The sequence below is a fragment of the Lonchura striata genome, chromosome 4 (assembly GCF_050655825.1).
Source record: "Lonchura striata isolate lonStrDom1 chromosome 4, ASM5065582v1, whole genome shotgun sequence".
Classification (NCBI taxonomy): Eukaryota; Metazoa; Chordata; class Aves; order Passeriformes; family Estrildidae; genus Lonchura; species Lonchura striata.
The window spans coordinates 50,662,967-50,951,324 of NC_140706.1; the positions used below are offsets into that span (position 1 = coordinate 50,662,967).

At 38.0% G+C, this 288,358-nt stretch overlaps 2 long non-coding RNA genes across 3 annotated transcripts; both read right to left on the minus strand.

Moving 5' to 3' along the window:
* Nucleotides 1-50,594: 50,594 nt before the first annotated feature.
* LOC110481587 (uncharacterized) lies at nucleotides 50,595-168,814 on the minus strand. 2 transcript variants are annotated; one of them, XR_014954876.1, is made up of 6 exons: nucleotides 161,706-168,814; nucleotides 140,993-141,106; nucleotides 110,326-110,422; nucleotides 99,292-99,360; nucleotides 97,589-97,643; nucleotides 50,595-96,026 (listed from the first exon to the last, which is right to left on the minus strand). It is a non-coding gene; the product is annotated as an uncharacterized LOC110481587 (long non-coding RNA). The 2 variants fall into 2 exon arrangements; XR_014954875.1 differs by lacking the exon at nucleotides 140,993-141,106.
* Nucleotides 168,815-258,581: 89,767 nt separating this feature from the next.
* On the minus strand, nucleotides 258,582-266,468 carry LOC146767638 (uncharacterized). Its single transcript, XR_014954878.1, has 3 exons — nucleotides 263,362-266,468; nucleotides 260,342-260,399; nucleotides 258,582-259,126 (listed from the first exon to the last, which is right to left on the minus strand). It is a non-coding gene; the product is annotated as an uncharacterized LOC146767638 (long non-coding RNA).
* Between the last annotated feature and the right edge of the window lie 21,890 nt (nucleotides 266,469-288,358).

The following is a 288,358-nucleotide window of genomic DNA, read 5'->3' on the forward strand; positions in this document are numbered from 1 at the left end:
GCTGGTGATGGGTAAGCAGTGGCTACTGCTTTGGATAGCTGCAGGCTCTGGAGTTCCCATTTCCTTCCAGGCTGGCTATTTCTCCCACCTATGACTTCTTTCCTTGTGTTCACAGCTGGTTCTCTAGGAAAACCTAAATCATGTCCCAAGCCCTGAATATTCAACTTGACCTCCATTTTAGAAAGCAGAATTTCATGCTTACATGAACACAAACATTAATACCTGGGGTAAAAGTATAAGCATTATTAATCTGTTCACTTGGACAGTCAGACAGAGATGCTTTTATTCAAAACTTGAATCATTTTTGGAGTGTCTGTAAATATTGCCTAAGAGCTTGATTATAGGAGGCAAGCACCAAAAGTTGTATCCATACTAATAATACATGCAACCCCCCAAAACTGTTGATAACTATTCAGAAATTTTTCTGATTGTAAGATTAGAATAATTAGCATTTTGTTCTGTAACATTACATGCATCAGCTGGACTACAAAATTTTGAATGGTGTTGATGGTTATTTTATCATAAATAATACTTTGGCCAGATAAACTAATTTACAATAAAAACTATTTTGTCTACAGTATTTTTGATGTTAAAATCCACCAATATGAAATATTGTTTATTTCAGAGTCAGATCTCAATCCTCAGTTGCAGTACCCTATGGCAAAGAGGGCTTCTGTCTTCTGTGGTTATAATTGGCTTCAAGTAAATTTAAATAAATAAGGCAATAAAATTATGAGTTCTGGAATATCTTTTACTTTAGGTACAGTGTGTTAAGTGAGCAAAGCTAAACATCACAAGTATTAACATTAAAAATATCTTATAGTGATTGTTCCCCTCCCTGCCCCCTCCCCCTTGCATGCTAATGATTTTTAAATTAATTAGGAAAGAGGCAAAATGCCCCAAATAAATGCTTCTTCTCCTGGTTAGACTGATACAGTGTGAGACCTGAAAAATCTCCCAATGCTCTATCTACCAAAACCACAATTATTTAATTTAAAGAAAATATGAAGGTATTTAAACTAATTTTGGAGAACAAATTTACCAAATTACAGTCATACAGTCATAAGACTGAATTTTTAAAAGCAAGGAAAATAGGATAACTGATTGAATCCTTCACTTGCCCACATAGGCAAGAATGAGTTGGCTGCTGTGGATTTTGAAGATACCCAGAACACTGCATTATATCCTGTTCAAGTGGAAGAAAGAAATGTACAGGCAAGAACATACTTTCCTGTGCCTTGTGAACTGTCATAAAGTTAAATTTTAAATCTGCTTTGTAACTCTAGTTTAGATTTAGGATTCTTAAATATTTAGTAAAAGATATTAGAACTAGTGCATCTCTAAAACAAGTTTTTCCAGCACCAGTTTGCTATCAGAGTCCAGCAAAATCTAAATGTATCATTAGATTTCCAGGACAGTTTTGGGCGAAGTCAATGGTGTAACCTTGGTGAGGATTTATTAGCGAATACAGGTTTTTACTGAGGAATAGAGGCAAAGTTCCGACTTTTGGTGGAACAATTTGTACTGATTAAATTTTACTTTGGAATGGCATTTTTAGGTCCAAGATTAATTTTCATCAGTCATATACATGTCTCCCCCCACAACTGCTCTCTGAATTTTTCCAGCTGATAACTGGATTATATTTTTGAGTAAAATATATGGCATATATCCAGTTCCAGGGCAGAAAGGAATAATGAATGTGAATGTGTATCCTGTAGGCAAGTCAAGTGTCCTACATCTGAAGCTGGAGGAGGTTACAGAACCTCGCCTACAGAAGGAGGTGTGGGCTTTTGTTTTGATTTGCTTTCTGAAAAACTTCAAAGTGTCCTACATTCTTTTAGAAATCTCTAGCTGAATTGTTTCCCGTATAGAGGAGGAATATTTATCATTAATTACTTGTTTGGCCCTAGTCTTCTGTCAGGACAGCTTTTGAATCTTCTGGAAATTTCCAGAGGTTGACACATAGTCTTAGAGATGAGTAGAACTTGGATGGGACATGAAAGTACAAATAAAAATGTACATGCTACTTTCTCTTTTAAGTAATTTGCTAGAAAAAAGAAAGATGATAAATTAATTAGCACTTCTGATCTTTGCTGACTATGCTACCCCTAATGACTATTGCTGTCATCAGAGATATTGCAAAAAATTATTTTGTAATATTATTTTGCTATAGATATATCTTGTATCCCTCCCTTCCCTTTCTTACTTTCTTTAGTTAAGGATGTATGGGATACATTGGGTCAGGCAAGACATCTGCTGAGATAGCTGACCTTATATGCTATGATTTTGGTTTGGATTTTGTCTCTGCCAAAGCCAGGCAGGATGCTCTTTGTCTACAGCACTGCACCTTAGCATCTGTCCATTTTCTGGAAGAAATTTATGGTTTGTATTTTGGATCGATTCAACTCCTCCAGAGGAGGAGTGCTAATAATAAATGAAACTTTAGCGCCAAAACAAAGTAAGAAAACCTTAAAAACCCAGCATCCTTTATGGAAGAGAAAAATTTTTCCATCAGCACAAAGTCAGATGTTCTGTATCCCTTTGAACTGGACATTGGTTAAGTTGTGTATTTTCTATTACTGGTTGGAGAACAAAAGCTAGGTAGCTACAACTTAGGACCCCCTCAGTAGCAACGGTGTCACAGGATGCTGGAATGGTTGAAGTGTGTTTCTGAATATCAGAGTTTGCCAATGAAAGCTGATTGACATAGTAGAAATCTATATTAGTTCATTCTTTTATCCAACTGAATTGCCACTTCAGTGTCCATATTCTAGGAGTCTTCTGTAAAAAGTTCTACTCCAAATCACCTGTTTCACTCCCTCAGATTGATATCCTTGCCCTGTTTATAGAGAAGATCTAAAGGGTGTTAGTATCTTGGTTTATTCTACCTCATTATTTTAGTAGTCATCCTTCTGTACCACTATCAGTAAGAAAAAACACACTGTTTTTTTAGTGTTTCTGTGCATATTCCAGCCTGTGTTTGTGCTCACATTTTTTCCTATTCAGGAGCAGTCTCTGCTTGCTGTACATCTGCTGCAAAACAAAAGATGACAAAGTGGTTTATGGTTCAGTTTGATTTATAGATAAAGACTTAAATGGTAACATGGTAAAACAGACAAAACCTGCAAGAAAACCTGGCAGATGAGATGCATTAAATGAAAGAATGGCTATAAAAAGCTCAGATGACACGTGTGTGTACCAGTGTTGTCATCAGCATGCATGAATTTCACTGCAGAGGCTGCTATAATAAGATGTGTGCAAAGCTGATGACTTGAAGAATTTTTCTTCCTTTTTTCTCCTCCAACAGAGGAGACATTTGCCGGGAGCCTATGAAGTAAAATCTCTGTACGAAATCATAAAAATTTGTTTCTTTTCATGTCTGAATGATACAAGCAGGAATATGACAAGGCACACACACACAGAGCTCCTTAAGAAGACAATCTGTCTTTGGTCTCGATGTTATGGGTATGAGACTGAGGTTTGGTGAGAGGTCCTGTTTTGTTCTCTGCTTAAACTTCTCTTTGATGTTGTGAACCACTGATCAAGACTGGCACCTCCAGCTCCCCCATCACACCTGAAGATGTGGTATCTTATCACACAGTAGGGGAGGCTGATGTGGAGCAGTACCCCACTACTCCTCTGTGAAGTGCTGTCTCTGGCCATTAGCTGAGCATTGAGTCTCAGCTAATAGGGTTGGAAAGGCTATTGAAAGATGTCACAGTGCAATGTAGGGACTGAGGCTGCTGCTACATTCCATCAAAGCCCTTGCTTCTCCATCCTGGACAAGTCTGCTTTCCTCAGCCTTTCCTCACATGTGGAACCATCTCATTGGTATTCTATTGAGCACGTTCCAGTTGTAAGTTCTCTGTCTTCTGGAAGCTTGGTGAAGGTGTCCACAACAGGGAGTGTTCTGTGTGCAGCTGGGTGAGTTAGCTTCACAGATCTGACTTGGGTGGTCATCATTGAAATAATGCCACACCAGTTCTTCACAGCTCCTTAATTTTTGCACATGCATTGTGTTGGCACAACTTCAGATGAGACCCACACTGGTGTATACTTTGGGGAAAAAGCAAGCAGTCCATTTGCACCAGAAACTTTATAAGCTCATAGTACTGATTTTCCTGCACCTTTACAAAGCAGGTACTACCTACACTTTACACATAAAGAAACTGGAGGCACATAAATGATAAATAAGAAGTATCTGCAGAGGCAGTGTGAATCAGATCTAGACTAAGGGCTTGGCCATTCAGTAACCTTACTGCTGTAATTATACTTAATAGGCTTCTTTTAATAGACTTCTTTCTCTTAAAAGTTAGTTATGTATTTACAGCAGTCTTAATTGCTGAAGGCTAACTATACAGTAGAATTCCATGACTAAAGAACCAGGGTGGGCAGAGGTGTCTTGTATCCGTAGTTCTGATGCTCTGAATTTTTTGCCTTTACCACATTGCCAGTAAATCCTGTAGGCATGCAGTTTCCTAGCTGCTTTCTCCTGTTCTCATGGTGACAAGCAGCTCTGTGCTTATATCTGAAGGGTCTCAAAACATAGTTTTCCATAGTGTAGTATGGGAGATATTATCCAGCTGTGCCTGTCAAGAGGCATACTTGTGTGTTGAGTTTGGACTATCTAACCACTGGGATAATTGCTGTCTTCTGCTGGAGCACAGCTAGGGCACTCATTTAGGATGTGAAAGACTGACGGTAAAAACATTGGTCACCCAGTCTTAGAGAGGTGGTTTGAACCAAACTTTCCCAATCATAAGAAAATCCTAGCTCCTATAAGAAAAGGAATTTTCAGGAAGGGTTTTCTTTATTCTGGAGAAGCTTTTTCACTGTGTATGAGAGGTAAATATTGTTAATATTTGGAAACATGGAGGGCAAAAATAACCTAGAGAATCATAGGGTATTCAGGCACTCCTGAGTGTACTGGTAGTTTATTCTGCCAAGCTGTCTCTGCATTGCATGGCACAGGTCCAGCAAGAATTATTTTAGCTTCATCTGAAGGGCAAACAGCCCAGATCTGGCCTTGCTCTATGTAGAATTTCTCTGCTTCATCCTGTGTATGATGATGATAATCTATTTCCTGTAGGGCAGTGCAGATGTATTTGAGCTGCAGCTGTCGTGCCTCGAGTGAGGTGAAGAGCTCTGACTGCCTTGGGTCACTGCCTACCAGCAGTTCGGCCATGCTCACACAGTGCCTGTAGGAGCTGATCAATCTGTACATCTAGTGGAGCTGTGCCTGGCCTCTCTGCCTTCATCACCTGCTCAATAACCTGGAGGGAGAGGCCTTGGTGAAGGTCAGTTGCCTGTTTAATAATTAGGCCAGAGGGAAAGAGAGGGAATCACTCCATAATACTGCTGTTATGAGCACTTGTCTGGAAGAAAACATATCTCTACTTTCCAATGAGTGTGGAAGTATTCCCTACAAGGATGTGTAGGAAGAGTAACTATCGGGTTTTTTTTCTTCAGGAAATCACTTTTGTTGCAAAGGGCTGAAATCTGTAAATATTCACAGGATCACTAGGTTGGAAGAGACTTTCAAGATCATCAAGTCCAACCCATGCCTCAACACCTCAACTAAACCATGGCACCAAGTGCCACATCCAGTCTTTTTTAAGCACATCCAGTGTTGGTGACTCCACCACCTCCCCAGGCAGGCCATTCCAGTATTTTATCACTCTTTCTGTGAAAATTTTTTTCCTAATATCCTACCTATATTTCCCTTGGCACAGCTTGAGACTCGGTTCTCTGGTTCTCTCAGTTGCTGCCTGGAGAATGAGACCAACCCCCACCTGACTACAACCACCTTTCAGGGAGTTGTAGAGAGCGATAAGGTCGCCTCTGAGTCTCCTTTTCTCCAGGCTAAACACCCCCACCACCCTCAGCCATTCCTCACAGGGATTGTGTTCCAAGCCCTTCACCAGCCTCGTTGCCCTCCTCTGGACATGCTCAAATGTCTCAACGTCCTTCCCAAACTGAGGGGCCAGAACTGGACGCACACTGGGAATTTCTCAGGGAAGTCAACCTAAAATCTGCATGAGTCATCATCTCTCTCCTTAGCACTTTCTAGTGTTGGTTTAAAATGATTAACCAAATACCTGAATCCTGCTCTCGGGTATTTCTCCTTTTTCCCACTCCTCCCGTGTGTTGCAATAAGTAGCCTTAGGATGTAGCATCTAAAGCCGTCATAATCTTTGCCATTGAACTGTCTGTCTCTTATGTGTTTCATAAAGTTTCACTGAAGCAAAGTTTGTTTACAGTACTTGTGAGGCCTCATCAAATTTGGTAATTTCTTCTGTGAGATTCTGAGAAGAGCATATAAAAATGACAATGTGCAGGAAATCCTCTTTTTCTGCAGTTTAGTGAAACAAAGAGAAAATGGCCCATGGTTTGATAGAAATTTCTTTCATTACCATTGCAGAATCACCTCTATGGTGAGAAAGTTTCTGTTTTGCCTGCCTATATTTTCCTCTATAGCTGATTTTTTAAGTTTTCTTTTTAATTTTTTTTTTTTTTTTTGGTCTAGATGTGACAGGTATATGTCCCAAATAGGATTCAAGTCCTAGTGTGCTGTGCTCTGTGCTACTGAATAGTATGAGAAAGTTTTGGTATAGACAGCTTGGTTTAGGGACAAGGCAGACTCATGGTGAATGAGAGGAAATGAGTTCCCCTGCCTTCTCCTCTTGCAGGCACACTGTTTATAGATAGATGGAGATTATTTGAAGAGAATGTCCTCACTGGGGGTTTTGGCCCTGGTATATCAGCTGAGAGATTTTGTTCTTGCATCTCTGAATTGATCAAGCAATACTAGGAATAGAAGCAGTGGTACTGATGGCAACTCTCGTGCTGGAGTTTTAAGGGAGAATACTTGAAGTGAAAATAATATTTTATTTTTCAAGGGAAGAGTAAACATGACAATTCTTTCTTTTTAGTGTTCTACGATCTTGAGCAGAGAGAGGAAATTTAATTGCATCTCTAGTCTTTGGTAGTTTTCTCTAAATGGCACATTTCATTGTCTTTCTCAGAATTACCACAAGAAGAAACTTCTGTTATTTGAAAATATCTTTATTATCTATTATTTCATACAGAATGCTTTTTAAGAGTAGGTAGAATATATGACTGTTGAATACATTAAGAAAAGAGACAGGAAAAATAGAGGTGTTATTCAGTGATTTTAAGGAGATAGTATGCTATTATTTTTTCCTTTTCTTTTTCTCTGTGGAGCATGCTAATAATCTTAAACAGAGTGAAGAACTGTGTTTTAGTTTTTATATGGATCCTTTTGAGTAGTTTTTCTGGGGGGTTTGTTGGTTGTTTTGGTTTCTGATAACCGTCACTACTTCTACAGAGCAAGTATTGTTTCCTAAGTATGAGTGTTCAGGACTGCTGCCTCACAAACTAACAGAAGTTCACACATAAAAATGTGCAAAAACTACCCTCAGTAGCAACCACCATTAGACAGAGAAGATTTGTACAGAGTACCAAAGCTTTTCCAGTGTTGGAAAGTGTAAAATAATTGTCTCAAAGATTCTTTAATCTTCATCTTCACCCAGTAGACTTCTGTGACTGTCCTCTGAGCACAGGGGTTAGAGGATTACTTAGATTGGAAAGGGCCTCAGAAGAGCTTCAGTGTAACCTCAGGGTCAGCTGTGGAGTCAGTCCAGGTTGCTCACAGATTTATTATCCTGGGTTCTGAAAACCTGCAATGATAGCACAACCTGCTTGGGAACATGTGCTGCTGCTTGAGTGTTCTCACAAAGAAAATATTTCCTTTCTAACCAGTCCAAATCTCTCTTTGCTCAGTTCTGATACTGTTGCCTGGTGTGACAAATATTTTTGGTGGCAGAGAGACTGGGAATCCGCTAGCCTACTATGTATTTTCTCTTTCCCCCCTTTTCGCCCCCTTTTTGCCCCCCTTTCGCCCCCTTTCGCCCCCTTTCGCCCCCTTTCGCCCCCTTTCGCCCCCTTTCGCCCCCTTTCGCCCCCTTTCGCCCCCTTTCGCCCCCTTTCGCCCCCTTTCGCCCCCTTTTCGCCCTTTTCCCTGTCCTCCCCCCTTCTTTTCCCCCCTTCTTTTCCCCCCTTCTTTTCCCCCCTTCTTTTCCCCCCTTCTTTTCCCCCCTTCTTTTCCCCCCTTCTTTTCCCCCCTTCTTTTCCCCCCTTCTTTTCCCCCCTTCTTTTCCCCCCTTCTTTTCCCCCCTTCTTTTCCCCCCTTCTTTTCCCCCCTTCTTTTCCCCCCTTCTTTCCCCCCTTCTTGTTTTCCCCCCTTCTTTTCCCAGTGTCGTGGTTTGACACAGGAAAAGAATTTTTCCGTAAGGATGAGGTCAATTTGGATATGGACCAATTGAAGGTGGACACCCCTCTGAGAACACGTAGGGGTTAAAAGCAGAATTCCCAGGGGAACTCGCTCTCTTTGGTTCCGGTCAGCGCAGTGCAGCCTCTCCCCTGCCCGGCCGTGGCTGTGTGGGGAGGGGAAGGCCCATGGCCTGAATGAGGGGGGCCAAGGGTGGAGGGACTGGAACTGGGCTGGCCCCTGCAGATGGAAGATGTCTCCGTTCCCCACCCCCGCTACCTAGAGTTTCTCTCCCAAGAGGGAGAGAGAAAGAGACAGCAGCAATTTTTGTCAGCAGTTCACTGTGGAGAAATAAGAGCGGGGGTGGGCTGCAAGATGCCCTATTGTGAGGGAGCCGGAGTCTGGGCATCGAGCCATCCGGAGAGTTCGGACTTTTAACCCTTCCTTGAGAAATGAAAGCTTTGTGAATTTTTTTTCCCCTCTTTGGTTTGAAAGAGAGGAAGAGGGACACCTTGGATCCTGGCATGTTAGAAGGAGGAATTCTAGATGGGAGGGGGACAAGGAGTGGCTTTTGGCTGGACTTTTTTGTGTTGGCCACAAACTGAACCAATCTTCTTCTTCAAGAGGGACTGTGTTTTGGGAGGATGCCAGTGAGTCAAGAGACCTGCTTCAGCTGGGAAGAGACAGAAGTGGAGTGAACAGAGAAAAGGTTAGGGGGTTTGTGGTGGTGCCCCCTGTTCTCAAAAGAAGGAAAAGAGAAGATCTCTGTTCTTGGACCCTCAGCCCCAGGGGAAAATGGGAAAATGGTGGGGACTGTGGTCCCAAAAAATGAAAAAACTGAACAGTTGTTTTCTCCCCTCTTAGCAGGGCATCCTTGAAAGGAAAAATCCTAAAAGCAGTCTGTCCATCCATGCATTGGTGGTGAGAGCACTGTGCATGGAAAGGAGAGGGTCACTATGGCAAACTTTTTTTCTCTGGGCAGTGCCATGTGTGACATGGAAACACAGGATGTGGAGCTGTGTTTTCTTGGGGGGTCTGTGGCACAGGAGAGACTCTGTTCCCTTGATGGGCTGAGTATTGATTGTTTGGAGGGTGGAAACCTGATTGGGTCCAGATTGTGTCTCACTGTGGTTTGTTAGAGTTAGGTAGTGAGAGGAGGAATGCTTTGCAAAGTTTTCATTTTGATCTTTGTGTGCTTTTTTTTCCTTTTTCCTTTCTTTCTTTCTTTTGTAGTAGTAACTTAATAAAGTTTTCCCCGTTATTAACCTTGGGCCTGCTTTGCTCTGTTCTCGATTCCATTTCACAGCTTGATCAATTGAGAGATTACATTTTCATGAGGGCACTGGCATTGTGCCAGTGTCAAACCATGACACCCCCCTTCTCCCCACTCCTTTTTTTCCCCCCTTCTTTCCCCCTTTTCTTCCTTTTCTCCCCTTTCCCCCCCTTTCTCCCCTCTTTTCCCCTTTTTTGCTTTTCCCTTCTGCTTTTCCCTTTCCATCTTTCACTTTCCTAAGATAGGTGTAACAAACTCACTGGTCTCAGTAAAAAGTAATTGCAAACCTCCCAGACAGACAGCAGGAAAAGCACCAGCTTTAGGCTGAGTTTGATTCTCTGTCTATGGCTACTCACTAAGTGAATTGGGATTGGTCAGAGAGGAGAGGTGAGGACAAGAAAGTGTGATGTGTATAAAGCTCTCTTGCTTTATTGGGAAAACAAAGTCAATGGAGTAGTAATTAGTGTCTATGGTTGTTGGTGTTGAGGCAGGACGGGAATGAAGAGACTCTGACCAGAAGGCTGCTGAGAGTAAAACTCCGGTTTATTCAAAATACCCTGCTCTTTTATACGGAGCTTCATGAGGACCAGCTCCATTGGTCCTGAAGTGAAAACAACCTACACCATTGGTGCAAAGTGCTTGATGCACAGTGCTAAAACTTAACTATAAACAATGTGAAAAACAAGAGAGATAAAGAATTATTTACATTCTTCTCCAGCTCTTTCCCAGGCTCCTGCCTGGCTAGAAATTCTCAGTTTCTTTCTTTGACTGAATCTGAGTCCCACATATCGTTATTGCATATTTCCTTTCAGATATACCATCACTGTACTTTCAATAATTGCAGCCTGCAAAGGATGGTATTGCTTCAATGTCCCTTATCATGCAGGACCACCCTGACTTGTTAAGCAAGTGATTGGAGTCACATTTCTCAAAGATGAGAAATTTTGGAAGTACTTAATTTGGCATCAGTGCAGTGCAGTTGTACAACTTAGGGAGGACTAGAAGGAAGCATTAATTTAAGGAAATGATAAAAAAAAAAAACAACCAAAAAAAACCAAAAACTGTTTATTTTGGTTGGGTTTTGAGAAAATTTTAAGAACTAGTGTTTTTGTGTTTCAAATCTGTATGACTTTTGAATATCAGTGCTGTAAAATAATTTTACAGCCAAGACTGATTCTCTAATGGTTTGAAAATGACCTAATATAAGGGAAAATACGGGACTAATATCAGCATAACTGATCTGTCACTCTACAGGCAGATACACTTATTTGCATCTCTATATTACAAATATGTCTTTAATGGAACACTGCAAGGTAATTATGGTGAACTATTCCGTGTTACTGATAGCTATGAAACCTGCTTATGAGTATTTAATTTCCTATGTCCTAGAGAAATCAGCAAATCTAATCCAGGCACGTAGATTTAGGCTCATGACTGGGCCTTTTCTCAATCAGGGCCTGCAAGGTGACAGTGAAGCTGCCTCCAATGCTGAGAGTTCTGGAGTCCCTTAGTGCTGAACCTCCACTTCCTTTTCTTTTTACTTTTTTTGGTCTCTTGAGGGTGGTGAGACACTGTACAGATTGTTCTGTGGATGCCCCATGCCTGGAAGTGCTCATGGCCCAGGGGAAGGTGTCCCTGCCCATGGCAGGGGGAGCTGCAACCAGATGATCTTTAAGATCTCTTCAAATACAAACCATTCTATGATTCAAAAAAATATCCCATTCCCAACAAGTTACCGCATTTTATGGCCTATTTTCTTGTACCAGAAGTGTTATAATGAACCACAGGGCCAAGAGTGTAAAAGTGTGTGACTTCTGTGGTAGCTATTTCCAGTGCAACAGGAGGAGAGGAGGGATTCTCTCCAGCTTGGGTAGCACTGGCTTCATGCAAGCCAAATATTTGCCATCTCAGAAAGTTTTTATAAATTAATTCCTCTTTTTCCAGCTGACTCAGAGTTTAGAATTAGAGACAGTAAACAGGAGGCTGTATTTATAATGGAGACAATTTTTTTACACGTTGGCAGTATTTCTGCATTTAAAATGTGTGTGTACTGTATTTATTGCTAATACTAAAATGTTTCGTAGAAAAACAGTGCTCTTTTATGTCTGCCTGTTTATTTGGAGCATGCTGTAATATGGTAGATACAGACTAGAATAAAGCTATAGTAGAATAAAGTGATATCCTTGGTCATTGAGCTTTAGAATATTTCTTTTTCTCTTGTTCTTTCCAAGTGAAGAATTGAGTCTGATGTCTTAGCGTTTTAGGGATTTACAGACAGAAGTGTTTTACATGCATTTAAAGTGTAAATTATAATTTCCTAGCTCCAAATTTTCATTGATATTTTTGTTTCAGATTGCAGGGTGTAAGATAGAATTGTGTGGGTTTTTTCCCTGTTTAAGATAATTCTTGTTACACTTTGCTGGCTTTGACTACATATTACATAAGCATCCAGAAGGGCAGTTGCCAAAATTCCACCTGTGAAAAGATAATAGAGGTTACAGAAGTACTAATGGAGAGTTAGAATGCTTCAATCTGTTTCTCCTGTTTGCATGATGCTGGGTAAGGTCCCTTATAGGGTACAATCAGTTCAGATATTAGTTCTGCAGTAAAGAGAAAAAAAAAGGCAAAATATCTTTGAGAGATTAGAAATACTGAATCAGCCCCATTTCAGATTCATGTGCCTGGAGAAGGACATGTATATGGTGAGGAGCCAAAAGGAAACATTTGAAGGTGATGATGTTGAAGGCTAGGCAATTATCTGCAATTTTTTCATAGCCAAGATGTTACAAAATTACCCTGTCAAAGAGCTGTAGGGCAGAAGAAAAATTTTTTGCGAGTGAGGCAATGGGAAAAAATAAAGGTGTGGAGAACTCAGGGAGATATCTATGGAAGCAGTAGTCTCCTATAATCAGCTTTCCTTCACTCCTGAAGAGTGGGGAATGTTTAGCATCCTTGTTTCATGTACCTGAGAACACCTTGGCCATGGTGTTTTAGCACCTTCAGATTCAATGTTCATTATAAATGTTAGCCACCTTTGAGCTTTAGTTTGTGCTGCCAAGACATTTTCCAATGCGAAGATATGTTCTGGATTCATCATTGTGTGGTCATTAATTAGTTTTTCATCTTGTCTCCCTTGAAAGTCTCTTAACAGGAAGTTGCTAAATTATTTTTAGCTCCATTATTTTTTTGCTAATTTTCAGCTTTTCTTGCTTGTCCCTCTAAGATGTAATTATTCTGCTTCTTTCTTTAAATAGTTTGAAACATTTTAAAACTCTTGGCCTCTTCTCATATGCGAGTTTGGGGCTGTCTTTTTGCATCTCTTTGAAGTAGTACTTAGTGCTTGGAAGTGAGAATGATATGAACATAATATCTGTGACATGGAATCTGCAAAATCTGAATCTAAACCAGTAATATTGTTATTAATGGGCTGTATTACGATATAGATGCTCTTAAATCCAGAGCATGAAGTCAATGCTTCTTCCATTCCAGTTCCTTTTTACTCTTCAACCATATAGTGATTCCCTGTGTTTCAGCTTGGCACAGAGATGTGGTCCATGTTTGGACTGTTCATTAGCTGAAAGAAACATGAATATTCATTGTTTCCTCATTTGTTTGACAGAAGAGAAATGGAAGCAGTGTCTGTAGCAGTATTTCTGCTTAATACAAATGAAGTCTATAAGGAAATATTATTAGCAAAAATGTACTGAGGCTATAGTTTGTCAGGTCTGTTCTCCTTGAAAATTTTGATATTGAAAGTGGACTGATGAAATATCTCTGCCAGTTATTCAAAACTGACTACAGAAATAGATCAGCTTCTTCTGAAGAACAAGAAATGAACGGTACTAGAAAGTAATGACATTGTTTATTTTCCTGATATACTTATGGCAAAGCATCAGAAAAGAGAAAGTCAAGTTATATTTGCATTTTAATGGAAAGCCAACTACTTTTGCATAAAAAGTGGGAAAAAAGTCTAAAAAAAATGGAAATGTTGCCTTTCATTTGTATAATGAGCAAAATTAAAAAAGCAAAGCAGACTTTTACTGATAGTATTTGGCTTATAAATCTCACGAAAAGATAAATATTTCAGAGGAAAATTAACAAGCAATTCAAACAAAACATTTGGATAACAGTGTGTGAAGCACTTGAAAGAAATCTGGAAGTCCTAAGGACAGGCTGTCCCTGAATCTCCACTGAAAACAGACCCAAACTTTTTGTAATGTTTTTGATGTTACACTTGTGGTTTCTACTGGGATGTGAGTAAGAGGTGTTAATAATACAATAGCATCTGCTGCTTTTCCTTACAATTCCCATCCAGTTATGCAGCTCTAAGGAGTGGTGAATTGTCTGCAGGAAGTTAATGTCTGGTGAGATGCTTGGTGGGGATATGAGAGAACTTCAAACTTCCTAGTTTTCAGCTGAAAAAAGAGAACCCAAATATTTTTTATTCTTCTGCCTGAGAAATAATACTTTTGCTTCCATGTGTTCTTTTTGATTTGACTGACAATCTGACATGACTGAGGCAGGGCAGAGGGCCAAATTCTCATACCAGTAAGGAGGGTGTAACCTAAGGTTACACCTCTGGATTGGCGAAGGTGATATGAATTTCCACTGGCAGAGGAAAGAATTTGTTCTGAATTGATCTGTTCTGACATATAAAGCCTTAATTTTAAATAAAAATTATTTGCATCCTTAAAGATATTGACTAAAAGGAATGTATATTTATTTAAATTTCAGTAGGTCTGAACCTGGAATCATTTGCAGTGTAGAAATTCACAACCTGTTACCTGTATGCTCTGATTCTTGCAGGACTTTCAGTTTTTACTTCTTTCCATGTATTCTTTTTGGTTAATGTGGTTTTGCTGAGAAAGAGAATAAATTTACACATTATTTTACTGTTTTTCTTGGAGGATTTATGCAGTATTGTATATAGCATACAGTAAAGTCTATAAGAATAAAATTAAGTACTTCTTGTTTCCTAGGCATGGTTACATCTCCCAAATAAATTAATAATATGGTAGGGCAGAGTCTTGCTAATCTGTACTTGGGAGATAAACACAGGTTTGATAAGTGTGATTTGAAGGCTGCCCACTTTGCAAAAGGTTTTGATGTGCAGGAGCAGGGAATTTTTCAACTTGGAAGCTTTTTCTGTTGCAAAATGACCTTTTCTCAATGCTACCAGCCTTTTCCTGGACTTCTCTCCTGGAAGCCTGTTAGTGCTTTCACACTAATTATGAAACTGCCACGGTCTCCTGCCTGCTGCTCCAGCACAGGCAGAAGATTTGCCATGTAGATGGTTATCATCACTGACCCCACAATGAAAAAACATCTTCCTTTCTCAAGCCATACAGGTGCTTAGATGCAGATGAGAAAGGGTTGTGAAATACTGTGTTACCAGTTGAAGAAGGTTGTAGACTTCCTGGAAAACTGGCAACACAGCTGGGAAGTCGATGTGTGACCAAGTGCCTGTGCTTGGAGCAGGTTTGCAGAAGCTCAGTTTGTCAGTTACTGACCTCAATTTTAACACATTTTCCAAACTGTCTTTAGAAAGGTGATAGGCAGGGGAAAATTATAGGTGTCAGTAAGAGATTACTGGGATTATTATAAAAGGAATGAAATTATCATTGCTTATCTAACCATCGCTGAACCCTTTACTATTTTTTTCACCCATAATAAACTTTGTGTTTTTATAAAGATGAAACATGAGCCTTCCATTTGATTGGGGGAAAAATAAATTCTGCCAGCACCTAGATCAGCTGCATATCACTGGTTTGGGGTTTTTTAATGATTATGAAATGTAACAAAGACAACAAAGAGAAAATAACTTTCTCAGTTATAAAAGGACTTTTCATTCTTACCACATACTTATATACTGATATACATGCAGCTATGATAAGTTGTGCAAAATTGCCACAGTTTCCAAGAAACAAAGCAAAATGAATAATATACTTAGATACTGAAATGCTGAGAATCAACAAAACATTCCTTGTGAAGGCTGTCCCTAGGACAGGATTTAATTTTTTTTTTCTAGCAGCAGCATTTGAAGAACTTTTCCCACTGAATGGGAATTGCAATTCAGTTAAACTGAGGATTGGTAGGTGTTGGGCTGTGATCTCCATTGCTATGAGCTGTTTTCCCATGCTGTCTTACTCTGTGTGGGTTGAATTTCTAACAGCTGGGTTGAGGCAAGCACCATAATTTCTGTGTGCCTGTAACATGTCTTACAGGAGTCCTGGTGCTGTGTTACAGTATTTTGGTTATAAACTATAATTTGAGTAGCGTTACCACTGTTGAGTTATGGCAGTTGTGAAGCAACAGTTTTTGTGCAACATGCTTCCCTCCTGCTTGTAGTGAAAACTAGGCTAAAATTGCTTTTAATTAAACTTAACAGATGCTTTCTAGTTAGGCTGCTAGTCAGTAATGGTCTTACAGTAGAATGCACACATCTACAGAAGAATATATGGTAGTTCTTCCTAAGTTACATGTATCACACACCAGCAAGTTTCAAATGATTTAATTGGAGCTGCACCCAATAACATTGATACAGTCAGTAAGCTTTGGAAAAAAATGGGGAATTCTCAGGAAGAGTGGACAGAGATCTAATGATTTATCCCAGAGGACATCAACTGAGTCCTTTTGGGTTTACGAAAAATATTCATTAAGATACAACAGGAGAAGAAAGTTCTAGATATTACTTTTTCAATAGTGATTTTTAAATTCTTTGTCAACAAAAAAGGAATTGTCTTTTTATTTTTGTTGTTGTTGTTGTTATTTCATTAGCAAAATGTCTTGAAAGAGACAAGCCTGTGAAACAGCACAAAAGTGTTGGGAGACTGAATCGCATCCTCTTTTTTTGGGGGCTGTTTTGTGAGGAAGATGTAGGAGTTTCTAATCTAATGCAGTTAGATTTGGTGTTCCTTACCTATTGTCCAGTCCAGCCAACATGCTGCCCTGTACTGGAACTTTTGCCTTTTTGTTAGAAAAATTGTCATGTCCAAGAATACTCCTTTAGTACCGTAAAACCATCTAAGAGGGAAGACCAGATTTATAGGAGTTCTGTCTCTTTGATTCTTGCCATATGTTTATGTTTTTCTCCATTTTTCAGTTATGAATACATCTGTGTAACCAGCCATGCATACTTCTAGTTTCTTAATGTGAAGAAAAAATAGAATTGTTCCCAGTCCAAGAACTTTTGGAGAAATAGATATTAACACAACTCAGGCATACATTGAACTTGCAGCTGCAAAATAAAGAAAATTTTTGCTGTCCCAGGATTTTGTGGGCACAGCTAAAAGCTGAGTAGAAACCTTATTTAAATTGAGTTAAAATATTTTATTGCTCTAGGAATTTCTTCTTTTTAATGTGGAGTTGCATGCCATTGCTTAAAAGAAATGCTTTTACAGTCAAATTTGTGGTTCATGTACATCAATCTGTCTTAATAGTTTGAAAAACAATCCTTTAAAATAACTGTGTAATTATACTTTTACAACTGTAAGAACTAGTGATTATCAGCAAATAACATTGATTTCAATTGGCTGTCAGTTCAAATAATTGTTTTCAATGGAAACAAAATGTTTAAGATCTCTAATTTTTTTTTTTTTTTATTTTCCAATTTGTTAGAATTATCCCAGATGAAAAAACAAACCAGCCTGATCTTAAAAATTAGATTGACGGAAAGCTGTCCAGTGACTCTGGAGTATTCCTTCTTGTAGGCACACAGTTTGTGGTAATTGGGGTGTGGCTGTGGCCAGCCCCATCCCCAGTGGGCTACAGCTGTGAGCAGCAGGTGAGCAGCACTGACAGCAATGAGCCATGGAGTGCCCAGGGGCACTGACCATCACCAGAGGGAGCAGAGGGCACACAGGTGCCATGCAGGAACAGGAGGGTATGAAAGGTTGGGCTGAAGAACAAGGCAGACACTTGAAGCCTTCTGCAGTGGTGTGGTGTTACTCTGTATGGATTGAAGCCTTCTGGGATTGTCTGGTGGTACTCTGTGTATCATGGCCCTCGCAACTGTGATGTGCACTGTGAGACCTTCTCATGCTACACTGGTCCGGTTAGTTGAGTACTTCTTAAGCTTCTTTTTTGTTTTAATTTTTGCAAGAAACTGTATTTTGGAGAAGTTTTCTGCCTTGGATTATCAGTAGAAGTCATAGAATCCCACTGTGAATACTTTTGAAGATGAGAGTAGGGTGTCAACTGAGCAAATAAGTACCCCAAGCCTTGTGCTGCAGACCCAGCCTGAGTTTGGGTCACCACTGGGTTGGGTCACCTGAGCTCAGCAGGTGTTTGTACATCATCAAGATGTTGTTGACAGGAGTAGGATATTTACAGCTGTGTGAGAGACTGGATTGACTCTCTAATGGAAACAAAACTTGCAGGAGTCTGTAAACTACTGGTTTACCTTGGCCAGAAGGCAGATACACTGCCCATCTGTCAAGTAGCATCACTGCATTTGAAAAAAGATGAGCCCATACAGGAAATTCAGAGGCACGGCTGTGCTTGGGGTGGCAGAAAGAACTGAGTGATAATACTGTTTTCTAACCTGGGTGGTGCTTGTTCAGAATAGCAATCTGACAAGGAAAGGCTGAACATTCCAGCAGGCAACTTGCTCTGCTCTGATTACTTTATATTCTCTCTTGAGAGTTTAAACTTGCAGCAACTTTGTACTTGAATTCGTTTCTTCTTTTGGCACTTTGTGTTTTCTACCACTGCAGCTTTGAGTGCCTTGAGATTTCTTGGCCCCTTTTTATCAGAGCTCTGCACTCAGGCTGACACTTGGCTGCTCTACATGCTATTCTGAAGGCTGTGGAATGGAAAGCTAGCAAGTGCTGAAAGTTCTGGAGTAGCAGTCTATATAAATTATTCTGGATAGATGTTATCTAAAATTATTATTTTGAAATGGTATTGAATATTTTTTTGAGTTATCAGCTTTTTATAGACTGCAGATAGATTAAGTATCCAAGTAAAAAATTGTGTTGAATAGAAAAAAAAAATGAAGAATGAATGTTTTAAGCCAAGCACAGTATATAATGCAAGTCATCCCACACTCATGAACTCATTTAGTTTTCATGAGTGGCAGTTTTAGAGTAAAAAATAGTTATTCATGAAAACTGTCAGAGTAGCTGTAGAACCAAACTGATTTACAATAATTTAAGCTGAACTTCTAGGCTGAAATCCCTTTGCTTGTGGTAAGAGTGGGGATCCTCTCTTTGCCTAATGAGAACACCAAATATTTTTATTTCATTGCAAATAAAACAAAGAAGGTTTTCATAATTTACAGTCACCTGGGCTCTACTAAGTTTTATATAGCCATAGTATTAGAAGTAGCCAGGTGATGATGCTGGGGAGTTGGTGTTATTCCTTATTAGCTGGTAAACCCAGATTTTCTTGGACAAGACTCCTGCCTTCTGATATTAGCTGTCACTTGTTATCCACTTTATCTTTCTGGAGTTTCCCTGGTGTTTACAGCTTTTACTTTCTTCTGTCATTTTTTTCTGTCAGGTTTTTTTGGGTTTTTTTGAGTAACATTTTCTTCCAATTTCTCTTGCTGCATCTAGTGCCTGTCATAAAAGTGAACATTAATGCTCAGTCTCTTAATGGTGGCATTGAGCTGTAACTGTTTTATAATAAAAATATGTATGTGTTAGTGGTCCTGTAGTATGGAGTTGGGAATGGCATAGGTTAGATAAGAGTATTTTCCTCTGAAGATATAATCCCAGAACAGATGTCTTGCAACAATCAGTTATGTCCTGTCACTGTTCACAACTTTCTTCCAGTCTAAAGACTTGGTATACACACACACAAAAAAAAGCAAGCTGGGCCTTTTGGAAGGTTTGGCTACATTTTAAGTAGAAATATGCAAGCTTTCCATTACTTTTTTTTTTTTTTTAATTAGTGGGCATATGGTGCAAAATGCCCTTAGGATGCTATTTACTCTAATGGACACAGTTGATAAAGTTTTTTAAGAATAAGTTGCTATTCTATACTACACCTGGAAAAAAATTACTGTCTATTCTCTGCAATCCTGCATCAAAGGATTTAGTTAACATTAGCATGTAAAGATCTGCTTCTGAAATGGTGTATGAAACTATGATTCAAGCTTTTATATCTCTAGATTAATTTCTTATTGTCTTCCACAGAGGAGGAAAAATCCCTTCTTTTTTATAGCTCATTCATTTTTACATTTCCTTCTGTGTCATACTCCTTTCTATTAACACAAAGGCTCCTTTTATTTTATATGCTTGTAAAAAGCAGCAGGCTTCTCTCTTAATCAGTGTTGTCTAGGTTCATTGCTGGAGGGCCTAGGTCATTAGTAATAAAGGTCATTACTTGATGTTTCCAACACACAGACTTTCAGATAATCTCTCCCTTTCTCATTTAATCTCCTAGTGACTGGAAAACAGGCCTGGCTTCGTGTTATTAAAGTTATTTTATTTTGTTAAATCATAAAATGGGGAACTCCTGGAATTAAAAGCTTTATAACTGTGCTGGTGTGTGCACAATAGATGCAAAGATACGACAACACATGCAAGACCTGAAAGCTGAAGCATGGGAGAAGAGAAGGAAGCTCAGATTCGCTGCAGATTCAGCTGCAAGGGGCTGAATCCAATGTTGAAGGAAAATCCCAGGGAGCCCTAAGGCTGCCGTGTCATGCCTGCCCTCATTAGCTTACATCTTATCCTCCTCTGATTCCTAGCACCCTAATTGAAAAGACACTTTGTAGTAAAAAGCCATGTTTGAATCACTTTGAAAGACAAGCTCTTCTGGTATTTTTCCCAGCAAATGTTTTTCTCGGATCTTTGAGCTTATTAAACAAAATGATCTTCTGAAGCTTCTTGAAGTGTAGGCCTAACTCTGCTGCCCCTGAGTAAGGGCAAACATTGCAAATTCTAAATACAATGTTTTCTCCAGGGTTTTTATCAGCTTGGTTCCAGAATGTTAACTCATCTCTCATATTTTTCTTTCCCTTCTTATTTCATAATCTATTTCCATCCCTTTGTCTCCCCAGTTAAGCAAATGATATGTATTTAGTGGAGTATGTGGTTTGAGTTTTAGTTACTTTGTTTTTGCTTGTTTGGATGTTTTCATTTGGGGCTTTTTTTACACTAAGAAGAATGTATTAAAAAAAAACCCCACAAACAACTGCTATTTATGTGTTTTGTTTGTAAAGGAGCAGCAATTTTGCAAAACACAATTCTGTCAAAGAGCTTTCAGATGCCCTCTCTGGAGGGATAAAGGTATTTGTAGTGGATCAGGATGAGACCCTTTTCTTCAAGTTTTCATTTGGTAAGAGCAAGATAAGAGAATAGAATGCAAACCTAATTCTTATTTTAATTCTTCTCCCCTTGCTTCTTCCATTTGTGTGTCTGTAGATTGCTGGTAAATTGTACATTCTCTACTACAGTGTGTACCATCAGAAGTTATCCTGAGAGTTATAAGAATACTTTTGAGGAGCAGTTTTGGGAGGTGGCAATTTAAATGTGCTTAACTTGAGCAAAGGGTCAGATTTAAAGGGCAAAAGATAACCTAAGGCAAGCACTAATATCTCCTTAAGTCTGCATGAAATTTTGAAAAAAAATTAAATTTGTTTGCCCATCTGTGTCAGTGCTGTGAATTCTCCAGCTTTTTAAATGACTTCCTTTCCCAAGAGGAACACAGCTACAGAGGAGTCATGCACAAGCTGATTTTACTCCCTTCTACTCCAACTACTACTTTCCTCAGTGCTACTCTGTGCCAGCCAGCCCATGGCACTTTGCTCCTGAGCCAACAGGACAGACCCCATTACCCATTCTTATAATCCAGGATTTTAAAAAACATTTTAACTGGACAATGCTTGATGGAAAATAATAAAAGGAATTGTCAGACACATGAAAGGCAGACAAATATCTAACTCTAATGACTTCCAAGAAAATAGATGTTTTGTCAGTTTAAAACCCCCTTACTGCTCCCATGGCTGCCTTTTAAAGTATTGCTTCTTAAATTGAATCTCTGGACACACAAGCAGTTTCTAAAAATGAGTGATAAATCATAAACAGTCACATTTTAAAGAAAGCTTGCTTTCTTTATTAAGAAACATGGCAGTATTCTCAATTGCTCTGTTATTGCTTGGTATGTTTAGAGGTTGGCCTCTTAAAGACTTAGAAGTGAAGTTTTCCTTATCAGTGTATACTTAGAGACCTTGAAAAGGCTTATAAATGGAAAGCCTTGCAGAGCTGTGCTGAGGTAGTGTGGTGTCCTCACTGTGCAGATGGGTCACCTGTAGCAGACAGATAATAAATTACCTTTTCTGCTTCATATAACAATCCAGTTTGCCAATTTACAGTCTTTGCTCATTCCATATTTCAGTATTTATTTCAATTTTTTAACATTCCAGTGTTGTGGATGAGAGATGTTAAGTGCTCAGTGGAATGTGAGTCTTGGTAAACTCCATATCAATCCAACAAAAACCCCAATGCTACTTTTAAATGTTTTGATCCACATAATGTGCAAATATTCAGTACTGACTTGAAGATAGAGGAATAAAGTGAAGTAAATTAAGTTCTTCTTTTGTGCATGTTTTTTTTTGCATGCCTGAGCTTGATATGGGAGATTAACCATTCTCAATGGGAATTGCAGAGGATATGAATTTTAACAAGTAGATTTCTAAAGGCACTTCAAAACTAAGCATGAAGTCAGTTTCTTTGTCCCAAAACACAGAAGTGCTCATTCACTGCAGTGTTACTCTGTACTGAGACATGTAATTTCTTTGAATGGAAACACAGTGTAGAACACTGTGGTATTAATTCTTTAAAATCATTGGTGGAATTAATTTGAATGATTTCTTATTGTCTTATGTTACCACTTCTTTTTCTGTGCAATTAGGTTTTTGTCTTGTTTTACAGAATGCTTTATTTACTTTATATATTTGGGTTCATTAATGAGTAATAAATTCAAAATGAAGTGCAAAACCATGCAGATATTAAAAACAGAATGCATTTTTATTGTCAGCTTGCATCCAGCTGCCACCAAGACAGGAAAATTAATAAAATATCAATCCTAAAAATGTAGTTCCTAAACAAGAAATCAAGAGTTCTTTGCAGTTCTTTATAGCAGAGAAATCCTGATTTTATTTGAAAATTATTAATTAATGCACATTTCCTCCAGAAATAAGGGACTAATAGAAAAATGCTATGTATATTGAAAGCAGAAATTTTCTAGTTATACATGGCTTGAAAGAGTCAGTAAATATTTTACAAAATATTATTTGAAGGTTATTAGTCCTGATTAAAACCAAGCTGAGTTTAACACTCCCATGAAAATCTAGATCTGTTGGAAGAAAAATAAATCACTTAAGCAGAGCGTGAGCTGCTGCCCTTAGGTGAATTTATAAGTGTTCAGAGAGAAGTTCAGAAGAGAAAGCTGAAGAGGATGGAAAGCTGTGGATTAAGGAAGAAAAGTTCCCTTTGACAGGAGCAGCCTCTGTGCAGAGGGGCCAATGAAAAACCCACCACCCTGGGTGCTGGATACAGCAAAGCTGTAGCAAACCATATGATGGGGAAAAATCCCACACCAGAGGGGTGATCTAAGTCTAATGTTTTGGGTTTTTTTTCCTTTTTAAAACTGCATGATGCTCACAGAAAGGTAATTAAGTCAAAACCAACAGGGAACTTACAAGTAAGCAATATGTGGAAAAATGAATATTTAGAATAGCACAGGATGTGCTTGCTGTGGGTGTAAAACTGGCTGCTCAGGCAAAGCTTTTAACAAGCACTTGCACCTATTAAATCACATAATGATTTACCTCCAGTGGGTTAGGTCAAATTGGATCTTTCCAGAAAAACTTAAAAGCCAGATGATACATGTCAGGGTGTAGCACTCCTGAGAATGGGATGAGGGTGTTGTTTTTTCAGCAAGCTGCTGGATTTTTTGCTTTTGAAAGACGCAGGCTGGTGTAGCAATACCTCATTAAAGCTGGCTGCTGCAGGAGAGTTCCCAGCATTTACCTAGAGGCTCACAGGGTTTCTTCTGATATGGCTTCTGATTTTTGTGGCTGAAAAGGACAGCAAATATAACAAATGTGCCCAAATCATACTAATGTTGTCTAACCCAGGGAGGTGAAAAATACCATGCATGTGCTACAGTTGCATTCATCTTGCATGCAATCAAAGTATTTTGTATTGTAGGAGAGACAGAAATTCTTGACCTAAGAGATATTAAAGGATTTAACCCTGCACCATTTTCTTGACTGATAACTGCTTGTTGGATGCCTATCAGATCAGAAAAATATGCTAATGTACACTGTTGTGGACCATTATCATCATATCTGCAGTATTATTATCATGCAGTTTAGCAGACACTGTGATGCAGGCTGTCAGATGATTTGGCACATATAATTCCCACTGAAATCATACAAAAAAAAGTCCTTTCATCCAAGTTCCTCAACAGAAAGGATTCTTTGTGGAAAGAGTTGGTACTCAACAAGGGTCTTATAGTATGTAACACTTCATCACTGATCATGGCCTTAAACCAGGTTTTTATGGGAGCCTTTATTTATCCAACCTTGGAAACCACCAGGATTGCTGCCAGCTGCTGAGCAGGATCAGAATGAACACCAGGATTTAGAACTGAAATAATAATCTAATCCAACTGGATTTGTGTGTAGGCTTTAGGACCTGATCCAGAGCTCCCTGTTCACATTGCTGGAATTTGATTCACATCTGTTACCAGGGGAGGAACAAATGTAAATTTGGAAATGTTTTTCTCCTCCTTTCTCTGCTCTCCCCCTGCGCTTAGAGTTTTGCCCTTATTATGTTATTGATCTACCATACAACTGCTGGGCTGTTAACGAGCCTTGGCTCTCAGAGCTAATGAGCAGGGAGGACTTAGAAGGAGAAGTGAAGTAATGAAGATGACATTAATGAAATCCATCTCCAGAGCCATTATAGACTTCAACCAGAATGTGAATAATGGAAAATCAGGACTTTGGAGTGCGAGAATCTGTGACAAAATGTATTATTTCTGTTTTGTGCGGGACGTACCATTGTATTCTTAATTGCTCTTTCTGAATACACAGTTAAGGAAGCACTTTTTTGTTCTTTATATAGGTTAGGGAATAACCTATATAATTCCTCACAAACTCTTAATGTGACTGGAGTGTTTTACTTTTTTCCTTCTAAACCATGTGGCCTTTTGGTAGACTTTCTGCAAATATTGGAAAATACTAAATTTCACTCAATCTCTAGTATGTAGGTGGTGATTTTTTTGGTTTTCAAATTCCTCCAGATTGAAACAGGGAAGATTATGTAATAAAGCTGAGATGCAGCTTAGATTCCACATTATAAAAAACAGGGATTTTTAAATATTAAATGTGCATAAAATTATTTTTGAAATCATTAATGTCTTCAAATTGCACCAGTTGAACATGTGACTGCAATATCCTGCATAATACATCATGTGTTGAAATATCTTGATAAATTACTAGTGCCTGGCAACTGAGGATGGATGGGCATAATTAAAGCCAATGTTTAATTGGGAAAACTCTGAACATCTACACACAAACATAACCCTAGGTCATCAACCTTTTGTTCCCTTACTCATGGACTATTCCTGTTATTGCTAAAGCCAGATGAAAGATGATTATTAAAAAAAAATTGTGAAGAAAATACCAGATGGTTTTAGTTCCACTTTTAAACCTCTTTGAATCTCTTGAAGGGACACAGAATGGAGCAAGATTGGTGGGAGCATCTCATGGACTCAAGTGTCAGTCACAGCAGGTAGCAGCTGAGCAGGGTTTGGTGGATTGTAGGAAATAGATTTGTAAGGAATTCTCAAAACCTGACAGAAAGCTCACAGTCTTGTTCATGTGTATGTAAACACTAAGATAAGGTGTGTTGATTTAGGAAGATTTTGGAATAGAGATTGCATTCTTGAGAGAGAGATTTAACTAGAAACAAGTTTTAACAAGTTTCAAAATATGACCTTACAAAAAGATATTTTGGGGAATTAGAACTGTGAAAGATGCATTGTAGCAGAACCATGTGGAGAAAAAATATAGGTGATTGGTGTTAGAAATAATAGCAACAAGCTGTGACAGTAGGTAATAAGCTGAGAAACATTTATTAAGTATTGTAACCAGGAAATAAGTTGGCTTCTGATAGAATGGCGTTGAGTTTTACATCTCTTGTGTCTCACTATTCATCAAGACTGATAATAGAAAAAAAAATCTTTTAAAACACCTCTCATTTGCCCTGTCTCTGTAAAAGCTGAGAAAACAAATAGTGGATCACATTTCTAGATGTGAGTGTTTCCAGGAATATTTGGGCTCAATGGATCAAACTGGCAATGCTGTACCTGTTACTATTGCACATGTCAGCACTCCGGTAAATAATTGCATGTAGATGTAAACTGAGAATCCATTGATTAAAAAGCAGGATCTTAATACAGGTGAATTATCCTAAATAGGCCTTTTGAAAACATTTGATTTAACATAGAATTTTATAATGTATTGAAGCTTTGTTTTTTCTATGTGGGTATATGAAGGCATAATGAACTCAGTGGCCAAGACATTAGCATTCTAACAGCTTTCTCTTAGGGCTATCTGGCCAGCTATGACTGAAAACAGCAGAGATGATCTAAATTTAATTAGAGCTATAGAAACTTGATGCTCCAGTAAAATGTCATTTTCTCTGACACAGACTGCCTCTCAATTTAAAATAAAGAAAACATTTGCTGACAGGAGGCAGAAGCCAGCTCTGTGTTGAAGATGTAATTTGGAAAATAGAAACACATGTATTTCGAAGTAGCAGATGCATTCATTCCCAGTAGGCTTTGTAGCTGGTTTTCATCTCTGCTCTGTTTTTTTGGGGTTTTCTTTCTGCCTACATAGTTTAGGACTAGGTATAGTGAAAGGCATTTTCCTGGTAGATTCTAGACTATGTTGTGGTTGCTTGCCATCTCAATAGCCACCAACCCGAGGTTTGTACTCTAATTGAATGATATATGAACTTTCTCTTGGTCCATTTACTGTTTCCAAGTTATCTCTCCTGCACTTTTCAAGGTTTATTTTAATTACATTTCCCTAACATGGCAGTAATATAGGATTTAACAACAGAATTTTCCTAAAATATTTTGAAACAGGTACAGAAAGGCAGCTCACACTGTTTTAAGTTTCAAGAATTGTATTTGCAATCAATGAAATGTATAATTTGAAACAAGATTTTATCCACTTTGAATTTCTGGAGGAACAGTAAATATTACTCTTATCCAGATCACAGTAAGAAACTGGTATTACTGTTTAGCTAAGGTTCCAGTAGGGGAAGAGTTTACCATAAGCCATACCTCAACAAATAGTATTTCTTTCATAGCACATTTAGATTTTCTGAAATAGTTTCTGGAATTGATAAAATTCAAATGGCTATATCAGAACGACATCAGTTAGAAAAGTGTCTGATTTTGATTTTTGGCAGAAGGAAGAAGCAAGCTATTTGTTTATTCAATCAAGCAAAGTGGTTTTAGGAGAGTTTTGAATGGCAGCCAGCACTTTTCAAATTATTATTATTGTTATTATCATTATTATTATTCTAAAATTAGTTCTGAAGGGAATGCTACCATGCTGGTATTATACAAGATGTATAATAGATGTTTTATTTCAGATCACAACAGTGCACTACTTGAGAATATATTCTCTTGAGAGATGTATTTGCTTTGAGAGTAAAGCTGCATATAGCTACAACATTTCTTTTATACCATAAGTGTTTGTGTGTGTGTGTTGTGCACAATGGTTTTCCATGTTAAAATGACAGATTTTACCCTCTTTGTTTATGCTATAAAAAAAAAGCAAGTCCAATATGAAAACCAGTATTTGTCTAGTTAAACCTAAAACAGCTTCTCTGTAGCTTAACTTTTGGTCAGATCATTGCTGCATATTCTGTAACAAGGATATTTTCTTATTTTGGTTGAAAACTGGTGGCATTTTACTTGGCTCTGGCTGCTTGTAGAAGTGGACAGCAGCTCCCAGGGTTCATATGTCAGTCCTGTCAAGTCCTGCTGGCATGAGGACTGTAAATGCCACAAATGAGAGAGCTGGAAATGGTAGAAAGGGGTTTGAACAGGAATCAAGGGAAAGGAAACAAAATTTTTTTTAAAAAAAGAACATGAAGTAATTGAAAAGAATCATTATATGGAATATCTACTGATTTTACACGATGTCTACTGGGACTAGACATGTGACTTCCCATGGGGAATGTGTAACAAAACTGAGTGATGGGCAAAGTAAATTAGAAGCTACATAAAGCTCCTCTCTTAAATGTTGTAGTTCATTGCATTAGTCAAACACCTGGATGAATTGGGAAGAAATAGAGATGATATGTGAGTATGAAGTAAAAAAGGAATATTCAATGCCAGAATGAAGTGTACTTTGTGTTAAATGTCTGTAAAGGATATGAAATACAGGACAGTTGGCAGCTGAATAATGTAACAGATCAGGAAGTCTTGAAATAGCACACATTTTCGAGTCATAAATATGACTGAGATATGCTTAAAGTACCTTTTATAACACTTGTCTGCCTCTTTTTTTTCCTTAAAAAAACACTATTCCTTTTAAAGAGATGAAAATGTTCATGAAAAAGTTTCATTTCCCTCAAGACTATAACTTCACAAGCACAAAGAATCTCTCTTGTTTCTGGGAGTTTTTTCCCTTTCCTCTTATGACAATCAAGCTGACTGGGCCTAGGAAAAAAACTTTAAAAATACAAAAGCAATGGAATTTTTTTGTTTACTCAAAACCTACCTGGGAAGAATATAGATGGAATTAAGTTTTGGTTTAGTTAAAGTGTTTTGGTTTGGTTTCAAATTTGAAGTAGCTTGTTTCAGTCTTCCTTTGAGTAATTTTTTTTGATATCTTTGTCTAGGAAAAGAAAAGGTAATGACAAATTTTTCTCTTAATTATATAGTATACTTGTTGCAAAACATGTATTAGTGTTCTTGGTGGGGGAAAAAAAAACAGAAGTAAGGAGCAATTATATCTTTAATTACCCATATAGGCCAGACTAGCCATTCAGGACCAAAACGAATGTCTGAAGTTAGAAGGACCAAGAGAGACGCAGTTTAGATATATGAATATGTATATAAATTTGCATTTATGAAGTCTTAGATTTTTAGATGTTAAATATGAGGCTGTTCTCCTTTATTCAGTTACATTTTCCAGCTGCTTAGAGGAATCATCGCTTATTTATACAGTGGTAGTTTGTGGAAGCATGAGTCATGGACTCTCAGACAGTGCTGGATGAATTATGGGTAGAAAAAAAGATGACGAGTATTGTTCTTAGATTTTAAAATTATTTATGCACATTGGCAGGTTTTACTTAGAGAGCTGGAAATTTAATATGGTAATTTCTGGGATCAGTTTGCTGGAAATGAACCCACACAGGCAGATTGCTGTGCCTTTGACTGAAAAGGACTGAACTCAGCAGGTATAAGCACTGGCAAGGGTGTAGCTTTTCAGCTAGGACTAAAGACATCTAGTCTGACTAATACTGAGATTATTTTAAATCCTCTTATGAATGAGTATTTGGAGATGCTTACAGCATTAGAAAGGGAGAATTACTTCATAGAACTGTAAAACTGCAGACTTTCTCAATGGAAACAGGCTAGTTCTGGGAATTTACATAGGGATGCAAACTTATTTTTATACATTCTGAGCTGTGTGACTGCAGTAAGAGCTGCCACACCAAGTGGCCGGAGATGCTGACATGACAGGAAGGGCCTGGATTGACCACAGTCTCTAAATAACAAATGTATGCTTTAATTTTCCAGTGCCTTCAGTGCTCTGTTTTCACTCAGCATCACAAAGAGTTTCTTCAAATGCAAACACTGGTTCCAGAGTTAAAAAGCAGGGGCATCAACAGGCAACCTCAGTATTTTCCTAAACGAGAAAATAAAGGTCGGTAGCAGCAATCGCTGAAAAAATAGCAGGAAAGCTTTGGCAGTGCTTGCTGATGTGTGAACTGTTTGGAGAGGTTGGTAAAAATGGAATAAGAAGATGTGAAAAGGGTTTAAGTATTTATAACAGCTTTTCCCAAGGTACATTCTCAGTAGCACAAGGAATGCCTCTGTTTCTAGATGATAAGTGTGTGGGCAATGAGGGTGAGGAGCAGCGGAGAGGCAGCCAGCTGGCCAGTACAGGGTTTTCCCTCATGGAATCATCTGTGGGAGAACAAGCTTCTCCATCCAACTTGTCCTCCCAGAACTATGTGGCAGCTCAGAGGGATTATCAGTTGTTCCTCTTGTGGCACCCAAAGCTGTTGGCTTGTCACTATGGTCCCATTGCTTTAGTGCCAGGCTGACAAAGTTTTCCTCAATAATGTCCTACTAATAGAACTGAAAAATTGCCATCTATGAATGACTGATATGCCAAGAGATATCTGTAAATGTCGGGTTTCCATTGTCTGCCTGGAAGGCTTTTCAGGGTGCCTGATCCACTCAAACCTGACTTTCTCCTGTGTGAAGAGCTGGCCTGAAAGGGGCTCTCCATCAATAATTGTTAGATATTGGTGTGCTAAATTTGCAGAATTGTTCCTGTTTCATCTGTCTTCTCTGTACCCATAATGCATAGCAGACCTATCACCCCAAATTCAACATATGCTTCCTCTAATTGTCAGAAGACAATTGCCCCTCCCCCACTATTTCTTGGAAGGCTAACAGAGAAGAGTCTTGGTGTTCCGTAATGAAGCACATGGTAGATGTTTCTCTTTGTTGCTTGCAGGAGTTCAAGGACTGAGGGTTGCAAAGACTGTAGATATGGTATAAACACAGATGACAGGCAAGGAGAATGCATCAGTTACAAAGGACTGTACTTTTTTTAATAACATTTGTCACTAAATGCAAGAAACTTCATATTATTTATTAGCTTCCCTCCTCCCCTTTTTTTGTTCTCCTTCTGAAAGGGAAAACACCCTGTGATCTGATTATTTTCAGAAGCTGCTGCTTTGAAAAGGATGCTAAGAAGTCCCATGGGCCACATCCTCATAGCAAGGAAGCTGTGTGTGCTAGGTGAAAGCCTGACACTAAAATCAAGGATTATTTCATTTTCTTAAATTTAAAAAATATTTTTCCATTGGAAGTTGACAGACTCAAATAAATTAGTTACCTCTGGCAGTCTTGCAGTTCACTTTGGATACATATGTGCACTCAGTAGTGTTTGCCATTCTCTCTCCTTGCCTTCCTCCCTCCCTCCTGAGCTCCTCTCCAGCCTTCCTTTGTTGGTGACTTCAGGCCTTGCAGTTCACTAGGTTTGTTCCCTTTCAAGGACACTCTGACACAATAAAGATATTGGGCAATGTTTCTGTAGGGTAGACATTTCTGTCTGGCTTCTTAGAAAGAGATTCTTATAAGAAATGGGTGGAAATAATTGTTAAATTCAGAGAAAGCTGACCTGACTAATTTTATCAGGACTGAAATGTTGAAATGTTGCAGAGGAAACAATGAAACATAGTGGGTACTGTGCCAGCAGGACTTTACTTTGCTAGCTCTGGTACCCAGGTGCAGGTGCCTGTTTCCAAGCTCCTCACCATTAGAGGCTGAATCACCAGAGTGGTAAGAGAGACAGTCTGCAGTCATTGGAGCTACTGCTGTGACACCAACAAAGCTACACTGCCAGCCAATGCAAGAAACTGCTTTGTTTTCATAAAAGTTAGCCTTTTCCAGGTATTTCCTTAAAAAAACTGGCTTGGAGAAACTAAAGTAGTATGTACAGTGAAAAAAAACAGTACTTAGAACACTAATGAAACAAAAATAATAATAAAAGAGATGTTCTTCTCCGGTGTGTTCTAGTTCTGCAAAAGCTGAGATATTCTACTTCACTGTTTCGCTCAAGCATAAAGGCTATATAGGAGGCTTCCTAAAAATTGCATGTGAGCAGGAAAGACCACAAAGAGACAGGCTTTTGTTTTAATTTATTTTCATTCCTCAAAGTCTTTTTTTTAGTTGTTTGTTTATTTTATGTAACACTCCCAATTGAGGATCCTTAAGGAAAAAGGGCTCACCAGCTATGCTTATGTCTTCTGGCTTGCCTAAATTGCTTGGCTTTCAATTTTTTTATAGAAAATAGACTTATTAAAAAAATATAACTCAAATTGCCTTTAGCAATTAAGTTCCTTATCATTGGCATAATCGACTTTATGTTTAATGGTGATGATCCTGATGGAGGAAGATGTGGATGGCACTGGATTCTGTGGCAGAAGGGAAGAGTGCAGGTGATTGCTCCCTAGTTCACTTGATTTTTACATGATGATTTACAAGGTATGTAAATGAGCAGACAACCACAGAAGGTACATTTAATGGCATCTTAATGCATCATGGAATTTACGACAGGGCATGAATAGCTTGTGCACTCAACTGTTGAAAGCAGATGCTGCTATAATTCTACTTAATACTTAGAAGAAAAATAAAGCATATTGTTTTCTGTACAAATGTTTATGAAACATTAATAAGAATAGCATGCACCATTCAATGCTGAACTTATAATGGGAAATTCTATCTTATAAATATTTATAAGTGTTATATTTTGGTTCACTCTATGTGTTGATTTCAAGTAGCACTTTGGTGATTCTCTGTTGTTTTTTCCCATCTTAGTTGCACTGGTACCCTAAAGAGAAAGTGGAAATAAGTAATTCACATAAATATATAAAAGCTTATTTCAGTTAGGAAAAGACTTACACCTGCTTCTGTAGTAGAACAGAGTATTCATCCATTCGAAACCAAGACTTTTTACTTGTAATGCAAGTTTTCTGCTCCTCTTATGAGAGGAATTAGTGAGCTTCATTAAATCTGATGACATGTATATAGACATTCCAGATTGTTTTGTGATGGTGCAGTTTTCTACAGGTAATTGACATGTTTGTGTAAGTTGTTGGCTGTTAAAGGTTCTGGGTATTTCAAGGGGTAAAGAATATTAACAATTAAAGTATTTATCCCCTTTTCTGTATAAATTTGATTTACTGGTTGCAAAAATTATAGCCTTTCTTTGTCTTTTCACTAGGATGACAAGGCTTTCAGTGACTCAGTCAAATTATTTTCATTAGGGTGACAGTCTCTGAATCTGCACCTCTGACATTTTTGACAATGATACCTAGCAGCCAACAAAATATTTTTATAACTTTTTCAGTCTAAAAGGAAGAGTCAAGATTTAATTCTTCCCATTTTATCTTTCTTAGTCACTAAGCATACCTTTCTATTTAGGGTCTGGTATTTCATTATCTCAAAATTGAGAAAAATATATTAAGCTTCTGGTAGAAATTGCAGTCAGATATTTATTTTATATTTAGAAACTTTTAGTCTAAATATTAAACTTCAGAAACATCAAAGTAGTTCAGTGAAGTTTGCAGTACAAGTTGTGGTATTTGTGGACTTCAAATTAATCATAACAAAAAAAATCTGAGGATTGAATTATCATTTTACTATAAAGCCTTGGAGAGACATCTCCAGTGATCCTTAAGTCATTTGGGCAAGATAAAAATTCTAGTTGAGTGTCTTGGACTAAGATCTGCTGGGATCTGTTCTAGATGTCATAAATCTTGATTATTTGAACTGCGTGAAAGCTGGGGTATCTCCTTGGAAATGACTAAACTTGTGAAAAATCAAAACTCAGTATTTTGGGATTAATCTTTAGTATTTGTTTTTGGTATTGATGTCATGGTATCTCAAAGGATTCTTATTTTAGTGCCTAAGGACTCAATTTATCTGTATCATTTATACCCCTCAATTTACATGTTGCAGAAGACATCATTGTCTTTCCTTAGATGACTGAAGGCATAGGGTAATTTGTCCATAACTGCTGTGAAACACTGCAGTGACATGTCTAAATAACGATTAAAAAAAAAAAAATCCCCAGATATTTTTGATGGAAAATGTGTAAAGCAGACATTTGAATTTAGTTGGACTGGCACTTTCCTGTGAATGAGCTTTATTTGGTGGAAAAATCTGTAGGTGCTGCTGCTGGCAGCATCCCTGCCAAGCTCCTGCTTGGAAAGGGGAAGGCTCAGACTGCATAAGTAATGTTAGTAAATAATCTTTTTTTTATGCCAAGAATTAACCCAGGAAGGAAATAATGTTTACTTCATGGCAGTGTAGAGGTGAAACTACAAACATACAAAATTTTCCTTGTCTGCTTAGTGGAAAGTGGAAATGCCACTAAAATTTAAAGTCTTAACTCAGCACTACAATACATATCTCTGCCTTTAGATGTAATTTTGTTAGGGAATCTACACAGTTTTGGCAAAAGTGAATATTGACTTAATGATACTTTATAACAAAATTTTATTTCAGAATAGGCAGACTTTTGCACTTTCAGCTATTATTTCTAACTTGGTGTGTTGCAGATTTTTCAAAGGTAATATTAAACCCATTTCTAATACACAGTGAGGAAACCCTTAAAAAAAAAAAGCAGCTGGGTAATATTTTATAAACTTGTCCAGACAGTATTTTTTACTAGTTTCTTCACTGATTTAATGTTAAATTATTTGTTTACAAGGAGTGTGAAGATTGCTTAAACACAAATAATTTCATGTTAGTGACAAAACAGCATATAATAGAAATTAGGATTTAGATCTCCCAGGTCATTCAAGAGTCTAGGAAAATTGTCCTAAGATGTTTCCTTCTTTGCTTGTAAAGATTCCCTTCTCTGATTTCATGAGGCCCAGCTCTGATATGAGGGTCTTTTGAACCACATCTTGAATCAGCTTACCTCTGATAAAATCTGACTTTTTTCTCTATTTTTTCTTTTTTTTTCTTTTTTTAAATTATTCTCCTCTTTTACACCCTTCTTATCTTTTCTCCTTGTGAGGCATTGCAGGAGGGATAAGGCAATGTGGGTAGTGAGTTTACTGTAGCCATAATAATGTGAGAGCTCAATTAAATTTAATTAAATAACTTTAATGACCAAAATGTTAATGCTGCACCAGTTTATTATTAAGTTCAAGACTTAATGGGATTATTTTTTCTAGTTAATTCTATAAGCCTTTACTCTGCTTAAATATGGTCAATGGGGCAAATAATTTTGATTACAGAACCCCCTTGAAAAGAAAAATATCTACTAGTATTTGTGGACACTGCACTGAGTTTCAGCAGAGTTCTTGAAAGTAGGAACTGACTTATTCCCACGAAGAGTTTGAATGATTTAGCAAGGAGGAGAAAAACATTATATCACATGCTATTTGTGGGGACTGTGTGTATGTGGAATAAGAGAAATTCAATTACTTGGTGAGAAAGTCAGTTTAGCATTATGCAGAATGCAAAACAAAGAAATCCACATTACAAGAAAGGAATAATAAAGCCCAAAGCAACATTCACTCTCAAATAATTATTGTTCTCATTAACTCTTATTGAATTCTGCAAATGGTATTAACATGCTGATATGGTAATGCTGTGAAAATATTCCATTAGTGGGATATACCTGCTAAGAAAATTAACATATTCTTGCTGCTAGGTAGACTATTATAATTTCTGTAACTTTCCTGTTAAATTATTTTTAAAGTGCAATTAAATATTAAAATATTTATTAATTATTAAATAAGGAATAATTTGAAAAGGTACACATTTTTTATAGCACTCTGTGTGCTTTTTTTCTAGTTGACTTTTGTGGTTAAAAACAGGCTGCATTTCTTCATTCAGAAGGTATTTAGAAACTGAATCTCTAAATTTACAGTGAGTCCCAAGAGACACAGAAATACTGAGAGAGAGAGATGTTCAGGGTGTTCTGTCATACTCCTCAGAGTGTTTTTGTATGGATGTCCAAGAACCAGAGGAGAAGGGTGATGCTGAATCAGAAAGCTGTGGGACAGGAGAGGTCATGCTGTAAACAGAAATATAAACAAACAGCTCCCCCATCTCTGATGGCTCTGGGTTGGGTTTGGTTCTGGTCCCTCAGCTGCTGTGTTCTTCTTTCTCATCAGGGTCAGGAAAGTGCATCTCACACTTCTGACACTCTTATTTGCCTGCTAGCACTGTCACTTTTCTTTTATTATTATACTTTCTACTTTTTTTGACATATGTGCACATTACATAGCGTGAGCAGCAATGCTTTTCTATGTATGGAGTATATGCTAGTTTACAACTAGTTTAATTGAAAAGTCATAATTAAAGCAACACAGCCTTGTAGTATGGGGTTCAACTTGCTCATTCTTATATTGTTGTATTAGTCTAGGCTGCATAAGTGTCTTAATCCTTCCCAAGAAGAAAACAAATGGCTTGTAACATTTGTTATGCTAGTTTGATTTTTAAATAAACATTTAAGTTTTGAAAAATTATTTAATATTTAGCTAGGTCTAGGAGCCTTTTCCTTGTCTTTCAAATACCTTTAGGAGCCAGAAAAAATATACTTTAGTCTTATCAGGACAACTTTCTTCCTCCCCAGTCACTCAAGGTCTTGAAGAGACTACAGGTTTCCTTCTGCCATACAGAGTTAAGTATGATCTTATAATATGTTAGAGCTACAAAATTGGGTTAGAAATCTTCACAGGACAGGCTGGAAGCTTTTGTATAAATCTGAAGCTTTTCTGCTTCTGTTCAGATAAAGACAGCTAATGTGGCAACAACCCCTGAGGTGGAATTTTACAGCTTTGACTTCCAAAACTATGCTTTCAATGGCAGCATTTAGATTCAAAAGGTTCTGGATATATGGGGCTTCTGTAGCCCTAACTCAAACCAGAAAGTTGTGCATCTGCTTATGCACATACACTGACAGAATGCTGGAAACAGGAAAATTGTTCAACCCACATAGTATCTTCAGAAAAGTTTCTGATCCAGCTGGATCTTATTTAGGGCAAGGTTTTAACTAGTTATTTATCAGATTACATTTCATTTTTAACCAGTTATTTATCAGTTTACATTTGATTTTTAATCACAATGCAAGTGGACTAAAAAAAAGGTGAAGTATGAAAATATGTTCAGGGTGTTGGATTTGCTTCTCTCAGGCATGTTATCAGCCTTGGGTAACAGAACTTTGATCACCTTGGCCTCTTGGTTGAAATGAGAAAAAAATGTTTAACTTTTCTTCGCTTGACATTTTTGTCGTTTTTCTCCTCTTAATTTTGGTATATCAGACTCTTTGTATTGAAAGCACTACATTATTTTCAAGCAACCCAGCAAGTAGAATTTAGCGGACTGAAGTTTTTATCAGGCTCCTCCCTTTTCATTGCTTTCTGTAACTGGTAGAAAAAATGAATACAGTAGTTACTCCTGTGAATTTTTTGTTCTAATTTTTCTGAAGATTTATGCATACCTTTTTTTCAGTTATAGGTATAAGACAGCATTCAAGTAAGATGTGCATTGTACTGTAAAGTTAGAGAAAAGTGTAAGAAAGAAATGAAAAGGAGAAGGCTTTTTACTCTTGAATTTTTATCTGCACCACCAAAATGCCAGCATATCCCTTTTCAGCTATTCCAAGTCAGATCCAAATGCTTAGGGCAACAACGGCATCCAAACTCTTCCAAGGGCTATGAATTTCAGTGCAAATGGGAAATTTACGTAAAGGACTTGGCTCCAAGGGAGCTGTAAAAATCTCTTTTATGAGGCAAAGCTGGTGTTGATCTGTCTTTTACTGTAAGTCGATAGCAGACTACAGTCTACGGGCTTCAGTCAAATAGTTATCGTATATCTGGGGAAGCAAGAGCATGTTGTCAGCTTGAGGGAAGAGGTTTTGGCTGTTTGCTTGCTCTTAGGAAGAGATACGTAGCTAAACCAGAAGCACCTCCAGTTTCAATGAACTTCTGAAAATTATCTCAGAATATTTGAAACGTGGCAGTTTTTTCAGATGCCTTTCTCTGATCAGTTGGTATTTCCATTTGTAATGTCACGCATGGAAGCGGGAAGTTGGCTCTGCCATTTGTAAGGAGCAGATAGATTACAAACGTTCAGCTTTCATCTATCTTTAGAAAAATCCACAGAGCATAAAAAAATGTCTTTGGCAGATAAAAGGAAGAGCCAGTGCATGAAATTTTAATCCAAAGGGGACCTATGAGATCATCTGGTTTGATTAGCTGCATGATACAGTCCAGAAAAACTCATCCAATTCTTTGGGTTTTGAAAGAGTTTTGCAATAAAGACAGAAAGTGATCTTAGAAACAACACATATTTGATTGCATCTAGGTAAACACACATTCTACCTGCTAAAGGTCATACAGCTTAAGAGCAAAAGGTACACCTGGGGCTGTGTGGGTCAGTTTTGCTTTTCTCAGGTAGCCAGTTATGTTTTTCATGCAGTTAACTTGAGTCTGTCTAAAGTCTACTGGGGTTTTTTGCTTAAGATTCTCACAGAAAGATATTGGATCTTGATCTGAATTTATAATTTTGTCATCACTTCCTCTGGTAATTTGCTGCATTGCTTGATCTTCTTTCATTAAAAGCGTTTGCATAATTTCCAGTAGGGTATTGGGATGGGGGTGGGCCAGGGGGAAAGATGCCAATTTTGGTTTGAATCTACTCCCTTCAATTCACTATTAATAAGGCAAAGAAGGATAATGTCTACAACCTATTTTATTATCTTGGTCTGTAACCTTGAAGCATGTGAGAAAAAAGACTTTTATACCCATTCTAATATCTGAGTGATTTTTATTTTTTTATATGTTTCAACAGTTAGAGGGGAGTCTTGAATCAAGTAGCCTCCAAATTAATGTATAATTTAGGTTAAATAGGTCTATGCAGTCTTGCACACTGTCTTGAACTTCAATTTTATTTTACATATATATAAAAGTATATATGTAGATGTGGTAGATATATGCCCACATACACACATGTATGTGTTTTTAAGGAATAGTTTAGTAGTTGCATGAAGAGGAGGTGGCTGCATCCTTTCTGGCCTCCTAGGAAATGAGAAATAGTCATTAGGAAAGACACAAGTGCTCTGGCACCTGTAAAGTTTCAACATAAAAATCAAAGATGCCTAGGGTTGTACAGGTCTAGATGATACTTGACAGTAGAATTTGAAAAGCAATTTTCTTATCTGGGCATCACAATGAGACTGGGGTTGGATGTAGGTAACCATGTCCTTTATGCAGCTGTAGACTCTGGATAAATTTGTGAGGCTCTGTGTGTGGAATTTAAGTGCAAAATTCATGTGATTCTTAATAATAAGACATAAAAAGGGATAAGGCATATGCTTTATAGTATACCTATGAGCTAAGAAGCTTTAAAACAGCTCTGAGGCCTTTTTAAAATTATCTACTGTCACTATATCTTCAGATGGGATTATTACATGTATATGTGTAGTGAGATTTCTCTATGTGCATTTGTGTATACTTATTTGATATGAACTCATAAATCTGTGTTGGATGCATGAGCAGATACAGAACAACACCAAGCTAGTACTAAAAAATTGTTTTTCCTAAAAATTGACCCCTATGTGTTTCAGTTTTAATACAGTGAGGACCTAATTCAAATTTTTGTCTGTCAATGTGAAGATTCTCATTGGCTTAAATTGGCTTTTAATGAGACTCCCAAATGCCTGGGGAAGAAGTGCTTTAATTTGGTAAAGAAATTTCAGCATCAAGGATTCACTTAACCACAGGAATTTTATCTTAATTCAGACTCATTACATTGTTCTGTCATTAATAATCACAGTGGAAAGTAATTGAAATCTTGGAAGTACCATGTAATGGTATTACATGGGTCTGTGTCTAGTCCAAAGTGTGAGAGCAAGACTTTTTCTCTTGGTTTGGTTTGGATCCCATCACAAGGCACAGGGAGCAGTTGTATTGTGCTGTTTGTCAGAGGGTGATGAATTGCTATTACTAAACAGGTGAACTGTGACATGCTGGAAATGCATATGGGGAGGAGCAATGCACATCTCAAATTACACGCTCTGTTATGGAGATTACAGGTGGTAGGTGGTGACTCCTACAAAATGGATTGTTTGGTTAAAATTCTGCCAGTTCTTTATAATGCACAAGAAGAATCCTAAGTAAACCTGGCTGCTCCAAGTTTCCAGGAGGTGCTTATGATACTTTCTTTCTCTTAAGCTAAAGAAGAAAAATCTGACTGAAAGTATCTGAATGTAAATAACTACTTCCTACCTTCAGTTTGCTGGAGAGGAGAAGGATATACATTGCAGTTTTTTGGCTAGTTTTTTATTCCCATTTGCAAACTGGAAAGATTTATTCCACGCTGTGTAAACAATCCAAAACAATTTCACACAAAGAAGGTTTAACAGATACAAGTAATCTAAAACTGTGTATTTAAATACTTTTATGTGGGGGGGCGTATACATGTATTTACCATTGATTCGGTGACCTTTTAAAAAGCAGAATATTTAAAAACATTTTGAAGAGAATATGCAAGGCTTTATGTTGCTAGGAAAATAGATGTCTCTAATCTAATAGATGTTTTTGTTTATTTTACTATTATTTCTTCCACAGTGTATTTGCTTTTATTTGCTTAAAAGCTGCCCTACTGGAGAGCTTCATGCAATGAGCATCTCACTAATTTGTGGTCTCAAGAGGGGCTGGCAGCTCAGAGAACTTATTTCAACTTGTTTCAGTTGAACCCTTACAATATCAGACATTTAGTCTTAATTAGTAGACAAAAACAGTGAGTAGCTGCCCACTCAGGACAAGGAATAGTGAAAGTTCTGAGAAACAAGAACTAAAATGTTTCTAAAAATAAAACAATGTTATTATAGGGTTAATTAAACTAGAAGCTCACTGTACCTGCTTGGATGTGTAAACCCCCTGAGGTTTGCAATTTATATTTGCATTTTTCCAGATCAGTAATAAAATTGTTAAGGCTTTATGTGCAAAGCTAATGAAATTATCACACGGGCCATACCTGAAAGGCCTATCTGGTATTCTGAGTAAAATTGTGCCCAGCATCTGCCAATGACCTGTGGTTGTGCAACAGCCACAAAGGGCAGAAAAATCACACTGGAAGCAGACCTGAGGAAGTGTCAGCATTCCTGTGTGAAATGTGAAAAGTATAGCTCAATTTTCTTGAGGGAGTCACTTTACTATCGAGCCTGCAGAACACCAAATGCTGCAGTAGGCCTGTTTAGCCATTAGTTGCTATTGTTTTACTGGTGTAAATTGAAATAACATCAGGATAAAACACAGGACTATTCTCAATTTACAATGAATGAAGCATATAATGGACAAAAATGATATTTTCAGTAGCTAAATTCAGTAAGCAAACATAATGCTAAAGTAATACAGATATTTCAGTGCTGATTATACCACACATGCAGGAAGATGAGTATTATAGCAGGCAGATTGTTCTCTGGCTCCCCTCAAACAGTCAAGTGGTCAATAAACAGAGTTGTCTAATTTGGATTCTGCACAAAGTATCAGAGACAACATCAAATTATTTGTTCAGTTAGAGCAGAAAACATTGAATGCAAATATTGGTACTCTATTTTTCCTGGTTTTCCCCTGTATTGCTATGTGTCTCACTCTAAATCAAAAAATATCACTGAAAATATTTGGTGACTTGTTCTGTCAGAATCTTCTACAGAGGTGGAAAAGTGAGCAATGGTATTTTCCTCATGAAATTGTGTTAGTCTGAGGAACATCTGTGAAGAAACTTTTATGTATTTCAGTGCAGAATTTAATCATTTTGGCTGAAAAAAATGTAGCGGTAAATATGAAGTGATAGACTATGTCATAAGTTTTCTTTCAAGCAATTATGACATAGTCCACAGTAATAAAAATATTTTGAACTGTCAGGAAACTTTGTTTCTTGGATTCTCAGAAAAACCTGCACACTGGAAATGAATTCTATGGGGTTTCAGTGTCAAAACTGGAGGAGGCTGTCTGAATTATGTCTTGAGAATGATGAAAGCTGACTCAGTTCAGTTAAATTTTATAATAGAATAAACTTAACCAGAGGAGAAGAGCAGGTATCTAGCTGGGAAGCTGGGAATTTAAGTTTTCTGTGTCGAGAGGAGAGCCAAGGACTGTGACCTTTCTGCTTTGAAGTCATGCTGCAGTTTTTGATCACTGGGTGGCTGGCTGCCTTTTGCCAGTCCTACAGTCCTAGCTGAGATCACTCTGCTGTGGATGGTCTTTGGTGTGCCAATGGCTTCTGTTTTGTGATAAAGTAGGCTAATGGAAAGTTAAAAAAAAAATAAAAAAAGAGGAAGAATGAAAAATAACTTCTATGGTAGCTGAGGAATATTTAGTGAAGACCAGCAGGCTGCAGGGATCCTTCACCTCTACTCTGCTTGGTAGGACAGCATCTGGAGTGCTTTATCCAGTTCTGGGCTCCTCAGCACAAGAGGGACATGGAGCTCCTGGAGCAGACCCAGTGAAGGCCACAAGGGTGATGAGGGGACTGGAGCACCTCTCACAAGGAAAGGCTGAGGGAGCTGGGTCTGTTCAGCCTCGAGAAGAGATGACAGAGGGGACCTTACCAATGCATACAAGAGTGAATGCCAAAGGACTGGGGCCAGGCTCTTCCCCGTGGTGCCCAGGACAAGGGACAATCAGCACAAACTAAAACACAGGAAGCTCCGTCTGAATATGACAAAAAACTTCTTTAGTTCGAGAAGTTCACTGGAAGTGATCACTGGATCAGGCTGCCCAGAGAGGATGTGGAGTTTCCTTCTCTGGAAATATTCCAAGCCCACCTGGGCACAATCCTGTGCTACCTGCTTTAGCAGCAGGGTTGAACTAGAGGATCTCCAGAGGTCCCTTCCAACCCCAGTTATTCTGTGACATATGTGGGATGCTCTTGTATATTGTTGTGAGGGAGGGAAATTCAGCTCTTACTGAAAGCAACAATGACACTGATCTAAAAATCGTATTGCTCAATCTACAGATCCAGAAATCAAGACAAGATTTCATATTCTAACTTGAAAATACCCAGCATAGCAGCACCTGCTACTGGATGAAGAAACAATATTCAGGAGTTCTTCTCCCTGAGAAGCATGTCCTAATTCAAGAGCTTGGTGTGCAGCTATTACTAAACTTCATCCTCATACTTGGAAGAAAAACATGTGTGTTAAATTTGGTATAGGATTTTAAAAAATGAGTACTGAGGAAAAAAAAGAGGAAAGAAACTGTTGGTCTGTGAATAGAAAGGAGTGCTGGCATATTGTAGAGATGATTATATTCTTAGCAGACAGTACTTACCTCTGGTTTTCTGAATAAGCCCTGATATACTGGTATTACCAGGTAAATCCTGCTTAGGCTTGCAGCTGCTTGGAAAAATTTCCTTTTTTTCAGCTGAAAAGGAATTTGGTTGTTTTCTTATATCTGGAGGCCTCATTTACTGCTTCCTTTATAATAACTCCATAGAAGTGCTGGTAAGTTTATGCAGATGAAGTGAGAATTACTGTCATATGAGCATGAATGGAGGGAACTTCATGGTCTCTGCCATTTCCTCTCCCAGATTAAAGCTTCTTAACAGGCATTAGGACCTTGGACAAAGACTCTGCCTCTGCAGAAATGTTCTCTCTTTGTATCATCTTTGCAAGATGGGAGCTGAGATAGGACGCTCAGCTCCAGCTCCTTGGGAGCTGAGCTGAAGTGGTCTTTTTTGGGTTGCAGTAACTTCCCAAGCATCTTTAAAAGATGTCATAAAGTAGCCTGATTATATGGTAGTAATTACCGCAGCAAATTTCAGGTTTTCTTGACAGAGAAAATACTTCTATTTTTATTTGGTTTTACAGGTATTTTCTATTTTGCAGAACCCATATCAGAAATTGTAGGTTAGACAAGTTAACATTGTCTGAAGGGCAAGAAACCATCAGTGTATATGTATTATAAAAAGCTATAAGAATCAACCATTTTGGGGGTACATTTTGATGGTGCCCTACAAAAAACAACTTGAGTGAACGTCAAGTATAAGCACTGCAGATATCTGAAACAAGCAGGGAAATTCGAGATGCAGAAAAGAATGAAGAGAAAAAACCCAGTCCAGCCAAAAATTAGAACAGTTGTGTGTGTGTAGCCAGCTCCTGTGCTGGCCTGAAGCTTGTTGGTGACACTATTCCAATTTCACTTGTTATACTATGGGGAAAAACGGGAGGGATTTGTAGGATATGTATGCTAGTATGTCTAGGTGTGCAGAGTCATCAGTGAATGTGAGGATATGGGGGAACAGTCTTTTTTTTTTGCAATTTTAAGTGTTCTAAGATGTGCACATATGGGTTTACCCAAGGAACATAAATCTTATTTGGTATTCTTTGACTTGGTTCAGATGACCATGAGATTGAGATGTTGATGGCAAATTCCTAGTTTTAGGGTTCTTCCTGTTCAAATGTGGAGGTCTTTTTTCCCTAGGTTTTTCATGTTAAAAAAAAAAAAAAATCTGTTCCTGTTAGAAAACTGCTTTTCTATAGAGCTGCAGCAGAGAGAAATTGTGTTTTGTTTCAAAATCTCCTAGTGAAGGAAGAAAATAAAACCATTCAAAACCTGCAGAAAAAAGATACACAGCATTATTGCTGATTCACAACCACCACGGCAGCAGCAAAAGCCAAAGGATTTTTGCTAAATCCAGTAAAGAAACCATTTGCCAAGTGATACTGGCTCATTTTGTGTTTAGGCTGCTGAACACAGGTGCCTTTGACAAGGTGCACAGTGTCCTTTGTTTGACCCTCACTTGATGTTAGAGAAATCTGCTTGGTTTTCCTTTCTCTCTGAATTTCTGCTTGCAGTGAAAAATTAAAATAAATAATAAAAAGAAAATTATAAGATTAATTTAAAAAGAAAAATCAAAGCAAAGCTGAATGAAACCTAATTTCTTTGTTTTCAGCTCTTTGATTTATTTTGAGTTCCTTAAAACCCTTCCTTCTGTTCAGGATGAGTCGACACAGTATTATCTTCTTGGTGGTAGTGTAGGAGGAAGTATCATTTTTAAAAGGACAATCTGTCCTTGCTGAAAAGAGATTATAAGCAGAGCTGTATATAAATGACTGAACAGGGGAAAAAATAAGAAAGTAAAATGGCAGATTTTCTTATGATCTTTTTTTTTCCTCTGAAACTGTTTACTTATTTCATCTTTAAATAGTGCAGCATTTTGACAGCCAGGAGATAATTTGCAATTTTCCCTCTGAATTCTAGTTTCAAATAAATTTTTCCTGCTCTGCCCCTTCTATTGAAATAAAGTAAATCTCAAGCTGACAAATTTTACTATATGCAGGCACTACAGCTTCTCTCTGATTTAATGAATTTTGGACAAAATGGTAAAAAAATCTGGCATAACAAAGAAATGCTGGTGTATACCAGAATGCTCCATGTAGGACACTTTAGAGTAGTGGATGTGATGCATAGCCACAACCTATAAATGCTGCATATTTTTCTAATAAAACTTTCAATAGAGAAAAGCATAAACAGACTGGAAAAACTGCAGCCTAAATAAAACTCTGTTTTCTTTGGCAGATGTTGAAGTTAAGGATACACAGGCAGAAAAAAGCTAGGCTTGGATTCCACAATTTTTCTTCCAAAAGAAAGCACTTAGGTAGGAATTGCTACTGTTTTTCTTATTGATTAGTAAAATTACATGAAAGTTTCAATTGTCATTTGCTCCCTTTAGTATCCTTTAGTTTGTTCTGGTAGTTAAGACTGTGCTGTTACTAACATTGCTTTCCTAATTTGTTTTGCTTTGAGTTACTTATGAAAGTAAACATTTCATGAAATCTATTTTTTTTTTTCTCTGAAACAGATGTTAGGTAAGGATAAATCAAACAGTGCATATCCCTGCATGAAAACAGTTGCAGTTTGTTTGGCTGTGCACTTTTGCAGGCATTATTTAGTGCTTTGTCATGGAATAGGGACAGTACCTCAGCTAGACTTCATTGTCACATTTTGGGGTGTTTTTTGCTTTGTGTGGGTCTTGGGATGAACATCACTGTTTAGTGACTAAAGTAATGTTAATCTTAGTTAAGAAATCCTTTCTTTCACTTGGATGCACACTTGACTTTCCTAATTATAACTGGAGATTTTTAGCTTCTCTGTGCTTTTATTTTCTTTTTGCTGACTTCTAAGCACTTATATAAAAGACAAAATGTGGGAGAGGAAAGCCAAAAAGCAAAGGACTCTGACATCTGACTCTGACACAGAAACAGAGAAGGGAAGTTGTGGTTCTGATTTCTGAATACTGTAATGGTTTAGTTTTCATTCCAATGTGGGATTAAAAAGAAATAAAAAAATCAGAAACTGTTAAGAGAAACTGTTTGGGGAAAGCTAGTGTTGCCCAAACCATTTGAAAGTGATATTCTACATGGTCAGTAATAGATTTTATGTACAGATCTCTAAAATCAAAATATTGTAGTACTGGAATGGAAAGACGTATACAGATGGTTGTCAGAAAATAGGAAGATGCGGCTGTAGCTGCTATATCTTGCCTTGCTGAGTACCTTTGTGAGGGAAACTGAAAATATAGGATTGACATTGCAGATGAATGATTTCTCATATTTTTCAGAGGGCACACTTCTCTAATAAGAATCATTCACAGAGATACTCTTCCTGTCACAATTTTATTTCTAATCCCAGGGAGTTTAGGGTTAGTTTATAAACGGAAACATGAAGTCTAACAAGACAAGCTTGCAAAATTGCGAATAGTCTTCATGCTATCCATATAAGAAGAAAACTCTCTTGAGTAAGTAGGCACTCTGCTTGCCAACTGACTTGAATTTTATAAGTATTTTTACAGGAAAAAACAAGCCACTTCTTGCAGTCATGTCAGGGGCAATTTTGAAATGTCATTTTAAAATTCTGGCTACTGTGATCTGATTGATAGCATTTCCTGAGTTTTTTTGGCTTATAATTTTTCATGCTGTCTTGCTCAGCAAAAACATGTAAGTGCCATCTGCCATATAGGTTTGTAGGTGCAAATCAGTTTCTGGATCGCTCATGTTACAAATATGTGGATAACAAAATTGTGTGGTGTCCATGTAAATGGGCTGTGGATATCAGCTCACATTGTACCTGCCTATGTCAGGCTAGCTGAGGTGCCCAGGCAGCAGGACATGCTGGTGTTGCATCTCTCTTGGGCTGTCTCTTTGCACAAAAGTCAGTTCCAGTTGCTTTCCTCTTACTCTTGGATCTGAGTTGTTGGTACATGACCACTGGAGTGTCTTGGATGATGCCTGGATAAATTGTGGACCTCTGAAGTGCCATTCTTCTGCATTCTTTCTCACCAGAAATGCAGATTTGCCCCAGGATGTTTGTTAACTTTCATGCAAAGGGATTGTAAGTTTGTTTGACTCTGTAGTACTTGATGTGTATTTTTATTTTTGTCTTTATAGGGCAAGGAGTAGGGATATTCCTAACCAAAGGAACAGTGGTCCTGTACAGGGTGCCACCAGTTCAGAAGCATGAAGAGTTTCCCGGTGCTTTCTGGGAATGGTTTTGGCACAGTTAGACCTTATTATCAATTTCAGGACTTGAGCAGCTGTACTTCAGATTTTCTATATTTGAGCAGTAAATTTTCTTTAGGCATCACACTACCAGTATTCATCATAATATTGGGGCGTGTAGGATATTGCTGCCAGTAGGGAAAATTAATTCAGTTAGCTTTCAGTTGGACTTCACCTCTAAAAATTAATTAACAAGTTTCTCTCTTGGATACTGCTCTACAGCCTTTTAATGCTCCCTGGAATGGTTTTCATGCCTTTGTGATGGCTGTTTGCTGCTTCAGTTCTTTTGTAGGCACTTTGCAGCCTGCACCAGTTCTGAGTGCATGAGCTTCAATCTCATCAACCTACCTGAACAGATGCTCGTATTTGCTACCCAGTTCAGCACAAGTGAATGTTTGTTGGCTTTTTGTGGCTTTTTTTAGTGGGGTGGTGCTTGTTGAGCTTATGGGCTGAGAGTTTTGCTGGAACACACCATGTTTGGTTAGAGGTGACCCTATAGGGGAGAAGTTCCCACTACCATTTTGTTCTGAAACTTCTGGAGTCTGTTGTTTACTTGTCCCTCACCAGCAGCTTCACTCTGTCTGGCCTTTTTGTGCTCTTTATGCAGCAGCAATGGCTGCTTGGAGATCCACTGAAGTGCAACCCCTTCTGCTACCAGTTCTCTGCATTTCCCTATGAATTACCAACCTCCTGCTGTGATCTCCTGGCTGCCATCAGATTTTAATACAAGACTGGTACAAAATAAGAGTTTTTAATGTCACCCTGTGGAATTATTCTGGAGAAAGACAAGTGTTTGTGGAACTTTAGTCACTTGTGAGACACCTTTTAAGCAGATATGCTCCAGTGGTCCCTATTCTCTCCTTTTTGATGTTAATGTTAAACTGCAGAAATGTCATTGAAATTAATAGAGTGGTTCTGGATTTCCAAGAGCGTCCCTGGGAATTAGCTATTCTTCACTTGATTCACTACTATTATTTGTGAATATTTACTTTGAGATCAAAATTAATCCTTTGTAGCCTTATAAAATTTGAGGAATTTATGGATGGGTGTAATCTGTGCCCTTCAGTCAGGCTCTAATGAAAATCAGAAGAATTCATTTCACTTCTGGAACTGTTCCAAAAATATGATTTTTTTCTTTTTAATTTAGTCTGTGATCTTGCAGTTGGTGAAATTCTGCCCTGGTTGGAGGTTGATCTGTTATTTCTCATGGCATAAGAAAAAAAAAAAAAAAGACAATGATTATTTTAACAGAAAGTGTAATTAAAAAAAAAAAAAATAAAGATTGGCATGTAACTAAGAAGAGATTTCCTACTCAAGAACTGTTTGTGATGTTATTTCTAAATGACAGTTTTTCCTTACAGTGATTGACAGAAGTGAGTTTTATTCTCAGAAAACACCAAAGTTGCTCAAGAATAGACTTCAGTTTTGAAAAATGAAATTATGAAATATAGCTGGTTTTGGTCTTATCAATATCTGAAGGACAAGGAAAAATATAAAATAATTTACCTTAAGTTTTGCCAGGATGTATTTGGATCTTTTATCCATGTCATCTTCAGTTTCTGTGTAAACAGTATTATAAGAGAATTTGTTTTATCAAAGGAGCAGTGCTTGAAAATAAAAACATAATTAAGCATTGTCAATGCAAATAAGGTACCTTTTGTATGCTTTAGGACCAAAACTTTCAGGCTGAAACTTTCAAGTACGGTGCTGCGTCTACTACAAACTATTCCCTTGTGCGTGTTGTAGCCCAATTCTTCTCTATAAAAGCCAATAACTATTTGCATAAAAAGGCTTCTTGTAACAACTAGAATATTTTGTACATGATTGTAATTTAAAAAATCTTGTTAGTATTCTTGTAAAAGGATTTTTGTTTTAATGACCAGAATATAGACTGCTGTCTGTGAAATCCAGACTAAAAGACAAAGGGTACAAAAATTCTTTGTTTACGTCCTCCTATTTTTGTTTTATTGCCAGTTTCTAATAGCATATTGAAGTTTGGTTTGGTTTTTTTTTTCAGAATTTTGACAGTAGGTGTTTCAAAACCCAGATATCTCACATTTGTTCAAGTAATATTTTTATTCTGTTGCATTTAGGAACTATACTAGTAAAGTCATGCAATTAGATGTATTTATTTTAAAATCCATGTTTTCCTCATGATTTTTCAATATTTAAATATCTTATTGTTATAACTAAAGAACAGCTGAAAAAAAATCCAGTCAACCACATATGCTTAGTTTTAAGATTCTAGGAGGAATCACTTCAAAATCACTTTCTAGTTACTAATATGTAATTTCAGTAGTGTTAAGAGCCCAAATTTGAGTTTAAATACTTGAGTTTGGACTCCACAAAGTATTTAATTGAATTCCATAAAACCAAAAAAGTTTCTTTTAAAAAATAAAAAAAATAATTTTAGTCATTGTTCAACAATTCTGTTTCCAAATGACTTTTAATTCCCTATTGCCAATTTTCATAGATATTTGGTTTCATTCTGTCATGATTTGACACTGGCACAATGCCAGTGCCCCCATGAAAATGCAATCTCTCAATTGAATGCTGTGAAGTGCAATCGAGAACAGAGCAAAGCAGGCCCAAACTTAGTAACAGGAAAAAAAACTTTATTAAGCTACTACTACAAAAGAAAAAAAGAAAAAAAACACACACAAAGATCAAAATGAAAACCTTGCAAAACATTCCTCCTCCCACCACCCAACTCCAACAAACCACAGTGAACACAATCTGGACTCCAATCAGGTTTCCACCCTCCAGACAATCGATACTCAGCCCATTGAGGGAACAGGAGTCTCTCCTGTGCCACAGACCCCCCAAGAAACACAGCTCCACATCCTGTGTTTCCATGTCACACATGGCACCACCAGGAGAAAAAGTTTGCCATAGTGACCCTCTCCTTTCCATGCACAGTGCTCTCACCACTAATGCATGGATGGACAGACTGCTTTTAGGACTTTTTTTTCCTTTCAAGGATGCCCTGCCAAGAGGGGGAAAAGAAACAACAGTTCAGTTTTTCATTTTTTGGGACCACAGTCGTGCCCCCCCCCCCCCCATTTCCCCCTGGGACTGAGGGTCAAAGAACAGAGATCTTCTTCTCTTCTCCTTCTTTTGAGGACAGGGGGCACCACCACACACCCCCTAATTTTCCTCTGTTCGCTTCACTTCTGTCTTTTCCCAGCTGAAGTAGGTCTCTTGACTCACTGGCATCCTCCCAAAATACAGTCTCTCTTGGAGGAGAAGATCGGTTCAGTCGAAGTCTGTGGCTACCAAGAAAAAGTCCAGCCAAAAAGCCACTCCATCATCTCCTCCCACCTAGAATTTCTCCTTCTAACATCCCAGGGTCCAAGCTGTCTCTCTCTTCCTCTCTTTCAAACTGAGGAGAAGAAAAATTTCACAAAGCTTTCATTTCTCAGGAAGGGTTAAAAGTCCTGACTCCCTGGCTGGCTCTCTGCCCAGGCTCCAGCTCCCACAGGCAGCTGGGCACCTTGCGGCCCCCCTTGCTCTTCTCCTTCCCCACGATGAAACTGCTGATAAAAACTGCTGCTGTCTCTCTCCCTCGAGAGAGAGAGACTCTGGGGGGAGAAACAGAGACATCCCAGATTTCTCCACCCTTCCATCTGCAGGAGGCCAGCCCGGTTCCAGTCCCTCCACCCTTGGCCCCCCTCAGTCAGGCCATGGGCCTTCCCCTCCCCACCCAGCCACGGCCGGGCAGGGGAGAGTTTGCACTGCGTGCTGACCGGAACCAAAGAGAGCGAGTTCTCCTGGGAATTCTGCTTTTAACCCCTCTGTGTTCTCAGAGGCATGTCCACCTTCAATTCGTCCATATCCAAACTGGCCTCTTCCTTCCGAGAAAATTATTTTTCCATGTCAAACCACAACACATTCTTATTAATTATTAAAAAAATAGGTAATAGTTCTAGGAAACACTAATTGGCATTCACCAGATGCAGAGACCACTGGTTAATTTCCAGTCCTAGAAAGCTTGTTAGAATGAAAAAAAAATAAAAATTAAAAGGAAGGTGTTATAGACATTGCACAATGAAGATATTTACCTGAAATCAGTAAGAGAGGGGAAGGTTTTGTGTATCACCATAGTCTTTGAAACAAAAGCCAGGCCTGTTTATGACATCAATCACATATTTTTTGGAGAAGCTGAAGAATGACTGAGAACATGCCCTGGGACATGATCTGGTCAATGAGGAGGAAGTGGATAGGACATGTATGCTGTGAAGCCTGCACAGCTCAGTCTGCAGCCCAGTATTCCTGCTATTTGTCTCCTAATAAATCTCAAGGAAGGTGATAATAACGTCCACTGCCATAGCTGCACATCAGTAATTGTAATTGCTTTCGTTTTTATGATTTGTCTGCTGGAAAATGCTCCAGGAAAGTCTGAATGATCTGGAATTTATAAGTGGATTCTTATTAAGCAGGGAGTTTATGGGCATGCTACAGATTATTGCAGCAGGGGAGGACCTGTGTCTCACAGGTTCTAATGTCAAAGGAGTTATTACCAGTGACAGCCTGAGCATGTGCCTGGGTAGTTTGGAAGTTGGGGTACATGTGGATGCAGCTCCCTCCACCACAGCTTCCACAGCAGTAGAAGCCAAATACTTATTTCCTGCTGCTAAAATGAGATCAGGTCATAATGATGTGACATTCACAGTTTCAATAATAGTGCCAAATATGCCTGGGCTGAAATATAAAATGAACTATCCTAATGTTGCTTTAACAAGTGTAAAAAGATGTTTCCTGTGTGCTTTGTTTAGGAGTGGTAAGATCTTGCTAACACTGCTCATGGTAAAACTTACATTTACGTCAATAAGTGGGATAAGACTGTTGGAATATATCTGGTGGCAAGATTTAATGTTAGAATCCCACCACTTAAATAACAGAGGTCTTTTTTAATATGATGATGCATTAAAAAAAATAAAATTAAGCCAAAAATTATGTACCTTCAATTTCTAGATTATTACAATAATAACAGGGATAGAAGCAACTCCTTTTCCTCCAGGAGAACAATTGTTCCAAGTGTATATTAGTAGTTTTAGGAATGGATTACCAGGTTGGTATCCTAAAGGGAATGAAGGCATTTCTCTGACATCATTAAGGCAGGTGCCTAAGCTTGGGAGAAGTGGGATTTCTCAAGCACATGTATGTTTAGTATTTCCTAGTAGCTACTTCTAGGTTACCATGCACATATTTTCAATGATTTTCATGCTCTATAATAGGTTTTTAACCCTAGATATCAGGGTGTTTTTCACTTTTGAGTTTCTCTGCTATGCTAACCCCTCAAAACTTCCTGAATCTCTCATTTGGCCCAGTCTCTAAGGCAGAGAAAATATCTCTCCCTATCACCTGTACAATGTAGGAATACTTCCTCTGTCTGTCTCTTACAAGCTCACATACAAATTAAATTTTAATTATGAATGTGCATCAGGCATTGAATCAAAATGCCAGCTAATAAACCACAGACAACAGCAATAATCCTCCCTGCCTGGCAATCCCTGGTCCCCTGTGGACAATTGGGCCATTTATTACTCCACTAGTCTAAACAATTGTGCCATAATAGCTAGAGTGAAACATTGCCTCATCACTGAGGATGTTTGCTTGCTCCAGTGTTTGCAAGGCATTCAGCTCAAGGTGATGTCAAACTTCCTAGCTGATGTAGAGAAATGTGAAAAATGTCTGAGAACTTGGTGTGTGCTGCATGAGGTGCTGAGCGAAATTAGACCTTAGTATCATGCTGTACAAAATAGATATTGACACTGAAAGCAATTAGGGCCCAAGAAATGGCCAAATTGATTTATATTATTTTTTAATACACAACTGGTATAGATTTTTTTTTGTGTGTGTGTAATTTCACCCTGTTCCTGCTCTTCCACCACTGTGTTTACCGCCTGAAATTCTGGGGGATATATCCAGAGGAATTGTGGTAAGAAGAGATTATTTGAATATTGCTGGTGCTGAGATAAGACTGAGCTGGAGAAAGAGAGGCTTAGTGGACCAGGATCTGATCTTCATTATGATGGCAGGAAAAAAAGAGCAGCTGCTGATTTCAGTGGAGCTATTTTGTGCTGCTACTGATGTACAGAGGAAGCAGAATAAGCCTAGTCAAAATGCTAGGATCTTCATTTCTATGGCACTACTTGTTGTATTTCCAAATTTTCCACTGGATATAATTGGAGAAGATGAAGTGGGCCAGAAATACTAAATAACATCATTTGCAAGAAACTGGTTTTAGGATTCACCTGAACACTGATGAGCTGAATGAGAAAAAATGAGCTGAGAAAGACCAAAAAACCCGCAAAAAATAACTTAGCAAAGCAGGATCCAGAGAAAATTTGTTTTAGAATGAGCTAGAAAAACCTTTTAATCTTTGTTTTTTCACTTTTTTCTATGCCTATCCTGCCAAGACAGGGATCTTCATAGCCTGTCCCTTCTGCACACTCTTTACCAAGTGCAAACTTGCTGCCAAGTCCCTGAAGGCAGGTTCAGAACTCTGTGCAAGGATGCTGCTCTGAATCTGAGGGGGCTGCAAACAAATGGAGATAAGAAAAACATTACAAAAGCAGACTGGCACTTAAAATGAAATGCAACATCACTTTCTAGATGCTTTCTCAGTTGGTGCTGCCCAATGCTCCAACACTCAGCAAAACAGCCATCTACTTCCCAAATCTGTCCCTAAGTACATATGCTGCATTCTCTCCTTCAGCTCCTCCACTCTCAGCCTTTTTGTGTCCCAAGGAATAGACAATCTAGGATCCAGGGTGCTTTGCTTTACACCTAGCCAGAAAAACATCAAATTAGATTTTAAGTTGCTGCTGCTGCCTCTCATCACTGCCACATTGATTTTATTTTAGGCATGTTTCCCAAACAATAACATAAAGTACTCCTTGGAGAAAAGGTTCAAGAAGTAACTAATGGTCAGGTTCATTAGGAATTGTGCTTGTGAACACTTTGTAGAAGAAAGCTTTTTCCATACCCTTCACCAGAGTAAATGCATCCTGTGAGTTAAATTTGTGACTTAATTGGAAGTTGTATTGTGTTCTATCACTATCAGTCCATTCCCTCACTTTTTCATTTTCCATATTTCTCATAGATTTTTTGGGAAAAAAGATTTATTCTCCATTAATGAAAAAATACAAACATGATAAATGTTCTTTCCTCCTATAAGAGGTCCGGTTTATTTCATGGATTTTGCCATGAATATAATGTCATAACTTATTTAAATTCCCATCTGTATTTCCAGCACATAGTTAATGTCAGCCTGGGAAATATTCCATTAATAGTATCTGTGATCAAAAAGTCGATCTATTTATCAAAAGACTCAAGTTCTAATTAAATTAAAATTTCTCTCTTTTTCATTTTTTGGTACCAAAATCCCAGAAACATAATTTTTTCTTTAAGAGGAAAAAAATGGACAGAAAGCCAGCCAGGTTTTTGTGAGTAAAATAGGGCTCCATGATGAACCAAGCCACTCTGAGTAGGCTTTTTCAAGAGGCTTCTGAAAAAGTGTTCAAATAGGAGCCTTGAATTGACTTTATTTTCCTGATGGTTACTATGCTTTCTAGATTAAAAGATGTTTTCTTTTATTGAAATCGAAAAGTGCCAAACATTGAACTTGCTTTGTAAGACATACATCAAGAGAAAATATTTCAGTGCAATGACATGACCTGACATTTTAAAGCAGATAACAAATGAAACTTTGTCAATGTCACCAATTTATTATTCCCTCTCTTGTACCTCTGTATTGCAGTGGGATACCACATTCATTTTAATCATGGGCATGCATGAAACAAATTTTTACCAGAAAAGCATTTAAAACTCTCCATCTCCTGACCTTACAGCCATCCCACTGTAATGTAAAAAGACAAAGGCTGTGTTAAATTTTTTATTATTTTATCCAATTTCTGATCCAATTACATGAGGCTCTTCCATCACTAACATGAATGTATGTGCTGTAATGTCAGCTGCTGCACATTAATCAGGCTTTTTTTAATTCATTGGACACTGGTGCTAAATCATCTCTCTGAAAAAAAAAGGTACAAGAAAGAGATGCAAATGAATGAGAAGGAAATTCCTTTTTGAGCAATTACTGCAGGAGTGGGTGGCCTTCCAATCAAAACCCCAAAGATCTGGAAATGCAGCAGGTTGTTTTATGTCTTTTGTTTTCACCTAATTAAAAAAGAATAGATGCTTCTTCTTGTGGTTTCCCTTTCCACTACTTCTTACAAGCCTGCATGAAGAATTTGACCTGCTATTGGCTGCTAGTCTTAATTCCTTCAAATGAATATGTCATTCAGCTGAAAATGCCTGGTATTATTAAGGTGGATTTCTGGACATGTTACAGAAAGAAGACTTCTACTGGGATGAGAGTCTCCCTCACCAGAGTTTGGAATGTTTATTTGGTTAATGTTCAGTTTTATGGTTGAAGGAGGGATAGGCCTTCAGATGAGAAATCCACAATAGTTTCAAAATTTTATATTTATTTCATTGAACTGTAAGAAAAAGGTCCCCCATGTGATTTCTCACTTGTAAGGGACTCAAACTCAGATTAAGAATACACTTATGATCAGCACTGATTGGCATAAGCACTGCAGGAACCAAAGCTTTGGGATTTTTCTTGGTCTTCAGAGTCAGATCTAGGGGTGTGTTACATGGAGGAAAACAGAGGTTCAAGAGCACAAAGTGAATCTGGGTTTGAAGATCCTTGAACTTGCAGCAAAGCCTGGTATTAGAGGAGGTGATTGTGTTTTCTTATGTTTTGGTAGAGTTGCCCAGGAATTTGAAAGGTCAGGATTAGTCTGAACAACTCCATTGCTTCAGGAATATAAATGTTTGGTGAATTTTACATTATTTGGAGAGGATTGCTGTTTACAGAGATGTTGTCTTGTCTTTCCCCTTTGATGGTTCATGGACTGAAACTAACTCTATTTTATAGTTAGATTTGTGGTAGTTAAGAAGCCTTATATATCCAATGTCACCTCAAGAAATCTCTCAACACAAAAAATTATCCTAAATATCAGGACTACTAAGTTTCCTTGTGGTTTTAATTTTTCCTTTTTTCTATTTTTCCTTTTCTTTCTTTTTACTTTTTTTTGTTCCTTTTTTTTTTTTTTTTTGTTGGCTTTTATTCCCTGATATTAATTTAGCATAAAAAGTCTGACATAGGAAGGACTACAATTTGCATTGCAATAATCTTTGTATCTCCAAATTCCTGGATACATATTTGAAAACATTTTAATATTAATGCAAAAAAATTATGTGGACATGGCATAGAGTAGAAAATACGTGTGGAGACTTTGTCTGGTTTTCAACCTTGGCAGAGCTTGTGTTTATATTTTTTACATTTGGAAATACCCAAGGAGATCTTTAATCATAGGTATAAAAACAATTAGAAAATTCACTGAAATTCACTGAAATCAGTACTAGATTTTTAAGAAATAAAATAATTTGGAATTGATGTTTAAATTGTGGAGTTTTATTAATTTATGGATCAGACAATTTCTGTGATTTAGACAATCATGGCAGTTAAAATTCAGTTCATGATTGCTGTTATTTCTTCTGCATAATTCTGACATTTTGACTGTCACAGTAAATGCAGAATTTTTCAATTTGTGATGCATTCAATTTCAATCAGCTGTGTCACACCACAGCTGTATTACATTGCAGCACAAATGAGTATATATGCAATATGGCAGCTTACAGTTAAATTACAAATTATAACCATACATTTAAAATAAAAAAAGTATAAAATCAAACAATTGAAATGAAAGGTTGAATTATGAATTTTTTCTTTTATTTTTGGCTGAAAGTGAAATCCTGGGTTATTAATTCAGGGGTGTCTTTACTTAGGGCCAGCATGGCCCATTTTCACTAGAATTTTGAAGACCTTCCTTCAGTGTTTCATTGTTATCTTGTCTCAAAGATGACAAGTAGAGGTATCATATCAGAGGTGATTGCAAACCTCCTGCATTTTGTTGCAACACTTTACATTTTACAACATGTAAAATTTTCTTACAGTATCTAAGAGGCTGCTAGAACATAACTCTAAATTTTTAAGTAGCAGAATTCTCCTGCTGTCCTGCATTTCTGCAAGGACCCTCAGTGGGGTTTTTGCTGGCTACCCCCAGGCTGGCTGCAGCAGCTATGGGGCACTGTGGGTCAAGTGCAAGACACAGCTCAAAGGAGCTGTGATTTACAATTACTTTCTCAAAGAAATGACCATTTGCTGTTGGTGTTGTCCAATGTATAGGAACCATATAGTTTTTGTGTTTTAATATTTTCTGGATAAGAAGAAAACAAGAGCATGTGTTCCTTAATCCCATCCCTTTAACCCATCATGGGTTCCTATGACATTTTGTGAATTAAGCATCATTCCAAGAAGGATTTTTTTTTTGGATCTTCTGAAATGGATGTTATTTCTGAATAAGGAAAAAAAAGAGTGTTTCTTAAAGCTGTCTTTGTAAAAAAGGACAAAACCAGCTTGATCACTTTTAAGTTGCTGTGATGGTGTGACAGCAACCAGGAGAGAGGTTTCAATAATAGAGTACAGCATCATATTGGTGTAACCTTTTAGAAGTGACCAGGGATGAGTGAGTGGTTTAAGAGAAGTAATATTTAAGAACTAAGTAATCTATGTGTCTCATTCATTCCTTCAGTTTTTTCAGTCTAGAAGAAATGCTACTGGGTGACAGCAGTGGGAGGTATGCTGAGTGAAAGGGTTAAAAGACTCCACAGCTATAGTACAAAAATAACACAAGGATACATATAAAAAAAGAATGAGTTCTTTTATAAAGAAATATCATTTCTCTAGCTCTGCTATGCTTAGTGTGCTGGGGACTAATATCTGTGGTACAGATATACCATGGTACATGACTTTGTTCATTTAGCTAAGCCTTCCACAGAAGTAAATGTCCCTTGAGCAGCTTAGCCTGACCTGCTAAGGGTGAGAATGAGTGACTGAAATAAATGACTCTTGCTTCTTTCTGAGTAACAACTTTATGGCAGTCTTGGTAAAAATGCAATCACAAATTTGTGCAGTTTAGGACTTCTCATCAGAGAATTGAAATGAATAGATTAGATGAGATTCAGGAGAGGACAGCTGAAATGCAGATAAACTAACATGCAATTATGTCTGGTATAAGAGACAAATGTGGTTACAAGCCACTGTGGTGGTGGTGATAAAAGAATGCTGGGAAATGCAGTGGAAACTTGCACAATATATGCAGTATTTTGTGGTAATTAAACTTTTATACATTTCGTCAGAGAGATTTTCTGTCTTCATTAGGCTTCAGCTTGAGAATTATTTAATCAAAAGTAACATAAGTTGCTTTACTAAAGAGCATAAGGAAGACTTGTTTAATAATGATGGCAGAATTAGGAGTAGAAGCTTCAAGTAAAATGAGAAGAAAAAGAAGGATAGTTTTTGTTTCTTTTGTTTCTGTAAAACAGAATAGAAATTCAAAATAGAAATTGTTACAAATATAAGAACTCTTCCCAAAGGCCATTCCATTAATGCAGGATACTGTACTCTGATTAGTACTGATGTCAATCCAAGTTCATTTTGCTGAAGCCTGGAGTTATCCTGACTGGAAATGGAAGCAAAGTCTGTCCTGAGGAGATTTGTTCTGCACAATGGTCAGGATATCAGCTGCATAGTGAGAACTCAGCAGTTTTGTTATGGGAAACTTCTAAAACAGCCAAGGCAAAATCCCATTGATCTTAGTACTAAGGAGAACTCATGATGGGATACAAAAGTCTAAACTCACTTTAGCACCCTGGTTTTGATATCCTCTCTAACTTCACCTTGTTTTGTGAACTGTGCCTATGTTCTATTTAACAAATCCACTTTGTGCTTTTTTTTTGTCTTCATGTTTAACCTTATGTGGTTCCAACACTGCTTCACTTGTGGTTTTATCAATTTTCCCAAAATGTTGTCACAGGAAATATTTGCAGACCTACAGCTTCCAAATTCTCTGCATTTATATTTTGTTATCCTATTAAAACAAATCTAGTTTCTGTCATGGCAACATAGCCACTTTATAAAAGCAGTCAAAAGTTCCAGAAGATAGGCTGAAATCAATGATTATGACAGAAAAAAGTCAATAGTGTTTATATGATTAATAGCACCATGTGAAATATGGTAGCCTTGATAGGGAAATGAGGAGGCCAGATAATTTGAGAATTAGAAGCAGCACATCAAAACCTTGCAAGTCCACAGAGGGTACATTCAGGGACCTGTTATCTCCTGTCAGGCCTGTAGATAATGAAATTTTTTCTGTCAACTTTGGTGGCATTTATACTGGCATAAAATTGTGTAAGGAAAAAATTCAGTGTCTGATTTCTAGAGCTTAAAGGGAAAATAGGAGTCTCCTGTGCCATTTCTGAACGCAGGTCTACCATGTACAGTGCTCCAAATATCTGCAACTGAGCTCACACACACACAACTTGGGAGGGTGGGAGGTCACCCTTTCTGCAAAGCCTCTTACCGAGGGGATCTTGTTAATCCTCATAGCCTGATTCAAACTAATTATGATGGATATGGACACTGTAAAGAGGAATATAGACTGCCTGTCCTTGAGGGATCCCCAGGGATGTGGGAGTAGAGGAGAGAGATGTGCCATCTCTGACCGCGAGGAAGGATTTGCCCCAGACTGCACACGGCGCTGCTCCAGCACCTTCTGGCTCACCTGATGAAAAGCCACGGCTCTCAGCTTTTAAAGGTGAACTGAAAGAGCAAAGCAAAAATTAAACCTAATTAAGCACCAGTTTCTGCACTGAGCTCTTCCTCTGGAAAGGCAATGTGGGACAGGCAGAAGAGAAAGGGACACAATAAGCAGCTTATTTGAAAATTATTTTATGCCCAGAGACTCTGGGTTTTGTTTGGTTCCCCTAACAGGTCATCATTCAACAACATAAGAATGCTTTGGGTTTTGTTTTTAATAGCAGTTAGTGTAAATGTAATTTTGACTTTTAGGAGTTTTTTACTAAATACACATTTTTTTTTAATACATGGAATGAGAAAAAGAGGTACAGTTTATCTCGCCAGTTCTTGCCCCAAATTTTTCTGAGCAGAGCAGGGTTTGACTCAAAATTTTTAAAATGAAAGAATAATTTCACGAACCTTCCATAATTCTCTGAGGGAAGAGATGTTTTTCACAGTTCTCGAGTCCTCATTAGTCAGTTTTTGATGATGCCCTCTTGTCAAGAAAACTTAAAACCTCTTAATAGCTCAATGCCACACCTGAATATAAGAAAAAAAAAAATAGAGAATATCTGCACTCTGTAGATCACAATAAGCATAGGTCTGCAGAGCAGAGGAAAATATACACTTTTTATTGGGCCATTTCTCTGCAGACTTTGTATACCCCCAAAAGTGGAGTTTTCACAGCATCCCTGGGCAACCTGTGCCAAGTCATCCTGAAAGTGAGTTTCCTGCTGTTCAAAGAAATAAGGTAGATGCTCAGTCCCTGGAAACTTTAAACATCCTGTGTTTCAGTTTGTGCCCATTGCCCCTTGTCCTGCCAATTTCAGACGGTGTAATAGTCTAGAGTGAACTAAGAAGATGAAAAGTAATTTATCATTTTGTTTCAGGCACAAACAGAAGCTGGTAGCACAAGGTCATTCCTGGAAATATCATTTTGTTCAGTTCCAAGAAAAGCAGATGTGAGTCCAGCAGTCAACGCTCAAACATCCTCAGCAGTGTCAGTCTCTTGTGGCTGCAGAGTTTGGCATTGGACATGTCTCACACTCCAAAGATGTAAAATATTACTTTCAGCCCACTCAAGATGCATTTTTCTCCCTGAATTAAGCCTCCAAGTCCACAAGAGCAATTACCATACAAATCTTAATATGGGACAGTGAGTAGAACCCATTTTTTAATTCCCTTTTAATCATTGCTGAGCTGCTGTTCTTTAAATTGCCAGTTATTGGGTGTTATTCCTCCCTTTTTACTTTTTAAAAATGACTTCTTTATTATTTTTAAATTAAAAAATTAACTTCCTCTCAGGTGGAAAAAGATAAAACAGCTGTGTCACACTGATGTGGCACTGACAGCCCTTGTGATGGCACAGTGGCATTAAAGAGGGCTGCTACCAGCTTTGGGCATGTTGTGTCACTGTCACTGGGGACTGGTGACATAAGTGGCCCAGGAGAGATGTCACCTGGCTGTCAGGGAGATGTGGGATGGACAGCTTTCACCTGAGGCTAGGAGAGTCATGTGCAGGCAGGAAGGGCCCCTCAGGGTGTAAGACGTCTGCTAGTTCTTGTTTCCCTGGTTTTGACATCCTCAGCTCTGGACAGGGACATGACCACATCATGACATGCACCTGTCCCCATCCTCCTCCAACACTCAGCCAGAGCACATTGCAGCTTCCTACAAGGACTACTAAGGATAAGAAAAAACACATAGTCCTGGTCTGCACTGTGCCATAGTCCTGCAGGCAGCTGTGAACAAAGAAAGCTCCACACCACCTCCCTTCTCTGCAGCATACCATTGTTTCATGAAACAAACAAACAAAACATCTCAATGAGAAAAGAAGAGTGCATGACTCAAATGAAAGTAATATTTTAAAATTTTCACCTTTGTGCAGAGTGGCTCGGCTTTCCAAAGCTGTTCAGTAGTATATTAAATATTCTAGATGGTTCAGCACTTTTCTGAAGATTAGGGCTTTTTGCTGTGTTGCTGATGAGAAACATAAATTCACTGGTCACCTTTGGAAATCTTGGTTGAAGACTGAAGAACTTAAAAAAAAGTTATAATTTAAAATTTATTTTCTCCCTTTATAGATTTGTCCTCCCTTGTGTTAGCATTTTCCTTAAGAACATGTTCAAAGCACGTGAACAAAGATGCATGGGGCATCATGCAGGTCACCAAGGCAGGTTACAGGTATAAATTTCCTCTGAACAACCTTCAGCTGCACTGTGCTTTAGCATCTCCACTGCTCTAATCTCAGCATTTTGGTGAATATGAGAAATTGCTATCCTGACCCCCAGCTGATATAATTTTCACAACTCCTTTAAACTCTCTGGCATTATATCAGCCTATGTTGTTTGGACCATAAGGACTTGTGAGTGAGTTATCCAGTAACACTCTCAAAATTTGTTTTTTAGTCAGCAGTCTGTAAGGTCTAATTATCACATGAGCGCAGATCATTTGATCAATGGCACCATGTAGAAGTTAATGAAACCAATGTACCGCAGAGCAGCACAAACCTAAAGAGCTGGAGAAGGCTAGTTTTGCAGAAAGAATGCTTTTCATGTGCAAAGCAGCACATGTTACCTAACAAAAGCTCAGACAGAGACAAGGAGTGGAAGAACATTAGATTTATACATTTTACATCTAGATGAGAATGTAGAAAAAGTGAGCTCTTATGAGGTTTTTTTCAGAATCTTACAAGTAATTATTCTGTGTTTTGCATAAGCAAATTCTTGAATATTATGTAAAATGCCACTGCTCGTCTTAGCTGAAGTGTTGATGAAAAGCAAATGCAACAATGTGATTTGAAATCTGAAGTAGAAACAGATGTTACTTTTGAATGAACTTCCATTGCTTAACCACTGGCTCTAGTTATTGCCATCTAAAGAGAGAGATGAAGCAACTTTGCATGCTGTGGATGTCAATTTTCAGCATGCAAATGAAATTGTAGCTATTCCTTTAAAGGCAGCGCCTCTAAACACAATGGGTGGGCTCAATTTTTAAATGCAGTTTGGCTCTATAGGACATAATACCAACTCTCCATGTTAAAAACAAAAAACATAAGGTGGGATATATATTTTAACACTTGTACTGTGGTTACCTGATATAACTGCCCCAGAAAAAACCCGTTTCTTGCTCCATACCTGTTTCCTTCTTAGCACATCTTGTACATGCCAGCACTGGTCAGGGCATTCTGGCAGTGGGACAAGCCTGGGATTGGGAGAAGCCTGTGGTGGGTTGACCTTGGCTTGAGCTAAGGACAGAGAGAGATCAGTTACTGGTATGGGCAAAACAAACTTGACCTGGGAAAAATGAAATGAATTTTTTTTCAATCAAATCAGAGGAGGATAATGAGAAGTAAACCAAAATCTTAAAAACATCTTCTGTCAGTTCTTCCTCCATCCAGGGCCAATTTTTAGTCCCAGTTCTCTACCTCTTCTCCCCTAGTGGTGCAGGGAGATGGGGAATGCAGATTAGGATTATCAACTCATCACACATTGTTTCTGCTCCCTCCTAAGGTAGAGGAGTCCTTCCCCTGTTCTAACATGAGCTCCCTCTCGTATGAGACAGCTCTCCACACACTTCTCCAATGTGAGTTCTTCCCATGAGCTACAAGTCATGAACTGCTCCAGTGTAGGTCCTTTTCCATGGGGTGCAAACTTTCAGGCACAGGCTGCTCCAGTGTGGGTTCCCCTTGGGGTCACAAGTCCTTCCAGCAAACCTGCTCCAACATGGGCTTCTCTCTCTGTGAGTCCACAGGTCCTACCTACACAAGTGTGGGCTTCCCACATGGTCACTCCTTCCTTCAGGCATTCACCTGCTCTGGCATGGGGTCCTCCAGGCTGTAGGGGAATCTTAGCTCCAGCACCTGGAGTACTTCTTCCCCCTCCTTTTACACTGACCTTGATGTCTATATAGTTCTTCCCATCATGTAGTCTCACTCTTCTCTGGCTGCAACTTGTTTCTTAGCAATAACTTATTTTTTTCCCTTTTAAATACATTATCCCAGAGGCACTGCCAGTGCTGCTGACAGCCTTGGCCAGAGGCAGGTCCATCTCACAATCAGCTAGCACTGATCAGTTAGCACTACCTCTGCTGGACTTGTGGAAGCTTCTGGCAGTTTCTCAGAGATGTTCTCCCTTGCTATCAGAAGTTTTGGGTTGCCACACAAACTTAGTAAAAAAGCCCTAATTCAGAGTGTAGAAGTACATAATAAGAAGATGGAGAGGCTTAAGTGCTGCTGAAATGCCAATATCTTTGCTTAGAATAATTGTTTTCTGAAAGCTACTGCAGGCATATCTAAAACTTTAAATTATGCTGAGATAGTGAGCTCTTAAAGATGACTTTATCCTGACTTTTTCCTTATTTAACTGCCCTTCTGCAGCGTCAGCAGATCTGGGATGTAATCACTCATCTGACCTAAAGTACTTATTTGTAATAGGGTGTCAAAATAAAGTGATAATAACAGTCTAATTCCAATGGGTCTGTCTACCTGAAATGCAAATCTCTCTCCATTTGAGTAATTAAGCTATGAAATTTAGAGTGCTCAAAGCTTTTGATGTTTTGAAGTAATTAGCAATATGGAGAAAGATACTGCTCTCTGCAAGTACCAACAGCTGATTTGTAATGAAATCAATGTTTTTGGTTTTCTGTTATTAACGAAGGTATATTATTCATTATTTACCAGTGTTTTTCCAGCTGCCAGCATTTATAAAAATGTTTGTGTAGCCCAAATGCACTGCAGAGATGAGCACACAACTCTTATATAATTACCATTTATATGAACAGAACATGTAGGCATTAATCCTCATAAGGCAACAGAGCCCTATCATGCAAGAAACTGTACAAACCAACACAAAATTGTTACAAGTTTGATAGCAGACAATACTGAAAAATAAACAAAGAAAACATTCTGTAGAGAATTTTAAAACCTTTATTTTTATGTTTATGGGACCGTGTTAAAATGCTGCCTGTGAAGAATCACACTGGGACATGCATGCACTCGGTGACTGCCAGGTAGTTTGCAAGCTGTTGTATGTTGTATTCCTGGGCCTGGGCACAAAACAGTAGGAGGAAACAGGCTGGTTTGCTTCGCTGACATCAAAGTTGTAGGCAGGCTCTGCTGAGTGCTGGGCACAGAGAAAAGGAGCAGAGGTGCTGGGTCTGGAGAGAGTGTGACATGGTTCATAGTGAACAAGATACAGGAGAGCATTAACTCAGCTGTGGGATTGTGCTCCTTGTTGACAGATTACATTTAAGTATGTTGCATTAAAAAAATCATTTGTCCAGCACAAGTACTCCCTCTGTTTTGTCAGGTGCCTCTGGCAAGCTGAGGATCTGCAAGCAGCCACATGCATTGGGAAGTACTTAGAACTTTTTCCTTTTGTGGCTTAACTAAACTGCAAACTCTTACCCTAGAGCTCCTGTGTATATATAGGGATTAATCTTTGAAAGATGCTTCTTCATGCCAGCTGGACTGGTATGCTTAAAGCTTATAGTTCTCATGTGGGAATATAGGAACCCCTCAGAACTGTGTTTTAACTCAGAATTGCCACACTTTCATCTGGAGATTTCCTAAAGGATTATTTGGAAAGATAACTGGCCTGCATTTTCCTTGATATAAAGTATCTGTTGCTTGTGGAAGTAGTAATATTCAATGTTTTGTGGCTTTTGTTTTGTTTTGTTTTTCTGATTATTTTATAGACAGTTTTTAGTAATCACAGACCATTATCAGTCTGCAGGCTAAGGGAGCAATACCAACTACCATTTAACTCTTGCAAAGGCAGTGTGTTTGCCATCATTGCTTCACCTTTTTTTAACCTGCTCTTAAAATCCTGCAAAAAAATGGACCTTCCACATCGCTCTGGGGGACCTGTCAGGTATTTACTTACCATTTCAGGACATAAACTGAGGCTAATAGGCTTATGTAAAGGCTCAACTTTTACCTGAACAATAAACTAACCACCAGGCACTATAACAGGCTCTTAAGGAAGTGGTCACTGTCCCAAGCCTGATAGAGTTCAGGAAGTGTGTGCACAACACTCTCAGGCACATGGTGTTATTCCTGTGGTCTCCTCTACAGGGCCAGGAGCTGGACTTTGATGATCCCTGTGAGTCCTTTCCAACTCACTTTCCTTTCTCTGATTCTATGAAAACATTCGACAAAGTTCCTGAAAAGTAAAAGCACAATTATTTTGTCAGTACTGAAATTAAACCAGTTTGAAAAGAGGTCTAAACCAAGTGTTCTGAGCTGCTCATGTGGTGTTTTGTAAACTAATTAATTTGAATGTTAATATTGGTATCTACCACTAGAAAGAAGCATGTTTATATAGGGATTTGGGCCTGTGAAACATTGCTCCGGTCAATCACAACAAAGCTTAAACTTGGTCGTGAATAATGAAGCTGTTTATAATCCTATTCATAAATCCTGGGAACAGATCAGATTTGAGTCACTTTTACAGCAATTTATGTTTCTTTTATTTTGCACTTTTTTTACATTATTTTCAAAACAAAATCAGAAAATATCCATTTTGAATTTTCGCTAGTGCAAATGGTATTTTAATTAGCAGTCTAGTACAGAAATTCTGGGAATAGCAGCTGCCCTTTTAGTGTTGTTATGGGATGAGGGAGCATTGTTTACACCACAGAGTTCACATACAGTCCTTACTGTGAGCATGAAAGATAGCTGATGGTGATGTCAGTGTGTTTAAATCAAGCAGGTGTACAAATTCTTTGTCCTCTCTAAATCTAACAAATCCAATTATTTTCTTATTGAGTATTTAAATCCTGAAATATCTGCAAAATACTCTGATACATTATTGACATCATATAGCCCATGCATGCAGCCCCACTGTGGGACACACATGGTGCCCACAGGGCCACAGTAATTGTTACTTTTTGTGATTGCATGTGTGGGAACAGAATAACAGGCTTGGAGATACTTCCCAGGATGACAGGTAATGAGAAAAGTTTAGATGAAGGTTTTCAGATACCAACTAAATCATAATTTCTTAACTCCCTCCCTGTCTTCTCAGTATCTCAGAATCAAGATCTTCACACATTTTAGAGGTGGATTTGTTTTGTTGTTTATTTGTTTGTTTTTTTTTAATTAAAATTTCACATTCGTACCTAGGCAAAGCATTGCACACCAGAAACACTGTTTCTGATTATTCCTGCAGTTGCAACATTAGTGCATAAAGACTGGTATTTGCATACCCAGGTCTATAGATATAAATGCAAATTAAGCTCAGTTTATTTGCACACATTCAATTATGTTGCTTATTTCATTATTCTCCTTTAGTTCATGGACCAGGTGCTGTAAACACTATGGCATCTACAGCACTTACTCTTCTGGTGGTTTTTTCCAAGCTGAGTGTCTGGCTTGCTGGTATAAAAGCTTGGAGCTCACTGAAAAAGAATCAAACCAGTTTGAGAATGGCTGATGAGATACTGGAGGTAAATAAAGTCCTTTCATATTACATTTTACTGCTATTCAGGTAAGATTTAGTTACTTTACTTTTGCAAAAAATGAGTTTTTCTTTTCTTTCCAAAACCAAAGCTGTGTTGTGGGCAAAGCTCTTGCATGTAGCCTGAGTTTATTATCAGAGTTGTAAATCTATTGTTTAGATGGGCGATGTGCTAAAAGATACTAGGTGGCCTGTGAATCCTCAAAGTAAGGAGGAGGCACTTGAGAGGTTTTAAACTCCTGGATGATAAAGAAGAGGTATAAATAGTGGCTTGTAGCAGTATTAAAAAGCCTCACCTACATAGAAACTGGCACAATATTTACTGCAAGTAATAAATAATTGTAATTGTTATGTGGTGCTTTTCAAATGATATTTCATGTCTAGTTTTATTTTGAGTTATTTTTTACAACTTCAGTTCCTCATGAAAACAAGTTGTGTAGCTTATGGTATTACTCCAGCAAAATGATTTCCATAAATAAAGCAAGAGGCAATAGAAAGGAACATATATAAAGATTAATGTAACAGACTTTTAAGCCTACACTGACTAACAATAATTTCTGAGACTTAAGTTATTGGGAAGAAAATCTCTCATATGGAAACAGGCAACAAATCCAAAGCTACCTGAGCAGTATAGGCAATTTACTTTCCTTCCACTTAAAGTATTGCATTTTTATAGCCATTTTCCCTGAGCTTATTGATTTTGTATGCAATTTTCTTCAGAGACAGAAAGCAGCTAGATTTGGCACAGAAATGGATGCGGACAACAATTAATGCTTGTGCTGTTTGTCAGCTGGGGAGTGTTGCTGTGGGTTTCCCTGCACAGGACATGGAGTATTCCCTTCCTGTGAAACTGTGTGGGGAGGTGACCACGCAGCTGTGGAGGGGGTGCACAAGGAAGGTAAGAACAGATCAGAGAATCATGTCAAAGTAAGAGAGGCACCTACAGAGACAGGCTGTTAATATTTCCTTCTTTGAAAAGAGAACAGTCACAAGCAAATGCAACTGGAAAGTGACACCTTGCCTTGTATAACTTCCAAATTAATTTCCACTGAGTCAAGTGTGGAAAAAATGTGGAGCAAATGTCAGAGAATGTAAAGTCAATTTTCTAATTAAATGCAGTTAACAACCTTACCTTTAAGTCCTAGATGCTGAGATAAAAAAAAAAAAAGCCTACCAAAAACCTAATATAGCCTGCATCCCAATTAACATCTGTAGCTTGTAGGCACTAAAACTCATCAATTTTCTTTAGAAACTTCCTTTTCAGTTCTTAATATGGTAAAAATAATAAAGTTCATTAGGAATCAGGTTAAATCCACTTTAGAAAGAAATACATGAAGAATAGGGGCCTAAATTATGAATATCTTATTATATTATCCTTGAATGATAAGTAATATCAGAGAACAAATCTAGAAAATTTGTTAAGAACTTTCTTTAAAAAACAAGAAGAACATTAAATTGGATCTGGGACAAAAATGTACCTCAATTTTTATTTCATTTGAACTTACAACTCTTCATCACAAAAGACCATAACAAAGGTTCTATAAAAGAAGACTCGATGGACATGGAAGGCACTGCCATACAACTGATGCAGTTGTATCACCTAAGGTGGATGTTATCAGTGGAGTGAATCTAGAAAATGCTTTGCTACAAACTCATTGCATATGATGAACCCATAAATTACTGAGATTCTCTTCCTGTATCTAGAATGACTGTGATGTCAATGCTGCAGTTCTGCAGACTGGAAAACACTAATTAGTTAATGACATCCAGTGCCAGAGCATGAGACATTTATGATCATTCTTTTTTGTTTTCCATCTAAAAACCATATTCTGTATAGTCGGCAATCAAAACAAGCCAGAATCAAAATTGATACCTGAAACTTCAAATTATGAGCAAGCTGCACACATTTTAAAACAGAAGTCTGGAAATACCAGAAGCCAGGTGCAACTTTTCCCCCTCCAGATCTATCTACTTTCTTGATTTCTGCTGCCTTGCCATTTCCTCTGTCACTGCATGGTGATCCCTTTCAATGGGAAATAATTCAGTGTGTTTATCTCACAGCCTAAAGAATCATGGCAGATTGGATAGGTACAATTCCCACACCCCATACCTTATTAACTTCAAATGAAACCAACATGGCAAATTGTGATTAGAAATCCTTACAAAAATGCCTTACATCATGGAAAATCAGGAAACTCAGTTATTCCCTGTGAATTGTAACATTGAAAAAATACATAAATTTAGAGTTCATGGGAAAGATGCTTTGACATTCTCAGGAACCTGATTGCCTTTTTGTTCTCCTTGTTTCTGCCAGAGCTGTATTTTCTGTTATCTTTGGAACAAGGCATTGTATTTTTTCTGAAGGGTTTCAGGAAGCCTTCATTTGTGGCTCACAGTTTGCAGAGCACGTTTACATTTTGCAGGTACATGAATTACCATTTTTAAGCACAGAACCTTGGTTTGAGTTGGTGAAAAAGGACTTTAAAATTAAAATTGTAAAGCAGATATGTTTTATTCCAGCTGGGACACATGGGGGATATTTCCACCATACATGTGTACCTGGTGAGACAGGTTTCAGGTTTAAATACACATTGATCCCACAAGATTGCACCTCCCTGCCCACCCATTCCCTGTCCACTCTCTCTGCCTCCTTGAGCTTAATAAGTAGTCTTTGGTGGTGCTATCCTGGTGGTCGCGGGCAGGGGTCTTTGATGAAGAACATCATCTTCCTTGGTATTGACTGCTTGATGTCTGCTTCTGGGCAGGCGCCATGGAGATTTGGCTTTCTCCCAGTCAGTTTGCCCCTGCCAAAACTATGAGCCTTGTTCTTGCTGGCTCCTTAAGCAAAAGGTTCTGCTTTATGTGTTTCAACCATACCTGAGTCTTGCTTTACTGAGTTTTCTTATCTTTATGGCCTTTACCTAGCAACTAAACTCCTATGTGTTCTAAGTTGTCTCTACCCAGCAAGTTACAGTCCTGTTACAAACTGCTCTGTACTTTTGCAAACTTGATAAATAAGCTATATTATATTTCTGTTTTCCTCCAACTGCCTAAATACATTATGTGCTTCTAAAATTCTGAATTTTCATAAACATACTCGTTTCCCATATCAGGTTCATGTTGCATTAAAGCAAACACATGCTTTGTATTGTGTGTATGACACTCACACTGCAGAACTGAGCCTCTAACGAAGCACGCTTCTTCACAGGACATCACTGTTCCCTGAGAAGTACAGGGAAGGGAGGAAGGAGACAGGAGTGATGCAGTTAAAGAACAGTTTTAAATGTGTCTCATGTTGTAAGCAGTGACATTTTAAGACTTTTCTTTCCAATGAGAATAGCATTCCAAGGTCTAAATTTTACAGGGCATCAAGTGAAAAGGCAAAGTGTGGGTAGTTCCTTCTGCTTGAACTGCCTCTAGGTGCCCTAAGGCTCTTCTCATTTATTCAAGGATCTGCCAGCTTTACCTTCCTGTGCCCTTTCCACACACTCAGGAGTGAACAGTTCCAGAACAAATTTAAATCTTTACATGTGGAAGGTGACTCTTTGGCCTCGCTCCCGTACAGAATTGCCAAAGCAGCACTGGTGAACAGCTCCATGGGACAGACAGAGCACGTGCCAGCAAAAATCACAGCAACGAGTGAACACAACAGCTGAGAAGTTAGACACAGGAAGTTTTTAGTTTACAGTGGAGTCTGATAGAGAAAATAATTCTTCTGCTAGAGAAAAACATTATTTGGCATGGATTGCAGAGAGAATTCTCTTATGGCCTGGTGCATACACTTGACAGAAAATGCTTTGTCTGGCAAGATAACCACATGTTCTGTTTCCTGCAGAAACTAGTCGTTCTATGAAAAATATTATTATATTTGGGACTTCATAGTATAGAAATATCAAAAACAGTTTAAATTAAAGGTTTTTGTCCTGATCTGGATGTGGCCTATAAAAAAAGAAGAGTGTGTTTTATTTGAACTCATATCCAGTACTGCTATTGCAATATTTTATTTTTGTATATATAAAGTTTCCTTCTAATGGAGGAAACTAGATGCTTATTGTGTCTTTGGAATGTATGTGGTCCTGATAGGAAGGCTCTTGTCACTGTGCTAAAAGATGCTTGAAGTAATTCACATGTGATATCTATCAGAATAATAAATTCTGAGGTTTTGATACCCATAATCCTTTTCTAGAAGAAATCAGAGAGCTTTTGCAATTTTTCTATGATAAAGCTCATCAATCATACTTGTATCATCTGTTTAATCTCTCATTATTGCATTGTGAATTTATTTCCTATAGCTCCATTTCTTCTTAGTGTTCTGCACATGCATTCTTTGTCCCTAGATTTATGAATCTTGGTCTTAACCTTTGCAATAGTTTAATGGGTATTTAAATCAAAGTATTTTAAGTAAACTTCATAAGCCATTTATTGATTGTGAGCCAGAAAAGGCAGGAGTTCAGAGCCTTGTATGCATAAGTGATTCACCTATGTAAGCATCAGACAAATGCCCTTCCCAGGCAGGAAGGACTGTCCTATGTGTTCCAGTCCAAGGCATGAGTTCAAGCTAACCAAAAGTTAGGATTCTCCACAAATTGTGGCTTCTTTTAGGCTCAGTTTCACTCTCTGATACCACTCTTCTCCCTACCCAACAGCACAGGGGGATGGACAATGGGCAGATGTGATTCCCTGATGTCTCCCTTTTGCTTCTTCTTTCTTCTCATGCTGTTGCCTTGTTCTGGTGCAGGTCATCCATGGCTAGCAGTCCTTCAGGACAGAACTGCTCCACCATGGGCTTTTTCTTCTAAGGGAATATTCCCCTGCTCCAGCATGGGCCAGCAGTGTGGATATCCTCTCCAGTGAGCTCTCTACAGGCATTGCAGGGGAGTCTCTGCTTCAGAGATGTCTGTTGTCAGGAGCTGCACTTTCAAACAGAGTTTTACACCAGCCATATGGAAGCAGTCCTTGTACCTGCACAGGATCTGGCACAGCAGAGCTGTGGGAACTCAGATGTGGAAGGGACAGCTCTATTCCAGGGTCACTCAGAGCCAGGTGTTATCATTAAAGTAATGGCTCACTTTAGGAAGGAGTAGGACACCTTTAAGCTTTTTACCCCCACCTCAGTAGAGGTTGATGTTTCTCTGCCTACAGTACAGCCTTCCTTGCAGGTACTTGTTGCAGTTTATTTTGAAAACACTGCTGAGCTCTGTTTGCAGATTGGCAACATCCTGCTGTTAGCAGTTCTGCCATAAAGCCCACTGCAAACTTACCAACCTGTCCAAAAATGTGTCCAGCCATCATGCACAAATCCATTGTGAGGCTGCTTTTGGCATTAGTATCTGTTTTGCTTTTAATTAAAAGCTGTTATTGATATATTTTTGCACTCTCTAGTTCAGATGATTAGGAAGCACATTCCTAAACTCATGTTCCCTGCCTTACAACACAGTAGGGCTTATGCATGTTTATGAACCAAGGGACAGATATGGAAACCCTCTGTATGGATTTATATGTCTTTATTTGTGGACAGTTTGTAAGATTAAATTACACATCAATATTTGCTTACTCTGCCATTTGATTAATGCACTGCAAGTATATTTAGAATCTTGTTTTGTGTAGGTTTTTCAAGAGCTGCTTAATATGTTTACTCTTGGAAGTACTTGTCCATTAGATTGAATATACACAAAATAAATCATCCAAACAGTGATTAAAAATAAAGCATATTTGACCATCATATCATTTAGTTAAGACCAAATATTTCTGTAGAACTGCTGGACTATGGCAGATGAAAAGAGCAATTCCTGCCTTTACAGCTCACCAAAGTGCCATCACCGCAGTGAAAGATCAGATGGATATCACCGAGGTAATGTGCCTTGTCACTAGCTGTGATGTACTGCGTAATGCAGGTGGTTTCAAGAGGTTCTGAATCTTGTTATGCTGCTACCAATGCTACTGAAGTGGTCCTTTCCCAGAAGTGATGGAGGGGCACCTAAAGTCAGCCTGCTGCTGAGAAGCACTTCATGTTTCCCAAGGATGTTAGAGAGAGTGGGACACATACCAAGACATTACTAGGTTTACATGGAACATTAAGTGAGAATGAAGTCTCAAGGATGAAGGTGTGCTGAATCTGTCTGCACTGTAGATTAGAATATCAGTAGGCTTCAAGAAATGATAATTTGTTCCCTGGTGCTATAATGACAAAATTCCAATAGAGCTGGTCAATGCCCATTGTGTCGTGCTCTTGCTTGCTTTTGCTTTTTCTTTCTTTTCCCAAAAAAAGCTGTAAACCTCTAATGTCCTCTTTTACAGAATCCAATTTGTGACCTGCCATAAGGGGCACTATCTCATTAATCAGTGAAAGCAGAAACAACACACCAAGCCCATAAAGAATTATGGGTGTGCCTTGCTAACAATTGGAGCAGCTCTCCTGACAAATAAGACACAGTTTCTTCTCAAGGCCTTTGACAAAAAAATCACCGAATGTAATTAGGAACAGCTGCCTTTACACTGTATTTGAGATTGCGCTGGCTGTACAAAGAGTGTTTTCTCTGTTTTATCAATAAAAATGATGTCAGCACACAAAGTGCAATCTTGAAAGGCTTCTCATCTCCACTGCTCAGGTATGGAGGGTAACAGGAAACAGAAGAGTTGTTTGACTTAGACATTCCTTTATTTAGGAATAAGAGCAAGAGACAAAGTATGTAGTCCTGGATCCAGTCAAGAGACAAAGTATGCAAATATGGCAGACTTGGCTGTGATGCCTTGTGAAGGCTAACCTAGAACAGAGAGTAGATGGAGCTAAAGAATAAAGTAGGTATTTTATTAAGAGGCCTCAGTAGATCCACCTTTGGCAGTACAACCCAAAATGACCACAAAATGGACAACTGGTCAGGGAGATCTCTCTCTTTATAAGTTCTAGTCCATTGGCATATTGGAGTTAATAGTCCAATTACAGCTTTAGGTTATGAAGTCTCAGCCTTGTTTTTCTCTCTTCAGTCCACCATTATTTATGCTCTTGGGCCTGAGATCTGGATCAGCTGTCCTTGGTCCCCAGCTAGAGAAGGAATTGTTTTGTCTAACTACTCTGTGAAGAGAGCTTACTATCCCCTAATATGAAGCCTAGACATGCATACTAAAGCATAATAGAATCTGAAAAATATAAAAGCTAAACCTGAGGCTTCAGCTTAAGTGTGTAGTGTTTATACTGGTTTAGGCTGCTGCTCTTCTTGTGTGTCTATTTTTGAACACTCACACTCTACATGTCTCAGTGGCTTCCCAAGACCCTTTTTGTCACACCCATTTTTATGCTGTTTTATTTTTAGAACTTCACTGGAACACACTGACTTCACTGGTTCATTAGAAGTGAAGTCCAGCAAACTCTTCCAAAGACTCCACAGTTAAAGATATTCAAGTGAATTGAGTGAAGATTTGCTACCAACTTTTTGCCAGCTACAAAAATACCAGATTTCTCCAGCTAGATCTAGAGGTGGCAGAGAGAGACTGGAAGAAGTTTAAAAAAAAAAAAAATTGACTCCTAATTGTAGGGATTTTTTTCCATTTATACCCCTTAAATCTTCACAGCTCTCAGGGAATGCCACAGTTATAAATGTTATTGACTACCATTATTATTCAATTTATATTATGTTTTCAATTTTGCAACTTTGTTCCATTTTTTCTTTCCCTTACTGTCTCTCACTGTTTATTGTCATACTGTTGCTCACAATCTTTTGAAGGTGATTTGTGGCTCTAAGTCAACAAGAAAATGGTCAAGCAATATAACTTTTGAACCTATTTCTCTGAAATATTTCACCTCCTTTTTTTGTGTGATCTGAAGTAGGTTGTGAAGCTTCTTTGATATTTCTGTCAATGTGTAGGTCTACATCATACCTCAGCAACTGCAGACGGCTATTGCTTTCCTTAAGTCATGCTGACCATGCTGAAGATCTATGTTTTGATTCTATTTGTTTGATGGGATAAATGGCAATTATTTTAATTCTTCCTGCCCTAGTAAATAACCTTAAACCTTCCACAACTATATCCTGGCAAATTGAAAATCATACTCTCCCACTTATCTGTGTGATATCTCCTCTTTTTGTAGAATAATTAGAAATACAGTGGCCCACTTTGGACAGCTGAAGAACTGGTATATTTTAGTCAAATAAATCATAAACAATGATTGATAATATTTCTCTGTATCCTTTTAACTTTTTCCTCTATTTCTGCAGCATGTCCCAAAGGCTTTTCTGTGAGAATGAGGAAAAGTATGTGATGCTCATGTTCCTTCTCTTCAAATTAGTCCTTGGTAATTACCAAGCTGGTTTTGCTGGCAGAGTGCAAGATGTCAGCAGTGGACCAAGCACAGTACAAGAAAACAGGGAAAGAAAATTTCCATTTAGATTGGATAAATGAGACAACTTATCGATATAATAATTAGACAGTGCTCTCAAAGCAGAGTCTTAAGGTGGTGTTCACAACTGGTTCTCATTTTTTCTCCATTCATTATACTTCACCTTTTCCATTCTCTTTCCAAAATGAATATCTTCAGTGTTCAAACTGAGAAGTATGGATAGTCCGATGTATTAGACATTATCTTCTGTACATATCTGAAAGAGTTGGGCTCTATAAATAAAAACCTCTGCTGCTACCTCAGCCTTTCAGTTCATTTAATGAGACACGTGACAGCCCCACATACTTTACAGAGCACATCTAGAAGGGATATCCTCTTGTCAGCTCAGCAAAAGTATCTGCCTCTTCCAGCAATATAAGTCTGCTCCAGCCTGGCACTCTTTTGAAGATTGGAACCTGGGAAAAGATTGTGTTTCTAAACAAAACACACAAAACATACCTGAAACAATCAGTTCTTTTGAGATTCTCTTAAGTCAGGTTGTGCTGGCACATCAAGCTGCTGACAAAACTTGTTACATTAGATAGTGGCTGGTATAACTGAAAAAAATCTCCTTATACAACATATGGTAAAAGAACTGGATTATGTACCTTTTCTCTTTTTTTTTTCCCCCTTAAAGAGAGTGTTCTGTCTTCAAAACTGCTGTGTGCTCACTTGTCTAGCCTTCATTCACCTGTAAAACACAGAGTAATCACACATTCTCAAGGTACTGGGCTTCTGTTTTGTTTATTCATCCTTTCATTCTGAGCATCTACTTGTGTTTTCCTTTCTTTTTATTTTTTTTCTTTGAAGCTTTTATTAAGTAGCAGTACCAAAGATCTGTGACAGGAAGATAACAAATCCTTTGAGAAGGTACGAGACAGCTCTTGCAGGGTATTTGTAGAGTGAGGCTGACAGAGCATCTCTCCAGGCTGCATTGCAAACAGGACACAGGGCTGGGAATCATATTCTGTGGGCATCTTTTAAAGTTGGGGAAGAACCACGACAAGCATCTAATTCCATTTTTTGCAAAACACAAACCAAAGTATCTTTAATTTTTCCAAATTCAAGAGACCAAATAAACTTTCTTAGATTCCAGATATTCATGCAATTTAAGGACTCCATGTAATGGGGCAACACATCTGTACAATCTGTTGCTAAGTATGTCTTATATTCACTTAAAACTGTTGTGCATTTAATTCTTAGCTTAATATCCCCATTGCCAATATAATACACAAAAAAGTTGTGGATTTTTTTTATTCTTGTTCTGCAATTTAGACTTCAATGTTCATAGTTGAAATGTATTTTGTCTGAAGCCACTGAGGGATAGAGATTTTTTATTTTAGTGGAAACACTGATTCTAGAAATGAAGTAATTGCAGCAGTTAGCGGCTTTATGAAAAATCCCAATATCATGAGACTTGCATTAAAGGTGAAAAAATCTGATCAATTAAAGCCCCTGAAATTTATGTAGCTTCTGTTCCCATGCACTGACAACACCTTGCAGTGTGATCTTTTGTTAGATTTTGAGGAAATACCTGGTGTTAATTTTTGCTAATATTTTTAAAACAAAATGGATCCTTTTTTAGTCTTCTTATGGATAAACTAGCTAAATCCAGGATCTCTGGTTTCTAGACTTGTCACTTGGCTGGCATTAAGCAATATCTGCCTTCAGAATCATTGAAAGCTCTTGCGTGCGTGCATTTGCCCCAGTGGTCCTGGGAAACACAAGAACTGATGCAATAACACCCAAAGTGCATGGGCATAGCAACTCTGCCTCATTCTGGCTGTTCTCAGCTGGCTCAGGTCTCTTAGACAGGGCTTCCGACATGGCAACACCCTGTTCAGATAGCTTAGAGAAACTCTTCACATGATCTAGCAAGGTAAAGTACAGGCCCTTTTGTGATTCTTGTGTTATGGGTGTTAACCACAAGCTCCTGCCCTTCTGAGGGACCCATCATGTCCTGTAACTCAAGTAAAACTTTAATGAAATTTAGCAAAGTGCATTTAGTAGTTTCTGTAGTTTTTCATGTAACTCATCAGTCTTTCATGTAATCTATTATATTCTGTTGAGTTAATCATACCAAGTGTCGCTCTTAACAAGCTATTTTTAATTTTTCTTCTTATTGCAGAGGATTCTAGTGTCAGTGTTAAAGCATTCCTTCAACATGGGATAACAATTTGTTATGCTTCAAAATTCCATTACTCCAGTGGGTAATCATGTAATCATTACCATCTTATCTGTAAGACAGTGATAATTTTGCTGCTATGGGATAGGAGGGAGCATTGTGAGGATAAACCTGTAACTACTTGGAATGTAAAGGGATATTGCAATTAGAGATCCAAGGAAAGATCTTACTGATAAAAAGTGGAGAATTCTTCCTGAAGATACAATTTGGAGGACTGAGTTCAGATTTTAACAGGACAATGCAAAACAGCTTTAGAAATGGTTTGTTTTTTGTTTCTTTCTGCTATGCAAAGCTGCATACACAGTAAGGAATAAAATGAATGGTTCATAGCAATAATGTGCATTTCACATCTCTTTAGACACTGAGCTTTTGTGCAGTTGTTTCATGGGGCAAACACAGTTTTGGTCTGTGGTAAAACTGTGAACAATGCACAGATTTGTCAAAAGTTTCAAAGAATTTGTTTCCCTAAAGATCTTATTCATTAGTTAAATCAATGTGCCAAACCACAAGATGGAGTTAATGCAGTTTGTCAGAGACTTGTGCTTTGTTTTATGCCAGAGTTGTCAAATTCATGTCACAAGAAGATTCCAAGTTAGCAATGGCGGACATTAATAAAAGTTGCAGTAAAATGCACTAGAAAAAAGTGAAATAAAATGTTCTGGTTCAAATGGAATGCACCACATTTGTCAGTAAATGATATATGAGGTGGAGCTGAAATATCCCAAATATATTTTATTACTCTCTGGAACTGTCTTTGTTTAAAATTCCTAATTTGTGCATAAATGTTTTGTTCCAGAGAGAAAGCTGCAAGATGGGAAATGATGTGACAGGTTTAATTATATTTAAGAGAATACAGAGGAGATCAAAGCCAAAGAGATAAAAGCTGCAACTACTGTGTGGGCTGGAAACTTCTTGTGAATCATAAGCACCCTTAAGAGTAGAGCTTCGGAGGCAGCTGTCCTGAATTCAGGACAGAGGCACAGCTGAAATGGAAATTTTCTTTTTACAGTGTTTTATGACCTGTATTGGCTGCTCTTGGTGAGTCCTGTACTTAGGCAGGCACCAAAATGTCTGGGAACTTTCACGAGAAAACAGTAAACCAAACAGTGCCACCTAAGTCAGCAGCTCCAAAAGAGCCCCCCAGGGGCAGAATTGCTGTGACTGTTTGCAGAGATGGCGTTTGACTGTGGGCCAAGAAAATTCTTGTATCCACAGAGGTAATCAGAACCCCTATGGCAGTAATGACTCTATCACAGTTTTCATTAGCTTAGGAATTTGGAAGGAATGGGCTTCCCCCACCTTTTTTATTGGCGCTATATGATCTATCACTAAACCAAAGTTATCAAACTTCTGCACCTCCTTTCTGAAATACAATACTTTATTATGGAAGTGTAAGTCAAAACAAGGTTCTGCTAGTATTTCAAGTTTTGGTGTTTTGCTTCTGTTTTACTTTAATCCACTGGTCCTATATACTCTGCTCTCCCCAGAGCATTGCTGCTGTATTCCCTCTCTTCAGAGGGAAAAAACCAGAATCCCCACACTTCTCCCTGGGAAGTTTTTCCCCACTCTGTTCCCCAGCCTCTGCACCCTGATCCTCTAGACCTGGAGAAGCTCCAGATCCAGTGTGCCTCCAACTCAAGTTTCTTGAGGAAATTCCTTCCCTTCTTGTAGATGGGCATGGCAAGATATCTGTTGCTTCTGCTACAGAAGAAGAAGAAAAGACATTAGGCTGCCTTGAACTTGGAGCATTTGATTGAAAGGAAAGAGCAAGTTTTTTCTTGGAGGGTTGAAGACAGGTACCCAGTGAAGTGTTTTGAGGAGGTGGAATCTGTTGTTGGTGCATGTGGTTGAGTAAAGCTGCTGTTAGAAACAAATTGGTATTCAAGGTTACCAAAGGATTGTTGGAAGTAACTCACTCACCTCTGAGCTGCTGCCCAGGGTGTTTCTCTTCTCCTCTGTCTTTTTTTCAGACATGGGGTAGTTCAGTTGACTTCTCTGCACATCTGAAAGACCCAGTCAAGAGGATGAAGTGGAAATGCTCGTAATCACCTTAGTTCAGTCCCAAGTTTACAAAAGTCATCACATCAGGAAGCATGACTGCATGTATTCTACTTTTTTCTGTTCCTGCTGCTGTTCATAAATGTATGTGTAGAAGATGATTATATTATATAAACACCTTTCCTATGAGGAAAGCCTGAGAGAGTTGACATTGTTCAGACTGGAGCAGAGAAATCTGGGGCTACCTTATCACAGATTTTCAGTACCTAGAGGGGGCCTACAAAAAAGCAGGAGAGGGACTTCTGACAAGAGTGGGCAGTAATAGAACAATGGGGAATGGCATTAAATGAAAAAGAGGGCAGGTTTAGATTGGATATTAAGAAGAAATTCCTTATGTGCAGGAGGTGAGATTCTGGAAAATTTTGCCCAGAAAAGTTTTAGATACTCCAGCTCTGGAAGTGTTCAAGGCCTGATTGGATGAGTCCCTGAGCAGCCTGGACAACTAGGAAGGTGTCCCTGCCCATGGCAGCAGGGAGTTGGAACTAAATGACTTTTCGTTCCCTTCCAATCCACACCAATCTGTGATTCTATGGCAATGTAAACATGCATGTCTGGTAAGTGCTGTCACATGTTCTTGCAGTCACTTGAAATGTATACACCAAGAATGAATGTTTCTTTTTTTTTTCCTCCCCCTGGACAGCAGATTATACTCAAGACATATTGCTGCAGAGGGTATTCCTGGCTTTCTGGGCACTGGAGGCTTGTAAACTGCAATTTAAAAAATTCTGAAGGCTCCTTGGAATTATTGGCAGGCATGTGCAGTGAGAAGACATGTCAGAAGAAGACACGTGGATCAGACCAGTGTGTGTGCAGGTACACCAGATCACAAAAACTGCCATGTCAAGGCTAATACACATAGAGCTATTGATCTGTTATTAGAGGTTAGACCAGCTCATCTGAAGTGTAATGAAACTGTGCAGCCTTGAAGCAAACTCATTCATAGTGGTGCCAGAATCTACGTCTTGTTTGCTCACGTAGCAATAAGCCAATTTCAAGACAAACTGGCCAGGGAAATCCCTGGGTAGAATAGAGGACCATAGATGTTATGATCTTGCACTCTTTTCACAAAAAAGAGAATGATTTAATGCATATAAATTTTGCATAAGGTTTGTCCAACTCTTTGCAAAATTTGGTGCCTGTCCAGAGTGTTCTATGCTGCTTCTCAGAGGCTTCATTTTGTTATTCATGTTTATGCCCAGGGGGACTATGTAATCATTTGAACATTGATAACTGGGCAGGAGAAAAAGGATCAATCTTTGTGATATTTTTAGTAGTACTTATTTGTGGCAGTCATCCTGGAGAGAGGTTGTTATATGGCATATCAATACCAGTGGTTTTGAAGAATGTGAAAGTGCATGAAAATGAAAGCTCTAGGAATTTTATACTTCCAGTATCAGACAAGAACATCTTTTACATGTGCTCTTGGAAAACATTGAAAAGAACTTCAGAAGCATGTAGTACTTTTAATGTAGCTTTTCCAGACACTAAGAGACAAAAAGTTGTGTGCACAAACTTTGAGTGGCAAAATATGTACTGCAACCATTTCACAGATAAAAAGGTGTGTGTGTGTAAACAAACACAATATATCAAACCACTCTGTTTCCACAAGGGAGGCTTTCCAGGTTTTGTAAGATGATTGGTTTTTTTATCTCCTCTATCTGACAAACTAAAAAAAGAAGTGAGTCTTATGAATAGGATTGGGCACACTTCATACACATGGATTCACACTTTGCTTTGTACATCTAGGTGGTACACATTGAGTAACTTCTGCAGCTCCAAATTTACATAGCAACGTTCCTAAAGCCATTAGACACAGCTTACAACTTCAAACCAACATTTTAACATCTCTGAAGCATAAACAGTTTTTCTTAAAGCTGTGTGAAAACCCACATTTTCACAGTCCCTTTAAGTTTAAACTTCTGGAATCAATACAAGCTTTTTCCTGCCTCTTCACTCACTGACAGCATCAAGAAGGCTAAGGCTTTGGCTTTGTGTCAAATTTAGGAAAGGCTTATCCTTTTTTTCCCAAAAGGTGTCAGAGGAGATAAAATGATATTTCCAAGTTCTTTTCAATGCCAAAAGTTCCCGTTCTCAAGTACCTTACTGGCCATAGGGTAGGAGATAAGAGAAAGCCTGGAGCATGGGGCTTCAGAGTAAATGCCATCAGAAAGCTCCATGGGATTGCCTGTGCTCAGCATTTGTCATCCCCAAGTCCACTGGGGCATATAGTCCAGTATTAAATCTAAACCTCCTTAAGACTGCCCAGCTGTTTTTCAGGCACAGCCTCAAAATCTTAAAAGTCATGGTGTACAATGGGGATTTTAGAGCAAAACCAAGATCCAAGCCTTTGGTGACTTGCATGCATGGATATGCTACAGGAGATTTCTAAAAAGCAGCACACGCTGCAGAAAAATCTCCTGAATACAAGTAGATAGGAATAAAATCTGTGCATCATTGGGTACTTTTTCACCTCTATTACAGGCCATCCATAAATTACATTTCCTAAAAACAAAGGAAGCACATGGATTTATTATTTTCTCATAAAGGCAAGAACATCTGAAATAATGTGTCACAGCCATGGTCCATTTACTGACAGTGCTAAAATTTCTAGTGAACTTTTTTCTTCCACTTTATCCTTATAATTTACATAATGGAGCACTACTCTTAATTGCTTAAGAGTCATACTCCAAAGGAGCTGAACAAATGAATGTCTGGAAGTGTTGAAAATACTTTTTTTTGCCATAAAACAATGCTGTAAAAAAAAAGGTGTTATATATTTAGGAAAGTAAATTTAGTTCAGTGGCATTTCTCACACAGAAATTGTTTCTACAAAAAGTTTCCAGCCACTGCAAAGGAGTAGGTGAATGCTTAAATTAAAAAAAGGCAAGACCTCCAATTAACCAGTGGAATTAAAGCTAAAGCAACAAAACCTTTTTTAAAATAATGCTGTCAGAGCAAAAGATCATTAACTATAAACCACAGTACCTTTTTATTTGCAAAGTTTTCTCTTAGGTGAAGGGGATGGGGTGGGTGTGTGTGAAGGAAATGCAATACCAGCTCTAGGACAAAATCACAAAACATATAGTTTTCAAATGTGAAAAATAAAAGCATAATTTTCAGAAGACAACTAAATGCTAGAACAGGACCAGACCCTCATCTTTAGACAGACTGGGAGGTGCAGTTATAGTGATGTTGTGCATTGTTGGCTAGTCAAGGTGCTCAAGAGCTGTGTCCAGTTCTGGGCCCCTCACTGCAAGAAGGACATTGAGGAGCTGGAGCAAGTGCAGAGAGGGCAATGGAGCTGGGGAAGGGTCTGGAGGGAAAATCCTATGAGGAACAGCTGAGAGAGTTGGGGATGTTTAACCTGGGGTCCTTATCCCTGTAAACAACTCCTGAATGGATGTTTCAGTAGGGCATAGGTCAATCTCTTTTCCTAAGCAAGTAGTGACAGGATGAGAGGAAATTACTTTAAGCTGCTTTCACCAGGGGAGGTTCAGGTTGGATATCAGGAAGAATTTATTCACTGAAAGGGTTGTCAGCATTGGAACAGGCTGCTCAGGGAGGTGATAGAGTCATGATCCCTGGAACTGTTAAAGAAAAAGCCGCATGTGGCACATAGTGCTATGGCCTAGTTACCATGGTGGTCTTCAATCAAAGATTGGACTTGATGTTCTTGGAGATCTCTTCCAACCTTAATGATTCTAGGATTATTAATAATAGTTAATTTATATTATGAATAAACTCTATAGTCCATTTTAACCAGTAGTTAGTACTTACTGCAGGGGGACAGCCTCACCATGGCTCTTTGTTTCAGCATGGCTTTCCTTCCCTGCGCTGGGCAGGGGTACCCATCGTGAAGACAAAAGTCCAATTCCCTGGTGGTTAATGAGTTTGTCAGAGTTGATGCGGTCCTCTTCTAAGCAAATGCCCCATCACATCATGGATGATGGATCTTAAATTTTATTTGGAATAATAAATTCTGGTACTGGTAGTGTGCAAGCACTGAGGGATGCTGGTTTGTGTTGATAGCTGTGCTGCCTGCTTTACTTGATCCTAGACCATGGTGTTTTGGAGTATTATGGCAACACAAAAGTTCACCCAGCCATAGCAATCATCTGCTAATAAACAGTGTAATGATAAATACACCACTTGGTGGCTTTCTAGTAATGAAATAAATGCTACTTTAAGTGAGAAAAAAGCAACAAAACTAGCATGAAGTGCAAAGTAACAAGTTTTCCCAGGAAAATAAGCTTTATCCTCTGTGCTCTGCTGGATCTTTGAGAAAATACAAAGCATTCCTAGTAAATACTGACAAGCTTACTTAGGCTTTCAGAAGGTCTCTTTCTCTGATAAAGATGCCAACAGTCCTAATATGGGTATAACACAGGAGAAAAAGAGTCTTTGTTCTACCTAAGGACCTGAGGTTTTTCAGATACAAAATCTTTGTAGTATTCACTGAAAAATAAAGTCTGGCAGCAAGTACATTGTTTGCAGCTTTTCAGAGTCATTGGGCTCTCTGAGTAGATGCTTAGAGCAACTGAGCAGCTCTTTAGGAGTGTGTATTATTTAAGACAGAGGGTAGCCACCACACACTAATGAATAATATTAATTCTGTTTTAAAAGAAACACAGGTGTTTGAAGCCTGTGTTTTTATCCAGTTCTCTGGCCATGCATTTAGAGCTGCTGCTGGACTTGGAATGCCACATGAGGTGGATGGTGGCTGTGAGGGCAGAGTGTGTTCAGGGCATCACAACACTAGGCTGCATCCTGAGAACACTGCAGGTAAGTTGAACATCTATCTTAAGGAGCTAGGAAATTTCTGAGCTTCTGTGATTAGGGTATCCTGATTTTAATGAAATAACCTAAATGTAATTTGTATGATTATGGGAAACCATTATCATCCAAAAAAAACCAGAACAGAATTGTTTGTGAGTGCCAGCATTTTCTTTTTTTCTTTAGAAATCCATTCTTTGGCAGTCCTAACAGCCTCCATGGTTTAATTTTTAAGGCAATTCTTTCTATAGTTTTCCTGCTGTCGCTGTAACAATGCAAAGTAGTGATTAAATAGATATCTCCTGCTGGATAAGACTCCTCTGTGATATGTTCTGGGATTTAATGCCATTCTGTTTTTAAATGTTGGGCAATTACATAGCAATAAGTTAAACCCGAGACATGCAGTAATGTTAAAATGAAAAAAAATACAGTTTTCTAATAGCAGCAGAACAGCTAAAACAAAAGGGAATTTTTGCACTCTGTAGCAAACAATTAATGGCATTTATTATGAGATAAAACACATGGATTTTGAATTGGATTATGGGTATCTACACTTGGCTATTTGTGGTGCACACAGAAAGATACCTTTGTGATACTATTCAAAGTTCTAGAAGTTTCCTTGAATTTTTTTTTTGTTTCTTTAGCTATATTTAAAGCACTGATGTTGAAAGAGTGAAGCAGAACTTGCATAAAAATGTCTTTAGGAATAGTTGATACACTCAGTTATCTCACTACTCTCAAATGAGTGTTCCAGATGAAGAGGAGGCACTGGAGCTGCAGTAAGAACAAAAATTATTATTTATAAGAACATGTCACAAAATAATCCTTAAAGGTGCTGAAAATTCAGAAACCTTCTAGACATACATGACCTAGAAGTATCAGCCATGTTATAAATGAATATAAGTTTTGGATAATAGGACAGGAGACTGAATAACGAGGTACCCATAACAAAGAGGTAAAAACACATTCAGAGAGCTCTTCACTTCTCCTAGTGCTGCTGATGTGGCATCTTAGCAGGTAACACTGGCAAAAAAATGCTAGGCTTCTTATTTCATGTCCCAGCATTGCTGGAATGAGAAAATGCATCTGTGTGCACGTATTTATACAGAAAAATATATAAATATATATAAAAGAATCAACTGCCTGGAAGAAAATGATAATAACGTTAGAGATTTTTATTCCCACAGTGTTACCCAAGTAATCAGAAGGTTCAGTAGCAATACTGAAATTTCTTTCAGCTCATCATTACCCTCTTCATTTGACATTCCCAGCAATTAACCCCCATGCCCTAAGACAAAGCATCACAGTGGGTGACAGAGACACCACTGCCAGCCCTAAAGCTGCTTGTGCCAAGGACTTTGGCAGCAGTGTGCCCCAGTCTGAGCATCGTGGTAGTCAGGGCTTGGGATCCTGTTACCCTTCAGCCCTGCTCCTTGTGCTGGCCTCCCCTTCCCCCCATGTGTCCCTTTCCCATTTAGTGATTTGCTCAGTGATTTGCTCGTGGCACACTCATGTTGCTGTGCCAGTGACCGTGCTCTCTGTGCTGTCCTACCTCACCCTCCTCCTTCCTTGTCAGGCCTGCAGCTGGTATTGCAATGTGGACTCATGGCACCTCCTTCTGAGCTCAACTTTCATTTTCTGAAATATTTAGATTTAGTTATGCATCTGTAAATAGGATGAAATCTACAATTCAGTGCAAGAAAGAAGAAGTGTGAAATTTTCACTGATGCCTGAAGTTCTATTGTTCCTTGCTCCTTTGGGCTGGGCATATGATACCTTCTAGCTGGTGCTGGTCAAACTGGGAACACATTTACCTGTGTGGGTAGCTAGGGTGAGGCTTATTGTTCCTTAATTCAGGAAAAGCACCTGCTCTTTAGTTATACAACTTGGGAAGTAAGTCTTTAAAAGAACTTCAACTAAACATTTGCGAAGGACAACATGTACTCTAAGCTCTACTCAAGGAGAGTTTGAGCATTGTGGCAAGGTCTAGGGACAATAAGGTGATGTTTCTCTGTTGTCACAACAGCAACTTGAGCACCATCAGAGCCAGCAGCAGACACTCAGCCTTCTCTGTTTACTGCTGTGCATGGCAGAGTCTCAGTCCTGTAAAATTCCTGCTGCAGGGCTTCCAAAGAAAGTACTGTCTGGGAGAATGAGTGTTTTGCCTTCCTGAGAACCTTACTGTGCTTTATCAAATGATAGTTAGATTTTATATTGTTTTTAATTAATTTTATAAAAATTTACTTGGTCAAGGGCTGGCAAATAAGACGATTATGGAAAATGGGAAAATAATTGCTTGTTTCACCTGATTGTCATGAAGGTAAATAAACTGAAGGTATACTTTGAAGCACCTGGAATACAGACTGGGGGTTTTCAGCTTGAGCCCATTAATGCCAAGAGCATGTGAAGGATCAAAACTTGCTCTGGGGCAGCAGTGCTAATACAAATTACCTCCTTTTATTAAAGAACACTACTAATGAAATTGATTCACAGTTACTGTGTTGTTTTGTTAGTGAGCTTTCTATCCAACTAATAATTCTTCCATTATTTTCTGCTTTCAATTACTTTGTTAACTTGTGCTTTCCTTTACCTTTTTAAATAGATACTCCTGTGTTTCAACTGTTTTAAGGTGTCCCATTGCTCAAAAGCTTACATTATTTCTCATAAAGCCTAGTGCCCTTTTCTGTTTGATTTTAGAAGGGTTGAATGTCAATTTAGCTTTTCCTCCCTTTCATAAATGCATCCCATTTTATTGAGGGTTCCTGGCAACTAAGAGAAAGCCAAGCCAAAGTCATCGGTGAATGTTGCAGTCCTCAGATGCAGATTTTGCTTGTTTGGTTAAGTGTGACAAATTTGCCATTCTGAGCCATTGCTGTCTACCTTATTGCACATAGATAAGATTAAAACAAAGTAATGTAGGATGAAGGAAAAAAGTTTTCATGATCATATAAAAACAAGCAACACTTATGAATTTTAGCACTGCTGACCAGAAGAATTTTGGTTTTGTGCAGTTTTATTGTACTGTGGAAAAAACTGCCTAACTGAACCATGTACATAGAAATGATCCAGGATTAAGCCTACCTAAAACATTCACATGGACGTTAGGATGTTAAAGAAATCAAGAACCAAAATGCTGTGGCTTCTCTTATAGTTTTTATGTTTTTACTGGCTTTGGGTTTAACTATCTTTTAGAACATCTGAAACCCTTAATGAGTATGTCTTTGCCACTATTTCTATTCTCAGCAAAATGGCATAAGCATATAGGTAGACCCAGATGGATAAGTAACCATCCAAAACAATCCAGAGCATATTTCTTATACTTGAGCCTACTATCACTAAACAACATGAGAGAAGGCAGAGCAATAGCTCATAACATTAGCAAACTGCATCTTGAAGAGGTTCAGGGTCTTTGGTTAGAAACAGAACACACACTTTTCTCCAGTATGTCAGCTGAACCTGTCATGTACAATTTCTCACTGGAGGTGAGGGAACAAAGTGCTTGTTTTTTTTGGATGGAATTTGTTTGCCTTTTGCTGAGGGGTTTGATGATAGCTAATAATTTGCAGATATGTGAGATCTAGGTTTTATGAGTGACACCCTTTTTCCTGCAGCAGCTTCTAGTAAAGAGAGAAGAAAGCTAAGACATCTAACTGGTATTAACGTGATTCGGCATTTGTTCATGCTGTATATACTTAATTTTGGCAGAAGGGACATGGGTTCAATCACCAAATCATTGAGTTTCTATGTTGAAATGGTTTATTTTACCATAAATTTTTATAATTTTGTTGGTATTTCTGTGCCTTACTTTTTGTGAAGAAGTAGAAGCATAAGGAGATGCAGGCTAACTTGTTATCAAATACATTTTCAAATTAAACTTGGGATACCTGAAAGTTGAGGATGTTTACTGATACAGGAATATAGTTAAACCTCATCATCTATAGCTCACAGGAAAAAGCTGCTCTTTACCATAAGGCACATCTTTCAGATTTGAATCCCTTCTCAAAGAAAATTTATATGACATTTGTAATATCTTTTAAGCTTTTGGAGTATTATCTGACCTGAGGGTTGGAATGAGTTGAGAAATATATATATATATATATATAGTCATAAATATATTCCCAGTACTTGCACTGACGTCCTGTGTGACCTTGAGCAAGTGGCTTGAGCAAACACTAGGAGTTTTCTCTGATTTTGTGTTCTTTATCTGCTTTATCTAGATAATCTTCTTTTCAGGTGTAAGTTACCAAAGGAAAAGGTAAGGAAACTATTTGTGTTTAACAGGAATAACAGCCAAAATAATGGCCAGCATTATTGAAAAAATGGTGCATTAAACTCTGCCTCAGTTGTGCCATCTCTAAAAGTGGAAAAGTAATGTGGATAGTAAACTGCTCGCGTTTAGAAAAGGAAAAAACTCTGCACAAATGCAAAATATTATTTTATTTTAGGGTTTCTGACTGCTGTACATAACTCAGGGAATCTTCACATTCTCATGAATGAAAAATCTATCTTGTATTTTTCCTCCCTCCTACAAAAGGGAAAACTTTGGCATGCTCAAGTATGCCTTAAAGGCAGCGCTGCCACTGGGATCTCACATTAACATCATGATAAATGTGCTGTGCATTGCTTGAATACGCCGTGCGCCAGCGTGCCAGCACACGTTTTCCCTGCACACCTCTCGATTAGCATCTTATTTACATATTGGCAGGAAAAGGATCCTGAGAAAGACCTACAAAATAGAATATGTGTTAGTACGTTCTTCTCTAAGGCCAGGGTATTAGTTCCAAAAGCAGCTCTCTGGTGGCATGTCCTTCAGAGCTGGTGGCTAACACATTTTGGAGAACTGAACCTATGTGAGTTTCAGCAAGTAGAAGCAGTGCTCATGCACCTCCCCATCTTATACATATTAGTGCTGCATTTACCATGCCAGCAATCTCAATACATACTTTGGACAGAACTACTTTCCCATATTTCCTGGTATGTTACAGGACAAAATATCTAACTTGAGGGGAATATTCTTCAGTTCCATCCATTCAAGTAGTATGAAAATGTAAAAGAAAATAGTGGAAACATTTAACACCACCATCAGTTTATTTCTCATTGCTTTTGCTTATGTCTAAGTATATTGATTATTCTTTGATTTGGTTTTGTTTGCTTGTTTTGAAATAATTTTCTGGTTTTTCAGTATCTCACATTATTCAGAAGCTCAATGTTCTTGATACCTATTTTACCACGGGTAAGCATGAGAGTATGCAGTCAAAAAGCCACTGAAATTATACTTGATATTCTTTCTACATAAATTAAAGATACTGTTGACCTTATAATTTATACTTGTGCTGTGCTTGTAAATCCTTGTTATTAGAAAAGCTTCAGGCTAGGGACTGCATGGATCTACCACTCTATCCTATTGAACTGAGTCAAAATAAATTTTAAGATACAATGTGCAAATAATATGAATACGTAGGAACCTGCAAAGAATGCATGCCAAAAATTGTTATGAAAATCATCTCACTTGAACAGATTGAACAATTTTGTGGCATCATAGAAAATTAGATGCATATTTTCACATCTGAGAATAAATGTAAAAGAAACTAATGAAGTAGCCATTAGTTAGGTAAATGTCATTTTCAGGAAGATGCTGCTTATTTAATATATACTTTTTCAAAACCACTGAAAAGCCTGTTGTAGCACTTGAGATGTGAAGTGATCAGAGTAGATGAGCTAATTAGGCATCTAGAGAAGCAAAAAAAAAAAAAAACCTCTTGTCTTAGAGTTGCTTTTATGATTTAAGGACAAAAAAAAAAAAATCTCAAACTCCTTTCTGGAGCAGACATAGCCTGGACGCCATGCCTGGAGGTGCCAGATTGGAAAAGAATATGAAAGAAAGGTGGATGTTATGAGTCACCATCTTTTGGAAAGGGCATAGCAGAGTTTGAAGAGGAAGATTTGATAATTCAATTTATTTTTCTGAGTTTTATATGAAAACTGGAAAAAAAAGTGGGGTGAGTTGCACAATCTAAAATTGTAGTTCAGAGGAAAGAACTCAAGGAAGGAGATAGGAGGTTTCTGAAGCATTAGAATAGAGTTAGGAGATTAATTCATGCTTTCATTGACTTTTACAAATGGTTCTGAGCAAAAAATTGGCTCAAGCTATGATAAATATTATTTTGAATGCTACAATGCAATGCACACTACACTAATATCCCCTCAAGCAATGACTGTAAATACAGTTCTAGATATTAAATGTCTGGAGGTCATGTTATTTTAATTGCCTCTAGAGAAGACTGTCTCAGGGAAGTTCTATTCTGATGTTGAATGTTACTGGCTCCTACTGGCAACTGTGAAGTCTGAAACTAGGATAGTTCTGCTCTGGAGAGCTGCCAGATCCAGCTGAAGTCAGTGGATAAAATTCTGCTGGTTTTACACATGAGGAGTCTGGTTGACTTCATTAGGGTCTCATGTGTATAACACAATACTTTCTTCCAATATGATTATGTCAGGAAACTGGGATTCAGCTGTAGCTGATTTATTATTGCATTAGCTATCAGTTTGCCTGCATCATACCTGTCAATAATACCTTGGAAAAAAATAATAACACCTGGAAAGAAAATAAATTTGGAAGACAGATGATGGCTTTGGAAAATGAAATTGATTAAACAGACAAAAGAAGTGAAAAACTGATAAAAATGTCAAAGCAAAGTGCCAGGACCAGACCGTGAGGCTTAACATTTCTGCTGCCCTCTCACTGATGGCTTGACTTAACAGCATGCTGAGGAATTTAAAATGCACTAATAGCTGAAACAGGGTCATTACAGACAGTGGGTGGGATTTTTCAAGCACAAGTTGAGTACTCTCTCAAGTCCTTGATGTTTTATCTTTGGTTTTCAGTAGGTGCACATGTGGGCCAACCCTGATGTTTCCATCCTGAATCTGATGTGACTGCTTCCAGCCACAGAGATCTGGCATCTACCTCATGTTGTGCTTCTGTAGTTTTCCCTCAAGTTTGTTCTAGACAGCCAGGCTACATAGATGGACTCTCATCCTGCATCATTAACAGGGCTGAGAACTCAACTTGAAGGAGTTCTTGTGAGAGGTGTTTTAAATTGATTACTGTGCTGTTCAGAGGCTCTGGTTACACAGCGCTCATTTAGTGACAACAGGCACTGAAAAAAAAGCAGACCTGTCAGACTTGCTGCCTTCAGAAAGACAGATAAATGAGTCTGGGCAGAGTGCCATGCTAGTCTGGTTCTATTACTCCTCGTAGCTGAGCTAGCTCAGAGAGATAGCTCAGGTATCCCTTCAGGAGAGGAGAGCATGCTGTCCGGATGTCTCCCATGCAGACAAACAGCTGATAACACTTTGAATTGACTTTGCCTGCTCTGCTTCAGTTAAAACATTCTGGCAACTCAAAATAATAGGCTAAAAGTCACAAGTTATGCTTTTTTTTGGTGGGCTGTGTTGTACAGGAGACCTACTGCAGCACAAATGGTGGGTGGCCTTTAACCTTTCCAGCTGGCTCTGCTATTACTCAGTCAGGCTCCTTCTGAGGTGCACTCATTTGTCTCCTGGCCCTGGGGGCTGGTGCAAGTGCAGTGTTGGCTCAGGGGAGCTCAGCTAATGTAGAACCTGACATTGAGGGAAGAGAAGAAAGGACAGAGTTTTCTTGCTGCTCTCTCTTTCTGTGCCAGGCTACAGCTGGACCCAGAGAGGGGCCATCAAATTGAGTTGATGTAAAAGCCTTTGCTCATCTTTTCAGTGATGTGGTATTTCCATAAATGTTACAAGAGTGCTATCAACAGGTGAGCCATAGATTTCTAATTTGACCAGAAACTGTATAAATTAATTCACCCAGACAACCAAGGGAAATTTGTGCTGGAAATACAGTTTCTCATAAACTGTTTTCCCTTCCCACGTACACTTTATTATATATTTTCTCACCTCCAATATCAAAATACAATCAAAATATTCACAGTAATATAATTTTTTTTTCTCTCTATGTCCCCCAAATATCAGTGAAGGAAGAATCAAAGAGAAGTACAGACTGCCTAGAAATTCTGTCAGTTGAGCTAGGGCTTTGGATCAGCAAAAACTGGCAGCAAGGCAGACAAATCAGAGCTACTTTATACAGTGTGGGAGGTCCTCAAAAGGAAAGACCTGTTTTCTTCACAGGACTCTAGCCTGGAAAGCTTATGCTCTATTGAATGGTAGGAAAATTTGAAATTTTTTTCCCATTTCCTAAGGAAATGCTTGTCCTGTGCATATGTTTGGACTAAGGCCAAGCTTGATCAGTTGGCATTTTCTGATGATACCTGACATTTTTGGATGTACCTCAGTGAAGCCATAGGAAGCATGACAGGACATCATACAATAACCTTTTCCTCTTGATGTATGCATGTAATAATGCTCACAGTACTGGAGAGATAAATGAAGAAACACAGCAAAAACTGACATTAGCCCTTGGTAGTTTCCTGGATCACTGGTCAACGTGGCCCTTACCAAACCATGTTTGGTCTGGCTGAACCATTTGGTCTTGCAGATAAAAGGTGAAATCTAGGGGCTTCTGGTAAACATTGATTTAACAGAATAAACTCAAATTATGCCTATTTAAATGTCCTGGTGTTTTAGTTTTTAGACACAGCTGGTGAATTTTAGAAAGCTGGGTAATTTTACCCAGGAGTCCTTGACTGAGACAATTGCTGCTCTGCGTGGATGGGCAGGAAGGGTGTTAGAGAATACAGCAGGGTTACTGCAAGCTCTCATAACAATATTCACCCAGGAAGGAGTCAAAAATCAACTCTCAGCTAAAGTGGACTTTTTGCAACACTCCTAATGACTCACTGGAGACTTGCAAACTCTTACCAAATGCTGTTAAATAAAATTTTCCACTTCAGCAGCTTATTCAACCAGAGGGAATTCAGTCTGCATCACAACTGAAAATATTCTTGTTCATAAAATAGACATCATTGATTACCCTGCATTTGTGAAGGCATTGCTCTTGATGCTGCCCATTGCCCATTGATTTGAATAATCCTTCATGATTGCTACTGAATAAGTCAATGTTGCAAAAGTATCAAGCAGGGATTGCTTTATTATTATAACCATTTTGTTATATATTTTGTTAGATGCAGTTGTTGCCACAAAGGATGGGTAGAAACAACTAAGATTTCCTGTTAAAATGATGCCAGGTTCATCAATCTAGAATTTGGGAATTAACTAATTACCATGTAAGGTACTCTTAGTAAGCAATGCACTCCCATTTATCGATAATGAGTATAAATAAAGACAAAAAACCTTTGTGGAGAAGAAAAAAATCACAAGAGCAGCTTGTAAAAGCACTTGACAATACATCTGTGAAAGGAAAAAAGCAATCCTCAGTTTCAGGACAAGATAATGAGTCAGGTTTTTTCATCACACTCCAGCGCAAATGTCCAATAACTTAATGTTCCATCACCTCTGTGCTGATGCTTCCCTCCTTCCAGAGATTCCTGCCATGTTCCAGTTCCACCATGATTCCAAAATGAAGCCAATCCCTCCAGCACCTGGTAGTCCAAATCTGTTCATTCATCCTGCTGTAGGTATTTGAGATAGTCTCATCATATTTTACTCTGCTTATCTTCCATGATGCAAGGTTATCTGCAACAGCTTTTTCTGGGAAATGCTCTGTCAATATCACCTCACAATAAAGATCCCATCAGAGTATTTTTGTTATTTGTATTGCCATAAGTCTTTGAAGCTCCAGTAAGGATCTGAAACCATGTTGCATTTGGTACCCTCCAAAACTTACCTGAGCATTTCCATCATTACAGAATAAGTGTTCTTTCCCTAACTCATTTCGTTTGTGACAGAGAGGATTTTAAGTTCACATATATGAAGATGGATCCTGAAGCATCACTGAGAAATTCTGAATAGAAATCCAAAACCACTTTTCTGTCACTAAATTTCCCATGGCCACTAAAATCTGAGTGGCTTCTTCATCTCCATTTATCTGACAGCACAAAACTGGTTCATGCAGCTAAAGCAGCTGTGACCATTTCTTGCTCTTGTTACTTTAGGAAGGGGAAAACAACTTCTTACCTTTTCAGAGACTTCTATTTTTATTCCTTTTTACATTACATCCATTTCTAGACCTTCATGTCAATAAGACACTGTTGGACAAAGCATTAGGCAAAAACTGGTGAAAATACAATGTCTCACCCTGGAAAACCTATGTTCCAGGATGTGTGTCATGCAGATGGAGGGCAGGGAAGGCTGAAGTCAAAGTCATTTTACAAGTTACACTAATTTCAAACTTTTTTTCTCATTATAAATTTAGAGCAAAAGTATTGAAACCCACTTGTGCTTTATGCTATTACACAGGGCCCAAGGATGCATCTGTAAGGTGGCTGGCAATCATGGCTGTCCTCTGCATTTAGAATATTCCTGGAAGAATGCAGGGGCAGCTGTAGCTAGAACAAAGCCTTCCTCAAAATATTCAGAAAGGAACAGTAGTTTTGAAAAGGCTGCATGAAGGGCAGCCTCAAAGTGGTTGTGGCTAGCCTCTGTCCAAAAATATACACGGATCTTTTTCAGTTTGTCTTCAAAGAATGTGTTGTTCTTACAGAGAAGATTTCAGCACAAAGACAAAAGTGATCAAGGTGTCTCTGAGACTCTCCCTGCCAAATGAAAGCTGCTTTTTCTAGAGAGGTGGGCATCTAAGACAGCTATTTAGCAAAAACACTACAATTAATTCCTAAGACAGGCACACATTCAACAATAGGTGGTTTAATAATTGCATGAAATTACAGATGTACCTGGTGGGTTTTTTACTATGAACTGGCAGAAGTTGCACTGAACAAGACAGAACAAAGCAAAGATAAGAGATTAAAGTGCAGTAACATACAAGGAGCCAATTTTATGCCATTTTTGTCTTTATTTATTTTTTACATACTGTGCTAGATGGTGTTGTATATAATGCTGGATGCCATGCAGTGCGTCTAGCTGTTGTTATCTGCCCAATAAATTAAGGGTTCAATGCTGGTCTTAAAAGTGATAGGCTAGTCAAGGGCCTTTTAGTTTTCAGTCTGTTCTCTCACAGCAATTGTCATTTTAACTCTTAGTAGCAAAGACTCAGAGAAGCTGCAGCTATGCCTAAGTGGCAAAAACTGTAAGCTTGGTTGTAAATGAAGTATGGGATTCACTGCCAATACAAGCTGCCCAAAACATAATGAGAGCATTTAATATTTTATTATTTTTTCCCGATGTTCTACCAGAAATTGAATACTGGAATGAGACTTAAGTGAGAACAACTTACCAGATGAAGAGCATAACTAATGTCTTTCATAAAAATTAATATTTAAGCAGTGTAGTTAGTTGTATTATAATTGTTCCACCTCACTACAATCATAATGTTTCAGTATTATTTCCCCTAGTACAATTCTGATCTGAATATTATATACATAATATAGAATGTATATGCATAATATATAACATATATAATGAATCACAATCAATCAGGCATGGAATAATCTCTTAGAAATGCAGCTTTTTGGAATGGTTCCTCCAACCTCATTTTGAAGATGTTCCTTCAAGTCCTGCCCCATTTCACTAAAGGAAAGAAAATCACATTTACTGAGTGTGACCACACGGATCTGAACATACCACACACACACACACACACAGAACTTACTAATAGGCAACAGAAACACTGATGCAAATTTCAGGCAGGCTGGACTGGGGAGCTAAATAGATATGTAAGGTCATCTGGGAATATTCAGCAGCAAATTTAGTTAGCAAAACTTTCCATATGAACATCAGCTACATTTCCACTTAGCTAAACTTTGCCAGCCTTTTTTTTTAAAATCAACAGCATATTTATCCTTCCATATTTATCCTTCTGGAGTATTGTATTAATTGTTTTTTTGAGGACCAACTGCAAAATCAATTTTTGCAGTTAGAGATCAAACTCAGTGCTTAAGTCAGGAGGCAGCTCTCAAAGCTGCGTCTATGCAGAACAGGTGTGAACTCTTCCTGTGGATACTTTTCTCTTTGGTGTTCATGGCCAGATGAGTGGGAATTGAGGAATAAATGATAACAAAAACTGTTGTTCTGGCCACCAGAAGAAACACAGTGGCACAGAACCTTTGGATATTGAATGTATCATGAGACTTAACCTTTTGAGTGCAGGAATACACTGGACACTAAATCTGCCCAGTGCTGGTCAGCAATGCAAATTGAGAAAAATGGACAAAGAAAACAGAACAGAATAATTTTTGGATGAAGCTGCTGTTCCAAATTTATGTCATTCACATTAAATAATCTAAGCCTGTTTTGTTTTGGTTTTTTTTTGTTTGTTTGTTTTGGGTTTTTTTGAGGGAAGAAAGAGCAGGATTTTGCTGGTTTGGAGCTAGTTAATTTTGAAACAGTGCTATTGCTCTTGATCCATACTTACTAGAAGCATGCTGCATATCCTTGAAACCTCTCTTATATTTGCTTCTCTACATTTTCAAGGTTTCAGTGAAATTTAAGGGCTTACAATATTCTTCTGTGTTAGCACACAAATTTTTTTTGGTGAGCACAGAAGTAAATGGAGAGAGGAACACACAAGTGCAACACTTAACTGAAACACATCTGAAAATGTGTAAGACAGTTAAAATAAAAAATTTTAAAAAGCAAACAAAAAAAGAACAACCAAAAAAACCCAAATCCCTACACTCTACTGGGTTAAGCTGTTTCTCTTGAAAAATTGTTACTGCAATGAAATCTCTGCAAACACTAATCCTTAGTAGATAGAATTTTATTTCGTTTAACTGATTTTTTTATTGCAGCCAAGTAGATAAAAGACTGAAAATCTTCTATTGCACATGTGTAAATACCTTAAGAATCTTTTTTAATATGCACACCAATTAGCTTATTAACAAATTCAGACTAGAGAACCATACTTTGAGATGCTGTTCCAGCTATTTGCACAACTAACCACCTCCAGCCACATACCAAAAAACGTATAACACTCCCACTGTCATGGTTATGTGGTGTTTGCTTTTATTGTCACTGAAGAGCAGAGCAGTGCCACTGCTGTAGCAAGGCATCCAAGAAACCAGCAAAATCTAGGTCTCACTAGAGCATTTTCCAGTTTTATCTCATAACTGATGTACTGCCAAGGCTCTTACCATGTTGACACTGGTTTTGCCTTGACCAATGCAGCATCATAAAACCTGTGGGCCCCTATAAGGCAAGAGCAAAGTTTCATTAAGTCATCCTTATGAGATATTCTTTGGCTTCTCCATAAATTTCATTACTTGCTCCTGCAAAGCATTGAGAGACTTCCAGCTCCCCTTGGGCTCAGTGAAGGATAAGACTTTCTCAGCTCTTGGATGGATTATGCTCATGTGGACCCTGCAGGCAGGAAACTCCTTTGCTTCACTAGTGCATTTAATTGCCCCCAGCCATAGTTTTTACTCTCTGCCATGAATAGAGTCCCTTAAATGCACTTGACAGCAGCCACTGTGAAAAGCCTTTTTCACTCCCATGCATGAAAAGTGACTGAGTAACACATGACTGGAGGAATGAGCAGTGAGGAGGTAACAGAGCAAAAAGCAGGAGTGAATCCTGGGACAGATTGAAAGAGATGTGTGATGAAGATCAGTAGTGCCAAGAGAGAACAGAGGAGGGAAGTTAAAGAATGTGATAGACTCTCCATAAAAAAAAACAACACTCAATGGATAGAAACTAAAGGAGCTAAAAGATGAGAAAGTAGTGGCCATCTGCAGCCATCCAAGGAACACTAAACCAGCAGCTTCAGAGCTCACTGTAGGTAGGACACTCAGGATGAATGAAGGATAGACACAGTAATTTTAAGATGAATTAATTATTGATTTATGAAATTGCATTTATGAAGATACTGGTAAAGCATTTCATTAGATTCTTGCCTTGTAAAGGCAAATATACTGAATTTTTAGCCAAGAACCTTCTTGCTCTGCTTTCTCTTATTTTATCTAAGCTAGACAGCCTGAAAGCATGCTAAGTAAATAAAATAGAGGAAGTTGTTTTTAGATATGGTAATTACTTATCTGCTAGAGAAGATCAACTTAGAAGTCACTAGACAGTAGAAATAAATTCTTGTTTGGTTCAGATTTAGCACTTCAAATCTGATTCTTCCACCTGAATTCATATAGGATATAATTTTGGACTTGAACTAACTGCTTTTACATCCCCAAGTCCTTCAGCTTATGTTTCACTGAATAGTTCTTACTGTTAACAATATTATATAAAAATATCTCATGTTAACAATAATACTAATAGCCATCCTTTTCATTGACAGTATTGAAGTTGTATTTTCATGTCAAATTATCTTATTTCATTGAATTTAGATTTAAAATTAATTATACAACATGGGTCTTAATATTTCATTGTTTCTACAGGTTTTATTTTTATAGATATTTGGACTTAGTATACTGAGTTAAATCAAATACAAACTGCTATGGGTCCAGGGAATCTATGAAGTTGAATCTATTTAAACCACTCAAATATCTGGCCTTTAGCTCTGCATTTTAACTTCACTGACTTCACTAATGTACATGAGTGGAGAAACGCACGGATACACACAGACACAGACACAAACACAAGGTTGATGGGCTTCAACAGAATAATTCTCAACAATTACAGACATGTAGCTGTGGCTCTGAATCCAGCCCTTCCCCGCTTCTATTTGAAATCTCAGGGTTTTCTATCTTTGGTATAATCTACCATATTAGTAACAACAAAGCTTGACAAAGAGCCCAACAAAATAAACAAACAAATAGTAAATTAAAAAAAAAACACACAAAGAACCAGCATTACATGAATCCCAAAATTACAATTAATTTTAACATACTCAGTGTTTCTTTCGGCAGTCATATCTGTTAGCATTTAGGGATGAAGAATTTAAATTTCAACCGATGACCTGAAACGCAAGGAAACCAAGCGATTATTTGAACTTGAAGTACAGCAACAGGACATGGTTGTTTTGATGCCTTACATTTCAGCTTTTATATTTTTCAGATTCTGTGCTGCTTTAGTGTGTAGTTCTGAGCTTCATTTAGAGGATAGTAAGTTCTCTTCACAGAGTAGGCAGACAAAACAATTCCTTCTCTAGCTGGTGACCAGGGACAAATGATCCAAATTTCAAGCCCAAGAGCATAAACAATGGTGGAGAAAAACAGAAGAGAGAAAAACAAGAAGGATGGGACTTCACAGGCTAAATCTGTAATTGGACAATTACCTCAAATATGCCAATGGACCAGAACTTATAAAAGAGAGAGACGTCCTGACTGGTTGTCCATTTTGTGACCATTTTGGGTTCATCTTGGGTGCAGCCCTGGCTGTGCTCTTGTGCTGCCCAAGGTGTATCCATTGAGGCCTTCTAATAAACACCTACTTTATTATTTAATTCTGTTTAGCCTATGTTCTAGGTCAGCCTTCACAAGGCATTAGTTCTAAATAGTCATCAGAGTGACTTATTACAAAGTGACCTGCAAGGTACAAATATCCTTAATATATTACAAGAGACAGAGCTATGAGAGAACATTTCCCTTGGTGTCACAGATACCTCCCTAGACCACCCTCAACTGCTCTTCTAAGCAAACCCCCAGACTTAAAATTGAGCAGTGTTAGGCAGCATCCCCCTCCATCTGGGTGCAAAGTCTGTTTTCATGCTGTAGTTAATCCTCTTTACTCACACATGCATCATTTGTCCTCTGAGCTATGTGGTACACCTGGCCTTGCTAACATCAGAACAAGCCTCTAAGTGCAAGCCTACGATTCAGGTAGTATCACTCCTTGATTCCAAAAGCAGTTCCAACGATTAAAGGCAAAGCATTGTCTTCCTGGGGCCCAAGAGGCAAGACCAATTCATTTTACTTTTGATGTCTGAAACCAGAACTGACACAAGGGATCTGATACAATTCATATGTTGAATTATGACTATGTCATACTACTCTGAGTGCCATGGTAATATCCACACATAGGTGGGGTGTCTGGAGAAATACACCTGCAGCATGCTATGACTATGAAAATTAGTTTGCAGGTTTAGTCATATGAGGAATCTTACCATGATTCTTTATGGTCCCATCAAATAGAGAAAGCAGGATTATGTTACTATTGTGTCTGTATAGCTAGTTTTATACCAGCTTTATTAATACCTGGTAGCATGTCTTTCATTTTTTTTGCCTGCTGTTACCTAATAATACTAGTTTCCATAATCATAAATTCAGAACAACAAACCACTTCTAAATTTTGATAAGTTAAATGCAGAAAAACAGGTACAAAACCTGACACTCATTTTTTCCCCAATAGTTTGTTGCCAAGGTTTTCAGAAAACCCTGCTAAAAGAATGCACTTTGATTTGCAATTCCAGACCAGACTCGATCATGTAAGTTTAAAAATGGAGTCTATTATATTACTGTGTGTACAAAATATGCAATCCCTTGGTAGTTTTCCAGCACAGAGACCTCAATGCCACTTCTTGGAAGCCAGCTGTGTGCATGTTTCAGAGCCCAGGAGACAGCTGTGAACACGGATCCACAGTCACCTATGAAGTCACCCACTGGGCTTTATCCCAAAACAAAACATCCTGAAGCATCCTACCAGGGAGCATCATCACCAATGTGTAGGCAGCACTTGCCTGACTGCCTGTTACCATTGCTAGTATTTTGTTTTTCTTTTCATTTGGGAGAATTCTTGGAGCAGTTCTGGTGGTACGGGATGAGGTGCAGGAGTGAGACCATCCCCCTGGAGTCATCCCTGCTGCTTCCTGAACAGACACCTGAAGGCAACATCATTTGGCTATTTCTGACCTACAATAGATTGCTACTTGCAAACCTTTTTATGCTGTTATTCATCTCCTGAGCCATCTGGCCCCTGTTGCAGGATACCTGCAGATGGATTAATAAACCAATCTAATAGAGCTGTACATATTAAATATACAGCAGAAACAGCTGTTGTGTGTTTGTTGTGAGCTTTCTATTTTTCCCTAATGTTTCAGCCATTGTAATTTAAAGTTCTAAGCCAGTTTCTTCAAGGAAAGGAACCCAAAAACCAAAATAAATTTATCTCTCATAAAAGAAGCCTGTCATTGAAGAGCACGTTATAATCAGCATAAATATAATTCTCTATTTGGAGTAGAAACTTTTGCTTCAGCCTTTGAATAACATTGTCAGTTCATTGTCTTAAAAGATACCCTCCCGACAGCTCTCACATTAATTGAACCAGATTGCCCACAGTGTGTTTGTTTGTTTGTTTACTCTTAACTAAGAATGACTTTCAGAAAATTTTGCTTGCTTGCCCATATAAGTGGGGTCAGGGGGAAACCAAACCTATCTTAAAAGACTTCAAATTGTAGATTATTAATTTTAATGATCCAATTAGTGCTCTTTGGGATAATGCTTATGAATTTCCCAAAGTGGGCCTATATATGCTGTTACATAAAACAACAGACAAGAAATATGTCTGTACATAAATAATGAGGATAATTTAAAAAAATAATATCCTTAGGGTGTTTCTGAAAAATACCTGAGGAAAAAAAAGGAAAAGGAAAAAACAGCACACCACATAACTCCCCCAAACCAGGGATTTTTCAGCTTGATTAAATGGTGCTTCAACTTTCCTCACCTGGTAGCTGCTGATCTAATTATGCCAGCATTCAAAACACAATTTAAAGATTAAGAGAAAAGTGCAGATGTCAGATCAAAAAAAAAAAAAAAAAAGAAGAAGAGAATTGCTAACACCACCAATTAAAGGCTGCAGAACTGAAACTTGCAGTAACTCAGAGTGATGGGGTGGAAAATAAAAACTATCTGTAGCAAAAAAACCCAAAAAAAACCAAACAAACTAAGAGACCTCATCCCTGCCCCCAAACAAAAGCTAAAATGATGCCTGAGGCAGGGAGTAAGAATTTGAAGGTATTTAAATTAAAAAAAATTATGCCCCCTCTCTTTATAAGCTCAGCTGCACTTCTTAAGGATCATAGGACATGAGCTTGCAGTTTTAAAATCTTGCAGAAGTGTTTCTCCTGGGCCTATACAAAAATCCTAGGAAAAAAAAACCTGAACTACTCAGATTGGACAACTTTACTTTTGACTAAAGATCATCAGGAACTTGTAGATGAGTTGTGGAGTAAATAGCAATAATTCTACATATCCAAGCAGAACCGTTATCAAAGCCATTAGTGTTCAAGCTTTGAACACTCCCTACAAATTTTCAAGGTGAAACACAACAGCTGTCTCCAGCGCCCCAAGTACATCAAAGATCTCCTTTTTGTTCCCTACATCTGTCTTCTGAATTACTTTTCCTCTTTTTAAGTACCTTTAAGTTAAAATAATCAGAACTCTACCCTGTGATGATCAGAAGCATCATACAGAGATTACATAGGCTCAGTACAATCCCCTTTGACTTCAGATGCTGCAGTGCAAAATGGGAGGCCATGTTACTTGCCCACCACTCCATGTTCCTCTGAAAACATGTCAGCCCAATTAGTAGTTTTCTGAAAACCTTTTTTATTCCTTTTTCTTCCCTGTGCATGAACTGGTTTTCCTCAGAAGGATGTGCTCAATGTGATTCCCATTACTCAAGCATATTTCACCTTCTCTGTTTAGTGAGTCCAAATTGCGACAAGCCATCCTCATAACTGGTCAGATTTATGCTGACCCAAGCCTCATCTCCATCTGTTTCAGTGACTGCACTTAAGAGGGTCAAGTTAGATGAGAGCCATTTTCCCAGAGGTGGAAAACCAAGTCTTTACACACTAAATCTATGGTTATCCTTGTCCCAGTGCAGTGGACAAAAGGATACAAGCCAGAGAACAGTAAAAATTCTTCACTAGAGATACATAGGAGGCTATTTGGCAGGTAAATTGCACTTTTGTCACCTGTCAGTAATATACATGGCCATCTAGTGAAATGAGCTTACATTTTTCTCAAAGGAGAAAAGCATTTCAAACTCACTTCTTAAGTACAAGGATGAAGCAAAAATGTAAAACCTATAGCATAATTTGTAGGTATATTAAAAAAGACATGAGTGACATAAAAGACTGCCTCTCTTCTCTGAGACAGGTACAAGGATGCACCATTAACTGAACCATAAAGTTGCTGCAAAATTTATTTTTCTCAGTCTAAACCATTGTAGAATAGTCTACCCAGTTCTGGGGGAAAAAAGGTAGAGAAGCAGCCAAGGATCGATGCTGACAGGAGAATACCCTCCACTTCATGCAGATGTGCCTCCTAACTGCATGAAGCAAACCCTTAAGTTCTCCTTGGTAATGAAATATGGATTTGTTTTTTCCTAGTCAGAGTAGAAAAGCATCATTGCCTCTAATTTGTAGGGTGAAGTTGTGGGGCTGCATTAGGCAAGGTGATTTGTCCAGGCTCATCAACAAACCACAGGCTGAACCTCAGGGCAGAGGAGGTTCTTCCTTCCCAGGCTATTGCACACAGGCTCCTCCATCACAGCTGCCCCAGTCAACAAGTGTTCTCCAGGAAGAAAAAAATAAGAGGCCAAAAGGACACTGTACAAAGAAATCAATCCCTTTTCAGCTCTCATAGTTAGGTTTCAAGTTCTTTTTTTCCATGCAAGTATGACTTATGTGCGCTGGACCTCATTAACGGCCATTGCGTTAAGTCAATTTGTTATCCAAATAATGCTTAAGTATTTTAAAAATGAAAATATATCCTGCTACTTCAGTGCAACTTCAGAAAACAGCTTGAAGTGACTCCCCAGCACTGCTGCTAGAGCAAGGTACAATTACCTAATTACCTTTCTGTTCTTAGTGATGCAGGGAATATGAGAAGACAGATCGTTTGTAGTGTTTCCAAGGTTGTGCCAGTAAATTAGAAGTAGTCTGTGCCAGGATTGGGCACACTGAACAAGTGTCTCCTTAATGTGGCATATTACAGTATAAGTAACCTTTGATTAAAGTGGATACAATTATTAGTCCCTGGCTCAAGTTTCCTTTCTCCTGGGCGTTGCATATTATACATCGCTGTGAAATGTTTCAAGGAAGATAAGCAGCCTAATTAAGCAAGTGAAATATAATTTCCATTTCTTTTAAAATATATCCTGCTATTAATTCAGTCACTGATTCAAATTTTCTAAAAATTGTAGATGTTTGCCAAAACAGTAATTTCCTGTTGTTGTCATTCAACTACTTCAAAGCACTTCAACATGGAAGGCAAAGATGCATCTCTCTAGTCAGGAAATCACTGAGAAACTTCAAGATATCAACTTTCCTATCATACTCTTCCAAGCTGAAGGAAATCTTGGAATGTAAGGATTTGGCTTAGTTTGAAGGTTATTAACTAATTTTTTTTTTCTTTTTTGGGCTCCTGAAACAGCTTAAAAAGTCCTTTAACACCCTTGAACATCGTGGCCAAAGCCAGTGTTACAGTAACCTAGAGACACCAGAGTGCAGTTTTTGAACTTCTTGCCAGAAGCAAATATCAGTTTTGAAATGTGGATTGTTACTAAGGGACTGGTTCCTACAGAACCATATGTTACACAGCACTTGCATTTCTGCTGTTAACTTAAGGTTTCTCCCCCCTTTTTCTCCAGGAAAGGTTGAGCACTACAGAGCAAAGCCCTTTCACATGCTCACAATTTCAGCCTGGGATTCTTACCTCAGGTCTGTGTAAAGAGCAGTCTGAATGTGACAAAACTCTCTGGAGAAAAGTTATTGCCTCTGACCCTGAAACCTGACCTTCACGAGATTTGTGTCATGTGAAGTCCAAGCAACAAAAACCAGCATAGCATATTCTGAATAATTGTTAAACTTAACAGCTCATCTGTACTAATTTTCATTGCTCTCCTTCACAACATTAGAATGTAAGCAGGCAGTGCAACCTTACCCTGCCTTTGATGCCAAATTTCTTTCCTATGAGTAAAATTTTCAGAAAAACAATTTATTGTGTTTTTACCACCCCTGTAGCACAGTTGTCTCCAATGGGCATGATTATAGCAAAATCAAATTCTTTATCCTCACTCCTTTGTTTAATGTTAGTGATGTATTTGTCATAGTTCTAATAAAAGTGATCAGAAAAAATCCATTAATATTTAAAATTGATTTTAAAAGGCACTTCCAGGTTCAAACACCCCTGAAAATTTAAGGTAACAGGGAATTGCATTGGATTTAGGCATTTTTTCTTGTGCATAGCACTAAAGTTATTATTCCTCAATAGCAGTGCCATGCAGTTCCAAACCTAAACAAAGATATCATTAGATCATTTAGACACTGATTCCCTTTTTTTAACACTTCCAGATACATGGCTGAAAAGTACATTAAGTATGAGCAGTACATGTTCTTTATCACTGAGCAAATAGAGGCCAATACATGGGCCTAAGCTCACTTAGACCTGTGTTCAAAGTGTTACATAACTCTTTTATGCCATAATCCATCAGCATTATCTTCCTTCGAAAGCAGCATTTTTTGCTTCAAGTTCCATAATATTATTGTGCTAAAAGTCACTTGCAGTTAGCATTGCAGCTAAAGAGATACCTGCCTATTTCTTAGTGTGTTTTATGACAGGAAAGACAACCTATTACAGAAAAAGTAAATACAGAAATACATACAGTAAGCTTATTTTTGTGTCTTATCTGATATGTTATCAATGAGCATCTCAGAAGAGGTTTTTTTTCTCCCTCATCAGTCATCTTGAAAACAAAACCCAGCGAGGACAGATGGTTGTGTTTGTGTGTCTGCATTTTTGTTAGAGGAAAGCGTGTGGGAGTTAATGGACAGCAAAGGAGTGGAAAGGGAAAGGACATGGCTTGTCTTTGGTCTTGATTCGAGCCTTGTTCATCCAATGGATCAGTGGCCCCCAGCGAGCAGCCGCAGGCAGCACTGCCTGGCAGCACGCGTTGGCTCAGCGGGGCTGCTTGGCTGCTCGCCTTTGTCTGCTCACCCACCCCATGGGCTGAGCACCTACTGTCACTCACTGCCCTTCCTCTCATTTAAACAAGTGTTTTTATGATAGATACAAGCATAATTATAAATAAATATTCTCTCACACAGGCACAGTCACAGAGGGAAGGAAAGCGTTCAGCAGGACTGAACTCATCCTTGATGGAAGTCTGCTATGTCGAAGCATTAGTGCCATAGGCACACTCAGGTAAAAGGGGCCTATCCATCTTTGGCAAGTTCATTCAGAACAGAAAAATCCCATAGTCTGAAATGGGATTCTTCTGTAACTCTTCTACAAGTTATCATTGTCTGCTCAGCCACAGGGGCAAGGAGAAACAAAACAGTATTTGGGATGATCTGGAGAATATAACTCCACAATCTGTTTGCAATTTGAGAGAGAATTACTAAACCAACCAGAAGTAGTTGCTTTTCAAAGCCACATACACTCTGGATTCAGGAAAGTCACAGAAATTATACATTCAAAACACAACTTGTCCCAGAGACACTCTGGGTGCTTGGTGCAGCTTTAGAGCTGGTGAGGTATAGGCTTGCAAGCAGAAACTCTGTGTTTTCTTAGTCTTGGTCAACACAAAGTAAAGTTCAAGAGAAGGGGAAAACCTGTACTTGAGAAAAGGTTAAAAGAAATAGTGCTTCCTATTTAAAAGTTCCTTAGACCCACCTAATAAACAGGAAGTTTGGCATTCACAGCCAACAGTCACAGTAAGGGACTACAAAACATACACAGTCTTAATGTATCAGACTTGGGAGCAGGTTTAACTGGTTTAGGAATCAGTACAACAGATCTTATTGCTGGACATAGGAAAATGTTCAAAGAATTTGGATTCAGGGTGGCTCTTCATAGACAGTGAATACCAACAACTTATTAATTTGGTTTGTGCCTATTTAGATTCCAGAAACTAAATTGTCACATGGCAACCTTTGTGGGTTATGATTTCTGCCTCTGGCTAGCAAGGGACTCTTATCTGATGGATAATAACAGGTTTTTATTTCCTTGATCATCACTCAGCTGAATTAGAACCATACAATATATCCTTAGCAACACAATTATTTCAAGCACATCAAGCTTTTCTCCTGCTTATGGCAGGTTGTAAAATTGTGATCTTTATCTAAAATCAATATATAATAACATTACATACATATAGGCCCCACAAGGTATTTTTAAAAAATGCCCTTAAACCTTCCTGTAGACACTGCACTGCCCATACTTTTTCATACAGAACAGACAAAACACCCTACAACAAGTGATGGCTTCAAACTAAAAGAGAGTAGATTTAAATTAGCTATTTGGAAGAAATTATTTACTGTAAGTGCAGTGAGACACTGGAAGAGGTTTTCCAGAGTCATTGTGGATTTCCCATCCCTGGAAGTGCTCAAGGCCAGGTTGGGCTTGGATGAGCTTTGAGTAACCTGGTCTAGTAAAAGGTGTCTCTGCCTGTGGCAGGGGGGTTGAAACCAGACAGTCTTTAATATTTCTTCCAACTCAATTTGGTCTATGATTCTGTGCTTCTAACAGATGTTTAGACATGTTTCTTTATACTTTGCTCTTCCAGTTAACCATTAAGAATATAATTTTTAAAAAGAAATCCAGATTTCCTCTCTGCTTTGTACAGCATCAGACTGACAAATGCTCAGGGGATTAAAAATTGTACAGCACTTAATTGCTCACATAGAAAGCCTGAAGATTGAGGTGGTAATCAAAGAGCCTCTTTTCTTCTCTAATATTAAACATACAAGGCTTGTGTCCTTCACTTCCTCCCATAAAACATGCTGATGGATTTTACTTGTGAACTGTCTCTGCTTTGCAGAGGCGAGAAGGCAAGGAGAAGCTCAATGGAGGCTCTTTTCTTCTGTTCAGTGTTGCTGTCACTGTGCAGCCACTGCAAACAAATCACTTAAAAACTCATTCAGAAAATTACAGTTGCTGAGGGACAGAATGGGTCAGGTGAGAGGTGATAGGAAACAGCTAAAAGTTTCTCTCTTGCTCAAAATCTATTTGAAGGTCTGTAAACAGATTTTTAAAAGTTAGAATACTTTGGTCATCAAGAGGACCACTTGCCATATTTGAAAATAAAATTATTCAAAGAAAAAAAATCATCAAATGAAAGTGAAAAGGGTAAAAGGAAAAGGTTAAAATATCTTCCTAATCAAATGATAGCGCAATATGCCTCTCAGCAAGGTTGTTTCTTTTTTTTTTCTTTTTTTTTTCTTTTTTATCTTTTTTAAACTTGTATCTTTTGAAAACAGTGCACAGTTTTACTCAACCATGTATCAACACTGAAAATCATAAGAGTATCCCTTGATTATTTCATGAGAAAATAAATTGGACAAATAATATGCCAGATTGTAGAATAGGTTTATAGGTTAAATCTATTTGGGTCCTTACAGACCTTTGAGTTGTATAATATATTGGATGAAATGCAGCCTATGACCTGAGGGGAGTTGCTTACTATTGGTTACATATTGCAAAAGTAGATCAACTGTGGGCTGACTTATTTTCTATTTTGTTTTTGTTTTTTCATAACTATTAGGAAAGCATACAATCTGACCTTTAAAGTAATTTTTTTCTCTAAAACTTGAAAAGTAATTTTAGTTTAAAAAATAAGAAAAAAAAGGAAAACTAATTTTAAAATCTCAAAAACTGCTTTGAAAAGGTACTGTAGTCCTTCAGCCAGCTATATTATACCCAAGACAAAGGCATTTGGCATACCTATATTGATTTACCATACTGATATTGATTTTGCATCTAGAAAAATATAATAACATGTTTCAAGCAGATAAACTCTATGTAGAAAAAGGATTAAATAATAGCACAATATCCAGTATTCTGGCTATACGTATACTTTGATTTCAAAATCAGTAATAAGAATTTACAAGTTAAAAAACACTAAGAAATTAATTAAGAACTTACAAACAGTGCAGTCTCTACTGCAGTGGATATTGAGGGACTGCTAGAGAACTCAGCACTTAGTGATGTTACTTTACTAGCAGTGCAATATTTAGTACAAAGGACCCTAAATAACCAATATTTAGTACAAAGGACCCTCATTCTCCTTTCCCTTCCTTAATATTTTTTCCTCCTTATTGCCAAGATACAATACACAAACAGGCAATCATCCAAATGGCAGTGGCTGTAAAAAGGAAATACACACATATTTATAATTGTTAATTAGCTCCATAACTAGAACCCTTCTGTATACTTGCAAAGCTACCCTGGGGCATCATGAGTCCCCTAAAGCCATGCAGGAGGAAGGAGGTGTTTGAGGCAGGGTTCACTGCTGGGGAATTCTCCATCTGGTTCATGTTGTCACATTTTGTGTAGTTGTGAACAGCTACGGATCTGCTTCTGAGGAAGCAGAGACATCGCACTGGGGAGGCAGAGGAGCAGATCAAAAACACAATGGGTTCATCCAGAGATTCAAAGTTTTGATGAAACCAGAGTACAAATGACCCAGCATGTGATTTAGATGCATGTTCAAAATGTTTTCTCCTTACAAATGGAGTATTCCATAAAACCCTGCCTGCTGTTCATTAAGTCAGATGCTGATGAGGAAAGGAGCAGTCCCTACAGCAGAGCTTTGCTCCTGCTGAGAGATTCACACAGCCTGAGGATGGGATGTTGCCACTCTCCAGGTGCACCAGCACATGTCCAGGGCAGAGTAATCCTAAATCCAGTCCTTGCAAAGTGTCAGGAGAACCTTTTCTATATGCTAAAATTTTATCAGTCAAAAGAAAGGACTGTCCAATAGGTAGTTTGTTCTTTGATCTTTTTGATTACTGCTTACAAGATCATAAAACTTAGGCATCATCAGAAATATGCATTTACATTTTTACATTACATTTTACATAGGCATCAGTAAGGTCCCCTCTGGGTCACCTCTTCAGGCTGAAGAGATCCCTCAGCCTGTACTCATAAGAAAAATGCTCCAGCCCCTTCATCATCTTTGTCACCCTCCACTGTACCTGCTCGAGGAGCTCCATGTCTCTCCTGTTCTGGGGAGCCCAGAGCCAGACACAGATGTGCCTCATCAGGACTGAGTAGAGGGGGAGGATCACATCCCTACAATAAACATAATAGAAAAGTCTAGTGTAAATTATAGGCCACAAGCCCGAGTTCTGAATTTAAAATTTTGCAGAGAAATGAAGCTTAGAGTCCCTCTGTAGCCACAGTGCCAATGCCAGCTGTTGAGTTTTCACAGAATACATAAACCAGGGAACATGTGTGGTTCATGTAATGGACCTGCCATTTTTATTAGGCCACAATTTCTTTTTCCTTGCAGATCATTCAATCTTTTTGAAAAAAAAAACAAAAACAAAAACACACACACAAAAAAAAAAAAAAACAACAACAAACGAGGGACTGGCCACTGGCCTACTTGATTTTAATATTTCTTCTTTTTTAAACAAAATATATGTTGAATAATTAAAAAGTAACCAGATGCATTATAAGATTAGCACAGTTAACCTTGGAAAAAAAATTGTGGTCTACAGCCACCCAAACTTGCTATACTCATCAGCCTCAGATTACAGTTTTGCATAGTAATTCTACTGTAAATACTTAAATAATGCAAGGAAGTTTCATGAGTAAGACTGCTGATGTATTGCAGTAACAGACTCCCTGCTGTCTCTGTCAGCCAGGCAATCTTGATTACTATTCATCAAAAAGTTTCCATGGAAATAAAAGATGATGATTCCAGTACTGCATGAGAAATTTTTAATTTCCAATATTTAGTCATATTAACAGTGCTCAGGTTATGTATTAATATGTGAATCTGTTGCATTTGTGGAAGTCAAGCAAGACTCTTGGGACACAGTATTGCAGAAAGCTAGGGAGGATGAAGAACTTTTCACTTACAAGTTTTTAAAAACCTTATCTGGAAAAACAAGACGGTGTGTTGGTGATGCTTTTGATTTAGGTTTATCAACCTGATATACCTCAGGCATGTGGGATCAAAGGTTACAGAAGACTGATGTCAGAATGATCAATAATACTAAGGGGACACTAATGAGAGTATCTTCTGCAAGTATACAGTTGGTCTTTTATGCCCATGGGTGCCTAAAAATAAAGAGGCAGTAATTAATCTCTTTATTAACTAGCAATTGTTTACAACATACAGCAAAGGGGCATCTTGTCAGCAGGAAATCATTTGCTGAGAATAATGGACTGTGAGCTGGAGATCTGGCCAGGATTGCTTGGCTACTGTGCCTAGACCACACAGGGAGGCCTTTTAGAGTTTTGATCTGATTGGAGCACTCTTTTTCCCCCCAGTGCTCTGATGAAAAGCCTTTTTGGCTGTTCTGGCTGTGAAGCTTGATTTGAAGTCTGACATGGATCTGAAATCACACAAAGGAAGCAGGGCCAACCTTTCTACTCCTAGGGTCACTGGGAGGGAATCAAATACCCTGGTCTTGCACCAAAAGAGAGCTGTTAAGTTGCAGGTTGAAAGCTATAGGTCAAAGGTTTTAAACTCTTGCTCTCAATAATACGGTCCTGCCTGGCTAGAAAACTCATTGCTGAATTTTTAGTGTCTGTTTACCCTCCAGGAATAAAAAGCACATCAGTTTGTTTCAGAAATGTGAAATTGATTTCAGAAGACTAGGTGGGAAAAAGCAAGACTTGCTTGCTTTTCATGCAAGTAAGACAACTAAAACTCTATATTATGCATTAACAACCCTATATTATTAGCAGAAAATTCTAAATCCATATTAATTTTCTAAGTATATGATCAGATTTTAAAGATATTTAGCAATTTTATTTATATATCATATTTTTTTTAAATGGTGTTAAAGTTCCAGGTGGTAGTAACTTTCACATCAAAATAAGTAGTTTTCACATTTAAATAATGCATGCATGGTTTTCTGATTTTAAATATTTGTTTTTCCAATAGTACAATTCATCACAAAAACTTTAGTGACATGAATTCATAGCTGACTTCTTGTCATACAGTCAAAAGTCTGTCCTGCATTAATTTAATATTTTTAACAGGGGTCTGTGGACAGAAAAAAGAATCAAAATGGAGGTTTTTTTCCTTTTCTCCACACATTTTCTATCAGGTTGTATATGTTTTTGAGCAGTAATTTCAAAAATTACTCCATACAGGTTCAGCCAAGAATCCAGTCAAGGAATATTAAAGATGTAGGGTAGACAGCCTTTTACAAAATATGCTGTTCACCTCAGTATTTCATACATCTGCAAAGAAGAGTGGGAAGAAGTATATCACTAGCCCTAAATATAGAATAGATGTACTATGAAAGGACATACTGGACTTTTAGGAAACTTTATAAAGACCTTAAATTAACTCCTTCTTTGAAACTCACAAATCCTAGAAAGCTCTCAGGAAGACTAAGAACCTAGGAGCCTGATGGCTTAACAGCTCCACTAACTTTCCCTTCCCATTGCAATGTGTTCCCTTTCCACGTACCCTGTCAGTCTGGCTTTGTGCTAGGCATGAACCAGGTTCTCAAGGATAATCAAATTTCATATATTTAGGCACAAATAATTGCACGCTATGCACAGAGTGCATGCACCAGGATTGTTTCTTAGAAAGAAGGTATCCAAATACCTGAGCCCATCATGCAGGCCACATATTCAGCCTCTGACCTCCCATGATAGGTAAAGTCTCGTTTACAACTAATCTCAATTTCATTTACATATCCGAGTATCACTTAATTTACCTCTCAAGTATCTTCTCAGTGGAACTGCATTAGCAGGTCTCAGATCACAGCCCAGCCTCCTGCTAGCAAGCTGGTATTGGGTCTCTCCAACCACAACTAAAGCCACTTTCCTTTACTGAAGCTACACATTCGACCTGGACTTTAAAGACTCCTCAACCTGCAGCAGTCCAGCAACACTGAGCAGTGACTTGCTTTCTCTGGAACTTTGACAGTTTCTAAAAAATTGCATAATCTTGAGTGACATTGTATTCTCACAGCAATCAGCACTACAACAGTCAACAATATAAAAGCTTTATGGAAAAGTGTTGCAGCCAACCCTTCTTAAATTCAAACATTCCTTTGAAATGTTTATAAGTATTTACAGTACAAAGATAACCAACCATGCAGAATTTGAACCATATGCATTTCTATGCTGCCTTTGGCAAGGACCAGTTTAAGATGAAGGTAACATTAAATAAATCAAGAGGTTTTGTGCGACCATGGCAGCACAAACTGAATTATGAAACAAATATGAAATTTTCAATTTTCAAACTGTTAGAAATGTCTGTCTCATTTCTGCCCAGCATTCCTCCTGACAGCTCCTGCATCATTCAACAACCACAACCCAGAAGGGTGTACGGAGAGGCTGTCATTTGGGTCAACGAAGTGCTCACAGAAGAAAGACAGCAATTTTACCTGCTATCACCACCCACCAAAAAACATGCTTGTTTTATCAGAAGTGGCTGGGCACCAAAGAAGACCTCACTGGCTCATTTGGAGATTGCAAGGCAAATGGCAAACTCCATGAGGCAAATGGTAGCCACTGAATGGGAGACAAACTCAGCATCTGTTGGGATGACAGGGATGGAGAACAGCCTGTCAGGTCACCTATAGCACCAATAGCAGCACCATAAGGAATAAACAGCTATCTGTAATCACCACGGTCAGATGGATGCCAAGAAATGAAACAGAGGAATCACCAGGAATCTATGAGTATAGAAAAAAAATTATGTATCAGATCCTAAAACATGATATATTTTGGGCAACAGGAAAATGATGACTTTGACAACAACGTGCTGCAGCTTCTTGGTAGCTGGTTCTTGGGTAGGATGCAGGACAGATGGGACAATGAGGTATTGGATAACTATCCCTGTCCTTCACACATGAGGTGTCTGAAACTGTATGTTAATGAAAGCAGCCTTCATCAACAGAGTCCACTAATTGATCCTGAAGACTAAGGCTGTGCACTCTCTGAGCAGCCTCCCTAACAGAGAAATCACTTCTGAGGACCTGAGCCCTTGTGCACAAGATGTGAGTTAGGTTACTCTTACATGTTGTCTGGGGCACAGTTTAAAACACTGCTTTGGTCCATTTGGAAGAGAAGGAGCTCACATTAGAGATGACTCAGATTTAGACTCTCCTCAGATTTAGATCCATGGGCTGTAATTATTAATTATTCTTTCTCTGCCTTCCTCTTCATCACACTAATATATGCCATTTATTGCACCTAAAACATGAACCTAGAAATGTCTAAAGAAACACTGAAATTTCAAGCTTAAAACAATATGCAGTGTTGACTGATATTAAGAGGGCTCCTGGCTTATTGAAGAGCTACTTGTAGACTTTGGGCACTTTAAATCATAAACAGAGAAGTTATATAAAACCAATTAACCAGTTATATAAAACCAGTTAATATTAGATTAACTAGTGGTAAGATTGGGAAACTTTATCTTGAAAAACTTTGAAATTAATTTTAATTAAAATTTTTAATATTACAAAGGAAAGGAATATTTGGGAAATTCTGTGTATTGCCAAAAAAGGCATAAAGGAAGGATCAAGTGATCAACTACATGTAGCTGCAGTTAAAAGTGGGTCATTACGCATTTTCTAAATTAAAAATTAAAAGTAACATTTTTCACAGACTGTTGCATATCTTCTAGCTGAAGCTCTTACACTTTATTTAAGTTATATGTGCAATTTTATACTTCCTATTTTATAAAAAGAAATAGCAGGTTTCCAAAAATGGCTAAACATGTTAAGACTATATTTACAGTTTCTGATGAGGTGAGAAGAAGCGATAGAGGCTTTGACAATTTGGAAAGCAGGTAGTGTGAATAAAAAAAAAAGTCCAGAATCTTTAGCTGCTCCCTCAGAGAAATGCAAAGAGCCTGTAGATGATAAGAGATGGGATATTAAATTAGCATCTCACATGTAAAATAAGAATGGCAGCTCCAGGTTACCTATAAGGTGTGAAGATTAATTAATGGATGTTTGCATTCTTTGTTGAAGATGTAAGACACTGCATAAGTGCTAAGCATTACTACAAAGAGGAATTTTCAGACCTCGGTACGTTCAGTTTACATAGTATAAATTACTTTATATTTCTGCTAAATAATTCTCCAGTACTTTTACCAGTGCTTGCCTCCATCTAATTCCAAGAATCGAAACCTCAGCTATCTTAAAGGCAAGATGACAAAATTTTGCAGACTATCCATAATAATGTGTTGCAAGGCAGAACAGCACAAGAAAATATTAACCATGACGAAGGCCCTATGTTACATTCTCTTAAAACTGATTCATTCTTGTTTAAGGCTTAATAGACATGAGAAAAAAAAAAAAAAAGAAGAGAAGAAGTAAAATTTATTATTTTCTATCTTTCTAAAAATCAAATAAAGAAGTGTAATAAAAACCTAATCCCAGTATGCCCAGCCCTAGTCCCATTAAAGTCAACATGAAAACTCTACTGACAGCAGAGCAAAAGGGTCTCAGCCAATGGAACATATTTTTTTAGCACAATTTTTTTCTGAAGAAAAGCAAGTTATGCTAGATAACTACTCATAGGTGATTTGGAAAACAGCACTGAGGTGACAAAGGCAGCTGCCGATACTTGCTTGCCCAAGTTAGTAAAAAGGGAAAGCAGATTTGTAAAGGCACAGGAAGACCTCTTAACACTGACTGGAGATAAAAGGTGTGGAGGCATTAAAGTTAGGTAAAGTTAGTACCATATTCTAAAGAAAACAAGTTTAATTCCATCTACACAAAAATAGGCTTGGCCAAGACAGCTCACTGTCTAGGAAATAAATGTTGCCATTACATAGTTCTGGGAAATATCACTTGGTTCTGGGCGTGTTCTAACTTCTTTTCAAATAGAAACAGTAGAAACAATCATTACCTACAAGAAAAGCCTTGGTTTAGGAATGAGCAGAAGTCCATAAATATCCACACATATCCTGCTGCTTCACATATTGCTTGCTTTTATTTGGACCAGCCATCTAAAATAATTAATTAAGAACCAGTCTGCATATAACTTGTGCTGGAGGATGACTGCACAATTTTCACACAGACCTTTTGTTTGGTTTGCTTTTCCCTGCTGACAGGATGTCCCATTTTCAGGAAGGCAATCTGCTTTTCAGCTGCTGCTCTCCTTGGAGAAGGTATGGCAGGGCAGCCAGGAGGTAACATCCTCGTGTGTCTCCAGCTGTCCTCAGGAATTGCCAGCGTATGCTGGGCCACAAAACGGAGAGGGAGGATCACAGCTGAATTTCTGTCTTCCTTCTGTCTAATTGTGTTTTAATGATTTGACTGCTGTTTATCTTGCCCATCAACTGCCCTATGCAGCAAAACAAGGCCCCATGAATCAGGCACATCATCTCAGCAGGGCAGGGCTATTTATAGAATTGAAATACCTAATTTAATAATACTTCAGGCCAGATTCTCAGCTGACGTGAACATGCACAGTCTCACTGAAGTCACTGGGTCTATTTTGACCAGCTTCAAGCAAGGAGCTGGCTATCTTCATGAGGGTTGTAGAAAAAAAGCCTTTATTTATACACTGTGCAAGGGCAAGAAAATCCCATACTCCCACTGGGCTGTCTCACTTCATGCCAGTTTTTCAGAGCTCTGAGCTAATTTGAGGAAACACAATTAGAGAGTGTCATAGCTGCTAAAGGGTCTGTAATTCATCACCTGCAAAACAAGGGTAGTCAACACTAAAAAATACACGAGCTTTTTGAGCCACTAGAGCAGTAGATCACAGCAGCATATATTCCAGTTCTCTTCCCTTCCTTCCAGGTTAGCAAACCCAGGCTGTGATCAGAACTCTTTCCCTGCAGAGACTCTGCCTCCTTTCTGCACCCTCTGCACAACAGCATAGTTTTCCCAGCAATCTTACTGACCCTTATTTAGAGCATTTTAACATTACCCTGGAAAGTGACACATGGGTATTTAAAATCCTTGTGCAGCAGGTATATTGGAGTAGGATCTCCATCTCCCTGATTTGGCAATCCAAAATTCCTGTCTGAAGTCAATCAAGGGAGCTGGCACACCAAGGCCCTTCCTGCTAGAATGAGCTCCACAGGGACTAAGGCAATGCCTGGTGTCTGAGCTCTGACTTGTTTGCACACACACACACCTTGATGCTGTGAGTCAGAGTCTAGTCAGGATTGCTGGGATAATGCTGAGAAGCAAATTCAGAAACCCAAGGGACTTCAAAGTGCAAACCAAGTCTCTTCTCAGATGTCCAAATGTTCCAGATACAAACTGAATAAAGAAACCTAAGGATACCCATTAAGACACACGTCTCAAAATCCATTGCTGTGATTGCCTTAGCAATGAAAATTATCAGTAGTTTAGGCCTGAATCATGACATCATGCTCAGCTCTGAAAATTTTTCTCAGCCTAGATTTGATCTACATGTTGTGTTATATTGCACTAAAAACTTCCGGGCAATTTTAACCTGATGTTTTGTTGGTTGGTTGGTTTTTGGTTTTTTTGTTTGCTTGTTTTGCTTTTGTTGGTAAACTATCAGTGTGGCAGAAAGAAAATACATGAAAATAATTTCTGAGCAAGTACTTCAAAATGAGCTAAGGCCACATCAGCTGCAATTGTTATAAGAGAGAGACTTTGTGGAGAAGTTACTAGATGAGAAGAAGCACACCTGTGACATCAAATTTTTGGGATTTTTTTTTGTTTATTTGTTTTTAACAATATAGATCTTTCATGCTTGAAAACAAGGAGATTATGTTGTCAGCATTTCAGGTACATATTCAAAGCAGGGGTTAGATTTTTAACAGCAGGCTGTACTGTCAATTAATGGGATCAATGGGATGGTGTGCCCTGGGCCATGCCACATCTGGCAGATATTCTGAAGACCATTTCATTCTCTCTCAGCACTGTGTATAGCTCCATACAGCTGTCTATGAAAGCTCAAGGCTGAGTTTATACCATCATTAAACCCAAAAATATCTTCTCACACATAGCAGGCACAAAATACAGTGTGAAAGCTTAGGAAATAACCCATGAGAAGAGAGATGAAAGCAGAAAACCTCACAAATCAACAAGTCTGCCTGCTCCTATCCTAGTTCCCTCAAGTCCTGGTAAGGTGGAGGTGTGAATTTGAAGAGAAGATAAAGAGGTCTCATATTTCTTGATGACCTCAGAAATAATGCCTTTCTCAGATTGGATATACTTGAGAGTTGATATAGTGATGAGAAAAATTTATCCTGCTTCAAGAAATGTGCTTTGTATAGCTGGTGACCATGAGGTGGCAATTATAAATACTGAGGGATTTTTTTTTTTGTTCTGGAAAAGGTTTTGAAGAGCTTTTCAGAGAAAGCTCTCGCTGCCACGTTAATATTTTCACCTTTACATTCAAGTGACCTGATTCTGCTTGAGGTAATAGATGTGAGAGTCAGTAGGATCAATGTGGTAGGAAAGTTGACAGGTAACCAATGTCAAATCTTAGATGAAGCTAGGTGTAGTAAGAAATATTTTTAGCCCTTCTTTCAAACCAAAGTTTAGCTGATGTTTGAAGTACAGCTAATGGCACCTTTCTGACATAAGGATGTATTCAAGTTGATGAAGCTGCATCTATTTTTGCCAACATTAATAGCAAAACATGAGAGTTTTACAGGTTGTAAAGGTGGTTTTGATTTAACACAAATTTTTTTAGTGCTGAGAAAGGTGTTAAAACAGACTTAAGCACTCTCATTTTTAAGGTAGCTATTTTGTGTTAAGCAGTCCCGTTTAAATGAAAGTCATAAATTGTGCATGTATTCCTGCTGGCTATTAGCTTCTAGTTAGTAGATTCTGAATTACCTTCCCAGAGTGAAATGCTTATGTGAGTCACAGTTCATAATATTGCTTATTCAGATTCACCTCTGTCTTTTGAGCTAATTGAGTTAAGTAATAGTGTCACAGGATTTTCATACAGAGTTTCTGCTCTGGCTGTAGTTACTTGTTGTCAATTATTAACTCACACTAATCACCATTACTGTCAAAACTGACATTAGTGTATGGCAATTTTTATCTTACTCCAAAAAGTTAATTTACATGTGGTATCTATTCTCTGAATCCATACCTTATTGCCATTGAAGTGTTCCCACCTACCCTCCCCCATTCTATCCTTTCCTCTTTCTGTTATTAGCCATAGCCCTCTTTCATGATTGTTTTTTAATTTATAGTATTAACCCCATTATTTCTAGCACTGGTTAACAAATGTGGGTTCCCTAGCAGCCTGCTTTCCTCTTCTACTCCTAATCAATCATTACCACAATAGGCTTCTTGTTACTCTGAAAGCCTGTTCTGCACATTTTTCCAAGGAAGGTGCTGGAGAGTCTAAAAAGCCCCTCAGCAGAAAAGAACTGATCTGCTTGAAGTCCAAAGGATCAGCATCATTGGAAATGAGGGAAAGGAATGACTGATTGTGGCTTTATTTTGCACTACTCTGCTGAAGCTTTCAAATTTACTTGCAGCTGCTAATGCAATATTGGAGAAGATTTTACAGCAGCAGTATATTGATGCTATAAATAAGATCAAACAGTATTCCTGTTAATGATGAGGCTTAATAAGGAAGAAGAGATAAAAAAATCTTTCAAATATGTATAGTATTTCTACAATTTGCTTATTCTCTTGCTTTCTACATCTCTTTTCAATATTGCATCTCTTATGAATCTTTGTTATGACTTTGATACATATCTGACTTTCTTCTAGGCCTTATTTTATGTTAGACTTAGATTACTTTTTCTCATGCTATATGGACTATATTTGTTTTCCCATACCTTCCCTGTTCTTTATTCTTTCCACATCTCTCTTTTCTGCTTCTGCCTTGCTGCATGCCTCTCCAAAGTTCTGTGACACTTGCTGCCTTCTAGTGCCTGCTTTATCTGTTCATCTTCCTTTTAACTTCTATTCCCAGCCTTCATTATACTCCTTTCTCTCTTTGTGTCCTTCCTTTCTGTATTTAATTTAGACTGCTTATTTCAGAATACAGTCCCTAAGCACAAGTATAATAACCATAACTTAAACTCCCAATCAACACAATTTCCTATTGAGTGAGCATTTTTCTGACAGAATTTAGAGAATACAATTATTTAGCCCTGCTATTCAAAAATGCAGTCTGGAAAAAAAAAAAAATTGCCATAAAGATGAATATTGGGGTGTCCCCTGGACCATCATTTTCTTCCATCAGAGATGCAATGCATGGTATCACATCTCTCTCCTGAACATCTCATTTTCATTTTGCTGAACACCATGCTCTAAACCACTACAGTTCATGTTTTTAAATCTGGCTTGCAGCCTACACTCCAGCACACCTTTGCAGAAGACAGCATCTTTTCCTCCAGTCTTCCCAGTGGCCTTGGGAGTCTCTACTGGCAGCTGAACCATCTGCAGTGCACAAGAAGGGTCTGCTTCTGATAGGATGTACGTGCAGAAATTTTGAGGCCTGACCTGTGCACTGGCACCTGGCTGAACTCATCCTCCTCAGAGCCTCTGCCTGCAGGGCAGGGCAACACCCACGAGCTTTTTCTCCTCCCTACAGCAGCTGGGTAGCAACAGAAGCAGCTATGGCAGTCACAAAGCACTGCAATCCTCCTTCCTGCCTGGGACTTTTAGGAACAGGTACAGCTGGGGTATGCATAAAGTGTTTCACAGTGTACTGTGAAGTTGGAAAGACAAGCCTGCAGTCAGTCATGTCCTGCCTGTACTGAAAGCAACTGCCTGGAACACTCACTGGCCTCCCAACAGTATTTCTGATTTATCTCTGTATCTCAGGAATTCACCAGCACCCCAAGCCCACGCTGCTCCAATAGAGAACCCCCTTGCCCTTAAACAGCTTCTGCCAGACAGCCTAACAGCACAGGTCTGAACTTTTCCCTGCAATAAGAAAACGCTGCCGCATCAAGCACTGCATCAAGCACTTGGCTGTGTGAGCTCCTCTTTAGTGCAACTCCTCCCGAGTTTTTCACGGGAAATTGCTAAAAATTGCATTATTTTGTTCTTGCCTACTTCTTGGTCTTTGGAATTTTATTGTAGCTTTGCAAGCAGTCAGTTTGTAAGAAACAACATTGAGAGACCCTGCATGATTTCTTCCTGAATATTGTGATTTAGAAAGCCTAAACAGAGCTGAAGGACCCAGTGATAAACCATACAATCCTGAAGACCAGACAGGGTCACTTTGGACTTTCCTACTATTCAGCACTGAAAGGGGCAAATAACTTAGCTTTGATATACTGAAATGCAAGAGTTCTCTGCCAGTTTTCCCCTAATAAAGCAGTGACATTAAACACACCAATAATTTTGTCTTCCAAAGTGAGCCTTATGTATCCAGCATAGCTGATGGAAAAGGAGAGGAAATAACCTGCAACACAGATGGAACAAACGCCCTGGAGATTTAGTGTGCAGCTTACAATGTGAAATGTCCTTTAGCAGTAAACCTGACTTAAAATATCCTTGGTTTTATCACCTTTGCATCTTGGTCCTGCTTCTATATCTCACCTAGACTGCCTCCTCCACATAGAATTAAAACAACTTTTAATGGCATGGACTGAAACAATCCAGGTTGAAAAACCCCTTGGTGGAGAAGGCAACAAAAATCTGATGCGAAAGATTTAATTATTGTCATTGTTCATCTCATACAAATTACTTTTGGGGGGGTTACGAATCACAATTATTTTAGAAAATGCTTTGTTATTATTTATGGATTCTGTAGATTAAAGATTGTTGTTGAGACTTGCATGCTGTGATGAGAGGCTTTTGAAAATGACTTGAGAGTAGCAAAACTCCAGTAAACAGGAACTAGTTTCCAAATATGCACAGATTGAAAAAGAAGAAAGGAGGCAAGACATTAAACAGGAAAAAATGGTGCAGGTTTTAATTTGGAATTCCAGAATATCATAAATTTCTTCACACTGTGGGAATGAGTTCTTGGCCTGAAGAAAACAGCCACAGTGGGTGACACCTCCTAAATATGCAAACTATGATGGATTTCTCCAAAATAAAAGTAGCCAAGTAACAGGTTTCTGAATGACCGCAGAGCCCCAAAGGCTACCTCTGAAATGACTCAAGACACTGGGGGAATGAGCATTTCTTCCTAAGGAAAAGGGTCTCTATTTGCAGCCACTTGCATGTGGCAAAAGAGGGGTGCACCGCCTAAATGAGAATATTTGGAAGAAATTCCTTCAATAAAAAGGTGCCATATACTAGAACCTTGGCTGCACAAGGGGCCGCAGAAACTACATCTGAGCTGACACCCAGACCCTGGGGAAAGGAGTTCCTTTTCCCATAGAAAATGGCCTTTCTTTGCAGCCACTTGCATTGGACCAAAGTGGGGTTCTCACCTAAAAATTTGTAAACTTGGCAGGATTTCTCCCAAACCAATGCTGCCAGCAGGTTGGATTCTTTTCTGCCCTTTGAGCCACAAATTCTGGCTTTGATGTGACCCTGAGAAAATGGGTGAATGAGTTTTTTTCCCCCATGGAAAATGACCACCAGTTCCATTCTCTTGCATGGTACAATGCCACACTGACTGCAATTTTGCATTTTTGTTAATTTTTTTGGAAGGCCTGGAATTTCTTTTATTGTCTCTTTCACCTTCTCTTTAAGTAGCTTTTGATTTTTCAGTGTGTCTGCCTGTTTTCCTTCCCTGTAAACATTTAGGGACCGTACTGCGAATCTCTAGCTCCTTATTGGAAGAAAAACTACTTTCAAAAGTTTGAAATGTATATCAGCCATTTAGGAAGCAATAAACATTTAGCATATTTATTTTATATATAAATATTTAGGAATACTTAGCCCCAAATCATACTCTCTGCAATAAGAGGTCTAAAGGGCAAGTGTTTTTTCAGTATATTACAAAACAGTTTCATAAATATTTAATGGATTTTGCTAATTTGACCAATTGTCAGATTAAGAGGACCAGTGACACAAAAACATTGCAGCTGTTCAAGAGCTTAAGTGCTTTTTAGCCAATTTGAATGTGGAGGATTGGGCAATATAGGTAATCCTTTTTGCCTTTCACTCCCTTTCCTTCAATACACCTTTACCACAACTTCATATGGCATTAGAAGCATGCTTTATTATTTCATCTGTTTCTTGGCACTTACTGAACCTTGACTTACTAAAAATGTCTCTCTTGTAGTAGGGAGAAGAAAAGGGCCTGCTGGAGGTTTTATAAAGATGGAGGCTCACAGGCTAGGTGCAGGAGAAATAACAGCTCACTGCTAAGATTTAGGCTGCAGCAGCCTGAAGGGAGGCCCTGCTGAGGAAAAAAGTGAGAGCAGGTACCAATGTGAATTCTGAGCAAGGCAGTGAGTGACAGATGGCAGTGTCAGCCCCAAGGAACAGGAACAAATATTGCCATGAGACTTCCCAGGGACTTGTGGCAGGCACAGCCATGCCTGTGCCTGATGGAAGGGAAATCTTTGCTTATCGACACTGCTATCTATTTTGTTTTTCCAGGGTGACCTCCACAGCACTAACCGTTCCCTCTTAGGCTTGAAACCAGAGTTTTGATGCCAAGACATGTATAGTACATGACACACCATAAATGAAGGTAATTTTTAAGTCTATAATACAAAAGAGGATTATGGATCACTATACTTCAACAGGAAATTCATGGATATACCTCCCTGACATATCAATTTGGAACCCATGCCTCCAGATGACTTTTCCCTCCTTTTTTTTCCCCGAAGCATGGATGTCCTTTAGAGGAAGCCATAATAAACCTAATTTCTACTATCACCAAGGGCACTGCAGATGAAAAATGAGAATACAAGTTGAAATCAACATAAATATTAGATGCTAAAATACATCACTGTTCAGAATGCAGTAGGGACTGAGCACTGTGCAGCCCTGCATATATTCTGTAGCTTGTGACAAAGTAATTTCTGTTTCTTTCAGGAAGATAAATAGGTCATAGAGTTCAACTATATAATCAGTTAACGTGTGTAGGGTATAGGAGAGAGTAGCATTTTCTCTTCCTATATCAATCTTTATGGAAACACATAAAGCCTAAGAACTTCCAAACTTTCAAATGCCAAATATGCTGCATTGAGCCCCAGAATTAGAGTTTAGACACAAAATCAACCAAATCCTGTTACCAAAAAAGGGAAAGAATATTAAAGATCAAATTTAAGAGCTTGATTTTCATAATGATTCAATGTCTATAGCATGAAGTGGAGCCTTGTCAAGTTGTTATTTATTACCTGTGAGACTGGAGAGTCTTAAAATGGCACTCAAAGTTAAATGATGTCTATCAGGATTTTGTTGTTCTGGACCTAAAAATAAGGCCTATCCTTCATATTAATTTCAGTTAACATTTAAGTCTGGATATGGCACATGTATGGGATTGACTTCCAAAAAGCCAGTTAAAAGAAATATTGACCTGTGATGTACATTTTTTGCTAAGTAAAATGGATTTGAATTATGTGAAAGCTTTTAATCTATCTTACTGAACTACCTTTTACAAGTATTCATTGTCTTTTCATAATGTGGTTTGGAAAAACAATTAAAAGCTCAAAAAGAACATCCAAACGTAGGATTTAACCCATAAATGCATCATATTAATTATTAATTAATAAGAAATTAATAATTTCTTATTCTCTAAATTTACTTTAGTGTTTTTATAGTTTAGCAGCATATACAAGAGGTTAGAAGAAAGTAATTTGGAATAACAAGAGCTATAGCAAAAATTTCCCATTTCCAAACTCGCTACAGTATGAAGAATATTAACATACTTTTGTTTTCATTTCTTTAGGTATAATTACTCTGGGAGATATTGTCACATAGGAGAAAATACAAAGATAAACGTGTTTAGGATGATGAAGAGAGAATTTGCAGTATCATTTTCTTTGTGATTTATTTCACTATCAATGGGAACTTTTCTAGAAAAGGAAAAGAAGCTGAAGGTCTGTTCCAGTATCCTCAGATTATCCTAAGAAAAAAATATAGCACGCAGATGGGTGCTCATGAAATCCAACCAGGCTAGAGATGGGTCTGTCTTAGGGCAGGTTTTTTGGATGTATCTGGACTCAGAAGCAGAATGAGTGCCAAGGTCCTTGGGTCTCTGAGGTTTCTGTCTGAATCCTTTGGTAATACATACATTTAAGGACTCTAGCTGTTTGCATGAAGAAGCTAAGCTCCACAACTCTTTCCTGTGCTGGATAGCACTTCTCATATTTTGGAAGTAGAGAAGATTATCAGAGTAAAGAGGATCACTTAGGAATGAGACTCACAGTAATGTAAATAAAAAGTCCAGATTCTGGCCCATAATTATAGTTTTTAATGGGATTGCATGACACATTCAGGTGAAATAGGAGCTGACAAACCTGCAGCCAAACTTTGATCTGCTGCCTTGTGCACCTTTGCTTGTGTAGATGACAGCAGCCTCAGACCCTGTCAGTATAGGAGGCTCTGCCAGCTCCAAAATTCTCTAAACATTAAAGCCTATTCAACCAGAAATTGAGCAATTTTTTCAATCTCTTTAGTCTGTAAAAGATTTCCCGAACCAAATCATCTAACCATACTCTCTAGGTAGAATGAGACCCAGAAGGAAAAAGGTGTTTAGGAAGGTTCTGGTTGAGACCACTTTTATACAAACCAACACTCAGTGTTAAAAGTAGGGATAGTAAATTAGGCTAAAAGCAAAATGTAATAATGGACAATGATAAATTATTGAGAAAAAATATAACTACAAATACGCATAAACTTGGGCAAATAGAATAAACAAACCTTAAACCCCTGATATCTCGCTCAAAACTTCATTGAATCAATTCACAGATATTATGTGAACCTGATCTTTCAGTTTTTAAACCTGTTCCCAGCTGTAACAAAAACATAGGAGCTTTTGTGGTTTTTTTAGATTATTGCATCACAAGAGTTAAATGGAAAGATGACTTGAGAAAATTCAATTAAATTAAAGGGTACTCTTAAATTGCATTTGCATGGAGGAAATACATTTTACCATAACAAGTTGTTTCCACAAGTTAGCAAGAAGTTTGTGGAAACACATCCTGCAGCAGTGGCAGATGTCAAAAACCCTTCAGTATTGCTGTTGGTTTATAAAAAAAAAACAGCCAGTCCATTTGGAATAAAGGAGTATTTAGAATTCATCATTAATTGCAGACCCTTATCAACCCAGATAACACAGCAGCACAGAGCATCCCAATTGCTTCACCTTGCTTCAATAATAAAGGTGCTATCTGTGCTTGCATCACCCCTCTCCATTATTGCAACAACATGAGGAATTTAGAATTTCTGCTCTACATCCATGGATGTTTTTCATCTCACATTGTCATAGCAGGGACTCAACAGTGAGGAAGGCTGTTTGCATAAATGATAATAACAATAAAATCTAGGTCAAGATGTACTACAGATTTTATTTTGATATTACAGGTCCGTCTCAATCAAAAAATGCCAGGGGCCTGGACTTGGAGCTAAGATGACAATGGGAGTGCAAAGGAAGGTCACTGGCAACCACCATATCTCTGTAAAAACCAAACAACCAAGAACCCAAAATTGTGGTTGAGATATGATACATGTGAGAGCAGATATCAGGAGAATTGTAACGTAATTATAATTGCAGGAAAGAGAAGGGAGAGAGGTCCTCAGGACAGGGGCAATGTACATCCAACACGAATAATGGAACACCAGTTTTCCTGTTGCTGCTACCCACATACTATTCACAGTTTTCCCTCCAAGCACCTCAACCTTGTCAAGTGAACATTTTTCAGTATTGACTGATAAGTAGCTCTAGATAAGAAGCACCTGAATTTTTGAAGACCAGCCCTTGGACTACATTTTACTACATTCAACCCCTGTAAGAGTGACGAAATGCTGAGATTACATAGGATGCCTTTGAGGTCTAAGCTATGAAAAATCCCACAGCAAGCTGTTACCTGGGAAAAATTATCTTCTAGTAACCCAGGCAGAAGGATATGCAGGGAATACACATATTTTTACAGTTCTCATTCATACCTTTGGCTATCAAGACCTCTCAGTTTGGAATAACTACGTATTTTACCAAAACTTTAACAAAGACTGAAAAATATCTATTCTTATTCTGCTGCATATGTAGACATACACATTTTACTGAAACAGATGCCTGTAACTTCTTAAGCAGATAACACTCATTAAATTACAATTGTCGGGATTTAAAGTAATTTGTGTGCACTCCTAAATGGTGTGAGGAATAGAAGAATAGAGCATAGCACATTCCTCATTGCCTATGTGTCAGTTTGCCAATGTCACTCATTCACATACTCACTAATTGGTTTATGTACTCCTAAGTTAATTCCTAAGACTTTTTAGATTCGAAAATGCATATACAATTAACATTTTGAACTTTGTATCTATTTCTTGTGTTTTTTTTAATCTATCTATTTAGTATATTCACCTACCATATATTACAAAGCTTGATTATTTCAATTGTGGAAAAAAAAGAAAAAGAGGCTGCATTTGCCATGTGCCCCTAAAATAATCACCATTGTTCTACTTATGAGACTCATGGGTCGCAAAGGAAAATACAACAGAAGGGAAATAAATTGATCATTATATTCAGGACCACACCAAGAAAAAAGAAGTTCTTTAGCAGAAAGTAATTTGGCTGCCTTTTGAAACCTCCACTCAGATTTTCTTCACAGGGACATCTTGAAAAATGTACAGATTCACTGCGTTTTAGAAACCAACTGACTTTCTAACCAAACACATCAGCCAAGGCAAACAAATACACACATTATTATTTACATTCCTGAAAGCATCAATCTTGATGAGTCCTTCACTCTGCTCTTTGTATCTTGTTAATAACAGTTCATCACCAGAAGAGTGACCAATATAAAGAAATCAAGACAGAAAACAAATGACCCTAAGAAGAGACTCTGCCCTCTTCATCTTGAATCTGTGAGAGCTGAGTGATGGAGAGGTGGACACAATAAAAGATTTAGCTCTGCAAAGAAGGGCTACAAATCTGAAACTGCAATTCAAGAGCAGACACCAGTTACCACTTCAACCTGAAGGGATCTGTTCTCCCTGTCACCGAGAATCCCCTCAGCACTGCTGCTGTCCTCAAACACAGCAGTGAACCCTCCTCAGTCCTTCATTACCAAAGCATGGAAAAGAAAATGTCCTTTAGGCTCTGGATGCAAACTGGACAAAGAGGCCTTTTTATAATGCTGGGTGAGGCTCCAAACCAATGGAGTACTCACCTGTCACTGACATGCCTTCCCTCCTCCCCTCCACAGCAGATCGCCCTGTTGGCAGTTCAGCTGCTTTTGTTCAACTCTAAGTTGCTCTGCCCTTCCCACACCTGGTTCAGAAAGCTGAGGCACTCAGCATATGATTCCTTCCTCAGAGGCCAGAACCTGAAAAGTTAAAGGTTGAAGATGAGGGGCTACTTTTTTTTTTGTCCCTAAAACAAAACCCCGCAATGGAGGCAATTCCCAAGCTCCTAATAGAATCTTTTATTAATATCTTCTTTTAATATGACCTTCTTTTATCTCAGGTAATTTCAAGCCTACTTTTTTGCTGAAAATTTTGGAATTATTTGTTTTTAGGGAGAAAGACTTATTTTTTTTTTAATAGCAACATTATTTTTCAAGTATCTTCTGCTCACCTGCCTCCAGTTCTAAGTATCATTCTGAGCAAAAAATGGACCAAAAAAAGGACAAAAAGGACCATTCTTAATTTAATTCAGGTAATCAATCATTTTAGCACAGTTAAACAGTAAAAATGTGCAGAGGCATAAAAACACCACAGAAAAAAGTACACATCAGAATCTTATTCCCAGTCCTTCCATATCTCATATTTCAGAATTTGTGGATGGTTGCAGCACACTGAGAAATCATTTGCACTGGTAGCACCTTCTTTAAGCACAGCAGTCACAGAAGTAGCAGTGCTATTGACAGGACAGGAGAGACACTTGGCCAAGGACTGGACCAAAGCTGAAAAGTGAACTTGTGCCCTTGGCAGAGGAAGGTGTGATTTCCCAGAGGACAAGTACAAGCATCACAAAAATAACAGTTTCATGAGGGATTCTCAAACTCAGGAAAAAAAATTATTGGAAAAATGAAAAATGATTGAAAAAAAGGATTGAAATTACACCTGTGGTATAAGAGGACTTATTTTGAATTCATGGCATGACACTGGATGGAGCCCTGTTACCTGTCCTGTTTTGAGGCAAATACAGCACAATTTTACCTGCTGCCCTAAGCTCTATCCTCTCGCAGGAGTCATATGGCTTTGCTTGTCCTTCACGCAGAAAACAGTCTGCAAACTGTTCAAAGATCAGACGCTCCTGAAATCTGACGAATTAATGGTTTAATTCTGCCAAGCTACCCTTGAAGAGACTTTCATTTCATGGAGGAATTTAAAAGGGGTTTGCTCTTTTTGAAATATTTTTTTTGGTTAAGAAAAAAAGCACTTTCACACATCCTTTGCAGTACCAGGGCACTTAACAACTCCTCTGGTGGGTCATTACCCTCTGTCTAGAAATAATACAGCTATCAAACTTTAATGCTTTTATTTTGTGCTGAATTTTTGGCCTTCTCTGAGCACTGTTGTATGTGGTAATAACACATTTTGAACTAAGCATTGCTGAAGTTCATTATGGACATCCATACAGTATTGTCTCTTCTTTCCCTAAAAGCAAGCTAAAATATTTAAAACTAATTCTAATAAAAATATTTGCTTTTCATTCTTCAAGGGAAAATAAAACAACTTGATTCATTTTGGGTTGCAATATGTGTCTGAACCATGGTGTCACATAAGTGGAGGGAATGGCATGAAGCTGTGTCAGGGTAGGTTTAGGTTTGATATTAGGAAAAGGTTTTTCATCCAAAAGGTGTTTGGGCACTGGCACAGGCTCCCCAGGGAAGTGGTCACAGCACCAGCCTGGCAGAGTTCAAGAAGGATTTGGACAATGCTTTCAGGCATATGAGGTTATTTTTGGGATGTCCTGTGCAGGAGTTGGATTCAATAATCCTCATAGGTCCCTTCCAGCTCAGTATTCTATGATTCTATGACAACCCCAGCTGAGTTCACTTCCTCCCTCCACAGTGGGACTGGGGAGAGAATCCTGAGAAGACTTGTGGGTTGAGACAAAGTCAGCTTAGCAGGTAAAGCAAAGGCCGTGCACACAAGCAAACAGAACAAATAATTCCTTCAGCACATCTCATGGGCAAGCAGGTGCTCAGCCATCCCAGGAAAGCAGGGCTTCATTACATGGAAAGGTTACTTGGGAAGACAAACACCATCACTCTGGTCAACTTTCATGTAAAGAAGACTCATTAAAATGTCTAGGCACATTTACCTTAAAAAGTAGTACTCTGAAGCTTTCTGAAAAATGCACTTAATTTATGTCACTGCTCTTCTGCTTCACTGAGAGGTAAATGAGCATATAAATAGCGGAATTCTTCTAAAAACCTAAACCAAAACATGGTGTAGAGCATGGCCTTTTAGAATACAGGTAATCTGCAGCCTGCAAAGCTTTACAGGCAGCCTGCAAAACTTTTCAGAGGTTCTGGTTCTCCTGGACATCGGTGTTGCAATGGCTGTAAACCACAGCATGGTGTCCACCTTGGGACAGGGTGGACAAGTCCAGCCCTCACTCAAGCAACTTTCAGCAGCTGAGTAGGAACTGAGAGCAATCTCAAAACCCACAGGTTACTTTTAATTAAGTCCATGGGAAATAGTAGGGGGAGAACTGCCAGGCCAAAGCACAAGTTGAATTCTGAGCAAAGAGTTTTGCCTGACTCAGCTGGCCTGTGAGGTGAACAATTACCTCAGATAAATATGGGACATTTATCCCATTTGCATATACATGCAGCCATCCTACCTGTCAAAATGAATTCAAACTAAACAAGTCCTAACAAACTCAGAGACATGACAGAAACAGCTCATACCATTACATCAAAATGGAAAATAGGGCCCTGATTTTCCTAGGTTTTGGACAGTTATTAATGCCTTATATATTTATATAGTATTTAATACAAGCCCTCTACGATCCTAGCGTCAAGCATGATTGATCATTATGAATCACGTGTTAATAATGATTAACTGCAATGATTAACCGCTGCTGTTCAAGTCAGTGACAACTATAGTTGCCATTGTTACATTAATTTGCAACACTGTAAAAATGATGATGGACTAAACTGACTTAAATTACTTTAATATAACCTATACTCTGTTTTAATTATTGTAAAATCTGTCCTCACAGTTCCATAAATAACTTCCTGGAATTCATGTCAAACCCCATTCTCCCCATTCCTATATTATTAGCAGAGCTTGTTGAAGTCAAAGTCAAAATATAGGTTTTTCTAAGATAATTTATCCATAACAATATATTAACGTTCTTTTCTATTACTTAGGAGACTGAGAGGAAACACAGTTTAATTCAAAACCCTTGAATAGACCCAGCAGAAGGAATTCTCACATTACCTGCCTGGAGGAGAACTATCCATGATTGCAACCTGGAGGGAATGTGACAGCTCCTGCTGCAGTAATGGGGACAGCTACCAGCAACTCAAAGTTTCCCAGCCTTGCTGGACAGCGAGGGCAAACACTCGCGGGTGCTGCCCGGCCGGTCAGAGCGGCTGCCCGAAGGCTGGGCTCCCACTGCCTTTGGCAGCTGATCACCTCTGCTCAGCCTTTTCTTCCTACACTGAGCTATTTCACCTTTTTTTTGTCCCCAAATCATAGCAATTGCTGTGGTGGAAATGAGAGTTGAGGTCTCTCAAAAATCCAGCACAGAAAGCACCAATGAAATTTGGAGATGAAGAACAATCATTAAAAAAAAAAAAAAATATCAACCAACCCTCTCAGTGGTTGGAAAACCAGGAAAAAAAAACTTCTAAATAACCTGTAGTGATAAACCAAGAATGGGTGTAGTTCCTTCTTTTAGCATTTGTTTATTATGAGCCTATAACTCTAGGCTCATAATAAACAACAAAAGATGAAAGAAGGAAACTGCAGCAACATATCTCATTAGCTAAATTCAAAATAATTAAGGCCCATCTGAAGATTCCTTTCCCAATATGTACATGCAGAAAAATAAAATATAATCACAGAGTTATAAATAAAAAATATAGGCCTATTAACCATATGTTTCAAAACTATTAAGTGTCTGTCCTGATTTGTACTTAGAGGAGAGATCTATGTTCTGATTTAAATACCCCTAGCTATACTGACTGTAAAAAGCCAGATTTAATATTCCATGTACGACTTATCAGAGGTAAAATAAAATAAAAATATTAAGCTATTCACATTCAAGACTTGGCTGGTTTGCAAAGTGTACCCTTTATAGATTTCACAGTATTTCCAAATTACAAGTCAGTTCAGTGAAGGTCATCAACAAAATTTGAGCATATCACAATTTCAGTTATCAAAAACATTATTGAAAAGTTGACAGCATATGTTAGAAACATTGATCAATTAATTTTAGTGGAGGTCTTATTACATGCATGTAACACAACTGATTATTATTTTTCAGTAGTAATTGGTAGATTCGTAGTCTTTTCCACATTAAGGAAGGTCATGTGGGGTCATATGAGAAAGTGTCACATGCTTTGTGTAGCCAGGACTATTGGAGCACACAGTGACCCTTTCAGAACTGGAATACAGAAAATGCAGAAAGTTTTGCTTGCTCTCTACAGCCCACAGCAATGAGGTCAGGTGCCTGGCCCCAGTGTCAAGCCTACAGCTTACTTCTCAAATTTCCTGATACCCCAGATTTGGATCCTGCCTTGTAAAGAAACTAATTTTTTGCTATTGTGCCTTCAGGAAGAAAATACTTAGCTCTCAGCTGTAATATCTATAATTTTTGTTTGCTTTAGTCTCCTGTTTTTACAGTGCCTTTTATGCAGGTTAATTTTATTTTTTTTCTTTTAATTTCTAACACAGTTATTTTACTATTTTCATAGAATTACCTGAGCCAAGATATCTTAGCTCAACAGAGTAATGTTCAGAGTATCTTTTCTAAAGTGCACTAAGAGCTATTGACACGCCAAAGCACTGACTACACACAGAGAAATGGAATTCAAAATCACTGCAGATCCCTGGACTCCCTTTTACAAAGGACTCTCACTCGCTCTCATTTTCTGCTGTTGTAACTTTTCCTTTCAGGCTTTATTAATCAACGTCCCCATGGGGATCAAATATCAAAGCCTGACCGCCCTAAGGCAAACTACCACATAAATGTGGTGTTTGAAGAATAAAACAAGAGAGGGTTAAGCCAGTCAGATGCCTCAAGATTAGGTTTACCAAATCCAGCAGTGCCAGAAGGACAAAGGTCAACAAGGACTTTTATATCTCCCTAAATTTTACAAACCCAATGTTTTCTTGAGCTTGAAATGTGAGAAATTGTTTTATTGTGGTTTCCAAAATCAGCAAGCATCAATAGTTTGGGAGCTCTCGTACTGTTATAATTATTATTTATTTCTACTTCTGTCACTGTAGCATATGAGAGCTCAGGTTCTGACCATCATTGTGCTGTGCTAATATGTATTTGGACATAAGGAAAAATCAGAGCTCCTGGACGCAAGAAAGCCCAATGGTTAGCAATCAAAGTGCTGTTCTGACTTGCCATAATTAGGAGGAAATTTTGTAGGTAAAATGTTTCCTACCTTCCACAGATCTTGTCATGTGTAACACTGTTTTCCAATCAGCTCTAATGATAAGAACATCTTCCTGAACCCAGCAAGGCCTTGGTGCAGCTTCAGGATGTGACACTGTATGTACAAACAGGGCACAACAGGACATGCAGAGGCAGCGTCCCCACTGCACAGAAGGAGCAGGATATATTTATATATATATACATATATTTATATATTTATATATTTATATATATAAATATACATAAGTATATATAATATATAATATATAATATATATAATATATTATATATATTATAGATATTTAGATATAAAGATATAAAGATATAAAGATATAAAGATATAAAGATAAATATATAAATATATAAATATAACAGGATATGGCAGGAGCCAGGTCCCAGACTGCTCCTTATGCTACCCAGAGAGTTTTCCCTGACATGAGTTTGCACTAATGACACCACTGAGGATCCTGAGGATACAAAACATCATTAGCCTTACCTTGGTTTCTAAAATGCAGATGGCAGGAAGCATTTCTATCAGTTCAGAGACTATTAACAGCTGAAGGATGTTATTGTTTTGCCACTCTGGTATTTTTGCCCTCTTAATTATCTTTCTTTTTAAAGAGTTCCTTGAATTTATATTTTCAAAACAGAAGATAGCTGAGAAGTAATAAAATACCTTGTCCAGGGCATTTGTAATGTCCAGAAACCCTATTATCCTGATTTCCTAAAGAATATTCAGACACATACAATAAATTGCAGTGAATTATATATATTAAAACAATTGATAATGGGCATTAGAGAGCCAAACTACTTCAGAAAGTAGGTACCTTATCCAGTAAGCTTGTTATTTTCTGCATTATGTTGAAATGAATAACAAACTGTCCAAGGTCTCCTGTGAGCTCTAAAATACCATATTTAAAAGTACTCTCTTTCCTTGGTAGGTAGTTAAAACACCATAGGATTCCTCAGAAGCCAGTTTGCAATACTTCATTAAACTTTTTAAATGACTGAAAAATAAAGGAGACGCAGTAATGCTTTTATAGTTCTTTGCCATGTTAAATAGTCATCTGTTCCCTGCCTTTAACATCTACAAATGTGCATCATGACTGAAAGAGAACAGACTCTCCTCTCTGTGTGTGCACACACCTACCCAGGAAGTGCTATACAGGTAATCTTCCTTCTGTGCTGCATCATAAATTACATATTTATCCCTAAGATTCAGGCTTTGTTTAGTCATTATCCCCTCGTTCCAAGTATTTTCCAAGGTGAAAGCAATTCTTAGCATTTGATGGCCATTAACACAGTGGTGGTGGTGATGACTGGCAAAAAAACAATAGGCCTGAGGTTTGCAGTAGTTTTGGCAAGCAAATAGCACTAAAAAGCAGATTTATCCTATGATTCTTACTGGTCAAACGCTATCCAGCCTGTAGTTTGTATTTTGTCTATGTGTATTTTTGAGAGTAGGTGATTAACCCTGTCACTCAAATGTACTTCCAATAAGAGAAGACCAAGATAAAAGATTGTCAAATAAAAATGGAAGTATACCTGATCTAGTGAAAGGTGTCCCTGCCCATGGCAAGCAGTTTGGAACTAGATAATCTTTAAGGTACCTTCCAACTCAATGTGTTTCATGATGCTGTGAAATCACAGCATGTCCAATTTCATAAGCTCATATTTTAAAAATGCTAGATAATTCTCTATGTTAGCATGTCTACACTGAGTTTCACCTGCATATCATTACTGGGCTTCAGAATTTCCCAGTAAATTACTGTGAATTTCCAGTGAGCTATAAAGGATGACACTACTACCCTTACCGTATGACTCATAAGGAATAGCACAAACCTTCCTTCAGTTTCTGTGCTCTTCATCTCAACATCACAGAACCGTACTGCAGATTCTCAGTAGTCATAAACCAAGCACTCAGGTATTACATATCCCCGAGTCTTTCTAATAATTCATTAGCTTCTAAAACAGCTAAATTCAAGAAAGAAAGAAAAAAAAGTGTAATGAGAATTACCTGATTTGGCAAATTCATATGCAAATTCAAAGAAACTTCCCATAGGAGAAGAATAAAAAGAAAAAAGCACATATCTTGTGTTCTTCAAAGGCAGGGATGGCTGCTTAGCACTGCATCTAATAATCTGTCCTGATGATTGGTAAGGAATATAGTTTATATTTAGCTGCTGAACTAAGGAAAAGCATATCAGTGATGCAGCCATAGGTAAACAGCTCTAACATCTGAAGGCAGCTGAGTCAATTAAATCAATGGTAAAGATTATGTCTGTAAAGCATTGTATTTCCAGCGTGTAACTAATGGGAAAGGAAATCATTGGCTTCGAATGAAGAGATAGATATGATTCCTCTTAATTACACTTCATTACCCAAGAGCAGTCCTTGTGAGTGATACACAGCAAAGCAGTATGCAATCAGTTCAATGTTTCATAAGTAAAAAACCACCATGGGATATGATGCATGCTAAGACAACACTGCATTACTGTTATCTTCTCATTTATATTTCATGACTATGGCCCTTTCAATGATGAGATTTCCTTTCGTCTATGGATGTATGTCCTTTGATAAGGGACTACTTAATTAGTAATCAGTGATAGAAAGGATTTTTGGCATTTTGGATATTGCAGTCTAAATCTCAGTCCTTTACAGCTACAGATGAAAGCATGATTTAATGATGGATATGTCCCCTTTATTGGCCTAAACAAGAAGATGGTATAAAGGAAAATTTGGATTGACTAAAAATATGACTGCAAGGAAAAAGAAAAACAATTCTTAAAGATTTATTCAGTTAACTAAGAAGTTTTTTTGATGATTTTTAACACTAGAAAGTAAATTGAGGAAGATGTAGTGAGACAATTTTGAAAAAAAAAGTTTGGTTTTTTTTCAGTTTTCCAAACTTTTGTGGGTTCTTCCAATTTTTGTCTGATAAAATTTTAGAAATTATACAAATATTTTCATTGACTTTGGGATGTAGTTTGTGAATTAAGCCTCAACAGAAAAATTCTTCCAATGACAGGAGACATAATGGGAATTTTGCCATCAGACTAATGAGAGAGAGGCTGAGCTCTGTATCTGCTTTGTTCCTGGTTTTTGGAAAAGGCCAGAATTGGGCATCAGGTACTTTATTCATTTGTGGACAATAAGACCTTTCACGGTTATATTAGAAGAGCAACAAAACTTATAAGGAAATACTTCAAGTAAAGAGCTCTTCCTACCTGACAGAAGGGCAGGAAGAAAATTACTCTTGCACTCTTCTGGTACATAATTCCTTATAATGTCTTGTCATGCATGTGGCCATTTTTGGAGCCTGAGATGGTCTGATCTGATTGAGCAACTTTGATACTCTTACACCCTTAAATGCTTACATTTAGTCATAATTCACCCATGGTTTTAGAGCAATCTCAAAGTTATTACTTCAAAGTTCTTGTGTGTTCTGGAAACAACTTGAAAAAAAATTTAGCCTTGTCACTTATGAACACGTTGCAAAACCAAAAATAAGCACAAGGTCCTCATTAAATAATTCCTCTAATTTCAGTGAATCTTGAACCAAGTGTCCAAAGAATTCAGCATATCCAATTTCATTATATGAATTCTTTCCTACCACTTTTGATGAATGTATTTGCAGAGGAAGAGAAGTCCTCTAATGAGACCACAGATGTGGTGACTCTCACCTTGAGGCACTACAAATCTAATTCTTCTAAGACCTGTCTACCAATTTTCAAGAACCAGAATAGTAAAGTAAGGACTTTTTTGTTGAGCAATTGGTTGGTTTTGAGATCTTTGACAGTGTGGGTTCCATTACAATCTTGATATATACCAGACCCTAGTATTTACATTTACTCTTTACTTTTTGTGGTATTACTATATAGATGTCAAAATTTTAATGATGTCCTCTGTTTTCAGAAGTGAAAGGGATGGAGCTGTCACTCGCAAGGGTAGGCAGGTCTGTTATCTGAGAAAGAAACAGCCATTCTGAAGATATTTTTCACATGAAACAGTGCTAAGCTAACAACAAGGGACAGTCTTCAAAGTGTCAGTCCATTCTTAACTCACTCTGTAGTGCCTAGATACTGTCAGAGCACAGTGTAGGATATATGACACAAAAATCTTCAAATAGCATGTGGAGGGGCTCGGCATAAGAACTGGGCAAGACAGATACATATGTTATAATGCAACACCTCAGTGCAACAGAGCTTAGGTTCTGCATTTGTCACTGCTAGTTGTAGTCATTATATATATATATATATATATATATATATATATATACATATATACATATATACATATATACTGTCCCAAACAGTTTACAGTTTAACCCCTGTTTGCTTAACTATTAATTTGAGCTCAGCTTAAACATTCACATAAATATATGTGTATGTATATATATATATGTATATGTATATATATATGTATATGTATATATTATGTATATATACGTATATATACATGTATATGTATATACGTGTATATATATATATACACATATATATACACGTATATATATATATATATATATATATATATATATATATATCTCCAGGGTCACAGAGGTGCCTGTTGAAGACATAAGCCACAAAAAAAAAAAAAACATCTTAATGGTTGGTACTTGCAGTGTTTTGCTCCTTTTGAAATCTTCTCACTGGCAGTGCAACTCAGTGACAAATTTAATTTTTCTGAACGCCAGAACCTGGCAGCTCCATGACTATGCTCTTGGGAATTGCAGTGGTCTGGAAGACCAAAGATATAACATCTGTGCTCTGAAACATGCTTTTTCCTCTCCTTTACAGGAACTATAAAGGGTACTCCTATTCTTGTGTAGGAGTAAATGCTGTCATTGACAAAAAGGCTGTAAGGCAAAGAATTTAGGATAAATCCTCAGGCACTCTTAAGGGCAGAGTCCTTGAACAATGGAATTTTGTATTTCTTATATGCCACAGTGGCATTACACTCATCCTAATGGTCACTTTGTTGCTGAAAGAGCAGGTCTAGATCTCTGAAGAAGTAATCAGACCCCAAGTAATTACACCCTCTTATCTTTCATGATCCATGCTTTCCCTGAGCACTCTGGAAGCAGAATCAGCACGGGTTTAGTAGCTTTGGAGTCTTTCTCTATTCCTTCATGGACATATGTGTAAATCAGGGAGGCTCAATTGAAAAAGGGGTGCATTTACTTAGGCATAAAAGCAATGAGAATCTGGCTTTGTATGCTCTCTTTACTCAGAAAAGTAGTAACCTCTCCCCAGGCATGGAGCTGGGCCAAGCTACACAGTCCTGCCAACGCACTGTCATAGAACGGGGGCTAAAATTTGGCTCTAAAAATTTAATCCCAAGGAGCAATTTGATTACTTTTAAATGCAGCTTCGCTTTCAATTATTTTTCTCAGCACGCTCTTTCCTCGCCTCCATCCGGAACTCGAGCTGTGCCATTATGTGCCTGCTCCTGGCTGGAGGAACGTGCAGGCAGGGGGTACCAAACCCCAGTCCCCCTGCCCGGATGGCACCTGATAAAGGTCCCCTCCTCCTGCCCAGGGCCTCGGCTTAGCTGAGAGACCACACAATGCTCGGGCAGCCCCTGGAAAAGCCGCAAATGCTGTCGCTAGGCCATGACTGCGCGGCGCAGAGCGGGGATGGCTTCAGAGCTCATACACAGCACGGCACAGGCAGAGCCATGGAGAGTTGCTGGCTCCAGTCCTGGAACAGCAGAACTGCTCCAGGGGTTTTGCCTCCTGCTCCGAAAGTGGCTCATGCAGTTCACTCATTACCTCACTGTGCTGTATTTTGTTTGACAAGCATGTTATATATGATGGAATAAAAAAAGGAATGCTGCTGATGCTCTCCTTATTGTCCTTATCAGGTGACAGCGTGCACTTCTGCAGGGACTTGCCAGCACTGAGAAGGCTCAGCACTTTTCTGAAACTCGGGACTTAATACCGAAGTCAAACATAAACCTAATTGTCTGCATTTTGACACTCAAAGTAGAAAATATATGTTAACCTGCTGGCCCTTAACTCCTCAAATATCAGTAAAAAGTGGGTCAGTCTGCAAACTGAGAATATCAGCAATTCTTTCCTTTTCTGAGTTCACTTAGATCAGTGCATGGTGATATTTAATACATATAATTAAAAAAATCAGGGCATGTATATTAATCCAGTGCAACTAAATATTTTAATTTTCAAGTTCTAAAAATAGATCAAGGCAGATGATACAATATTTTTTTTCAGAAAGCTACATAAATATTAGTGGATTGATTACATTCTTTAAATAAATTTACTACTAAGGATAATGCCTGAAGGTCTAGCAGATAAATAGATAGAAGAAATGTATCAGGAAAATTCATATCCTGACTCAGAACTGGGTTGTGAATGTAAGTAAAGTGATTTAAAGAAAAAAAAAAGAAAACAACCAAAACCTCTGTGGGATGTTCTAGAAAGCCAATACAGTAATATTAAGGTATCTATCATAATTTCACAGCTATTGAGTTGCAAACACTTAGCCACACTAATTCACTCAAATTTCATATTGATCTTCACAGAAACTAGTCAAAGATGAACTACGTACCACTGCACTGCAACACTAAAAGGTAATTATTGATCCCTCCCCCAACACACAGCATTTCTCATGTATGGTGTGAGCTTTGCTTTTGGCTCCCAAGTGTTTAGCACGACTTCGTTCAGTCACACAGCAGAATCATTTGCAGACTGGCATCTCCCCTCTCAGTAAGTCACAAATGATATACAGCATGTAGTCAGGATGACCTGATGGCTGGTCTGGGACTTTGACCAAGAATTTAGAGCAATGGAAAACAAGCACAGCACATTTTTAATGGATTCAAATTAGAGAATCATCAATGATAGATGGCATTTTTATCAGAGCTGTACAGCAATCAGGTTTTAGCCTTTATATGTTCAGCAATTTTATCAATGCTCTGGAGGATCACAGAAAATCACAGTTTAAACGACAAAAATGGCTGATAAAAAAGAAAAGCACCTGCTAGGTTGGACAAAAAAGAGTAAATCCTTAATGCTGTGATACAGCTACATGTAAAGGAATATATCCAGGAATAAAAAGTGTAGGACATACTTACAGGATAGCAGGAATTCCCTTCAGGATCCCCAGAAAGAATTTAGGAATGATAGTGGTCAAATAATAGTATATGAGTGCCAGTGTGATGCTGCATCCAAAAGAGTCAATACTGTCCCTGGAAGAATAAACAGCAAAATTTCTGCAGGCAAGCAGAAGGGAATTATATTAAGTCTGGATTTGGCACAAGAGCTTCATGTTTGGGAGTTTATATGATGAATGAAATATGATGTCCATGATTCATCAAGGATGTTGATAAATTGGAGAGGCTTCAGAGAAAATCAGTGAGAATCATTAGAGGATTGGAAAGGAAACCTGTACAGTCCAAGACAGCCATGTAGTCTGTTCAAAGAGGTTAAAGGATAACTTGATCTATGTCTTTATGTCATAGGAAAGAAAACTTTGATAAATGAAATTATATAACAATACCCAGAATTAAAAGTCAGAAACAGAGTAGAATTTAAGCTGACATTTTTAATAATCACTGAAACAATTTAAGAAATATCTGTGCTAGACTCCTAAATTTGTAAATGTTAGCAATAAATTGGGGGTTACTCTAGAAGAGTTTCTTTAGTTCGCTAAGATAGGAATTAACTCAGGAAAGGTCTGTGTAAGTACAAGGTCAGGCTATTTTATTAAAAAATGGTCTTTTTAATTTTTGCAGTCTAAATAGAAGTTATGAGTAAAAAGTTGAAGCCACACATTCAGAAGGTCAGCATCACCTAGAATTTGGAAACTTTCTGCCCCCTTAACTAAGGATTTGAAACTTTAGAGGGCAACCGTGCTCCTTGCTATCTTTTTACTCTTAACATACTTGCAACTCCCACTGACCTTCACATTTCTTTAAAACTGAGCAAGAAGACTTTAAAAAGAGCCAGCCCCACAAGCTCCCTGTGAAGCTGCCACTATTGCCTTGGGGACCCACACTTGGAGTGTATTCCTTGGAATGCAGAATGAGAGCTCCAAGTCACACCTCTGCCATGTACCTGAGCAGCCTGTTCCCATTTCCCATTTCTGCACAGGGTTCTCAGTCTTCAACAGAGGCAACACTTAAACTTGGCACTGGTCTTTTTGGAACACCGTGTTATCAATTTCAGTTTTGCATCATCCTGATTGTAGTTCTGCCTGGGCCATGACACAAGGGAATGGGCCCAAAGCCTGGATGTCACATCCTTTGCTTCCTCACAGTACCCACTGGAGATACAACACTGCTCATCAAGGCCTTGTTCCAGTATGATTTATTCTTGTAAATCCATGTTTGCAGTATCTTATCACTGCAGCCTCTCAGTGCAGGAAAGATCTTTACACTCTCTTAAGGTGTAGAAAATCAGCTTGTTAGTCTTTAATTCCCCTTCTCTTTTATGCCTCCCTCCTTTTAAAAAAAAAAAAAAAGAATTATGTCCATCCTCTTGCATTCCTCTGGAATTCATCCTTCCCTACAGAGTGTTAATCACTACCCAGCAACAGCTCATCCTAATCTCTTAAATACTCCAAGGATACATTTCAGCCAGCCTAAGGACTGCAGCACACTAACTCTAAGTGTTATTTGACCTGACCTGTGACTATCTGGCCAGAGTTCTTGTCCTCTCATTAACTGCTGTTAATCGTATCAGATGTGCAATTACAAACTCATTATTTTTTAACATTAAAAAAGAAACAAGCTAAATGTTTCTACTCCTGCCTGCATAAGGCACGAGATTGTATTTAACCATGTCTCCCATAAAGGAATTATAATTATAGAAGTATTATGATGTTTATTATGTCCATTACTAGTTGTAATTCCATTTCTTCCTTAGTCTTTCTGATAATTTCTATATTTGGCCATGTATTATTTTATAGCCTTCAACACCTTGTTTCTGCTTATGTTTTCTCTTTGATTTTCACATCATTCAATAGCTCCTGGTGTTGCATTCTAGTGTTTTATTAAAACCACTCTATTTTATTCACATTGGCATGGCTTGCTTTCTGATCAGCTTTTTGTGTTTCGTCCCGTAGAAACTTGCAGCTCTCCTCTTTGTATTTGTACTCCTCCCTATGAGAATGTGCCAAAGAATGTCTCTGGGTTTACTGAAGTTCACTTCCTTAGCTCGCTGTTATCACAAAGCATGTAAATCCTCAGGCCATCACTACATCCAGGCTTCTGTAGGACATGAGCCATTGATCTGTCACATCCAGCCACTGCTGGCACATCATATCCTGTGTCTCTTCCAGAAGTTCCCTTTCTGGATGCAGTTCTTGGCTATCACATTGGTTCCTCCCCCTCCTACGTCTTGTCTTCCCATGCCTTGCTGTAATTCCCCACAGGTATTGAAGCATGATCTGAACATCTACTACTCCAGCTAGATGAGGGACTATATTTGTATTAGCTCCTGGCAATAGTAATTTATTAAATTCTGGAAGATCAGCCACTAGAGTGAATCTAACACACTCTGCAAGCATGTTAAGCTCTCTCCCTTTGATCCTTTTCCTCTTGCATAGTGGCATTTAGAATGGCTTTATGTATAATGGAAATCTACTTTTACAACCCTTGATAGACAGCTATTTGAAATGTCTATTCTCTGCAATGAAAATATCTTTGCTGAACATCACCTGCTGTAGGTTATCTCTGAGAGTCTATTTCAGTCCTAAAATTAACTCCATATTAACTCCCTCTCACTGTCTCACAAAATGCAGTCCTGTGCTTCCTGGGGCTCGGCTGTCCAGGCATTGCTAATGAAGCGCCTTACACAGAAGCAAAAAACCCAAAGCATGTCATACACTAGCAATTTTGGTTGATGTGTTTGCATCCTGATGAGTTTACAGCTTCTGCTACATAAGGGAGAACCTGGTAACAAATCCTAAAGATGTGGGAGTGTCTGCAGCTGTAAAGTGAAAAAAAAATCAAGTGATTTCTTCAAAAAATCCTTCTCCTGCTGAAAACATTAAGGGGGAAAACAGGTAGGGAGGGAGAACATAACATACAATGTGGATGGCACATGGATAGACAACTTTAAAAGCTCTAAGTGATTTGAACTTTTTTTTTTTTTTTTTTTTTTGCCTCAAAAGTGGGAAAAACATAAAAAGAGAGAGTGCCTTTAAGTCCTACTGACATACTCGGGCTGGTAAGTAACTGCACCCTGTGGTTCACATTACTATTTTATGTGTTCCTGTTTTTATGGAGTGCTAAATGGCTTAATTACATTTTACTGGTTTATTCTGCTCACTTGCTCATAACCTCATTAATCTGACACACACTGTTTTTCTCCCAAAATAGAGAATACACAATCATTTTTGTGTAATAGCGTCTCAAGGTATTTGCAACTGTCTGACAGGTATAATGTGGTTGAATTTGCTATTTATTAGGAAATTATCACCTCTGCATAAAGGTGCAAGTTATGAATAAAAAGCATAAACTGGTCAGACTAAGCTCTTTAGCAGCACATCAGGATCCCAGCTGATTTAAGTGCTCAGTGGTACTGGTGGAGTGGAAAGGATGCACTGCTCAGTCTAATTATCATTATCTTACTTTCACATGAGGAGACAGATTGCTAGTGCTCACCCAGATAATTTCTAGGCCATAACTGCACACTGATCCCTCCACTATTTGGCCCACAGCAGACAGCATGGGATGTCTGGTTCTGCTAAACAGAAAAGCAGAGGTGTGGGGACTGCGGAGTCCCTTCATCACAACCTTTCCTGGGAGGGACATTCAGCAGAGGGCCATTCTCTGATGTCTGGGATGATGCATCTTTAGGTTTTAGTGCTGCATATAAAGGGAAGTTGATTTGTTTTGACTTGTTTTGGATCATTTTGTGTGAGATATGGCACAATGATGCAAACTGAAAGGTCCAGCCTCACAGAGATAAATGCAAGGCCAAGTTTGAGAAAAGCTTGGAGAGCTTCCTGTGGTTGCCCCCATTGCTTTCCACCACCCCTAAACAGCATTCACTCATTATTCTAGCTATTTAAACCAAGTAGAAATAGTAACTCAGTGGCTGTGAGACAGGCAAAAAACCCCAAACAAACTAGCTTCTGAAACTTTCTATTTCAATTAAGAGGTCTTCAGCAGAGAAAAAAGGACTTGATTAAATTTAAATGCTGAAGAATGAGATGTTCTATCATGACTCTGATTCCACCCTTGTGAAATCTTCCTGCAGGAAAGATGTTGTGAAAGCCTACAGGCCATTCCTGGCACTAGAAAAATTCAGTGAGACTCCTCTGAGGGTAAAATGGTACCCAACAAGGACTTGGGACTTCACTAGAACCACTCTGTCAGATTTTTATGTGATGGCTGTCTACCCATATCCCTCTGTTTTGCAGCAAGATGATCTGCAGTTTATAAGCATGTAAAACACATGCACAAGGTTTCCACGTCAAGTTGTGAGACACAATTTAAATACACCACTGATGACTTATCATGTCCTAAAAATGTTATATGTACTACTGTTACAAATAACCCTTAAAGCAACTGCAAGTAAAAATAATGGTAGAACTCTGTTCAAACAGCCTTGCCCTTTTCCTTTCTCCTGTGTTTTTTTCAGCACTGAGCCAGCAGTACACTGGAAGGCAGTGCTTACCTGAAATAGATGTCAAAGGAATTAGAAATTGAAATTGGAGATGCTCCAAGGAGAGACAGGGGTGAGGGCAGAGAGGAACTGGATGGGCAGCAGAATTCAAACACAAATCAGGGCAAAAGGCCTATCCTTTACACTGAAAAAACAGACCTTCTGTTCCAGGGATCTGTCAAAAACTCAATGGTTCTGTATGACCCACTGCAAAGAGACCACAGAACTGAGAGTGTCCTTTTAAGCGAGCCATTGAATCTCAAGTAACAGATTTGCATTGCATGACTCAAGAGACTGAGACTACAATAACAGAAGAAAGTAGCAACTTCAGGTTCAAAAGATATGCATCAATCTTTGTAAACTAATGTTAAAATAAAAATCATCTCCTTGCTAAATTGTGGGGGTTTTTCCTGATTGCTAAATTAATTTCTCATGATTTGATTTTTCTTCAGCTATAATTTCCCTATTCTTTTCCTCTTATCCCTTTTTTATTTTGAAACAAAAAAAAAAAAAAACAAAAAAAAACAAACACTCTCTTTCATCTGATTATATCAAAATTAAGAATGATTTTTTTCCTACTTTCTGCACAGCTTGTTAGCTGAGGTCTCAATCCTGCAAACTCATTGGCACAGTGTAGCTCCAACTGTCAGTGAGCTGAATATCCCATGTAAAAAGACTGAAAACCTTGGTTCTGCTCAGTTCACCCATCCATCTTGTCGATCCTTCTATATATTTTTTATTGAGATGTCCCTAAAAGAGTTGCCATGCACACAGGATTGGTTATTTTCTAGAGCACTTGATCTAAAGCAATAACAATCATAGGTGGTTGTTCCCATTGGCTCCAGAAAGGGTACCTTCTTCTCTCACATGGAATGTCTCCAACTGATAAATTATTTAGAAATAAAAGGGAAAATAAATATGGAAAACAATGGAATTAATTGGTCTTAGCTCTTCTATTTTAAAAACTCAAACTCCTCTCATTACAATTCATCACATGAGGTCAAACAGAAATAAAACTTTTGCTCTTATTTTTGTACATTAAAATGTTCAATATAAATCAAAGGAATTGCAATAAATCATAATTTAAAACTGAAGCCCACCACATTTGTATCACTGCAGGAGGTAGTCTCTTCCTGCAAGAACACTCTCATACAATCAAAAATTCCCAGCTTCAGTAATAGGCTATTCTAAAGCAAAACACAAGAAAGTTATTAAAACAAAAAGCATCTACAAAACAACTACATTAGATTGAAGATGAAGTTTATCTTGTGAGAATCACCAAAGGTTTACCTAGTACAGGATCCCGTATGGTTTAATAAACCTCTAAGACATCTTTCCTGAGCCATACTTCTTCCAAGGCAGTGAAGACAGCATAGAAAAGAAAAGGAAGAAGAAATGGAGAGTTTTTTCCATGCAAAGCGTTGCAAATTATCACCTTTCAAAGTGCCCTTTTGCACCACTTCCAGCTGATGATCCCACTACTGACAGTGTTGAGAATCTTGAACTAAGCTTTAGTTAACCCTGGGAATGAACCTGAGACTACAGAGATATCAAAGGGTGGCTAAAAATTTAAAAGCAGCACTTTTACAACCTTGCTGATCCTACAAAAAACTTTGAGAATCTAAGTTAGGTGTATCCTAGCACACTTTATACTTGTTTTGTTTATTCAAGGAGTACTAAAAACCTCATTTCATTTAACCTGGTCTGACAGTGTAATGGCTCAAACCCAAAGACCAATCCCATCCATGCAGACACCATCATGCATGCATGCAGGAGTGCAGTTCAGTACTCCTTTCTCATCACAGAATAGTTCGGAGAAAAGTCCATGGTGGGTCACATCTTCCTGGTTTAGTTCCTAAAATGGGCTCTGAAGGAGCCACACCAGGGGACTGTCACACATCTGCAGAGATGCTGTGCCATTTAATCAGTGCTGTACCAGTGATCTATGAACCTCTCCTGTCACCAGGGGTGGTTCTTCCAGCATTTAACATTGATAGGGAACTCAAAAGTATTTCTGATGTCACAGCTAGGTCCAACCCACAGATTTTTTTGCTCTACAGCTTCCCTTAAACCAAAACTTTGGGGTTTTCCTCCATCAACCAAAATCATTCTATCTTTAAGTCCAGTTTTGACAGCATAATTACATCCCAAGGTGAAGTGACAAACTTTCAGTCATCAGTTATAACACATATGGGCATAAAAAAAAGAAACAAACAAATAGTTTGCTCAGCTTGTGCTGAGTGAGTAATAATTATTATCTCACATGTATCCTGATTCTTTAGGATTATCACTTAATTAGCTACATATAAATAGAGCAAATGATTGGTGTAAGCCCCACTGGAGGCTGCTCTTGGCTCTAAGATGGAGCCCCAAAAGAAAGCCTGGCAACCGGAAAAAGACAGCTCTAACAGCCACCTGCTTTGGATCTGGCATGAGTAGATGGACAGAGACTTTTAGTGTCTTTCAGGATGCTACACTGCACAGTGGGGTATTAAAAACAGCAGCTGTGATGTCAACACAGTTCTTTGGAGTGCTTTCAAGCCTTATTTCTTCTACTCAGAATGGGCACGTTTCAGGAGCTACAGATAAATTCCAAGAAGGTACCAAAGGTTTCCTTTATGCTGTATACACTTACAGTAGGACATTATTTGCACATATGTTACAGAGTGCAAGCTGTAGATACACCCTTCTTTTGAAAACAAAATTGGCTCCTATGACATTGTCAGTACAGGTCCATCCAGACCCTCAGCACAGAAAAACCACAGCCCCTTTTTTGGGGTCTAGGAATGCGTTTACTTGCAAAAGATCATTTACACAAGTATGAGTGTATTTTTAAAAAAGCACAGCAAAAGCAATTTTCTCCACTGGTCTTTTGAAAATCTCTTCATATGACTAGTGGTTAGTTTATTTAAGAGTTCTTCTCTGTGCTTTCCTTCTCTGTGACAGCCTTGGGAAGTGAAATCCTGCAACTGTCACTACCCTTGGAGCTAGCTGGAGTGGCTGACAGGTCCTCAGCCTTCTGCCTGAGCAGATACCTACTTTTACTACTCATCAACAACCAAATCATGGCCAAAAACAGGCAGGAAATGAGATAACCTGTCATTTCTTGCTCTGTAAGCATCCGAGTCCCTGAGATATAAGGGTAAACCTGGATGTAAATGGGAGTGCAGTTGAATGGAATGAAACTGGACCCTTCTGTAGTGCAAACACAGGTGAAATTTGTAGTGTCAAATGAGATTTGTGATTCTTTCTATTTAGTCATGACATCGAAGGCTGAAGAAACGTTAGGACCTGTGGATCAAAACATATAAGAATATTTGAGAGTGACTCTGTGAAATCAGCCAGACATGTTTCTCACCATTTTATAGGACAGAAGGATGGAGGTGTACAAGCACGTAGCCAACAGTAGTCCCAGCAATTTTCTTAAATCCATCTGCCTACCCTACATGGAATTTTGTGTTTGAAAACTTAACACCAAACAAGAAATGAGGGTTGCTGAGGGCATTATGTAGAACACAGGGCCTTGTAGTGTGACCCTGAGCATGTCAGCACTTGCAGATTTTCCATGTGGATGCCTGTGCCTACAGAAGAGAAGTGCATGTGCTGGTGACAGATTGGACATCTGCCCTCCTGTGAGTCATGGATCTCTGGTCTCTTAAACCCACATAATTTCAGCACACAGTTTCCTTTGCACAAATGTTTGCAATTTAATTGCAAAAGTCTGGCCCTTGGTATTTTGTGATTGAGGGATATAACACTCTCAGATATACCAATAACACTAGTGGAGGCAGGAAAAAATGGAGACAGGGAAAACACACAGCAACTTGTCAATTTTGGGCTTTTAAGAGAGCTTCTACAATACTAGAAAAGTCCTGTATGAAGAAGCTGACAACCATCATAGAAATGGATTTTAATTGCTCTCTTCACTGTATTTTAGTATGATAGCAATTTTGTGTGCCAACTAAATGCAGTCTGAATTGAACAGTGCCCTGACAGAAGCTGCCAAGGTACTAGATCATTCTGCCCAAATATAGGTATTCAAAATTAGATCAGGACATTTTTGACACTTGCTGTACCTCAAGTTGCTAGGATGGTGCTAATAAAGAGTTTTGAAATCCTCTCTGCAGCACAGCATCTAAATCACAGAACAATATTCTATATTCCTTAAATAAGCAATGAATATTAGCCACCTGGGAGAGCACCACTTGCAAGCTCTCCTTGCTGCCCCATTCTTCTCTGCTTTAGGCACAGAATACCTGCTCATGTGCTAATGCAGCTACAGAGGAGACACACGTGCACCTCTACAAATGCACCACGCACCATTTTCCTCCTGCTGGAGCATCCTCTGCCAGGCAAATGTGAGAAGTGGGTTCAGCATCAAGATTTTCACTGCCAGTTTCCCTCCTCTACCAGCTGGGAAGAGTGAGGACAGGGGCAGATGGAACCGAGAGGCTGGTGCTCATCTCCCCAGCAACAAATCTGCCACTTGGTCGATGTTCTACTTGAGTGGCCTGCCGGGATGGAGAGGAGCCTGGCCGCTCTCCGTGGGGGCCCGCTGGCCAGCACTGCTCCACTGAACTGGCGGCTGCTTCGCTGGTGCGAAACCCAAAATTAAAACTGTGGCAAACTCTTTTCTAAGTAAACTGAATTAAGTAGCAGGCGAGAGCACCTCGGAGCAGCTTCCTGTGATCCCAGTACTTAGCTGGCATCACTGCTGATAAGAAAGCGCAGGCGGCGCTGCTTTTCAATCTCCCTTTGTGGGCTTGATCTTATTACAGAAAACAAATTTACCAAGCATGAATTATCGCTAAAATTCTTAATGCTCTGGCAGAGAAGAAAGCCTGATGCAGACACCAGTAAATATGCACGTCTGTGGATGAGGATGCCTCTCCTCGGCACGCTACACTCTCTCAACTTTTGGCTATGTGCTGCTGCTGCGAGAATTATTCAAAAGATGGGCTGCAGAAAAAGGATCAATTAATCTGCTGAGCGAGCTTTCGAACCCATTCTCAATGCCGCTGACAGCCGGAGACCCCCTCCCTGCGCTTGGTAATTACCCCAATATTTCCTGCACGCTTGTTTAAACGGCTTACACTGGGGCTGCCTGTGAAGAGGAGCTCTCCCTGCGCTGATCTGAGGCAGGACAGAAAGGAGCTTCCCTTATCGCTCTGCTTCACTCCATCTGCAGCCAGCGGGGCGCTGCCTAATCGCTGGCCCTGGGACAGGGACGAGCAGGCTGGGGGACGCAGATAGATGTCACTCCAAAGGAGACTGGGACTCTCCCACCGTGGAAAACTCATCACGCTCTTGCTGTTTCAAAGGAGGGACAGGAGCCCCTTTAAACCAGAGGCCTGTCCCTTAATTATACAAATGCAGCGATCAAAGTTATTATCTGTCCTTACAAAGGCCGGAGCTTTAATTGAATGGTGTGTTGCTACCTTTGAGAGAAAGTACTCCTGGAGAGCAAAGTGCCAGGAGGAGGGAAAATGGGAAAAGAGAGTGAGCAAGAGGAAAAGAGCAAGAGGTAGAGGGATGGTGTTCAACAAGGAGGCTGCTTTATATGGAAATGTAATGAATACAGCTGATAAAAAAAAAAAAGGAGAGACAAAAGTTGTGAAGTTTCAAGCTGTGAAAGAACTTCAAAGTGTATTCAAATGTCACATTGATTTTTCTTCAAATCTCTAAGTCGTAAGTTTTTCAAAAGAGGAATATGATCCCCTATTTTATCCACTAATGTTTTAGCTACAAAAAGGGCAAAAAAGCATAAGGTTTTTATTTCACATGATATAATCCCTATATTGGAAGCCTATCTTTTTTTTCTTTCCAAGCAAAGATTTTTTCAGTGTCTTTGAAAGTGGTGAGGTCTTCAACACATTTGTGTATTGTCTATTTAACCCTGGAGAATTCTGGATCTGAAAACTTGCTCTAAGTTAAGTGGAGAAGAACCATACCAAGGTGGGATCTCATTACCACAATACTCCAAGCCAACCACAGCAAGGCAAGGCTTCCTTTCCTGTAAGGAAAATATGGGACAACTCTGGGAGCAATCTTCAAAGAGACATGAACCAACAAGGTTTTATATCACAGTAGTAATATGTTGGCAAAGTAGTAGATTAAAATTATGCTAATTACTAAGGCAGCGACACAACCTAATATGAACAACTTAGCTGTAAATGAAAATTGACAGCATAACTCTATATCATCTTCAATGGCCTACCATGCATCTAGACACCAGGAAGAACCCATTTTATGCCCCAAAACACTAATTGCCAATTGTGTTATATGTCTGCCACTCTATGATAGGTTGGTAAAAATTCCCGGTAACATCTCTGAGAACAGAGCATAATTAATGCCAAAAATCATTAGAGGACACAAAAGCTATTTTATGGTAAATTCTGAATATCTCTACAACCTAAGGTCCTACAGCAATGCAAAGGAGAGATTACTGCAGCACTCACAGTATAGTGACTGCTCTGTAAAAATGCAAACCTCAAAAAGACATGAATGCAAAGCAAAACAAATATTTTTTGAGACATCTCAAAAGTTTTGAGTGAGTGGTTTCATAGTCTTCCAAAAATAGCTTTCATCATCTCTCACTTGAGCTAAACCCAGCACTAGGGCTGCAGGAAGACCACAGAGCACACCTGTCCCAGGTGACTCACATGAATTTTTACACTTGGCAAAAGAAACTGTCATTGCCTAGGGACTTTTCTCTTTTTTTTTTTTTTTTTTTTGTCTCCTTTGTTCTTAAGATTTAGTCATCATTTTGAGAAATCACAAAAATGGAAAACATTTTCTTATTTTATCTTGTCTAGTTCCTTTGCACATGGATTTCAATGATAATAATACTAAATCCAAGCAGAATACACTCAGATTTATGTGGAAAATGGCCCAAAATTTGGACTTCTTATAAAGATTTGCATTCGGGTATCAGCAAGTAGTGGGAAGGGAAGACTGTCTCAGCAAGCTGACTAAAATCACTACTTTGTGGAGGAATCCTTAGCCAAGGTAATACAGGGATAGTATCTCAACTATACATTGCTTTGAGACTGCAGCTCTGTCACTTTGTGGAAGGGCAGGCAGGTGTAAAATACTGCAGTGCTGTGCCAAAGTACTTGTGAAGTTGTAGGAATCTATCTTTTAATGGTTATTTTGAATAGTAAAAGGTACTGCTGTACAATACAGGAGTTTCTAGTGAGAAAAACCTTTGGATACATTTCTAGTAGTTAAGCCAGTGTAAAATTTCTTTCAAAGGTTTCAGTAGCAATCCTCTCAGCAATATGCTTAGAGTGGAGTTCTCCACTCTTTTTGCTGACAGTTTTGAAGTCAAAATAACCACAAGTAAAATCTGTGCTATAAGAATAGTGCTGGTACTGACTCTGGGGCAGCCTTCTGGGTTTTCTTGAGGAAAACCTTTGGTGGAGCTAGCGTTGGCAACAATCCCTTTCCCCCAAGCCCTTTCTGCAGGAATAAAGCAGACCTTCAGATATATCCTCCTGGGTTATCTAGATTGTAGATCAGTCTTTGCACACAGGGCTTCCAGTGTACTCTCTATGGGGACTTAGACCTTATCTAGTGCAAATGCCAGAGTCAGGGCTGAAACCGTGATGCCTACAGAAGACAAAGTGAATTTCATGAAGGAAGTTTTGCAGATGCCTTTGATGCCTGGTCCTGCTGACATGGATCTAGCAGGACAGAACTGTGGAGCCATCATGAATAAGACCTACAGAGAGAAAATCTAAACCAACCAAGTTGGCACTACAATGACACAGCGCAGAAAAGAAATAATTTACCTTTCCTTGCCCAAAGCATTCAGATGAATGAATAACTCTTTTAAAACTATCAGTCTGCTTTGGCTTTTTACAAGATTCCCAAGAGCTTTTTGCTCTCTGTGTTTCTCTTTCTTTGACCACTTCTGCTATCTCTGTTCACAGCTCGGTTCCTATAACTCACTCATTGCTCATGCAACACTAATCAGGGAGATTTTCTCAACAGGTGGTTCAAGCCCCAGGAATACCTGCTAAATTTCTAACATAATTGGAGATAAGATCTGAATAGTACTAAATGTAATTCCCCATCTCAGTATGGAAATACCAATTTGTCTTGCTCCCGCTTTTTCATACAAATACATGCTTCTTAAGAAAACAGAAATATACCCTTCTTGCACCAAATTTTGAGTTACCTATGAGATAATGACATAAACTTCACAGGGAGAGGTTTATTTGTTATTAAATTCCACTGATGGAAAATTTATCCAAACTAGAGCAGGATGTCCCAAATTTCCTGTGGTTGCTGCCTGAGATAAAGGACTCTTTTGGAGGCTGAGGAGAAAAAGGGACCATCACAAATCTTAACTTGCTCATGCTCCATTTGCTTGGTGTATTTCCTTCACCCTGCCTATTGTAATGCAAGCACACTGCATTTTAAAGTGAAATAAATATCTTATGATGACAGACATTACTACTGCAGGTTTGGACACCTGGTGTGATAAACTCCTTCCCTGCTGCCTCCCAAGATGTTAGCACTGGATTTACATCATCCAGCTCAGTAACAGCAAACTGTCTCTCCAATGAACCCCTCTTCTAGAAACTCCTTTCCAGAAACTTCTTTAAAAATGCAAGAATGTTAGAGCCATTCAGTTAGGAATCTTTTTCTAGAATGAAATTTCCTACACAATTATGGCTGTTTTTCTTCCAAAGATTCCTATCATGCCAGAGAGTCATTATTTACCCCTGTAGGAGATGCCATGGTTTGGTCTAAAATTATAATTATCTAATACTTGGACTGTAGTTAGATTGTTAGTAAATTTCCTTGAAGCTGAGATTAAGCTCATCAGGCTGCTATTCTTGAAATTGATCTTTTATTCAGTTAAAAAAGAGTAATAATTTCTATTCTAAGTACAGGCTGGATTTTCCCTTTTAACATGAACAGCTGCTCTTTTTAATGATTTACTGCCAGTATCTTCCCTCTCTTGCACTTTATTTCTTTCAGAACCCCCTGATGAAGACCATCTGGTTCAAGTGATTTACTGTGCTTGCATTTCATGAGCTGCTCCACGACATCCCAAATTAAGACAAGGAAAATATAGTCTGAGTTTCAGGAAAATCTTTCTGACAAATCTATTAGACAGTGGCGTAATCTTTCAGTGGGAGTCTCATTGTCTGAGACATTTATAGCAAGACTGGACAAAGCATTGGTAAAATATACTTCAGGGAGCAATTCTACATGAGTGGAAGGATAGTATAGATACATGACTGAAATTGAGACAGACAGAAAATTTTAAGGGAATTATTTTCCATCAGAAAAATGCAGTTCTGCAGAAAAAAACTAAAACTGCTTTACTAAACTGTGTGAATTTTGGTGAATACTATTGAAGGAAGAAATAAAAAGTGGAGGAATTATAATGTCAAAATGTCATTTTGAAGTATTCTCTGAATAAAGGATTTAATTTTTAAATGAAATTTTAATTTATCCTATTTCTATGTTACATTCTGAAGCAGAAATCAAACTAAATGCTAAATCTTTTAAGCTCAACCCAAATTTACTGTTCTTCCCTCTAGAACTGTACTTCCTCGAGAAATACAGAAAAGCATAGGTTTTTTTCTGTCAAAAATAAAAACAAATAAGAAATACAAATTGACCACTAAAAATTGCCTTCCAACAGGCTTCTGACAGTTTTCCATGGTAAATGACATCTCCTTGTGTTCCATGTTTACAGGACATTTCTCCACATTTGCCCTTTCACTTTGTCATTTCAGTGACTTGTGTCTCAGTTCCTTCCAGATTAAAAGCAATAGAAATGTGCATTTTGCTCTGGGTGGACAGAAAGGCATTTCATCATAGCTTAGATATTTCTTAGTGAATTTCTTTCTCATTCCATGTGGCGTGGCTACTTTCTTGTCCTCAGGTCACCCTGCACTTTTATTCTGCTTTCACTGATATGTTTTATCCTTAAAACTGTAATATAATTGGAAATCTTAATCACAGTTGAAATAACTCCAAAGACAGACTTGGAGGGACAGTCAACACTGAGGTGAACTGTGTATTTTTTTCTAAAGTGTGGCTGGTCACAATAGTTCATTGAAACCTTTCTATCCTTTTCAAGAGTAAGAGACAAAATACACGTTCTTTTTGTAAACAAATCAACTTTCAGAAGTGTCAAACCCCATGTTAAATTTTAAAGTTCTGGGATCTGGGCAATGCTTAACAGTACTCAAAATTACTGTTCCTAGAAGCAGAAAGCCTCTATATTTGAAGACTGACTGTTGCTTCCTCTTTCTAAAGGAAGCAGCTTTCTGAAAGTGATTTGCTTACTCCTTGATCTACAAAGACCCTTTTGTGTCTTCTCCTCATTTAATCCCTATTTGAAGCCTAATATCTTCCACAAATTTAAACCAAGAATCTGAAAAAAGCAAACGTGCCTGGACTCCCGCTTACATTCGTCCCGGCACTCTCTTCTGCCACCAGCTACCTCCTGCTCTCAGTGGCAAACCACCTTGCAGTCTCTAATGAGTCCTTCTTGCTTCCCACACACATCTTGCCTCCTTGGAGACGATTGGGATGACTGGAGGGTTCCCTTCCTGTTCTCTGGGCTCCATCTGTGTTTCACAAAGGACTGGCAGGGGGAAGCATTCTTGTCCCCATCTGCAGAACCAAGTTGCCTGCAGGCAAGCACCACATTCAGCCATATCTGATATCTTAGCAACTATCTGATCATACTTTATAAGGGTAAGGTTGCTAAGGTCCCCCTGCCACTATAGGTGGTTTTGAGGAACTTCATACACTCCTCCTTTTTATTTTACTAATGGTTTGTCAGTCTTGCTATAAATGTCTCAGACAATGAGACTCCCACTGAAATATTTTATCCCAGTAGAAGGTAGATGCAAACTGGGCATCTTCTGGCACCACCTCATATGATGCTCTGCATCAAGAGACACAGACGTGTAACAGGGTATGGGGAAAGAAGGTGCTTGGTGGCCCTGTTTGTCAGCTTTTTAACAAAGAGAAGACTAAAAAAAATTACTACCTGGAAGCTCACACAGCCTTGAAAGAGAAACTTCCCTGAAGATGAGCTGCAGCATAGAAGGTGGAAGGAGATCTCTGGGTTCTTTTACAGGTAGCAACTTAGAGAAATACTGTTCCATAGTTAATTTAGTAAGAAGTGAGAGAAAAAGGAAAGCCCCATATAGGTAGAAAAAGTAGGAAATGTAATTGAAAGATTGAATTTCTGAATGGTTTTTTGTCATAGTGCTTATAACCACACCACGCTGCAAGGAAAAATCTGCTGTAAAACTGAAATCACAAGCAGTTATCTGTACCAACTGTAATATAAATGCATCACTCACACATTTTCAATACGCCCCTGGATTGCTTTAGGCAATATTTGAATTCACTGTGTAGCTTTTTTTTCCTGTATATTTTGCACATATCGGAGAGCAAAGAGTAAAACTAGAGTAAGAGGAGAATAGTTGAAACTAAGTCCTAGAAGTATAGGCAATGGATCAGGAAGAACATTCTTATTTCATCTTTGATTTAAAAAGCATAAATAGAATCAATTACCACCCTACTTATGCAAAAGAAAAAATAAGGCAAACATTACCAATTTTACTGAATCTACATTAGGAAGGACAAGTCTCCTGTGAAAACAGTGCTGAGGTATAATTAATTGTCTGTGTTACCTTCTAGCTTAAGGGGCTAAGTTATGGCCAGATCAAAGAGGTCAAGTTGTAAGTAACAGTGGTTATTTCATATCCAGGGAATGCCATTAAAGTTAAAAGCAGTTGTAATGCAACTTAATGCCTTTGCCTGTTTTATTTACATCTTATTCCTAGCATTTAACAAAAAGGTTATGGAAAAAAATAGCCACCTGTAGGCAGAAAGGAATTTCATTATGATCTCACTTTTAATTATTTAGTGTTAAATGGTTAGATTCTGACACTCCTATTCACATTATTGCCTTACTCCATAAATACTTTATCTAGCTTCAACAGTACTATGTCTTTACCGCCATAAAATTAAGAAGATGGGAATTTCACTTTTAAAATCGGCAGGAAAAAAATCACTGCACTTTATTCTGGGTCAGATCTACTGATTGATGCTTGCTGTCCCACAGGAAACAGGATAAAATATTTCTAATTCTTCCTTTGATTAGCATATGTCTCTTTCGATACATAACTGATTCCATGAGTGGGCACACCATCACTAAAGCATTATCTTTGGATGTATGTCACTTACCTTGAAAGCAATATTTTATTATCAAGCTAAAAAAGTAATGTGTTTTCCACTAAATGGGAGAGGTGAAAATCAAAGGAGAATATTGAAAATTACCTGCAAGTGGCCACACTATCCACTGATAGCAAACAGATCTGTAACACAAACAGAATGCACAGTGCACAAAAAGCCTGTGCAATTCCAAATCCAAAATCTAGGCAACTCCATTAAGTACCTTCCACTGTTGAAGTCAATTAATTTGGAGTGGCAGCATACAAGTAGCCTTATTTGTTTTATTTACGAGTTGCTTGTCTCAGGTCTCACCTTCTAATAGAAGCTTAGGCTTCTTGAAAGTGAATTTTAGTGCTCCTGAGAGATACTGCAGTTTGATTTCTGACTCCAGGTCACAAGACTCTCAAGTGAATTTCTATTTTCTCACTTTTCTGGGCAAGCAGGTCAGGGGGTCTCCTGTGAGACTGATTAAACTAGACAAAAAGTGGATCATGTTCTGGTCTGGATAAAAACACATGCTTGAGAATCACAGTAGTAAAATCTAACACTAGTCCAAATAGTCTTGTAAGGGGTAGGAGGATTGGAATGCTACTAGCTTACAAGAACATTTTAATTACTATAACTGTAGTTTCATCTATACAGAAACACTATAAAACACCTGTTGGAATATTTTCATGCCACATCTAGATTCATTATATCATTTAAAAGACAGTGCTAAAACCAGTGCATTAGCTGAGGTCATTACAATACTGCTATCAGATAATTTTGGTGCTTACGCTAATTAAAATGATGGCACTATAAAAAAGAAGCCCATCTTGTGATGCTCAAAGGCTTTTTTGGTGAGAGGAGTTACACTCCCTTGGCTGCATGCTCCTGTCATCTCCCCTGAATGGGGCTGCCCTTGCTGCAGGCCCTTGCTAGGGGTAAGTATAAACATATTTGTACAAACTGGTGTTCCAGGCAATATAGAAATATTGGCAACTAAATATTTGGTATTTACTTTTCCAGGGAAAGGAGCGTCTCTGGAGAAGTCACCTCAGTTTCTGTAGTCCCTGTCATAATAGACACCAGGGAAAACCTGCAGACCACTTCAACTGACTTTCCTGTGACCAGTTTGAATCTTGAATCCCTATTTTAAACACTTTTAGGCACGGTGTGACTTGATTTACACCCCCAGAAACTGAGATTTTTTTTCTCCTAATTTTATTTTTTCACAAGCAATGAGGTTAAAGGGGAGAAAAATGGTGGTGAATGTTAAAAACCCATTATGAGGATCTCCTAGGTGCTGCAGTCCCATTTCTACCAGGAGGCAATAAAACATTTCATACTTAAACTCAATGCTGTGCCTTCTTTAGAAAGCCAAATTACTTTTACTCCCTGCAGCATGATTAACAATAAAAAAACAACTCTGATATAGCTTTAACATTTGTAAAAACAGCTACTTTACAAATTCTTTTGATATAACTAGTATTTCAAAGTCTACTAAAGGTTATCATGGATTAAGAGTTATGTACTAAATCTGACTGGCCATTACAATATATTAGCTGATACTTATGATGAAATCATCATGTAGGTAAGATAAAATTAGCTTTCAATTCTTAGGTTTACAGAGAAAATTTCATTACGGATTTCATTTTTTAAAGCTTCACAGACAGAAAAAACAAATATGAAAAGTCTCATCAGTTTTTAAGTATATTTTCTTCAGGAGAAGTTACTGAAGCAGAACATGAACCAGCCTGTTGGTAGTTTTATGAAATAAATATTCAAAGTGTAGTTTAGACCTTTATTTTCACAGAGATCATGTTCTATCTTCTATTCATTCTTTACTGTATTGTATCAAGAACATAAAAGTCATATTGGCTGTGATTATAAGAGACTATATAGTTTTACAGCTTCATACACACGAAAGTGCTATGGTGTTTCTGAGCAGATTAGAGGGCATAAACAGAAGTTATGTCATTTCAAAAAATGAAGCATAGAATTGATTTTCATTGAGTTGAGCAAAATTTTAATGACTGAGGTCATAAGTGGAATTCAATACATGTCAGAACTTCACACTTTAGGTTGGAAGTAATGCCACACCTTCCTTAGGGGACAGGTCTAGATGAGATTCTGATAACTGCTTAAGTAAATTTGAGTTTGGCAGGGAGCAGTTTTACCTGAATTAAGAACCACATACCCCCTAATGTGATCTCTTAACTCCAGTGCCACTATAATAACCTAGTGCAGAGCATGGGGAATTTTTCTGAGTGGTTTGATTTGATTTCTTTTTTTCAGAAAATCATTTAATCTGATATAAATATTGCTGTGGATGCCTTAGAGCTTGTATACATGGAAGCATTTACCCACCAGCTACAGAACAAAGACAGTTTATCCCCTTAAAATTGTGACAATATTATTTCTCCAGATGGCCTCCAGCCCTGTGTATCCAGGAGTAGGTCTGAAGCAATGACTTTGATTAAAAAGCTCTGCCTTCATAACCAACTTTTAAATCATCTGTGCTCCAGAATTAGATCTTTTGATTACAGAAGGTGTTAGCAGTCACAGGTCAGAAAGAAAGATAGGATCCAAAAAGTGTCATGAGTCAATTAGACAGAAAGATACTGTTGTGGACAGTGGACTCACATAAGTCTTCTGTTCAATAGTAGATACCAAGGAAAAGCATGGGAAAAGGACATTAGGGTGGAAAACATTATAGGGTGGAGGAAAGACTAGCAAAAGAGGGAAATAGAATTTAAGGTTAAAAATTAATAAGACATCATTCTCATAGGTAGAAGAGAATAACTCAGGGTCAGTGCCTGGATTGATGTACCCATTAACATGAAAGCATTGTGGCACTGAATTGAAGTTATAATTCTTCTGCTCTGGCAGGGACAAAGATAACTGGGAGACCAGGCAAGGGCTCCATGGAAGCAGAGTAGCAGAGCACATAATTTGTATAATTTCCTTGTGATTGGACATTGGGGTACCTCTAGGCTCTGAGAGCACAAAAGCTCCGCCTGGCTTGGGCCACACCTCAGCTGTGTCTGGACTCTGCACTCGATCAAGAGCCAGGCATGGACCTGAATGTCCTATTGGTGAGGCCATTGAAAGGACACCTGGATACACTCCCCAAAACTAACCTCAGGTCATCTTGTTAGGCAACTTGCTTTCAACAAGGTGGCAACAAACAGCCTGTGACAGGCTGTGCTCCTTGCCAGCCAACATGTGTGCTCCCAACAAAAGACAGTAGGAAGTTAAGAAAGAAACTAAGGCAGGAGCTCAGCTTCTGTTCTTTAGTTTGCCTTGGTTTGCCTCCAAGATTCTCAAAGGAAAAATGAGATGCTAAAATTTTAATTCAAAGATGGTATAGTATTCTCAAATACATCAGGAAAGGGGATAATGTAATAATCAACAACATTTATAAACACTCTGAGTAGAAATTTGTATGCACATCTGAAATAAGTGTTTTACCTAAAAAGAAGAGTTTCTCCTGCCATTTTCTAACTGAGACCTGCCCTAATAGTGTGAATTTTAGTCCCTTTTGAAATGAGGTGACATTTTTATACAGGGGTCCACAAAGTGATGCCATTCCATTTATGGAAATGGCAGTTAAGTCTACTTTGTTTGTTTGTTTGCAAACTCTCCTTGGTATTATCTGCCAAACCCCAATTAAACATATTTTGGTATCATATAAAAAGTGTGCATATGCACCAACTAAGCAGAAGACTTAATTAGCTGAAATATGCCAGCTCCATACCCAGGGAACTATGAATATTCATTGGCTCAGTTACAAAACAGGTAATCAACTATTCCCTTTATGAATTATGTCAATAGCACCATCAGTTACTGCATATTTTCTCAGAAAGCAATTTTTAAAAAAACATTCCAAGTGCATAGTTCATGCCTCTTGAGAATTATACACACACATACATAGCATCTATATGCATTTAGGAATATAAATAAGCATACCTGAAATTATTCTGAGCTTCTGAACACCATGAGACATTTAAAAATGTGAGAGTGCAATGGTCCTAGAAACTGGACTTGCCAGTTCACGCTGTGTGTCGTTCGTACACTTGGAACTCAAAGCTGCAAGTACACAGCAGCACCACATATTTTGCAAGCCCATGGGACACTTATGCAACTAGACTCAAGGCATACAGAGTCAGTACTTGTGAGAAAACTTGTTCCTTCAGGCTGAAAGGGGAGTAGGAAAGTAGAGCATGGCAGAGGAAAAACCAGTTCTAATGCAGAAACAAAGACCTAAAATTTTGCTTTGCCTGCTGTTGGTCTGTATGAAAAAGAGTCATGCCTTTTTCTCATCCCTCATTTCATGGAGATAAGGTCTACAAGCAGCTGTATTCCTCTACAGCTTTGCTGAAACTTATTATTTACTGCTGTTTGTCACCACTTAAGGTTGTGCTGTGTGTGAAAATCACCACAGATGACAGAGAATGAGCCCCTACATCTCTCTAGAACTAGCCCGTATTACTTTGACATTTTCCCATGATAGCATTTAGCTTTTTCCTACTTAAAGACCTAGTGATTAAGAATTAAATTTCTTGTTAGAAGACTCCTTGCCTCACTGAATTGATCTTAGCAACAGTTACTGAAAAGTCTCTGAAAATTACCAGTGGTGGCCAATATTTCTGTTCCTATGGGAATCTGTGACACAGCTTCAGGACTGGGGGAAAAAGGAACACAGGAAAGCAGAAGCTATGCCAAAACCAGAACAAGCTACACCCAAAGGGCTCGTGGCTTCTGGATAAAAAGGAGCAGGCAAAACTAAATCCTGTCTGTATGTCAATACAACCCTTATTGTGTTGTTAGTTCTCACTTAAATATGTAAATATTTATTGCTCTTCTAGAGATTGAGGTCACTTGTCTCCATAAATTCTCAACAGGTACATGATCAAATTGTGAAGGTTAATTTTCATATTTATTGTATTACCAAAGATGCAGTGCTATTAGCATCTGCTTCATATGATCTTTATTGCTGACTGCAGAGAGAAATGTTAGCAGCTCTCTCTAAACTGAAAAAAATAACAATTCTCAGGAAAGATGTTAAATCAGGGTAGCTACTGTGCTTTTAAGTAGATAATATAGATATTTTATGATTTTTGGGATTCTTTCCAAGTTTGTTTGAAGATTAGTGAAACTCAGGGTATTCATATATTTCCTTTAGTGGCAGGTATTTTTGTCTTTACAAATAATTTTCTTGCATTATGGCCATCAGGCTCTGTTAAACCAGTTACGCTTTCCAGGTTCTTAGGGAACAGTCAACAAATAGCATGTAATTATGCAACTGAAAATATTATAGAATTTCTAAGGTTGGAAAAGATCACTAAAATCATTGAGTCCAACCATTAACCTATGGGAATGGAAAAAAGGCCCCAGAAGAAAGTTTTAACACGTTAGTTCCATGAAACTCCTGTGCATGAGCTGGAGAAATAAGGCTGTGTGTCATTTCACAGGACACAAAAAAACCAAGTAATTTCCCTGGATCTGCTCCTCCTTCACACTGCCTGACACTGAGCTGGGACTTTCCAGAAGTACAGACTGTTTAAGGTTGGAAGAGACCTCTGGAAGTCATCTGATCCAATCCCTCTGCTAAAGGAGGGTCACCTAGGGACAGGACCACATCCAGCCAGCCTTCGAATATCTCTAATGGCACAACTGAAACTGCATAACACAGTTGTAATCTTGTATTAGGAGAAAAGAACCATAAATATTTCATGATAGTGAAATACAAATGGAGAGAACAGAAACTGATTCTTCTACCGCTGCTCAGGACAGGGGGTTCAGTGAACAGAGGCAATCCTGCTCATTTTCCCAGACTTTGATTTGTCTCCCTTAGGTTTACATAACTTATCCCCTGAAAATTTACAGTCTACACCCAGCCTTTCACAGTCCTTCAGATCCTTGCATCCAGCTTCAGGTTCCCATCTCTTCTCTTTCACTTTGCTGCTTCCTAGCTGTTAGTATGCTATTTCTCTACAGCCAGACACAAATCTGTCATGAAGACATTGCCATGCCCATATACCACTTGATTCTGGCTTTCTTTTTATTTATGCTTCTGATCTTCTTTTCTTTATGTGTGCTATTTCATCCTCCCGTTTGCCCAGTCTCAGCATCTCCTTTGGGCCCTGTTCATCTTTTCATACCTGTATTCTCATGTGTGTTTTCCCCACTCAGCTAATTCCTGATTTGATTAAATTTTATGTGTCGTACAAAAGCACCCACAGTCGAAAAAAACCCAGTTCTGGTCTCTTCTAATTTCTCTTCCTACTTTCTTTTTCATGAATCCAATAGCTGATTCCTTTGTCTACCATCTTTTTTTGTTACTTTTTTCATAAACAGACCTACAACCTGAAGCTAGAACAGATTTTCTGACATGTAAGCTTTCAAAAGCTTATAGCCTTGAAAAACTTGTCTGGTACCATAGTCCTCCATGCCCTGAGTTGTACTGACACAATTCTTTATTAAGACACATGTTAAACCACATCACTGAAGCTTCCAAAATAGAAGTGTTTGGGGATATAATAGTATCCCCATTGGATAGTATCCTGAAGATATTCAAAGAGAAATATGACCAACATAGAAAATGTCAATCTTCATTTGAAGGAATTAAAGTTTAAAAGCACTTGAGAATGCTGAGAATATTATCATATAATGCACACATGATGTTGGAGAGCCTTAAGTAAAAATCCCCATGTGATACCTAGTAAGATAAGGCAAAATTTATAAAATATTCTTTTCTGTTCTTTTCAATATCCTTGACTTTGCTGTAAAGCAAATCTGTAGTTTAATGGCACAACCTGTAATGTTAGTAATCCCCTGAAATAACTCAGATTACTGAACCAAGGAACATCTGCAGAGTGCATGGTCTGTTGCCACTCAAGGAGTAACATGAGACCTGTTTCTTTACAAATATGTAATTTTTGAAGTACGTGCTTGATCTCAAATGACAAGGAGGAGATCATGTGCATTTTCTGCCTCCCTGCGTGCACTGAGGAAAATAGCTTTAAAGTAGAATGCCAGTGCTAAAAGCTTGTGCTGGAAAGTTTTCTATTTGCCTACCTAACAAAAATTAATTGTGCACTATAATCCCAATGGTGTTTAGACTAGAAAAACCCCTTTAATATTAAGAGATTCAGAAAAAAATAGAAAGAACTTCCAAAATAGGAACACATTACTTCTTTTTGACTTTACCAAGCAGACCATGCAAGCCATTATCAAAATGCAATTATTCCAAAAGAAAAAATGCAAAAATAATTGGGCTATTTTGTTTTGCAAAGTCAGCAAAAGCTCTTAAAGACATGACATATTCCACTGATATACATGAGAAGACAAATTATTTGTTTCTTACCAGCATCTGATCATGGCAGATAAGACTAACCATTCTATACGTCTACCTGTTCCCAAATCATATAAGTGGTAACTTTATTCTCAGTTTCAGAAGTTCTAAAAACTTAGCAAAATGATCACTAGATGCAAAGTTTTTATTCTTGTGATGTTTGTGCTTGCATCAAAACTTCTAAAAACAATTCTCAGCAGGTAAGTGAAACCAAAAGAAGAAAGCATACTGCCAATTTAATAGGAAATACTGACCAGCTAAGGAATATAAAGAAAATGAAATAATTTAAGATTAATTTACATGTATTAGATTTAGACAGATACATTATAGAGCATTTTTTTTAAGTAAAAAGAAGAACAAATATAAGAAAACTCACCCACAAAAGAAATCAGTAAATAGCTAACTCCTTTTCCCTCCACCTCCAAATTCCCACACACATGGTGGTATTTTTTAATTCATTATAGACAGGTGTTATAATTTAACCAGAAACAGTATTTTCACTTAGTAATTTTGTACTTTAAGAGTTGTTTAACACTGTATGTACATTTGCAATGAGCATCCTACTCATCTTCTGTATACGTTATGGAACAGAAGTCATTCACTATGAGATCTGTTTGCTCAGCTTCATCCCAATTTCTCTGTAAACTCGTATGGAACTTCATCCCTATACTTAGACCTATGCTGGTTTATGATGAAGTTTAATACACAACAGCACAGATACATTGCATACTTCCTCTTTCATGTAGTTTCTGTCACTGGCTCTCCAAAATCATGTATATGTTCAGCCTGTTTCAATTGTTTCTCCTCACTTCTTTTATCAAGGCGTCTTCCACAACTATTAATTTAATTTTCCACTCAGCTCTTGTCTTTTTACTCAAATTAATGACCATTATTTACACCTCTTTTTGATATTTATGTATTCTCCATGCTACACAAAAGACTTTATTTGGGGATTGGGTGAGTAGTGGTGTGCACATGCATTTGTGTTTAACTGACTTACCCAACCCTTCTAGAAATACATGCAGAGTCTTGAAAAAAAGTCAGGGCATACAAGAAAAGCATTTTCTTTAAAAGATTTCATTTTATTGTCAGTCTTATCCAGATGATCTTGCTTTGTCTAACAGAATATAGGCAGCCCTGTGCTGAAAGTATCTGCACATAGGAAGAGATACGATAATCTGAAAATCAGTTGTAAGAAAGACAACTGGATCAAAGCAGGATTAAAATTTCTAACAGAGAGATAAGGTATATAAGATAAGCATAATAAGATCAGTGAATAGTTCCCCCCCACTATTTTTCTGCAGTATAGCACTTTTTTTTTTTTTTCTTGCAGTAACCTTTTTGCTATTTTACAGTATTTAATAAATAATTCTTTACTGATTCCTTAGAAATCAGAGGGGAAGATTAATAGATAAAAGTCTGAGAATAGACATAAACAAGCTCTTCCACACTTTGGGAGCTGTAGTTCAATGGATACATTTAGACAAGAATTTTTACAATAAAAAGCTATCCTGCAAGTGTAGTACTGGCATCAGTGTATGAATATGAAACAGAAGACGTTAAATTCAAGAGGAAATATTGTTAATGGGAAAGAACATGCTTTCTTGCTGAGTTACAAGTTGACTCTGCCATTACAGAGTATCACAAATGTGCTGAAATGAATCCCAAGTAATGCATCTCTGTGATTATTACAGTCATTTAACTCACCCTTTCTGTCAGGTCTTTTCCTCCTATTAGGAATTATTAATAACTCATATATAATTTCACACTGCTTACCTTTTCTACAAGGTTGGCTGATCTGCATATCGGCTGCTAGCTAAAATCCTTATCCTGTCGAAAGGAAAAATAAATTTCCTTCAACTATACAGTGGCTTGTTTACAGAGTGAATATATTCTAATTAGATCCCTCCACTGAAAAATAAACTTTTAAAAACCCTAAACTTTTTATCAAAAGGTATAAAGTAAATTTTTACTTGAACTATGCATGTACATCTAGAATATAACGTAGGGTCTGGAATGGACTGCATGGAACATAACATAGACCTGTAGCAGGCTGCATCACTCAAGAGCCTCAGGCATCCATGCACTTTGAGCTAAATCTAGGGATATGGTTAAGAGGAATAAAGTTGTACAGTAGTCGAATTTTGATTGGTTTTTATTTTAATACACTTCCTAGTTAAAGGCTCTAAAGATTCATTTGAAAAATCATACCTCTAAATTATGTTACCTCCAAATTATAAATGGCGTGAAATGCCAAGTTTTCATTCCCAGTCAGAACTGCCAGTGAAGTACACTCAGTTTTGGAATGAGCCTTACATGGCACACAGAATAACCCAGCTGTATGAAGGGCTTCAGAATATCCTTCCTGCCTAAAACCTGTTTCATATTGGATTAATTCCACCAAATGCTTGACTTAAAAATCTGAATGTTAAAAAAAATAGTTTGGATTTCAGTTTTGATCCTCAAAACTTAGAAATGCTGGAACAGCAGGTTGGGTTTTTTTTACCTCTAGTGCTGGCACTGCTGCTTAACAATTTATCAGTTGTGTAGCTCTTCCCTGCCATGGAACAGTATTCTGACCTCTTGGATTGCAATGACCATACTTTACTGTTCAGATACAAAGCACATGGACACAAAAATACAGGAAAAGTATAGTAGATAACTTTTATAGCATTAGAGTGTTTCTCTACTGAGCATGACATGTAGATGAGCTCTAACAATGACTGTTTGATCCTGCAGGTATTTTGCTATGTTGTTGCTGGCAATGTTCAGAGGAACATGAACATTAAGGTCTATGGTGATAAAGAAAAGGAGTTTAACACAGAGGAAAATACATTCAGGATTCATAGGAAATACAGAATATCTCCTATTTCATAAAATGTGAATAGGAGTTCAATTTCCACTTAGTAGAACACAATTTGTATTAATGTTCTGGCCAAAAGTCAAATTTCACGGAAAAAAGAATGAAAACAGACTCTGCATATGGGCACATATATTTCAAGTAGCAGTAGCACCTTAATTGATTCTGATACACTTGAAAAATTCATCTTTGTATGAAGTTATTTCTATTGATTGTGAAAGGCACACCCAAGCTGCCTTTTTGCTCTCATTTACATCAATTCAATGCCATTCAATTCAGCAGAGTTGAACAGAGAGCAGAATTGGGCCCCCAGTGTCCAATCCAGGAAAAGGGAGGCTTATAACTCATCCATCAACATGACATTTCCTATTCTCAGGCATGTAAATACTGTTTTGACTGTAACTTTAGGCAAAAAAAGAACTTGAAGAGAATATTTTTAAGTTTATATTTGCCTGATGCTTGAGGCAACTTCAAATCATAAAACATGATTTATTTACACTAGACATAAATTCAAGCGGGGTCATTAATCAGTTTTACAATACTCTAGTTACACGATTTTGGTACACAATTTTCCTGCACCTTTCATCTACTAAATTCATTGGGAAAAAAACCCAAAACCCTGGATTATTTTGTTGGTATGATATGAAACCCCTGCTTCAGGACTTCTTTTCAAAAAGCAAATATTTTCCCAGGTAAGCGAGTAGGTGTGATGCAGTGATATTTTTTAATCTAGATATTAAACATACCACACTGTAGTATCTATGAACCCATCCTTACAGGGCCAGGGGCAAACAGGAATTGTTAGCATTATGTTTTTATAGTAGCTTACTTCAGGCATGTATGCAGGGTGCTCGGCATTAGCAGGAGCTGGCATTGGTGCTCAAAGGCAGCATCCTGCTCCCACCTTCCCTGGACCAGCTATTCCCCTGCCTCACTGTTTCTTGTTCCATGCTAACTGCCAAAGGGAACAACTGGCTTGGGTTAAACCTAACTCAGGAAATGATGAAAAATAGTTCTAACCCAGAGAAGTTCCTCAGCTTAATTCACAGCAAAGGCTCAGGAGTTCTTGTCCAACACAGAGGAAATGTGAAGCAGGTTCAGTGACAGTGCTGGTGTTTGGTGACCCAAAGTGTGTGCCACTCCTTCTAATGTCAGCAGAAGGCATGGCCCACTTTCTATTTCCATCCCCTGTGATAGCATTTAAATCTTCCAAAGGGGAACCAAGTAATTCAAAGCACGTAACAATCTTTTCAAGCCAGCAAACCAGAAAACAACAAAGAAATGCAAGCTGTTTCTTGTCACCATAGTGATGAACTGCTTGCAACCAAACAACATGATATTATTATTATCGTTGTTGTTAATATTATTATTGATAATAGCTTATAAGACCTGTTTCAGAAATAACTTGCAGATTTATCTCAGTTCTGTGTGGCAGTAGGGTGTCTGAATACACATATGGACAATCCACACGGTATAACCACAGTCTTGATTTTCCTTCTGATTCACAACTCAGCAGTAGCGTTACTAACCCAACTTACAAGAAAGAAAGAAAATTAGATAATTCTTCCAGCAAGTTTGGGGGCACAGAGAAGGTAGAGGAAAGGTATTGGTCCCTCTGACCATTGTTCTGTAAATTTAGTAAAATATCTGAAAATCCTTCTTGGTAAATAAGATTCCTCTCCATTTAAATTCTCTCTCTCACCCTCTAAACATTTCTTACCACCACACCTGTTCTGTGTCAATGGCTCTACAAAGTTAACTTCCTTCTCCTGTTCTCCAAACACCTCCACACCTCCTGCAGCTGTTGCACCACAGAGATTTCCTTTCCTCACAGGCTGTCTTTGAGTTCCAATCCCCAGAACATGCCTCTTATCTTTAGTTTGTCTCTTTTTATTGCTCTACTTTTTAGTAACCAAAGGTAATTGGGGTTTCCCCTTACAATTTTCGCAAATCCTTGATCCTTGTATCTATTGATCTCCTGAGCTCCTCTCCCACAGCATCCCTGTGTGCCACTCAGCTGCTCCAAGGGGGTGATGCAGAGTGCCCAGGGCTGTCTGGGTGAATTCACAGACCCCTTTCTGTACACTTAGTGCCTTTCTCCGCTCCAGGTAAGAGTGCAAGTTGGAAAAGAGCAGAGAGAAGGTGGGAGAGGGACATAAGTCCCTGACAGAGCTCAGCCTGGGACATGGACTCACATTCTGTAACATAATCATGCCAACAGAGAATTCTTATACTCTGCACAAAATATTTCAAACCTCCTATTTTTTTTTTATCAGTGCAAGAGTGGCAGGGAAGATCAAAAAGAACTAAAACACTAACTCTCTTGGGAAAACCCAACACAAAGACCACAAGGAAAAATGTCCTGCAGTTTATCCCTTTGCAGAATGTTTTGACAAACACTGCCTTTTATAAACCTTGTCTAACTTATAATTCACATAGTTCTTTGGAAAATTACTCAGTTTGCCTTTGGATTCTAAAAAATAAATACACATGAACTTCAAGAGCTATATTTTAGCAGTGCCTATTGCAATCTAATACCTTTTCTACAGTATAAACTGTAGAGCTAAAGCAGTATGTATCCCTCAATATCCCAGACAACCCTTAATTTTCATTTTCTTTTTACTAAAACCATTGCTGCTTTTTGCATATTAAAAAAACCCAGTTTTCTTGCATGGAAAATACCTTCAATAATCAAATTTAGTCACGAGCAATTAGGATCTTTAGCAGGTCATGTAAACCATATTACCCTACTCTTACACAATCAAATTGCATAAGGTAAACATAACATTATCTGTAAGAGTTGTCTTGCTTTTTTTTTTTTCCATTGAAATAGTTTCTCAGACTCCTGAGATAATTTGATTCACCCTTGTAACAAGCAAAATTTTCTTTTCTTGTTTTTTTCTTCAAAGGTTAAGCAAACTCTTTTTTTATCTCTTATTGTCTTTTACTTAACAAGAAGGGGTTTTGCATGCCAGTATTTTTATTTTCTTTCCTTCCCATCTTCTCTTACAATATGTCACTTTTCTCCAAACTTTGTCTCAAAAAAAGAGATGCTGAAAGGATATTGAATAAAATAACCAAAAAAAGTTGAAATTAATTACTGTTATCAATGTTTTGCAGTATTCACGACTGTACGAAAACAAATATAGTTTCATCTGATTCTTTTCTCCCAGCCAGATTCTGTTAAGCTTGTTTGGGTGGAGGATTACTTTCCTAGTCACATGATCTCATTGAAATTTGTAAGATTATCACTGCAGCAAATTTTTCATATTGAAAAGATGACAATCTTGAATTATTTTAATATATCATAATGCAAGTAGATTCTTTAACCCTAAACTGAAATATTTGTATTAAATATGTATTTGGTTCCCAAATTGTGGATCACTTCAAGCAGCTGCATACATTTTGTTAGCACCCTATACCAAAAAATACCAGTTTTGCTCTCTAGCCTGTGGCTCTGATATGCAGAGACACTTTAATTACTCAGCATTCCTGAGTAATCATTTTATGACGGGTTTATTGCCACCTCTCCCTTATCAGGGCATGGCACTGTTACAGACCTCAGTGATAAATTACCCTTTAGAGAGGGAGAAGACTGTGCCACTTTAACAAGTGCAATAAAGCACTTTTTATACCGTGAGAGTTCAGTGCATTTCCCATTCATCATACACCCTCAGTGATTTTACACAGATTTTACACTGTTGATTAGCTCATTAGTGGGGTTAATTGGATACATTAACTGGCAGAATTACAGCTTGACTATGAACCAGAGGCTGCAGCATTATAAATGACAGACAAACTACAGACACGCATGGCCAGCCTGAAGGAAGTTCTTTTCTTTGATTAACTTCCATTAGGTTTTAATTCTTCCCTTCTTTCATAAATGACTCTGCCTGAATATTTACTATAGCACAAAATAATAAAGAGATAGATCACATGAAGCTGCATTTTCTATGGCCAACTGTACTAATGTCACAAATATTCGGAAGACAACAACTAGAATATGAGCAGTAAGACTTTCAATAGTTAGACCTTACAATTAAAGTGCACAAGCAGTCAAATCCTGGCTGCTTTCATACATCCTGCTAGAAAACAGTGCCCACAGTTGCACATTTGGGGCCCAACTCTGTTCTCTGCACATGCCAGAATATTACAGATGGATTAATGTGATATAAAAAGATAGGAAACATTTGTTGTCTGTGGGAAGTAGGATGGGGCCACCAAACAGTTTTCTGCTTAACCCAAATTCTGCAGGGCTTCTGCAGCTGCTGGGATGATGCTGATGAAGGAGTCTGAATTGTTACATCAGAAGTCCACTGGTCCAATCATTTTGTAGGCAGACTACTTTTCTATCAGGGTAATATGAACAATGTTGACTGATGGTTATAGAAGTTTAAAATTTAGTGATTTATTGTAAGGAAATTATCTGAGAGCTGTAGCAGAGGTTTTACACTGTTTTTCCCAAAGTTAGTTCTGACCATGCAAACCAAGGTTTTTCTACTTCAGGCATTTAATTTTATCTGGTAAGAACCCAAACTCCTTCAAGTTTGGATACCTCACAAGGCCAAAAGGGAAGAAACTCTGTTTGCTTTATCCCTCATACCTCTTACACCAAATCAAAACCTCGTTCTTTCCTTCTAACAGCAGTGTATGTAAGCTTGGGGCAGATGCAGCATACAGAGCCACTTTGGCCACCCTGTCTCTCTCTCACAAGAAGGTCTCCTACTTTTGCACACTTTTCCCTGCTTTACAATTAACATCTCAAAATGCTGTTGATAATCCTAACGTATCTCAAAAGTTCTGCACACCTACTCAAGCATTTGCTATGGGTGTTATTTTGTTTTATTCTCCCTATTTCTCAGAGGTAACTGATACAAACAAGTATTCACATGCCCAAGAGGGTATTTCAACATGCAAATATAAGAAAAAGAAATGCCTAAATCTGTTGAGCACACAGCTGGAAATGTGGAGCAGGACCTCAGGCAAACTCATTTGACTAAAGAAATAAGGATTACTTTTAATATCTCTCTATGCCTGTTTAGGCCAAACCTCTTAATGGAATTTTGTTCCATGGTTTTTGTTCCTTCATGTATGCCTGCAATTGTCAGCCCAAGATTATAGGTTGTTCTACTAGGAAAGAATATTGTAGTTAGTGATTTTGACCTAATTAGTATGCACAGTTGAGTTTGTGACCTTCATTTTCTCTTTCACTCGTCCATCTGGAAGGCAATACATTTCTTGGTCTTTTTTATTGAATGGTTCTGATTTCCATAACTGTACATTATCTTTTCTCATTTAAGTAGGATAGGCTTTGGGAAGAACACCCTTCATTTTTGCTTAGTTTCTGCTAAGGCCTCTTTTGTTTGCTTTTTAATTTCTGTGTTAAATAATGCTCCAAGTTTTGGAATGCTACCAGTCTGAATTTTTTGTGTCTCATCTGGATAGACAGCACTTAGTGGTGAGTAGCAACAACATCAAAGCACTCTGGTATATTCCTTCTTAACTACCTATAAACCATTGCTTTCCACATTATGTTATTATCTATGACAAAGTAACTACATGCAATTTGAAAACTGAGGATGAAGCCTGTGGGTTGTAAAAGCCATGCTTATACATTGTGAAGAAAAGTAGTTTATTTTATTCCAATAGCTCCAGTTTCTGAAACTGAAACACCATCTCAGAGACAATTACACATTATTTTTATGAAATAAAGCCTTTCACAAATAGGATTCTAGACTTCATAGGTAAACAATTATTAATTCAGCCCTGAAAGCACAGCAGGGTAAAAGCAAGTCAGCAGAAAAATGGACATTTTTTCTTCTTAATGGGTGGTTTTCTTATCTTAAAACCAACAGAACAGGTCTCAGAAACATCCAAGATGAGTATTTCTTCATATAACTCCAAGAACAATGTCACCCCTGTTTTTCCTGTCAATAACCTAGTTTCTTTTGGGTTTTTTTGGCATGTCCCTTTGGGGATAAGCTTATTGTCCCATAAACCATAACCAGGTTAATATTATCCTTTAATTACTTGTAATGGTGCGAAGCTGAAAAGCAATATTGCATAGCTTGTAATATGAGTGTTAATATGCCCTGCACTTACCAACAGAGAGATTGATCTTTGGTGTGTTTTAGCACCACCAAAAGGGAAGGCTGGGACTGAGATTTGTGCTGTCACACAGACACCACTACCCAGGCTGGTGTTTTTACTCATTGAGTAGCAGGGCTTTGCAAATGGCCCCACCAAAGTGAAAGGAAGTGCCAATGGAGTGAGCCAATGGTACTCAGCCTAAGTAAATGTATTTGATCCTGGCTCGGTCTTTGCAAACCCTTCCTCTGGAAATCACAGTAAGTAGGCATCAGAGACAGGAGCAACATGGTGCGACTGCAGAAGGAGGCTTCTGGCTGCCTTCACCCACAGGCACAAAAATGTGCCCGTTTGTAAATGCATGAGAAATGCCCTTGCAGTCCACAAGATTGCTCATGCACCTAAGGCTAGACACTCGTTCAAGCACCTGGATTGTTTGCACAGGCATTATGTGTGATGCTGGAGCTTCAGAGCACTCCAAGAGACTTCTTTTAGCATTAAAATCTCACCACGTTATTGAGCCTCCCATTGAGCTGATGAACATTGCTCCCAGTCACCCTGTAACAGAGCCTACACAAGTTATGACACAAATCTCAGCTCTGCCTTGCTCCTCCAGGTTTTTCATGCTCACAGCTGCTGCATTTACTTCAAAATCTTGAACTTTCTAAAGAAACCAAAAGGAAAGCAAAAATGTTTGCCCTGGTTCCTTGTCAATTAAATGGTCCATTTCCTAAGACTGGCTTTCTTCTCTGTTCATTAAGGTTCTTAGGCTAGCAAAGTTCAACATCACCATGTGGGCAAGAGAAGTATGTGTCTACAGCTGATTGTCTAAGGAATTTGGTTTCCCAGTTTGCTCCTCCTTCCTGCCTGGCCATGCTACAGCTATGTTAGTTTTCTTCCCAACTCTTGAAATGAACTAACTAGTTAGTCAACTTCGAGGCAAATGCAGGTGCAACTCTGCACCTGGTACAATAACAGAAAGCCATGGCTGGTGGAATACAGCACAATAGTTGTGTCATTTTGGATACTGCGAACTTAAAAACTGTTTGACAAAATTCTCTGAAGCTTATAAGGGAGCTGGGGAAGACTTGAGGAAGATGCTCTGTGTGGACAACCGCTACTAACATTATCATCATCATTACTGTTGTTATTATCACTACATTATTTTCATTACCCATTACTATTTAATTACTAACATTATATGTCTATTGAATGCAGTCCAAATTCATCCTGAAGGTAGCTCTAATGACATAATAGTCCAGATAATGCAAGTCCAGCACCTGAGAACGTTACCTGGTGCTGCTTAATTCACTCCTGTAGACAGACAGAACTAAGTAGATAGCTCTGAACCTCTGCCCCGTGCACAGGGAAAGGTAACAGGAGAGATGCCTTCAGCAACCACTTGGCATAACATGAGTTTCAAAGGAGATTGCCTGAGTCTCTGGTGTAACCACTGGCAGATGGTCTTTGAGAGATATTCTTGGGCTTAAATGTTTATTAGCTCACTATACGAACAATAATTTGTATTCAGGTTGCTATATGAACAATACTTTGTATTCAGGTTAAGAACTTCGTGAATAAAAAGCCTGGAATAAAATTGTAAGTCCCAGGACTTAAAAAATTAGTAAAATCCTGTATTTTTTGACTGCAGTCTGATTTACATTTTGAAAGTTCCAGCAAAAACTTCCAATTACTTTTGCCAATGGACTTAGTAAAAGGAAATAATGTGATAATATTAAACCTTAATTCTTCAATTGCTGTTAGTTTGGGAGAACTAATTTGTGATTCTACCATGAAAACAAAGCATGAAAGGTATGAAACTGCCTAGACTATTGCTAAAAGGAAGAAAAGAACTTGCAGGGAAAAAGTCCACACATAACTGGATGAATAATTACATTAAATAAGACACCGGAAGTCAACAAAGAATCTGAAGATGAGAATAGGAAAAGAAACCAAAAAAACAAATTGATTGACAAAAACAAGATATGTGTCTTTAGCGACAGAATGCTGAAGAATTTAGTGAGAATTAGAAAAAATTCTCACTAGCTGAACTAGAGAAGTCAAGTAGATTAAAAGTACCTCTAAAATGTCCTTTAGGCACATGCTAAAAATCAGAGAGGAAAAGTAGGTTCTTATGTAATGAGATATAGGGTAGACATTAAGGACAGTGCAGCCATGAACTAAAAAAGCCCAAACTTAAACATCTCACCTCAATTTTCAAAAATGACAGTGACATACTTTACTGGAGGCAACCCAGGTGACTCTGAATTGGTAAGCTCAGCCAAAACATTACTCAGATAACCTAGCTTAGACAACAAAGGAAGAGCCATTATTTGGGAAAGTAAATAATCACCAGGTTGTCCAGCTAATTTCTCAGAATTTTGCAGAGCTGGATAACAACTTATGAGGAAAAAGTTAAAAAGTACATTAATAGAATAATTATTTACTAAAGACAATCTCATTCTCATCTGACAGTTTTTCTGACATTACAGATATCTAAGAAAGGGTAGCACAGTACAAATTAACAGTGTATGCAACCAAGGCTGATGACAAAGTAGTCTAAAAAAAAAATTGTTTCTCTAATGTCAGTTTCAATATAGTTATTTATTCATTTCTGAATGATCTGAGTTTATATTTTGTTTGTAGAAAAATTGTAGGAATAGATAATTTGTTCAACAGCAGAATTCTAATAAGGTGTCCATCTTTTTTTTGTTGCTGTTTCTTCCCTACATATTTAGCTTTCTAGCTACTCTATGATTCATATTCCATAATGCAATTTTGGCCACTTTCCATCCCTCTGAATTGATGTTTCTTTCAATTGCTGTAAGCTAACATGTTATTCAAATTCAAAACATTATTATATTTTTCCCTCTCTTGCTCGCTCATCCTTTTTTTTAAAGATCAAACCTTATTAATATCCTGGCTGCAATTGCTCCTTTTTTCCTCTATGCATACAGTATGACTTCAAGTTTAGAATGAAAAAAAAAGTCTTCCCCCCCACAATTTATCAGGGAAATTTAGTTTCCAAACTCCCTAGTTTCCCCTCTTCTGTATCCCAGTTTTTACTCCTCATTAATTTTTTCACATACATGCAGATACTCTATTATTTTGTTTCTAGATGAATATTTTTAGCTCTTCTTCCCCTACTCACAATTACATTCTCTGCTATTTTAGTACTGTGGATTTCCCTTCATATTTTAGCCATTATAAGGTATATTCAAATCGTTCCATAGCCAGCTTTTAAAAGCTATGTTAATCAACTAATACACACAGCCAGTGCAAGTGGCTCTAAATGTGAGCCAGGATTATAAATCAGTTGTCAAAATAAGTTTGTGTAAAAAATATTGGCTTTTATAAGCTTTGGTCCTTACAAAAGTATAGGTTCCTTTATAGATCACTTTAAGAAAATATCTATAATCTGACTATTTTAAAATACTTACCTTCCTGCTGTGGGCAAGTTTTTGTTTGTTATTTTCTTGGAGCTGATATATTTTATACTAAGGTTAAGAAATATATAACCCAGCCTCAATTCACCACCAAAGCCGATTCTTTAAAATGAAGGAGTTACAACGTATATTCCCCATTAGATTCACATGTCAAGGTTAAGTAGTTTGGATGGATGGTGAAGAAAACATGCAGAAATTTGTCAACAGCCACATAGCTGTTATTTATGATCTGCAGAAGAGTTCTCAGCAGCAAGCATGTATGTGGAGCCAGGTATTATCCTCAGCTGTATAAGGAAGTCCAGTTCCACTGAGCCCAGCTGGGTGACACCACATCATGCCACCTCTCAGCTTCTGATATTTGGAGGAATGGCCAGTGTGGTACCACCCAGCAAGTTCTCTGTTTCTTCTCCCTGTGCTGGCCTATGACCTCAGAAGGAATGGTTGGAGGCCACTTGGTGTTTCACATAGGATGTCCTTGGCCATACATTAGCTTTTATTATTTCTGTGGTGAGATCTGCCATGCCTATTCTCATTTGACTCACTTGGATTTCAAATAAAACTTCCTTAAATTATGACTACAGATAACAGAAAAAAACAAGTACAAAGTAAACCAACATCATTGCAACATCTAAATTTAAATCTATCTCTGCATGAACTTCTTAAAACACTTGGTTGACACCATGACATCTCTCGTGTCTCCTTAGCCAAATCCCAACCCCTTCAAGTCTCAGGTGAAAAGTGCGAAAATATCTAAATCATGCAATGATTCCCAAAATCATCAGCTCTGAAACACAGAGCAGCCTCTCTTTTGTAAATGCAGCAGCTATCACTGACAAGCCTTGAGGTCAGCTTTCCTCTTCCCTATCCAGGCAATGGAGGTGACTCCACCTGGAACATGATCCCAAAGGACAGAGGACATTTGATTTCTCAAATGGACAGAAATGTCACTGACCAAGACATGCTCTCTGCTTTGGAGACCTTTGGTGCCAGAGCATAGATGTGACCTGTCTGGTCTGGTGCGAAAGCCCAGGCAACAGAGAAATGGAAAGTGTTTGGAAGAGGGTAGAGCTGCATGGTTGTTTTTCCTGACTGCAAGCTGTAATATTTCCTTGCTCAGGTCTAGTCAACAGAGCAGAGCTGATCAGAGGTGAAGGTCAAACCTTGTAACAGGGATCAGCCTCTTCCAGAGGAGTGCAATGTGCAGGGCAACCAGTTCTCTCTGCATCATGCCTTGCAGGTTTGGTGTTCTGCACATTACCAGAGATACACTAAGGAAGAACCTCTGCTAGAACTGAATGTCAGGAGTTTGGAATGCAGGGACTCATCTGGCTTACTCCAGAGCACTGTGATACCTCAATGGTGAGCAGCTCCTTCTCTCTCTCAAGTCATAATCAGCTCATACCAGTTCAGCAGGGCTTATGCAAGACCCTGAAGTTCAGGCTATGTGCATCTAGTAGTCAATGATTCCCCAGCTTTATTAGATGTCCTGTGGATAGGTTTTACAAGAGATTTTCCCCTGGAGTTGTAAATGGAAAAACCTATTCCCCAACAGACTCCTAGAAGGGCCAACAGCAGTTGTTCCATGTGTTTTTCTCCTTGAGAACCATTGTTCTCAATTATTCATATTCTTTCAGGTTTAAACACAGACACATGCATACAAAAATGCTGACAGAAGATGCCTGAGCCCATAAATCTGACTCACCACATGTTAATACAGTGAACAACAAGTCCTTAACAGGAATATATCTGCACTTTTCATTCCCAAATGTGTTATTCAGAAAACATTCAAGTTCAGTTTCACTAAGATATTCAGTCACATTTAAAAATCAAGATATTTGGCGCAGCTAATAGAGTTATATTAATGAAACTGAATACTAGCAAAAAAACCTGGTGCATAACTTACCCTCCTTCAGAGGGTTAGGAGCATCTCGACAGATGTGAGTGTCTAAGATGTTAATGGTTAACTCAAACAATTGACCATTTGTAAAAGCAAACGCTGACAATGTGCAAGGGAACCACTTTGGTGCAGAGGGGGTGAGCACCCACCATCAAGGGCTACAAGCTGGGTTTTGACTCCGATGAGCCAGAAGGCCAGTAAGAGGCAGATCCTGCTGAGGTGGGATGTGGTTTTTATCCTCCCTTACACAACTGGCTCAGTTGTAAAAGTCCCCCCTCCCCATCACAGGAGATACTGGGTCAATGTAGTCCTGAAGGTGTTCATCCTTTCTGATGGGACATAATTGGCTCAACTACACTGCATGAGAGGCAGCTGTCGTGTTTTACAAGACATAATTGTCATAGCCCATCACAGATGCAAAAAGCTCCCACAGACTAATTCCTGTGGCCTTCCACCAGAGGGCTGAGCATGATCCACTATATTGCAACAGACTCAGAATGTTTCCTCAGACAGGGTAAAATTCCTCCCCAGGGACAGTACCTGGGTGCTCCCATGCAAACCTGAACCCATATTATTAACCTGTCCAACTCCATATGGGCTTCCCCCACCCCCAGGGGTCAACACTGTGACTATTTGACAACAAAATTGCAACAATCAAGTCTTGCTTCTGGATCCACAGGTGGTGGTATCTTTCTACTCTTATCCTTTCTTTCTCTTTTTTTCTTTTCCTTATCCATTTTCTTAAGTATTATTTTTATGCTTTATATTGCTGTATCACTATAGGTAATACCCAAAATAGCTACATATCTCCTTTCCATTGCAACCAAAAAGTTTTAAAATAAACACTATACACACACAAAAAAAAATAAACACTAGTCATTTCATGTTGTTTCACTCTAATCTACCCCAGGGGATCTATTATTAATAAGAACTGCCGCGCTCCCGCCCCAGATCCCTTTTCTCAGCCCCGGCTAGCTCTCCTTCTGGGGCGAGAGGGGCGATGGAGGCACCCTCCGCCGCTCCCAGCTGGGGTTTGGAGAGTGCCTTTGTGGGTTCCGGGCAGCGCTGGCAAGCCTCGCGGTGGTAAATGAAGAGCGGATCCTGCTGGGGGCTAAGTCCAAGTTTATTGTAGCCCAACGGGGCCAAATATCCTAGAACGGTGCCAGCCAACAGGAACAAGCACAAGGTGCTTGCACTGGCTTATAAACTGTAAGGGAGGGGAAGACCAGTAACCAATAGGGATAGAGGTAGGGAGTGGCTCCTGGATGGGGTGATGCACCTGTGGACCAGTGGGAGAAGGATACGGGAGGGGCCCCAGGCCCTCGCCCAATCACCCGGTGCCCAAGGTGGAAGCTTCTGGATGGATGGGAAGGAACACCAAGTGACAGACAAGGCACCAGGGAGGGGTAAAGGGGAGGGCTGCGCCTCTTCCAGGGTGATGGATAGATACTGGAAAGGCGGGAAGGGAGGACAAGGCGGGAAAACTGGGGATAAACCAAGTTGTACATGGGGGTACAAAGGAATAAACCAATACATAATACAGGGATAATAAAACATACAAGTAAAGCAACTCCACAAAGAACCTTACCCTTGCATTCAGGGGTGGGTTGTAGCAGCAGAGAATGAGTAAGAAACTGCCCTTTTGTCAGACCCTCACTTATGGTGACAATTATCTGGCTCTACCTGCTGGTACCCCTGATGCCAGTGGAGCCACTGATGACAGACCCTGGCCCTGTGCCTTCTGTATTAATACTTACATTATAATTCTTACACTGGTGATAGACAAAGTTATTTCAATAATCCTGGGGCATGCTTTCTCCATTTTGTATTTTGCACACAGGGCTTCAAACTGATAATCTAGGCAAAGTGTCTTTTTGTAGATTTTTTTTTTTTTAAAGCAATTCCCTTGGAGATCTTATAGTGTTTCCATATGACAGGGGAGATTTACAGACGAATTATATTTTAGTACATTCTCACTAGAACGGTACTGTTAAGATATTCAGAAACACTGGGAATATAAATCCAGAAACTTCAAGCAATAGGTGGCATGCTGCCAGGTTTAGAAAAAATCCAATGTCGTATTTTGGAGGTAAGATAGTTTCAGTCTAGCAGCATCTTAAAACTTGCAGATTATATTATCAAGTTCGTATTTCATAGAAGTTACACATACAGAGATTTCAGTTTTGCTACAAATCCAACTAATTGCAAAAGGAGATGTCACACCAAAACAAACACAAGAAGAGGAAATATGATCCCAAATGTTAGTTTTTCCAGAGAATTCCAAGCATCAGCTGTAATGTAACATTCCAGTGCAGCAGACACTATGTTAGATATGGGACACCTGCTTATACTGCTTCAAATGTAAAACTTTGGGACATTCACTCTTTCAGTAACCTGAAGGTGTGCCACTTGCCTTCTGAAACCATGTATAAGCCCATGATTTGGTTGGTATTCAATGCACTTTGACTACATTAAGGGAAAACTGCAAGGCAAGCTATGTACAATGGCAGCAATGTGGTGTTAGGCACTCACTAGACCATGATGTGACAAGGCTGTGTAGTTGGACAACCTTAGGAATCAGCTAGCTAGATATATAATGGCAAAAGAAATCTACCTACCTCCTTTTCTCTTTCAATGAGATTTTTACTCTTCTGTGGCAGTACAAATCATCCAGTAAAGTTCCTTGCTGTAGGACATCTCTTGATACCAGCCTGTTTATATGCCATTTATCCTCTCCCCATATTTTCATACATTCCATATGAAAAATAAAGATGAAGGAAAACCAAATGGGATACTGTTTTCTAACTAAAAGCCACAGCAAAAAAAAAAAAAAAAAAAAAAAAAAAAAAAAAAAAGGTGTCTTGAATTCCTGGCTTCTTAAATGGGTGACCCAGGCATTCTGAATTTATAGTGTGTAGACTGACTTGTGGATAACAATAAACATACATATAATTGCTCCTTGGCTGACAGAAAAGGGTCTGGGGCATACAAGGTGAGAAAGAAGAAGAAAAATGCAGAAGAATGACAGGACAATTAACAAATTTAGCTGTTTTTTAACAAGCAATAGTACAGTATTGATTGTTAATGGTCTTTGGCATGGGAAAGTGTTCCCTGGTAGAACTTGTATTTAGGCTTAGGAATGGAAATATATATTTAAAGTTTGAGCAAATTTTAGGAGGCATATAATTTTTTTAACCAAGAATTATAACTTACTGCAACTGTGGATAGTACTATGCTAAGTAGTTTAATTCTTTAAACTATAATTTAACTATATTTTTTGCTCAAAAATAAAATGCTGAAATGCAGAACAACATTTCATAACTGGGTATGATTCTTCCCTGAAAGACCTTTACCAAAGAAGTTGAGTATCAAATGTCAGTTGCCACTGCTCCACTGCAAGCAGAGCAGTGGTGCTGCTCTATACCAGCTAAATACATATATTTAAACATCATCTATTAAATGTCACAACTTTTGCAAACAGGAAAGGGAAATATTTTTGCTGAGCAGCAAGATTATGCTAATGCTGCCTTAGGCAGAGCAGAAAGGCTCTGGGTTTTGAAAGTCTGAAATGTCTAAAAACAGAGCAAACTGCAGCACCACTGATTTTGAGGACAAATCTCTAATAGAAGACTTGAGTTTGTAAAATTGCTGCACACACTCAAGTATCTAGGTAGAAATGTGATTCATCATTTACTAGTTTAAAAAAGTTATCTGTGTGTGTGGTATCCCACAACAAAATCTCCACAATGAACCAAAACATTTTTCTCTGACAAAAAGATCCAAGAAAGCACCGGAGTATGAGAGAGAATGGAAATTTAATATTGCTGGAAAGACTGTCTGAATGAACTTCTTATTACAGAAGGAGACTGAATCTTTCAATTATAATAAAAGTACTGATTACTACATCTTGATAAGCCTAGTTTATTATGGGATTCCTGCATAGTAAGAGGAGGTAACAGTGTTATCTGCCTTTTCCAGGATTTTGGTATGGGAACAGGAAGGCTTTCAGAGCCTCCTCAGTCGAACATGCAATGACAGTGACTTCCCATGTGGCCCTCATGTCCATCCCCTGCTTTTGTCCGTTTTGCATCCAACATCCAATGTTATGACACAGCTAAAACAGGCACTTGTGTCAGAAGCTCTAATTTAAAATTAGTTTGGATTACAACTGTAAAACTTACTCTCTAAGAATGCCATTTATTGCTCAATAAGCCCTTTGCAAATCAAGTCTATGCCTCCCTTGACCCATATTCCTCAACAGTGAAAATAAAAAAAAAACCCACACTGTGTTTCATTCTTCTGGCCACAAACTTGAAGGTGGGACTGGATTCTCTTTTACCTTGGCCATCAGGAATGCATGTCTTAACTAAGTGGCTGGCTGTTGAATTGTTTCAGTGGTAAGGAGTCCTGAACATTTAGCCTTCTAGGCAGTAAATGGTTGAATTAAAATTAAATCCCTGGTTACCCCTGTAGCTAGTGATACTGTTCCTAAACTCTGCCTTTGCCAACACTCATTTCAGATTATTTCTCACGTATTTATGCCTTCACAGACACAGTTACACGCAAGTGCATAGTGAGGCACAGCAGGTCTGATTACACTCGGGCATGGCATAGGGGGCTGGATTTAAGGCCCTGCAGGAAGAGTTCTGTCTTGAGTGTGGAAAGAGGTGGCAAGGCATGTTTTCTCAAGGGATGCCTATTGGCTCCATGGCTGTTCTCAATGGCTGCTCCACCAGCCACGGTCCTACAGGACTTACCCCACTTCTAAAGTAGCAGACAGTTCTGACACTGAGTCAGGGTCTCTGAAGCAACAGGAGTTATTGCTGCTCCCAGGATGTAGGAGAGGCCACAGCCTGGACCTGCCAGAGTTTTTTCTGGGGGTTGGAGAGAAGTCATCCTCCTTTCCCCCATATCACACCTTCAGGGCTCAGCAGGCCTGGCTGGAGAGTGCATGGCATTGACAGCCTGGCCCTTTAGTGAGGCAATGAGTTGATAATTTCTTTGTAAGGCAAGTGTCACTTTCCCAATGCCAAAAGTGTGCCTGTGCCTATACTCACTACTTAGAAAGGCAGGTTTTGAAGCCAGCAAAATAGAATAGTACCTGTTATTCTTTTACAGAGCAGGGAAATCAGGACTCAAGGTAAATACTAAGGCATCATTTCTGTCCCACCTCCAGCTCACAGTGAGTTAATGGTACTACATTTGATTTACAAAGACCTGCTTTTTATTTCTTCTATTATACTCCCAGACTATTTAATGGGGACAGAATATTGACAAGGGAAACCACAGCTATTTATTTCCCCAAATTTACAGGTTCTGCTGCAACATTCATCATTTCCCTGAGTGATTTTCTTCTATAAGTGAAATGTCTATCCTCTATCACTGAAAATTATAAATTAATACAAAATGCCTGCAAACCAACTGTCCACCAAGCCAACTGCATTTTTGTCAAATGTGAGTAAAGGATCAGGCTCATTATTTGACAAATTCCTTTTTGAATGATATTTAATCACATACTTGTTACTCAACAGAGAGTGATTTATACAGTGCTGTTACAGAACCCAAGCCATACAAAATATAGGTTGGCTTTCATTTGGAAATGTAATCTGGATATCTACTTCTAATTAAGTAGAATTCACATTCATTCATTATGATGACATGTCAGTAGATATTATCCTTCCATTTGGTTGGAATGGCTATTATGAGTACAACCAGCTATAAAACACAGAATTTAGCAGCAGGTTTGATTTTGATCTACCTTTCTTTCAAGATAAGAGACTATAAGATTTACCTGCTTGTGACTCTGATAGTCCAAAAATACATGTCAGAATATTAACATTACCAATATAATAAAAAATGCCTGCACAATAAATTAATTCTTAACCTCTAGGAAAAGAAATGCTTTCTGTGTATGCAGATCATGAATGGCAGAGACCTTAACACCTTGTATAAAGCACAGAAAAGCATTAGTCCCAGGGAGAATTGCCTTAATTGCTTTGACCCCAAGGGTAAGACACTAAAGCTATATATTCAGTACAAACAATGGTGCCCTCAAGCAGAAAGCAGCCTTTTCACTCTGTTGCTTTGATTTTGACCAATGCCTTCAGTGTAATCAACTATGGCAATGCTTAATCTTGTATTTTTACATGTAGGTAATATAAATCATCTTTACAAACAGAGGAAGATTTGCCATCAATAACTCCTTCCTTACACCAGGCACAGGCAAGAGCAATTTCGTACTGTATTCTCTATTTAGAAAAACACACTGTAAGAATGAAATATCTGTTTGGATTACAACAATTTAAAAGAAATTAATAAATATGCTCAACAAATGTCAAGCGTAGTTCTATTCTTGATTTCAGAAATATGCAACACTTAGCTCTTATTACCTGATGAAGGGGAAAATGTTACAGGCATTCATAATAATGTAAACTTGGTGCACTGGATGTATTCTTGTCCATTAGGCTGGTTAATTTATTTTACTTGCATACAGGTCATGAATCAGAGAACACTGAATGTGTATTTGGTGCATACATTCAATTTCCTCTGACATATCAGCCCATTCTAACATCTTTTTTCTACCAAATTTTGTATCTGTTTTAAACACAGATTCATTCCTGGCTCTCAAAGGTCATCTTAAATACCTCATGTATGTAACTTGATTTTTCAACTTTGATATGTGCTCTACAGTCTTATAAAGCTTTTGTTATATGGCGTTTGTCTTTTGAATATAATTTCAGTCTACACTTAATAAGGAACAAAAGCCTCAGCCTGGAGTGTTTCTGTATGTCTGTGTCTAGACCACTTCTGATGCTATTTTGTTATAGAAAATAGCAAGCCCCTGAGTATTTTCTGTCACTGGGATCAAGGAACACTGTCATGACTCTTCATGTTGTGAGTACATACTTGCAGTCCAACTCTCCAAATTCCTTAGGCTTTGCATGATGTTATTCTAAATGAATAATAACAAAACGGACAGAGCGAGCTCAAAGGTTTGAAACTGCTTTCATGTGTTTGTGTAATCAGGCCATGATTACTGGGCAGACAGGGCTGTGATTGAGTGCTCAGTGTCCCAGAAGGAATGAAAGACAGTTTTTTCTGTGTGGGTGACTGCAGTAAATGCACACGAGACTGCTCTGCATGGGTGGGATATAAATTAACCTTGAAACCACACTTGCCCTGCTTCTGTTTCCTGTCTGTGTAATGAATGAGGAGAGAGCAAAAAAAAAAAAAATCCCAAATAAAAACTTAATCATCTTTGCAGAAAGTAGGGATTCCGCTTATCCTCTAGGAGGCCTGCTTTGGGCTGAGGCCTTCCCACTCTCCTCAGGCTGACAGATTGGCTCCCTGATATGCATATTATTTTAAGAGAAGACCACCCCCAGTTTTAGCTTTGAGCGTGGGTGACTTGTCAGTCAGCAGTGTCAATGTATATTCCTCATGCTTGTGGAAGCACCTAGCCACACATGGGACCATTCTGTAGATGGCATAATGTAGATCCCACCTCCTGTTTTGTGCATCAGATGGACAATTGTGGTTACTCAGTGTATCTATTTAGAGATTACTGGCAGAGCATGGCATCTCTAATTAGAAATAATTTTGACACATGCTGTGAAGGTAAATAACTGGTTCTGGTGGCATACAAATCTTTTTGTTCATGTAACTATATGGAGAATATGTGCTAAGTCAGACCTCATCACATTATCTTAGAGTTTTCAGAATGGCCCTTGTTTCATCTGAAGGTCTTGATATACCTTACAGTGGAGGTTCCCATTTACAAACAAGGAAACACAATCACAGGGAAGTGAAGTAACTCTGAAATCACTCAGGAGAAGATTTGGGAAAGATAGGACCTACCTAAGAAAGAAATTACTATCCCCTGACATACTGATTTAAACAAAATACTGCTGAAAATATTTGGATGAAATAAATTCTTCTAGAAGGCTGAAGAAGAAAGGCCTACATGAATTACTGAAATGCTCTACTTGTCCAATGTTCCATGGCTTAGTCCCACCTCTGTGGGAAAGGACAGGGCTTCTTTGATCAGCTCAGTTCTTTAGCTGCACACATTTGCTTATTGGCGAGGATCTTCTGTGATGCTGGAAAGCAAAGCTCACTTCAGTTGGCAAGAAACCAAAGTCAGGACATGCTGTTCAGCCTTCTCGATTAAAAAACGTATCAAAGTGAAATGAGACACCAGGATAACACAGACTGTACGAATTTAAGTGGCACTCACAGAATGGCAAAGCAACACCCTGAGTATTCATCATGGTTGTGTCAAATCTAATGTGCAACAAAATTATGATGAATTCTGGATGACAGATGACAAATCTTGGTAAGCAAATGTTTTCCCGGGGGCAGCAGCAATGAATAGAGTGGAAAGGCCACAGAAAAGAAAATACATAGATGCATATTCCTGAGTTAAGAGTGCTGCTGGCAAGCCACACGCAAATATACCCAGCTGGAGATACTCTTGTGATATGGATTATGCTGACCTGAACACAAGCAGGCTATTTCTGTCTATAAAAGCAGGAAGAAGGGAAACAAAGAAAGCAGGTAAAGACTTAGCTTCCCCTCACTACACACAAAAAACCCTGTCACTAAGGGCTCAGTTGCCACTCACACAATTAGTCTCCGAAGTGCCACTTTGACACAGTGCCACTGGTGTTGTTGTAAGATACTTTGCTTGGGTGCTGGCTGCCACTTCAGAAAACACAGGGCTCTTGCAGGTCCTATTTCTTTATCTATCATCTCCATCTAATTGTTACTGATACACTAGGGGAATCTCAAAAATCATTATGAAAAAAGCCTTATGTAGAGCAATGAATCCAGGCCTAAAAATGTCAAATGTGAAGTAGGTAAGCAGCAGAACTACTACCAGGATGAACAGTAAGAAGGGAAGGGATCTCCGATCCCTAAGCAATGGCTATCACATTAGCTTCACATAGACAAAACTCAGAACTACCAGCCTTTCAAATCCCAATGTAAAAGTAGTTACAGCAACTTGTGAGGGTTGCTAAGTCCATGGGTCCATTAAAAAAAATTATAGTTATCACAGAATATCTTTTATCCTAAATGGAAAGAAAAACCGAGCTAATTTCATTCCCACTGCGTCATAAACATTAACATTTTAATGGTGAGTACTTCAGGCTTGAGACTTAGACGGATGGAGTAGATTTCCTGTATATATTTGAATATATTTGTTCTCACTGAATGAATATACACATGCTCTTTTTCTCTATGAATATATTTTTAATGTCCTTCTACACTTGCTACAGTACATCATATAACATTCAGTTTGACCTTTTAAGCTAATCTTTACTTCTCAAGAAAAGATATTTTAGACAAGGAAGCTATCTAAACCTCAGCTGTCTTTTGGCTTCACTGCAGTGCCCTGATGTTGTCAAATATAATTTAGAAAGTCATAACACATCATTCCAAAAGGAAGGCTTCTGTTATCCTGAATGGATATATCTGTAGCTAATATATTCCATTTATGTATTCTAAACTGATCATTGTATCTTGGAACTGAAATCAGCTTGCTCTAAAATTTAGAGAGGAAAAAGTAAAATATTTTTTAAATAGGACACTTTGCAATAGGTTTACATTATTGAAAGTCAGAAATTCTACATGGTGTTTAAGAGCAGTGAAAGGCAAAACCTATGAGGCTGTAAGATAACAGAGGATTGGAGAGATAGTTGGTCCTCTGCTGGGAGGCACCCAAAATCATCACCCCCATTTGCAGTGCAGGTACACTGAATATTGTGCACAGTTTGCAGGAGTTAATCAGTTCCCTGAAATGGGCTGTAAAAAAAAAAAAAGAATATTGAAATCCTTCACCTTCATTTAATTCTTCAGCTCAGTAGAGCTGGATCCAAAAGAGAGACCAAGGATGCAAATACCTCAATACTACATTCGATTTAAGGATTTTTCTCTCACCTGCACGGTTGTGAAAAAGGATAACTTGCATTTCTGATAACTGCTCTCTGAAACCAGTTTTTTTAGTCCCAAATACAAAAATTGGGAGAATATCTAAAGTATTCGCTCCCTCAAAGTATATATTTCTAGAAAATATTAAAAGGAAAACAGTCTAAGGGTAAAGAATTAGGCAGCCTGAATGGCAAAGTTTTGAGGCTTTTTCACATCATCTTAGTTTTGTTGTTCATGGATACCACAAAAAAAAAGTCAAAAAACCAACCAAACAAAAAAATCCAACCAAAAAAGTGAGCACTGATATCAGATTGTTATGTTAATGTCCCCCATTTTGCACACTCTTGAAAAATTCTTTTAATCTTTGAGATTTTTAATTAATTCTCTGAATAATATTTCAAATCAGATTAGCTCATGACCACTAACATCAAGGAATTAAATTTTAGTTCTGGTTAATTTTAGCTGCATGTATCTAGGGATTTAATGGGCAATATAGCTAATAATTAAATCCTCTATTTTGTAAACACATATTCATGCAACAAATCTTAAGCATGTAAATAATATAATTGAAATCTATAGGAAAGCCACATGTATCACGTTATATGTATACCTGCACCTACAGAGAGTGAAATTCAAGTCCTTCTCCAGTGAAATCTGTTAGGGCCAGGAAACAGTTATTAACATCTAAAATATTATTCTAATGAATAAATGTATGAGTTTTCTGCTCCTTGTGGTATGTTATTTTTAAGTAGATCACTTTTTTTTTTCATTATTATCATACAGTCCTGAACTGTTATTTGCCATCTTTAAGAAAACTCTCACACACTAAACTGGTTGTTACATTCATAATCATCCACACAACACTTATGTCAGATGCTTGCAATGGACTTTGAATTTCTGAATTTCTTTACTGGCAAAATATTCCCATTGAATGCTATGACTTTTTATGTCCTCAGACAATACAATGTCCTCAAAATCAACCAAAGGCAATGGGGTAGAAAGTACAGTACCTTTAAAACCTTGGAGGGGGGACTAAGAGATCATGACACATCATAATGGAGAAGAGAGGAAAGCCACACTACTTCTGCAGGTTTTGTATTTATAATTGCATAGAAACCATAGATTAGGCAGGGTATCCTTCATAAAGAGGAAAAACATTCTTTGTCACCACAGAGTTTTAATAGGCAAGTCATGTCTATTAATAAGGGCACATCTGTTCCAAAGACTTGCATTATGCAGGTGTCTGTTCCCCTTGTGTTTTTTGATTTTACAGTAGATAATTAGTTAGACATGATTACTTGCAACCCCCACTTGGACCACTTATCTCATTATCAAAGGCTTTAGTTTCTATTATGAAATATGAAACAAAACCCTTACCTTTGCATGTGTAGCACTCAAATGTATACCTGTTAGGGTTCTGAGAGGCTGATTGTTTTGTACTTAAAACAAATTGGCACCAAGGTTAGTGATAAAAAGAGGAATTATTTTTGCTTTACAACTCTGTGAAAGGAAAACACAGCCTTCCCTATTATTTTCCTAATATCTACACAGACCTTAAATAATATTTCATTACCTAATCTAGGTTTAAAATACAGCTTTTTCAAAATCTGTTCAATGAATATGAGAGGCACAGGTTTTAGAAACAACAATTTCTTCCTGTTAAGCACATATTTAAGTACCTTCTATTTTCTGACAATTCATGAATCTATTTTGCTATTCCAAAATTTTCTCTGTTCATCTAAACTAAAATCACAGTCAATTTCTTTGACATCTCTGGCAGTGGTGCAGCTGTTAGCTCAGTATGCTGAAACAGAAATACTGTTCTCCCTTTCAAGATTTACATTTATCCCTTCCATCAGAGTAAAAAACAGTGCAATGCCTACTACTGTCACACTTGTACGAAGTGTCATTTTGGGTTTGGACCTTTTCCTAAATCTGAAAATACAAAGTTTGCACATTCTGGCAGAGCAAATACTGCTATGATTGTGCCTTTCTTACACATGCATACAGAAAAAAATATTTCCTGAGAACTTTGAGTTTGTGTCTTGGCTACTGCACTATTGCTCTCCTCAGCAGAGAGGCATCTCTCCCTGACCAATGTCTGTTTGGATTGTTACTTTAGTCTACATAATCCAAATAATCTCTCATTCTTCATATTTTGCTAGTCTCCAAGACCTTCACTTGCCTATTAACTCAGGCCAACCTCAGCAGCTCACTTATTCAAACTGGTGTCCCTGTGCATTCTTGGTGATACTTCTACAGTTTGAGAAGTCTCTTGTGAAGTCATTCATTCCCTGAAATATCTAAATAATACTTCTGAACAGAATTCATGACAGCAATCAAGAAGCATGACACAGTAGTCAAGCAGTAAGAATATTCACCTTGGGGAGGGACAAGCTGTGAATCTGGTCTTTGCTGAGGCTGAGTCCATTTCATATCTGTTTCTACAACAGAAAATGCACAAACTGTTGAGGTAGGATCCAGGATCATCATCTCATCCACTGGAAAAGTGCAATGAGTAGGGATGCTGGGATTTTTTCAGGGACTTCTTAGTGTGGAATAGATTTTCCCTGGACATACACAGCAGATAAAGCCAGGCTCTTCAGATAGCTTTGCTATTTGGTGCTGCTTCACCTCACACCTGGCATGAAGCAAAGAGGTATCTAAGAGCTTTGGATATTTCTACAGATGTATGGAAACCTCTGTTTAGGTTTCTAAATGTACTGACAGTTGCTAATTAAATCCACATGCCTTTTAATTTTTGTTATTTGGAACTAGTAATTTTTACATTATTTTTGACACTCCATTTTCAGAAGAGGTACATACACTTTTGAAAAAAAATAGTTACCATGTCCTATTATCACAATTTAGGGCCAAGACAGGGTTCTCAGCCCTTAAAATATAAAGTTATGTCAATAACCAGCAGTTGTTAAATAGTGCAATTTTTCCAGGTACTCCAACTCTTTCTTCTCCAAAACATCACGCATTATCTGCTCAATTGCATGGCCTTTCATTGTGTAATTCCATCACACTTCTGAAACCCTTGGTACTGATTTCAGTTACACAAGGGCTTAAATGAGCACCCTATTATTTTCCTCTGGCTGTGTCTCAAAGCTGGGAGGCCTCTACAGACACACTTCTCACAAGTCCATGCACTGCAGCAGGATTATTTAGAATACTTATGAACCCGTGATATTTTTTATTCAGGCCACATGGTCACAACTACCAATGTCATTTAATCTTTCAGATTCATAACTAAAATTAATTTCCACCCTAATATGCTTCATGAATTCAACAAGATAAATCTTATTTCTGCATTTCGATGTACAAGAAAAATAGTTGAAATATAAGAGAGGCTGTAAAAGTAACTAGAAACATTATCCTGTCTGAAAGGCAGACTGGAAAAGATTGAACTATTTGACTAATAGCTATAATGCAGAATATAATGGGCATAGTGTCGAAAATAATTAGGCTACAACATACAGAAAAATGACAAGAAATGGATAAAACAGAGAAGTTGACTGTCAGGCAAAGCTGTATGAAACTTCCTTCCAACCCCAATTCCTTACTATTCTCTGCAAAGTCCCAGGTTTCTTTATCAAACCTACTGCAATAATTTATTATTGTTATACTGACAGATTAAATTCCACCACATGCCACTCATGCCTATAAGTTCAATTAAACTGACAAGACTGACATGCATGGGTAACTTTTGTGCAAAAGGGAAAAGAAAGGCAGCTCTTCAATGGAATTAAATTCCAGTAGCACTTATGGCAAGGTGTTTCTGCAAAGCACAGAAGAAAAATTGTGGCCCTGAGTTTCCATCCCCAGAGACAGGTAACCAATAAAAACTATATCTGGGTTTGATTCACTCTGCATGTTTTTCTTGACCTCATTAACAGAATCATCTGATGGATTTCTAGATCAATTTACATGCAAATGCAGAAGAAAAGGAGTTGAGTTGTAATGCTAAGCTTTCTAGACTCCTCCTTACCTCATTTCATCTTCCTGTAGGCAAAACTAAGTGGTGAATGGGCAGGGGAAGCAATGTGCCCTTGTTTAGCTGTCAATTTGTCAAAAATCTCAGGACAGGATTTTGTTCAGAATTTCTTTTTCCCAGAACAGGAACCTTTAGCAAGGTTTTCAAGCCATACTTGTCCAAGACTTTTCACAAATAGTCTTGACTTGGCAGTGTGTAGGCTGTTCCCCTTTCCAGAAAATTGATGTGCAGACAAAAACTGAAATAATATTGTCAGTGGAAGGAGTAACCAAGTTTTTTTTTGATCAAAATTTTCACTAGTTACACAAAAAAAGTTTTACTGGCATCAACTTGCATATGCTTCTTTACACTGTAGAGCTTCAGTAGCAGTAGAAATACAGGGACAAATCCCCACTTTACTAATTCCCTGACCAGTTTCAACTAGTTCTCACATTGAAGAAGAAGCTACTGTTTGCATAATTAATAAAGATTTTAAAAAATCATAGCCTGTCCTCATACATTTTATAATAACAACAGATATATGTCTCTTTTCTAATATTATTTTCAGCATTATTTTTAATAGTATGTAAATAAAAAAAATGAAAGTACACAGATGCCAGTAAGATCATTGTCATAGTTTAACCTCTGCCAGCAACTAAGCCCCACACAGACCCTTACTAAGTCATCTCACACTGGAATGGTAGAGAGGATCAGAAAAGTAAAAATTAAAAATTGTATGGCTTAAGATGGACAGTTTTACAGGTAGAGCACAAGCTGCATGTTCAAGAAAAGCAAAACAGGGAATTCACTAACACTTTCCATGGGCAGGCAAGTGTTCAGCTATCCACAGGAAAGCAGCACTCCATCATCCCTAAGGGTGACTTGGGAAGACAAACATCACCCTGAACTTTGCTGCCTTCCTTCCTCTTCCCCCATTTTTTATATGTGAAGCATGATGCCGTATGGTCCGGGATTTCCCTTTGGTCAGCTGGGGCCAGCTGTCCTTGCTGTGTCCCCGCCCAGCTTGTGCACCCCCAGCCTGCTCAGTGGTGGGGTGAGGTGGACTGAAGAGCAAAAAAGGCTTTACTCAGCAATAATAAAAACATCTCTGTACCCTGCACTGTTTACAGAACAAATCCAAAACATAACCCATATTAGCTACTAGAAAGAAAATTTAACATATCCTAGCCAAACCTGCACAATCATTCAGGGTTTAATTCTTGACCAAACGTTCACATAATTCTGTGATTCTTATGATTTTTTTTAAACACATGGAATTAGGACTCATTTATATCTCAGTTTTGCTCCCGAAACCTTGTATTAATACAGAAATAATAGAAGCAGACAAGGTAAAGAGGAGATAGGTAAAACTGAGAGGAAAAAATAGGTCTGCAATGTCATATTGATTTGTTTCTAGAAAGTAGGCACTTAGCTACATTAGCAAAGCTTTTACCCACTGGATCAGTCACAAATATCCACTGACTTACAGGAGGCAGTAATACAGTATCTGCCTAACACTGGTTAGACATTATTTATCTACATATACAGCTCCAAACCTCAAGCTAGCTTAGAAGAAAAAGGACTACAGAAAACTTTACTGCTGGTAGCTTGAAAATCAGATGGTTAGTATCTATTATAAACTACAATATATACACATTCAACTTGCTTTGATTAGGCAAAAGAGGGATGTCAGGGAAGTACTCCTGAAAGACCTATCAAAGACATGCAACTTGGCAGCACAAGGACAAATTAAATTCACTGGTGAGAAAATGAAGGGCAGCACAGAATAACTGATAAAATACAATCTAGCTACACTAATAAGGTAGGAATGATCTGTAAATTCATTAATAACAGTGACACGGCAGGGTTCCGCTACCTTTAATATTATGTTTGATAGCATTCTCCCTTTAAATAGATGCAATATGCATGAGTAAGAGGACATGGAAAGATCAGATATATAGATTTTTATACATAATAAACTCTGAAAATCCCTTCTGAAACTTTTTACAATGTTGATCATTAAAAAATGTTGATCATTAAACAAAGCTTCTGTTAAAAATCCATCAAGAAGAAAGCACAAGAAAAACAACTCTTAGAAGTCTCCTTTTGAACCCTATCAATATAAAAAGTAATCAGTTAGATAAATCTATAAAAATATTAACTACCTTTCTGGAATGTCAATAATACTTGAGAGTGGGGTTCAATCTTGATCTGTTATTGTATTTTAACTATTCCTAACTAAACACACAACTTCTGCCTCTGAAGAGTATGGAATGATCATTTATTGACTAGCTAGAATGTGCTAGAAACAATAATAAGTAAAAATTCAAATTTCTCACTGGAAAAAAGTTTGCAGAACTGCTTTTCTCAGATGTACTAAGGCCTGAAAAGTCTTCCTGTAAGTTGAAAGAAGATGAACATAAACATGCAAACAAGACACCATCAAATGATGGTGCTAGGAAAACCTTAATGGAGTAAGATCATTAGCCTGGCATCTTCGAGCCAACATCAGAAGAGAAAGAGGAGGTTTGACATCCCCAGAGTTGAACCTTGTCAGAATTGATCTGGATTTATGAGCCAGTAAGATAATCCTTCATGATTATCTGTCCTGTTGTTCACCATTATGACATCCTCAAGGAGGCTGTTTCATTGTGTGCTCTTCATGTCATGCTTAGCTGAAGTGTAATTGTCTCAAAGACCACCTACACTTACAGGTTATTCATATACAAATTAATGGATGCTGGTGAAGTTGTGCATCCATTAAGCAGAGCATTAACTTTCATGGTATTAATTTATCTATCAGATACTTTTTTTTTCACAGCTTTTCTGAAAGCTTGTTTACTAAAGGGCCGTGCTGGCAGAATAATACTTCTCTCAATGGATTTTGTGCCTTATACATAAAATTTGAAAAATGAAAACTCCTATCATTTGCCTCTTAGCAGGTAAACAGTGGTCATAAGATAATGACTTTTTAAATCTCTGATCATTAGAATAATATACCTCAAAAACTTTGGGTTTATTCCCCTTTCTGTAAAAAAAAATCCCAGCCAATAAAACCTTGATTAACTAATTAATAACAGTGATCCTTACATTTAGAATAACTTTTCTCACATCAAAATACTATGTATTCCTTGATCCAAAGAGGAAAAAGAGTGTGAAAATTTTATTAGATTGTCAAGAAAAGCATTTTTCAGCCTTGCTCTGGGTGCTTATTTTATATTCAGACTCACACCTAGAGCCAGCTTTCAAATTTGGGTAGAAAGTTTTGAATTGCAGACCATCACACTCTGATATTATTCTAAGCAATACATTATTATTTGGTGGCTTGTTATCATTATCTTCACAGGGACTCCACTCAATCAGAAAATCTTACTTCCTCAAGTTTCCCAGAACATATTCACAAAGCAACCTCAGCATTGGAGATCCTGTAAGGGTTATGGCACCAGGTCCAGCACTCAGCAGGCTGGCGTTTGACAGTGCTTGGGGAGGATTTTGCCGCCTCAGGGACAAGTAATCTTCCTGATGGTGATATAATGTTAGAAATTTAAGTTGTCATTTAGGCTGAAGTCCATGGGCCTGATCCTTTAAGACAGTTAAACATGACAAAATGAGGGAGATTCTCTTACTACAGTATTTCATTTGCACAGAGAATTTTGACACATTTCAATTCACTGACCTGACCTATAATTTGCAAGACACTTCCTTGGCTTTTACTGTTTCAGCAGTTCTCAGAAGTGGAAGCAAATGCTTTGTCTTTTAAAAATATATCCCTGTGCCTTTTTGCATTGAGAAATCCTAGGCAGTTAATGACTTGGTGGAATGATTTTGAAGTACATGCTTACAAACTTAATTGTGGCATTTTCTGATGGCAGACAGCTTGGCGTTCCAATTCAAAGATGGTCTTATTCCATCTTTTTGGATGGAAATATTCTTTTTGCCAAGAAGTATTATGACTTCTACATGGAACAAAATACTATGATTTCTACTTAGCCATACTGATCTCAACTCCTAGTTCCTCTAGCTGGCCAGGAAAAGACAGAAGATATGATGCATTTTCCTTTTAATATTCTTGTATTCATGTGAAACATTTGAGAAGAAAGTCATTATTGAATTTGAATATTTAAGAAACATCAACCAGTGTTTCCATTTATTTGGCTGCTGTTACCTTCACACCTTCTCCTGCATTAGGCAAAGATACAAAGGGTTACATTGTAAAGCATTTATTCCCAAATATGTGTAGATATTAAAAAATTGTAGAAACCCTCTGTCACCAATTAATCTTACATGATTTACTTGTTTCTAAACAAAATAATTCTAAACGAAGCAAATCCTCTAAACGAAACAAATTCTACTTCTCTGTGAATTGCCTTTCGCTCACAAATCAACATGTGTATTCCACTTGCAAAATCCCTGTTTGTACTACACAGAGATGCTATCTAGAAATTAAATCACTAGAAAGATCAATCTTTAGAAACATCTTCATCCACACTGTCAAATTCTAATCTCTCATACTGACTTGAAATATGTCACAAGCACCAGTTATTTTACTAAATACTTATCATCTTTATTGATAACTACAAGCTCAATTAATTTAGTCAGGAAAAGTGTGTTTTAACCAAGCTTATATGGCACTGAGAGTTTATAACAGATGATTTCAATGGCTCTGATATATTTTATGTTTTACAATCCTATCTCATATATTCAATAATATCTTATTGCCAGTATTCTTTAGCTAGAGTCCAGAGACAGGGAGACAGCTAAGCCTGGTACTGTGGTGTGATTAATTAACAAAGCAAATCCACATACACCTGAGTGCACTTTTAGGTCTACACACATGTGCAATTATGCAGTGTTATCAAGCATATATGATATTTGGCCCATGTTTGTAAACTGGAGCAATTATAGATTTCTTAAAGACAACCATAAGATTGCTCCAGGTATATGGTAGCAAAAATGTACTTGTTCAACTATATTTCATCTTGGTCACCTGCAGAGAAAATACTGAACAGAGCGTGTGTTTGGCTTTTATCTCAAAGACAAAGGCAGAGACTCAATAGCCTTTAACTTTTGAACTGTTTTATAAACTGTGACCACCTCACAATATTTTCTGGAGTGAATGGTACCTATTTACATCTGCTCTTAGTCAGGTCAACAGGAGTTCTACCACTTATTGCAGCATTAGCCTACTGCTGCTGTTTTTTTAAAATGTCATGTGCAATAAATATGCAGTAATTTTTTAAATCCATATTAAAACCTCTAACTTCTAAAGGGTATCTGCTCATCCTGTTTATTTTTTCCTTTTAGCTCCTAGACTTGTGACATGTTTAAACACATGCATTAGATGTTTTTCCAGGTAGCTCCTCATAAACATTGCAAAATATTAATGAAGTTGTTAAGAAAGCAAAAGGCACAAAACATCAACAGTCATTGCATATTTAATTCACTGCTTTGTTCATTCTTTCCCCATTGCAAATGTACTAAATGACAATATAATTATAACCTAAAGCTGTTGGTAATTATATGCAAAGTGCTATAATAGCAATGAAACCCTAATGCTGAGAGAGAGCAAGAAAGAGTCTGAGGGAAGACAGACTCAAAATAACCATTAGTCATTGTACTCCTGGGTACCCCCTAAAATTGTTTGATTCTGATGGATTACCCAACCTTCAAATTACCTGAAAGAAATTCAGGTCAGGTATAGAGAAAACAAATTAATTACCAGGAAATTACTTGCTGCTGTTGAGCCAAGTATTAGCTCCTCAGCATTCAGCACCATTGGAAGAGTGAAGGAAAACAATACAGACGAATCAGGAGCTGGAAGCAGAGAGCAGCAAAAGGAAAAGTCTATTAGTAACTTTGTTTCTAATGCTGTCACCTTTCTTCCAACCAAACCTGAGCTCCACATCCAATGCCAGAGTGTGCACTACCAGCAGATCACAATTCTCCTCCACATCCTCTTGCCCTGGACAATGACTGCACAACCTGCAGGAGCCACTCTCTGGCTCTTCATGGGGCCTGGGATGAGCTGTTCTGTCAAGTGCCATTCCTATACCTCCTAGTATTTTATAGGTTCTAGAAGAGCTCCTCTATTCCTTACGAATTTGAGATAATTCCACTAGCAAAGCAGACAAGACCAAAGATCTCAGAGCTGAGATGTATAGTAACTTAGACATTCTCTCCTCTTAGGTAAACAGATTCTTTCCTGGATACAAATAAGAGCCATGCTTGCACAATTTGTCAAGGGAATGTTTGACTTCTGCTTATTGTGGAATCAGAAGGAAATGCCATGTAGCTATCACTTCATTAGCAGAGGGGTAATATGCAGCAGAGCAATGTGCTCTAGAGATGGAACTTAATTGAGATAAAGCACATAAAAACTGTGAATTACATGACAGGCAGAATTGGAAGCCTGTGATGGTAAAGTCCTGCTTATCTTACTGATATGTACAGTATGCTACAGCTGAATTAGTTAAACTTATACAAATACCAACAGAAGTTATGGCCCCCGCTACACTATCTGCTCTTGCAGGCTTTCTGCCATATTTGAATTTCTCCTGCTAAAATCTGTTTAAAAGAGGAAAAGTAAAAGCATCCACAACAGAACAGAGCAAAAAGTAGTACAACTCTAAGATTTTGTTCTGAACTGTCCTTACTGTCTCCATTCCTTTCCAGTTCCTCTCTCTAGCAGTGAGGGGAAAGTGAGCAAGCAGATGGTAAGTGGCACTTAGTTGCCAGCTGGAGTTAAACACAACAATGACTTAGGAAACAATAATAATCCTAAAATTTAAAATAGTTTCTATTGCACAGTGCTCCTTTTTTGTTCACCCTCCCCACCAGCTACATGATGAGCTATGAACTGCTTGGGCTCCCAGACCAGTGACCGATCCCAGTGGCTTCCCCTCTCCATGCATGGGATATCTGCCTTGCAGCAGGACCCATCTCTTCCCATCCTGAGAGCTCACAAAACCCTTCCAGTCTCACCTGCTGAAGGTCTGAATGTAGAAATGCTTAAAACGACTTGCTGGCTGACCTGCACCTTATGCTGCAGCTGACACACATAGCACCATGTGTACATTGCATGTAAGGGCTTTTGCAGGTGGCTTTGAGCTGCCAGCAGGAGGGAACTGGGATTCTGCAGCAGCAAAATGAGAAAGAAAAGCTTATTACTCCTTTAGTGTACACAAGTTCCCCACTACACAAGGTATTTGAGCAGAGTTGCTTTTTATAAAAAAAACACAGGCCTGAATTATATGAACAATTTTCAAGTCAATTCACTTATGCATTTTTATATCAAAATATTAATTTATTTGCCTGTGTGCTCATTTGGTACAGTGTATGGAGTATACAAGCACTGACATGTGACCATGAGTGCAAAGTAGCTGTAAAAAATTCTTGAATCTGTGGTAGATATCTGCACTGTACTGATTATGTCCTGGATAAATTTTTATGTGCGATTCATAAATGCTTAAACCAGAAAATAAATTTACAGTTACCAAGTATGACTTCTTTCATTTTCAGTTCTGATTGTTATCCTCTGTTTTTATCTGAGTGAAAAAATGTTTTGATAAGCAATAAATTGCATAAAGATGCAAATAAAAGATGAATTTACTTTAAGTAGTCTGGGCATCTACCCAAAAATGAACACACCACTCCCAAATGAAAGAACTGCTCTGGAATATGTGCTTGAAAAAGAATGACTCTTCTGATACAAGACAAGATTTTATACTGTTTATACCTTTTCAAGGTTTCTGGGATGAAAGGACATTCATTCCTTCAATTTGTCTGACGACTGACAGCTTACATGTTAACATGACAGAACAAGAAGTAGAACCCCTTCTCCACCTGTCCTCACAGCACAGGTACAACATGGGAGCACTGCCCTTGGGGTGACACTAGCAACACAGGCACAGTTCTCATTCGCTGCTGATTTTGTCAGCAAAACCAGCCACAGTTAGTTTTAATTGCAGTAATGGTGAGTTTGATACTTGTCCAGGAACAGTCCCATCTCTGAGTTGCTCTAAGCCCATTTTCTGCCTTATGTGATATTCTCTGCCACTCAGGGATATCAGGCAGCATGTGGCAAAAAGCCTAATTTAGCACACTGCTATCCAACAGCTGGCTTAGCTGCCAGAAAAATGAAATAAGAAATTTGAAACTACAGAAAATTATTTCCCTTGTATTCTGTGTTTAGACAACAGCTTGGAACTTAGAAATGTACTGGCCTTTAAAGTCACAGCTCTTTATAGCCCAGGATAGCCAGAGCCTTTTTCTCCAGATCTGATTCTAATGCAACAAGAATGATGAGAATCACTAGTCTTGTATTTATGGATGTTCTGTGCCACACGACACCCTTGGCTTATCTCTCTCTAGAGGGCCACCCCTATTTTGAGAGCTGCTTATTGGCAGAATTTGTCGCTGATGAGTAACCACCAACTTGCTGTGGTGAGGCAGCCTGATTTGCCTATTCCATGGAAAACTTCTGCCAGCCTCACACATGCTGGTCAACTAACAGCAATAAATGTGTGTTATCAGCAACCACACATCAGGCACTCTACATAATACCATCACCACGTGTCTACAGACAGGTCAGATCAGGTCTGGAAGTGGTTCAGGATATCTTGAAAAAAGCAGAATCAGGAATCAAAAAAAAAGATGCAAGAGATGAGCTGACATGATGAGAGGGTAACAGCAGTCATCTGCAGACTGAACTGGGACAGGAAAGAGGGCAAGCTAAGTTACTGTGGGTGAGAGCAATTTAACACTGTAGCCTGGTTCTGTAAGGAACTGAGCAGAAAATTCATTGAATAATCAGAGGTTACAAGTCCACCAGCTTTTGCATGAGCAAACAAAATCATATCTCATGTGACAAGGCATCAGATTTCTATGTCTCCATTACATAAGTGGAGCCATTTTCCCCCATCTTTGGTTTTGATTTTGTTGCTTGGTTTTGGTTGGCTTTTTTTTTCAAACTGCCAGTACAATTCACAAAGTTTTTGTATGCAACCAAAACAATTTGACAGACATTGTGCAAGTTGGTTTTGCTTAATTCTGTGATTTTTTTTTATATGCAAAAAAGTACAGGTATGCTTTGAATCAGTGAAAACTTTTTGTTCTACTACCCACAGTAATACTTTTTAAGGTGCTAAGGTATCAAAAAAAGAAAGAAAATAGATAGGAGCTAAAAAGGCATCAGTGAAATTGGTCAAACAGCCTGCATTTCTCTAACTGGAATTCAGGGTCACTGCCAGTTTTTTACAGACTGGTCTGCCACAGGAACACATAATAGCTATAATTCCAAAACAAGGTTTATGCACCTTTGTTCCTAAAGTATTTTACCACAGATTCTCAGTACACCACTGGGAGTGATGTACTGAACTCTGGGGCTCAGGAGCATAAGAAGGAAATGGACTTGTTACAGTGAGTTCAGAGGAGGATTTTGATGATGATCAGAGAGCAGAACACCTCTTCTGTGAAGACAGCCCATGTCAAGGGGGGGATGGAACTAGAAGATCAATGAAAGTCCCTTCCAAGCCAAACCATTCTGTGATTCTACAAAGCTGAATACGTCACTGTAAATTTCTAGATCATCAAAATATAAATGAGGACCCTACTATGAAAAGTATGCTTAGATATATAGGGGTAAAATAGTTTGGTTTTTTTTCTAAAGAAAAGGAAAAGAAATTTTACCTGTGTTCAATCTAAAACATTTTGCCCAACCCAAAATAAAATATAATGTAATATTTTGCAGATCATTTAACTTCTTTGTGTTTGACTTTGAAGCTTCTTCAAATGAAAATAGAAGCATTTTCACTCCTGGTAATTTAAACAGAGCAGCAACTACCAAGGTCAGTGAATGCAGAAGACCTTCCCAGTTATTTTATGAGCTGGGACAATTGCCAAAATACCTGAGCTCTAAAAACACACACATTTCTCTGAACACAACTCACCTGGCTATTCGGGGGTTTATGCTTTTCCTATTTGGGTCACCACATATATGTGAAGACAATGAGACCTTAATTCCAGAGTCAATTCATCTATAACAATCCCACCATCTCCAAACCCTGCCCTTCCCCACCACAGTAAAAATCACTTCAGACCTCTTCTTCCTACTTAACCTTGCTGTCTTTCTCATGCACATATGTTTGTGTGTAAAGAAATGTTTGTAAATCATGTGTTTAAGCAGCAGAAGCAAGATTCATACATAAGCTTCAGTGAGGGGTTAAATATGGCCTGAAATAAATTTGCAGGGTATCTCCAAACTTAGGTAAATGACAAAGCTAGAAAAATGAAGACAAAGAGTTCTAGGCATAGTAGCTCCCTCCACTACTGCCTCACTGCCTCAACCAGCTTCAGGGAGTTCTTACAGGAGGTTCTGTATGTAGATGGAATAGATTCCCATACCACTCAGAAGGTTTCTTTCACTTTGAGCTAATGAAAACATTCCATACACAGTTCCCTGTCCTGAATTGAAAAAAAACCCTGATTTTTTTACAGCCTTCCAGATCTGAGCTGCCAATCAGTCAGCCTTGCACTGGATGATCTCATCACTAGGCAACCATCCATGAAGGCCACTTCTCCTTGAGGATGTTCACTTATTGTTTAAATATATTTCATTTCCATAGAGGAGTGTTTCACCTGACAACTCTCTTTTGTTAACCTTGTGCTGGTGGCCTTTAGAATTATTTTCTGTTGTGGAAGTAAGAGAAAGACAGAAACCTAACTGCACAGAAGAATGAAATTTTTCATTTGAATAAATATCCTGTAATCTGAACAGTGTCCATACCTTAATAATCCTATTGATAACAGTTATTATGGCACATCAAAAGGCATAGCCTGGCCACATTTTCACTATAAGTGTAGACTAATAATAGAAAATATTTTTATGCTATTCTAAGCATTGTAGAAAGTATTCTTAGAACTGACCTAGCTTACTCCATTGAGAATAATTGTATCCCGTGGGCAAAAGGCTCCATTTATCAAGCCAATGGTGGTGAAGATTACGGGAAAACTGTCCTTCTGCAGGAAGCTACTATCGGGCAGGGCAGATGTGAAGTGCTTGGCTCTCCACTTGTATCAAAAGTCAAATAATGCAAGAGCCCTGACTCATACAACGGCCCAACCATCTTCAACACCCTGCTCTCTCTGTGTGCTCCGACCTCAGGGCAAATGAAGCAGGGTCTCAAAGGAGAGGAGGACAAGAAGGTTGCACAATTAGTTGATTAATTGCAGTATGGACAGCCCAATTCTGCTTGCTGAGTGAGTTTTTAGCTATAAGATTTAACTCTGGCTGCTTATTTGCTGTAACTGTACATTATTACTTATCCTGAAACAACTTGCCTAACAATACTGATTTATCTTCAGTTTGCTTTTGGGATAGCAAATCAGCACATATCAAATTAAAAAAAAAAAAAAAAAAAAAAAAAAAGAAATATGAGGCAATAGCCCTGAAACTCATTTTCTGATATAGATAGTGCTGCAACTTCAAAATGCAGTACTATTCTACAAACCTGGCCTGGATATATCAACAGTACTTGGCAAACAGAAAATAAGATGTATATATGCGGCTGATTCTTTCTTTTTGCAGAGTCATTTCCATCTCCCTAATGAAGTTATAATCAGTGTCCTTCTTCTGAAGTGGAATAATTAAGAATCAATTACACTTTAAACTGTAACACTGACTACTCTGTAACTATTATGTAATTGGGAAGCAGTTATATTGTCATCTTTATGTAGTTACACTGAATTACATAATCATTTAAATGGAATTATATTGAGAAATTTTATGTAAAGTTATTCATATTAACTTCTGCAACTTAAGGACCCAATGTGGAACAATTGCCCACTTGGAGTAGGCTTTGAATCTAATATGTACAGACCTGTGACTTTGAAGGGAAAGAAAAGGTTCCTTAATAAGTCTGAAGTGTTATCATTAGTATCATTTAATGCAAAGTGGTTACATGCTAGTGAACTATTTCAACCACTCTATTTTATGGCTCAGCTAAAGAAAAGGAGCAATTGATAAAAATGTGGTGAAAATTTCATAATATGCAGAAATTAGGAACAGGGCTCAAAAAGCTATTACGGAGTGCATTCAGCTGGTACCTTCAAAATTGTAAAGATACTTAACATTAAATGGGAGAACTTCAAATCACTAATTTAGTTCACAGTGTGCTTTAGGGATTTGAGTAACTTCATCCATGTAGAATGTCTATAATGCTGCAAAGTTAAAGCTGAGTTAGGGTTTTAAATTTTTCTTGTGGCACAGTGAGATATAAAACACTCCTACAGTGAAGCGATAATGTAAAGGTTTCAGTTTGGTCTGATCCAATACACAAACTTTAGGGCCTGAAAGAATTGAAAATGTGGTGCAAAAAGAAACACTTCAAAGGAGAACCCCACCCAAACACAGCAGAAAGGTGTGAGAGGAGAAGGGTCTGGCTGGTTTCATTAAAGAAGCTGACAGAGACAATTTCTTGCCCTTCAGTGGACTGATAGTTTGAAAATCTGAGACTGATAAATAGGAACCTAATCTGAGCAAGGTTAGGGTGCAAATTATTTATTTAAGGATTCTAAAATATTTGCCAATCCGCCATTAATCTAGCTACAGAGTTAAGTGTAGTTAGCAGAGAAATAAAGAAAGAAAGCACAACCATTTTGAGAAGCTGTTTCTTCCTCAATAGGAAACTCTCCTTTTGAATCACAAAGTTTAAAAAAGAAGGCACAGGCTCTGCACTCTCCTCTACTGAGAGCACAGAGATGTTTATATAGATCGTCTTTCTAGCATGGTCTGGGAAATGTCAGATTCAGTTGTAAATATTGAACAATCCTATCATTAAGCACCATGTATTAGTCACTCTCATTCTCACAAGTCAACACATTTTTAAGTGACATACAGTTCACTGAAGTTTATCTAGAATCCTCAATGTCATTAGACAGCATCTGTTCTCAAGTTGGGCCCTTCCAAGGTATTTTTTTGTTTGTTTTGGAGAGTAACCCTACCTTTTTCTTAACTGAGATAATGACTTTGTACCTGAATCTGATAATGCCAGTGCAAGACTTTAGCTTCCATCTCATCTAGGAACAGTGCCTTCTAGCCTGCAGGCTCAAAAAAAAATGCATTCAGCTTGGGGAATATAAAAGCAGGCTTTGTTGGAAAATTCTTTAGCAAGGAAAATTGAAAAATAAGGGTTACAAAGAGACTCATTTAGTGGGACATCTTGAAAAATTCTGATAGGGGAGAACAAAGATTTAATTAGAGTTTGAGAATATTACCTGCAATGCTCAGAACTGAATTTTTTGTCTTATTTTTAAGTTTAGCTCTGACTACATGTCTCAAGTCCTGCATAATTTGACAAAATTGCCCTGCAACATGCCTGATAAATACAAATAATTCTCTGCTTTCTCTACTGTCCGTCCATCTCATAAAAAGGTGACAGCTAATTCATAATATTACCGTATCAAAATGTTTTGTTTTAATTCATGAGACTGGCCTGTTTCAGCCTTACATAACCTAGATAAACGCAAAGTTATTTCCCAAGTAACACTTTACAAAAGTGCACCAAAAAATTGTTACTCTCTTCTACTAATTCATCTTCATTATCAGCTTATAAGAGGTCTGTCTGAATATACTAATCCAAGAAAAACTTTGTAAGCTGAATGCCTGAGGCCAATGCCTGAATGCCTGATGCCTATAGGACCTTTATGCAAAAGGACATCACAAGTTTTGTAATGAAGGATGCATTAGTCACATCTGATGAGGTACCCATCATAAGTATCAAGGCTTCTGAGAGATTTCTTAATGGGCTCCACCCCTATTTTTAGAAATGGTTTTGAAATTTGTCAATGAAAAGATGGCACCAATAAAGGGTAAATAAACTCAGGACTACATAGTGTGCTCTGAACTGGTTTATGGTTGACTTTGAAACAGATCCCTTTCCTTCAGGCCTCCTATGGGAACACAATGCTGGTAGATGCCAAAAAAGTTCTTGCCAAGCACCACCACTGGCAGTACTTCTGTCATAATGGAAATTCTTGCCATTTTCAATCCAATAAACTTTATACACTGTTATCTAAACACTTTTTAAATCCTCACAAACTAGTATTTTTACCATTCCCCATTACCTCCATTTTATAGGTGGATAAATGGAAGGACAGAAAAGCTGTGACTCCTCTGAAGCTGAGTCATATTGACTTTCATCCCTTGGCTTCACCTGACAAAATGTGCTTGATCCCTTATGTCCCAGAGCAAATCAAAGCAACTTTTTCATTAATTTTAGACATGTTTCATCCACACTGTTTTCTGATGGTCATGGAAAACATAACTAAGTTTGCACATGCACCAAGGTGACCTCAAATTTTCTCTCTTATTTTTTGTACTCATGGAAAGTATATTGTCAAATGAATTATATCAAATTTTATAAATTACCCAAGAGAGTTTCTTTTACATAATAGGACCCTGGAATGGAAGTTTGGAATAAAAAAAAAATTCTGACAGGCTTTTAGCTAAAAGCACTAGCAAAATTCTCTGGTCTGTGCATTCTGACTAATTCATTGGTACATTTTGCGTTCATTTATGCTGTGTATCCTCAGCCAATCTCATTGGCACTTGAAATTTTAGCTAAAAAAGAACATAGAGAGCAGCTAGGCATTTTACCCCTGTCCAAACCATATGACATTGTCAGCCTCCACACTTACCATTAGATTTCTCTTAGACATCTAATGCAGAGCCCAGCTTAAAATTCTGGCTAAAACAGAGGAAGAGTAATTAAGATTGACATAAGGGGTGCAAAATTTTCTGTCTTTTTCTGAGCCATTAATTAAATAGAAAGTTTTTCATTTTTTGATCTCGTTTATTCAAACACTACAATCCCCGTGTCAACAATATTTTGACTAAATATGCCTGTGCCTATTAAAACATGGTTTATATCCTCCATTGTGCTTTGGATAACTGTTAAGAATTTATTACACTGGCAATCTGGACCTAAATCTCTTTAAAATCTAGGCATGCTTTCTGCTCCATGAAAACCTTTAAAATTATTCCAGTGATGTTTCCTTTCTGTGATATTAGTTTACCAAAGCCTCTATATTAGCTTCCCTGAGTGATGAAAAACGAGGCCCAAGCCCTTGGTACCCCACATATCACTTAATGTCATTTGTGGCTAAATGAATGCATTAGCCAGTGCAGTTATCCCCAGTTGACACAGTGGAGATGTCATATTATAGCATGAGCTTCAGTGAAAATTTTAGCAGCCTTGCTACGTCAGTGTGGCACCAGTATTCGAGGTCACCAGCAGCATTAGTTAAGTAGTTATGAGTTTATCCATCATTGTGAGCAACTTTTGCAAGATTGCAGCTAATTTAAACAGGGCTTATCTATATTTTAACTGAGCTGCAGTGGTGACAGCAGTTGCAGCATCATTAATCCTGAAGCTCTAACATACAGGACAGCTTGGACTGCAGTTTTGTACTGTATACACCTAACACAGATGTATGAATTTGGGTGGCACCTTGGGTCTGCTCCCCTGCCTCCTTATTTGTGTTCATATTCAGTGCCAATAAATCTCTCAAATAAAGGTCTTTGGCTTTAGGCTGTGTGAGAAATAGCCCATCAGCATCAGTAGCAAGGAGCAGAGGTACAGTAGGTGTGGAACATGTAAATCACCCTGCTCTGGCACCACCCAGGCTCTTCACAGGGGAACATCAGCCCATACAATGAGGTACCTGGCAGGGGGAGAAACCTCCACAGCACAGCCAGAGGAACCAACCTCGGCCCACATGCCCCCAGGGCTGTCCCAGGACAGCCAGCAGTCCAGCTGGAAAGCCCATCACTACAGGTCTATGGGAGAGGCTGTCTGGAGCATCTCAGGATCTGAGAGCCTTAGGGCACATTATGGGATGCAGGCAAGACCACTTGGGGATGGCACGCATTACAGAACAAGTGCAGGAAATGAGGATAAGGGGATAAAAGGGGGCAGATACTTAGAAGCATGTTACTTACAAGCATGTCAGCACATTTGTTTGGCCATGCCCTGCCACCTGATCTGCGCAGTCAGTTCTGTCTTAAACTCTATTTCCCCAAATGAGGGAAATCCCTAATCTATGTACATGCATATACGTGGAAGTCTAAGTGCCAGCAGCTGGACTGAAGGCCCTGTGTGTGGGGTGCTAAAGGAACAGCTCTTAATTCTGATCAGCAAATTAGGGATCAGGAGGAGACTGTTGGGACAGCTCACTTCTGTGTGTGTGTGTATTTGACACCTGTCTGCATGTGTACCTGTTGAGATTGCATGCTCAGATTCACCAGCACTTGGACCTGCAGCACTGACCTGTAGCTGCCTTCCATCTATCAGAATTGCTGGATTTGGTAGCTCCCTGAAGTTGTATCCTCTTATGAAATGATACACCATCTAGGGCAGCTCTGGAATGTAGTATCTACAAACAATGTGCACTAAGTGACAAGCTAGGCCTCCTTTCTGCATGCAGACAGTAGTGGACTGTCATGGAACTCCCACTAAAGTTCTTTTTCCACAACTCTGCAAACACTGCCCAGCAAATCACCGGTAAAAGAGCTATGCCCCCCATGCTGTTTCTCAACTATTCCTCCTGTGAAGTACAGCAAGGAAAACAAGCACAAACCAAAAAAAGAAAGAGGGAGGCATAGCCCTAAACAAAATTCTTTTGAAGTTGATGGGACCCCAAATCATTACATTTTAAACAAAAATTTTAAGCTTCTCATACAGATGAGCATGATACATGGGATGATACAGTCTTTTGGTCTCCTTTTTGATGTTATTTTGAAGTGCCTTGAGGATGCTTGATAATAAAGCACTCTATGAGTTGTATTACCTTCTTCTGTATTGCAATGTTTTATTAACAGCAAACTCCAAATGAATAATGAAAACACAAGCTGTAAAATCGCATTTTCTTCTTCCATTGCTTATTTTAGTCTGATCTAAGCAACTTATTAATTGCCTTCTTTTTGATGGTTTGGATTTATGTTTTCTTAATGAGAAAGAATGGAAATAATGTCTATCAATATCAATTACAATACCATCTTTCTTTAAAGGAAGGGTCTGAGGTAGACAGTGTTGCTTGATGGATTTCATGGAAGCTTAAGTATTTTGCACAAAATGTTAAAAGCAATTTTTAAAAATAAGTTTAAAAAAAAAGACAAGACCCAAACCTGTAAATTAGAGTTTTTCTACCCTAGTTTTGACTAGGAAAAACCAGCACCATTCTTCTACAGATGCAATTTTCTAAAGATGCAAGCCTATGAAAGCCATCCATAATAGCATTTTATGCTAGAAACACTGTGCCAAGAAGTTACTCAAAAAACATACCATGTGAACAGAATTTTGGATGTTGTCCCTAAAGAACATTAAAGCTAGTCTCCAATTTGAAGCTCAAATTCTTTCACATTTTTCTTTCTCCATCACACAGTGTTATTTAAGACTAATTTATAGCTTCAGGTTTCATAGAAATTGGCTGGATTATTTTGTTATCAAGAAACTAAATGCTTTTATTGGAATTGGAATTTCATCTAGGATATTTTATCTGTAATGTAATTAAAGAGGTAGTTTAGAAAAGTTACAATTATAAAGGGAATATATGCAAAAATATTCTCACAAATGCTACCAGTGGAGTTTAAAATAGTATTGCCATAAACTTGCTGGGGAGCTCCAGGTTATGGTACTTTTATTGTCCAGCAGTGTAATAAGGATAAGTAACACTGGTCCACAAAAAAACACGTTCCTAACCCAGCATTCTCACTGTCAAACACTACAAAAAGCACTTAAGCAACAAAAAAAAAAACATCTTGAGCCTATGTTTGAGTATGGGAAGACAAGATCAAGTTCTTCTATGCATCCCAGGCTTGAAGAGGTCATGTCTGGGATGGGCAGCTCCTTTTCAAACTAGGCAACTGTAAACAACTACTTTATATACATTAAATGGCAAGACCACTACTGCTATGCTTAGAAAGACATGTAGAGAGATGAAAAGGAAAATTCCACTTACATATAACTAAATATTAATTCATCTTCACAGGATTTTTCTGTGCCTTCCAAACAAAAAGTTACCAGACATTATAAATATCATTCAGTCTTCAGGTAAGACACACTGGGTGATGTTTTTTTTGAGCATGTGCCAATTTCTATCTCAGATTCAAGTCTGAACCTTAGTTAACCCAAGCACAAGTATCAATTACAAATACAAGTATCAAACTTAATCAAAATATAAGATTGTGAGACAATAATTTCCTTTACAGTTTTCTTTCTAATTTCCCCTAATATTTGAGATACTGGTATGTGTTGAATTAAAAAATTATCTGCTATTCAAACAAAGGAGAATTCATGGCTGAATTTGCTTGAGCCCAAGGGTACAACCATAAATAACTCTTCATTTTTGTCCCCATTAAGAGGGAAATGAGTAGACAACCCAACTAACTGGCTGAAACATCAAAATGCAATTTTCTTCTGTGATAAGAACAGATTACATCCAACCATACAAAGTGTAGTTCATAGGAAGAAGAAAACTATGTCTTCAGATAATTGAAAATTCTCAGCAGAGACTACACATAATCAAAAACATGTGAGTAGCAATGCTGCACAGGGAGGCAGTTTCAGAGGATTTGGCAAACATGAAATTGTGACTAATGTTTATACAAATAGACTTTTGTTCTTCCCCTATCTCCTGCACACCTTGTGCATAAACAGCAGTTTGATTCTTGAAGCTCTCAACTCAGCTAGGGCAAGGAAAGCTCCGTGGGTGCCCAAACACTAAAGAGTATTTCCTTTTGCTGCATAGCTCGAAAATACAACTGCTGAAATAGAGAACACAGAGTTTTAAGCTTGAGAGAGAGATCAAGCAACCAAACAGACCTTCAGATGTCTTCCTAGCTGGGAAGTGACACCTGTGTGCCATTTGTCATGGCAGGCCTATTTAGCCAGTGCAGAAGCTTTGTGAGATACCTCATGAGACCACATGAGACCTCATGATACCTCATGATACCTCATGAGACCACATTTTGAAAACACTGCTAGAAGGATCATATAAACTGTACAATAAATACTTCTATTGATTTGCTTAGAAAAGTAATGGTGTTTGGAAACTTCTCCATTCAGATGCTTCTGGTAGAAATTGATGCCATTTTCTGTTGACCAGACATTTTTAAAATATTGTACAGTACCATAAAACTACTACATGGATATCAATAAAAAATAATAGAGGCAGACATCTAAAGAATATATTTGAAAAATGCTTAATAGAATCCCGTAATTGCAAGAATTTCTCAGTCAGAAAGTGGAGTTAGTTGTCAAGTTCCTATTAAAGGCTCATAGATGTCAGGCATCTTTTTATCTTTAAAAGGTTCTCTTTTAAATAACCTTGATATCATTATCTCAGTAATGACAATTTTAAGTGTGTAGGGTATGTATGCAGCTAGTTCTACACTCTTTCCTCTTTTGCTCAACCTGCTACATGTTTTTTCTCATAGGATTTTACTTGAATTCCTTTTAGAGTGCAATTAACACATTTTCTAGGAAGTCATTAGTGCTTCTGAAGAAAATGGATTAAGACACTATAAAACTGGTTTCTTTCACCATGTATCACACTAATTGTTCTAAAACTTATGGGCTGGGGAAGCACAGAAATAGGTTTCCTTTCCCCTTCCAGAGGTTTCTGGTCCAGGCTGAGACACTTAATAAAATGAAGATGCAAGTATATGTGATAGGGTTTTGCCTTATGGTTCAAAAGGAAAACAACAACTTGCAGCTGCCTTCCATATATTCATGAAGAAGTATTCATAGGTTCAATGGAATTATTCATATTTCCAAAGTCCATTATTTGCTTAAGCACCACATTAACTTAGAATCTGTATTTCCACAGTTTTTCCATACTACTACAGGGCTAATGTGCATCTTCAGGGCCCAAAACATAATTGAATGGCCCCAGCATAAAGTTTAGAAAAAAGACCTTACACAATCTTTTAATTTTATATTTTTGAATAACTGAAGTTTTATTTCCTCCCATTCCATGACAGAATCCTTATTCTATGTTCTATTGAAAAATCTAGCTAAAATATAAACCTGTTACTTGAAACATTGAAGAAAAGAAAGCATACTTGGCAAATATATTTATTGTGTAACTTGGAGATCAAGACAAATTTGCATTAAATTCTGGTTCAAAGGAGGCAGCATGTTTATCTAGAGTCAATAGTACTTTATTTTATCATTATTTTACTTTTTATCTCGAAATTAAATGGCATTCTATGACATTTTGAGAATTAGGTCTTGTATAACAGATCAAGCCACTACGTTTCGTGGTATGATGGGGTCTTATTTTCATGGTCTTCTCAAAAGATATTTTTCTCACTTTAAAAGTGGAAATTCACATAAATATCTTTCCAGTTTGGAATTTGATGATGCTGAAATTATTTTTTTATAAAAAAGCAATATCCCAGTCTAGCAAAGACTGATGAAAAAAGATGGGAAAAGTTCTGCAGAATTCATCCCTTTCTAATTTATTTATTAAAATTTTCATTAAAAATAAACTATCAGAAAACCATACTGCTTTAGAAGATCCATTATACAATTAAATGCCACATTCTAATGGGAACTTTAGCATCTAGATATGACAGAAGTTACTTGAATTCTGCTTTGTCATGGGTTGGATATCGCCATTCTTCTCCCAAGGCTCAGTCATTTTAGCAATGCTTTCACTATGTTCCAAAAGGAATAGCCATTTAAACTGCCTGTGGATCCCTGTGCTCTCCCTTGTCCAAGATCTGCAGTAATTTGATCCAAGATAAAGTCCATGACACTGATGCTTCAGGTTTTAGCTTTTATACTTTTCAGATCCTGCACTGCTTTAGTGTGTAGTTCTGAGCTTCATATTAAGGGATAGTAAGCTCTCTTCACGGAGTAGCTAGACAAAACCAATTCCTTTCCTAGCTTGGAACCCAGGACAACCACCCAAATTTCAGGCCCAAGTGCATAAACAATGTGGACTGAAGACAGAAAAACAAGAAGGTTGGGACTTCATAAGCTAAAGCTATAACTAGACAATTAACACCAATATTCTAATGGACCAGAACTTATAAAAGAGAGAGACTCCACGACCAGTCATCCATTTTGTGTCCATTTTTGGCCTATCCTGGATGTAGCCTGGGCTGGGCTCTTGTGCTGCCCAAGGTGTAGCCATTGAGGCCTTCTAATAAATACCTATTTTAACCCTGTCAAGTCTCTGTTCTAAGTCAGCCTTCACAAGGCATCAACACAATGTCAGCTTTTGCAAACCCTCAAGCATGTACATGGATTTACTTATGTGAGAAAAAAACTACATGTGTGCTCTGGCATTTGCCACATGAAATATTAGTTTGCATAATTCCCATTATGCAATGCCATACCTTTACTGATTAAATACATTTGGTGATTACCTCAACAGGATGATCATTTTAATAATGCAGTGTGGTACTACTCAGCTTTTTGAAAATGAGTTCATCACTGGGACACGACCTAAGAGTATGTAGAAAATGAGGAATTCACAATGAAAAGGAAAGAGAATATTAACAGAGAAAAACAGGAGTACTATGCAGAAAGATTAATTTCAACATCTACTGAGCAATCCTTTTATAAAAGATTATTACCAACATTATTTTAATTCTCCCAAGGTCAAACTGATTTATGAAATGAGTTCTTGTTAAGCATTCACACAAATACCTTGGGTAGTTTTAAATCACACAACCATTTTCTTCCAAATTTTAAAAGTTTTTCAGAATAGGAATTTAATTCATCAATTAATATTCACAAGTTATTTTTAAACCTATTTTAACATACATTTATCAAGATATATACCAAACCCTAGGAAATGAAAAGCTAATTATTAATTCCTTGAGAAAGAAATGCTAACTTTTTTCAATTCCTTTTCATATTAAAAAAGTCATCTGTGAATTCATCTGCTTTAATGCACAATGCTGGTACTGAGATGATTTTTGGTTTTAAAAGCAGACAACTAAACAGAGGGGGTGAAAATTAGGACATAGTATGTTGAAAGTCACAAGAAAATAAACATTTTCAATGTTTTTCAAATAGAGCTGTCAGTTTCAGCCTTTTCTTTTGTTTGTTGGGTTTTTTTTCATGAGGAACATATATCTTTCCAGACAGTTGTTCCCTATTTCTTATTCTCTCTTTTGAAAATATTTTTGTTTGCTTTCTTTCTCTGCCTTGTTTGTAGCTTTTTTATTAGGCAAAATGTCAGAAAAGATTGATCCTTATTTAACTTTGTAAGGTAGGACGTCACAGTTTGCTGTGTCTTTGACTGCTTATATAACAGACGAAAGAACACCAAGCAGTAAGCCAGAACCCTATTATGATGTTGAGAATCTTCACAGAGATGGACCAAAGTATTTTTATTGACACAATCAGTTGCTTCATTGATCAGATTAAATAATCCTGCACACCTGTGCTCTGCAGTTAGAGCCACTGAAAGTTTGAAGATTGGAAATGCTTCTAGATATCTGCTACTTCAGCAGTGATTAAAGCTCAGTTGTAGCTCCTCCCAGCACTACACCATTTTACATAAACCTATATCCCTATAAATAGGTAGGTAAGTAAATAAATTAGCTCAAGCTCTTTTGTTTCCAGGCTTTGCCTTCCTTACTCTCCTTGGCTGCTCCATTAAAGTTCTCTTTACACCTGGAGAGATTACATACACCCTTTCTGCATGCACAAGTTGAGGTTAATAAGTCTCTCCATAACAAGTTTGGTGCACATGCAAGACTGAAATCAGCATTTTTTCCATTGACGCTTGAAGCTTACCACTTCAGGGATGGTTTCTTGCATGTTTGTGCAGGGAAAAGGCTTAAGGGAAGGCTATCAGTGAACAATGGATATATAACAATTCTAGACTGTCTCAATATGGACATTATATTGATAGATTTTTATTTTGTGTTGCATGGAAATTTTTTGAAGAGTGTATTGGAAATACAGATATGATATTAAAAGATTTATTTCTTGCTATTTCAGTAAATCTAAGCAGCTACAAAATGTGCTTGGGAAGCATTTTAAATTTGTTTGGTTTTACTCATTCTCAGAAATTGTCTGCATAATCATAAGTTGGTACATATCACTTTCTAGGTGTAGTTTTAGAATATCTGAATTTAGTGCATTTGATTTGATTTAGTGGAATCTGTGTAGTGGTTTTGGTTCACCAATTTAAGATTTCCCCAATTTTGAGATTTCCTGGCCAACTCACCAAAGAGTGTGGTGGGTTCTGTGCTGGTTAATCACTAAAACACTCACTTCTGCTGTAAGACAGGATTAGGAGGAAGTCAAGGCAGGCTCAAAACTTTAAAAGGGTATAAAGAAGATTTTATTAAAAATAACTAGAAGAAAAAAAAAAGTAGTAAGAACCAAAACAAACTCTTCAAAACACTACTCCTCCACCCACAACTTTTTCTTTCCCACTGACAATGTAAAAAACAAACCTAAGATTTACAGTCAGTTTACCACCTCTAAAACAGTTTTTCTTCAGTTCACTTGGGAAGAAGTCCCTCTTGTTAAGGGTATGGAGACTTCTCCACAGAAGGAAAAAACAGTTCTCTCATGGTTCTCAATTCATCATGAATGGCAGCTGCCTGAGGAACCCTGCCATCGTGAAACTCTCCCCATTTCCACAAGCCTTCCCACAGGTTGTCAATGGGCCATGTCAATTTATGGGGTATTGTTTTAAAGATGAGCTGTTCAGAGGCAAAAGTTCTCATTATCTATCTGTAAAATCATCTTCATCCCTGGGAACAGAGATCATCTTCTCCTGGAAGCACAGGACTACTCTCTTCCTGCATTCAAACTTCTCATAGGATCACAGCTATTTCAACATCTGCTTATCTTAACATGGAGGCCTTTTACTCGGTACCAATTTGAATGCTTTCCTCTCCCCATAGTTTCATGCATTATAAGGAAAGAGTCCTTGCAAGAGGATTTCAACTCCAAAACAAGGCATCTCCTCCTCCCGCCCATCTAGGACTTAACTTCTTCCTCACTGACCTCTATGTGTTCATGTTGTTCCTTTAAATGCTGGCATCTTGTTCCTTTCTCTCACTCAAGGGAGGATTGCAAGTGTTTACATCACACCTAGGGCCTACCTGACCCCAGTAACTTGTGGTGGGAGCTGTGGCTGGGATGTGTCAGGATGGGCCTCATGGTTGCTCTTTGTTTTTCTGCAGGGGCTGCAGGGGTCTCTGGTCTCAGCTGTGCTGGGGAGAGGGGGCCTCACAGCAAGACCTTCACATCCCGGCCAGGGCTCTGCAGCCTCCCCCACCCAGCTGCCCGGCAGCTGCCGATGGAGAGAAGGAGGACAGACTATGGCAGGACCGCCTGTCTGAGACAGGGGGCCAGGGCCCACCACCTCCTCACTGACCAGAAAGGAAAAAGAATTCCCGGGGTTTTTTTTGTCTTTAACACCTGTGTTTCACAGAGGCGTGTCCAGCTTCTCAGTGGTTCAACAGACTGTCAGTTACACAAAAAGCTTTGCATCACTTCCCTGAATTTCCTCCCATTCCAAACCATGACAATCTGTCAAAGAGCAATAAAGTAACATGGAACTTCTAAAGCCGCTAAAGTCTAGTCTCAGAGGTGGTTCACTGGTTCATACTGGTTTTAAAACAGACAAAGAGAAGACAGACTATAGGAGGAGATGCCCCTACTGCTAGGAGGTAAGGAAGAGCAATATTCTCCCCACTAATTTTATGACATACCTCTTTATTCAAGGACAAGTTGTGAAAAAGAGGCTTCATCTGGTATTGAGGATGAAAGCAGAGCATAACCCATCTTCAACCCTTCTCTACATCCATCTACATACTTCACCAACTATGAATTCATGTAGGATAAACATTAGAGCCTGGAGTTAAGAACTACAGAGAGGAATCCTGCAGGACATGTCTGTCATTCTTTGGCTGAGTCAAAGCTAGCTAAGATCCCTTTTGGACAGCATGTTTCAGTCATGAAAATTGTTTTCAGCTGCAAACAGGAGCTTTCCTCATTTTGTTGTAGTAACTGTTTACCACACTGAGGAGCAATTCTGAGGAGTAAATACATAGTTCTTATCAAATGAACAATTCAAAGCACTTAAAAGCCTCCAGAATGCTGTTAAGGCACCAAAATGTAGTGTATGAGCATAGAATCCTAATTTGACAAAAAGGAAAACGATTCCTTAAATACTAGAAGCTTTTATTAAACCCCCAAATTTCCAAGCCCTGCTGTGACTAAGTTCCAGAGAATGCATGAATGAAGTCTAGGTTCAGTCAGCATCTTACTAGAATGCTCTTCAGGATTCAAAATCTCATTTATCCCCGCTTCCCTTGTGAGCGCAACCTGGTTTCCAATTGAAGCTCTAAAAGTCACTGCTGACCCTGTCATGTGGTGATATCAGACTACCCACTCTAAATGGACCCCTATACAGCAAAATGTCTCCTTATCACAGGGCTCCTCACCTGCAAAGAGAGAAAAGCTAATTACCATCTTGCCTGAAGGTGAGAAAAGAAAGGAAACACTGGTGATTTTATGAAGTCTGTTAATGACCTTCTCCAGCAACCTCGGTCAGTAACACAGAATGTGCCTTGGTGCTGCAGTGCAAGCCACAGTCCCCAAGTCTGTCAGAGTTTGATATGAGCTCTGGGAGCTCTGACAGCTTTCAGAGCAATTGGAAAGATTTTTCATTGCAATTAATATTGGAAACATTTGGGAGACTGAATGCAGCTTAACACTGCAATATTCAGCAATCTTCAGCAAATTATTTGCCCATCACAAAACTGTGAAATAGCTCAAGTAGAAACAAAGAATTAAAAATAGCTCAACACAGCACTGACCATATTCCATCAAACCCAGAGCACTTTTAACACATCAGAGTTGAAAGCAAGGGAATCAAATGCGACAGGCTCTTAATTCTTTGAAAAAATACAAAACAACAACAATCCTAACAAAACTGAACAATGCCCTAATGAGCTAGGAAAATTTTACTAAAAATAAAAGTCATCTGTGGTTGCCTGTGTTACTGACTTCTTCCCGGAAGAAGCGTGAAGTCTGATAATCTTCAAGACAGAAATAATGCTTAAAATCAATTGTTGACAGAAGTACAAGGCTCCTCTTAGAAAGAATTATAGACATTGCAGGGAATAAATTGCCTAGCTGCCCAAGTACTTCAATTTACTTGTCTGCTTATACTGAATAAAACCTCATAAGAAACATTTTGGGCCACCAAGAGCACTTGTGTATTCAGCTACGTGATCCTGCAAGGCCTCACTTTGCAGAAAATGTTTGTCCAATGGTAAAAAAGATGATGATGAGTGGATCCCTTGTTTGGGGAGCCAGCCAGCCTGAGGAATTTGCAGAAAGCAGGCCCAGCAAGCAAGCTGGAGGAACACAAGCTCTGCAATGGATTGATACAAAGCTGGTCTCCCCCTACTCTGGATGCCCCTGTTTAAAGCCTGTCGTACCATCCCACTATTAACAGCACTGACCTAGGAGTGGGATGCTTGCACAGTGCTCCTCAGCTAGAAAAGACAATCATGAGGGAGTTAAATTTTGGAAGAGTGAAGTTTTACTGGATGTGTATACCTGCCTCTCACAGACTTCTCACATTTTGCGGCCTCCCAGAATTCTCATGCATCAGCAGTAAAAGACTTACTGAACATTAATAACCTTACAACTTCGATAGCTAAAGAAATCACCGTTTTTACAATTACTGAGTGTATCTTGGAACATTATGACAGGGAGATGTGTAAGTGCCCAGGGCACCCTGTAAACACCAACCATTCATGCTATACATGTCTAAGGTGATTTTATCTCTGTGGGCCATGTGTCCATAGCTAGCCAAATTTTGCTCTAATTATGCATTTGTTGAATATGTCCTTCTCCACCTCTTATTACTGCTTTTTCCAGCAAAATATTTAGTTATTCTATGCCATTAATCCAAATATTTTTGAAACTAAAGAACTTTTTTCTTCTTTTATTGACAAAACTTAATCTTCATATTCTTCTACTGTGATAAATTTTCCACCTTTCAAACTATTGAAAAATTAACTAAACTATGAAAATTGAGCAAATTATTTTCTTCTGGAAGTCAATAAGCTAGCTGGGGTCCAAGAATATATTGGTTGTTTTCTCTTAATGTAGCAAATGAGGGCTAAGTCCTTGTAATTAATACAGTACACTAGCACGTAGTAAGTACTGTAAAAAAAAGTTATTAATGACTACATTAGTGGTCTGTTCTTTCATGGCATCATAGTGCAATATAGAACTCTGCTTTGCAAGATGCTTGCACGTTATCATGCATGTAAATGTGTATATATGTCTATATATATATATATATATATATATCTGTGTGTGTATAAATATATATATAAAGATGGTTCTTCCTAGAAAGCGTTAAAGACTTCAGTCCTTCTCCTACTTTTCAAACACCAATAAGCCACTAACATCATATATATAAATGCCAAAATAATTTCTTTGGCATTAAGACAGATTTTTTTTTTTCTTTTGGCTTCCTGAACTATGAGAAATCCAACAGAAACTGAATCAAACTCAGCACTTTCCTTTTCAGTCGTTCCAGGAGCAGTAGCAGACAGTGAAAGAGTTGTGCTAAGAGCCTGACATCCATAGCATATGCACTTCCCAGGATTTTATCTCCTAGCAGCTCTAGCTGCTTCTGTCAACTGAGAAGCCATCGGCAGATGCAGCGCCAAATGCGGCTCCAGAAATGCGGCTCCAGACTGCACCTTCCAGTTCAGCCTCAGCTGAAAGGGAACAGTGCAGAGTGAGACCGCTCTACTGAGACAAAGAACAGCCACAGGGATGCTGCAGAGGCCACATCAAAAAAGTGCATTTCTGGTTCCAACCAAAACGGCACAACAGATGCACCCACAAATTCCATCTAGGCCAAGCACCTGCTGCTGACTCCAACCCATTTATAAACTATTAGAGCTTCTTCTTAACAATATGAATTGTTCTTTATCTTTTGATAGGGGGATAATCTGGAACTCAAATTTTATGATTTTTAAACTTTATATTTTTAGTCAATGACAATTTATGCACATTTTTCTTGTGATCTCCTTTTCCTTTCTAACTTTAAATGTGCTTTAGTACTTCTTTCTCAATTCACACAAAAATATTACATTATTTTTATTCACTGTTCTGATCTCCTTCTTTAATTTAGATTAAATTCTTTTTTTTTCCAATATGCAAGTGCACAGAATGACACACACAGTGTTCAGATGAACCAGTGATATTCCCTGCCACTGCCAGCTCTCATGAAAATGCTTGTCTAAAGTTTCTTTTTTTCTGCCTTTTTAATGCAGAATGTGTGTTTTTAATGTTCATGGCCAGAACATCTCCTAATTTCTCTGTGAGCAGCTACTAGATGCACATCCTTTTCCTCCTTAATAATTTCTGACCAAGGAGCAAGCGCCCATGATGAAGGATAAACTCTGCTTATACATTACTGACTTTTTTACCTTCACTTTTATGATTACCACCTAGGTCACCTGGTTATTCCTGAAAAATACCCACTTTCTTCCCTGTACTGATATCTTTTGCACTGTACCAGCAGCAAACTTCTCACACTACCAGACCTTGTAAAGCCCTAACATTAGTTCTAACAAATGTTTTATCAACTTACATATCAGCATTAAGCAGTACAACTCCAAGATACATCCTTGAGAAATCAGACTACATGAAGTCTACTGGCAAGCTTCCCATCCCTTGTTGAGGATATTTTAAGCATTTTCTTTGTGGACGTATTCAATTTAGATTATTAGTCCTACTCTGTATCTCCTCTGTTTAAAGTAGTGTTTTGCAGACGTTCTGGATTTTGGAAATCAAAATTACTTTGTTTATGAAAATAATGGCAGCACACCTCCATTTTTTGACTATGTCCATCTCAACCTCTTATTTCTCCTTTTCCCAGTAAAATATTTAGCTATTCTATACCATTAATTCAAATATTTTGAAGCTAAACTACTTATTTTTTCTTCTTTTATTGATAAAATCTTCATGTTCTTATGCAGTGATGATTTTCCACCTTTCAAATTATTGCAACTTACTCTTCAACAGAAGAATCTTGACTTACTGCCATTAAAAGAATAACTGAAATTATTGTAGGATACAAAGAATTTGTTATGCTTTTACTGAAACCAATGAAATTTGCATTGCATTGTTATATCAGTGTGACTTCTGAGATTTATTCCTTTATTACTGCCCACTGTACATTTCTGCAGCACAGCAAGAAATGCCTTTGTTTTCCCTGCCACAGCTGACTAAAGCTATCAAGAGACATAACAATTTTCAGCTGAGCTTTATCTTGTACTCCCATGCTCCTATGCTGTGACACTTCTGGGAACAACCATGACATTTTGCTCAGATTGAAATCATTTTGCTTCTTTAAAGCACTGTTGAACTGTATGGTGATTTTTTTTTTCCTCTTTTTCAGCTATGCCAGACAGCGTCTTGTGTATTACAGAGCAGCATTTCCCTTCTAGGCCACTTCCTGGAGTGATAAGAGAACAGTTCTTCAAGTTAGCCATGGAAATACTGCATGATATTGAGAACAATTCAGATAATTGCCCAAAGACTTAGGATTTAGAATTGTATTTCAGCTTCTCCCGAGGTTGTGTAAAGAAAGGAAGGTCCATTCACTTCAGGGTTGTGAATGAAGCTGCTTGTAGCTCAACAGACATCACTATTGTCATCAGCAGCAATAACAAAGGACAGAGAGAGACACACAGAGACAAATATTAGCAGATTCTCTGTTTTCATCAGCTTTGTCTCTGTTTGGCTTTGAACTCCCCATTTCATTCTGCAGAATTATATCTCAACCAAGGACAAAATTCCTACAGAGAGAGACACAGCATTCCAGAAAAATCCCTTGCATTTGAGTTGTTCAATGATCCCTATGTTTCTTTTCTGGCAAAACACACTTCTGGCAGAGATCTGCTGCTGTTGTTCTTTTACTTTACAAACTTTGAGAGAAATGAAGTTAAATATATATTTTAGCAGATACAAACCATGACTCAGAGCTCTGTTTTTGTTCTCAGCCTTTCATGGTGTCTTTAACAACAATAAGAGGATTTTAAAATGCTCTACAGTCCTGCTGCTGTAGTCACAATGGTCTAAGGATATAAGCAATAAAAGACTCTAGGCATAAGCAGCATATTTTCTCTGAAAAGTTGCTAAGAGTTTAAAAATTACTGGAGAAGATTTTGGGCTCTTCATAAAGTCTGAAAAATACAGACATAATATAGTGACAAAAAAACCCAATCCAAGCGTTGTTAAACCCTGATCCTGTAATAAGTGCTGAAGGATAACAGTGGGAAATGCAAATGTCAGTATGACACCATAGAGCAGCCAACTAAAGTTACTGAAGATATAAACAAAGAAATAGCAGATATTTTAGAGGCCAGAAGCAAACAAGGACGAGGAAATAAAAATAACTTTGATGGGTCAGAACATGACATAGCATAACACCACTCTGACACTGTAGTACACTTTTACACGATATGATGAATCATTTCAAATGCCATTGCCTGGAGGACTGGATTTTTTCTTTCTTGATGGAAAGCAGCATGTGGACATAAGTGGAAGATGTAGAGTGGTGCAGTGTAGAAAGACCAGTGGTTGGAGCAAGTCTATTTCAGTTAAGGCTGTTAATTCTAATTCAATTCTTTTCACACTTCAAGGTTTTGTGTTGTGTTTTGGCACTTTTTACTTAAGCCTCTTATGTTCATTTGTTTTCATGCTTCTTAACTTGCCAGCTATGTAAGCATTTTCTCTTGGGTTTCCAGAGGGATAAATGCAAGTTATTTGCAATATTTGCAAGTCCTCAGGTATCCAACAGGTAATTTAACACACTGCAAGCAGAACCTGCATGTGAATTACCTCTTTCTCAATTTCCAGTCTTCACCCTCCCCCACAACTAAATGTGGCATATATTTCCAAGAGGATCCAAATTATATTATTCAGATTAGTGTAATAATTTTCTCATAGGCTGCTTTCTTTTAAAAGCGAATAGCACATATATAAAGGCAGTTTATACAAGCGTAAGAAATTTGTTCCTTCTCACTAACATCCATCTGCCCCAGATTCAGAGTACCAAAGGTGATAAGAGATACCCAAGCTGGGCTCAGAGCTTCTTCTGGACTTAAACACATGCAGTGTTATCTGAAATCACACTGGCTTGTTAGATGAGACCAGGTGAAATAGTGTAATACATCAGAGGGAGAAAGGAGAACTTTGAGATTGACTAACTGCTGGCAATACCAAAGATGACAATCCCATCACAAAACAACATCACAAATAAAAGTGGAAAGGGCTGTTGTGCACTGTACATTGGCTACCGAGCAATCTGTCTGCTCACAAGTTCTTCTGCAAACCTTCTATGAAAGGCTGAAAAATGCCTCAACATTTTCTACTTCCATAAGCATTTGTTTAATCATTATTGACACAAAAAGTAAAAAGCTGTAAGTTCAGATAAGGAGAGAAATATCTAATGTGGCTATCTGCCAGGGTGACATAGAGATTCCTGGCACGTGAAAGAAATATTGAATATTAACTTAAAGAACTCTCTTCTCTCTGAGTGCTGCTTAATAGCCATTTTTACAGCAGCGCTGCTCTCCAACATATTTATTTTTTAAAAATACGTTTTTATTGCTAGGATTGGGTGATAAATAAGAAAGCTTAACAGGATCAATAATGAATCAGAAAACAGCTGTCTCGTTCTGCCTAAACTGAGCTGCATTATGGTTGTGCTCTTTCTCCTTTTGGATTTGGGTCTACAAGATAGTCAGTCTCAATTTAAGCAGTGGTTTGTGCCACTGGCTTAAGGACTCTGATGGTCATTTGTCCTGCTGCCCAGGTGCTCAGTTAAACACAGCCTTGCATACTCCAGTGAAAGGGAACATCCATGCAGATGAAGATGTCGTAGTGTATCATATCTGGAAGACACAGAGTGTTCTGGATCCAACTTAATCATTTTGATAGTTTTTAAATGGGTTTATACAGTTCTTAGCTAACAAGCATTTAATCCAGAGGTTAAAAATGGCAGTAACCCTAGAGACTGGTGTAAAGGGCTATAAAGATTTCTGAGGTAGAAAGTCATCTCTAGCCCTCGTGAGTGGACTCTAAAGGCTGAAGGGGATTTTATTAGCATCTTTAATTAAGCATTTATTTGACTCCTTGATTTGGCATTGAATCAATTTATCATTAGTTGTTTTGTTATTTAATTAGTGTGCTTAATTACTGTAAATACTATTAGGGCTAAATCCTGCAAGTTGCTGAGAATTCTCACAACTCCTAGGGATGTCAATTAAAACTCACATTTCCTAGGTCTAGAAAAGTACAGAGAGTTGCTTTTGAGGTACTTATGATAACCATAATATTACTGTAATTTTTTTTTGTTCCTGAAGTGATTTAAGAGCAAAGTCACAGAGGTTGTTTGATGTACAAGGAGCCATCGTGACTACATGAAGTTGATGGAAATTTTAATTTAACTTCATTGGGGTAATTGTTGTGTCCTTTGAAATGGAACACACAGAAAATAAGCACAGAATTTCGCTTTCTTGTTGTGGGAGAATATGACAGAAAATTTAGTGAAATTTATTACAGATGTGAGACGCTCAGCAGGAGGTCACACGATGGTTGTCTAAAGGGCAATGGGGTGCAGGCAGCATTATTTGGAAAATGTAATAACAATTGCTCCTGTCCTGTACTATATTGAAATACCATTTTCACATATACAAAAGAAATGGATGATTGGGAAGGATCTTAGCAAGAAAGGGGAAAAGCCATGAGAGAAAATAGCATCAAATAACTGAGTAATTAATTCACCACAAAAGAAAAATATGTTTTAAGGTTATTAACATAACCAATGAACTGGGGAAAAAAATGATTTATAGAAAACTACCTATGTTATTTCCTGAAAGACAAAATATTTCACTATGATATTTCCAAAAGAGGGAGGCTTAACTTCTGTTTTGATACGACTTTTCATTTTAATTAAAAACTAAAACCCAAGTAAAACAAAACATTTCACTTCCATTCCCATAACACTTATTCCTGTTTTATTTTCTGGCTAAGTGAGGGAAAAACTAGAGAAAATGTTGCTTCAGAGTAATCCAAATCAATTTTTTTTTCTTTTGAGCTATTGACCCAAGCAGTATCCATTCCACACAGCTTTCCCCCATCCCTGTTCTGCTAAGGCTCTTGGCAAAGTACAGAAGTGAGAGGAGAGATGATGCACAGACAGGATCTGAACTGTTGAGAGATCAGAGCTGGAATTTGAGTCCAGGCATAGCTGAAGGGAGGGGAGATGGCAGGGGGCATGAGGCAAAGCCAAATAAAGTCAGTGGGAGATTCTCCATTGACTTCAGCAGGTGTTGAATCCAAACCAAAGCGACAGAGAAGTGCAAAAAATGAACAATGGGGCATAAGGAAGGGAAGGACAGAGAGTGATGTGAAGTGGGGGAAAATACCATCTGCTCTATTTGCTGCAGCCCTAGGAAAGCAGGTATATTTTTTTTGGCTGTCAGCACAAGCTCAACATCCCCCTCTAACTTTTTTGAAGTGTAACGCTGAGCAAACAGGGGAGATGTAGGACTTTGCAGTGGATGCTACCAGCATGCTTGCTCAAGCTGGGGAAGTTGCTCATATATAATACACTGCCATTTCCCCATGCATCTACTATAAAAAATGTAATCTAAAAGCTTTCACTGAGTTAAATAGATGAAGCAGATGGACAGGGAAATTAAAAGAAACTGGCAAGGTAGAAAAAAATAAATGGCCAACTGAGATTTGAGATGAAGAAGAGAGTCAATGAGGCAGAGAGCCACAGTGAAGCTATTCCAGATGGTAGAGGCCACAGAGAAGGCAGCTCTCAAAACACTTGAGAAATTCAGACCTAGAGAGAGGTCCAGTGGCAAGGAAGGCATGGAGACTCTGAACCCACACAAACCTGTGATGACTGGGCCAGAAAAGTGGTCACAGCCCAAGAGGAGGACTTCAGCAACTCAGAAGAGGCCAAGCTGCTTCTCTCAGGCTTTAAAATCTCAGCCTGTACATTGCACTGGTCACTCTCTGCCTACTGTTAAGCTGCTTGCTAGAGCACCTTCTCATGAATCAGTTGCCAGTATGTTCCTATGTGGGAGAATCAGAAAAGGTCAGAAACAGCTGACTAAATGCAAAAAAACTCTGAAAAATGAGAATGTTTAAAATCCAGACTCTCATCCAGACACAACTGTGCGAGCTCTCTTTGACTGGATCTGAATTCCTTTTCTTCAGAGTGGCTTTTTCTTCTGGCTAAACAGCAACATTTGCTGGCCTTGCTATTTCTCGTGTCCAGTGTGTTATCTAGACTTGTACACAGAACTATATCCAGGGATAAGAACTGCTAAGTTACAAAAGATTTACTGAATGCTATGGGCTTTAACAACTGCAGATTGGTTGTCTAAGAGCAGTCCACAGAAGCCATTGGTGTGAATATTTCAAGTTGTTATCCCTCTCCTCTCCTGTGCAAAGGTGCCTGCTAACAACCTTTGAGCACTCAAAGCGGGAATTGTCACCTTAGAACTTCCTCAGTGGCCTGATAGATTTTGCAATAAAATGCAGCACTGTGCTCCAAATCCTCTTCGTTCCATCACCTATACTGAAGTAATGCTGCAGGAATGAGAGACTGAGGTCTACTTCTAATTTTTACTACTGTTTTTGGGAACAATCTTAATAAGGTGAGGGGTTATATTGTCAAAGACCGCCACATCAACCATACAAATTTACAGCTCCATTTTGCAGTAAGAGCCACATAATTGAACCTTCAACATCAATTTACTTGATTATAAGCCTGTGCCACTGAGCAAATGGCCATCAAAAGCCTCTCCTCCTACTTTGATTTCCCAAACTTCAAAATGGAATATTAAGTGCCATTTAGCCACTGACAGTTGCAATACCCCATTTATCAGCCTATTAGGTACAGCAAGTAACACTAATGGGGGTGAATGTAAAATAACAAAAGACTAGCACCCATGTTGCTTTTCCCCTGCTGAAAGGGATAATTCAGTAATTACTGAGCACGCCTCATTTAGTAGCCTGGCCAGAGGATAGAAAATGGGTTGTTCTCAAGATTTCAGGTGGCTAAATTAAACAGCTGTTATTTTATTTTTAACTTAATTGTATCTTTTTCTATACTCTAATTGCCAAATTTCACCAAAGATTTTTTTTCATGAACTTTACATGGGAATCCCAGGATTTCTCATACACACTAAAGTAAGAACAACATATCTAAGATACAAGCTGTCATTCTCCACACTTTAAGGTGCTGTGAAACCTGTTGTTTCCAGTCAGTTTGACAAATTATTACTTTGCTGAAGTAAACAGTGCAATCCATACCAAGACTCAACTCTGAATAAGAGATCTTCCTTTTGTGATTGCTTCCAAAGCAGGAAACCACAAAAAAATATTATGCACAGCATAACATTTTGAAATTAACAAGCAGATTGTCAATTAATGTAAATAATTCTGTTTATTTGACAGAAAGCCTTTGGTAATTGATACCATGAGTATATCTAAATATTTACATAAATATTTGAAAAATTAGATATGGTTTCTGTGTACTACACCCAAGTACCAAATAATAAAGTGATGGCAGTACAGCAACAGAAATCCAGGACAGCAAGGAGGTGTACCATTTTGCAGAAAAATCTGACGGTAACAAATATGAAGGTTATACAACTAAGGGAAAATGTGGGCTTAGGTTAAAGAAAATAAAAATATTTAAGGAATAAAGGAATTTGCTTGTGTAATCAGTATTATCACAGGACAGAAGATGTTGGTTACCAACCTTTGATGCTTCATAATAGGGAATCAGAGCCTGGAGTTTGGAACTACAGCATAGCTCTCATCCAGTTCCCCAGATTAATTATACTGATTTCTAGAATATCAATTTCCTGCAGAGAGAGTTTACAGATTCAGATCAACAAGGTAATATTTATTTATAAAAGCAATTAAGTTGCCTCTTTTTGGCTGAAAAAGGTAGCAATCAAATACAATAAAAAAAGGCCTGACAGCCTCATCCAGCCAGTACTATGGCCAGTAAGAAAACTCAGCTGAACTGTAGATAAGGCTGAATTTTAAACTTTTGACTTCAACATTGCTGGATTTTATAGCAAAAGAAATGTATGTCAGACTAATTTAATTCCCTTCTTTACAAACAGACAGATGATATATCTATATTTTTGTGAGATTTAACAATATTCTTATACAAAATTACACTTTTTCACTTTTTTGTCTGTAGTGCCACTGTACAAAATGAAAGTAAATATATGTTTTTTCTCTCTTCTCTTTGAAATCTTTTTTTCAGAGTAAGCACACATAGGATATCATGCATGTCCCATGTTAAAAAATAAAAGGTAATTGAAGAACTGTCAATGCAAAAAAATAGAACTGTTGCTGTAATATACAACAGTGTTCTGCTAATAAACTTTTGACAAGTTCAGATATTAATTACAGAGAAGATCAGGCAGAGACAAGTAACAAGGAAAAAAATTCTCAAGAACGGCAGAAGAAAGAATCCATTACTAGGATTCTGACTGACCATCACAAAATCTTCCCTTTAAAAACAGTAAAGCTACAGGAGAAATATTTAGAGTAAAGAACATTTTCAAAAAATAATTGCTATGAGGGTACAATAAGAAAAACAAACCTCAACAGTACAATGAAGTGGATAAAGGGAATGTTAGACTGAAAGATATTAGTAACCCATAGATAGCAGCTAATCTAAAGGGATTTTTGTAGCTTTGCTTTGGAATCACACAGCTCTCCATTAGAAACATTAAGTTCTTCTAAGCTTTGCCCTTTCTCATCCAAATTTGGTAATTTTTCAAGGCTGAGTTTTGAAGAGTCTATAATTTTTACTTAGGTTCCCCATAGGAAATTCCTGACATGTAGCCATTAAGGCAGTATTAGGATGTCACCTAGAGATATTTACAAAATACAACAACTCTAGTTTCCCTAATTCCTGGCTTTACTTCTTCCATCCTTACCACCCCTTTCTAGAAAATGCTGAGAACTGATAATTTCAATTTTCCCCAAAAACAATGATGATCCAACAAAATATTGAATGAAACACTGACATGGGTATTGTTCAAGGTGTTCATTGTTCCCAGGAGCTGTGTTCTTCGGGAGGCTGTAAGGGCTGGATGACACAGCTGCTGTGCAAGGACTCACACCTGGGATGCTCACACTAGAGGGTGGTAGGGAAAGAAGGGACCTCCCTGAAATTATTTTCTTTCCCTAGCTCTTCCATTTCATCACCTGAACATCATAATTATTCTTTTTTTTTTTTTTTTTCAAGGCCAAGATGAGAGATAAAATAATTTTTGGAGAGATTGCACAAGTTAAAGGTGTGTGTACAAGTAGTTTAGAACATAGCAAACTAACCTCCTACAACATAAAAATACATGTATGAATTGGGGTTTCAGAGAGCAGCTCCATACTTTTCTTCCCTGCTCTAAGAGACGTCACATTTATGGTAAGAGTCAATTTTACCCCGAGTAACACAGGAAGTCTAAAGACTTACCTAGATATCTGCAGAATTGTAGTTGGGCTATTTGACCTTGAGGATTCACAGTGCAGTTAGGAATAAAATTCAATATTCTTTTCCCTGAGTCACCATGTTTGCAAACATATTCAGAGACTTACATGTATCCTTCATGATAGAGGTATTGCACAGTTACACACAGTATATAAACATGTACACAATGTAACTATTGTGTATTTACCTCACATACACACTTTTTATTTTCCCATATTTTCCAGAAGAAATTAGGCAAGAGTCTCTCACTTTTATCTTGCAGGCACATGTTTTAGCTACTGCAGGCACATTCTTGGCTCCAAGGCATAGAATCTAACTAAGCAGAAGACTGCTTCTCATAAGGAATCACAAAGGAAGTGGCACATTAAACAGAGGCTTGTACATGGAAATTTCATTTTTAGAAAGAAAAGCTTACAAGATTTATGAAATGTTTTTTCTTCAGGAGGAAAAAGTGGTTGGTAATTTCCTCTAGATTCAATCCTGACGTGCTTAAATTTAATGATTAGCATCTATAGAAATTCAAAGAGCAGGGCAATCAATCATTCCATATTTTTGCAGAAGGAGCTATTGTAGTTGATGCTACAGGTTCAGCTGGATGTAAATCACATTTTTCCCTCCTTTCATTTCTTGCTTCTTTATAGCAAGTTACTACTGTGTTACATCACAGGCAAGCTTTCATGTTGTTTCTTAACTCCCTGTGGAACAAAGATTTCAGTCCAGATATCAAGAAGGTCAAGTGACTATAGAGTTAATTTTCACCTCTTTTTCTACAGAAATTAGACTTCTATTTTCTCTGCTACTAATTCAAAAATAGATATTTAAGAAATATGGAAGTTCACACTTAAACAGCAGTAAGTTGAGTAGCTGTTGACATTTTAATTAGAATACTTTTAGTGGAAGAAGTTCCAAGAACAAACTGAAATGAAAAAGAATCTACTTTTAATTAACTAAACCCAAATGAATAAAGCCATATTTCTAATTTGAGAACTGTCATTAGTTTGTTTATCTGGGGCCTTTATCCCCATTCTGAAAAAAAGGTCAACATAGTTTATTAAATTTGATATTATCATACAATTATAAAAAGCTTCTCATAACATTACTGTGAAATGAAAATTACTACACAAACCCTAATTTATTTGCTCTTCCAGAGCAACTCCCAAGTCTCAGTTTCAAAACACTTAGCAAATATTACACTATAAACCTCACACCAATGCTGTTATCACACTGCATCCTATTAGCTCCTGCAACTGCCAGCAAAAGTGCCTGAGGCAGAGGGATGCAACAACTTAGCGGGGACAGGGCTCATCAGTACTTCTAAACTCTAAGCAGTATCGAATCTTCATTTGAAAAATAAGCCCAGTTAATAAGTGGACTAAATTTATTTGATCTCAGATGCCACGAACAGTATTCACAGTAAGGAATCTGTCAAGATCTTAGCTGGGAGAGTGCAAGAAGGGGAAGCCTCACATATCGATGCCTGAATACATCCCATTCCAGCTCATTCACAACATTACGCCTTATTCCAGGAATTCAAATCTTGTTCTTCTTCCAGCAGCAGGTACAACAACTGCAATGAATGGGATCATTCACCCACATCAGAAAGAGAGTAGAATTTGCCTTGCAATAATGAAAGGAATTCTTTTCTTCCAGCCTATCGGCACATGCTTCACTTGCAGCAAAGGGACAATTTAACGGTACCAGCTCTTCCCACATTCACTGGCAGAAACCCACTCATCTCAGGGGGACTGCGACTTGAAGGACTGACCTCTATTATCTGAAATGTCAAACTGTCATAAATTTGCCTGCTTGATTCCCTCCCTCCATAGCTGTGGCAGCTCCTGACCCAGCAGAGCTCTTGGGCATTTCCACATCATTTCTACAAAACACAGTTCTGAAAAAAGATCAGCGAGAGATGGGGATAAATGTGTGGAAATGCACAGAGTCTGTAGGATCCAGAAGGAGACTTATTTTCAGATTTAAAAATTGAAAATAACATTTTGTATTTGGCCTTTTAGCTGTTGAAAAAAAAAAAAAAAACAAAAAACCTTTTGCTCTCTTTTTTTATTTTTTTTTTCCCCCCTGGTCTACATTTCCTGGGGATAAAACATTGGATTTCAGCCAAAATACAAAGGAAGTGCCTCTCATATCCAGGCATGTGGGCACATACTTATGTGCTGTCATCTGAGAAGAGGTAGAGGCAACAGAAGAGCTTGACAATGTTTTAGCCAAACATATCTAGTATTTTTTTTAAGTACAACACATCTGGTTATCTCCAGTTAAGTGACTTAAACAGCTAATGAACTTTTATGCAGCTCTCTACAAAAATGGCACCCTAAATTGTAAAAATTGCTGTATAACTTCAAATTCTTCAAACACAAAACAAAAAGGTTTTGACAAACATTTATGATAATGCACCTGAACATGAGGAAGCTTATAGAGTGCAAGTAAATATTTTCTTAAGTAAATCCAGGAATACATAGGTGTTGCCATAAGGGACACCAACCTAGCTCACTCCATGACCTATGCCATGACCTTATCAACATGGATAAAGTCAATACCTCTGTTTTGTAGACCCACATCTTTACAGTCTCAGAAGTATTTTTGTTGTCAAATATACTTTCTTCCATCAGAAGTGTCAAATGTCCCATCCCCAGCGACTGAGAAGATCCCCTATGCATAAAGTGCTGCAACATTGTGTTGTGATTTAGGAATGCCATTCCTCAATTTAGTATTCCTGCCAAAAAACTCCAAATCTCATGTCACCCCCTGACTCCCACACTCCCCTCCCCTGCACAAAAGGTAAAGATCATGGGTTAAGAATGATTTACTGGAAACAGCAACAGAGCAATAAAATGAAGTTGTGGTATCAATAACAAAGGGTATGAGAGAGTCAAACAATTCATATGCAATTGCTCATCCTGGAACTGGCACTACCCTGTTATGTGACTGGAATGGACCCCTTCCCCCACTACCCTCGGCAATGGGCAATGAGGAGAGAGAGTACAGAATAACCTCTGTGTCCTAGCCATGCCCCTTCTGGCTACTGCAAAAATTAACCCTGTCCTGGCTGGAACCAAGACCTTATGGCATTCCTGGACATTATTACATTCTAGTTCCTGGAACATTATGACATTTCATATGCCAGTAAGAGTAACCAGTACCAGGAAATGTGTGTGAGACATGCAGTGCATATGCAGGAAGAAATATGTATAGACACTGCTTGAAAGATAGAGAGGGAAATATTCCAGAGGGTCAGCCCAAACCCAACACACTGAAAATAGGTTACACAAGCTCAGAGGCTTGACCTTGCCTTTTAGGAAAGAGTAAATTTCAGTCCAAATGAATGACTCCTATAAAATAGCACTTCTGCCACTCTGCTGGCCCTGGGGTGATCATGTTAACTCTGACAAAGGGAATATTCTTGGCTAGGGAATATTTTGCCATGGGTATGACTGTGGTAGCTCAAGAACAGTGAAGTGCAGTATATCATAGCAGTATGCAGAGAAAAGAAAGAGCAGAGATTAAAGTAAGTCAGGCTTGCTTAGATTGATCAAGATATGTCTGAGAATGAGAAGGGATAAATAAAAGCCGCATAACTGAATCTAGGCTGAAATGACATCTCTAAAGACAAAAATTATTTTGAAATAGGCATTGTGTTCAAAAGCTCTCAAAGTCTACAAACTCTACTGTTAGATAATGCTTTGAAATCAGATATTGGTTTCAAGGAAGATTGCAAGAAGATTGGTTCATGGTTATGTTTCATATTGGTGCTCTTGAAATATAATCCAGATGTTAAATAAAAGGCGTTTTACATAACCCACAGGCTTTGCTCCTTTTCAGTTAAAATAAAAGAGATCAGTTGGTGAAAGAAAACTCCATTGAAAGCCCAGATAGCAAAGTACTACACAGAACCAAATCCAAAGAGGAAGGCTGGAAGAAAGGAAATAGTTTTTTTGTAATTCTGTGTGTTTCTGTCCCAGTTCTAGAATAAAGACTGTAGGTTTCTCATTAACTGGATGGTATCAACTTCTACAGTTTTGCTTTTGATTTAGTAGTGCTAATTTCCTAATCCATCCCTGCTTTCATATGCTACAACATTCTCATTAATAATTCTCACAGATTTCTTAGCCAACTGGTTCACTTAATTTTGGAGTCATAGCCAACTTTTAACTTTAGTCATTACCTCTTCTTTTCCACACAGGTGTCTTTCACTGCCTGTTTTAATTTCCTCCACAAGTTAGACCTAGAGCAGATCTCATTAGATGTGTGCTCTTCAAAATAACTATAGATTTATTTCCCATTATATGCTTTTTGTAAGCTTTCTGTTTTCATTTAATATTTCTCTAGGTTGACATGAAGACTAGAGCCTCTTTATCTGCAACAGACTTTACAGGCTTCAGGAAATATCAACTCTTCTCCAAGTCATACTAAATTTAGTTGATTTGTCTTTGTCACCTACATCATTTATGCCTCTATAATTGTTAGAGTCAAACTTCTGTAATGCTCTCATCTCCTCCTTGCTACAAGTGATTTTGACTCAGATGGGTGGTATTGCTGACAATCTATTCCTGTATTAACACACACCGGGATCTCCACCTTTATTTTTCTCTTTCCTTTATATAATGTACCCAACAGTACATGTACTGTGAATACATATTTTTGCTCTCCTGTGACACTCAATTTCACATTTTCCACCAGCAAATATCTTTCTTCCACCTTTTTTCCATTTGTCTTGCATCATTTCAAAAGCATTTAACTTGGTTTTGAAACCTAGTAAAGGAACAGCTCTTAATTTTCCTTCACTGCATCTACCTCATTGTGACACACAAGAACTACTTTTTCCTTATCATCCTTCTACTCACCAGTATCTTTTGCCCTTTTATATATATATATATATTATTTTTTTTTTTTTTTGCTACCTCTGCTTCTTTAAGCATGTTTACCAGCCATTCCTAGCTCACCCCAGGAAAGGTACTAGCCCAGCTTCTCTAGTGCAGTCCATCAGTTCAGAGGAACTCCTGTTCCATTAATGCTTCCTAGTGGTCAGACATGCTCAGACTTTCCTCACAGCATTTATCCTTGAGCCATCTGTCCATCTTTGCTGTCTTGCCATGCCTTTGCCTTCATTTGCTGAGAATTGGAAAGGTTCCACTGAATGTTTCCATGAATATTTCCATGGAAATATCACTTCCACCTGGCAGGACAAAAGTATCTTCCACATCGTGGCTATTGCACTGTTTTAAAATGAAACCATGTTTACAATGAAGACTATAGGCTTCCTACATCCAAATCTTCATTCCTCCCGTGGTACTAGGACAGATAAGTGGAGCCACTTTCTCAGCTGCTTTTTGCAATTCTATTAGGCAGCAAGTCAGAGAAACAAAAAATGAAGAAAGATTCTGGAAGCAACACTACCAGAGGAGGAAAGGGCAGATATCCTAGAACAAGATGCAAATTTCCTGTAATAATTTACAGGTAATATGTATTAGGGGTTGGAGAAAGATACTTCTTACAGCTACTGTGACCCTGTTGGGCAGCATAGTGCTGTTCTTTTCTGGCAGATCTTACAAATAGAAATATGGAAAAAGGTAATAAATACCCTCAGGTAAATCCCAGACAGAGTCAGGTCAGTAAATACGTTTGTTTTATTTAAACATGGGTGAGGTTTTGCATCCATTTATCTATATACTGCCTTTACAACAGTAAAGAGAAAGGGAGCGAGACAAAAAAAGCCCCAATGCTTGGAATACTTTCCTATCAGACCCAACATTCCTGTTTCAGGGGCCTAATAGTTTTCTAAGTTTAAGGACTTCTATCTCACTGCATTGAAACCACTTTCGAATAGGAAAATGCCCCAGCATTGTGTTGGCACAGTTTATCTGATGACAGATAACCTCAGTCTATAGCAACAAAAGGTGATGCAGGCAGTTACAAGGGGAGAGCAGCTCTGCCCACTTCCCACCCTGTCACTACAATGCAGCCCAATCTCAAGGTCTGAGTGATGGCATTAGCAGGGTGCTAAGGCTCAACAGCTTTGCTATTCTCAGCTAAGCTCAGCTCAGCACCCTGGCTGCTTGACTGCTGTTCACCTTGGACACCAGGCAGAGTACAGGCAAGTTTGGACCAGAGATTGCTGCTCTAAACCAATATGGCAGCTCTTGAACTATTCAATTTCACACCTTCTTTATGCTTTTATACATAAATTATACCAGTTCAGACTTCTTACACAATACTATTCTGGACATATTTAAGCCTTTGAAATATTTTACACTCTTTTTACAAGGACAAAAAATAACACTTTGTTTTTGCAATGGGTTGCCTCCCCTCCTAGCAGCACTGTACAGACAATAGGTTTCTATTTAGCTGAGCCATTTGTTTCTAAAAATGGGGTGCACATAAACACAGCCTGGTATTTTTTTTACCCTTTTCCTATCCCTCTCTATTTCAGTACTCAAACAATAACCATTTATTATGAAGTCTGCATTGCCTTTAAGAGCCACACAGCACAACTCAAGTGCAAGGGCCACATTTGTGATCCAGCTCCATCACAGCACTAAAGCAAGCTGGGTAACCTGACAACAGAGAGCCATCCCTGAGAAGCTGGACAGGGGTTTAAGAGCACAGAGCTATTCTCTGACTTAATAAATTAACTGCAGTTTAATGTGCTGCATGGCCACACTTGTTTCAGTATTAGGAGATACAGACAGGTTTTGGATCTATGGAATTATGCCAGCTTAGATAAATGAGAACCTAAAGAGGTTTGTACTTTTACAAGTTCTTGAAGAGTATCTAGGAAGAAAACACAAGCTATCCCAAACAGGAAAAAATAGAAGACTTTGCTCTAGCTAGTATTTCAAATGGCAAGCAGTTTTCTTTGTATTTACTTCTATCCCTGCAGCCATAATGAATTATTTAGGCAATGTCTATAGAGTACAAGATTTGTGCTTTTATTTATTTACCTATGTTATCACAGGCTACTTACAAGGGCAAGTGTACTGAGTGTAAATCACTGCACTTTTCCTTTAATCAATGGAACTAGGCAAATTGACATGCATCACAAAGCTGACTCAATATATTTAGTGCAGAACTGTTCTTTACTGAGTTAATAATGGGCTACATCTCAAAAAACAGGGTTGGCAAGGTCCCTTTCTCCCTTTTTTATTTTTACCCTCTCATTTCTTTTTAATACCATTAAAAACCAGGAAACATCCAATGTATCTAATGAATCCCTAGTTTCAATCACAGTACACACCTTTGGAAAGGACTCTTAAGGTAAACCCATCACTGTGAAATGTGGTGCAACACAGAGATCTTCAATCTACTTCTGAATGACCTGGTAGTGCCACTTGGCTGAGCACTTCACTACAGTGTCAGGTTGGTTTCTAAAAGCAGTGACATTACATCAGTGCTGCCTTCTGCCAGGACTAACTGGGGCAGCACAGCACCCCTTGAAGGCGGCCATGAGGTTTGTAGCTCTAGAGGTCATTTCAGAGCTAGGTCATACCTCTGCACAGTGCTCACCCTCCCACCTTAAGGTCTAGAGCCTCAGCTGATTACTCCATGCATAGTTAAACATTAAGTCCCACTCACAAGTTAACTCCATTTATATTAAAAGACCTCCTCACTCTGTATTTTTATAGGATAATAAGAAGGTAGAGTAAATAAATGCTGTCGAACCCCACAATATGAATGTGATAACTTTAGAAATTAGCTCCAAGAGAGAACAAAAAATCCACAAAAGTCCACACTTCCCACTGGCAAACCTGCCCTGAACAGGAAACAAACCAGGGGAAAGGATAACAGAATTATTTGAGTGGCTTGTTCCCAAGGCCTAAGGTAATCTGTGGAAGGCAATTCTGGCTCCTATCAATACTTTCTTGGCACTAGAAGGCAAAAACTGTAGACAGGAGACAGGGCATAAGTCCAAAGAGTCACTGTTCCAGGTAATGTTGGCATGAAAAACCCTTGAAACTGTAACTGGCTATTATTGTTTATAGCAGCACTAAGAATAGAGAAGCCACAGACATACAAATCACAGCTGATAGTCTGAGCCCTTAAATTGTTCTGTCTTGTTTATAGAAATGTATTAAAGACTATTTGTATAAGCTACACAGTTATACAAGTGTTTTAAAATTTAAACTGCAATAATACTGCTCTCCGTTACATTCTTTACCTGAATTAGTAATTCAAGGATCTGACCCTACACCAGTGCAATATAAAATACATGGAGCTCCAGATATTGTCACTGAATGAGAGCACATTGTGTGACACTAGTTTATTAAATTGCCATAGCTGCCCTTCACTCCCTTGCTGTAACAAACATAGGGGGTCAATAGCCTGATTTTGGTCATTGCACATGAAATGAATTGTGACTATCTTGTTGATATATCCAGGTATGTTGAGACATATTTCCTCATGAATTTCTTGAGGTAGGAACCACTACTGTTGTCTGAGGTCCAAAAAGACTGATTGTTGCATAGGTGCTGAAGCATTTATCCTAAAAAAAATCAGTTCCAGGATCCTTTGAGATATGAATTGTAAGGTAAGGCATCTGCCTGTCTGTACACACCTTTCACAACAATGTGACATCCAAAATGATTAATGCAGGACTGCTAACAGATCCAGGATTGTTTGCCAGTAACATCAGCAATATATTGTAAGTTTGCAGGAGGTTTTAGCTTTGAGATGATGGAGCATGAATTTGGAGGCAGTCAGAAAGGGAATCCTGCCTTCATTCAGGTTAATAATCCTCATCTGAACCCTGGTTTAGGTTTTTCCCTAATGTGAAGGTGGAATCCATTACATTGTTGCTTATCAAAACAAATAAATGAAAATCAAACAGAAACCTCCCCAAAACCCCTACAACCAACAAACCTGTATATTTCAATTTAACATAACCCATGTTTTAAGGAAAGTTCAGAACAGCTGCCTAGTCATTTAACTCTAACAAGCAAGAGAAAGTACAAGTGAAAGGGCAGAAAAGCCAGGGTGCTTATTAATTCCACACTTTCAATTTGATGACATTTTGTAAAGTGTATAAAAAAAGCTTTCATTCTAGTAATTCAGGACTCTGAGATCAGAAGGAGCTTTTGGCATCTGAAGAGCAAGTTCAGGTCATGTGCACTGTAAGACTCAAAGACAGGAAATCAGAAAGACCAAAAAACCTTGTTCCAGTCAACATCTTTCCAAACATTTTGAACCCAAATGAAATAGCAGGGTTTTAGGCTACTGATATTAAGCCCATATAATATAGACTCAGTTTATACATAGATATACAGTTATCTATTTGTTTCACAATATTGTTTTGACTAAGAAGTTGAGTGCTTCAAACTAAAATGCAAATGAATTCAAATTCAGTTATTCTGCAGCTCATGAAGCATTAGATTAAAACTAGATTTAGAACAAGATCCCAAAGGCTACAAGAAAAAAAAAAAAAGACTTGTATGCTGCTGCTAAAACTAATACAGTCATAGTTTATTAATGTAGGTGGTAATGCATAATGAAAAGTCATTATTACTCACTCGTAATATTGGTTTATAATTTAAGGATTTGTGTCCATTTATCTGTAGTTTGGTTATTTAAATTTATAACTTGGCAACTCAGAACAGGAAAGTGCTGAATTCTCTGTTACCTGGGAAGCCCAAAATATAAAATATGTGCTCCCTATAAAGCCAACCTGTATATTTCCCATCTTTTTATTCTGGATTTATGATTTAGTTCTTCAAGGGAGTCAATTAAAAGCCCTTGGGTAACATCCTCAGCATGCCTCATCCTAGATCTTTTCTCTCTATTAAGGCTTTTATCTGTAAAAGGGCATTTTATTTCAGTGCCACTCTTAGGGTTGACTGTTGTTTCGGTGCTCAAAGGAATCTCCATGAAAAATTTGTCAGGCTTTCTATCAGTTATGAAGGTCACCAAGATGATGTTTAGCATCTCAGACTATGCCTTTATCAGGCAACTAAGGAAATATTAACATCAGCCAAGATAGTACTTCTAATAACCAAGGGTAATTAAAAAAATAAAAAAATGCCCACTGGCACTTTATTTATTCTGCTCCCTATAAGTATCCAGGGACACGCTAAAGTTCTTTGCTGAAATAGTTCAAGAACTGTATCCTTTAAACAAAAAAAAAAATCTCACTCATCCCCCATAGAAAGCACTGCTGATCTCAGCTGCAAGGCTTGCTCAGCCTGCTCAGCAGGGAAGCATGAAGATGTCAGGTAAACATAATCATGCTATTTGTGGAAAGTGTGAGATGAGAAAGAGAGAGGGTAATGAAGCATAGACAGAGCAATTCAGTTTCCCAGCCTATTTAGGTAGATTGTCTTTCTCTAATTGTTTTTCTCCCTGGAGGTACAAACACAGCAAATTTCAATACCATAAAGTTAAGCTTTATTATTGCAGCTTTCATTTCTTTCACAAAGAAATATGTACTGTATTATAGCAGCACCCTAGTAGCATACTATAGTTAAGGATGTCAGCAGTTGTGCTACAAACCTCTATTTTTCCATGAGAAGTAAAAGCTAGTGTTAGGCTAAAATGATGCGTGTAAGGTGGGTGTCTAGTTTCATATCAGTTCATAGAAAAAAAAAAAATCCTAGGCACATTCTCTGATAATTGCAGATGATAATCTTTCAAAAAGCTCAAGCAAATAATCCCTGACAAAAAAAAAAAAAAAAAAAACAACAACCCTGACACAGTATCTCCTATATTACAAAAGGTTGGATAGATACAAGTTAAATGTATCATTTTGCAAATGTTTAAATACTGCCCCTAGTGACTTCAGTCATTATCTTCAGGATGAAAGGAATTTCATCTCAGTGCGGCAAAAGACTTAAATTTTGTTTTGTCCAGCAGAAGCCAAGCAACAAAGCTCATGGTTTATCTCATTAACACTTAAATACCTGAACAGTTCACTTGAAACCATCAGGACAAGATTGCTCATCACCTTGTGGGTCAAGTTCAGAAGAAAACAAAATGAAGACATGCTTTAAAATTCATGCAGACACCATAATATTTCTGTGCTCAGTTTTATATTGAAAATTAGTATCTTTAGGAACTAAAGAGTTTATAGAAGTCATTAGACAGACAGCAAATACTCAAAGAAGATTATTCTAAAAAGGGCAAGTAGGCATATGTTTCCATTTAGACACTGGGCATGCACTAAGATCCAAAGATTTAGCTACAAAAATGCAAGATACCAGTAATGTAATCAGTTTCAGAGAAACAGAGAAAGTGAACCCCAAAGACACACATAGTGACTGACAAGAAAGCAAATTCATGATGAATTAGGAAAACCTAACTCTTATATTGTCTACTTCTGACTAGATCTTTAGAGAGCTTTCCAAGAAATTTGATAGCATTACCCAGACTGCACAGAGAGGGAAGGCATTTATATAGAGATTAAGAGATTTAGCCAAGGTCACTTGTTGGGCCCAGGACAGGAGGAAGGAGCAGAGGCTGCAAAGTGCAGAAACCTGCCCTGAGGTGGTTACTGTGGCAGAGGGGATGCGGGGGATGCTGTCCCTCAGCCGCATGCTCCCCTCACACGTGCCCAGACTGTCACAGCCCCAGTGGGACCAGTACTTGTTGGACACCTGAGTTAGATGCAGGGCTTGCACACCTGCCTGCAGACACAGGGCAGGAGTGGAGGGGAGCCAGGAGAGCACAGTAGGAAGGAAGCAGGCATTTGACAGAGAGGTTCCTAGGGTGACAAATGTGGAAAAACAAAAACACATAAAAGATCAAAGTATGGGTCTAGGTGCAACAAAATGAAAGCTGAAGGACAAAAGATACCATGAGTTGCTGAAGACATGACTACAGGCTGTGCTGGTGCGCAGAGGCACACAACAGCAGGGGGTGTGAAGGCACATGATCTCATAGTAGCTGTAGACATGTACAAGGAAATAGCAGTAGAGGCTCAGACCAAATGCTAATAGATGCTGCTATTTGGAGGACTATGCTAGAGGATGTAGAAACCTGGGCTCTTGCCTGTGCAGCAGATGGAGTCCCCTGAGTGAGCTGACCCCTAGATCTCATGGAGAGAGAGAGTAACAAGACTTTCATTAGCAGCAGGTTTTTAATGGTCTATGTATTTGAATTGCATAATGATAGATCAGAGAATAATTTTGACTACTCTATCCAAAGCAATTAGCTTAAGAGAGACAAGTACTATTTACTTTCTAAAAAATACTCCAGCAGAAATGTCTAAGAAAAAGAAATAAAGGCTACAGTAGAAACACACAGAAAGGAAAGAAGATTATATCACTTTCTCAGAGACCCTGTCACAAGGATTACACTGTTTCTCAATTCTGAGGTCCCCACTAGAGCAAAGTGTCAAACACTAAACAGGTTAATGAAGACACTGCCATTTTACCCCACTGGCTGAGGGTATGTTGCACACAACATTTTGCCATTGCTGTATTGCTCTTGCAAATTCACCATGTGACATTTTAACAAAATGACCTTTCAGCTCTTTGACGTGTAAAGGACCTGGAAGCATAAGCACAATCCACAAACAGATTGAAAAAATAAAAAATAATATCCGACTGCCTTTGGTTTTTTTTTTACCAGGTTTTCTCATTAATCATCCTATGACCTGTGAACTACAGAAAAATAGTTTTTTAATAGAATAATTGCATTCAACAAAAGTGCTTTCAGGTGCCAACAACAGAGTCAAGATTTCTGCTGGTCCTGATTTTTTATTTTAGCTTTTGCCTTTCACATTCCATTTCTCTTCCAGAGTCTCATTTGCAATCATGAACAAACAAGTATTTTTAGAACACACTCAGTTTAGAAGCACTCACACTGGAAAAAATGTCAGGTTGAAAAGAAAGTAAACCACTCAAACTGGAGGTTCGTCAACTAAAATTCTGCAGGATGATCTGCTGCAAATAGTATTGTCCAAAGCCATAAAATGATAAAGTTCTGATTTCTGGTTTTTTTTTTTTTAAACAAGAAATATCAGACCCTTACAGTAATGATAAATATTTCAGTTGGTATGCACATATATGTATGTGTAAATTCATGTACAGACATCTTATTCTATATCTGAGAAGAAACGAATTGAGTTAAAGAGCTCCAACCCATCAAACCAATACATTTTCAATAGTTGAGAAAAAATCTCAACAAAACACAATCCCAGTGATGTCATAAGATACATACACTAAAGAATTGAGAATGTCACGAGTTAAAGGCAGTATTTTGAGACTATCATACTTGTGTGTACACTAACATAGATTTAATAAAAAGAATATACCTAGCTGACAAGACCAAAAAAATCAGATTAAATTGGCACTTTGCTTTGACTCCACTGAATCCTAAATCCATGTCAATATAATGGCAAGCAATGAATAGTTTATGAAAACAACATGCCAGCCACATGGAAGATATATTCTCTTCTCTACCTGGCAGACAGTGCTTTTATAATTAAGAATAATTGCAACTTTTCTCTTAAGTGCAGAGTCATTTGCAAATGTTAAAAGGCAATTCCTGTCAAGCTGCACAGCGCCCATCACGTGCATACTTTTGTCAGTGAGGCATTTAGACTCATGATTAAGAATGTGAAGTTCACTACACTTGAATACAGAAGCAATAAGTATTGATTTTGAACTGATGTGATTTCTTTCTGTATTCAAAAAAAACCAACCCAAACTATGGTATTTGTAGCATATGTTTTATGGCTATGTTTGCTTGTAAGCATTCATCTTCCATTCCTATTGACATATACTTCCCCTCACACTGGATGGAAGTTTTAAATATGTATGGATGGATGTCTTGTCCTACATTTTAGTGATTGTTTCACTTCAAATTACAGTATTGCTTGTGCTGAGAAGTCAGTTTTACATCATACTGGAAGCAACATTCCTAAACAAAAATTTAACATAGGAACAGGTAGAAACTCCACAGGGATCCTATTTCTTGTGGAGCTGTTTTCAAGCTATTCCTACTATTTAATTATTGAAGGGGAGGGCTTGCATTTGCACAGATTTTTGTCTACCACCAGCTTTGCTCCTCTGATAAGACAACAGAAAGTTCCCTTCCAACTTCTATACTTGCTGCTATTAGAAAACACAGACTTCATAAAAAGCCAGGGGTAAGACAGCTTCATTTATAATTCTATATATAGCAGTGTCAGGAAGGGTCACCTTCAATAATTCAGGACTTTTCATCCTAAATCCATATATTTAAAAAATGCTGATTTATTATATTTTTCAGGATTTTAAGCAACAGAAAAAACCACAAACATTTATCTGCACTTTAATTTAAGAGACAAAGCCAGTATTTCCTACCTACTTAATATTCACTGAACTTCTTGTAAGAAAAGTACAGTCGCACACAGGATGCAATATAGAGTATTGCAAACAGATTAATTAAAACACTGCAAAGCTGAAAATCACAAAATATTTAGAAAACTCAGAAGCAAGAAGAAATAATACCAGCTAATCTGACCTCTTATGCAGTATTAATTACTGTGTAGTGTTACAGTAATTGCTGAGGTGCTTACACAATTGCTACTCCAGGAAATTACTGAAGGAGATTTTGATGGAAAATAAAGAATTAATGTATTAAATGCTTTTAAAAATACATCATTGATTAATAGATACAACAGTAGTGCTATAAAAGCTATATGCTATATCTGAATGTCAGTACACAAAGGCTGAGATGTAGCCTACGACTTATATTTCATTTCAAATATGAACAATAAACATTTTAAAAATTAATGTAGTGAAACTGGGTTTATAGTAATTTATCCTGCAGAGAAGTTCATATTACCATGAACACAGTAGGTAGTGCAAAGGGGAAAAAAAGCATCATTTCCCCAAGAGTGGTTCAGAAATGGCACATTCTGTCAGCACCATCATTCAGTGTATGGCAGGCCAACTGCATGTTACCTCATATTTTATTCCTACAACTTGGAATTGCTGTTTTGCTTCTTGTACTATGCAATGCTGTCTAGTTGATGCTCATTAGGAAAAGTCAACCTGTGGACACAGAGAATTTGTTAGAAAGCTCTCAATATTGACAGCAAGCAGTAACCAAAGAAATAATGCATTTTTCATCACTAAAACACATAAATAAATTTCTGTTTTTCCTTAAAGAACAGCTTGTTTTCACATATAATGTAGCATGAAATAGAAACAGGTATTGTGACTGCAGTTTAGCCCTCTAAGCACCGGCAGAAATCATAAAAGAACATAAATCAGGCTGGAACAGCTTAGAAATTCTGTATAAGAGAGAAACATTTCCAGAAGAGAGGAAGTTGTTATATTTATGGCACTGGACAGTGGTGCACAACTTTTTATTGACTCAGTAGAGTTTAAGATGTCAAAATGAGTGGTGATTTTACTGAAAGACATGAGACACTTCAGCATCCATCTCTGAGTACTGTGGCTGGGTATCTAAAATCACAAACTTGGATTTTGAAATCTGAAGCCAAGCTATTTAAATTTACACCACCTGTCCTAGAAGCAGGGCACTTTTCCTTGTGCCAGCATGGATCAAATCATGGTTCATAATTAACTTTATTTTCATATCCTTATCTTTTCGTGGAACAGCAGTAGCTTTCAAAGTATTTTTAAAAAGTGACAAGCAGACTAAGTGATTCTACCTAACATATTTAGGATAATGACAAGGCACATTTCTGAGTTGCTAAGTGAGATAGTAGGTTTCCTTGTAAAGGCTCCAACTTTTTCCTTTTATCTATTTTCAAAAGTACATGCAGTTTGCTCATTATATGAAAACATCTTTCAAATAGTGCTGAGTGGGTAAAATCTTCTCCATAAAATGACTTCATTAATAATCTTCCATTAGTTTTAATCTTTAAACCCCCAGGTCAATTTTTATTATTCACATACAGTAAACTTTTATAAAAATGTTCCCAGTGACTTCTAGACAAGAAATACACATGGACCAAAAATCAGACAGCCTCAGAAGAGTGGCACCACTTGAAATTTTATATGAAGCTTGGATCATTTTTCTATCAAAGTTTTAGGGCTGCTCTGCAATTGCCCATTAGATGTTGAAAGGCAATGAAAACACTACAGTGCAGGTGACTATAGATCGAGTAGGGGGGGAAGGGGGCGGTTTTATACCAAGGTCAGTGCCAAAATAAAGCAATATCGTGTTAGCAGTGTTTCTTATTTCACATGTGGGCTGTATTTCAAAAGGAGAGTGGTAATCTATATCTGCAATACAGATAAAAATCAGCAATATACTCCCTTTACTTTTTTTTTTTTATCTCCTATGGCATGCTGCACATGCAGAGCCAACAGAACAGACAGTTTAGGATTTCATAACATGACCAAATAAGACAATATCATGATTTTGTGGCTTCAAAGAAGAAAAGCCAACATGAAATTCAATAACTTTCAGGTTTGGTTTAACCAAGGTATTAAAAACCCCATTTCATCAGTTACTTAGGTAGAACAGTAATAATCAAACTCTGTATTGTGGGTGCTACCTGAACCTGATAGCCACTGAGAACAAGGATCTCAATAGATCCAAGTCCTTTCAGACCAAAGAGCCTTGCAAAATAGTGGTAAAAATGTTTGCGTGGTAAATGTGTCAGGTTTGGTTGTTCTGTTTGTTCACCAAACAGAATATTTTTCCCTGAGACAAACACACTGAGAGCATTATTTTTTCGATCAAGGATTTGCATGCCAGCTCATTTATAAAGTCTTAGTTTTGAGGATAGCTTTGTGCATTTTTCTGTTTCGTAGCAGCAACTGTAGCACAACAAGAAGACAATCCACAGACTGAACTGTCCCAACCACCTCAAGTTGTTTACTTGCAGGCATTTCAAGCCTACAGCTCTCAGTTTCTTACAGAATAATCTGTTAGAAGCAGTTTTTCTCTACTGGTGCAGTTTATTGCATGTTCTTATGTAAATGTAACAAGCAGTTCTTCTGCAGTTACACTCATGTCTAGTAAATCTAGAGTTTGGACTGTAGATTTTGTAAGATTATGACATTTTCTGAAAAAGTTCCTACAGCATAATGAATACCTTTGAGGTTGGTGTCCCCTTTCAGTTGATTTCATTGCTACCACTCTCTTCTCTAAGCATAAGGATTCATGAACATACCAGTATCTCGGCCAACAGTCCTCCTACTCTTTCAAGTACCACACTTCCTTTTTCCTTTCTCTTTGCAGCTGAATAGATAGAAAGTGAATATCCATTTATGCTTTAAAGGGATTCAAAATCACAAAGGAATCTTCCAGTCTCTGAGAAAAGAACTGAGAGTCAATAATGGTGAACCATAACCCTCATAAATGCTGTTCTTGTTTTCTAGTGGAAAAGGTGGTAAAACTTTTAATTGTTTTATTTGTTGTATATTTAAAATTGTTACCTTTATAGATGCTGTGAATAAGCCTAGAACTGCATCACAATATAGACAGGTATTGGCTATCAGCCTTTTGATTGCTGTTCCTTGCATCTTTATTTCAAAATCTGCAAAAAACTGAGACCCTTCTGTGTCGTAATAAGAAGGAATAGCTCAAAGTCAGCCAAAGAGAACTGAAGTCCATGACTTCTATTTGCACTGAGCACAAAGAACTTTATCCACTTTTTGGAGTGAAACTATGATTTAGCTTTGTTGAACATGATACAAATTGCTGTTTGTCCATATATTCACTTTTGTACTTACTTGATTGTTTTGTAAAGCACTTTAGCACACCATGGGTAGGAAAATATATCATACAAGACTGAAATTAACTTGTCTGTTCTGCTGAAGATGAAACATTCTCTTAAATGTTCATCCTACTACAGACTTAGAGTTGTGTAGAGATAAGGGAGTGTTTTATAATTACGGAGCTTGAATTCTACTGTCAGTTTTATATGTTTAATAATATATCAAAATGTTTAGATCCACAGGGTGCCTTATAAAGACAGAAATAAAATGCAGACTTCATTAAGCAGTGTTTTGTTCTTTACAAGATCTTATTACTACCAAGTACTGAAACATGCCTGAAGAGTTCAAATGGCACTTTGTCAGAGAAATCAGTATCTGCAAATGTGTCCATCCTGCCTCAAGCTCTGCTTTTGAAAATCCTTATTTGCCTCTATAAACATTATTGGAGATTCAGAAGTTTAGAATAAGTAATGTAACTTCAGCTACCTACAGAATTTGAGGAAAGCTATTAAAAATATATGCAAGTATCTTTTTTTTCTTTCCATTAGTGGTGACACTGCTTTTGAAGTCAGTGGCTCTTGCAATTGACCTTTTTGCATCAGCAGCAGGAAAATAATGTACTTTGTTTACTATAATGGACAGTAGTAGGAATACCAATTAGAACTTCAGCAACCTCCTTTGGAGTTATTGCTGTCTATTAATTTAGGGGCATGGAGGGCATATAAAACTTTCTTCAGATTTGCACAGCCATTATTTAATTCCTACTCTTTCTTTGTTTCTGTCCTGTATTACCAGAAAGATGGAGAATGCACCTGCAGATGGAAAGTTCACGGCCTGCTTTCTCCACTCTGATAACAAACTAACAGGTAAGTGAATTAACTACAGGAATTGAATTATGTGAGATATGAATGCAAGAGCAGAAGGACCTTATTTCTCTGAATTTAAGATTATAGGATGGCTCAAAATAGTCACTCTTCTTAACATGCCTCGAGCATACAGACTAATTAAGAGGCAAAGAGAAAAGACACAAATGGAGAATGCACTATAAGAAAATGCCAAGTTAGTTGATTTCCATAGAAAAAACAGCTGCTAGCTAAGTATCTAATGCATCCATACAACTGGTGTCTTCCAGCTGATACTGGGCCATATGGTTCCCATGTTTTCCATGGGATTCACTCACCACCAAGAGTTCCTACAAATCACTGAAGAGATTTGACTCCTGCAGAACTGCCACACTAAGTTCTGTACTGGCTTCCATGTTCCCCACATACTTTTCAGGATACAAAACTGTCCAGTCCAAACCTTTAATTTTCTCAAAGATTCAACTATATTTGAGGTCCATTCTAATAGCTATTCTTCTGTCAGAAATTTAAATGGTCATGCCCTTGAATCATTCTCACTATGAAGAAAAGAAAATGCCATGACAAAACCCCAGCATGGGCAAAATAAAAAAACAAAACAAGGGAATGCTTTGCTGGAGTCAGAATACTGAGGATAAATATGGGTAGCTGTAGGACAGTCATTGATTCAAACAATGAGAAGAGGTGCAATATTTGTCCAATTCTGTGAAACAGTTCTAAAACTCAGTGAACATTCAAAATAAAAAGTAATGCACTACAGAAATGCATAACCATGGTGGGGTTCAGAGGCAGGAAAAGATCCTGGATAAGAGATACTACTGAACAACCTCATGTCTTGATTTTGCTATCAGGAAAAAGAGGAACACAACATGAACTGAATAACATTTTCAAATGTTATGAAGTTATCAGCCATGCAACTCTGATTCTGACTGAAGGTTAGTTCAGAAAACATGGTTATTGACTGAGCTAAGAAAGAGGGAGGCTATAAAAAAAAATACACCAAAAACCGCAACAAACCAAAAGCCAACAAAGCAACAAATAAATACACAAAAAAAACCCCCCACAGGAATAACAAGTCAAACCAAACAACCAACACCTTAAGTAGCAAAGACAATACTCTCCACAGGCACAAGTGAAGTGCCATAAATAATGTCTTTTACAAGCATTGAGTTTGCTGGTAGAAAGGTGAAAGTCACAAGAGAGATCTATTATAAAAATATTTTTCTCAAAGTAGAGGTGTTAGAAAAAGCATCCTGGGATCACACAGCCAAATGAATAAGGAGTGTATCCCCAAGCAAATTTGGAGAGCAAACTTCCTAAGCTCTTTTCCCAGAAATATTTCCTTAAGTTGCCTTGAACCACTAATATTCATAATACATACATTAAAAAAATAAGTTTCAGGCAGATGAAAACAATTTCTGGTGAGCCCAGAATTTCTGAAAGCAGTACCAGCTCCAAGTGAGGAAGACCTGAGGTGGCATTTATTGACCCAGGGAATGAACACATTATCTGTTTCACTTCCATAATACCTAGGGAAGTAAGAACAAGATTTTTGGTTGATGTGGCAAATCACAGGTAGCACAAATGTGACCATGAAATAGCCTATTGAAAAAAGCCACTAAAATTAATTAAGCACGTCCTTTTTCTTTTAACTTGTGGATAGTACACCAGGAAACCTGGACAGTGTTTTGTGAAGAGTTTCAAACCAAAAATTGTTCAAGAACAAACATTCAGATATTTTATAGTAGAGAACTACAGTGCAACCAACTCTGAAGCATTTTTATTTAGGGGCCAAAAAGTGTTACTCCTTATTTATCGTTCTCAGAAGAAAAGAGTGCAGTATGGTTTGGTCACTAGGAAACTGTTGCTTTATGCAAGACTTGAGCTAAAACTTCGACCTTATCCAGCAAATCAATTGTTTCCTTTATAAAAAAGCATCTTGTGATCAAGAGTTACGTAAGATTGTAAACACTTAATGTTGCTCTGAAATCTTATGCATACAGAAGTTTTGGAATTTTTTTTACAAGAAAATTTCAGTGACTTAGAAAATTGGGCAGTGTGCGGATGACAGAGAGACCTTTATAAAAACCAAACCAAGACAATTTACCAATATATCAGCAATACTCTGAATGGCGCATGACTGAGATTAGTGGAAGATAATTTGCCTTAATTAAGAAGAGAGAAAAATCATTACCACCAAGACTAAAGAGTACTATATAATGTGTTATGTCTGTAACATCTATGAAAGTAAAACTTCCTAATTTTTCAGTGGAGTGTCTTGCACAACTAAGCCCTGACTTCCTTCACTGTAGTAAAAAAACATCCATTTCCAGAAGACACTAATCCATTTCCACTAAGACACTAATTACACAAAGCAGCACAGGAGAATTTCATTTAGCTACGCGATTTCAAATTCATGTGAACTACATTCAACTGATGGGATAATATATGTAAACCAACTAAAAATCCAGACAGTGAGGCAATCTATCCCTCATTAAAGCTGTTTGACTATCAACTGGCTGGCAAAACCCTCAAAATCCATGCCCCAGTTTACCTACCTATAAATTGTGTTTTAATGGCACTGTTCAGCACAGAGACCTTGCAAAGCAGCGTGAGGAATGTGGAAGAAAATAAATCATAAATTATTACATAAGTGCTACTATTCTGAATGTGTATAGTGATAATAACTTGCTTTTATAGACTAGTAAAATCATGAGATCATAGGAATAAATCTAAGGTAACACATGTCAAAGGGTCACAAGACTAGATAAGGTGACATTCTGGCTTAATCTTTGAAAACGCATTTTGCATAGCAAAATCTGTTTTGAAAGAGTTATATAAAAATATAATGCATTTAATTTCAGATTATAGAAATTCCTGGTAGAAACATCTTTTCCTGAGAAATTGTAATAATTTCAAATATCAATTATTCATATTTTTCAATATATCTCAAAAAAATCAATAAACTTTGAAATATAGAACTAGGCACTCACAAGTCTATGAAAGTGGAGATGTTACATTGCTTTAAATTATGTAAGGAATCGGTTGAACTGTCTGCCTTTAACTTACTACTAGTTCTTCAGAAGAATATAAATTCAAAGTTCTTTCCTCATTCGTGACTGCATGGAATGCTCACCATCAAAAACTGTCACATGATCACAAGCAGGACTTTCCTCCAGGTATGGTTTGGAGAGAAAGGAAATAACCTCATAAGGAGGTGTCCTAGATTGCAAGGCAATGTGTGTATTCTATTTGCCATCTCTCAGAGGTGTGACAGTTTTCTTTAGCTCTTCCACAAACCAATCCTCCCTGCTCCAGGGAAACATCTGCTGTTAATGGGCCACTGAGTGTCACTGCATTGTTGATAAAACTACATCATCCCATTATGAGATGCTCTCCCCAGAGGGAGGAACCAAGCATTCCTAACTGGATATAATCTGAGATTTTAGGACACTAGAACAGCCTTTCCACTGGATCCCCAGAGGAGCAGCGGCCTTTTCCACTGGATTCCCAGAGGAAGACCAGGCCCATCTGCACCACCACTGGACCTTCAGAGGATGACTACAACCCTTCTACAGGATCACTGCTTCAACAGAACCACACTTGCCACTCCAGGAGGACTGCAGCCACCATTTCAATTGGACTACTACCAACACTCTGTCCAACAAGGTGTCAGGTTGTATTCTGACTTCGACAGTGTTGTTTTGTATTACTGCATTGTTTATTTTAATTTTATTTGCTTCCCTAATAAAGAACTGTTATTCCTGCTCCCATATCTTTGTCTGAGAGCCTGCCTTAATTTCAAAATTATAACAATTTGAAGGGAGGGGGTTTACATTTCCCATTTTAAGGGGGGATGGGGGGTGGTTCCTGCCTTCCTTAGCAGACAGCTGTGTTTTCAAACCAAGACAGGAGGGAAGGTACCTTTCAGCAAGGCAGCATTTTTGGCCAGACATTCTTATGCAAAAACTGCTGCAGATGTGATGCTAAGCACATATATTGGATTAAAGAAATTACTGGGATTTCAGCAAAGGAGCAGAGGCCTGTGAAGGTGGCTGTAAGAGTGGTCTAACTCTCAAAGAAAATGCTGGTGAAGATTCTCTGCCTCTCAGAGGGGAAGATTAAGAAGATTCCCTTTTTCTGCTCACTGGGGAGATGGACATGGACCAGTGACCAGCCCACTGCACCAAAACTAAAGTGTATTTTGCCAAGAAGGGGCCTAGAAATCACTGTTTGAGACCTGAGCCTGTCATAGCAATGAAGCACTGCTCTAATAAAATATTTAATTTTTTTTTGACATACATAATATTGTACATATTTATATCCTCTCCTACCCATAAGCCTGTCCACATTTGCAATCACAAAGCAGATGTTAAAGGACTTTAAACTGGGTACTCTGAATGAGGTTTTGGATTGTTCTAAGACACAGGAAAGTAGCTATCATTGCCCTCTGTTCTTCCCAGTTCCATGCATTTAAGAGACATATAATTATTTTATATGACCAAGTCCATCATGGGATGTACTTCACTGGCAAAGTTGGATTTTTGAACATGAACCAGGTGAGCAAAGAACAGTTTTAAACACAAACAAAACCTCTCTTCCCCGGAAGACTTGCAGTTTAATTAAATGTATGTTTCTCATTAGATTTGTGCTTGATATTTTTATTTCATTTTCCAGTTAAGTAACAAATCTATGCTTGCACCTGTTTAATTAATGAGAAACCAAATAATCTTCTTTAGAAACTACTTTTATGGAATAAGGCACTATATATCTTCTCTAATTTCCCCCCATCTACCAGAATTATAAAATACTCATTCAACAAACAAGAAGGAAACTAAGAATGCATTGATGATAGCATTTGCTTTTCTTTTTGCCTTCCCCCTGCCCCACAAAAAAAAAACCAAACCAAAAAATCAGTAAAAAATAAGTAACATTTTCCATAACAGAGGAAGCACTATTTTTTCAGGTCTACAGGATATAGACAAAGTCCTACATTAAAGACTATGATGAAGTGATGTTTGTGAAGTTTATTTCCATTTTGGCAAGAAGTCTTGAGCCTAGAAGTTCTGTTGCAACTGGTTTTTTGTGTATATTAGAGAGATTTATTGGACTAGGGAGAGCAGATTTAGTTATAGTCCTTGTCAAACCTCAGAAGTTATATTACAATATAACAATGCAATACAGGTATTTTTCTTTTTTTTTTTTTAATAGGATAAAAGGTACCTAGAAGGAAGAGGGAATATGCAAGCTGAAAAAAATACATTGTGCAGCACAGAACAAATGGAGGCAATACCTCACAGAGCAGGTAAGAGAGGAAAAAAAAAAGAATTCCAAGGCAAATACAAACACCCCACATAAAAGGGCTACAAAAGCAAAAAAGTACAAGTAACCAAACAGTGAAAACAACCACACTATTAGAAAAGTCATTGAAGAAAAGAAAGCTGGTGTGGATTACAGTTAAAAACTAATCTCAATAGATTTTTCTGCTTTGAAATAAGTGGGTTTGTGTCTACAGAAATACAAAATGACAAGGAATTTATAAAAATAAAAAATATTTTCAGAAAATGAATAGCTTGCCTGAACAGTAGTTTTTTGACAAGTGCAGAAATAATGCTTGCCAAATTCTCTGAGGGCCTTGGAGAAGGTAATCTGAATAACTTTTTATATTAATTCTGATAATTTGTCAGCAAGGTGTAGAACACTTCAAACTACAACTGAAATATGCTGATTGGAAACTATTAAAAGAATGGATCATGATCCTCCATAAAAACCATCAGGGAGAAAACTGTCAAGAGTTTCTTATTTTGTTTCAACTTCTTCCCCAAGTCAATTCTGGAGAAGGGATAAAATGAAAAGTATGCAAATCTAAATTAATGGACTTTTTAATCACTGGTATGAAAAATAATTTTGTTTTACCAGGGAAATAAAGGCTATCAAAAAAACAAACAAAAAAAACCAAAACAAAACAAAAAAACAAACAAACAAAAAAAAATCCACCAAAAACCAAACCAAACAATAGTCCCAACTCTATTTGCCAAAGCAGTTATTTCTCTATTTGCCAAAAAAGTTATTTCTCTAGAAGGGGCCTATATGCAGCTAATATTTATAGCTAATAAAAGTGTGTTCTATTGTGATTAAATTGTAATTCATATTGAGCACACAACACCAGATGTAAAAGATTTACAGAGTAGAATTACACCAAAATAGGTTGCTGAAAAATATTCTGGACGAACGCCTGACACAGTTACAAATGGCCACATTGGAGGTCTCCTGCCATGCCAAAGGCCCCTAAATAGTCCAGATATAAAATATACAACGCATGGTCATTAAATTTTACAAATATTTTTACCAAGGGATTCCCTCACTTCAACAGATGTGTTCAGAGATAAGAAAAACACCTTTTACACATGTTTAAGCAAAATTACAGTATATTTGCTAAAAAATATGTAATTAAAAAAAAATTGTATTTCACTGCTCAAAATTACAAATATATAAATCTGCCAGAAGTGCACTGAACATTCCCAGAAACAATAAAAACCTGTATGTATTATTATTTTGTTAAGGCTTTAAAGCACACACATCATTACCTAAAGCAAGTTGTCTTAAAGAGTTCCCCATCATAACTCTCATTTTTTCTAACTAAGTTCTTTCCCCTAGATGCTTTGTTTCATACCTGCTTCTACCCTTCTAAAACTGGCTACTCTTAAAAAATTATTAAAAAAAAATATATTTTCATTCCAAGTGCAACACACCATTCTTACTGCCCCGATGTTACAAGAGTCTCAGACTGCAAGGATACCTGAAGGCAGAATGTACCTGTGGCAAGTAACTGACAGAGAGCAGGTCTCCATCCACAGCCATGCCTCAAGAAGTGGAAAACCCCAAAGAAACAACCAGACTAGAGATCTCTGTGAGTCTGAGCCAACAGGAGCCTGCTGAAATGCTTTCCAAAGCACAAATTTTTCATTCTTTAGAAATACAGCTGAAATGAAAGGTTTGCAGTAACAACCAGCAATGATTGAAGTTGAAGGGGAAGACACTCAGTACCTAAGCTACCAATTCCACAAAAGCAAACTCATAGTTCTGGTCTACAGAAAAACTCACAAAAAAATTATGAGGGCAAATATGGAATGCCCATGCACACGCTCATGGAAAATCAGCAATCAGTGAGAGAAATTCCTGATCCACCTATTAACCCCGTTTGACTATTTTGATCATGAGAAACTGCCATGAACTCCAGAAATGGAGAAGCACTGTACTGAAATTTTGTGCAAGCATGCAGCAGATTTGTAACAATTAAAAGCAAAAACACCTCAGTAAAACAACAATAATGAAAAAGAAGGAAGGGGAGAGATCAATATCCTTGCCAAAAAAACCTCAATCATTTAAAGATTCAGAGAGCAAATTAAGATTTATTCATCATAAAATGTCAGTGCATTAGATGGAACTCATCTCACCAATTCTTTTGTTAAAGGAGCTGAAAACTGTCACCCATGACCAATGCTTCCGGAACTTCACAGGAGGGTAGAGGGGAAGAGAAGAAAAGCATAAGCACACATTTAATCCCCATCTCCCACTAGAGAGGGAAAGTAATAAATTCAGGCCATCACAGAGATGCAGTGCGAAACATTAGAGTTTAAAAAGATGCTAAAGGTCAATCCATTCAATAAATTTATGGAAAACTTGATAATACTGAGCTACCCCAACCAATCCCTCACGTTCAGGTCAAATTTCAATTATTGAGAGACCTTTATGTCAGGGAAAAATAATTCCCAGCATTGGTAGTGTATGCCCTGTCAACATAAATCACAAAAACTGGATATATACGCATCCATGTGTAGTTCTCAAGTCTGCAGTTAGAAATCTTTACAAGTACCCTACTCTACTTCCAGAGCTTAAGAAATGTCCTTGATTCTCTTGCTTGACTGCATTAGCTTTACTTGCTCTCTGACCATTTGAGAAAAGGTTGTACAATTTTGTTACTCTGCAAAATCTCTTACATCTCTCTAATGGAATTATGAATGCTTTTCTTCAGGTTCACAAGTAAACTACTTTTCAAATCAGAGACACTTAGTCCCCGTTTTTGCATATACTATGCAAAAAGCTTAACAACAAAATCTTTCTTGCTTTCTCTTCCCATTTGTTCTCAGGTCCTTCACAGTTTTATCCACGGAGGAACAGGAGAAAATGGAAATTAATGCAGAGGTTTGGTATGCATAACTTTTAAACAACACACAATAAAATAAAACTTCTAGAAGTATTATAGATACAAACATTTTTTTTTCTGATTTATTTTTTAATGTGCTTTAACTGAAAGCATTAGAAACACACCCCAGGAAATGCAAAGTGTCATCATGTGACAATATCTTGCTTATTACACCTGGCTAAAGTATACATGTTGCACATTGCAGAAATTTTAGAGAGAAGCAGGTACATTTTCTATACAAAGGAAAGAATTGGGGGGGGTGGGGGGAGAGAGGGTCTCCTCACATGCCAAAAAAGCCTGCCTTAAGTCCCATCCCCACTTTCTTAACAGGCTTTTTAGTACTGAAGTGGAAGTCTCCTGTCTACAGTATTGCCTTCTCTGTAATGTCACCTGGTGATGTAATGTGTAGCAGCAGCAGCCAGGGAGAACAAGGCTATGGCCTAAATAACTGATATTTTGGGGAAGTGTTTGACAAGAGCCATCGTGTTACTTATGGGAAATGCTGGTGGTGGTGTTAGGAAAATGTGCAAAGAGCTTCTACCACAAATGCCAAGAAAGTCACATCTGCCACATTTGTGTCCATTTTCACACTTATTTACTGTTAGATTTAACAATTAGCATCAAAGAAATCCACTCGTCACAAATTTTCCAGGAGAGAGAGGATGCATTAGATAAAAAAAGCACATTCCCACTAGAATAGTAATTATAAGAAAGGTAATACTGAGGACATCACCTATTAAAATCTGAACATCCTTGATGCGTAGCAAACAGCACTTGAGCTTCACAGCACACTGCTTCTCAGCAATGTTTGGAATTTTTGCCCAATACCCATAGAAATTCCAAAGGTGATGCCAGAATCATGTGATACTGTAAGGTTTCTCTTTAAAACTATTAGCTGAAATAATAGATGCAAAAAACCCAAAGAAATTTTTCAGAGTTGTATCATCCAAACTTTAATACTAAATAACAGACAGCTAAATATATAAAATTACTGCAGACATTACTTAGCATCCCTTACAGGCCAAGGTGCAAAATTAACACTTAACATTGACTGCTTGGGACAGTCCAAAGCTAAAATCTAGTGCAACTGCATTCTGCAGCCCAGCTTTGGCTGCATACAACAAAAAGATACTGAACAACACAAGTAAGTCAGTCTTGAACACCACAGCATAGAAACAGACATTTAAACATGCAAGAATGAAGCTGCAGCAAACGTTCATCTGTGCCAATAAACTCAATCAGTGTTTGTCAAGGAAAGCTTATCTTTGATGGGATTTTCCTACTTCATTACATAGTCTTAGTTACGTATGTTTTGTCAAAACAAGCAAATTCCTACAAACAAATCTGGCCCTGAGGAGCAGCACTGGAGGTGTCAATCCTGTTCAGCAGTGAGTCGCAGTCTGCAGGAGAGCAGAGCTCCTGGCCTGCTTCTGTTCGCTTGCATGTTCTCAGACTGAAGGCTTCTGTAGTTTAACCTCCAAATCCTCGTTGCTAGCCAAAGGTGAATGCAAATGTCTGAAACATTAGGTTTCCTTACTGTAATAAGGAATAACAGTCTTGATTTTTATTTGTCAACTATATATTCTAATTGGGAAACACCAGATAATCCAGGTGATGTTGGTCAAAAGTCTGGTCTTTACAAGTTCTTTACTTCTGATACAGATACTGGTTATAATTTTATTACTACTCTGTGAAAAAGCACAGAACATGCATTAAAAACTCTTTATCCAGGTGAACAAGAATAAAATTCTATTTCAGCTTGACATGGATAGAGAACTGTAGAGAAACTGTTTTTTCCACCAGAATGATCTGCTGTAGGAGTTGGCCACACGCTTTAAACGTGATTGACATGTCTCTGAATTCAAAGTGTCATCTGCTGAATTCAGGATCTGCTGTCTATCTCTCAGTGTGTAAAAAATGAATTGCTTCAAAATGATTTATTGCCAGCAAAATAGAATGTGAAAACAACAATAGAAACAGCATTGTAAAGGTATCCTATATTTAATAGTACCGTTTGATGAGTAAATTATTTCAGAAATATAATCAAACATTCTTATTGTGAAACTCTTGGGCTTGATAAAGATATTGCACAATCTGTTATCTGCTTCCTGATTCAAAGAACTAATGCCATTAAGAACTTGCAGAAATGCAGCATTAAATCCCAGGTTTCCACTGCTGCTTGTAAATCTGTGCAGAAAATACAGAACTGTATTCTCAGTAACAATCTGTGGAATTAATCTCTGCTTTTATCTTTTGTACTTTCCTCCCTCTCCTGTGAGGTATCTGCAGAGATATCTTTAATAACGTATTTTAATTTCTATTTTTTCTGCAAATGGGCGGCTTGCTTTATAAATCTCATCTGTGCACAAGCTAGCAAAAGCTTCATATATAGAACTATTTAAAAAATATCATGGGTGATCCCTCAAAAAGTACATTAGTCTTCAAAAATGTTAAAAATTAAATATATTGGTATTAATGTTTAATACTTTTACCTTAGAAAGATCAACATAAATGTTAAAAGGTGGCGATGACTGGAGGTGAAAGCTCCAATTATTTGAGAAATTAAAGCATAAATATAACTGAACATGAGGACTATTATGCTTACAAGCAGCTTAAAATGAAATACATCACATTGCATATTGAATCACACTCAGCTTCCAAAAGCACCAATTCAGTAAAGTTCCATAAAGAATATTTTATGTCCTTTAAAAGGAGAGTGTAAACACCTACCTCCTTTTTCAGAGTGCATCCGTTCCATCCACACCATTGTCATTCACCAGAGCCATTCCTAGGGCACAAACAGAAGACTCAAAACTACTGGCCTTTTTTCCTGTCACATATGTCTCCAAAAATACCATCAGTAAGAAAAACAAAGGCTACACATGATTAGGTGTCCTTGGCTGTTAACATAATCCAGTTTGTTTTTCTTTTAATCTGGAGTAAAGTAGCTCTTTGCTGATTAGTGCTTAAAGGAGTCAAGCTTATAGCCAGCATTGCTACTGGACCTGCCACATTCCCCTTTCCCTCCAGGTGTCTTCTGTCCAGTATTTGGGATTATAAACTCTAAGATGAGGGAAACGCGGTTGCACCTATTAAAAAAACCTATGAGATGGACCCAAGCAACCAAAGAGAAATGAGAATAGTATGTCGCTTGCTTGGGTTTTTTTTCCTCTTCTCGTAATTATCAATGCTTACTTTCACTTTCTTCTACTAATTACTAGTGATGGGGAACACAAGCAGTTCCTGTGTTTAAAGCTCATTTTGCCTGAAATGGTTTGTTACTGTTTGGTTTCACAAGGAGCTGAAGTAGTGAATCCAAATGGCAGTGGTAGCTTGCCAAGTCATGGCAGATTATTTTAAATATTGACAACATCCAGCTTCTTGACAGGACTTAAGTTTATCCATTGCCTTTCAAAAAATATTTTTCCCTGTTTTGTGGACATTATCACACTATTCTACCTGCAGAGGAAATCTGACATTTTAATGATGATTAGTCACAGAAAGAAGACTGGAAGCAGGGAGAGAAGACCATCTTTCTGAAAGATTTTAAAATGTATGCAGAATTTTGGATGAAATTTTGGAGGAAAATTTTGGAGTCACCTGTTTGTTTCTGATATTCATTAAACTAATAACATCTGGAGATAAATAGATATTGCCCAAGCTTCAAAGGGCAACTGGAATCACCCGTGATACATGGCATTTAATTATTGTCAAGCTTTACTCTAGACAGACAATCTTGGAAATTAAAATATAAGCAAACACAGTAACAGACCAGTGATTTGCCAACAGTTACACATAAGGTTAACTATGGACTTGACCATTCAATGTTGAACCGAAAATTGGAATGATTTTGCTGGAACTTAGGTACTACCTGGAGTTGTCTGTCCAGCCATAGATTATTTGTAACCACCAGAAGTACATTCCACAGCAAAACTAATCAAAAGTACAGATGACTGACAACCACATTTCTACATGACACAGAAAGGAAGTACTCAGCAAAAACAAGACCAAATATTGGACAATATGCATCCAGCTTGCATGTGATTTCAAAGTTAATTTTTAGAATAAGCTGTTTGTAACTGTACTGGCAGTGACTTTCACTTTTATGCTTTGAAGGACAAGGTCTGTTCCCAGCCTCTCCCAGTCTGAGGTTGTGAAGTAATTCCTTATCAGATTGAGAATATAACACTTGTGATGGTGAATGTATCCTCTTAAGCGGCAAAGAAGCCTACTGAAATGTTTGATAAAGCATGAAACAAACTCAATTGACTTAAGAATCTAAATATTTTCTTTTTATTGTGTACAGGTCACTATATTGCTCTGAGAATACAGTGCACAGATCACTGACATCCGATTTAAATTTGTGACCTCTTATTGCTTACTCCTTTTTCCCCCACCTGCCTCAGAACTACAAAGAAAGGCCACAGTTTGTAATCAGAGTTTTCTGTTTCTTGCACACAGTTTCAGCTGCTGGGGGTGTAACCACAATTCATAGTGTAAAAACCTAAGCTTAATTTTCAGAGGTAAATTTAACACACAAAACCCAGGAAAAGTAAAGTTTGGGAGGGAATTTCACATTCTTTCATTAAAAAGGAGAGGGACTGTGTAAAGCAGAGAGGAATTATTTCCAAGCACTAAGTTACAACAGTATTACACTTCTATTAAAACTAAACATAACCCACATGGGCTAGTGTCAGTGTCTGCACACATCATTGCTAGGTGACATGAAGTATGCACAGACAGCTGTCTGCAGCACTGCTGTGCTGGAACAACACTTTTATAGCTGAGCTGTTTCCTCAAGTACAGGAAGCAGATTAAACACAGAATTTGAAAACAAGGTTTTACCTTGAAAAGTAAATTTCTTCCTTGTCCAGTTCTCTTTTCCTTACCCTGCTCTATGAGTAAGGCTCCACAGCCCATGATGATAATTAAGTTCATCACAGTAATTGCAATTTTGCCATTTCCCTTCTTTGCTGCACATATCTGTCTCCAAAGTAAAAACCTTTCATTTTGCTCTATTATTTTTTAAATAATTCAACAAAAAGAAAATTAAAATAATTAAAATTGTATTCATTGCCCTCAGAGGAGACTTTGGTGGTCTGGACAGATAAGTCTTTTGCTCACCAGCAATACTGGACAGCATGCAATATCATGAGTATAAATACACCAAAGTTTTAAGGGTCTGAAATAACTTCAGGGTTTGTATTTAACTTCTGTCACTAACCAGGTTGTATTTTTGCAGCACTTTCAGCTCATAGAAAGCTTGAAAACCAATTGACTGTCACAAGAAATTGCCAATAATAGATTTTATGGGTTTCAGTAATTAGCAGTAGAGAGAAGTCTCAAATAAATGCAGTATTGTGTGTGTGTTCATCAGCATTAAGCTTCAAAACAACCCTGTAATTTCCAGTCAGATGCAATTTCCTTATAAGATCTTTAACATAAAACAATACTACTAATAAAGACATCTCTTCTGTACAGGTAATTAAGAACAGGCTTTGTTAGATGCAAAAATGCAAAGATATTCAGAAATAGGGGGACAGGTAGAAATGCATCTACCTATCCTTCTATGAAGATAGGTAAGTGTACTCCAAAGTAAAATAATAGTCTTTAGAACCGGAAAGACAAATTCTGGGATTCAGATTGTTTATATGGCAAGGGGCAGAAAATTTTACCTCCTAATACACAAAAAAGAGCTAGAATAATTAGGCTTAAGTCAAGGCATACAGGTAAAAAAATGGGCTTCCCACCTTTGCTTTGTGGAAACATTGCCAGCTTAATTATTAATACACCTTTGACAACAGGAACATTAAAAGAGCATAAAATTACATCTTGCACCTCCCCACCAGCATGCTCAAGCCCAGCACCTGTCCCTCCTTCCAGTCAGAGGAGGTCACTGCAGGTCGGTGTGCCAGGGAGCAGCCAGGGCAGCAGAGCTGGCAGGAGGCTGGAGTGGAGGGAATTCCATGCCGGCCCAAGCCAGTGGGAATGCCCTGGGCATGGCAGCCAGGTCCAGCCAGGAGAGCAGCTCACAAGGTGGGTCTGCAATCAAACACAAATCCATCCCTCTAGACGAGCCCTGCCTCAACAGGGGCACCGCCCTCGGGCGGAGCTTAAGTGGAGCTCAGGGTGGGGAAGCGGCGGTGGCTGATCAGCGCAATTAAAGCTCATTAGCGCACCCAGGGTCCACAGTTTGCTTTGGTCGCTTGGTTGAAAGTTCGTTTGCCTTTAGAGCCCTGCTTCTTGCTGGTATCACTGTGAGACCAAGCAGGAGAAAACGCGGTTTGATGTGTTATTTTACTGTGCGGGAGGCCATACATAAACTACAGAATATGTTTACTCCTTCGCTAAAAATGACTTGTTTTTCTGCAGAAGGGGAATGAGAAGAACTGCACAGACTTGATTTTTGTCATGGTGGCTGCAGATAGCTTGTAGTTAGTATTTTGGCAAAGGAAAACCTGTTTTATTAGAGACACAAAATATGGCACGCTATTACATCTACTCACCCAACAATGAAGGCTAGAGGTACAAAAATATATTAACAATATTATTCCACATTTGGATATAAAATCCTGGAGATAGTAAGACATAAGTTACCTTGCTAATATATTGCATACAGATCCATTGGGTGAATTTATATATTGTTATATGATATTATTGAATAAAAAATAATTTTTCTTTCAGCTTTAACAATGTTAACTATTCACACTAACCCAGTTATTTTCAACTATTTTTTCAAGAAGGACCAATAAATGTCTGTGTTTCTTTACAGAAGTATGCTGCCTAAATATTGTGTATCTTAAATGCTCTCACAAATTAATATGAAATTAAACACATTAAACCAACAAATGAAAACATTTGTTAGACATTGACCGATTAATGTGAATAACAGTAATACTTCAAGATGATATGGTTTTATATATAATTTAATAGGCATAAGATTTCTAATAAATGCTATGAAGTTTAATCTTTATAACTGTGCTAGATGCTGGATTGTACAGGCAAAAGCTGGTTTGAATGTGCTGCTATGTTAGACACACTTGCCAGTATTAAACAGACTGTGACTATTATCTGTACATTTGTCTCTCTCCAGGGCATTTTTAAGAATTTTTGTAATTAGCTTTTGTTTCGGAGCAGTGCTTTCATTTTTCTTGATAAAGCTTTTGTTTTTCCAAGGTTCTATTGAACTGAGATTAGGTTCTGCATTTTCTATAGTCATTACAATAAGAATAGGAAGCTTTTAATAATATATGAAAACTAGTAATGACAAGTATTTTACAGTGCTTTCAAATCCAGTTAAGAATAAAATAGTTTAATGGTTACTTTCTTTTATTGTTTTAATTTTGGCACTATCTTGTAGAAACAGTGTTTCTCATTAGAAAATTCAAATAATAGAGGTCTATGAAAAATGAATTAGAGGTTGAGCCACCATGACACAAATTGCACCCTGTAACATAGATGCTAATCTTAACCTAGTTACTCTACTTTTCATGGTCAAGGAAGAAGGCCCTTGTCTGAGATTTGTGTTCATTTAATCTTTGCTGTGTTTGTCTCTGTGGGAGGAAATAGAAATATGTTAAGAGGAGCCAGACTCCATGTGCTGCCAAGAAGATATAAGTCAAGGCATGGCCTGTATATAGTTTAGGAAGATTTCTATCTTCTCTACACACTGAGAGCCTGTTGCGATGCTCTGAGGTTTTGTGCAAGCTTTGACAGTCTGGACATCCTTGAGACTCAGTTTGCCAGTCTGCACCTCTTTCCTTTGTTCCTTATTGTCAATTTTTCCATCTGACTCCAAACAAAGCAACTAATTTGGTGACTAAAGTTTTAACCTATTGCTTTGTATCAGCAGTCAGGTTTAAGTCAGTGGTTATGAACTGACACCATTCACTACAAATTAAAGTAACCAAGCAAGAGTCATTTACTCTTACAGATGCTAACAGTGAGTTTACCAAGCAACAATATTCACTATTATCTTATAAAAAAATATGTTTTCATCACCTCTCACAGCAGGGTTCCACATCCTAATTTGCTATAATTATTAAGTCAGCATCAGATTTTAAGAACAAATGTTATCATTATTCACTGCAGCACTCCAGCAAGACTTCACTAGGAAGCAATAAAGAACAAAATAATTCTTTTTTATGCATTATTTATATTTCAAAGACCCTTATTTCCCCCTAAATACTTGAATTAAGTTGCAGACTGTGGTGTTCTGAGAACTGAGTTATGTCCTAAAGCAATGCTTCTGAAGAAGTTCATCCTGCCTGGAAATTGGGTTCCGATTTGCCTGTGAATTTTTTAATTCAGGCTTCTGATATTCTGCAGCTGTAGCTGCTGCTGGATTTTGCATCCTGGCATGGGGATTCTTTCTGTTGCCAGAGAGAATGATGAATGGTTGTCTGAGTAGCTCAGAGCACATACTTATTTCCTCTTCTATAAGAACAACAGTCAATATCATTTAGGCACAGGGAAACATCATCACAATACAACAAATCCAAGGAATGCTTTCTTTTTTTACTGCTGATTCTACCTGCTAAATTGTAGCTTTTTCAGAACTTATTTTGTATTGCTGCTGTGCTCCATTGAACAGGTATGGCTAGAATAAGTATGGGCCTTCAAATACCCTAACATAATAAACTGCAATAGTTCTAACAACATAGGATTCTTTCACTCCAATTTGAATCTAATTTTAGTGACAATAACACAGAATTCACACCAACAGAATTTGGAACATGCAAGGAACATTATGTATCTTAGTTAAAAGCTGTTTAAAGTTGTTTACACTAAAAATAGTGTGGAACTGAGAAGTTTTCAGATCTCAGCTATTTTGATAAATTTCATTATTTTAAATTTCTGTTTGGAGTTGTAAACAGGTAAAGCAGCCTGCTTTTACATTTCAAGATGAAAACCTGGAAGAATAATTAATTAGACATGAACCTTTTTGAGAGAGACTGAAATGAGAAGGAAAAAGCTTGAGTTTAAAATTAAATAATTTGCAATGGCCTAAATGAAACTTTTATATTTTCAGCTTACAGAAATCTATGGCATATTTAATGTCTTCTTTTGTTGATATCCCACAGTGAGCTACAGGAAAAAAACCCCAAACCTTAACATTTCTTGACATCTCTGTATCACTAAATGGGTACTATTTGGAAATGTGTTTACAGACTTGCATCCTATTGGCAAGACTCACTATGTTTTTAACCAAAGCACATTAAAGAAAGGTTTCTTGCTAATCACTCATCCCATGGTCTGTAATTTCTAGGAAAGATCCCATGGTTGAAGGGATTAATGAAGACTAGAACATTGTATGGGGTATTCTGGAGCCTGAGGTTATGGCATAGCTTTTTATAACATCACTAAGCATGTGCCTGCTCTTAAATTACCTATTGTGCCAACCAGAAACTCTAAATATTTTCTCAATTATACTCAAGTAAATTTAATTCTGTTGTTATAAAGCAATAATAAAGCTCAGCAACCAGCTTCAAGCTCCGTATTTTCCTACCATTCTGTTGTGGCAGTCACTAGTCAATGGCTCAGAAGATTTAAGAGTTCATGATCAGGCATATCTTTGATAAATTGTTAAGAAAAAATACTTTTCATCACTGCAACCAACAAAAGTGTAGGGTATGACATGTAGTGCAATCATTTAAAGCTATATGCTGCACGGTGCACAAACATTTCATCACCTCTGTTCACCCAAGATTGGAGATGAGAATATGTTGCTTTCACTCAGTGAAATATTTATATTTGAAAGACAAAAGAATAAGTTTTAAAATGATGTTACATCCAGATTCAGGCCATAGAATGGAATGGTGAGTAGAATGAAATCAGACACAAAAAACCCTGTGCATGGGAGCCCCCCCTCAGCCCTCACAAGGGTCACACCCACCCTGGTCTCTGTCCATGTCCCAGACAGCCTTGGATTTAGTGTTCCCTGCCCACAGTCCCTCCACCTAATTTTAGAGCCAGGGCTGGGCTGTGCCTGTGTGGCATGGCAGCGTCCTTTTGTGTACTCAGTAAACAGATAAACATGAAAAAAGTCCAAGATTTACAAAGCTGTCAAAACCTGCTTTCAGGTCTCTGCCTCCTGTGCAGAATTGGCTAATAACTAGGGCCAAGTGAATAATCAATACATTTTCTTTTAATTTGAATTTTTAAATGAACCCACTCTGTTGTTGCACCTGTGCAGCCACCACTGGAGCCAGTGCACTCTCAACCAAAGAGAAAAGAAAGAAGATGATTAACTCTCTCTAGTCCTCCTTTTATTAAGATAAGACAGCCTGAAAACTAAGGTGTTTTCACAACTGTACACTAAAATTTTCCTATGTTCTTTCTGGTCACTGATACTCCATTTTCAGAATGTTGCTACGTTGCTGCCATTTCCATCTGGTATTTAACAGTTTGTAACAATATCAGACACTGGGTATCTGATTAGCAGCTAAACATGCATTCTCACACAGATGCTTTTAAAACAATAAAACAAGAAAGAAAAGTAAATGGAAGAAAAGATCACATGCCTGATTTACAGTCACATTTTAAAAAACTTTTATTGGTGAGTTAATTACCGTGAGCTCAAATTTGAGAGTCAGCATTCCTACAATTTGGGATCTAAGGGAAGACGGCACTCCATAGCTATAAGTCATTACAGAGCAGCTGAGAAACAAAGCCCTTCAGCAGGGGTGCAGGAAGTGACTTCTGAGCATCTGGGAGCCTACAGGCTGCACACTGCCAAAATAACACTGCTTTGTCAGGACACATTCATCTTCTCCGCTCCCATTCCCCTGCACAGCCAAGCAGTTTCCCGCATGCTGTAGCAAGAGATACGAGCAGCACAAAGCACTGCGTCACCCATGCTCCTTGTTTACTCCCACCAGAATCCTGTGGACACTGAGAAGGTGATAAACCCCATCCCCAGCTCTTCAGGCATCAGGCACCCCTGCCTCCTCTTAGGAAAGACCCCATTGCTTCAGCAGTGCGCTGCACTGCTGGCTGAAGGCCAGGCAGATCTCAGCAGGGCAGGTGTTTCTTTTTTAGGTCAAATCTTCTCAGGTGTTTTTTGTTTTTAGTTGGAAAGCTCTCCTGCATGCATATCTAGTGCAGCATTTCAAAAGGAGTCTTTTAGAAGAAAATATGCTCTTGACATGAAGCAAAGTTTACAGTACCCTTTGATATGTCAAAATATATCAGTAAATATCAATGATATTCTCCAAAACAGCATGCTTTTAATTCTTGAAGCTCTTGGCAGAAGTGTGCCAAAGTTGCTATGAACAACTTTCTAAAACATAAAAAATAAAATAATTAAAAGAAGGAGTTTTGCAGATAATTTTTCCAGGTCTGTCAAGTTTCCTGGCAAATTATCTGTGTTTGTGAAATTTTAGGTTACTGAAAATAAAATGTACTCAGAAAATCTAAATCAATAAGTCATATGAAATACAAAACATTTATGTTCTTTTAGGGCAGAAGGGAAAAAAATCTTATTTAATTTCTTCTCCCAGTAAGACCTGGATCTGTTGGGAAGATGAGCTAGTACAGAGATGCTGAATTATCTCACCACTGAGTTCAGGCAGATTGCCATGATTTGATGAGTCTCTCTTAGAGAGTCTGTCTCTAAAAACTGATGTCATCTTATCCACTCTTCAGTGCCAGAATTTGTATTAACATTGATTTACCCTTGAGGCTGAACGAAGTCCTCACAGATAGTTGGTTCCTCATGATGACTTTCCTGAGAGTTTATTGCTTGTTGCTTGACTGGTTGTCACTCATTTGACCATTTTATTTTTTGTGAAATTTTTGATGAGGGCAACTGCAGAAAAATGTCACCCTTTTCACCTACTTCCTCTTCAACCACAATGGTCAATATGCCCTGTCAAAAGTCACTGGTGGAACTGGCAAATCAGTTAAACTATTTTAGAAATTTTAGACAGCACCTACTTAGTTGAAGATGAAAAGGGGTCTATGCTCCTCAGATTTCTGATGATTCTTTTTTCCTTACTAATGAATACATTTGCACTGGAAAGATTAATGGGTTATGTTTTGATACATAAAAAAAAAGAACTTTCTTGGTACAAATCTATGGACCTCATCACGAAACAGTATAATTTAGTTGGTACCTGAGATGCCTAGAATTTTAATTCATATTAAAAAAAAAGTACACAAAACCCCCCAGCACCTAACAAGCCCCTTCAAAAGTGTTTATGACTTAGCTAGTTTTCAGTGTAGTGATCTAGAGGGCTGTTCCAAACCCATGTGTTGAACGGGTTCCCACACAATGTTCATTAACTATAGACCACTGTAAGTTAGAGAAAACAACTCTGAAACAGCATTGAGGATAAACCAGGTTGAATCAGAGTGACACACTGCTACAGCTCAACTAAGATTATAGGAATTGTGCTTGTTCACTCCCCTTGAGAAAACATAGGCCTGTTTCAAGCCCCTGTTGAAAAAGCCCAGCTCATCTTGCAGTTTTAATCCTGCTCCTCTCTGTTACATAGAAGCCCTGCTATCCTTTTGTTTATCCAGGGCTGTCAGCTTCTTACATATTGCTACTTTAATTTGTTATCTTACTTTCTGGTTTTTTTTCATCAGGAAATGGGAGTTCAAAAAGACCTCAAGATAGGCTATTGCATCAATAGTTCTGGCCTAAATAGAATTAGGAAGTGGTAGGATCTTGCCACAAATTCAATTTCAGCTCTCTCCAGTTGCTAGCTCAGTACTGGAGACATCCCAATTTTGTTGTGTTTTTTTGCCTGCCACAGAGGAAAGAAAAGAGGCCCAAGAGAGAGTAAATTTCATAAGGGAACACAGTAAATCATATCTGCACAACTGTGCTGGCTTTCACCAACGGACACCAAAGATCAATGCAGAAGAATCCAAGACTGAATCTAGGGAGCCAAAGGTTTTCTGAGCTCTTTATCTGATTTGTAACTTCAGCTTTTGCCTCTGTTTTGCTGCTTTCTTGACCTCTATGCCTGGCAGTTAAATATATGACTCCTTGTGAAATGGGTTCAGAATTATAATTTAGAAAGGCTACAATATAACAGGGGAAAAAAAATGTGAGTTAGAACCAATAATAGCATTTCCACCAATGTAAGCCCTGTTACTCACCCTTACGTATTACAAGACCTTGTCCAAGCAAAACATTTAAATTTTAGATTTTTATCTTTAAATTTTATAATCAATACCAAAATCACGCTTTACCCTTTCACATAGCTTTCATGTTTTTATGGTTGGATGTTTCTAATAATTGCACTTCTACAAGACGCTAAGTATGGCACAACATCCCAGGTAACACTCACAGAATGGTGCTTTAGAAAATAGTACACAAAATGTATCTGTGTCTCTGCTACCTACAAGGACTTACTTGAGCTGGAATATCTCTCTAACATTGCCTGTTGGAAAGAACATGTTTCGGAGCCATTTCAGCAAGTGTTGTGTTAGTGGTTCGACAGGTAGTTAAATGAATGCTTTCATTCCACCTCTAGCTAGAATTGTAAAATGAATGAATTACTATAAACCTTTCTTTTCTAGGCAACAGCACCCTTACTCACAGCTCACACATTGGATAAAAGTGAAGACTGATGCTTTCTATTACTTTTCTGTAATTAGCTTTTTTGTACTAATGGTACAGAATAAATGCAATAAAGTAATTTCAGATCTTACTGATCTGAAGGAATCTTACATATCTTACTCATATGTCAGGAACATGTACAGAAACATTGCTCTGGTGTCCGGAGACTTGTTGAACATCTGCACAACACACAAATTCAGTCAAAGAAGTACCTTGCTTAAAGCAACACCTGAAATCTGCCTCTTAAGTGCTGAGCAGGCTTTGAGCTACTTTTTGTAGGAGTGTCAATTTTTTTATAAATATGATGTAGACACAGTGGAAGCAGCTGCTTATAAAAATGTTAGCAGGGAACTACATTGTTTGAATTGACATGCATTAATAGTTCAATTTACTACAATAAAAAATTTTTGTGGTCACTATTTAATGCATGGAAAGGTCAGAAATCCTTTCCATGTGAAACCTGTAGTAGCCTACATCATAAGTCAGCAAGAAAGATCAGGGGTCTGATAAAAGCCTGAGAAGCTGTTAGCTGAGGCTTTAATACACGACTGCCTCCTGATCTTATTGTCCTGTAAATAGTGTTCATCACAGTGTGGCCTTTTACTTGGCAGGATAAGCAATGGGCTTCTACATTACTTGCAAGGGCTTTTTATTTATAGACATCTCTGACTATTAACATCTAAAACCATCATGCGCTGTGTCATATTCCTCCACATAATGAGTGTATAAAGCAAATAGGCCTTCTGTTCAGAGAAAAGCCAGTGTGTGGTATCTGCACAAGGGTTTCCAAAGATAAGTGGCATTACTAAAATGAATTAAAAATGTAATTGGTGTCTCTAGAGACATATTTGGCAACGTCTGTACACATGGTGAAAAATTGTAACTAGTCACAGCAGTCTTAAGTCTTAAGCAGAGGAGACAAAATGAGAAACTGGATGCTGTATAATGGGCAAAAGAACAACCCAAGGTATGATTTATTTTAACAGATGTGTTTTGTGAGTGCTATGGACCAAGTTGTATGTCCTGCAAAAAGCCCTGAAGGACCCTAGGCCTTGAGGCCTGTCACTTGTCTGTCTCTTCTCTCCTATTGGAAAGGCTGGGTTTCATTTTAAAACTCATACTCAAATAGGTCACTTCTCCCAAATGCCAGGTAGAAACTGCACCACTGCATAAAACCAGCAACAACAGCAGTAACAAACACAGGCAAGAAGCAAGCTGACAACATTACTATGCAAAAAAACCCAAACATCAAAAATAAATCCAGTTGGCTAAAAGGTCTGTAGCTGTACGGTTTGAAGTCTGACTGTTCACTATAAGTGAAGTGTGTGTGTCCCAAATTTAAGAATCAGTTTGGTTCATTTGGGTTCATACATGCCAGTCGGGGTAAGAAACACATGGGTGTTCCACAGTCAGAGCAAACTCAGCAGGTGCTCAGTCAGTTAGTCCTGATGTTTCTCTGCTTCCTCTCTGTACATCCCGGATTGTACCGGCATGTGACCCTCTGTTAGAGAAGCACAGATGATATTTCCCAAAACAGATTTAGCCAGCTTTAATTAGCAATTTTGGAGAGGTCCTGAGCCCTGACTTGCAAGAAGACTTTTTCCAGGGGCCTTTTGCAGCACAGAGTTTGGATAAAGCCACTCGGTATTGCAGGCTAAGTTACTTTTATTTGACATGAACTCCTCCCCCTGCCCAGCTTCCTTCAATGACTAAAAACATTCTGAAGAATGTTAAATTTACATTAATGTGTAGCCCCAGGGCTTGTTTTGAGGAGCTGGGAAATCTCCATACACACAAGCAAGCAGAAAAAAAATGAACCATGAAAAAAATCAGACTAATATTTATTTGAATGTAAATGAAAATCACCATGGTGACACTGCAGTAGGATGATGCACTAGGTCTGTCATTGTGTCTTCTAAATTCTGGACATTTTGTATGAACCATGCCTTTGCTTCACAGTGAAGCAACAAAGGGAAAGGGTACAAGGAGTATTTTGTGACCTACTGCAAGATCACAGGACTGAGCAGGGCTTCAGTAACCTTCCCTAAAATAGTGCACTGGGCTTCCCCATCCCTGCTTCAGCACAGGTGCCTAATGCTTCACAGAACATTCTGATTACAACTCACCAGCACACATAATATGATGTGATCTGCCAGTTGTTTTGATATAAAAGTTTTGTTTTGCCATTCCCAAATTTCTTGCATGGAATTTCTGGCCTATATGTGAAACCTCTCATAGACCAAACATCAGCAATGAAAATTGGGCAGGAACGTGAAAATTAAATCCATAGCTATGTAAATCAATAGTTCTGTTTGGCAATCCCATGTTTCATCCTCCTGTGTGCTTATCTGAAGAGCAGCCCCTTCAGAAATTGAACGTTTTGCACATTACCCTCTCTGTTCTGTACAACAGCCAGGGCATTAAAAGGCTACTGAGGCAATACTTCAGAACAGGTAAAACACACAGAGCACATGAAGGATGTTCTCATTACTAAAGAGCTATAGGTCATGGCATTGTCCTCACCCCATTGTAATGCTGCTCGTTTAAACAGAAAGGTACTCACTCTCCTAGCTTCCTTTCATCTCCTCTTTCTTTCATAGGAGACTGCCTGATGTTCAGGTTTTTTCCCCTTTCTTTTCGGATGACTTCAAAACTCCTGCCAAGCAGGTTCCTACACCTCAGTTAATACAGGTTCAGTTGATAACAGCATTGGAGCTCGACTGGTCTGGAAATACTGCTTAGTCATGCATATACCTTGTTTCTGATCTCTGATCGGGGTTGAAGTCTTGCACTTCAGAGCAGCCCATAGACTTAGACCAGTGATTTGAGTAGGTCTGGGTTGGTGCCCAGATGAATGCAAAAAGTAGTGAACTCCCTAAATAAAGGGAGGCAGTGGGGAGTAATTGTAAATATGTGGATATTCTACTAGAAATGGCATACATGTATTACTTCTATCACTTTTCCATGTCTCGCACTCCTTGGATCCCTTTCCATGTGAGCTCAGCTCACAATTGCTTTGCTTGCACAGTACTTCCATGCAAAGAGGGGATCACCAGCTGGATGTCTACTGTGGTCATGACACAAAATGCAGTGCAGTGGAGAAGGCTATAATAAATGTAATAATGAAGAAAATAAAAAGACATTGAATTCCCTACACATAATTTAAATTGACATTTCTGTAAAAACTTGTCCATCCAACTTGTTATTATCAGGTTGGGAAAAATTCTGGACAGAAGATAAAGCTTAATCTCTTCATGTGTTATTTCATAGGAATGGAAGCAGCAATATATGTTGTTTTAGGTATCAATTAAGTAGAATGAAAGAGTGAAAAGCAGGTGAAAATCTGATAAATTGCAATGTAATTTCCATCTGTTTACTTACCGAATCTTAGAATTTTGAGTAGAGATCCACAAGTGGATTTGAATAAACTTGTATCAAAAAACTGTTTGTGCTACAACACAGGATTTATTAATCTCTCATCTATAAAAACAATTCCTTGTTCCAATAGATAAAGGTTTTGGATAATCTTATTTTGAAGAAAAGTGACCTATCAGTGAATAAATCCTTCATTCTACTTTTATTGGTTTCAGTCACAGCTGTTCTCACAACTGATCCCTGGAACCCTTTCTCTACCTTCAACAGAACTCTATCCTAAATTGGATAGCAAGCAAATATGAAATTACAACTTTTGTGTATCAAATTTGAATTGTTTTATTTTTTTTTTCCAGAGCTAAACAGATCTAAGGAAAAGAAAACCCCAAAATACAGGAATTCACAACACTCGGAAACAACAACCCTGAAAACAGCAGGAGATATTTCATTTAAAGAGTGCTATAGCCCCTGTTTCCAGTAACTTTAGCCTTGAGATGACAGCAAGAAATTTTGCGTATAGCCAACAGTGATATTATATTACTAAACTCCAAAGAATTTGGCAAGCATGAGGAAGACCATTCAGGGTAATGCTAACAACTTCTGCCAAACTCACAGGCAGCCCAGGAAGAGTCCCTAAGGCTAAAGAAGGTGGAAAAGGCTTTTGATGATTTCCCGTGTCTTTGATGTTAAGCCACACAGAACTGGATGTGTGTGTTCTCTTTAATGTTACCCAGGAGGAGTGTTTTTCCTAATAACTTTCAGGGCAGTTCCTGAGACTGTCTTGTGTGGCACTTTCCCAAATGAAAAATGAAAATTAAAGCAATGATGTCAGTTATAAGAAAGCACTGAAGACAAAATTCAGAAATCTGTGCCCATGCTGGGGAGCATGCTGTTCAGAGAGCAATTTAATTGGAAAAAGAAAAACCATGTAAGCCTCTGCCAAGTGAAGCACAATCACACTGGGGATCAGAAGGGAGATATCACTGTAGTAGGTGGTCAAACTGCCCAGGAGAGAGAGAGTAAGTAAAAACACAGTAACTTCTTAGTGAGCCAGACTGAAACACATTTAGACTCTCTACAGTCCAACAGCTAAAAAAAGATAAGGATTGCAGTTAGCCCAGAAATTTTCAGCTGGACTCTTTTCTCTGTCCTTCCTGTCCACCTCCATTATCCATTTCCAACCTCAGCAGGCTGACATGGTCATGTCAGTTGTGTATGTGCATGTCCATGCCTGTCTGCATTTGGACGTGTCTGTTTTTAACTCAGACCAATATCAGCGTAACCTTTGCAAACACGAAAGGTTTCAAGGAAAAATGAAGTTGCACAAGTTTAAATACCATAGGCAGCTGGGTGGACATGGATGGTCAACGCCCTGTCAGGGGAAAGAACAATGGTGCGACCTTGAGCCCACTGGCTATTAAAGATCTCAGAACAGGAGAAAAAATTGGTACATGCTTAAGCACCTACACTAAGTTTACTTTTTTGTAAACCATACCCACAGAATAAAACCAGGTGATTTTGTTCCAGTCTCCTCAAAGCATCGTGTTCATGCTGTGTTCTTTTACTCCATGGAGTAATCCTGAAAAAGGCCTGACGTGTACAGCTGTTTAGCATGAGGGACAGCATCTCAGGCTCTAAAGTGCAAACTGTTAACACAAGTACAAGGTTTTTGGCTCTAGGGAACCATTAAAGTTTGATAAATCTCAGCCAAGGTAAGAAAGGAGCTGAATAATTTGGTCATAATTTAATTTCTTTTGTACCTGGTTGTTGCCTTGAAATACTTGCTTAGAGCAAAACCAATTTGGCTTTCATTAAGGATTGAGAAGTCTTAACCCCATTGAAAATTTTTTGTGGTTGCAATTTCATCCAACGAATCCAAAGGATAAAAACTATGTGCAAAATATATGTCCATTTTCTTACAGATGTAACTGTTCTTGTTTCAAAAGAAAATGACAAGGTTATAGGGGAAAAGAATTCAACAAAAAAAAACCCCAAAAAACCAAACAGAAAATCAACAACAAAACCAAAAACCAAACAAAAAACCCACACCTGATTAAGATCTTTAATTCTGAACTGTAGATTATTTGATGTCAAAGACAAATTATGGTTCTTCAGGTTTAGATGTCAACTATAATGCTGCCAGATAATAATGAATGCCTTTCTGTTTGAACCAGATGCAAAGTGAAATAAAAGGTAGCTTCAAAACAGTCAGTGCAGTAGGGAGATGATCTAGCAAAAAAAAAAACAAACTTGTTTTTCAGATCAGTTTTTTTTCTGCTGATGAAAGGTTATTACTTAAAAAGTAAAATCTTGTTTTCAGAGAGATGGAATACTTTCTAGACCTACTTACAGAACTGGGAGTTACACTTGTCGCTTGTGAAAACCCAGCTTTGACAAAAGGAAAAATACAGGCAAGTAAAGAAATCAGACTGTGCAATCCATGCTTCCAGAGGGAAGAAGGCAAGATTAAATATAGTAGGCCATTTTTAGTAGACAATCAGAATCTGTGATGCTAAGTCCCTTCCTGCACTGTGACAGCTTTCCTTGCTCACCTGTTGCCCATGTTCATGTTCTCACACAGTGCAGCTGGGGAGCCTTCTCATGGCAGCGTGCATGATGATGCAACAACTACCATTAGCTGAGTATTAACTTAGGATTTAACCTCTTTTCTAGGTTACACACAAGTCCTTTGGCCACATTTCAAGGTGATATGCAAAGGTGCAAAGGTTATGGAAAAAGCAGTTACAGGACTATATATCCAAATGAGTAAGACTGTGTATCCCCATGACAGACTGAAAGGACAAGACACCATGTGATAGCTTTCCCAAACTATATCCTTCTAAAGCACAGCATTACCCTAAATAAAATATATAAATTCCCAGACAAGTAGGTCAGCAGGGAAAATGTCTAGGATTTTTCAGACCTAGCAATAAGTTTGATCATTAAGCATATTCTTATTCCCTCCCTCAGCCCACTGTAACTATTTCAGTGAACAATACAGACAGGGTACAATGCTTTTCACTGGAGTGGCAGCTCTGGTAAACAGAAGATATTTGATTTCCAAACCCACACATAGTTCTTAATATCAAGCATATGGAATGGCTAGGCCAGGTGCCAGACTGGATCTTTGGAAATTTATGTCACTTCCTAATGCACAGAGAGCAAGAGTTTATGAAACTGTCCCCTCACAGTGACCCACTCATCTGTCTCCTCTGTTGTGGCCAAGAGGTTTCTTCCAAGAGGAAGAACATAGTTCATACTCAGCTCACAATTGTCAGTGGCCCTCTCAGATGCTCTGATGAACAAGAGCACTTGTAATCATGGCCCTTGATTAGAAGCATTTCAGCCATAAGTGTGGTATTCACATATCCTCTGAACAGAGAGAGCCTTAGCTTTATCAGGATTTTTCCTGAGAGAAGCTGTGAAAGAAGCAGAGAAAAGAGTGATCAAAACAATTCTTATCTCACTTGCTGCTGCTCCTTGTTGTGAACATGTGGAATGTGTTTACCCAAGGTGATTGCTTGATTGGATTCTGGTGATGGTGGTTTGGATTGATTGAACAATTAGGACACAGCTGTGTTGGGACTCTTGGGGGAGAGACTTATGGGTTTTCTAGTTAGTTAGTGATTAGTAATATAGTTTTAATATAATATAGTATAATAAAGTAATTAATTAGCCTTCTGAGATCATGGATTTCTGCGCATCATCATTCCTGGTCAGGCATCGTAGGACTGATAGATAAGGACAAAGCTGACAGCACTAATTTTTTTCATACAAGCCAGCCCAAAACTTATATTCAGTTGCTGCCACACTGGGCCAGATCTAGACTTGTAGAACTAAATTAATGTCTACAATTTAAAATGCTTAAGACACCCAACTTTATACTGAAGAACCCACTTTTAATTTGTCTGTAATTATTTATTTTTTCTAAAGGGAAACTAGATGTTCTGAAATGCTGTTCTTCTACTCCTTGATATTTTATCTACTTTGTGACAGCACAATATCTCTAAAGCTTAGCTAGGAAAAGAATAAAGTAGATGGCTTAGGCATTACTATTTTTAAAATTTTTTAATCTTGTCATCAAGTCAGGATTTCTAATAATAATATACCTGATGCAAAATAATTAGGTCTATTAGGCCTCTACCTGTTTGTAAGCTGGGGGATAACTGAGGTGATGACAACCTAAAGCTCTTCTTTTATAAGAAAAAGTGGAAATACAAACTCTTGGAGAGCTGGATCTATTGCTAGATTGGATATTATTCTCACATATTCATATAACCTAAAGAATTCACCTATCAGCAGAGGATCTAGATGTTTAGAAGAGGTTTAGTCAGGGGAAGTAAAAATCCCTGTATGTACACTGTGTAAAAGATGCCATAAAGGAATGTGAGAACCTGAGTAAAGCAATTATCAGGTGAAAGGAAAAGAATCTTTTTTCTACTGTAAAAACCAAAATAACACTTTACAAAATCAATTGGGACTAGAAAAATCAGTCAAGATCTCCTGTAACATTTGTCTCTATTCTCCCACTTGCACATGTAGTACCTACAAAACAGCCTGACGTTTCAAGAAAATTAACACATTTTGATTGATTCAAGAAAGCTGTATTTGCTAAGGCTCTACTGAATCCTTTCACTCGCCCTTCCCTTTGCTCCCTCCTCCAGAGAGTTACCAGTTCCCTCGCTTATTCTCTGCTGTGCAATGAGATCCCCTGCTCTTAGTCCAAAACTAATCACCAACAGTTCCTCCTAACAATCCCCCTGTCCATTAAGGTCACTCCTGATGTCATTAAGATAGTGCTTCTTTATTACTGCCCTCAAAGCATCGGTGCTGATAAAGACAGAGCCAAGGGAGGAGGAAAGTGATTCCTTCCATTCATGTTAGGGAGGATTGGCAGGGGAACAGAATCAGACTCAGGGCAAACTGCCTGGTCTGGAATGCTGCAATTTTCCCCTCCTAGCTGCAGCATTTAATGAACTTCAGTGGTGTAATTCATAGAGGAAAAAACCCAAAACCCAGCTCAAAACACAATAAGAAAACCCACCAATGTTAAAAATGCTCCTCTTCAAACCAAAGCAAATTAACAGGAAGCATTTGTAACTTTATCTGTGCAAAGAAATTAAGTCTGATCACTCAATCAGAAATAAATCAGGTAACACACTCCAAAATTATTCCAATGAATTAGTACTCAGAAGTTTCTGACTAATTGCTGTCAGCCAGCCAGAAAACATGTCTTCTGTAGTGTTAATTTTTGTTCAAAAAGAAAATTGCACTTCCAAGGGAAACATTTCTGTGTGTTTAGCACTGTTATCGGAAGTGTCTTATTACACAAGGTTAAAACAATTGGCATTTTGCACTGCAGATACATCAGATGGATGAGAGGAGTTGTGGGAGAAGAAGGAAGTGAAAAAGCTGTCTTCTTATCTTGGCATTAAACTATAAAAACCAATAAATCTTTAATCATCTTCTTTCCAGAAAAAAAAAAAAAAAAAAAAAAAAAAAAAAAAAAAGCATGGGGAGGGATCTTTAAAAAGTGTAAATGAATGTTTCTCATAATAGAGATTAGATGATCATAATAGAGATTAGATGATCTACTGGGATGGACACAAGAACAACATAGAATTTCACCAGACTTTGAAATACATCTGTATTTCAGAACCACCATTATATGTGTCTCTGGCATCATTTTCTCAAGGCAGTAACATTGACACTACTCCCTTGCAGAAGAAATGTAACACAGCCATAGAGGGGATAAATGGTCTCTGGTGTTTGAAAGTGTATCTAGAGCTGGAATTAGCCCACAGCACAGTTAAGTTGTCAGTGTACTGAGGTTCACTCAACAAATAGTCAGCAAGGACCCTTCCTAGGTAGAAGAAAAGGCCTAATCAAAAACAGAAGCACAAACCAGGGAGGAAAAATCTTAATCATTCTGTAATAGCCATGAAACCAGGTACTAAAAATAACAGCCTGCCTTTATGGCAACACAGTCTGGAATAGTCAGCTCCACCTTGTATTGACTGTCCAACCCAGAAAATAATTCCTCTGGAAGAGATAAGCAAAATAATTTCTACTCTTTATATAATGACAACAATGTGAACACCATGTTTTGGTGTTATATTCTGTCCATAAAATGACTTGCAATTGTAGCTAATTCAAAAGCTTGTCCATTCTTGTACAGGAAACTCCTACCACATAGCTGGATAGTGTTAAAAGAGATAATCTCTAGGCAGTGTCAGTGCTTGTATTCCCAAGTGTGTCATTGCTGTATAATTAAAATATGCATTCAATCCTAATATAAAATATTTATATACCTAGACACACTCTAGAACGTGTATATTATATAATAGCTAGCTTTTTGTAATCACTATTCTTCATCCTAGCCCAGCCTTTTCCATAGCATACCAGGATATTCTGAGTTGCAAGGGACCCACAAAGATCATCAAGTCCAGCTCTTGCACACAGAGATCAAACTCCCAAGCCTGGCATTATTAGCACCATCCTCTAACCAACTGAGCTAAACATCTCATTGTTCTTAATCCACAAATGCAGAATAGACAAATTGCTTCTACTTGTTCCTGAACTTGCAGTCATATTTATTTCATAAAAAGACACACTGATATTCATGATAAACTCTGTGTGCATCTGCAAGCCATCCTGCACTGCACATGTGTGCAAACATTTTCACCAAATCTCTTCACAAAGGAGCCCTGTGGAAAGTGCATACACAGTGCATCATGATTTAAGCTCAGCCTGCACCTTATGCTTCAAAAATAAAGGCCTGAGTGAACAAGAGTAACACCCTAACTGCAAAATTATTCTGAGACTTGGTGGAAAAGTTCCATACTGCCCCCTCTAAATTTCCATTTCCATTATCATCACGCAGAGGAACCAGCCACAGGTTCAACAGGTGGCCAGGGATATTAGAATGATCCTGTAGAGTTGCCACCACTGGTTCTGAAGTTAGGAGAAAGGTTCTCAAGAAAGCGAGAGAGAAAGGGGAAAAAAACCCATGTTCTCTGTGCAAGTTTTATTTATAATTCTGTATCACAGTCAATCACTGTCAGAAGGAATAATATTCGTCAAAAAGAATGAAGAAGTAAGCACTTCCCTCACTTTTTCTCCCCCTTTCCTCTCTGTTTCCCTTAATTCTAATTTTTAGGAAGGAGAAAAGCAATTTTGGATGAAAACTGGCAGTGGTCTTCCTGATCAAAATGAAGGAAGAAGGATGTAGAGCTCCCGCATTACGAAGGAATGCTGAACTCCTGACCTCAGTTCTCCCACTCTGGTCAATAACATTTATTTCGATGTAGTTGCTGCAAATTTACCTTGGAGCAAGAGAGAAGAAGTGTGTGCAAAGGATAAACACAGAGAAAGAGGGCAAGTCTGTTACTCTTTCAGCTTTATACCTTAACTGCTACTCCAAAGTGAAGCCCCAGCCACTTGCACTACATCCCAGTCTCAGCAGACATCCAAAAGTTACCAGTCTGGATGCAAAATATCTTCCACTATTTCCCCTTCTCCTCAAATACTCAGTCTTCAACTGAAGTCACACTATTCTGTTCAAGGTAGAGTTTCTCTATATTGAACAGCAATGTTTAGGCATATCCAGGAAGATGCATATCTACACTTCACCAGCAAGTACAAAAGCAGAGAAAAAAATCCCATGGCCAAAGAATAATTCTTGGAAATAAATTAAAATAATTTTAAAATTGTAAAATACAAGCATTTACAAAAAAATCTGGAAGTATTTAAAATTACATGGTGCTGGAATAAAATTGCTTTATGTGTTTCAGTTTCTTGCTTTATTCAGTGAAGTATTTGATCCAATAAAAGAAAGGCCTAAGAAATCTCACCTATGTCATAAACAATCAGAGATTATAAAAAGCTTTGAAGAAAATCTCTTATTACTTCTGTGTCATTCTCACATACAGCAAGCTGCAGTCACTGGAATACAATACTATAGGGGTTTTTTTGCTGTCTCATGGGGTGGATATTGTTGATAATGTTGAAAAAGGATACTCGTATTTTTGGTTATGAAATTTCAGATTTTAAATAAAGCATTTGATAGAAAGTTTTAAACATGAAGTCGTAAACTTGCAAGTTGTTATCTGAGAATTAAGCATGTGAGAAATGTTTCCTTATGCAATTGGACAAGTCTTCTTTCTTAAGGGTTTTGAATGCATTTTCTTAGTTTTCATGTTGAAATCAAACATACCAAGCTTTACTTTTGTTATCTCCAGGCCCACAGCACTCAAGGCATCATATAACATCCAGTGAATCATTTTGGCCCTGGCCAGACTATTTTGTCTCTACCCATACTTTACAAGACTCCAAAGTGGACCTTATCAGTTAGCAAAGCAAGAACCCTGGAGGCCTAATATTACTGGGAATGGATTTACAAATGTTTAAGGGTGCAGGGCTCAAAGTGGGATCCTAATGAATCAAAGACAGATGTTCTCCTACCTAAAAGCCATCAGAGAGACCAAATTGCTGACAGATGATACCCTTGAAAGCCATAGCAAATAAGTGACAATTATTCACCAGGACTGCAGCAACCAGAGAAAATAGGTTAGCCAGTTTGCCTTGAAAATATTAATCCTTGTGTCTCAATTCAGATACTTCTCAGTGAATAAGACACTACTGGACACCTATATTCTACACTAAGAACAAACACTGAAAATTTACTAAAATGCTTTTGAAAATCTTTGTATTTTGTTTGCAAAAGCCAATCTGTAAAGCAGAACAGTGAGGCAAACATGCCTGAGGTTTGAGAAAAGCAGCTGAACAAGAAGGGCTTCTTTACACACACAGGTGCTTCCCATAATGGAGTTTCTGAAGAAGAAAATTCAAATGGAACTGTAGTTGAATTTTGCATAAACATAACACTTGTAGTGCTTTGCTTTGCATGAAAAGTGTCTTCCAGAGAGAAAAAGACAAAAAAGTGTTCTCACTTAACTACTTATTAGTTGTGAGGAAATCTGAAAAGGTCAGAACCTCAGCCACAGTTATTGGCTGTTTGGCTGGGTGTGTTGATGCTGCAGGCTGCATTGTGGTTCCAGATAAAGATAAAGCCAGTTACTGAGCTAGCTCAGACATCAAAAATAATCCAGCCAGAGCAACAAAGGCCTCAGCATGATCTCATTTACTCAGTCTGCCTTTGTTTCTAAGTATGTGTTTGATGTTTTTTACAGTATTCAAAGGAACACCACAATAAGGAGAAAATAATAGCCTATAGCCTTTTTTTCTCCTCATGTTGACATTTTAAAGAACATGGTGATAATATGACATTATAATTACAGAACCATTAGGCCCAGTTCTGAAGTTCTTACTCGGTTTCTGGTTCAGGAAAACAGAGCAATTTCTGAGGTCTGATGAGTAATGAGCTCAATTCAGCACTTTTTTTTTTTCTAATAAAATATGCTGAACAGAAAAACAAGAACAACAAAAGATTGTGTTGCAAAATCCTGGCACAAAACTTGATTCCTCTCTCCAGCAATATACATTAAGGCATATGCAAAAGCACATACAAGTCACTCAGTTATTCCAGAATTTTTTCTGTTTATTTGACTCATCTGGAAACAATAACAGGAGAGGAAAGTAAGTAGAAAACAATGCTTTCTTTCTGCTCATTCTCTCCATGGATCCCTTTAGCCAAACGAACAGGTGCTGCTGCTCTCAGGGGTGCCACTGAAAACCTGGGCTCTGCAGAGATAGTGCTTCTCAGGTACGACCTTCTGAGCAGTCCTTTTACTGGAGTAAAGAAATGGCAGACATAAAGCCCTGCAAAACCAGGGATAGGAAGGTGGATATTTTTAAAGGACAAAAAAGGTAAAAAAAATTTGCTGGTCTACATTGGATTCAACTGCTATAACTTAGTTTTAACAGTAATGCAGGTAAGAGCTGTACTTACACACACACACACACACACACACACACACAAACACACACACACACACACACACACAAACACTCACTCTCTCTCCTTGGTAGGGCAGTAACAACTGCTCCCCATACTATTTCTGTCCAAGTCAGATTTGTTATAAATAGAAAAAGACACCAGCCATCTAGGCTGTCCTGGCCTCACACAGACATCAGCATCAGCTGGCTTACAGAAACTCCCTGATGGAGAACTCTATTTGCAGGTCTGTGTTATGCTCAGATGCAGTTTTGTAGATGCGTGTTATATATTCACAACATAATATGTTTCCATAAGGTAAGTTTGGTGTGTGGCTTGAGGTAGCCAATAGATGACAGAGTGGCCATGCTGGCCATGGTTAGCTGAATTACAATAATTCATGGGCCAGCATTTCAGGGAGTCTCAGCTGACACAGGTAAAGAAGGTGTCACAAAATGCCTGTTATAGAAATCCCCATGACCATCTAGAGAGTCAGTGGCCAATCTGTTAATGGAACTCCCTATGTGAGAATTAACTTTTGCAGATGATCCCAACAAATCAGTTTCCTTAGCTAACAGTCTGTGACACACATCTGAGCAGCATGCCAGGAGAGAAAAAAAGCAAGCTTAGCTGGGATATGACCCAGATTGTGTGATATGGAGGAGCAGTTTTCCAGGGAGAAAGAGTAAGGTTGTTCAGCAGTTTCAGCTTTAGCTCAAGACTTAGGAGACAGGTTTAATTCCCTGCTCTAGCTATTTCCTTCCTATATTGTTTTTGGAATATTTCAAGATAATAAACATCTAAGTACCTTTAGTACTGCACCCTTAGTTTTCCTGTAATTCAATTCTTCATTTTTACGGTGAGTATTATAGTAATTCCTCATCTCATGGGGCTGTTTTAAGTGCACTGAACGTGGTCAGGTGCTCAGGTATTGCATTGGTGTGGGCCATGTAAACATCTGGCTCATAATCTGTTGATGTCATGCCTGGCTGTGTGACTAGAACAAATCCTTCCCCTCTTAGTATGTCATTTCATCTTTAGAACTAGGAGAATATTTTTCTACTCCCTTTCCAAAGTGTATTAAAGCAGCACTCATTAATGCCAAAATGAGATGAGAAAAATAACGATGAGCAGCTTTTGAAAGCTTATAAATAAACAAAACCTACTCTTGTAATCAGGATCCGTGATAGCTTTACTATGAAAGGAGACTGTAAACAACCAGAGGAAATGCAGCCTGAAATAAAACACAAGGGAATGAATAGATTTATGTTTTTGGTTCCTTGATATTGTGCAGATAAAGAAATAGGATTGCTTAAGGAAAAGGTAAGATCTTAACTGCTGAGTATAAGATTGAGATCATCTGTGCATTTGGAACATTAGGAACTTGGGGAAATCCTGACCCTAACATTTTTGGAGTTTTAGATATCTCAATTATTTTAACCGTAAATCTTGGTCCCTCAATTCCACTTGGATAAAACTGTATACTCTTCAATAGTGCAGATGTTTACATTTCTTTACCCTTTGACTTCTACAGTCCACAACTTTTGAAAATATTTAGACATTTAAAAATTGCAGAGAAAGGATCTGAGAATTTTCATATGCTTGTAAGAAGATAAAGTTCTAAATCCTACTGGTATCTGCATTTACATTCTAGTCAATGTCTGACTGCATACCTGCATAGCTCCAAGCCCCCAGAATTAGATCTAGAATTTAGCTGCATTAGAAAATTTTACCCAAATCATATTGCTGTGATTTATTTCGTGCCTCCCTTATCAGTAACAGATGAGCAAATACTGAGACAATTTCATACAGCATGAGTTATCTGAAAATACTTTGGTAAGGGTTTTACAAAAGCTTAAATAATTGAAGCTTGTTACTTGTGACTTACCATTTATTTGTGTAACAGTGCTAATACAAGGCTATACGTTATCCAAAATGAAACACTTATATGAAAAGGAAAATTAAAACCTTCAGCTATTTTATATTAATTCATGTTTATAGAGAAAAATGAAGATTATATATGCTATATCAAGTAGAACTTCCACCAATCCATCACAATCTTCACTCGAAAATCACCTGACCGCTGTGCCAAAATATAAAAGTTCTTTAAAGCAAAAGATGTGAAGTAATAGCTATTAGTCTTGTTACTTCTGATGCATCACTGTGCCAAGCCACTTTCCATTAGTAGATGATCCTAAAGAGACTATATAAAGTGTTATGTAGATGAGAAAAACTTGGTAATGCTGTCCAAAAGAAATTGCTGATTTGGGAACTTAATTCCCTCAGCACTGGAAGGACAGTAGAGTATTGATGCCACTAAATGAAACTCTGTGTTAATGAGCTACATGAGACCAAGGTGAGGGTCAAGCCTACCATTTCTGCAAATTTTAGTTTCCTTTTCCCTGAACTACATTTACAGCAAGTGAGGCTTCCATTCTATTCCATTATTAAGCTCCTGTAAGATGCTTATGATTGACACATTTTGGCACACAAAATAATTTGTAACAGGAAAAAAAGGACATAAAACTAAAGAGAAAATGTGGAGCTGAGACATTCAATCACAGATTGTTTTTGTGACAACTTTTTCACATTCATTTTACTTAATCAGTATAAGTATGATTTACTGAGAATCAACTCTGTTCTGCATGGCTGGGAGAATGACCTATTAAGTCTTTTGTTGAATGATATTTTAGGTCAAAGTAAGAAAACCATGAGGTGTCATCATTATAATTGAAGTGTTACAGTTTAGATATACTTATTGTCAAACTGAGATAAGGAAGCAAAACTAAAAATTCTTATTATTTAAATGTGCAAATCTTTCATTTAAGTACATAGATCACTGTGTTGCTAGACACTGCTATTTTTCTGTTGTACAGATAACTGTGTAAATGAGTTCCCTTTCTTGTGGACAAATCTCTGCACTTTGGAGAGAGAGATAATTATCTGTTTTCTCAGTAGTGACTCATAAAATCCAGTAGCTGAGAAGTATCACATTTTCTATTATCATGGTTTAGTTTTCTTCTTTATATAATCCATGAATAGGTTAAAAGCTAAATTTTTAACACTATCTCAGAACTGAGAATACACTTAAACCAATATTTTTTCCAGAATGTTCCCAAATGTGAAGTTATTAATACCCTTTATATGCATATTTGACTTTGTGAAGTCCAAGCATATTTTCCCAGAATCTATCCAGGATGATACCAAGGACTACACGTATATTGAGGACAGAACATTCACTTCAGGAGAAATGAATTTTTTGGTAGCTAAGATGCCTCAGAAACAATGTTTGGATTCTAAGTGAATTAAAGTTTCTTGTAAGAAACTCTCTGCCCACAAACTTACCTGACCAATTACTGGCACAAAGTTAAAAAAAGGAAAATATTGGGTTTTTTAAAATTTATATTTATTTTTACACAATATATTTTCTGCTATACAAATAGTATTTTCTGCTATACAAAACATCAAAATTGAGTTGCCATAATGCCACATATGCCATAAATCAAGAGAAATAACCAGTGATCTCCAAAATGGCTGTGAACTCACCAGAATGGATAGAGGGCTATTTTCTTGTCTTCAACATTGGTATACATCAAGAATTTCAATTTGGTTAAAAATTGTCCTGCAATATTCATGCCCTATTCTATTCTTTCTTTTTCTCTTTAAAAGAGAAGACAAGCAGAGAAATCAAAGAACATGAGGACAGAAAATCACAGCCAGTTTATGCATTCATGCCCATCTCAGTCATGTTAGAAGATTGAGTGTTCTTTCATGTACTCATCTAGTGTGGTTTTAGAACTCAAATATGAAATTGTAAATTTTGTAAATTTAGAACTTGGGACATTACTATACTGAGGGAAAAGAGTCAGTAAGAATAGTGCTTTAAAACTTCAAGCTTACAGTAGTT